General features: G+C 55.8%; 3 protein-coding genes and 1 long non-coding RNA gene across 32 annotated transcripts; 3 read left to right on the forward strand and 1 right to left on the reverse strand.

The window, feature by feature from the left end:
* Positions 1–793: 793 nt before the first annotated feature.
* Positions 794–95,526, forward strand: DNAH17 (dynein axonemal heavy chain 17). Of its 6 annotated transcripts, XM_061389833.1 has the most exons (81): positions 803–928; positions 1,829–2,190; positions 3,971–4,164; positions 4,946–5,138; positions 5,300–5,399; positions 5,654–5,739; positions 5,954–6,079; positions 6,807–6,959; positions 7,061–7,150; positions 8,800–8,967; positions 9,195–9,311; positions 14,043–14,308; positions 14,923–15,118; positions 16,081–16,227; positions 19,504–19,612; positions 19,932–20,035; positions 22,380–22,520; positions 23,915–24,058; positions 26,036–26,218; positions 28,973–29,227; positions 30,449–30,618; positions 31,132–31,354; positions 33,296–33,412; positions 33,520–33,606; positions 34,002–34,154; positions 36,912–37,160; positions 38,885–39,007; positions 39,960–40,307; positions 40,408–40,499; positions 40,906–41,032; positions 41,715–41,867; positions 43,143–43,268; positions 43,445–43,552; positions 44,062–44,193; positions 44,509–44,669; positions 45,306–45,462; positions 46,478–46,582; positions 48,185–48,342; positions 48,981–49,119; positions 49,276–49,503; positions 49,902–50,039; positions 50,887–51,019; positions 52,188–52,315; positions 53,032–53,180; positions 56,742–57,024; positions 57,109–57,282; positions 57,539–57,746; positions 58,167–58,332; positions 59,111–59,213; positions 59,868–60,015; positions 60,387–60,478; positions 61,711–61,872; positions 62,384–62,548; positions 62,661–62,852; positions 65,121–65,387; positions 66,103–66,264; positions 67,963–68,196; positions 69,286–69,450; positions 70,970–71,065; positions 71,203–71,420; positions 74,070–74,277; positions 74,523–74,638; positions 75,430–75,622; positions 75,901–76,136; positions 76,771–76,893; positions 78,409–78,613; positions 79,125–79,289; positions 79,915–80,055; positions 80,285–80,455; positions 80,859–80,981; positions 81,496–81,689; positions 84,393–84,541; positions 85,598–85,725; positions 87,284–87,511; positions 88,167–88,358; positions 91,772–91,951; positions 92,311–92,493; positions 93,090–93,272; positions 93,470–93,613; positions 94,075–94,300; positions 95,077–95,526. In XM_061389833.1, exons 2-81 carry the CDS (start codon positions 1,846–1,848, stop codon positions 95,322–95,324), a joined length of 13,392 nt encoding a protein of 4,463 aa, XP_061245817.1. In that variant the 5' UTR covers positions 803–928; positions 1,829–1,845; the 3' UTR covers positions 95,325–95,526. The 6 variants fall into 6 exon arrangements, with proteins under 6 accessions (XP_061245821.1, XP_061245820.1, XP_061245817.1 ...); XM_061389837.1 differs by lacking the exon at positions 88,167–88,358 and having other exon boundaries at positions 794–928; XM_061389836.1 differs by lacking the exon at positions 76,771–76,893 and having other exon boundaries at positions 799–928.
* PGS1 (phosphatidylglycerophosphate synthase 1) lies at positions 64,243–131,532 on the reverse strand. 23 transcript variants are annotated; one of them, XR_009731157.1, is made up of 11 exons: positions 131,375–131,532; positions 122,370–122,559; positions 119,639–119,716; positions 117,946–118,045; positions 116,945–117,134; positions 116,133–116,311; positions 112,756–113,277; positions 104,280–104,355; positions 99,657–99,785; positions 66,014–66,240; positions 64,243–65,516 (listed from the first exon to the last, which is right to left on the reverse strand). XR_009731157.1 is itself a non-coding variant. In XM_061389848.1 (11 exons), exons 1-9 carry the CDS (start codon positions 131,515–131,517, stop codon positions 99,666–99,668), a joined length of 1,671 nt encoding a protein of 556 aa, XP_061245832.1. In that variant the 5' UTR covers positions 131,518–131,532; the 3' UTR covers positions 95,082–95,169; positions 96,481–96,517; positions 99,657–99,665. The 23 variants fall into 23 exon arrangements, 9 of the variants coding, with proteins under 9 accessions (XP_061245833.1, XP_061245826.1, XP_061245825.1 ...); XR_009731146.1 differs by having other exon boundaries at positions 104,280–104,428; XR_009731145.1 differs by lacking the exons at positions 64,243–65,516; positions 66,014–66,240 and adding exons at positions 94,626–96,517; positions 97,331–99,187 and having other exon boundaries at positions 104,280–104,428.
* Positions 131,533–146,282: 14,750 nt separating this feature from the next.
* Positions 146,283–149,633, forward strand: SOCS3 (suppressor of cytokine signaling 3). Its single transcript, XM_061392674.1, has 2 exons — positions 146,283–146,590; positions 147,169–149,633. The coding sequence occupies exon 2, from the start codon at positions 147,260–147,262 to the stop codon at positions 147,947–147,949; it is 690 nt and encodes a 229-aa protein (XP_061248658.1). The 5' UTR covers positions 146,283–146,590; positions 147,169–147,259; the 3' UTR covers positions 147,950–149,633.
* A 30,806-nt stretch (positions 149,634–180,439) lies between these two features.
* Positions 180,440–189,575, forward strand: LOC133232804 (uncharacterized). Of its 2 annotated transcripts, XR_009731464.1 has the most exons (5): positions 180,440–181,017; positions 181,349–181,446; positions 182,087–182,242; positions 183,108–188,010; positions 188,791–189,575. It is a non-coding gene; the product is annotated as an uncharacterized LOC133232804 (long non-coding RNA). The 2 variants fall into 2 exon arrangements; XR_009731463.1 differs by having other exon boundaries at positions 183,108–189,575.
* Positions 189,576–212,276: the final 22,701 nt, after the last annotated feature.

Genomic DNA, 212,276 nt, shown 5'->3' on the forward strand with positions numbered 1-212,276 from the left:
TCTTGGAGGAGGTGGAAGAAGGCCAGGGTGGCTGGAGCATGAGGGCAATCGTGTCGAGACCGGGAAGTGGTGCAAGCGAGCTGTTGATGGCTTTTAAGCGGGTGTTGGCGTTGACAGTTGTCTTTTGAAAGGTGCTCTGGAGGATGGCTTGCTGGGGACGAGAAGTGGTGTGGAGGAGGAGAGAGGGTGTCCATAGACCAGGGGGTTGGGGAGGGGGTAACAGCAGCTTAGACCAGAGAGCAGTAGCCATGGAGGTAGGTGGGCCGGTCTAGAGATGCCAAGGAGGCAGGGTCGACTGGTGTCGACAGTGGGAACCAGGGCCCTGCTGGTGCCTCAGCTGCTGGCGGGTCAGGAAGGTCTTGCCCCTCTCTGAAAATTTATTCCTAAGTATTTCAATCTTTCTGATGCTATTGTAAATGGGTAATTGTTTCCATTATCAGGTTTCAGTGAGTATGATTCTAGTGTGAGTCAGGATACATGTTATAATGTCTATGTACCTCTAGGAAATGCAAGGTGTATAACAGCCAAGATAATGGGGCGGGAATGAAACAATAAAAATTAAACTAGAAAAGGCAAAAAAAAAAAAGGTAAGACAAATAAGCATTTAATAAGACAATAGATTTAAATCCTGATACATTTGTAATTTCATGAAATGAAAATGAACTAAATGTTCTAGTTCAAAGGCAGTTTGTTCGGTCCTAGAGCCTTTCCCACTGCAGTGGGTGATGGACAGTTTTTCCTTAACCACACCACAGTGGTCACTCAGGTCCTAAGAAAGTTCTAGAATCCCAGTTCCCATGAGACTTGCAGAAGTTCCATGGCAGTTGGCATCCCTCGAGGGACGGGAGCCATTTCCTTTACTGGTCTGGAAAGAGCTGCCAATCGTTTGGCTCTGCTAGCTACCTGAGGAGCCGTTTGCTGTCAGCTGGTGAGTGGGCGAGAATTGTGCTTAGGGGCAAAGCTGAGGGGGCTCAAGAGGACAGAGGTGGAGTCCAGGTGCTGGTGGCCAGTAGCCCCGTTACCCTCCCCACACCCCCACACAACTGGAAGGTGTCCTGTTCCCTGCTCGTGGCCAGTCAGGGTTTGGAGCATCCCTTTAAATTTCACGCTCACAAGGAATGCCTCGTTTGTCTTGGTTCTTTGGGGCTTCAAGGGGGTCCCCCCCTCCCGGCTCTCCAGTTAACCCTGTCCCTATAAGAGAGCTACAGGGGATTCTCCCAGAGGGAATGTGAGCGGCAGTCCACGGGGAAATCCCTTTATGGGCACGTGATGGGGGTTGGGGGGCGGAAGAGATGCTGAAGGGCAGGGCAAACGTTGGGGTACACTGTGGCTGCTGTTAGGATGGGGAGAATATGACCTTCACCCGCTCATCGGGCCGCCCCCTCTGTCTGGCATCTGGGGGGAGTGATGTCCTCGTCCCGGGATCTTGCATCCAGGCCCTCTGTCACTTCATTCCGTGACATTTCCCTTCCCCGCCCCCTCCCCTTCAGACTCTGTTGCGATGAGGCTTGCCTTTTCCCCAGGGCCCATCTCTACCTTTCCCAGCCCGTTAACTTGATGGTCACAGTGAACTCAAGCAGACACACTGCCTGGTGGCCCTGCTCCACGGTGACACCTACAGCCAGGCAGAGGGCGGCTGTCCTGCTAGAGCAGGACACAGGCTCCCGGTACCCCAACCCCACCCTCCAGCTGGAAGCAGCGTCTGCACGACGATCCTTCTTTCTCTCTCGATTGGTCAGAACGGGCATTTCAGATGGTTCCGGTGATGGGTGGGAAGTAAAGATTCCCTAGGAGGTGGCCACTGCCTCAGTGTCTGTTCCCGAAACAGTGTAGGCTGACGTCAAGATGACGATTCCCCCAGACGTCAGATTGGAGTATATGGAGAGTGTCGCTTCCCTCGTCCTGAGGTTCAAGCCGGACAAGTGGAGTAAAATGATGGGGACGGAAGAGAACATGGCTCTGTTCACCGACTTCTTTGAGAAGCCAGATGTTCTGGTTCTGGTGTTGACGCTCAACCCTGCCGGCATGATCATACCCTGCCTGGGCTTCCCGGCCTCCCTCAAGTCCAAAGGGATGTACTTCATCAAGAAGAGACCCGAGAACATCGGCAAGGCCAACTACAAGGAACGTCTGGTCTACGGGGACATGAGCCCCACGCCTGTGGACCAGCTGATCGCCGTTGTGGAGGAGGTAGATGCACCCAGGCCTCGGGGGGGGGGGTCGGGGGAGTGGGGAGGGCTCAGGAGGAACACCGCCTGCTTCCCATACTTTGTGTGAGTGGCCTTGAACCCTGCTAATCAGGGGTGGGTCCACAGATCAACATCCACGTTGCCTACAAGCAGGTCAGGTATTAGAAAGCTCAGGTCCGGCTGCCCTGGCCACCGAGACTGGCCTGCTTTCTAACAAGACCTCCAGGTGATGCTGTGCACACGAAGGCTGAGTGGCCCTGGCCATCACCTGTCTCTCTTGAAATCACTAGACCCTCCATACCGCCCTGGGGACAATCCCTGCCCACAGCCTCAAAAGGTGTGGGCCATTCGAGATGCAGTAGAAGGGTTTCCCAATTCTGAGACTTGGAGCAGAGAAAGGGAAAAGCAAGTGCTGTCTTACACGTCTCCCCACCGTCCTGCCGCCTCGCTGTCGGCCGGCGTGGGAGGTGCAGCCCGCTATGGACCGTCGGGCCAGCCAGAGTTCCAGTGACTTGCTCTCCTAGGCATCGCTCACCTCGTCTGTGAGATGGGGGTAGTGGGCGTCCCCACCCTGTACAAATTCCGGCCACAGGGATAGTTAGTCAGGACTCAGACCGACCTCCCCTCACGTCCACTGAGATGGCTGGCATGGCCCAGAACTGGTCGTTCAGTTGTGTCCGACCCTTTGCGACCCTACAGACTGTAGCCCGCCAGGCCTCTGTCCGTGGGATTTTTCAGGCAAGAATCCTGGAGCGGGTTGCCATTTGTTTCTCTATGGTAACTTCCCGACCCAGGATGAATCCACATCTCCTGTGTCTCCTGCGCTGCAGGCAGATTCTTTACCCACTGAGCCATCAGGGGAGCAACCCCTGACAAAGCACCAGTTTGGAGGCTGCAAGTCCCAGATCGACGTGTGAACAGGGCTGGTTCTGAGTCCTTTCTCCTTGGCTGTGGATGGCCGACTTCACGTGTGTCCTTATGTCTTCTAAGGACAACAGTCTTACTGGGTTAGGGCTCCCCTTAACTACCTCTTGAAAAGTTCTCTCTCCAAATCCAGTCATATCCTGAGGTGCTAGGAGTCACAGCTCCCACATGTGAATCAGGGGGACACAGTTCAGCATATAACAGCACCCCCAGGCAGCAGGGAAGGTCTGCCTTCAGCCAGGAGTGTGTGCTCTTGTGGCAAGCGTGTGGAGAAGGCTTTGCCTCTATAAAGACACAGGTGCAGGGGGACCTGCCTGGTGATCCAGTGGTTAAGAATCTGCTTTGCAATGCAGGGGATTCAGGTCCAATCTGTAGTTGTAGAGCTAAGATCCTACATGCCACAGGGCAACTAAGCCCATGCGTTGCCACATGCCACTGAGACTCAATGCAGCCAAATCAATCAATCAGTATTTTTTTAAAAAACTTGAAAGACACAGGGACTGGGAGACTTCCCCAGTGGCTGAGAATCTGCCTTGTAACCCTGGGGATTTAGGTTTGATTCCTGGTTGGGGAGCTAAGATCTCCCATGCCGCCACAAAGATCCCACATGCAACTGAGACCCCAGGCAGCCAAATCAACCAATCAGTATTTTTTAAAAAAGAACTTGGAAAAAAAAGCCCAAGGTGGGGAGGCTTTCATCACTGGTCTCAGCACCTTGACCAGCCCCACCACCTTCTTCAAAGGGAGAAGGGCTCGGTTCCCCTGGGTCCCGGGTCGCCGAGGACCCCACTCCTCCTGGGTGTCCCCCCACCCAGGTGAGAAGGCTCGAGCAGAGCCACAGAATCCTGTCTTTCCAGGTCCTCTACTCCCTGTTAAACCAAAGTGAAAACATGAGCGGCTGGCCCCGCGTGGTCTCAGAGGACATTATGAAGCAAGTCCACAAGCTGAAGAACGAGATGTTTGTGATGAGCGGCAAGATCAAGGGGAAGACCCTTCTGCCCATCCCGGAGCACCTGGGCAGTCTGGACGGCACGCTGGAGTCCATGGAGAGGTCGGGGCCCGGCTGGGGAGCTGGAGGGAGGGGTGGTCCCTGAACCCCCAGGGCAAGCTCCCCACAAACTGGTCTTGGTGCTAGTGAAGCCCAGGAGGGCAGGACTGTACCTTTAGGTGCTGAGTCTGAGACAGGGCATTGGAGCCCCCCAGACTCCGCTGGGCAATGGCTGGACCCCCGTGCTCCAGCCCCCCTCCATCACACACGTGCACTAGACCCTGCATCACGTGGCATGCCAAGAGCATCACGTCATCTGGGGTCACACAGGAAGGGGGATCCCCAGCTTTAGGGTGTGGGCAGTGAGGGGCATGGAAGGGGTTTGCAGCAGGTGGAGGCTGCACTTCTGAATGGAGGCTGAGGCTGCCCAGAGACCCCCAGAAGCCCGAGGACCCCCAGGTGTCACCTTGCACCTGCCTGAGTGCCCTTTGCAACGGCATGGTGTGCACAGCTCTTGAAGCTGTGGCAGTGCCTGCCTGCTCCCTTACTCCCATCAGAGGGCGAGCACTCCTGCGGGGCTCATCACACAGGCGGGCCCTCTAGGCCCCCAACACTCACGCTGTGGTGACCCGATCAGAACTGCCCAGGAGCCGTGGTGCAATATGGATTTTATTCCAGAGCTGGCTCCCCTCATCCTCTTTCTCGGGGGCACCAGTACCCCGGGCAAGACCCAGTGTTGTCTCAGGCTCTGTCCTGGACGAGGGCCATTGGGGGTGGAGCTGGAAGAAGCCTGCGGGTGTAACTGAGAGCATCCCCCACCCGCCCCCAACCCTTGGCTCTGCAGGATCCCCTCCTCCCTGGACAACTCGCTGCTGCACGCCATTGAGACCATCATCATTGACTGGTCCCACCAGATCCGGGATGTGCTGAGCAAAGACTCGGCCCAGGCCCTGCTGGACGGGCTGCACCCCCTTCCCCGAGTCGAGTTTGAGTTCTGGGACGCCCGGCTGATGAACCTCAAGTACATCCACGAGCAGGTGATGGCTCTTCTGCCCCCGGTGGCCAGGCACCCACAGGAGTCCCAGCCTTCCCGAAGGGACCCGGGTAACCCAGATGGATCCCTCAGCGCCGGCCTGGGGGTCAGGCAGGCTTCATCTGGGGTCTGTTGGAAAAAAAAAAAAATTGATCTCCTTTGCAGCTCAATAGGCCCAAAGTGAATAAAATAGTCGAGATCCTGGAAAAAGCCAAAAGTTGCTACTGGCCAGCCCTGCAAAATGTGTACATGAATGTTACTGAAGGTGAGCGGGTGGCCCTGTGAGAATGTCCCCCCTCCACCAGAGGAAGGCGTCAGCACCTCCTGGGTGGGCCCCTTGCCGACCCTGGGGATGGAACGGGGTCTGCCTCCCCCCATCAGCAGTTCCTTGGAGTCCCGCCTTTTGAGGGAGCAGGTGTCTGTAAACACACTGAGCTGCCCGTCACCATTTCTCGCCATCAGGGATGGGGGCTAGTTTCCACTCCTGTGGGGATGAGCCCCAGTTCTTGTTCCACGCAGGCCTGAAGGAAGCCAACGATATCGTTCTGTACCTGAAGCCCCTGCGTATCCTGCTGGAAGAGATGGAACAGGCCGACTTCACGGTGGTACGTCAGCTAGAGAGGGTCCCTTGGCTGGCTTGGCAGGCTCTGGGCTTGTGTCTTAGGGCAGCAAGGGGCTGCGGGCTTCCTGGCTGTGATCAGGCACAAGTACTGGGTGGGGGAATCTCTTCTTGCCCTTGGAGTTCCCCCCTCCTGGAGCCGTGTGGAGTGGGGAGCTGAGGTGCTGTGACCAAGCGCCCCCCCGCCTGTCTCTCCCCAGCTCCCGACCTTCATCACCAAGGTGCTATACACCATCTGCTTCATCTGGGCCACCTCAGAGCACTACAACACACCCTCCAGGATCATTGTCATCCTGCAGGAGTTCTGCAACCAGCTCATCGACATGGTAGCCCCCAGGCCCCAGTGCCTTCCCTCCCCCACCCCCAGCGTTCCCCTCCCCCATCCCACCCTGCATCCCGGTCCATGTTCAACCAGGCAAAGATGTGGGTGCAAGAATTTTCAGGCTCCCGGCTAAGGCTAGGGCCCCCTGGGTGGCCACCCAGGGTTCTCCCAAGACCTGGGGCAGAGCCAGCCCAACCTGCCTTATGCTGGGAGGGAGGAAGAACGAAAGAGGGGCTGCTCACCGAGTCCCAGCACCCCAAGACTCAGCCGGGGGCTTTGAGGGGTTTATCTGCTCTGACAACACCCATTCCCTTTCCTTCTTCCACTTCACAAGCGCACGTTACGCAGCCTCCAAGGTCTGAGTTGCAGCTTTGGGCCCTGGGCTACCAGAGTGTGTGAGAATCAGGCTCATGGTCCTGTCTCCCGGCCTAGAGGGACGCAGTGGCCCAGGGTTCCGCAGCCAGAGCAGGACTGCATTTCTGGGCCCCTCATCATCTGCCTCCAGAGTCTGGTGGTGCTGTGACCTTGGCCTGGGCCGAGGGGCCCCACAACTGGCCCTGGGTGGGCAGACCGGCTAGGCCACGAGCCTGAGGGACAGCGGGTGTATCAGACGTGGTCTAGTGGCCTGGGGCGGGGCAAGAGGGTCGTTTTAACCAACCGTGCAGCTTTGGACAGCGCACCTGGGTGTCAGCCCTCTGGCTCACCTTGGGAACGTCTTCCCTTCCGCCCAGACGCGGACCTTCCTGAGCCCCGAGGAGGTGCTGAAAGGCCTGCAGGGGGAAACTGAGGAGGTTCTGAGTGGCATCTCTCTGTCCGTGAACGTCCTGAAGGAGCTGTACCGGGCCTACGACTTCTGCTGTGCAAACATGAAGCTTTTCTTCAAGGTACAGCCTGGGTTGCGGACAGCGGATGAGAGGAAATAAGTTGGGGTGATGTGGACCCCATGGGACCCCATGGACCTGCCTTTTCTCTCTCTTTCTCCTAGAAAAACAAGGAGCCGGTGCCTTGGGAATTCCCTTCTTCTCTTGCCTTTTCCAGAATAAATTCCTTCTTCCGCCGTGTCCAGACCATCGAGGTAAAGGTGGAATTTGGCTCCGCTCCCTCTTAGGAGAACTGCGTCTTCTGTCCCTGTCTTCCTTGAACATGGGCTCCCAGGAGGGAAATAAGTCACACCCAAACATCTATGTGACAGCTTCCCCCACCAGGCCCAGAGCTGTTAACCCAGAACAAAGCGGTCCATTTCAGTTGCTTTCCCCTTTTCTCCTGCCTTCTGTCCACAAGCAGGTTAATGACAAGTTCATTGACCTGGGTCAGGAAGCCTGCAGGCCAAGGGAGAGGGTGAGTGGGACTAAGTTAGCACAACTGAGGTTTTCAGAAGGACCTTATCTGGATACATGGAACGACACGGGATACATGGAATGACACAGGACACATAACATGGGACAAATAACACTTTTAAAGAGGTTCAGAACAGTTTGCTCTGGGGAGAAGAGGTGAGAGATGAAGGCATGTGCAGGGCAAGAAGGTTTTCCTTCTTGTTTTGTATTCTGTAGGGGATCTCTTTTTTTAGATCTACTTTGTACACATGTTACACTATTTAAAAAAATAAAGCAGGGTTGAGGGGTGGATCCTAGAACCATTGGGCAATGATTTTTTGAGGGATATTGTCAGCTGGGGCTCTGGGAAGGCCTCTGGTTCCCATCCACATCCTCTGGGAGGCAGAGCAGGAAACCCCTTGAGATGCCATATCTCGGTCACAGAGCGTTTCTTCATGTCCCAAGGCTCCCAGCCCGAGAACTTGAGGGCCCCAGCTGAGTTTCTGGCCAAATAGCTGCTGGTTCCTACATTGTAGATTCTGAATCGGGATGGAGCTTCTGGGAAAAGAGGGGCTGCTGGGAAAAGAGTGGGTGGGGGAAACGGCCCTGCTGTCCACCCCTTGCCCGATGGGCCATGCCAGCTGTGCCACCTGCCTCTGGTGTGAGAGGCCCAGAATGCGGGGCGTGACGCTGTTACTTTCCAGTAGGTTTGCTTGAGTCATATCTCGATACACCTTGGATCTTTGGTGGGAAACGGCACCAGCCTTGTCTCCAGTTTAGGGGAGGGACTGGAGTGCCCTGCGAGCACCGGATCAGGCACATGGGGGCTGCTTGTGGTCCTCAATGAGGCTTTGGGGGTCTCAAAGGGGAAATGAGAGCTACAGACAGAAGCAATAGATAGCTCAATAGGACTGAATGGGGTTAAATGCCAAACCAGCGATCTTGGAAAGGAAGGTACCTTCTGGGCTAAAGGAGCTGGAGAAGGTAAGGAGAGACCCGCGTCTCGGAGGGAACGAGCAGGTGGGATTGACCTGTAAACACCCATCAGGTGCCCAGTACATGAGGCTGTGAGGGACCACCGTCTGCCTTTCTGACCACTTCCTCCCACAGTCCAGGAAGTGGGGCCCCTGTAAAGTGTGATTTTTCTTAGAGACACATGTCACCCAGTGTTGGGCCAGGACAAGATCCTGACCTTCATCTCCTCCTCCTCCTCCTCGATCACAACTGGGAGATGACTCACGGGACTCTCACTTCCGTCTATCTGTGTGCATCCCTGAAATGGCTTTAGAGAACATTAACACTGATAAGCAGAGGGCCCCTCGGGACTGCCCTGTGGCCCGGGGGCTCCTCCCCTCGGGGGTCAGTCAGGAAACTGAATTGATGAGGGTACGGGGGTTTCCTCCACCAGGATCTTTATAAAACAGCCATCGAGTTTCTGAAGCTGGAGAAGATTGAGCTCGGGGGCGTGAGGGGGAACATTCTTGGAAGCCAGGTGGCCCAGATCTACGACGAGGTCTTCGAGCTAGTGAAGGTTTTCGCCGACTGCAAATATGACCCCCTGGACCCTGGAGATTCAGTAAGTCGGGGGGCCTGAGCGGGGTCAATAACAAATGCCCCGAGGGTGGGAAGGCATGTGGAGGGGAGCGTGTGTGTCAGAGAAAAGACAGCATAAGAACTCTGCCCTCATGACAGTGAACTTGCTGAGACGTAACCTGAATCCCGGTGGGTGGGCTTAGAGTGCGCCCACTCCAAGCTTGGCACGCTGGTCAAGGTTCTAAGGTTGGGGATTTAATTTGCTTCCAGAGTTTTGATGACGACTACGCTGATTTTGAGACCAAAATTCAAGATCTGGATAGGAGGCTGGCCACCATCTTCTGCCAAGGGTTTGATGACTGCAATTCTATTGAGTCCAGTGCAAAGGTAGGTGCGGGTGGGGAGTGTGCCCTGACTGAGGATTCGTCACACCAGCTCCGTGATGCTGAGAACGGTTGTTCAGTCGCTCAGTCGTGTCCGATTCTTTGTGACCCCATGGACTGCAGCACTCCTGACCATCACCAACTCCCAGAGCTTACTCAAACTCATGTCCATCGAGTCGGTGATGCCATCCAACCATCTCATCCTCTGTCGTCCCCTTCTTCTCCTGCCTTCAATCTTTCCCAGTGTCAGGCTGTTTTCCAATGAGTCAGTTCTTCGCCTCAGGTGGCCAAAGTATTGGAGTTTCAGCTTCAGCATTAGTCCTTCCAGTGAACGGTTGCAGAATCGATCTAATCATGCAATCTGAAGATTGTAGGTGAAGAGCCAGGCCCAGAAAGGACAGGGGCCTTTCTCAGTGCCTTAGAGAGAGTCAGCAGTTGGCACCTTGAGTAGCTTCTGAGGGGGTCTTACTGCTACATCTCATCTTAAGAGAGGAAAGTGAGCGTGGGGTTATTATACTGAGTCCTGCTCTCCATTTGTCCTTCTTTGATTCTGTTCCCTCATTATTTACATAAGGAGCAGAAGTTAGAGGCAGAGTTGCTCTAAAAATTAAAATGCATCCACATTTTGAGCTGCTGACACACTGACTCTTAACATTTGAGATCCGAGAATACACAGTATTATGCTGCTGCTAAGTCACTTCAGTCGTGTCCGACTCTGTGCGACCCCATAGACAGCAGCCCACCAGGCTCCCCCATTCCTGGGATTCTCCAGGCAAGAACACTGGAGTGGGTTGCCATTTCCTTCTCCAGTGCATGAAAGTGAAAAGTAAAAGTGAAGTCGCTCAGTCATGTCTGACTCTTCGCGACCCCATGGTCTGTAGCCTACCAGGCTCCTCCGTCCATGGGATTTTCCAGGCAAGAGTACTGGTCATTTCTGGGTGGTGGGGTGATGGCTAATATTTTTTCTGTCTTCTGTGTACTTTTCTACCATCTCCAGGTTGTGTGGGTTAGGTGTATAGCACTTTTACAGTTAGAAAAAGGAAATGCTTATGAAAACATTAAAAAAAAAACAGATTGCAGAAAAGTGCTAAAGCCCCTAGAGACCGTCGGTTTGAAAGAGAAACCCAAACGGCCGATACTCACATAGGTTGTTGGTTTGGCCTAGCAAATGATCGGGAAAGTGCAAGTTAAAACCACAAGGTGCCTTTTGTCACTGGTCAAAGTGGCTGGAGCTGCGAGGAGCTGGACACTGGTTCCTCTGCTGGTTGGTGCACCCCCCCCACAGGACCCTTCAGCAGCGGGCATATGGGGGGGCACGTGGAGACGGGCTCCTGGACCTTCCTGGTCCAAGTTCACGAGGCAGCCAGCATTTGGTGCCGACATGCCAGGATGTTCCTTTGCCTTTTGAGTATTTCTAAAGCAAAAACGCTTGAGGATTTGAAGCTCTGCAAGTGTAACGATCAATTAAGTCTTGGATGGAGTTGGTGCTCCAGGCAAAATATCAATGGATGCAAATTAATACAGAGCCTCCATGCTGTTCCCTTCTCTGGACACCCTTCCTCTTGGAGCCGCCTCGGGCACCTCCTCAGAGAGGCCCCCCCACTCACCTCCTCCTCCCAGCGGGAGCTCGCCCCTCGCCGCCATTGCCAACACCCACCTGCTTGGTTTTCCTTCTTCATGCTTGGCTCTCCCTGGCATCTGTCATGTACTGATCTCTTCGTGTCTGTCGTCCTCCCAACTAGAATATAAACTCCCTGAGGGCAGGTGCTTGGTTCAGGTTGACGCAGAACCAAGCCCAGTGCAAAGCCAGGCTTTCCTGGTGGAGGGAACTGGCCCCTGCTGAGGCGGTGGAGCTGTTCCCTGATGACTCCCTGGCAGACCTTGGGCAGGAACCAGAGGCTGTTAGCCCCAGGGCTACCCAAGTGCAAAGGGTCCTGAGTAAGGATGCCAGCCAGTGCTTCCACGTGGAAATGCTGGTCCTCCCCTGTGGCGGGGTCTCCAGAATGAAGACGATGCTGGAGCGGATGGACTGTGGCCCCAGTTAGCCCTTCTTGCCTGTGGTGGGGATGAAACCAGGAGAAGCACGACCCCAGACCTCTCGGAAGCTGGGTACCACCTTGTGCTGCCTTTCGGTGATGGGGAAGGAGGCAGGTTGAGGTGTCCACGCCAAGTTGCCAGAGGCCATAGGTCCCCCCTCGGAGGGGAGGAGCTGGCCAAGGAGGAGCTCTGGGTGGCACATGCGGGACTGAAGTCCACTCCCTGGGTGTTTTCACAGGCACTTCCCCACTCCGCCGTGGCCTAAATCGGCTTCTGTACTCTGCAAGAGAAAGTCCTTTTCAGACACGTGACTTTGTGTTAGATTAGAAAGAAAATAAGTCAGGAAGACTCTCGTAAACTGTTCTGTCTCCATCTGCTCATCTTCCTTCCCATACTGAAGAGCATTTTCTTCCCATTTGACAACCCTCCGCTCTAATTAGGACAGGCCCTTGGGGTGCCCTCCCGCCTGTCCGCTTGACCCCCTGCGTGTTCCCAAGCTGCCGGGATGCTATTTCTCGCTGTCAGTAATTCACACGCAGCTGGGAAGGTTCTAGAGCAATTTTCCACACAACCTCCTCCTGGCAGAGAATGAAGTTAACCTCCTTCCCAGAAGCCAGGGGCCAGAAAACATGTGAGCGTGAAATGAAGGGGAGAGAGAGGAAAAAAGTCAAGAGGGTTGTCAAGCAATAGAATGTGCTTTTCCCAACTGCTCTGTGTCAGTCTTCAGACACGACACTGGTGACCTCATGTGTGGGGAGCCCCTCCCCCCCGGCCACTGCAGGGAGTCGTGGTTAGCAACTTGGGGTCACAGCATCTTCCCGGGAGTCGGTTGCTGCTCTCGTTGACTTTCAGGGACCTAAAAATCTCTCCTGCTTTCTCAGCAGCCACTATTCCACCCTTTGCCCAAAAGGCCACTTATAGACACAGTAGTGGTCTTAGTTTTCATACCGAAAACTAGGGCAAATCTGAGACTTGGGCCCAGGCCTTCAGGGTCCAGGGGCTCAGGCAGGCACGGGGACTTCTCCCCTGGTGACCCCTGGCTGGCTGGGAGCTTCCTGAACATCCGGCACGTGTCACACTGTCCAGCCCACATGGCTACTCTCTGCAGGCTGCAGTAAGGGCCCCTTCCCCAGTGCTCAGGCACAGCCCTGGCCCCTGCTGCCTCCAAGCCTCCCACCACTGCGAGAGGATTTTTTAAGAAACTCGCCTCTATGTCCCAACTTGAGCCACCCTCTGATGCCACCCAAGACCGCAACCAAAACACCCAGATGATCCTCCCTTATTCTCTTCTATGAGCTTTTCGTTTGTTTAGCGAGTGCGAGTGTGTAGCAGTTGCAGACCCTCAGTGCGATGAGTTCGCTTCGTGCAGGGTGCTCAGGCATGGTTACTGCCCTCAGAGCGAGGTGACAACCCCTGCTGGAGTAATCAAGTCGAGGTGCTTGGGCTGATAGGCCATGGGCACCTGAGCTGTCCCAGCTCCTTGAGGACTCTGGAAGCCCATGCTTGAACCTCTGGTGTCACGGCCTGTGAATGTGCCAAGCTTTCCCTGTAATCTCCGCAAAGCCCCAGGGCTGAGCGCTCCCTGGAAGTCAGCACTTCCTGCCCTGGGCACCCGCACAGTATCTGAACCCCATCCCCACTGCCACCTCCACCTGCTCAACCCAGGGCTGAGCATGGGGCCCTTGGTTGGTGGATTGAACTGAGTCCACTAGAGAGGTGTTGAGGTGCAGACCCCTAGGACCTGTGAATTACTGAAAATAGGGTCTCCGCAGATGTAATTGAGATATTCATTGAGGGCCTCCTGCTGGCCTCCTGTGCCTTAATCCAGTGAGCCTGGGGTCTGTGTCAGAAGAGGAGGAGAGCCACAGGGCCAGACATGCACAGGGAAGATGGCTCCATGACAAAGGAGGCAGAGGGTCTACAAGCCGAGGATTGCTGGCCACCCAGGGACTCTCCCCTGGAGCCTTCAGAGGGAGCACAGCTCTGTCCACCTTGATTAAGACTTGTTGCCTCCAGGCTGTGAGAGAATTAAGTCCGCTGTTGAAGCTTCCCAGTTGACAGTGCTCTGCGATGGCAGCCCCGGGATGCTCCTATGGGCTCCTCCCCACACCAGCGTTTGGCGAGTTTAGTGGTTCGGGGACCCCACGTAGTGTAAGGCAAGCCTCCCCCTCACCTCTTTTCCCCCAGAGCACTTTTCAGAGCAAAACAAGCTGCCCGAGTGGTTTCTCTTGCCTGGGTGGGTCCTTGAGGATCAGTGGTCTTCCCAATAATTCTGGTCATGAAGATATTTCTCAATCCCGTTGTAGCGCAAGCCCTGGTTATATAGAGAGCTGCTTTTCTCCCCCAATTTTTTTAAACGGTATTTCCTAACTGTTTAAATCTTCTTTGCCCAAACCCTGATTTCTCCCGGTCCTGAAACAAATCTTTTTCTAGACCTTGAACCTAGTTTGTACTGTTGGTTTATCAGCTGAGTATGTGGGGACCCAGCATACATCAAGATAGAAATCATAGAAGCAGCTGATTAGCCAGTTGCTACACAGAGGAAACTTCCTGGTGTTGAAGGCACATGTCTTCCCACTTCTGAAGGCTGACTGCACAGAGTGTCCAAGCCGTGGGTGATGCCAGGCATGGGGGAGGGGACGGGTCCCCCCAGCAGGGCCCCGCCCCCAGCAAAGGAGGTTCTCTCGTTTCTCTCCAGCTTCTGCACATGTGTGGGGGCCTCTTGGAACGGCCTCTGATTCTCGCTGAGATGGTGCCCAGGTACTCGGTCATGCTGGAGCTGTTTGACACTGAGCTGGACAACACCAAGATCCTGTATGACGCCCAGATCGCAGCCTCAGCAGATGGCAACATCCCCCCGATCCACAAAAACATGCCCCCCGTGGCCGGGCAGCTCAAGTGGAGCCTGGAGCTGCAGGAGAGGCTGGAGGCGCCCATGCGGGACCTCAAGCACATCGACCACCCGTGAGTGATGGCCCTGGGCCGGCAGCGCTCTTCCGTGGCCACGGGGAGTGGGGTCAGGTGCTCTGTCCCCACTCTGAGGCAGGCCCACGCCTCCCATCGCCAAGCCTTTCCTTCCCAGGGCACGGTCCCAGGAGAGACCCCACAGCGCATGCCCCCTACTCTGAGTAGCTGGCCAGAGCAGGGAGTTGGCCACCATCACTCATGTTTGGCAGAGGCCAGAAGGCAGGCAGAGGACCGGGAGAGCTCACAGCAGGACGAGGGAGGCTGTCGGCTGGGGAACAGGAGGAGGGTGTCCTGTGAGTGTGGTTGGAAGGCATATCTGGCTCTCTGGTTAGTCCTAAGTTGGAAGAGAAGAGAGGAATTAGGGAAGCTGGAGGTTATGAATCAAGTCATGGCCATTCGGGGCCAATATTACAAGGGTTAACATGTGACCTTCTGGATTAGATGCTACCTACATAGGGCATCATCCATTTGTACGTTCAGGGTCTCAACCTGGAAGAAACGAGAGAGCTGGCTGGCTGCTGCAACACCCCGGGGTCTGAAAGCCTCGGTTGGGGTGCCAGTGAGGCCCCGTGGGAGACAGTATCTGACCCTCCCCCTAACTCTGATTCCAGGGTTATGTCCAGCGTGGAGGCCAAGCTAGTCTACCAGAAATACGACGAGATGATGGAGCTGCTGAGAAGCTACCGCGAGAGGATCTACCAGCAGTGGGTGTCGGGGGTGGACAAGGACTGCCACTTCAACCTGGGGCAGCCCCTGATCCAGCGGGACCCTGTCACCAACCTCATCCGCGTCAACTTCAGCAAAGCGGTGGGTGCCGTCTGCTTCCTCACGGGGCAAGCTCAGGCGGCTCTGAGGCTCACCCCCTCCTCCCGACAGCACAAATCTGTGGGGTTGACGTTTATGTCACATTTACCCCAAAGCTTTATTATCGAAGTGTTGCTTGAAGTGTGCCTGGGGTATGTTTGAGATATGAGACAATCATAGCATCCTTGAATATAGCTTTAATGAGTGTACTATTTTAAAGCTGGGCCACGTTTCATAGGGTCCCAAGAGGAATCATCAGGTTGAGAATTTAAAAAAAAAAAAAAGGTCTTTGCAGGATTTGAATAAATAAGCCCCCTGGTCAAGCTGGGGATGCTGGAGGGAATCCGCACCATCTGGGGCTAAAATTGGATGGTTAGCCATGTGCTAGGGCAGAAGTGGGAGCAGTCTGGACCTCCACAAGCATGGCCCCACACAAGTGTGTCAGCCTTGCTCGTGAAGTCAGCAGTGATTTCAGCAAGGCAGGGGCCGCACATGTGACTTTCCCTCTGAAACCGTCTCTTCCACTAACATGCATTCTTTCATTCAACAAACATTTACTAAGCACTTACTTTGTGTAAGTGCTGGGGATAAATTAGCGAACCAACAAAGATCTCTGTCCTTCTGAAGCTTGCCTCCTACAGAGCGAGAAGGGCAGGGGTTGAGGGGGCAGGCGGTGGAGGAAGGGCCAGGAGAAGAGCGGATGGAGGAGTAAACTAGCGTAACAGGTCACACATGAGGAGGTGGCGATCGGTACCTCAAAGAAAGGTGGGGGCAGGTGAGGGGGTCATGGACTGAGCTGAGGAAGGCAGCATCCTGATCCTGCCAGCAGAGCCTGTCCCCCAGGTGGGCCTCCCCCTCAGCTCCCCCTGGGGGCTGCAGAAGCCTCCCAGGGACAGACCTGCACGTGTGCTGCCAAGCCCTGTGCCGTGAGACCTGACCGCTTCTGTCCTCTTCACTTGCCTCAGTTGGTGGCAGTGCTGAGAGAGGTCAAGTACCTGAACTTCCAGCACCAGAAGGACATCCCCACGAGCGCCGAGAACCTGTTCTCCCAGTACGAAACCTTCCGGAAGTTCGTGGGCAACTTGGAGCTCATCGTCGGCTGGTACAACGAGGTGAGCTGGTGCCACATTGGGTTTTTGTTCGCCGCATTCTGGGGGGGGGTTTCGTTTAGGACAAAGGTGTACGAGCCCCATGTGGAGTAGAATGGAGTATGTTTCCGTGAAAGTGACTGGAGCCTCCCTCTGGGTGAATCCCTGTCCCTGCCTTTTCCACCTCCTAGAGTCGCCCGCATTCCTGGGCTGGAGGCCACGTCACACCACCCGCGGATCACCACACCTCCACTTCTGTCGTCACACTCCCTTCTCATTTGTTTTTATCGGCTCCGTCTTATAAGGACCTTGCCATCCAGTTGGGCCCACCTGACGTCAAGGTCCTTAACTGAATCACGCTGCAAACCCTCTTGTTTGCCAAAGGCGACGTGACATAGTATCCCAGGTCTTGGGAATTAGGAAGTGGCCACCTTTGGGGGCCATTATTCAGTCTACCATGATGCCTCATCCAAAAGGGGCCAGCGAGTTTCTCTCTCCTTGAACCCTGAAATTTGTTTTTTTTAATATTTATTTACTTCTGGCTGTGCGGGGTCTTTGTTGTTGTACACGCGCCTCCTCTAGCTGTGGTGTTCAGGCTGCTCGTTGCGGTGGCTTCTGTTGCTGCAGAGCATGGGCGCTAGGTCCGTGGGCTTCAGTAGGTGCAGCACATGGGCTCCCCAGTTGCGGCTCACAGGCTCAGTTGCCCCATGGCATGTGGGATCTTCCCTGACCGGGATCAAACCTGTGTCCGCGGCGTTGGCAGGCAGATTCTTAACCACTGGATCAGCCGGGAAGCCCGAACCCTGGGAATTTAGGATTGGGTCCCAGCCTCATTTACCACTGGAGTCTTGGGGCAGCAGAGAAACAAGAGCGAGCAGAAACTCGGGCTGCAGAAGGAAGGGAGCAGATGACCAGAGAGGCCCTGAGAGTGGCCTGTGAACCATGAAATCCCAGGGCCTGCCTTAAGTGCATGTCCTTGAATTAGCTCCCTCCAGAATCAACTTTCTTCAGACTCAAAGAAGGCCATATTCATCCATTCCCTAGAATGCGCCCCCAGCCATGGCATTTAGGAAAAACAGAAGCCTTAGAGATGCAGTCACATGGAAAAATGTTCATGGGTTACTTTCAGTGCAAGAGTCTTTGGGGTTTTTTTTACAATGATGCAATCAGAAACAAACAAAAAAATCCAACAAATATTAATTAGAATAAAACAGAAAACTATCTTCCACTTCTGTATTTCCAAACAAACCCCAACCAAGCACATGCTGGGGAAGCATGTTAGCTTCAGCAGTGAATGACATTGTTCAAATAAAAATGTTAGACAAGAATGGACAAATGTTAGGCAATGTTAGGACCTGGAGCTAAGTGTCTACAATGATCCTTATTATTGATACTGGCTCCCCTCTCTAGTGATGCTCCTGGGGTCCCTTAGATCAGGGGTCCCCAACCTCCAGGATCTAATGCCTGACGATCTGAGGTGGAGTTGATGTAATAATAGTACAAATAAAGCGCACAGTAAATGTGAAGTGCTTGACTCATCCCAAAACCACTTCCTGTATCCCCACCGGTGGACAAATCGTCTTCCACAAAACCAGTCCCTGGTGCTGAAAAGGCTGGGGATAACTGCCTTTAAATGCACTTCTTCTTCTTAACACAGTTTCTGTCGTCGAGAGAGACCCCAGGCACTAATGTCTGAGCTAGGCGAGAGTGGGGAGGGTGGTGGGGAAGCTTTAAAGAATCTGCTGGGGATGGGGTGAGGGGGATGTCTGGGAAAAATGCCCTAAAGGTGTGGATTTATAACATAGCTGTCGAAAAGTACTAAACAGGGCATACTGAGTGCATCCCGTCACTGCGAGCTTTGTTTACTCTGGGCAATCACAAAAGGGTAATAATATTTAGCTCTTGTCTGGGCTATTGGTATAACTGTTTAACATCCAAAGGTTGATAAATGGAATCAAGATTTCACATTGACTCACTTTATAATCCTGTCCGTGCTCTCTTTTACTTCTGTCTGCTGTCCACTGGTAATAGCCATTAAGCTTTATTTCTCTGCCCATACCGTACCTTTTCCAGGGATTAATTGTTTGAAAAGGAGGACATAGGTGGGGAGGGGGCTCCATTTAAAGTACTAAGTATATGTCAAGGGTTATTGTGAAAGGCAAATAGCATCTAACATGCAATTTAACTTCTATGTCATCCCTCACTTTATATAGACCTATCCTTGAGAACCTTACGTGTAAATCAAAATGTTACCAGATAGGACAATGTTCTGAAGCACACAAATGGTGCTTATTATTTAAAAGAATAATTTATATTTAAAAAAACTGTGTACACCCTCCATCTGTTTTTCTATTCTGTGAACTGACGCTTTCAAGCGTTACATGAATTTCTTAGCTCGGGGCAGACCCAGATCGAGCCTGTGTGGACCCTCCCTTGCAGTTCACCCTGATGCTTTAACTAGTGGAACAGCTTCTCCACAGATCCTGGACCTCCTCCGTATAATCACATTTCAAGCTTTAGATCACGGCCCAGGCGATGTTCTGAGAAATGCCCCAGAAACGTCGCACTTCTTATTCTTAACAAGTTTCTGTTGTCGAGAGAGACCCCAGGCATTAATGTCTGAGCTAGGCGAGAGTGGGGAGGGTGGTGGTAAAGCTTTAAAGAATCTGCTGGGGATGGGGTGAGGGGGATGTCTGGGAAAAATGCCCTAAAGGTGTGGATTTATAACATAGCTGTCGAAAAGTACTAAACAGGGCATACTGATTCCTCGGATTTCCTTTTTTATGATTCTAAGCTTCCCCGGTGATTGAGTGGCAGAGAATCCGCCTACAATGCAGGAGACTTGGGTTCTATCCCTGGGTTGGGAAGATCCCCTGGAGGAGGGCATGGCAACCCACTCCAGTATTCTTGCCTGGAGAATCCCATGGACAGAGGAGCGTGGCGGGCTACAGTCCACAGAGTCATAAAGAGTTGGACATGACTGAAGCAACTGAGCACAAGCCAGATTTTTTAAGTTTTGGATTATATACACGTTGTTTTTGCATTAGTGAATTTCCTCCTCTTTCCATCCCATAACATAAGTGATTCAGAGTTAAGCATATACATAAATCCTTGATGATAAAAAAAAATAATTTTAAAAGTTGGAATCTCCTGAACTTTGTGCACATAATTCCCAGTTAAATCACACTAATGGTAGCTGGTTTGGTTGGTATTGAGTAATAAGCACCATTACCAGGAGACAATTTTAAATCTGCATGCATTTGAAACAAATGCCCTGAAACTGTAGCCCTTGTTTTGCAGATAAAGACCACCGTAAAGGACGTAGAATTTCCACTGATAAAGTCAGAATTGGAAGCAATTGATGTCAAATTATTGAATGCTGAGACGACACTGTTCTGGAATGGTGAAGGTGTGAAGGCAATATTTGCTTCCCTTTGAGTTAAACTTGGGTGAGAGGGACGGAGGTGGGGTCCAACCCGTCGGGCATCTGGAGTTCTTGTGGAATCAGTGATCCGCCCACTTGGGGATGGGGAGGTCCTGATTCCAAAGGGACAAACGGTGTGTGTTACCCCTCAGTGCTGCCCTTCTGGAAGTTCTCCACCATTTTCTCTGCTTCAGGCTCCAGAGAGGCAGGGGGACTTGCCCAGAGCTGTGTTACAGTACTGATTGTCAAGTCAGCCTTTGCTAAATCTTTCCTTTTGTAAGATCCCTTCATGCTTCTCTCTCAGGTGTGTTTGAATATATTCAAGAGATGCGAGAAATTCTACACAACTTGCAGAACAGAATACAAAAAGCAAAGCAAAACGTCGAGGGGATTTCCCAGGCCATGAAGGTGAGTAACCCGCAAAGCACAGCGTGTGTGTGCGTGCTAAGTCGCTTCAGCTGTGTCCGACTCTGCGACCCTGTGGACCATAGCCCACCAGGCTCCTCTGTGCGTGGGATTCTCCAGGCAGGAATACTGGAGTGCATGGTTGTGCCCTCCTCCAAAGGATCTTCCCCACCCAGGGGTCAAACCCGAGTCTCACGCCTCCTGCATTGGCAGGCGGGTTCTTTACCACTAGTGCCCCCTGGGAAGACCCAGAGTGGGGCTTAAATAGGGACCTGGGACAGAGTCCTGAGCAAACGGGCCCCTCGGAGATGCTCACGTAAAGTGCCCAGGGCAGCAGGGACCTGCTGGGCGAGGCTCAGGGCCACAGAACGGTGACATCAGGGTGGCTCCAGGGCAGAAAAGCCCCAGGTCGTTCTGCAGAGTTCCATTCCATTTGGTTCTGTTGAGCTCAGTGAACATGGGGGCCGCCCTCTGCCAGGCGGATACCAGGAATGAGGGTGCAGTCAGGGAAGAGGTGCTAAGACTCAGCCCTGCTGGGAATATGTTCATCATTCAATGAAGAGCACCATGGGTCCTTTCTCTCAAGCCCGATCCAGAAAACTGGGGGACAGCCTTCCCTGGCACCCCCTCCCCAACATGGTCTGTCATCAAGGCCCAAATCTGCAGACACCTGCCACGGGCCATCATAATCTGTTCATTAGAAAGCATCTCATCTGTGTTGAGATACCTTTGGCTTATCTTGGTATGAAACTCTTTCCTGCATTATAGTTCACAGTCATTTCATCACCATCCACTTAGATGTAACTCAATAAATTGTAGGCAAAAGCCACTGCCCACCCTACTTTTTTCTGATTCAATTTTCATTTGATCAGACCATTTCCTCAAGTCATTGCCTCAGAAAGGATGTGTTGATGACCTGCTTTCTGAGTCCTTGCTTGTCTTAAGCTCTTTCTTTGGATCTCACCTAGCTTGTCCAAAGAAAGGATTTTTTGATGTGGTTCTTTTCCTTCAGTAGTCTAGAAAGATCTCTATATTCATCTGCTCTGGCCACCATAGCAAAGGACCAGAGACTGGGCAGCTTACACAGCAGAAATGTATTGTCCCACAGTCCTGAAGGTGCGAAGTTCAAGGTCAAGGTGCTAGCAGGTTCGGTTCCTCCTGAGGCCTATCTCCTGGGCATGTAGATGGCTGCTTCTCCCTGTGTCCTCTTCAGTTCAGTTGCTCAGTTGTGTCTGATTCTTTGTAACCCCTCGGACTGCAGCACGCCAGGCTTCCCTGTCCATCACCAACTCCTGGAGCTTGCTCAAACTCATGTCCATTGAGTTGGTTGATGCCATCCAACCATCTCATCCTCTGTCGTCCCCTTCTCCTCCTGCCCTCAATCTTTCCCAGCATCAGGGTCTTTTCCAATGAGTCAGCTCTTTGCATCAGGTGGCCAAAGTATTGCAGCTTCAGCATCAGCCCTTCCAATGAATATTCAGGACTGATTTCCTTGAGGATTGACTGGTTGGTTCTCCTTGCAGTCCAAGGGACTCTCAAGAGTCTTCAACACCACAGTTTCTCTGTGTTCTAATTTCCTCTTATAAGGACACCAGTGGTATTGGATTAAAACCCGTCTTAATGACCTCACCTGAATCACCTGTTTAAAGGCCCTCTCTCAAATGCAGTAACATCCTGAGTGTTAGAGATTAGGACTTCAACATATAAATCTGGCGGGAGACACAGTTCAGGCTGCAGCCACCCCTTCTTGTAGCCACGATGTTGAAAAAACTTGACTGTGGTACGACTTCCCTTTGCTGTCCCTGTTCTCTCTGACCAGAGGCAGATAGTCCTTGGTCGTAATCAGGGCTCAGACACATCACCAGCGTGTGTCCAGACGTGTGTCTCCTTTTGTTAATATTCCCTGGATTCACAAGAAGCTTTCAGTCTGGAAACAGCAGCATTTCCCCAGTCCCCAGGCACTTCCTCCAGTCACTATTCTCTCCCTTGTGTCCCTTTTGTCCTGGACACTGAGCATCTTCACACACGTCTCTGGATCCAGTCACCATGTCCCCTCACCTCCAGCTCCTGTGGTTCCTGATGAGAGGGTCAGATACTGCTTTCCCTAGGCAGGCTCCTTCCAGGCCTGATGGGGCGAAATGCCCAGGGGTCTCTCTGTGGTCCCGCAAGGCCCCTGTTAGTTTTGAGTCACATCATTGAAAACTGTCTAACAGTGCTTGGCGGTCCCTCAGCCTCTGTGAGGCCCACCTCAGGGCGGGGACACTTACTCCTAAAGGTGTATTGGGAAGGAGTGAGACTGGAAGCTTTTTCTCCAGGCGCTTTTCTCCTGCTCATGTTTTCCCTCCAGGACTGGTCAGCCAACCCGATGTTTGAAAGGAAGGACAACAAGAAAGAGGCCCTGTTAGACTTGGATGGGAGGGTGGCCAACCTCAACAAGCGCTACACTGTGGTCAAGGATGCTGGCCTGAAGATCCAGGCCATGGTCGCGGTGAGGAGATGCCTGGGAAGGCCTTAGAGAGTCCACGTGCTTTCAGTAGCCAGGGAGGAAGGAGCAGGGTGGGGAGGGGCTGGAGGTTTCATAAAACGTCGCATGTCTGCAACCTTTAATCCAGGAGTCTGATTTTATAACAGCAGACTCTGCTGATTGCTCACCTGGAAGCCCGATCCTCTGGCCACATGTCTGTCCTCCTCTAAGGATGTCAGAGCCTCCTCCCCCTACATAAATCAGTGTGGACAAATGACATATTTCTACAGGGTCCCTGGGGATAGCTGAATCTGAGACCAGCAGGCCACCTTGAAGGAGGAGGGTCTGCTGAGCTGTTCTTATGGTCAAATCATTGCTCAGAAGGTCCTTACTAAGTGGAGTGACTTGACTAGGCCAAGAAATACTTTGTTTCCAGCTCTTCTTCCTTTGCTCTGGTACCAGAAGGTCCCAGTAAATTAACTTGTTAAACAGCAAAAAGGTTACTTGAAAGAGTTAACTGATTAACCTGTTAACACTCCCAGATGTATTGGAAACAATATGGGAGAGAGAAATCTGGCTCAGGGCCAGGAAGAGGCTTTGTCATCACATAAGTTTGCTCGAGTCCTGGACTCCCATAATAGTCCTGTGAAGCATTGTTTTCTATCTTACACTGAAGCTATTTAAGCCTGTGTCGTGTCTTCCCTATTAGAACGTAACTGCCTGAGGGTACAGGCTGGGTCGTGTTCAACTTCGTGTGTCCTCGTAACACTCAGTGTCTTATAGATTCATCTACCCACCTACCCAACCATTCAACCATCTATCCACCCATATATCATTCAACCATCCATCACTCATTCAACCATCAACCCATCCATTCACCCATCCAACCATTCACCCACTCATCCACCCACCCACCCACTCATCCACCCACCCACCCACTCATCCATCCATCCACCAGCTCCTGCTCTGCTCCAGACACTTGGCTTAGTGCCAGAGGTATAATGGTGTGAAGGACAGTCAATTCCTGTCCTCGTGATGCTTGGCATCAAGGGGAGGTACAGACTAAAGACAATAATTCAGCATTGTCATCTGTGTCATCACAGGCACAAATAATGGGTCACTAGAGGGAACGCAGGTGGGGGGCAGGGCCAGGAGCCAAACCTGAGATGAATGGGGGTGGTGATCAAGGAGGGTCAAGGAGAAGCAGGTCATACCTGGCATGAATGGGAAGGAGCAGCCTAGACAAAGGCACTGACCTAGGAAGAGCCTGGCACATTCAGGAAGCCAAAATCAGACCTCTGGGTGTGGAGCGTGTAAACGAGGACAAGGGTAGTCCAGAAAGTCATTGGATAAATTGACTAAAGAGGAAACAGGTAGACCCAGTGAAACAGCAAGCAGCCATGTGGTTCTGTTTGCAGGAAAATGCAGAACTCTTCAGAGCAGATACGACAAGCCAGTCCTGGAAGGATTACGTCAACTACATTGACAGCATGGTCTTAGATGAATTTGACCAATTCATTCGCAAGTCTCTAAATTACCTGATGGACAACATGGTTGCAGATGTAAGTGACAGGCGTGAGATTTATGTATATGCGTACACATACATATCTATTATAAATATGAGATAAGGTTTACACTGGAATCTATAATCTGTGGTTTCCTGATGAAAGAACAGACTTATTAAAATCTGCCCAGGGTGACAAACTTATCCTGATTTCAAATCTGAAAGTCCTGCACCCCGGGACATCTGGTCACCCTGAATGTGCTACAGCATAAATGGGCTAAGCACACCGCCACAGAGCCGAGCTGACCTGTGTTGCTGTCGGTTGAGGAAAAGCAGGCACCGCTGGCCACTCCTCCTGTAGCCTGGGGGTGGGATGTGCCCTCCTGTTGGCAGTGTCATCCAACCCTCTCCACCCTCTGCCGAATCGAGCAGAAGCTTAAACCAGGTCAGCAGAGTGGGTTTGCTGGTTAATTGCATCCTGGCCTGTTCTCCCTGAGCTGTGCCCTGCCTGTGTCTTTTTCACTACAGGGGCTCCCAAGTGACTTTGGATACTGCCCAGGAGGGCAAGATCAGAGACCAAGCCCACTCAGCTCACTCTCAGGAGAGGGTGGTGGGCACCACAGTGAGACACCCCGACACAGGTGCAGAGGGCAGTTGTCACCAGATTATCAACAGACCCCAGAGTCTGTTGGTGAAAGTAGAAGGCATTACTAGCTGTAGGGCTCACCAAGGGCTTCCCTGGTGACTCAGTGGTAAAGAATCTGTCTGCCAATGCAAGAGATGTGGGTTCAATCCCTGGGTGGAGAAGATCCCTTGGAGAAGGAAATGGCAACCCATTCCAGTATCCTTGCCTGGGAAATCCCATGGACAGAGAGGAGCCTGGAGGGCTACAGTCCATGGGGTCACAAATGAGTCAGACATGACTTAGTGACTAAACAACAAGAAAGACTCAGCAAGCAAGATATAGCAATGCAATATCAGCAACGAAGGTAGCTAATGTGTAGTATTTATCCCTACAAAGAGAGCAGTCATGGTCAAATGGTTGATGAGGCCCTGATAACACACTGTCCTTCCTAAAAAGTCCCAGGGAGACTCTGTATTTGCAAGTGGCCAACCAGTAGGAGTGGCCCCCCCAAGACAGAGTCTCAAGCAAGGTCTGCTCAACTGAGTTCATCACAGCTGACCTCTCCCACTTAGCTCACTCAGACACTAGTGCAGAGTCTCCCCCAGTCATACAGCCAGGGGGCTCTTGAGCTGGCCACCACAGGGCCAGTGTGGACTACGTTTGGAGGAAGGTTAGTGGCCATGGAACAGGTCCCAAGCACCTGTGGGCCTCGGCCTGCACTCTTGAGATTTATTGGTGCATTGGGTGGGCTCCATCCTGTCCTCTGTCACCCAAGACCACACCTAGGATCTGCAACCTCACAAGGAGGACCAGGAACAGACAGGGTTACCGTGTGCCCACTTTGTAAGCAGGACCTCTGTGGAACGTGAGGCTTGTCCTTTCTGGAGCTCAGCAGAGGCCATCCTGCCTGGCTGGGATGCCCCCCGCCCCTGCCCCACACGCTCTGTATGTTAACTATCCATCTAATCCCCACGGTAACCCAAAGAGATGGGGACAACAATTGCCTCTGTTCTATGAAACAAGTCTGCTCATTTTATATATCTGGGGAAACAATATTGAGGTTCTCGCCTGAGACCACACAGCTGGTCAGTAGCAGATATGGGCTTGAACGCAGGTAGTGGGTCTCCTAAGCACTCAGTCGTTGCTGCTCCATCTGGCTTGGACACCCAGCCTGCGTTTGGCCTGGTGGTGCTGCATTGGGCTGCACAGCTGTTGCTCATGGGCCCTTGGTGAGGAGTGTGCTCTCTGTAGCGGTCCCAGCTCATGGGCCCTTGGTGGGGAGTATGCTCTCAGTAGTGGTCCTAGCCAGCAGGAGCCAGCCCTAGACCTTGTTTGGTGCCTGGGTGAACATCAGGCATTGAGAACGGTTAGCCAAGGGCAGGGCCTTGACCCCATAACACCCTGTTTTAGGAGAGCGTCGCGCCGCTGTTCGAGGTCCGCATGGAGCTGGAGGACGATGGGCTGGTCTTCAATCCATCCCTGGAGGTGGGTGGGGACCGAGGCTTCCTGGCGCTGATCGGGAGTCTGGTCACCGACATCTACAATGCAGCCAAGCTCATCCCCAGACTGGCCAAGGGCAGGATGCACTACAAGGTCAGTCTGGACTTGGTTACGGCCCCACCACTTTCCCTGCCACCAACTGCTACCTGGGGTCAGAATCGCCTTACTGATGCGGCAGCGCTTGGTCGTGTGTGTGTGTTTCATGGTGGTGGTCCCGTGTGTGATGAGGAGCCCAGGGGCTTCCGTTCTACCAGGCTCCCCTGCGGGTGGTGGCCCGATTTCTCTCGCCAGAGTGGACCTGTCCTTGGTCGACCTGGTTTTCATTCCCTCAACACCTCCCCACCCACAGCGAGATGCCGAGTGTGCTTTCCTGCCCCACTTCCTGCTGTTTTCCTCCCTCCCGTAATTTACAGTCTGATCCTCTGAGCATGCAGGCTCTTTGACAAATGTGCCTTCCACTGGCTCCCACACCCGTTTGCTCTGAATGCATTAAATACCCACCCACGACCTAAAACACAGATCAGATCCTGGGGATGCAAAGGCGGGGGAAATTCAGCCTCCCTGAAGGGGGAGGTCTGAGAGGGGTGTGCTTGTTGGAGCATGGTTTGTGGGGCAGTTAAGCAAACATTGGAAAAGACCTAAATGGCCATCAAATACAGGAGTCCTTCAGTAGCTTCAGGCCCATCCAGACAAAGGCATCTAAATGAGTCACAAAAGGGAGCCTGGGATGGAAGGAGGCTCGTGGTGTGTTATCAAGTGTTTATCAAGCTGCGGAACTATGTTTAGAATGTGATTTCATTCATTTAAGCAAACAAAGGCCTGTCTTCCTAAGGACACACTCCAAACTGTCAAGAGTGCTCACTTCTGGGAGACAGGATGGGGGCGAGGGAGGCGGGGGGACAGGGCAAGTAAAGGGGGCTTTTTGTTTCATATGCTCTGCCTTGTTTGAACTTCTTGATGACGGGTGTGTATTATTTGTAATAACAAACATTTCCAGCAAGATGCTCTGTGCTGTCAGGGACCAGGTATGTGTAGTGATGTGAGGACAGGAGGAAATACCTGGCCAGGTTAAGGACAGCTCCCCAGAGCAGCTGAGCTGCATTCTGAGTTGAGCAGGACGGGAGGAGATTCCCAGGCAGAGAGAACGATTTGAGGATTCCTGAGCCACACAGAGGTAGTGTTCCAGGCCCAAGTGCCCATGGCGAGCTGCTCTGGAGCTTAGCACAGAGTGAACCACACCCCCAGAGGTCCACTCAGGCACAGACGTGTGGGACCAACACAGGCTGATGAGAGCCGGAGCCTGACATGTGGCTCTAGAATCTGAAGGGCCACACGTTTGGGGCTCCTCCACCCGCCCTGGGGTCCTCGCGTGATGCAGCAGAACAGAGCAAGGCAGAGTAACGATCCCGGTGACCCGGCCACACCCCAGGCTGTGCACACCCTGCCCTGATCTCATTTGCAAGGTTTTAATTTATCGAGGCAACTGAGTGACTACAGAGAGAGGTCAGTGCCACTGATAGAAAACGTAATGTTGCTCACAGCTCCCCAAGAAAGGAGAGGCGCGGTCGGCCGTTCAGGGGCGAAGTAGGGAGCAGCAGGTTTGGTCAGGAGGCAGGAGGAGGGTGGAGGGAAGCCCAGGCCAGAGGCTGGTAGAGCTAGGGAAACTGCTCCAGACAGGCCCCAGGGTCATCTCCGGTTATCTGGTACCTGGCGCTGGGGTAATAGAGTAGGGGAAACACGGGCTTGGGATATGTGGATTGGTTAGATAAAGGAGGTGATTGGGCATTTGTCTGGTTTGCACAAGGCGTGCCCCCATCCCAGCCCTTCGCTCTCTTAGAAGTGGCTGGCCCTGCGGGGGGGCCGTCTCTCCCCAGCCAGCAAGATTTTTTTTTTTTTCTTCTTTTGCACCACATCAGGCAGCTTGTGGGATTTGTAGTTCCCTGACCAGGGATCGAACCCGGGCCTGCAACAGTGAGAGTGCTGAGCCTTTAACCACTGGACGGCCAGGGGATTCCCAGCGAGATTTTTAAGATGCCACAACCTCTTACTGCTGCTGTGGAGTCGTTTCAGTCGTGTCCGAGTCTGTGTGGGCCTGTGGACTGCTGCCTCCCGGGCGCCTCTGTCCATGGGGTTCTCTAGGCAAGAATACTTGTTAAGATATAGAAACCTCAAAAAACATGTTTCATACACACCCTCCACCTTGAGATTTTCCAGTTACGGGAGCCAATCGCTACCGTTTCGCTAAGACCAACTTGGATTGCGTTTTCTGTCTCTCGAAATGCAAAAGGCCTGTCCAGCCAGGGCCTCCCGTGCTCCTGCTGCAGCCGTCCATGTGGTCTCCACTCAGGTCCTCAGATATGTGCCTCCTCTCAGCGCAGGCCCTTTGCTATTTCTCTGGCTCTTCACCTCCCGTCCATCAGCTCCCAGACCGACGATCACTTCTCAGGGGGTGTCCCCCAACCCCCTCCCCGCTACACCTGGATACAAGGATGAGAGTCATGATGACTCAGTTTTTGATTTACTGATAAACTTGTGACCCCATCCCAGGACTGTCCACGTCCCCGTGAGCCCTGTCCACACTCCCAGTGCCCCCTCCCACCGCGTGTACACAGCAGGTGAGTAACTACTAAATGAATGAAGCTATGCGTGAGTCGTCCTGGGGTCTGCCAGGCAAAAAGTCACGTCCGGCGCACCTTCACATGGGAGAACGCCGCCAGTGGGAATGTGTCCCCTCCTCTCATCTCGGGAGGTTAGCGACACTTGAGCCAACACTTGAACCGCTCTCCAGGTCAGGGAGCCCACGGGGCGAAGCCCTCACCTGTCTGTTCCCCTCCTGCCCGCCTGCAGACCGACCTGGAAGACATGACGGACCTCATAGAGATGCGGGAGGAGATTTCCAACCTGGTCATCAGCGCCGTGAAGGAGGCCGAGGAGTACCAGGACTCCCTCGAGCGCTACTCCTATCTGTGGACGGACGACCCGCAGGAGTTCATGAGGAGCTTCCTCACTTACGGGCGCGCCATCAGCCGGGAGGACTTGGACAGCCGACCCGAGGAGACCCTCCCCAAGACGCCGCCCACCCTCGCCCAGTTCCAGCAGCAGGTGTGTGTGGACCTTGCCCACCGGTTTTCTCGCTCCTGGAATCAACCACGCCCTCCCCGCCCCCACTGCTGTGGAGGGGCACCGGGTTTGATTGAAAACTCGGGTGAATGTTTTTTTTAAATGTAGGTTTTATTATTATTCAAGTATGGAGAGACCAACAGACCAGCAGACAGCCACCATGAAAAGAGGGTTTGTGACCCACGGCTCCCAAGAGGAGGGGGCACTCCAGGCCACGGGTGTCGCCAGCAGGGCACCAGTGTCAGGAGACAGAGAATGAGGGGAAAGCGTGACCGAGAACTCGCGCTAGAGTCCTCGTGGGAAGGAGCAAGCAAGGCAGGGCAAGCTGGCTTTGGATGGGCTAGTTTGAATCATTTCAGTGACTCAGGGGTGTATGGGCTGTCTCAGGCTGTCAGGTACCTGGCCCCCTGGGTGATACCTGAGCAGGTGGACAGTGGCCTAAAATGTGAGAGTGGGTGGTAAAAATCGGGGTGAGGACTCTGGTTCATTGTTTGCACATGAAACAACGCTGTCCTGCGGCGGGGGAGGATTGTCTGCTATCTCTAGGAATGAGCCAGCCTGTGAGGAGGGCCGGGCTTGTCCCTCCAGGGTCAGCAAGGCCACCAATGCCAAAGCATCAGGAATGTAGAGCATGATGGGAATTTCCTGGTGGTCCAGCAGTTAGGACTCGACTCTTCCTGGGTTTGCTCCCAGGTCAGGGAACTAAGATCCCTCAAAACTCATGGAGTAGCCAAAATATATATATATATATTAGAACACAAGAAAACATAATAAGTTTACAGACCTTCATGTCTTTTCCTGAAGCTTGGTGAGGGTGGCCTAGCCATAGGGGAGATGCTTGGGGTAGGGGACACAGTCTTTCCCACGACAGGGTGGGGACAGCTGGCTGCCGATCTTGAAAGCCTCTAGGACAGGCAGCAGCACAAAGCTGGTGGAGTTAAGGGTGCCCCGTGGCACCCGGGACCCCTTGCACCCCTCGGAACTTTAGTCACGCCCTCCTTCAGAAGCCCTGCTGGCCTCACCCGGTGATGTCCCTTTCTGACAGCCTGTATCCGCGTTCGGCAATAGTCTTCTGGGCTGCAGGGGCCATCAGCTGGGGCTGGGAGAAGGAAAGGAGCGCACTGCGAGGGCCTCCCCTGCTCCCATGCGCTGTGCTGGCCCCACCACAGCAGCCCAACGGCTGAGCGGGTCCTTGCCTCCCAGATCGACTCCTACGAGAAGCTGTACGAGGAGGTGTCTAAGTGCGACAACACCAAGGTGTTCAACGGCTGGCTGCAGTGTGACTGCCGCCCCTTCAAGCAGGCCCTCCTCAACACCATCAAGCGCTGGAGCCTCATGTTCAAGCGGCACCTGGGCAACCACGTCATCAACAGGTGGGCGCCAGGACCGCTGCCCTGGGCCCACCCCCACCCCCACCAGCCCGACGCTGATCACACCCCGGGGAGCCCTGTGCCAGGGCCTCCAGCCAACCGGGTGTGGAGCTGAAGGTCAGGTTTAGAGACCAGTGGCCCCACAGAGGGTGGGTCCCAGCAGGAAGGTGTCACCTGGCGGGGAGTAGGGGCCCTGGTTCCTCGTTCGTTGCTTCTTTACTGGGCACTTACTATGTCTGACCAACAAGGAATCCTTTAGTTGGGCAGGGAAGCCTGGCATGAAACTCAAGGGTGGTACCTGTGCAGTTACAGGCAGTGGTGGGCTGGGAGTCACCAGGAGCCCCGAGAACATGTAATCCCGCTCTTCCATCCAGGAGGCCCTGCAAAGGCCACCCTGAGATGTGACCCTACCTGGGACTCCCCGACCAGTTGAGCTAGTGAAATATGGGGTGCCAGACAGGGACTTGGCCCTCCCCTGGGGGGGGCGCCCATCACATGCGGCCTCACACCCACCAGCCTCGCGGACCTGGAAGCCTTCATGAAAGTTGCCAGGATGGGCTTAACGAAGCCCGTTAAGGAGGGGGATTATGATGGCCTCGTGGAAGTGATGGGGCATCTAATGAAGGTCAAGGAGAGGCAGACGGCCACGGACAACATGTTTGAGCCTCTGAAGCAGACCATCGAGCTGCTCAAGTCCTACGGGGAGGAGATGCCCGAGGAGACGCACGTGAAGCTGCAGGTAGACGGGACTGGGATGCCCTGTCGGGGGAGCTGGAGCCCTGTGAGGCAGGGCCAGAGGAGGGTGGGCCCTTGTGACCTGGAACTTGTGGGCCAAACCTCCTCTTCTAGACCTGAGATCCCTGGGGAACAGTGGGGTGGGAGGACAAGGCTCTCCAGAGACGAGGGGACAGGGAGATTGCCTCCCAAGTGTGGGAGGGGAATAGTCCCTGCATTTAGTTGGTGTTTCAATGGATTAGAAATGCCTTCATGTCCCACGCCGCCTCCTGAGCCAGTGGGAGCCTGGGTATGAGGGACAGTGGACCGAGAACAGGGTCTGCAGAGACCCTGCTAAGATTAGGGGCCAGCAGCGAGGCTGTGAGAGAGATCAGCTTCCTGGAGGAGAAGGCTCCCAGGCAGCTCCATGCCCGTGGAGCAGAGGGGCCACGGCAGGGGATGCAGGGACTTGAAGAAGCCTGGCACGTTATGGCTGATTTACAGGATGTCAATGTTGGTGCCAATGCATCTGTGTATGCGGCTGGGGTGGGTAGAGGGAGGGAGGGACAGAGGAGATGGGTCCTGCAGGCAGGGTCAAGCCACCCCCTGAGCTTTGTCTCCTCCCAGACCTGGCTGCCTCTACCTGCTCCCTTTCTCTGCCCTGACTCTGTCTGGTCACACAGGCCTGACACCCTGTGCCAGGAGACACGGATGCCAGCCAGTGCCCAAGACCCCCAGCAGAGGGAGCAACAGGGTGGTGTGGGTGGCTGTGGTGACCTCTCGCGCTGCCCAGGCCCTGGTTTAGAGCACGTCACGTTTGGCCCCTTTCCCCCCTGCCCAGGGCTCAGTAAGGACCAGGATTAGAAGTGTGTGTGGCCAGGCCCAGGAGCTCTGGGGCGGTGGACAGGGCAAGTGGGGTGGTAAAAATCCTGATAAATGTTTGAGGCATGCCACCACCAACAAAGACTGTTAGTTAATTGTAGAAGAAAGTAAGACAATACCTATCTGTGGGCAAAGAGATTAGGGGCTGGGATTTTTGTCTTTAAAATATTTTACGGCAAGTACAATATTTGCTCAAGTGTGGAGAACTTGGAAAATACAAAACTTCATCTGATTGCTAAAGTCATTCTTTTATATATATATATATATATATATATTTTTTTTTTTTTTTTAAATTGGAGGCTAATTACTTTACAATATTGTAGTGGTTTTGCCATACACTGACATGAGTCTGCCACGGGTGTACATGTGTTCCCCATCCTGAACCCCTCTCCCACCTCCCTCCCCATAAAGTCATTCTTGAAACGACAAAACTACAGGAAGGGAAGACAGGTTAGTGGCTGCCCAGGCTGGGGATGCAGGGTAGGTGCTGATGGAAAGAGCTGACGCAGGACGGTTCCCTGGCAGTGACGAACAGCGAGGTATGTGGATTGTGGTGGGGGTTATGGGAACCTATACATGAGACAGAAGTGCCTGGGGCTACACCTGCCTGCAACACATGCACTCACACACGCGCATACAACACACTCACAGGTAGACTGAGATTAAAACAGGGTAAAACCCGACAAGTTCCGTCATCTGTTCACAGAAACACCCAGGGTCCGATGCGGGCTTGGCCATCGAGCCTCAGTTGTACAGGATGCCAGCGCTGCAGAAGGCTGCAGGGAGGCACGCAGGACTCTCTGTGCTGTTTTTTTTCAATACTTATTTATTGATTTATTTGCCTGCACTGGGTCTTAGTTGCAGCACACAGTGTCTTTCGTTGCGGCACGTGGGGTCTAGTTCCCTGACCAGGGATCAAACCCCGGCACCCTGCCTTGGGATCGCAGTCTTAGCCACTGGGCCACCAGGGAAGTCCCTCCCTGTGATATTTTTGCAGCTCCCCGTGAGTCCGTAACAATCTCACACTAGAAAAATTTTTAAAAAGAGCAGAAAAGGGAGTGGTCCTTGGCCTTTACCTGCACAGGAACTGCCGGAGCAGTGGACAAACACCAAGAAGCTGGCCCTCCAGGTGAAGCAGAACGTGTCGCCCCTGCAGGCCAACGAGGTCAGCATCCTGAGGCGGAAGTGCCAGCAGTTTGAGGTACGGTGGCCTGGCGTGGCGGGGGGAGGGGGGGGGCAGGCTGCAGCTCCCACCATGGCCGGGCCCTGGGGCGGGGGGCCTGAGCGTCTCACATGGTCCTCCCGCAGCTCAAGCAGCATGAGTTCAGAGAGAGGTTCAGGCAAGAAGCCCCGTTCAGCTTCAGCGACCCCGACCCCTACAAGTCCCTCAGTAAGGTATTTTTGCTCAAGGAGGAGATGGGGTGGTAACTCTGGGGACCCATCTTTTCTCAAACTGTCATTCTCGTGAGCCCAGAAACACGGCCTCGATGGGTCCAGCTTTGGGGCCGAGTGTGTGTGTGTGTGTGTGCGCGCACAGACAGGCAAGCTCAGCCATCCTATGGGCCCTCCCCTCCAGGCCCCATCAAGAGAAGCCAGGGGTGGTTGGGGGGACGGATGGGAAGGCGCTGCTCCCCCAACTAGAAAGTTTGCTGCCTTCCTGTGTGCGTGGGGTCGGAGTACAGTGTGCTGACGGCTCTGAGGGTCACTGGGACATGACGGGGTGGGGGCAGAGGGGGAAGGCTCCACTGAGCACAGGCACCCCACTCACTGGCTTCCTCCTATGCCCGCAGCAACAAAAGAGCATCGCGGCCATGGAGAGCATCATGGAGGCGCTGTGCAAGTCCGGGAGCCTGTTCGAGGTCAGCGTCCCAGACTACAAGCAGCTTAAGGCTTGTCACAAAGAGGTCCGCCTGCTGAAGGAGCTCTGGGACATGATCATCATGGTGAGGGGCCACTCTGGCTTGGGGGGTGGGTGGGGCAGGCAGAAAGAGGGGGAGGTGGGGGAGGGGTCCACGGGCGGCATCCCAGCACCAAGAGGGCACGGCTCCCATTATCCCCCTATGACACCCACCTCTGATGGTTGATGGAGGCAGCCCCTCTTCTTAAACACAAGAGTAGGAAGCCTCACTTTCCACCCCAGGGTCAGGACAGTGTCCACAGCAGGTGGGCACGTGTTAGTTCCCCATGGTCTTGCCTTTTGGCGCCTCTATTTCCAAAGATATTTCAGTTCTTCTCTTTTTTTATTTTTTATTTGATGGCAGTATGTGTGCATGCGTGCAAAGCTGCTTTAGTCGTGTCTCACTCTTTGCAACCCCATGGACTGTAGGCCACCAGGCTCCTCCATCCATGGCATTCTCCAGGCAAAAGTACTGGAGTGGGTTGCCATGCTGTCCTCCAAGGATCTTCCCGACCCAGGGGCTGGACTTGCATCCCCTGCATTGGCAGGCGGGTTCTTCACCACTGTGCCACCGACGAAGCCCTCACTGGAGAATAGCTGGTCAACAGTGCTGTGTCTCAGTGTCCAGCACAGCGATTCAGTTATGCATATACATGTATCTGTTCCTTTTCGAATTCTTTTCCCATTTAGGTTATCACAGAGTATTGAGAGGAGTTCCCTGTGCTATACAGTAGGTCCCTACTGGTTGTCTATCTTTTTTTAAAATAGATAATGCCTTGATTTTAATTTTTTTAATCTCTTGGCTGCACTGTGTGGCATGCAGGATCTTAGTTCCCTGACCAGGGATCGAACCCGTGCCCTCTGCAGTGGAAGCACGGAGTCCCAATCACTGGGCCGCCGGGGAGGTCTCCCTGGTTATCTCTCTTAAATACAGCAGTGTGTGCCTGTCAACCCCAAACTCCCAACGCATCCCTCCCTCCCCACCCACCGTGACCTTAAGTTCCTTCTCTAAGTCTGTGTTAGTTCTTTGTGCTCTTGAATGAACTTCAGAATCTGTCAAATCCTCCTCTCTTCAGATAGAAAACTCTCAGACTACACGTAGACCTGAATCTACCCTGTGAGCTCCTCCGGGGAGGATTCCCCTCCTGGCAGCAGTGTCTGGCGTCCCTGCCCGGGAGCGAGCCCTGTCTTGTCATGTATGTTGTTTAGATTACATCTTAGTAAGATAATGTAAATGTCTGTATCCTGACTGTACTTAATCTATCTCTCATAGAGGGTGGAGTGGGGGGAGAATCTTTGGAGCCACAGGCTCCATCACAACCACCCCCAAAGGGAGAGAATCCATCAAAGCCTCTAGATACTTTTTTTTTTTTTTTGCAATCCACTGAATTCAAGTGTCTTGTGCTCGAGTGACCTGACTGAACAATGCTGCTGCTAAGTCGCTTCTGTCGTGTCTGACTCTGTGCGACCCCACAGATGGCAGCCCACCAGGCTCCTCTGTCCCGGGGATTCTCCAGGCAAGGACTGAACAATAAGTGGAGTCAGCTCAGAAGGCTGCACTGTCCCCTGATAAATATCACTTAGCACAGACCCAAGAACGCAGGTTACTTTTCCCAGGAGATAACGATAAGCATTTCCGGTCAGGGTGTTGCAAGAAAAATTGACAAAAAACGAGCCAGGGTACTTTTACGATAACAGGATACAGAAGCAGCTTAAACTTCAACCAGAAAGGGCCATCGATTTCTGTGGGGATTAATGCTTCAAGTCTCGGGATTTGCAGAGTCCGTCTCTTGTCAGCACCCCAACTGTTGGTCGTTCTCTGTCAAGAACGTCTACCAAGATCAGGCTGGTTTGCCCCAAGCCTCTGTCAGCAACCTCTGGCCCTCTCGAGGACTCCCATGCAACTCCCAAGCCATTCTCAGCCCACCCCCAATTCAAGACTGGAGCTTCTTGGGTTTCCGCCTCCACTCTTGGTAGGGTGGTCCCCCAGTGCCTCCTGTGTCTTGTTTCATCCTGTTATGAGTGGAATTTCCTCTGGTGTATCTTTGTCTGTGTAAGCTACGTTGGGCTTCCCTGGTGGCTCAGTAGTAAAGAATCCGCCTGCCAATGAGGGAGACCTGGGTTCGGTCCCTGGATCAGGAAGATCCCCTGGAGAAGGAAATGGCAACCCACTCCAGGATTCTTGCCTGGGAGACTGCATGGACAGCAGAGCCTGGTGGGCTACAGTCTTTGGGGTTGCAAAGAGTCAGACAAGACTTAGTGATTAAACAACAACAAGTAAGCTAGGTTACTCTGCAGTAACAAACAGCCCTAAAACACAAAATCTTTGTGTAGTTAACCACAGACATGTAGTTTTCGTTCATGTCAAGTCCACACTCCAGTTCCAGGCAAACCTTCAGCTCAGTGCGTGTGTCCACACCCGCCGAGGCAGGTAGAGGGAACTGTGGGCTCAGTGTTGGCAGCTCAGGGCCTCTGCCCCCAAGTGACAGGTGTCATCCTCATTCCATTGGTTGGGGCGACTTTCGTGGCCTCAACAAGACATGGGACAGAACAAGATCCTGGTGAGCAGTGACAAAGCCCATGTTTTGCCAAAATCTCTCTTAACTGCTGACTTCTAAGTTGAATCGGTCATGGTAGAACTGGGGTTCTTTTTGCCCCCCCTGTATCCGGTCTCTTTACCAAGCTCTGTTCTTAGTGCTGGAGACTCCTCATTGGATTGTTCCGTCCGAGAGCAATGCCAGGAAGGTGGTACGGGTGCCTTCCTGAACCCGTAGAGGAGTCAGTGGGCATTTTCCCACCTCAGGTCAACACCAGCATCGACGACTGGAAGACCACCAAGTGGAAGAACATCAACGTGGAGCAGATGGACATAGACTGTAAGAAGTTCGCCAAGGACGTGAGGTCCCTGGACAAGGAGATGAAGAGCTGGGATGCCTTCGTGGGGCTGGACAACACCGTGAAGAACATGATCACGTCCCTGCGTGCCGTGAGCGAGCTGCAGAACCCCGCTATCCGGGACCGCCACTGGCAGCAGCTCATGCAGGCCACCCAGGTACCACACTGACGCAGGGGCGGAGGGCAGCGCTCCTCGGGAACTCGCTGCGGGCGTGGGGGGTTGATGCTGGCAAAGCTGGCTTCACGCGTGCGCACCCCAGACCATCACACAGGGCTCCGGGCTCAGGGTGGCCCCAAGCTGGGTTAGAGGCTCTGCTGTCGCCACCTTGATTTCCTTAATTAATAACTTTTGCACACGGGATCCCATCATTTTCATTTTGTACCAGGCCCTGCAAATTATGCAGCCAGTACTGGTTGTAGCATGAACGGTGAATGTCCACGGGGCTCAGGAAGTTTGGGGTGGAGGAATAGTCCTGGGTCCCCCCATGTACCCCAGGAGCACAGGGTCCTAGCACCGAAATTTTCCCAGGGATGTTCCCAAGTGAGGAGTGGGAGGGGCACTGGCCTTGACACTCACTGAAGGCGAATAGGACCATCCCCACTGTCAGCAAACATTGAACAAAACTCTATGAAACGGCTACTCTGCAGAGGCCCCCCCGTAGATGTCAAGGAAGCAGAGAGGTTGAGGGCATGGGCCCTGCTCTCAGGGCAGTAGCGGAAGAAAGAACACAGGCCATGGTGTTTGGGAGGCCGAGTTGGGTGCTCAGTGGCAGTTCTAGGAGCGCAGAGGAGGTAGCCACCTCCCTGGTTAGGGAAGCATGGGACCAGCATCAGGAGCACGTGGGGTGTGGCCTGGACTTTGGGGAGGGGAGGGGAGAAACAGGTGAGCAGAAGGGATTGTCTCGAGTACTGAGGCCACTGGCCAGCAGGCTCATGTACCCCATCCAGGGCCCGGGAGAGACCCCCGGGCAGTGATCAACAAATAACAGAAACGTCCCAGAAATTGGGCACCACTGAGGACTTGTTGAGACCTGGGCAGGTATTTTCCCAACCGTGATTGAGAAACACTCAATTCCATCAGTTGGTCAAACCAGTTTTTGTGGCAGGCTTGGAATCCAGGCTTGGAAATGTCTATGTGACAGCGAGAAAGATTTGAAGACTGGGTGACACCATGCAAATACCTGCTATTGTTATCAGAGTAACAGTACCTGTAATGCAGCCACACCTGTTACTAATCTGGCAGCTTCCCCAGATGGATCGGGTCCTGCAGCTGCGGTCACAAAGCCCCACATGATGGGGGTCTTGAAACCACAGAAATGTATTCTTTCGTGGCCCTGGAGGCCAGAAACTGGAAGTCAAGGAGTCAGTAGAGCCATGATCCCTCCGACATCTAGGGGAGGACCCTCCCCTGCCTCTCCCAGCTTCCAGTGGTCCCAGGCGGCTCTTGGCTTGCGGCCACGTCTGACGCATCCTTGCCTCCGCGGTCACATGGCCTCCTCTGCATTTCAAACCTCCCTCTCCTCTCTGTGATGAAAACACCTGCCATCAGGTTTAGACTCTGTGCAGTTGACCCGAGATGATTTCATCTCAAGATCCTTAACAGCTGCAAAGACTCTATTTCTGAGTAAAGTCACATTCTGAAGTCCAGATGAACATGAGTTTGCGAGGACACTCTTCAACCCACTACTGGTGGGCTCTGTTGCTACCAGTTTTACAGGGAGGAGAGGCCTGGAGGAGTGTCTGCCCAAGTCACGGAGCTCCCAACACCCGCTTCGTGGCCTGGGTTCCTCCCTCGCCAGCCTCTACGTGAAGGACAAAGGTGTCCCTCAACTGGAGAACATGTGACCGAATGTGAAATGTGCCTATTGTTTTCCTCTGCAGGTGAAATTTGAAATGTCAGATGAGACCACCCTGGCAGATTTACTCCAGCTGAACCTGCACAAATACGAGGATGAGGTCCGAAACATTGTCGACAAGGCCGTGAAGGAGTCTGGGATGGAGAAGGTATCCTTTGTTGAGAGTGAAGTGTATTTTATACGGGACGATGCTGAAACCGACCCCCCAGCCTGATGCCTGTCGAATGTGCTGACGTAGGGTTGACACTAACGCGCCACCAGTTGACGCCTGACTGAACTCTCCTCTCTTTCCATGAAGCACCCTCGTGTGTGGTCTGTCCTGCCTCAGCCTCAGCCTTCTGAGAAGCTGAATGGGGCCGGGGCGGGGTGGGCAGTGGTCAGGAGGGCTGGCCATCAGCTGGTACCTAGGGCCATTCCAGGACACAGGAAAATGCTGGAGGAGTCCTTTGCAGTTCAAACCTCTCTCCTCACCTGTTTTTTGAGTTTGAATGGTCACAGTTGGGCTTGCTTTCTTTTTTTAACAGCTTTATTGAGCTATAAATCACATACCCATTCACCCATTTAAAGTGTGCAGTTCAATGGCTTTTAGCATATTTACAGAAATGTGCAGCCATCACATGTTAGAATTAGTCAATTTTAGGACATTTTCATCTCCTCAAAAAGGGATGAAACCCAGACCCTTTAGCTAGTATCTCCTGTCTTCTCACACCTCCCCCCATCCCAGCTCTAACCTACTGCTTCTATAGGTTCGCCTTTTCTGTGCATTTCATATACATGTAAACATAATAATGTCGGCTTTTGTGTCTGACTTCTTTCACTGAGCATGTTTTTAAGTTTCCTTCGTGTTGTAGCACGTGTCCATACGTCATTCTTTTTTATAGCCAAATATTTCATTACATGAACACTCCACATTTTGTCCACCCATTCACCCACCGAGGGACATTGGGGTTGCTTCCATCTTTTGGCCACTGTGAATAATGTTGGCATGAACATTTTGGCTTTCTGAGAGCAGGGCCTCCTTCCACGTCCCAGGAAACTCTGGGTCCTCGTCAGTGATTCTTGCCAGACTCTCGCTGACCCGGTTCCTGTTCCTCCAAAAGGTGCTGAAAGCCCTGGACAGCACGTGGTCCACCATGGAGTTTGAGCACGAGCCGCACCCACGGACGGGCACCATGATGCTCAAGTCAGACGAGGTGCTGGTGGAGACGCTGGAGGACAACCAGGTGCAGCTTCAGAACCTGATGATGTCCAAGTACCTGTCCCACTTCCTGAAGGAGGTGACCAGCTGGCAGCAGAAGCTGTCCACGGCAGACTCAGTCATCTCCATCTGGTTTGAGGTCCAGAGAACCTGGAGCCACCTGGAGAGCATTTTCATTGGTTCCGAAGATATACGGGCCCAGCTGCCGGAGGATTCCAGGCGCTTTGATGACATCGACATCGAGTTCAAGGTGAGCACAGCTCTCGGGCTCCTGCCTGGGCACTTTTGGAAATGGCTCCCTTGGTGCAAACAGGGCTTGTGGTGCCATGGCGGTCCCTCTCTCCTCCCAGGCCCTGATGGAAGACGCGGTGAAAACACCCAATGTGGTTGAAGCCACCAACAAACCTGGCCTCTATGACAAACTTGAGGACCTGAAGAAGAGGTGGGTCCCATACCTCTCCAGACAAGGGGCTTCACCGTGGCAGAAACCCGAGTCATGCGCCTCCCCCGCTACCCCGCTGGCCAGGCCAGGAAAGCCCCAGGTTGTGGGTTAACACATCCCCTCCCTGGAAGCACCTGCCACTTCCTGCCACCCTAGCTACAGAGCCTGCCTTCGGCCTCAGAGGAAGGCACGATGGCAGAGATTCAACTGTAGCCCCTCCTGCCTGGCGACGTCCACAAGTGTGGGGGCTGGCTGAGAAAGAGCGTGTCCGCTTGGAAGATTTGAATCAAACTGGGGCTGGGAATGGCCTGGGCGTCTCCAGGGTCGTCCGTCCAGTGCGTGGAAGGATGGGCTGGCAGAGACCTTCTGTCGAGCAGGACTCAGCAGCCTCGTTCCCTGCCCCCAGGTTGGCTGTGTGCGAAAAGGCCTTGGCCGAATATTTAGAGACGAAAAGACTGGCTTTCCCCAGGTTCTACTTTGTCTCTTCAGCTGACCTCCTGGACATTCTCTCCAATGGAAATGACCCCGTGGAGGTAGGCGGGTCCCTGATGGTCCGAAGGGGCGCCAGGCCCCATGTCCGGGTGGCCCCAGGATGTTGGAGGAGTGTCTGAGAGGTGGTCCACACCAGAAACTGCCCAGGGGCCGGGCCGTGACAGAAGGACCCGGGACCGCTCTCAGAGCCCGCCCTTCCCGCCCTGAGCGCCATCATTGTGCTCTGGAAAATGGGAGAGATGCCCGTTTCTAAGACACATGCTGCTCATCCTGCCAAACCCCAGACACCGGGAGGAAAAGGTCCCGCGAGGCTCCTCTTCTAAAAGAGAGAAGGTCGAGCATCCGGGCAAAGGGAGGGGACCGTGTTTTATTCTAATCATGGGGTTGCAGATGCACGGTATGGGAGCCCCAGGGCGGCCCACGGTTTAGGTTCTGAGCATCTGACTTAGGGGCATAGGCCCCGTGCCCCCTGGGTCAGAACCTTCTCAGGGAAGAGAAGAAACAGACATTCAGAAGATTCTGCCGAGCAGCGCTTGCTGTTTCCTTTGTTGGTGAAGTGTGTTTAATCAGCATCCCAGAGGCGGGTGGTCGGGGAGGGGGGAGAATAAGTTAAAAAAAAATGATGCTTAAGACCACCCAAGGGAGACCCAGGCCATGGGCATCCACCTGTGAGCCCCTGGGTTGCAAAATCCAACGTCCTCCCCCTCCGACCCTGAAATCCAGGTGAGCCGCCATCTGTCCAAGCTCTTCGACAGCCTGTGTAAACTGAAGTTCCGCCTGGACGCCAGTGGGAAGCCGCTCAAGTTCGGCCTGGGCATGTATAGCAAGGAGGACGAGTATGTGGACTTTGACCAGGAGTGCAACCTCTCGGGGCAGGTGCGAGCCGCCTCGGGACGCGCAGAGCACTGCCCTGGGGATGGTGGTGCCCCGTGACCGGGACCGCATGGCCAGACAGGCTGTCAGCAGCAGCCCGTGGCCAGCCCTCTCTCCTCTTCCCTCAGCCTTGCAGAACAAATGATTAAGGGACGTCTTTATAGGAGTCCCTGCACAGCCTTACCTATGCAGTCTGAGGTGACCCGTGAAAAGAAGGAGAAAGGAGGGAGGGGGAAAGGGAGGGAGAGAACAGATTTATTAATGCCCTTAAATCCTCATCGTTTTATTATTATTAATGCCAAGGGGACCACTTTGGAGGGTGCCTTGCACACCTGCCAAGGTCTCATCCCTGTTCAGCACGATGGGCTTTACAGCTTCCATATTTAGCAGAGGGCTCCTCTTACCCTGGGCAGCCCAGCCCCAGTCCCATCTCCCCAGCCCAGGAGGCTTCTCCCTTCTGCTGACAGCAAGCTTCCTGGCTGCCCTCTCCCCCATCTTTTTGCCCAAGTATTATTCAAGCATCCAAATCAATTCTTACATTTTGCCTAAGCAACATGTAATTTGGAGGTAAATTGGCTTGGGGCATTAAAAATCTCACGCGAGAAAACTCGAGCTCTAACAAGTTGAATTCGGAGTGCCTGGCCGGACAGGGTGACGCAGGATCCATTCATCGGTTTGTTCAGACACTTCCCACACTTAACCACTTACAGACATAACCACTGAACTACAGCCTGCACTGTGCTTCTATCAATAGCTTAAAAGAAAAACCAACCTGATTATCCCATTCAGGTATTTTCCCCCTGGTGGCAGTTAGTTGAAGGTTTGTATTTCAAAATACACGCAAGGCTCATCAGCCAGTTTGTCTGCGTGACAAAGAATGCCCTTGAGGACAAGTGGGGCTCTGCTGGTCAGAATCCGCCTGGGACAGGGGGCAGCAGGGCCCGGGGGACAGATGCCCTGTCCCGGAACATCAGCACTACTTCGTGGGCTCAGACACAGACTGTCTTCTCTAGCTTTTTCTCTCGTTCCCTATCCCTTCTGTGTTTAGACACAGTGATTGCACACGAAAGCCCAATGCAACTAGTTTTGTGGGTACAGCGAGGCTTGCTGAACACATTTTTCCAGCAGGGCATTCTTACCGCTCAGAAAACCTGGGCATTTCTACCCCTGGAATGATGATACGGATGAGGACAAGTGGTAATTGATTTCGTAAACGTCAGAGCAAGTCATCGGATGAGACATGCTCACCCTCTCTGGTCCCCGTGGCTCCGTCCCCAGGTAGAGGTCTGGCTGAACCGGGTGCTGGACAGGATGTGTGCCACGCTCCGCCACGAGATCCCCGAAGCTGTGGTGACCTATGAGGAGAAGCCAAGGGAGCAGTGGATCTTTGACTACCCCGCCCAGGTCCGAGCTGGGTGGACGGGGCAGCTCTGAAATGCGGGGAGGGGTGGATGGAGCTCACCCGTCCTGGGTTAGCCACAGTCTGGTGGCGAAGAGCCACCTTAACTGGTGTGAACTCTTCCGTCGGACAGAAAAAGGTGCTCACGTGGCGGGGTACCGGGGCCCCCCTCTGTTTCCAGATCGCGCTCACGTGCACCCAAATCTGGTGGGCCACCGAGGTGGGCTTGGCGTTTGCCAGGCTGGAGGAAGGCTACGAAAATGCCATCAAAGATTACAACAAGAAGCAGGTGTGTCCCGCCCACCCCGTGTCTGTCCTAAGCACCTTGCTCTGTGAGGTCCTGGCTCGTGCCCCTGCCATTTCTCTGAGTCAAAAGCAGCCAAATATCGGCAACAGCTGTTCTGCCCAGGAGTAACTGCTTCAGAAATACATGACTTTAATTCTCTATTTCGATTTGATTTTTTGACAGATTCTTGGTTAGAAATTTAGAAACCAAAGATAATGTTTAAAATGAAAGATATAACCCTGTCAACAGATTCTTAGCTAACCTAGTGTACACATAATCAGTTCCTAGGCAAAAATACACAACTATCCAAGTGGCTTTAAAATCCTGTTTTCACTTACTGTCTGCCATCTCTCATGACATCAGATCTTCATCGACACCATTTTTAGTGACTTCTTGATATTCCATGGGGGAGGGGCAGTTCCCGAGTGCCCAGGGGGACCCGCCCAGCCCGGAGGCCAACCCTGAGGCCACCCGGGGAGCCGTGTGCGAGGGAGGCATGTTTGCTCCCACAGATCAGCCAGCTCAACGCGCTCATCACCCTGCTCATTGGAAACCTCAATGCAGGGGACAGAATGAAGATCATGACCATCTGTACCATCGATGTCCACGCCCGGGACGTGGTGGCCAAGATGATCACCGCCAAGGCATGGGTGCCAGGAGGGGCCAGGAACCAGGGTGGGGGCCTGGGGCTCAGGACTCCAGCCCACATCCCCCACCCCAGTCACTGCTTCTTCCTCAGCGGGGCAGGGGGACACTTCTCCAGGCAGCGGCTACCCCGTTCTGCACCCCTAATCTCACCCCTGGTGAGCCACTGGACGAGCAGCCCAATCAGAAGTGCCCCTGGTTCAGCAGTGGGGGCGGTGTTAGGCTTGATGGGGGCACCTGGGGAGGGGCGGGGTGCTGGAAGCACCCCGGGGTCAGGGACCTCTTGGAGGCAAGCCAGCCTGCTCCCCCCGCAGGTGGAGAGCTCCCAGGCCTTCACCTGGCAGTCCCAGCTGCGGCACCGCTGGGACGAGGAGAAGAAGCACTGCTTTGCCAACATCTGTGACGCCCAGATCCAGTACTCATATGAGTACCTGGGCAACACCCCGCGGCTGGTCATCACCCCACTCACGGACAGGTGAGGGCCCCGGCCGCCTTCCCGCCTGGCCGCGAACAACGCAGGGGAGGGAATCGCACCCTTTCTCTGGGCTCTTCCCCACGTGTCCTTGCACCGTCAGACCCAAATGTCCCCTGCTGAGGCTGACGGATGCGGGCGTCTGGGCTGGGGGACCTGCGTTCAGGTTCAGTTCTGCTACCTGCCAGGCACCCAGCCTTGGAGCCGAGACCTTATTCCTTCATTCTGACCTTGGCTGTTTGGCCTTAGGGGTGTTGCTTAGCCTTTCTGAGGGCCTGTAAAATGGGGATGATGTTTTATAAATCCTCAGCAGCTTGTCGAGGGTCAAGTGAATCACGTGACACCAAAAAGCACTCAGACCAGATCCTCAGCACCTGTGATGCGGCTGTTCCAGTGGACGGGCAACATAACGTTCCTTCCCGCCCCTGTACCCCTAGTGCCATGGCTGGTTCAGCCCTCACGTAGTGTCTGCTCCAGCGGGATGGCGTTTGCTCCTTGGTGACAACACAAGCCCTCCTTTGCCCCTTTGAGCTCCCTTTGGTGCCACCTTGGGGCTCAGGGGCTGTCACCGACCCACAGTAAAAGAAAGTGGGCAGCCCTGGGGTTGCCACCCACAGGGTGATTGGACGTCCCTTACAGATGCTACATAACCTTGACCCAGTCCCTCCATCTGATCATGGGCGGAGCTCCTGCTGGCCCCGCCGGGACTGGCAAGACCGAGACGACCAAGGACCTGGGCAGAGCCCTGGGCACCATGGTGTACGTCTTCAACTGCTCCGAGCAGATGGACTACAAGGTACCCACCCCACGTCCAGGGGGCCTGGAGTCCCCTCCCCAAGGAGGCCGCAGCCAACACTCCCCAAGTGACCGCTGGACGGGTGGACACTGCTGGCTGGCCTCTTGGGCATGACCAGCGTGTCTGGTGGAGGATCCCAGGGTGGACAAGCTGCTGCTGCTGCTGCTAAGTCGCTTCAGTCATGTCCAACTCTGTGCGACCTCAGAGATGGAACACCCAGCTCCAAACATCCTTCCCTGCTAGGGAGGCAACCCCTCCCAACCTACATCCCAAGCTTGTCCCAGCAACTGGGGGCACCAGAGAGAGTGAGAGCCTCCGAGGGGGCAGGGTGTGGGGGGTGGCCCCTGCGGAGGGGCCAGGTCCCTGCGGTCACCAGAGGCTTTGCGGCACAGCCACAGTTCTTAAAGGGCCCAGGAAAGAAGACCGTGGAGGTCAGGTCAAAGCAGCCTCTGGTGCGAAGGGTTGGGAGCCACTGAGGTCATGAACATGGCCTCCTGGGGCTTCCCCGCCCCATCCCCATGGGATCCCCACAGTCCGGGAGACCCCACCTTGAGGCTGAGGGTGGGGACAGCTGCCCCCTCTGACTGTGAAGGCCACAGCCCACACCAACCTCCTGGGTTTTAGAGAAGTGAAATCTGAAGCTGGATCCTCCTAGAAGGAATCCTGTGTGTAAACACTGAAGAATCACCCCTTTTATCTTTCAAGGGCCTGAGTCCATCTCCTCCACCTTAGAGGGAAGGCCCCTCCTTGTGTGCTAGTGGAAAATGCCAGGGTGAATTTTACACAAACGGCCTTATCTGAGTCCAGGCAAAGCCTTCAGTGCAGGGAGGACCTGGGCTCTTCCTGGCACCCGACCCCATGTTGACTCTTCCAGGGAGGGGACGACCTGCCTCTAGCCTCCCGGGGGCCCCAAAGTTCCCAAGCCTGACCCCCAACCTGGGCAGGAGCTGACAGGGCAAGCGGAGGCCCCTGGCAGGACTCCCCAGTGCTCACTTCTCCCCGCCACCTTTCCTAGTCCTGCGGAAACATCTACAAGGGCCTGGCCCAGACCGGAGCCTGGGGCTGCTTCGACGAGTTTAATCGGATCTCTGTGGAGGTCTTGTCCGTGATTGCTGTACAGGTAGGGCCCCTGTGCGGCCTCTGGGTCACCTTCGGGAACTCGCTGCCTTCCCGCATCGGGGCTTGTCAGCTTCCCGGTATGGTCAGGTCAGCCTGAGTGGGGGTATGGCACAGAGGTGAGCGGGACCCCAGCCCTGTCCTTCGGGGGCCCACAGTCTGGTGGGGCACACAGAAGGGTCAGACACAGCAAACTTGTCACTGAATGCAGATGGGGGGATAGTCAGTTTTGCCTAGGGTCCAGGACAGAGGGCTTCGTTTCACTTCCCAATGGAGCTGGGCATTGAAGTATGCATAGGAGCTTGTCCATTAGACAAGAGTGCTGGGAGAAAGGGAGGAAGTGTGCCCAGGTATTTGGGGAATACCCGTGATGGAGTGCAGGACTGCCTGGTTCTGGGCTCTATTTAAACTCTCCATGCCTCCATTGTCTAATCTGTAGAATGCGTTTGCTGGCAGGATTAGGGGTGAGTGCAGGTAGCTGGCCTCCTCCACTGCTGTTTCCCTCTTGGTGTAGACAAAGAACTATCCCCAAGCCCTGAGACCAGAGGACAGTAAGGCAAAAGGAAGATGGGGCAGTTAGCACCCCCGGACTCTCTGGCAGTGCTGACTGCTGCTTTGGGGACCCCTCAACCCCCGAAGTCAGTGCACAGACCCTGGGAAAATTGTGCAGAGCTCTGTGAACTGAAGTGGAGGAGCAAGAACTGGAATAGAACATCAGGAGACGCTCCACGTGGTGGGGGGGGGGCGCGGGGGGGGTCCCACCTCCAGGCCCCCCCTCCAGGCCCCGCCTCCAGGCCCCGCCCTGTTGGGGTGTGAGCTGCACGCACCGCAGACCAGTCTGGCAGGAAAATCCTGGACTTTGCTTGGGAGCCCCAGACTCGGAGCAGGTCTTAACTGTGGGTACAGGGCGCCCTCCCGTGGGGGCTTGGAGATTTGCAGCTGCTCAGCGGGCACTAAGGGTCAAAGGCAGAGCTAGTAGTCCCAGAATTCAGATTTCACCCAATGCCGAGTATCTGATGTGGGGATGGCTACCAATCAGCCCTCCCACGGGTCACTGCTGGAGCAGGAACAGACTCACAAAATGGCTAGGGGGCGGAACGTCACTCGATAACGAGGATTAGCCTCGACCTGGAGGAACCCCCAGGGCGTCTCGCTGAGTGACCAAAGCCCATCTGAGATTACATACTGTACCATCCTACTTACTAAGGTTCATGAAAGAGAGAATCACAGAAATGGGAGCAGATGACTGATTGCAGGGGGTCAGGGGAGGGTGGGGTGGCAGAGGGGTGGGGGTGGCTGTCAAGGGTGACTCCACCTGAGGTCACGGAAATGTCCGTCATCTCCAGGTCGCTGTCCTGGTGGTGATGCCGCACCGCGGTCACCACTGGGGGGCGCTGGGAGGGACCCATGGGATCCCCTCTTTTTCTTTCTTAACAACTGCACATGAATCTACAATTGTATCAAAGTTTAATTAAAAAAAAAAAAAGATCAGGACAGTCCTCTGCAAATTCACAGCCATTCACACGCTTTAGCACAAACGAAGCTCCATCCAGCCCATCAGAGTTAGCTATTCCCGCATGAACCCATCTATGTACCAACTGTTTAGGTAAAATGTGTCCAGGATGCAATTCGGGCCAAGAAGAAAACGTTTAATTTTCTGGGAGAGATGATAAGCCTCATCCCCACCGTCGGCATCTTCATCACCATGAACCCGGGGTATGCCGGGCGCACGGAGCTGCCAGAGAACTTAAAGGCCTTGTTCAGGTGTGCGGTGGGGGCAAGGCCCAGGAGAGCGGCTGTGGAGGGCTGGGTCAACCCAGAGGGGGCTAGGGGAGGCAGGGATGGGAAACAAGGCCTGGGTGAGAGGGGCTACCTGGCCAGGACCTCTGTAAGGAGCAGACGGTGTCTTCCCACTCTCTGACTCCCAGGGGGTGGAGAGGAAGGTCCCATTTTAGGCATAAGCTGCCCACCGGTCAGGAAGATCCCCTGGAGAAGGAAATGGCAACCCACTCCCATATTTTTGCCCGGGAAATCCTATGGACTTTGGAGCCTGATGGGCTACAGTCGTGGGGTCACAAAGAGTCGGACACGACTGAGAGACTGAGCATGCACACAGCCAATCGGTACAAGGTGGTGGGGGAGGCAGCGCTGAGGTGACTCTCAGAGGATTTGAGTAAAGGGGGGCAGGGCCCGGAGATACCCCTGTGCAGAGCAAGGGGGCAACAGTGAAGACAGGAGGGGAGCCGAGGGTAGGGGAGGGGGTCTGGGAAGCTGCTCTGCACCTAGAGTCTCTGCCAGTAAGGCTGTGGTCCTCCTGGAAGGTGGTGAGCTCATGAGGGGCAGGTGGGGGCAGGCATGGAGGAGGGGGAGAAGCCAAGACAGACCCCCCCCGGACCCCTCAGGCCCTGTGCCATGGTGGTTCCCGACTTTGAACTGATATGCGAGATCATGCTGGTGGCCGAGGGCTTTCTGGAAGCCCGCCTTCTGGCCAGGAAGTTCATCACACTCTACACCTTGTGCAAAGAGCTGCTGTCAAAGCAGGTGTGTGACTGTCTGGGGGCCCACGGAGCCAGGGGCGGGAGGGATGACAAATGCAGCCGGCCTGGGCTGCCTCCCAGACGGCCTGGCGAAGCCCCCCAGCCTCGGTCCTGGCACGTCAGGTGGCACGCTCATGCCCACCCGCCCGCCCACCCGCAGGATCACTATGACTGGGGCCTGCGAGCCATCAAGTCTGTGCTGGTGGTGGCCGGCTCCCTGAAGAGGGGCGACCCCAGCCGGGCAGAGGACCAGGTGCTGATGCGGGCGCTCAGGGACTTCAATATCCCCAAGATCGTCACCGACGACCTGCCCGTGTTCATGGGGCTCATCGGGGACCTCTTCCCCGCCCTGGATGTGCCTCGGAAACGGGACCTGAATTTTGAGAAGGTGGGTATGGCTGGGGTCCCACCAGCGCCTCCTTGCTGCCGAGGACCTCACTTTCCACCATCACTTTCCACCATCTAAGTGGCAGGTACCACATGGGGGTGATGCCCGTGCCTGCCAGCAGGCAATGGCCATGCATGCGTGTCTCCGTCTGCCCTGAGGAATGTCCCGAAGCCACAGGCTGCCTCTCCAGCCCCTTTCTCAATACTGGAGGGTCAGGAGAAGCAGCAGAAGGGGCTTCAGACAAACCTATCCCCCGCATGGGGGTCTTAGTAGCACCCACGGCAGAGCACCTGGACACCCCCATGGGCAGGGCCGCTGTTCCCTTCTGATCTCTTCCCTGGCGGGGGTTTCCCGGTCCTGCCCGGCGGGCCCAGCACCCCGTCCTGCCCACCCCCCAGGTCATCAAGCAGAGCATCGTGGAGCTGCAGCTGCAGGCAGAGGACGGCTTCGTGCTAAAGGTGGTGCAGCTGGAGGAGCTGCTACAGGTCCGGCACTCGGTGTTTGTCATCGGGAACGCGGGCAGCGGCAAGTCCCAGGTAGGCGCCTGCCTGGGACCCGGCCCAGGGCACCCCGGGCCCCCGCAGAGCGTCATGGGCTGGGAAGGGAGCTGTGCCAGGTGACAGGGACAGCCGAGGAGGCCCAGAGTGGCTGGGGACCCTGGTCCCCCCTTGAGACCCTTCTCCCGGGCCTCCTCTCCTTCCGTCCCTTCCCCCTTGATGCTGGTCATCCACCTGCCTGCAGCCAGTCCCCACCCTCCTGCCCCCTGCCATCGCCTGGGGCACAGTGGGAAGCAGAGGGTGGCGGCCAGCATTACCGATACCCATAACATTGGAAAATTCTAAACCAGCCGAGTGCTCAGCTAGACACCCACAGGATGGACAATTATGCTATTATTAAAGATCATCTCCAAAGACTGTGTAACACGAGGGCTGCTCACTTCAAGTTATTTTTAAAAAGCAGAAACTGTATGAGCCAGTTCTCTAAAAAGGAATGTATGTATGTGTGTGTATCTACACGCATATCCACGTGAACCTCCTCAAATGTCCTTAAAAACTCTTCTCTCGGTGGAAGAGTTGCAGGTAATTTTTCCCAGCGAGCACACATAACTTGTATTATCAGGAACAGTGGGAATTTTCCCGGGCTTTGGCACAGCAGCTGTCCGCTGTGCACAGAGGAGCGGTCACAGGGCGCCTGGCGTGGCCCTGGGTATTGTCTGGGGGACGCAAACGCACCTGCGTGTCTCCAGGGCAAAGCAGGCCCAAGGCCGGGCTTCTGCCCGTGGGTCTTCAAAGGCCCTGTGAGCTTGCACGGGGGCCCTGGCGCGGGGTTTGGGCCTGGGGCGCGGCCCCTGAGCCCCGCGTGGGTGGCCCCTCCTTGGTGCAGGTGCTCAGGTCTCTGAACAAGACCTACCAGAACCTGAAGAGGAAGCCGGTGGCCGTGGACCTGGACCCCAAGGCCGTCACCTGTGACGAACTCTTTGGCATCATCAACCCGGCGACCAGGGAGTGGAAAGATGGTAACAGAGCAGGACCCCCGCGGGACCAAGGGGACCAGGGGTCGGAGCCGGCGTCCTAGGCCTGGGTCCGCGGCCCGCCGATTTTGTTGTGGATGCTCAGCCGGGCTCCGTGCAGCGAACCCGTGGCCAGGTCCCCCAGGGAGACCCTCGGCAGGTCCAGCTGGGGCAGGGGCCTGCGCATACACACGGGGCATCCTGATGGCACTCACGGAGAGCAGGGAGATCACAGAGGGCAGCCGGCTCACCCCACCAGGTGGGGGAAGTGGGGAAGCCACGGACACGTGAGCATCAGCACAGCGGCCCCGAGCGGGGCCACCACACTGTGGTCCATGGAGCAGGGAGGGGCCCGGAAACACAGGCCGGAGCCTCGGGGGCTGGGAACGCTGCTTCCCTGGAGGAGGAGGGCCTTGACAAGGTCTGTGCTTTATAAAAAGAACCCGGGACACTGGAGAAAGGACAAATGAGGGGCTGGAGGAGAGAGAGGGGCCCCATGGGGAGGAAGGGGCTCTGGAGCGGATGGAAGGAGGGGTGCCTGCTTCCTGGGGGCTCCCCCACCCTACCTGAGCTTCCATCACCCCCTTCCCGGGCCGGGCTGGGGCTCTGCTCCAGTCTCCCCCCTGCAAGGGTCCTTTGCCCCTCACCCTGCTTTCTCTTCGTGACACTGTATGTGTTTCTGTGTGTGTATCTTGTGTTTCCCCCACCCCCCTCCACTGGAATGCAAGTTCTGTGGGGTGGGCAGGGGACTGTGGCTGTCCCCAAGCCCCCTGTTCTGAGTCTGAGACTTGAGGAGCACTCAGCAAACCTTTACTGACAGAAGGAAGAAAGGTGGGGAGTGAGGAGTGAGGGGGTGGGGTGCTGGTTGGGGTCGTGGCGCTCCACATAGGGCTGTCGAATCTGAGGATGGACCAGACTTGCGGGGGGTGTTGTGGGGCAGGGTCAGGGGTGGAGGCATCAAGGAGGGGGGCCTTGGGGTCAAGAGAAGGGCAGGAAGTGAGCCAGGTCCCCGCCCGTCCGAGCGTCCACTGTCCCTCTGGGGAAGGGCACTGGCCACCTTTGAGAGAGAGGGGGCAGGCTGGGTCTCGGCCCGGGGGGTGCCCGGGGTGCTGTCAGCGCCCCCACGGAGCGAGTGCTGCCCAGAGCCAGGCCTGAGCAGCCCTGCCGCCCGCAGGCCTCTTCTCCACCATCATGCGGGACCTGGCCAACATCACTCACGACGGCCCCAAGTGGATCGTGCTGGATGGAGACATAGACCCCATGTGGATCGAGTCCCTCAACACCGTCATGGACGACAACAAGGTGCGAGGGGCCCGCGACCCCGGAGCCAAGCCCCCAGAACCACAGTGATGAGGGGCAGGGGAGCATGTGGGATTCAACACACGTCTCGCCCGCCTCACTCAGCACACAGGGCCCGCTGTGGATGGGGACTGAGGAGGGGGCCTGTCTGGAGCTCTGCACAAAGTGTGATAGACGGTGAGGGGCTGGGGGAAGCCCCCATCCCGAGGCACACTCCTTGCAGGACGTAGGCCCACTGAGCCCAAGCCAGCTCAGATGCTCTCTGGGGAGCGTGGGTGAAGGGTGCAGGCACGGGGAGCGTTCCTACCTGACCACGTGGTGGGTGGCACCACGTAGGAGGGGAAGCTAATATCTTGGAAGGTGCAGACGACATCAAGAATCTTCTAAAAGCAGCTTAAGAACGTGATTCTCAATCGGGTGGAGGAGGGAACCCCAGTGTTCCCCAGGAAAGGGAGGAGTCCTGGTTTGATGAGGCAAATTTAACCCCAGAGTGAAGTCCTACATGGTCCACGCACGTCTGGGTGCTCTCCATGGCCCTGGGGTGGGAGGGGTGCTGACATCTGGGACGGCAGAGAGATGCTGGGTTAGGGAAGCGGTTGGTGGCTGGCAGGATGCAGAGGGTGTCTCTGGCCTCCCCCTCCTCTGAGATGGGTCCTGTGGCCGCCTCAGGACGAGGGCACTCTTGCAGCTGAAACCCACAGGCCCGCATCCGTCTCCAGGTCCTCACCCTGGCCAGCAATGAGCGGATCCCCCTGAACCGCACCATGCGGCTGGTGTTTGAGATCAGCCACCTGAGGACAGCCACGCCGGCCACCGTCTCCAGAGCCGGCATCCTGTACATCAACCCTGCCGATCTGGGCTGGAACCCGTGAGTTGGGCTTTTGTTCTCCTTCAAACTATGCAGAGAAAAAGGGAAGGGTGGTAGTATTTCAGTGTTGCCTGGGCACGCATTCATCCACTCGCTTATTCATTCATACGGTAAGCGCTGTGTGCCAGGCCCTCCTCGGGCAGCATGGTCACTGTGATGCGAGGATGCAGGAGAGACATGTGAATAAGTGATGACATGCCCAGGGACTGCATCATGCCGGCTGATGAAGCAAATGGAAAGGGAGGGCCTGGGCCTGTCATGGAGACAGGAAGTCTTCCTAGGGGAGCTAGAGTTTGGGCTGACCCCCCGCCCCCCCGCAGAGGAGAAGGAGCTTTCCGAGTGGAAAGAGTTTCAGGTGAGAACCAACATTTAAGGCACATCAGAGCAAGAGTGTGAGGTTCCCAGGGACGGGCAGCAGTCTGGTGTTGGCGGATGGACCGTGAAGCATCAAGATGCCCTTGGCAGGAAGGGACCGGCCCTGGACCAGCCTAGAGGCTGGCACAGGGGCCCTCTCTGATGTGGAGGGAAGAGTTCATGCCAGCAGACGACAGGTGGCCACTGGGGATGGGGAGGAGGGGTGGATGTGAGAAACGTTTGAAATCGTGAGAAAAGGAAGGCTTGGCGTTGAAGTTGGAGGTACATTTTCGCTCTTGGACCCATGGCTAGCCATTTACATGCCAGGACATCCTGCACAGTCTTACGTAGAAACCCCGGTGCAGCGTTCCAGGACTGACAGGCTCGTGAGAAACTCCGTGGCTGCTCTCGTTCAGCCATCCATCCATCCACGCCTTCAACCAGTGCTTCCTGTGTGCCTGCCGCGTGTCTGACCCTAGGCTGCTCTGTGCGGGGGAAACTGGGTCTCCAGTGATAAGACATGTGGGGAGGAAGCGCTTCCAGAAGGAACAGGCGGAAGGTGGCCTCCCGCACACCCAGGGAGGAAGAAGCCTCAGGAGGGGAGGCAGGGTCGACAGGGTCGCGTCCGGAGCATCAAGGAGCCAAGGACAGAAAGTTGCCGCTGGATTTTGGCAGCTGGGAGCTGACCGCTAACTCAGGCAGAACAGATTCCTGGCATGACAGAACCAGAAGCCAGGTGGCAATTCGAGGAGCAGGAACTGGGAGGAAACCCTTGAAAGGAGGGTCTTTCTGGAAATGAGTCTTGAAGCAGCTGGGAAAGATAAGCGCTGCGGAGCAGAGGCGGGAGGGTTTCCAGGTGCAGGCGAGTTAGGGGGAGCCGGGGAGGCGGAGAGTTGGTGCTCTGTGTGCCTCTGTGGTGGGAAGTGAGCCCAGCTCCCCACACAGCAAGGCCGGGGTTGGAGGGGTGCTCAAGCGCCGTGGCCTGGCAGGGGTGGGACTGGAGCTGGCCTGACTCACAGGGCCCCGGGGGCCGCCGAGACCCGGCACCACCGTGCCATCTTCTTCAGCATCACCTGTCCGCCCTCTTTTCTGGCGTCCTGTGGCCGCCATGACCAAGGACCACAAACCAGGCAGCTTCAGACAGTGGAGGGTTATCCTCTTCTGCTTCTGGAGGCCAGAGATCTGAAACCAGGCATTGGGAGGGTTGGTTCCTTCTAGAAGCTCTGGGGGGGACCTCTTCCCCGAGCTTCTAGTGTTGCCGGCAATGCTTGGCTGGTAGATGGAGGTGGCCACTTTCTGAATCTCAGGTGGCCCCCGCCCCGCACACACCTGTGTGTCATCATTTCCCTTCTTATAAGGGCCAGGCAGTGGGTCAGGGCCCACCCTCATCCGTGATGTTTCGACCTCGAGATCCTGACTGATTTCATCCGCAAGCACCCTTTTCCCAAATGAGGCCACATTCGCAGACCGCAGGGGGACATGTCTTCTGAGGGGCCGCCAACTCTTCCCACGTCACATGTCTGGGTCTTTCCAGGGTGGGCAGCAGACAAGGCAAGAGAACTGGAACAAAGTCCGAGCAGGAGCCGCTAAGATGCAGGGGGACAGGAAGAAGCTGACGGGGCCGAGGGGCGCCCAGGGGGACACCCAGCAGGGGCGGGGAGGAAAGAGCCAGAAGACCAGCAGGGGTGGGCAGAGGAGGGGCACTGAGTGGTCTGAAGGAGACGCGCCCTTCGGCCAGGAGTGGTCCTTGGGGCTCCAGAGGAATGACCGGGAGACTCTGAGTGGCTCCTTGGGGACCAAGAGGAAACCTGGGTTTTGCTGGAGAGAACTGGAGAGGCTAAGAGCCAGCTCAGGGCACCCCCAGCCAGCCCCAGAGAAAGAGCAGCGCTCCCGAAGGGGCAGCCATCCCGGACGGGGACGTGAAGCACAGTCCAAGGGTCCCATGGCCTCCGGGGACAGGACAGGTGCCCACAAGGGAGCCTCTTGTCCTCTTGGTGTTATATATCTGAGCTGGCTTTTCAGATCAAAGCCAGCACACACATTTGCATGCACTAAATGTCTCTAACAAGGCAAAATTTAAAATTTGATATATCCGCCTGCAAGATAGAAGCAAATGCGGCAGTCTATGTATAGATTTGCAAATTGGTCTCCGTTCTGAAGACCTAGTGTACCTGGAATTCAGTTCTTAACTGCACGTGTTTGCTTGCCTGTGTCTGCTTGTCAAGCGTTTGAAAATCGTCTCTGTTACCTAGTTAACCCAGGGGCAACAGGGCAGAGGTTTTGAACTCTTGGTTCCCTCATCTGCTGGGGATGTAGTGAGACTCGGAGCTTCCAGAACACGCACTCACTTGCAGAAAGGCGTGTCTGCAGAGGGCAGGCAAGCTGCGTTGGGTAATGTGAGCCTCCTGCTTATGCTCTGGGCATCCTGGAAATGACAGCTCACTGAGCTCATCGGCCAGCACTCTCTACGCTTTTAGCAGGCGCCTATTTAGCATTTACTGTGGACCAGGCCCTGTCCTCTGAGCCTTAAAAATATCAACCCAGGTAGTCCTTCCAAATGGGAGTTATCATCATCACTCTCATTTACGGATGAGAAACCTGAAACCCAGACGTGTTGAGTAACTTACCCGAGGCTACCGCTGGCCACACAAGAGCCCATTCAAGTCGGGCACTCAGACTCTAGAATCCACACCCCTCACTGCTGTGGTGGGCCACCTCTGTGCAACCCACTCCAGGCGACGTGGCTTCCCAGGAACGCCTGTTGTATTGGTTTGGACTCTTCCACTAAATGCATCAACTGGCTCAATTCACCAGGCATGCTTCAGGCATGGCTGGATCCAGGAGTCCAGATAATAACACGATGTATCCCTGCTCCTCTCCTTTTCTTCCCTTCCCACCCCCTCCCTGTCTGTCCCCCAGATGATGTTATGAATCCTTTCCTCCCCTCTCCTCCTATATGCAGCCCTACTGTCCTCAGTATCGGCCACATCTGAGGGTAGGAAGCGTGGCTCCTAGTTGTTCTAGGTGGGCAGCACCCCATAGCTAGAATCCCGGGGAAAGAGCACGCCCTCATCAGATCCTCTGAAGGTCTCGGGACCGGCCCTGTCACCAGGCAGGAGCACCAGTGGAAGCCTTCAGCAAGGGGAGGGTCACCAGAGGGACCCCGCCCGGTGGCCTGGTCCTTCAGCACCTTCCCGCCTTCCCCAGGGTGGTGAGCAGCTGGATCGAGAGGCGCAAGGTGCAGTCAGAGAAGGCCAACCTGATGATACTCTTCGACAAGTACCTGCCCACCTGCCTGGACAAGCTCCGCTTCGGGTTTAAGAAGATCACGCCGGTGCCTGAGATCACCATCATCCAGACGATCCTCTACCTGCTTGAGTGCCTCCTCACCGAGAAGAACGCGCCGCCCGACTCCGCCAAGGAGCTCTACGAGCTCTACTTCGTGTTCGCCTGCTTCTGGGCCTTCGGGGGGGCCATGTTCCAGGACCAGGTGAGCAGCCGGCCGCCCGGGCGCCGTCTCCCGGCATCCCTCCAGGCGGGGCCCTTTCTGAGCCTCATTTTTGTCTCCCAACAGCTTGTAGATTATCGGGTAGAGTTCAGCAGGTGGTGGATCAACGAATTTAAGACGATCAAGTTCCCCTCTCAGGGGACGGTCTTCGACTACTACATAGACCCTGACACCAAGAAGTTCCTGCCGTGGACAGACAAAGTGCCCGCCTTCGAGCTGGACCCCGACATCCCGCTGCAGGTAAACGGCCCAAAACGGCCCAGAACAGTGACGATGGACGACGACTGAGGAGCGGGACTCAGAGTCCCACCCCATGCTTCTCATCGGGACGTCCAGTCGCAGTTTCCATCAGTAGGACCTTTTCCATGAGACTGGGGGATTTAACGCACTGCCCAGGTCTATAGGTTTGTCCGGAGGTGGGACCTGGAGGCCTGGGTCTGTCTGAGGTCACGGCTCCTCCCCCGACATCTTCGCGCCCCCCTCTGCCCCCGACCAGGCCTCACTGGTGCACACCACAGAAACCATCCGCATCCGCTACTTCATGGACCTGCTCATGGAGAAGTCGTGGCCAGTCATGCTGGTGGGGAATGCGGGGACGGGCAAGTCGGTGCTAATGGGGGACAAGCTGGACAGCCTGAGCACAGACGACTACCTGGTGCAGGCCGTGCCCTTCAACTTCTACACGACCTCGGCCATGCTGCAGGGTACGGTCGAGGACGAGCCCAGGTGCTCACCGTCTGGCCTGGTCACACCCGGTCACTCTTGTCTGACGTGCTGCCCCCCGATCCCACCCCGAGTTGCCCCGTCCCTTCTCACCACAGCCCTGGGAGCTCACCAGCTGCCTCTCCACTTCCCACGCTCCCGACCCACTGGTCTCTGTCCCCATAGTGGGGGTACCAGATCCTACAGGGAGCTCACAGCCAGTCTCGAGTGGCCCAAGGTCAATGGGACACAAGTTTCCTGCACCCCTGCCTGGGACCCGTGGTGCCCACCCCTCTCTCCTTCCTTCCCTGGGTGGCTGGAGTCTAACCCGCCTATCCTCGGTGGCCCCCAGGGCTACCCTTTGGGCCACTGCCTCTGGGATCGACCAGGCACTGTCGGGGCTACCCCATTCCCTTCTCTAGGGGTTCTCGAAAAGCCGCTAGAGAAGAAATCAGGGCGGAACTACGGACCGCCAGGCACCAAGAAGCTGATCTACTTCATCGACGACATGAACATGCCCGAGGTGGACAAGTACGGGACAGTGGCCCCCCACACCCTCATCCGACAGCACATGGACCACGGGCACTGGTAGGCGGGCTGAGGGGTCTGCCACGGGTGGGGAGGCAGGGCTGGGACACAGGACCAGGCTGACGGGGCTTCAGGCCCGGGGGGTCCAGGGAGGGGGAGAGGTCAAGGCACAGAGGGGTTAGCCAGCCTCCCTGGAGTCCCAGTTGAGCTGAAACGTACACCCAGGCCTGCACAATGAGCCACCCTGTTGCCTCCCATTTCAAAAATTTTCTCATTCTCTAGAGCATGAAGTCCAGTTGGCCGTTTCACATATAATCGATATTTATTGAGGTTTATGGTGGTTCAAACGGTAAAGTGTCTGCCTACACTGCGGGAGACCCGGGTTCTATCTCTGATTGGGAAGATCTCCTGGAGAAGGAAATGGCAACCCACTCCAGTATTCTCGCCTGGAAAATCCCATGGCCAGAGGAGCCTCTTAGGCTGCAATCCATGGGGTCGCAAAGAGTCGGACACGACTGAGCGACTTCACTTTCACTTTCTTTCATTCATTTATTTAGCTGCAGGGGGCCTTGTTCCCACGTGCGAGATACTTGATCTTTGTTTTGGCACGTAGGATTTTAGTTGCGCTGTGTGGGATCTAGTTCCCTGACCAGGGGTTGAACCTGGGCCCCCTGCCCTGAGGGTGCAGAGTATTAGCCACTGGACCAGCAGGGAAGTCCCAAGGTGGTTTTTTTTTTTTTTTTAAAACCATACGCAAGGCATGACCGGGGTGGGTGGGGTGCCAAGGGTGGCTCCTGGGCGCCAGCAGCAGGGCCTGATGCTGGCCTTCCCCACACAGGTACGATCGACAGAAGCTGACGCTGAAGGACGTCCACAACTGTCAGTACGTGGCGTGCATGAACCCCACGTCCGGGTCCTTCACCATCGACCCCAGACTTCAGGTGGGCAGAAACTGGACTCGTCTTGGTGGGCTGCATGAGTCCGAAGCTCATTTGTCCAGTGAGGACGAGAGCATGGATGTGGGGTGGTAGGGGCGGCAGGCTGGCTTTCCCTGGAGCACGGCCCAGTCTTTTGGATGTCAGCACATTCGTGGGGACGTCGAGAGGCTGCCAGGTTAAGCAAATGAAAATACAGATGCCTGGGCAAATCTGCATTTCAGAAAAACAGCAAATCACGTCCCATACAATGTTTGAGATGTATTTGTACTAAAAAATTTCTGTGTGAAATTTAGACTTAGCAGGATATCCTATACTGCGTCTATAATCGGGGCAGGGCCTCACCCTGAATTACCTTGGACAGACAGAGATCTGACATGTAAACCCAGGCTGCACTGAGACACTCTGTGGCCACTGCCAAGTTGTCCCCGAAGAGCGGGATGTGAATTTGACTGTTTTGAGATGGAATCAGTATCTAAGGGTGGCGGGGGCGGTGAGGGGGGGTCTCACCATACGCAAGGCTTGAGGGAACCTGTCCATTCTGACCATGCCCACAAGACACCAGGAGACAAGGACAGAGTCTGCTCCCCAGGAAGGCGGCCCTGCCCCAAGCTGGTCCCCACGCACGGCCTGACGAGGGTCTCTGGTTGTTCCGGGCAGCGCCACTTCTGCGTGTTTGCGGTGAGCTTCCCGGGCCAGGAAGCCCTCACAAGCATCTACAGCACCATCCTGAGCCAGCACCTGTCCTACCGCTCAGCGCCCTTTGCGGTCCAGAGGATGAGCAGCCACCTGGTGGCCTCCGCCCTGGGTAAGCCGGCCAGCCTCGCCCCCTCTCCTGTCCGTAAGACCCGCTGCGTTATGGGGCTGACGGCAGCTTCATACTCTCCTCTACTAAATATTTTATTTATACTTTCAAATCAATATTTGTTTTCAATGACGCTGTGTTTCAACAGAGGGTATTATGAGATCCAATTGCTCGAGGGGGGAGGTGGAAGATAGGAAATTCTGTATATAGCAATGACTGACACATGAGCAGAGCGGCAAAATCCCTCCCCCTGCAGATTTCTTAAATTGTCACCGTCTCACAGTCCATTTGCTGTAGAAACTATAGCTTAAGCTTTGCACTTCCTGAGGCCATTAAGAGTGCACAAGAATCGATGTGTCTTTTTCCTGGAACAGCCCTGCACCAGAAAGTGACATCAACGTTTCTTCCCACGGCCATTAAGTTTCATTATGTTTTCAACCTCAGGGACCTCTCCAATATTTTCCAGGTACTGCTCTCTCAGCGCTACGTAATGCCACCTTATGGCCAATGCCTAATCCACGGGTGCTCGCCTCCTCTGCCATTCTTGGGAGAGAAAGCAAAGTGCCCTATGGATGGACGAAAGTGATGGAGGCGGATACGATGCGATGATGGTTGTGACAGATGATGATGAGGGTGGTGACCGTGGTGGTGGTGGTAACTATGGTGATGGTGCTGATGGTGACCATGGTGATAGTAATGATGGGGATAATGGTAACTATGGTGATGGGGGCGCTGTTGCTGATGGTGGCCATGCTGATAGTGATAATGGTGGTGATGGTTATGGTGGTGCTGGTGATGAGAGGGGTGCTGATAACGTTGGGAGTCATGGTGATGACGATGAGAGTGGTGGCGACGTGATGGTGGGGGTGGTGACAGTGTGTCTTGATGGTGGTGGTGGTGATGTTTCCTCTTATGGATGGACTGAACTAGCCACTGGGTTTGGCCACTTAGATCCCCATTTCCTCCTCCAAACAACACATAATGCTCAGATATCCCCATTTTTGCAGATGGGGAGTCCAAGGCTCAGGGAGGTTAAGTCACGCCCATCTCCTCCCATCTCAAGTGTCAGCTCAAATGTCGTGCCCCGAGAGGCCCCTCCTCCTCCACACACACCCTGTCCCACCGTCCCTGTGTATGTCACGGCACACATCACAACATGCGATTACCTTGTGATTTGTCTGTCTGGTTCTGTCTCCCCGCTACAAGGGGAGCTCCATGAAGGCAGAGTCTGTCCCGTCATCACTGCACTCCCAGAACCCAGGACAGGGGCTTGGAAAATAAGCACCCATTGAACTTGCCAGGTCACTTGGTTGGCAAAGAGCTGAGCTAGGCCAGGCCAGGCAGGCTGGCTGCAGAGCTTGAGCTTGACGGCCGCCTCGAGGCCTCCCATAGTCGGCTCGCGCCTGAACAGACCCCTTGTCCCTTTCTCCACCATCCACCCCATTAGAGGGGGCAGCCCTTAACCCTGTCTGGTGAAGAGAATCCCCCTCACCATCTCTCAGACCACAGACACTCACTTCAGCCTCCAGGACTTGTGGCCTTGGCAGTCTCTAGTTTCCTGGGCCCGAAGTGGCTACTGTCCCACTCTACCAGATCACTTCCTGGGAAAGCGGCCACTATTCTCGTTTGATCCGTGTGCGGCACTTGGCTTGCCTCTCAACACACCTAAGGATGCTGACCATCCCGCGTCTGGGGCAGGGGCTCCTGTTCTCCACCGCAGAGATCCTGAAATTCCCGCTGGACCTCGTCCGCCTCTGGCTGCACGAGGCCGAACGTGTGTACGGCGACAAGATGGTGGACGAGAAGGACCAGGACACGCTGCGCAGGGTCACCATCGCTTCCACCAAGAAGTTCTTTGATGTGAGTCAGGCCACCAGCACGCCCTGCCAAGCCCAGGAGGGTTCGGAGGGGCAGAGAGAGTAGGGGCCCCTGACAATCCTCGCCTCCTTGCAAGGGCCCTTGGATGGGGATGGAAAGGACCATGCTGGGTCCCACGAGATGGCTCTGCCACATGCGTGTGGCCCAAGCGAGGAGGAGAGGCGCTCTCGGCAGGTCAGAAGGTGAAGACCTCTCCCTCCAGCAGCCGGGCAGAGACAGCTCTGCTCGGGGTAACACACTCCGCTGGTGGGTCTGGGGTTTGCATGGTAGAATCATTTTCCTGGACTGGCAGTTCATTCCCAGTGGGACACAGACCAGGGGCTTTTGCCCAGCAGTTTGCAGGGCCCCTGGCAGCATCAGTGTGGGCCCCAGCAGACGTGACCTGGCCTCCTGAGGCCGTCGGGCAAGATGCCAGGGCTGCTGCTTGGGCTCCGTGGGCCCGTGGTGGCCACCAGAGCAGACTCTCCCCTGCCCCGCCCCCATCGACATCTAGGATCTCGGTGATGAGCTCCTATTTGCCAAACCAAACATCTTCTGCCACTTTGCTCACGGGATCGGAGACCCCAAATACCTGCCGGTGACCGACCTGGCTCCGCTGAACAAGCTCCTGGTGGAAGTCCTAGACAGTTACAACGAGGTCAACGCAGTCATGAACCTGGTGAGCCCAGGGGTTGAGTGGGCAGCGGTGGGGCTGGAGCCGGGGGACGAGCGAGGGAGGCGCGTCCTGCCGGTGAGACACCTGGGGTCTCTCCGCCCCGGCTTCTTTTCAGGTGCTTTTCGAGGACGCGGTGGCCCACATCTGCAGGATCAACCGCATCCTGGAGTCCCCGCGGGGTAACGCCCTGCTGGTGGGGGTGGGCGGCAGCGGCAAGCAGAGCCTCTCCCGCCTGGCCGCGTACATCAGCGCCCTGGACGTGTTCCAGATTACCCTCAAGAAGGGCTACGGGATCCCAGATCTCAAGGTGAGGGCGTCGCCTCTCAATAAGCCGCCCTTGGCAGTGGGAGGAGGGCGGGGGAGGAGGAGTCTGCCCACTCCCTGAAATGGAGCATCTGACACAGAGACTGGGATGGTCACCAGCAGGGTCTTTATCTCAAGACAGCAAAGGCCAGGGCCCACGGCCGTGTGCTGAAGGTAAATGGAAGCGTGGGTTTCCGGTAGATGAGAGCTGGAGTCCCCTCATGTAACAGCGGTGAGGGGTTGGGTTCTCGCCTCTGGTCATCGCAGCCTGCCACCTTGCGTTTCCCGGTTTTCCAGATTCAATCATTCAGAACCGGTACTAACTAGCAGTCTCACCGCCTGCTCGGGGTTCTGAGAGGGCCGCTCTCTGAATTAATTGAATAAACATTAGCTCGAACAGGTCTCCCATCCCCAGGACGTGCCGCCGAGGCTTTTTATTGATTTATTTTTCCGGAAAATTTGCTCTCTCGGGGAACTGTGAGCTAGTCAAACATGATTAGTCTAGAGCTTATCATGGCCGCCGCTCAGATTAGAGCTGAAATTGATTTGACCATGTCCCGTGGTGTCTCTCTCTTTGCTTTGGTGCTTCTGTGGGTCAGGACGAGGCTGGCCCAGGGGACCCGCCCCTCCACTCAAGGCTGCAAGGCAGTCACTGCCCAGGTGGCCTTGGGCGGGGGGATGGTCTGGACCCCCACCAGAGCCTGGCGCCCTGGGACCTCAGCAAGAGGGCAGGGTGGTCTGCGGGCTGGGGCCCCAGGAAGGATAACGGGGATGGTTAGCTGGCTCTCGGCCCTGCTCTCAGGCTGTGCCAGGGACTGCAGCCTCCAGGTGAGCATCCAGCCTGTCAGAGTCCCCAGTGCCTACTCTTTCTATCAAACACTAGCCAGCTCTAATTTTTAAACCCAAGCCTTAAGGACAAGGTCTTTGTAATGTAGGTCCTGCCTCCTGGATTGAATCAGAGTGTGTGGATTCTCAGCTGAGCTGAGCGGGTCCTCACTGACCCCACAAGTGCTCTCAGAGTGGAGAGAATCCTTGCACCTGGAGCCGTGTAGCGGTACTGAGTTTTCTCCACTGATAAAGCTTCTAGTCTGTTAGCTTAATCATATTGCTTTTATCTTCATGATTGCATCATACTCTTTGCCCTCGTGAGGGCTTCGTTCCCGTTACCTCACCCTGAGACCACCCGTGGCTGTTGCTATTTTATTCCCTGGCATGAGCTGCAGCAGCTCTCTGATCCTTGTCATCCCCATTCACTGTTCCTGCACCCCTGACAAGCCAGCTTTGCACTCGTCCCTTGTCATCATTTATTAAGTAGCTTCTGTAGATTCGGAAGTAAGGACAGCTATAAACAGAGCTATAGGACCTTGCATCCTATTAGGGGAAGCAGACTCCTGAATGGTTAGAAGATGGATTATTATTGTTCTGATAGTAGTGTTGCAGTAAGAAGTTAACAAGGTATATGTTGTTAGTATAACAGATACATTCATGATTATATTATAAAGTCACACCAACAGCCATGGGCGCCCCCTGGAAGCCGGAGACTTGGGGGCGAGGGGAAGGGTCAGAATCCAAGCCCGAGGGCCATCATGTGCCTCATGGAAAATCCTGGACATGGTCCCAAGAAAACAAGATACCATCAAGGACATTTGGGCAGAGGAGGGGCAGGATGTGGTGGTGTTCTGGGGCAAAGTGGAAGATGGCTTGAAGACAGCAGAGATTGCTCAGGGGTGATGGTGGGTGGGGGGTGCCGCAGGAGCCCCGGTGACCCACAAAGGCTGGATCCGGGTGGTGCAATGAGAAGGGAGACACAGAGCGAGTCCCTCGTCGTGGCCCAGTGTTCTGCCTGCACTTGTGGCCGTGGGGGCTTAGCCGGGCTCCCTCCCGCTGGGTCAGCTCCCCAGGCCCCCTACACACAGTCCCCAGGCCAGGCAGTAGCACGCTTTTGACTTTTAGGAGCCCTCTTCCTGGGGCCAGAGTAGCGGCCCCCAGAGCTGGGCTGGACCCTCTGAAGAAATGCTTAAAGCTGAGTGAGGGGCCAGCCATGTATCAGCAGCCCAGGGACCCCGGGGATGCTTCCAGTTTGGCGCTGTGGCAAGTGGTGCCTCCACAAGTGGGCCTCCTCCCCTCGGGGCCCTAAGTCTCCATCTACAGACCCTGCCGTTTCTTACGGGGCCGATCAGCAGGTGCCCCCCTGCCCTGGGTGGTGGTGCGAGATGCTTCTGAATGAGCATCTTCTTGGTGAGACCTCTAAGGGTGTCTTCCTCGGGTCCAGCTCGACCTTGGCGCCCAGTACATCAAGTCGGCCGTGAAGAACGTTCCCTCGGTGTTCCTGATGACCGACTCCCAGGTGGCCGAGGAGCAGTTCCTGGTGCTGATCAACGACCTGCTGGCCTCGGGGGAGATCCCGGGGCTGTTCATGGACGACGAGGTGGAGAACATCATCTCCTCCATGCGGCCCCAGGTGAAGTCCCTCGGCCTGACAGATACCCGAGAGGCGTGCTGGAAGTTCTTCATTGACAAAGTGCGCAGGAACCTGAAGGTAGGGGGGCCTGGGGCCTGGAGGGTTTTGGAGGGTCTTCTAGGCTGGGTCTTCACTCAGGGAGGAGTTGGGGGCTGTTCTACCTCGAACAGGAAGTGGAAAACTCTTAGGAGAGTTCCAGTGGGCTGCCTGGTGGAGGTGGGCTGTTAGTAGTGCCCCGTGGCTGAAAAGAAGTGTTTTCTGTATGCACTCCTCTCCCATAGAGCTCGTTAAATAGATTAGTTCACCTTGACCTTCCACATTCCCTCTTGGGGGATGCTGGCTAAGCTACTCGAGTTAGACTGAGTACGTGTTGGGTCCTTCTCTCCCTTCCGGTCTGTGTCCAGTAGGAGAGCTGCCCTCTCCCCTCCCCGCCCCTGGCCAGGTGGCACTGCTCTTCTCATACCTCCCTCCCAGCAAGGACCAGACTTGCTAAAGGGACCTGCGTCCTCGCTGCCCAGCATGGACGCCCACTCTCCACTCCCTCTGGCACCCAGCCATCCTTCCGTCTTTGCGAGGGCCACCTCAGGAGAGCTTGGGCTCCCCTGCACCCCCACATCGTGAAATGGCCACACTTCTCGCCCAGGACGGGGAATGTTCTCCGCACCATCCCCCCTCCCCCGCACTTGGAGACAAACACCACTCACAGAGTTTCCCTTCTAAACGGGATTTCTGCAAAAGCAGCACCGTTTGGCATTGCCGTCCCCCAGCGAGCAACCTCTGTGTCCTCTTCTAGGTGATCCTGTGTTTCTCCCCTGTGGGCTCCATCCTGCGAGTGCGAGCAAGAAAATTCCCCGCTGTGGTCAACTGCACGGCCATCAACTGGTTCCACGAGTGGCCAGAGGACGCCCTGGTGTCCGTCAGCGCGCGCTTCCTTGAGGACACGGAGGGGATTCAGGTGAGTCTCGGGGCACAGAGCTGGGAGGGAGGGGTCCCCGTCATCTACCTCCAGGGACGGGATTAGGGTGAGGCACTCGCCTTGGGCACAAAACTTAACGGGGCACCAAAAACTGCACTAAGATCAGCAATGTTTCAATGCGGTATTTTTAAAAAAATCAATGCTGCGACATTCAAAATATCAAACTTATAAACAAAGGCCATCATTTGTTGATCTTGCGGCCCTGAGTCACTCTGACAGGGGAATGGTCATTTCAACCGGCTGGGGGTCCTGGGCTCCACAGGGCCAGTTCAGGGAGGTGTGATGCCCACGTGAGAACAGATGGAGAAGCTCGGGCTTTGAACACAGTCCCTGGTGGGAGCCTGTTGCCGAGCTCGTGTTTACTCTGATCCATACATAAAGGTGCACACTTTTTCCTCCTGCCTTGGGCCCCAACACGGCTCAGCCCAAGGGGCTCTGCCCAGGGCTGCTCCCTCGCCTGTAACCTGCCTTTTATAGGGCAAGACAAGTACAACGGGGCAACGTAAGTCTTCTTTTACTTTTTACCTTCCATTTATGGTGTCTGTCTTTTATCAAAAGACAGTGCCCACATTCACCATCTGAGTTCATTGCTGGCATAGAAATGGTCATTAAACTCTGACCCAGCTGATGCAAGTAATCGCAAGCCTAGAAAAAATCCCACGTGGTTATTGTGTCTGATTTATTTTGAACACATATTCAGTGGGATAAAATAAGCCTGAAATTAATCTCCTCCCTGGCTTTTAAAGATGGGCAAAGTTCCCTGCTTGCACGGTTAGAGCGTTCAGCTGCGGGATGAGCCATTCCTGGGAATGCAGCTCCGACCACGTGTCCTCCACGCCCCAAGTGAACATAGAGGCGGGGGCCTCCTAGGACCAGGGAATGGCTCCACCACCGGCACCAGTGAGGGCTGCCAAGTAGATGCCAAAGAAACGTGTCTCGGATGAATACCTTCCCAAATCAAGGTGGCGCTAGTGATAAAGAAGGGCTTCCCTGGTAGCTCAGTTAGAAAGGAATCTGCCTACAGTGGAGGAGACCCAGGTTCGATCCCTGAGTCAGGAAGATCCCCTGGAGAAGGAAACGGCAACCCACTCCAGTATTCTTGCCTGGAGAACCCCAGTGGGCAGAGAAGTCTGGCGGGCTGCTGTCCATGGGGTCGCAAAGAGTCAGACACAATTGAAGCGACTTAGCATGTGTGTACAAATGTTGCTCAGACAATTCGTGGGGCAAAGCTCCCAGTGCTTGTCTTCGGGCAGGTTGGGGGGGCCCAGGTGGTAGGGGCTGTGATCCTGACATGGACACAGGACAGAGGAGGCTGGGAAAGGAGTTACTAACCCCCCAGGCCCACAACAGGAAATGCCCAATACATGCTTACAGACATCCTGGTTATTCAAATATGCTGAATATATGAATGTGTGACTCAGAACCGTCATCACCTCGGCTGTGAAAAGGTGCCCTGGTGGTGCCATGTCACCATTGCCCGTGAGAACCCTGCAGGCCTTGTCATCTCGAGCCTCACTGGGCACCTGAGCTGCCAAGACTGAGAGGGGGGTCCCTCTCATCCAGGGTCCTTGGCAAGTAAGGGAATCCACCTGTGGTCCTCTGTGGCCGGCAGCCTCCTCTTCCCCGGGTCGCTTCCACCAGGGCACCGGGGAGTGAATGGGCTGCCTGTCTTTGTAGCCGGAAGTCAAGGCCTCCATCAGCCTCTTCATGTCCTACGTACACACGACCGTCAACGAGATGTCCAAGGTGTACCTGGCCACCGAGAGGCGCTACAACTACACCACGCCCAAAACCTTCCTGGAGCAGATCAAGCTGTACCAGAACCTGCTGGCCAAGAAGAGGATGGAGCTGGTCGCCAAGATCGAGAGGCTGGAGAACGGGCTGATGAAGCTGCAGAGCACGGCCTCTCAGGTAAGAGGAGAATGGGGCCACGGGACGAGCTTCCGGAACCATCCCCCAGACGTGTGACATGTTGGTAAGGGGACCAGGACCCCCGCCTTGGGGAAACTTCCACTTGTAAACTAGAGTGAGGGTGTTGACTGTGACAGCGGGTCCCAGATCCTCTCGGGATGTTGAGGCCAGGTCAGGCGCTTCCTTGGGGAGGGAGGGCCTGAGTCTGGAGGGGTTTGCTCACCCCGTTGGGTGCAGCTCTTGAAGGTGGGTCCATCCTGGGGCGCCGTTCACACTGCCGTGCCCCGATGGAACAGTGTCTGCTGTACTTTCACGCCACGTTAATTTTTAGTCTTCTGCCTGGTTTTGAGTGTCTTCCCTGGTGTAGCCCGGGCTCCCTCTTTACTGCCCACTGTTGGCGTCTCCCCAGGGAGCCTGGTAGACAGCCCCCGAGTCCCTGCCTCCTGGCCAAAGGTGCAGGTGGGGAACAACCCCCGACACAGGCGGAGCTACATGCGTCCGGCCACCCCTTGGGGGTCGAGAGGGGCACATAGTGGTGGGGGATGTCCAAGAAAGCGCTTACAGGAGCTGAGAAGTGGCCTGCCCCCTCCCTGGAGAGGAAAGAAAGAGGAGCCTGGCCCAGCGGGCGTTTCTTTTTCCCCAAATATACCTTCCGGAAGTGGTCCTAGGACAGTGAACGAGCTCAGGAGAGGGCAGTTACAGCACCCAAGGGGCTTCCCCAATGGTAGAAATCACCCAGATGGGGAAGGATGTCTCACCCCATCACTCACCACTTCCCAGTACCCTCTCCACCCAGCCTCTTGGGGCCTCACCCGAGCACCCAAGGCAGCATTTCATCCCCAGCCCCCAGCTCTCACAGCCCCACCCACCAGCCTCCCCACGACTCCTCGGCACCCCGGCCACCTTGACTGCCGCCTCCCCAAGCCTCAGGAATGGGTCTTATACTTGTGATGACCCTGTGTACACAGCTGGTGCTCAATGAATACTTACCTTGGAGAAGCTGAAAAAGCACAGAGAAATGCACCCCAGGGAGCAGAAAGCAACTGGCCGGGACCCCAGCCTACCCATCTGCCTCACCTCCCCCTCCAGGTGGACGATTTAAAAGCCAAGCTGGCGGTTCAGGAGGCAGAGCTCAAGCAGAAAAACGAGAATGCGGACAAGCTGATCCATGTGGTGGGTGTGGAGACTGAGAAAGTCAGCAAGGAGAAAGCCATTGCTGATGAGGAGGAGATCAAGGTGGAGGTCATCAACAAGGTAGGCGGTGGGCAGCTCCACTTGGCCAGGCGCCTTCCCCGAGTGACCAGTATCTCCCTGCGGGCCCTGGCAACCCAGCAGGACTCCTGCAGGGAGGGCACCTCCCCTAAATGCAGGGCCCCTGGCTCAGCAGAGGGCTGCCCTCCCAGGGCCCCGCAGTGGCATCTCCTGAGCTGGTAAGAAATGCAGGTTCCCAGACCCCGGTTCTGCTGAACCGGGTCTGCATCTGAGGGACATGCTCATGTGAGCACATCAAGGCTTGAGAAGATGGCCTCAGAGCCCTGGGCCTCAGACTTCCTACACCAGGAGCCCCCAGAGGTTCCAACACCCCCGACTCTGGTGGGCTCCACACTGAAGGTCCCTGTGGTTGGGCTGATTTCTCATCACCCGTCTGCGTGCCCTTTGCGTCATCAGTCATGCCTCTGCCTGAGGGTCTAAATTAAGAGCCTCAGTAATTGTCTGCTGTCTCTTGAACGGGCCTGAGTCAGCCTCCTCCCACGGCTGACAGGAGTGGGAAGCCTGAATACTTCCCACCAGCGCTGGAACGAGGGAGGGTCCCAGGAGCTCCGCTTGATCCCTCATGGTCAGCTGTATGACCACAGCCCTGTTAGGGTGGCCGGAAATGTGCCTGACATCTCAAAATTAGCAAGTGATACAGCCAATATCCGAGCCAGGGCCCACACCTGCGCCTTGAACCCTGGGACCTGCCTTTTGATACTCACATGCAGCTTAATGTCTGGGCGCCCACCCCTCTCCAACCCCGGATCCCAAAAGGGCCCACCCAGACGTACTCAGGGAGGCTGGGGGCTGCTCCCAGCACCGCCGGCCAAGTCAGTGCCTTCCACGCCCTGTTCCCTGAAGTCGGGCACAGGGTGGGCTTCTCCAGAAGGTTCTTTGCAGAGGGACCTTCTTCCTTCTGTCCACCCTCCCCCGTGTCCAGCACAGCTCCCAGCCCCCATGGCCTTCTTCGTCTTCCTCTGCTGTCACTCAGGTCCTGATTGATTGATAGGAAGCTTCTCCCAATCTCTCTGGTGCCTGGAAGCTCAGAGAGGTTCTTCCCAACCCGAGTGAACGCATGCATGCGTGAATGAATGGATAGATGTGTGAATGCGGGTGTTCTCACTTTAAGAGGAGGATGGCCTGCACCTCTGAAACTGGCCCAATCTGGAGGAATTCCACAATGGCACCAAGAGACGAGGCCTCAAAGCCCTGGGGAGTGGCCTGCACGGGCCCAGGTTTCTCCTCTGGGCCTGGAAGCTGGAGCCAAGAGAAGGCAGTGTTCCCCTTCCTGAATCCCAGGTCAGCTGACGGCCCAGGGCCTTTTGACCTGCGTGTTTTTGGGCAAAGGAGCCAGCAGGCGTTTGGGGGCAGGAAGGTAGACTCCAGACGGTGACCCAGAGAGTGAGAGCAGAGGGGAGTGCCCCTCCTCACCCCTCCTCGCCACCCTTCAGGGTCCCCTTTCACACACACCATCCACATGGACCCCAGCATCCATCTTTCCCATCTGGCTTCCTTCCAGAATGTCACCGAGAAACAAAAGGCCTGTGAAACGGACCTGGCCAAGGCAGAGCCGGCCCTGCTGGCCGCGCAAGAGGCTCTTGACACCCTGAACAAGGTGAGGGCAGGAGGAGGAGGAAGAATCAGGGACCGGGACCCCCAAGCTGAGAGGAGATGCCGTGGGGTCATCGCCAGGACCTCCCGGTCCTGCTCGGGGCTAAATCCCCACTCAGGTCCGTCCACCTGTCTCTGCAGAACAACCTGACGGAGCTGAAATCCTTCGGGTCCCCCCCGGATGCTGTGGTCAACGTCACGGCCGCTGTGATGATTCTGACCGCACCTGGGGGCAAGATCCCCAAGGACAAGAGCTGGAAAGCTGCGAAAATCATGATGGGCAAGGTGGACACCTTCCTGGACTCCTTGAAAAAGTTCGACAAGGAGCACATCCCCGAGGCCTGCCTGAAAGCGTTCAAGTGAGTCGGGGCTCGGCTGCCCGCATGGGGTCCGCCCAGGTCTCATCCTGTCAGGAGCACATCACGTTCAGGCCCTGTGTGGTCGTGAACCTCCTCCCGCCTGTCCCTGGCCCCACACCGCGTGGTCCCAAGGGAAGCCTGTGCTTGCTGAGGGCAGGGCAGTGTCTTGAGCGACAGAGCGAAGGCAGGACCCCAACTTCCTCCTACCTATCCGTGGCCCCACACCGCGTGGTCCCAAGGGAAGCCTGTGCTTGCTGGGGGCAGGGCAGGGTCTTGGGCGGTACAGAGAAGGCGGGACCCCACAGCCAGCAGGCAAGAGTCTGGGTGCATTTACCTGGACCTGGCTGCCAGGGCATCAAGGTGAAACGTGATCCCAAGCCCCGGGGGAGCCTCATCACCCTCTGTCTCCCCAACCTTGGTCGATCTAGCTTCTTAAATGGGGTGAGGGTAGGGTCAGAGGGGTGGTCTACCCACCCCCTGGGTGGTGCTGCGTGCAGGGATCAGCACAGGACCCTGCTTTTGCTCCAGGCACTTTAGAAGTAGCAGTGGGTTTTAGCCTTTTTGTGTCTTGTTCATAATTTGTCCCAGCTGTGCACGCATGTAGTTATTTTTAGTCCCTTATAGTTTCTTTGCATTTGTTGCTCAAGGAGACACTTGTCCAGGTGCAGTCACTGCAGCAAAGGGCCCCAGGTCCTAGTCCGTCTTGAGGTGGGACTTGGAAAGGATATGTAGAGTGGGCGCTTCCACACCTTGCCCCGTAAATCCAGTAACACCAGCATTGGTGAGCACTGCACTTGTGAGCAGGCTTCCCAGGTAGCGCCAGTGGCAAAGAACCCCGCCTGCCAACGCAGGAGCCGTAAAAGACACAGGTTCGCTCCTTGGGTCAGGAAGATCCCGTGGAGGAGGGCACGGCAATCCTCTCCAGTACTCTTGCCTGGAGAATCCCATGGACAGAGGAGCCTGGGGGCGACAGTCCACGGGGTCACAAAGAGTCGGATACAACTGAAGTGACTTAGCACGCACACACTTGTGAGCACTCTGTGCCTAGCCATCCCCCCCAACCCAAGTTCAGGGCCAAGCTGACCTGACCCCAAGCGAGAAAGGGAGGCCTTCCCATGACCCCAGTGAGCCCAGGTGAGACCCCAGCCTCTCGGTTCCATCTGTATCAGAAGAGAGCTGGACGAATGAAAAGCATTTGATGACTAAGGAATAGTGTGAAGTTCAAGAGAAACACTTCCAGACTCGCCTCCAGGAGGTGGTCTGTGTTAACATTTGGCATGTTTCCTTTCAGTCTTTTTTCTAAAGATTTCCCCCTGGTAGTTGAAAGAATACTGTGTATATGCAATTATCTGTTCTGCTTTTTATTTTTTACTTAACATTGCAGGAGAAAAAAATCTTTTCCCTATCTTGTCAAAACACTTGATCTGTTTCTTTTTTTTTTTTTTTTAACCACAGATGAATTGTAATTTACTTAACTATACCTGCACTGTTGAGGGTCTAGGCTGTCTCCGCTTCTGCCATCATAAACAGTGCCATGATAAATGTCTTCTCCTTGTCACCCAGCAAACTTTGCAACTGCCACCTCCCCATGCTGTCTGGAGTGTGCTTAACAGATGCAGACCCACCGCCTAAACAGAGTGTAAAAAATGCCAGATAGAGGACGTGATGGGCTGTGTTCCCCACCTAAACTCAAATCACACTTCAGTTATGATTTTTGAATCATCCATTCAGAATTCCTTCTGCAGACAGCTCAGTCTGTTAACGCTCAATGATGTCACCATTATTTTAAAAACACTAGTTTCTAGAGCTTCTTAGCTGCATCTGCGGGCACTGTTCCTCATCACTTTTGTAAGATAACACCTTAACGTCACCTCTTTGAAGTCTCACCTGTATGTAGAGCCTGAGCCTCACCGGTGATGCTGGAAAACTGGGCACTGGTTCCGACACTTCCTGTGGGCATAAATCTGGGCAAGTTGCCATCCCCCCAACACCAGTTTTCTTGCTGAGGGCCGGAGTGGTTGCAGCATGAAAGCAAGACCAGCTATAGAAGCAGCAGGGAACAGAGAGTTAAGGGGGGGAAGCAGCAGCTTTTCTTCATCTTGAAATCACTACTTCTTTTCCCTTTCATAGGCTTCCCTGATAGCTCAGTTGGTAAAGAATCTGCCTCCAACGCAGGAGACCCTGGTTCAGTTCCTGGATCGGGACGGTCCGCTGCAGAAGGGATAGGCTACCCACTCCAGTATTCTTGGGCTTTCCTTGTGGCTCAGCTGGTGAAGAATCTGCCTGCAGTGCGGGAGACCTGGGTTCAGTCCTTGGCTTGGGACGGGAAAGGCTACCCACTCCAGTATTCTGGCCTGGAGAACTCCATGGACTGTACAGTCCGTGGGGTCGCAAAGAGTCGGACACAACTCGCGACTTTCACTTTCTTCCCTTTCATACCCTTAATTCCACTCCAGAGGCCAGAGTTCTGAGTTTCAGTCTTATCTTCTTCTTTCTGTGATCATGAAGATGCCAGGAGATAGTAAGTTAAACGTTCTGCTCCTCCTACGGCTCGTAATGGGCACTGGAGTCGCAGACAGATGCGGAGCTGCAGGCAGGTGCAGGGTGGCGGGAGCCTGTGTCCCCAGCCTGCTGTCACTCGCTCCCCAGGCCCTACCAAGGCAACCCGACCTTCGACCCCGAGTTCATCCGCTCCAAGTCCGCGGCTGCAGCGGGCCTGTGCTCTTGGTGCATCAACATCGTCCGCTTCTACGAGGTCTACTGCGACGTGGCCCCCAAGAGGCAGGCCCTGGAGGAGGCCAACGCTGAGCTGGCCGAGGCCCAGGAGAAGCTCTCCCGCATCAAGAACAAGATTGCCGTGAGTGCGGCCCGCGGCTGCGGCGGGCCACCACCTCCGCCTGAGAGGGGTTGGCCTGGCCACCCCTGTCAGTTACTGAGCATCTGATGTGGGGCCCGGAACACCCTGGAGGCCGCCTGCCTCGGCCGTGCTTGTGGCCCTCAGGCCCCTCGGGGATCTCAGCCCCTCCCAGGGCTCAGCTGCCTCTACTCCCGGGAGAGCCAGGGGCATCCCGATTTCAGGGCCTTCCCACCTTGTCTTTCCAGGAACTCAACGCCAATCTGAGCAACCTGACGTCGGCATTTGAGAAAGCGACGGCCGAGAAGATCAAGTGCCAGCAGGAGGCTGATGCCACCAATAGGGTGATCTCGCTGGCTAACAGGTACCTCGCCCCCACACCCCATCACAAGACCCATCCTGTCCTCAGACCCACCACCCCCAAAAGGGATGAGCCCACAGAACGGCCTCTTGGGGGATAAGCCCCAGGTGCAGCCCCCACTTTCTGAGCACAGAGAGTCGTGAGGATTAACGCTGGGAGGTCCCAAGGCTGCCTACCTGGCCTCCGGTGGGATGTGGACTCAGCTCTGCTGGGACAGTCAAAGGTGGTCTTTCGGTCACCCGGAAGAAGGGCTGCTCAGGTGATGCCAGAGACACACCTCCATGAGCCTAATCGGGCATCTGTACTTCTGCAAACCTGGCCCTGCTCTCGGACGCTGGGTGTGCTGTTCAGGGTTGGGGACCAGCCCTCGGGCTAGTGGCCTGAGAAGCACGAAGCACAGCCTGGAGTCCCCACCCCACGCGGGGCCAGGTGGCCGCCAATGGACTAGCCGCTGCCCAAAGCATGTGCTCAGCAGTGTCCAGGCAGTGGCCTCGGTGGTCAGGTCACGTGGTCAGATAGCATAGAGTGCATGTGAGGCCAGCACCCTGGGGACAGAAGCTCGGCGTCCCCAACCGCACCCAGAAAACATTAGCTTTGCTTCCCTAAAGCGTTTTCTCCCCCAAACTCCCCACAAAGCACACTCGCTCCTGAACCACTGAGCAAAGGAAGGCTTTGAAGCCACGAGGTCCATGGTACAGATGGAAGCACACCTTTCCCGTCCCTCCAGCCTGCCCTCCCTCCCGCCGGGAGCACGGGCTCCTCTCTCGTCCACTGACCCCCGGCCCCCACCTCAGGCTAGTGGGAGGACTGGCGTCAGAAAACGTCCGCTGGGCCGAGTCGGTGGAGAGCTTCAAAGGCCAGGGCATCACGCTGTGCGGCGACGTCCTGCTGATCTCTGCCTTCGTCTCCTACGTGGGCTACTTCACCAAGAAGTACCGCAACGAGCTGATGGAGAGGTTCTGGATCCCTTACATAAACCATTTAAAGGTAAGAGGTCCCGTGGTGTTCATCAGGACGTCTGGGGAGGTCTGTGGGGGAGGGGAGGGCAGAACCAGCCAGGTCTCACCGTCGCTCCTGCGATGAACAAGGCAGAGGCTGTAGGGTAGCCAGGGTGCAGAGGGTGGCCTGGCGCGGACGATGCTGACATCCTTTCTGGCCAGGTCCCAAGCTGCTGCGAGCGGCTATCTGCCCCTGTGGCCCACGTGTTATTCAGAGAGCCGCTTCCGCCCGAGCAGTGAGTCAGGCCACACCGCCCCCCTCGGCAGGTCCCGATCCCAATCACGAAGGGTCTGGACCCCTTGACCCTGCTGACCGACGACGCAGATGTGGCCACCTGGAACAACCAGGGGCTCCCCAGCGACCGCATGTCCACGGAGAACGCCACCATCCTGTGCAACACGGAGCGCTGGCCCCTCATCGTGGATGCCCAGCTGCAGGGCATCAAGTGGATCAAAAACAAATACGGCAGCGAGCTGAAGGCCATCCGCCTGGGACAGAAGAGGTGCGTGGTCACCGAGGCGGGTGGGGTGGGGGCTCCAGAGGCGGTGCCAGCCTGTTAGCTCAGCCAGAAGTCTGCGAAGCCCACTCAGAGGCTTTCACTTGTTAAATGAATGGACGGGTCTCTGGAAACAAACACTGGCCCACGGGGGCTCGGATTTTCTTAGTTCTTAGACCCCGGGGAATAGCACAGACAGTGAAGAATCGAACTCGCTGCTCCTCTCTCCCCGTTCACTGCCGCTCCTGCAGGGGCAGCGCTGACACCTCAACCCCCACCCGCGGTGGTCCTGCCTGGCCACTGGCTGGCTGGGAGGCTGCGGCCGGTCGTCTTGCCATCTCTTCTCATAGATGGGAAGCAGTGCCCATAACACAGCTGCTGAGAGCCTTCCCAGGGTGCGGGGCAGTGAGAGGAAACACAGATGTGGAACGTTTAGCTCTGCAGCCACAAAGCAGTTCCATGTTCAAACCTCCCCACCTGGGGGTGATTCACACAGAGAGCCCTGTGCTCCCCTCCGGAAGGACCCTCTGGGGAGGAACGAACTATTGGCCCTTCAGTCACCTCTCCTGTCCCTCCTGGGGCACACGATTGCGTGGTCACCGGGCCCCGAGGCCCTCACGACCTGATGCTGTGCCCACAGCTATCTGGACATCATCGAGCAGGCCATCTCAGAAGGGGACACCTTGCTCATTGAGAACATTGGCGAGACCATCGACCCGGTTCTGGACCCCCTGCTGGGCAGGAACACGATCAAAAAGGGAAAGTGAGTGACAGGTCCCCCCACGTGAAGGTCCTCAGCACCGAGGTCTGGCCTCCGGACGGAGAGGAAGGGCAGAGCCTCTGCTTTCCTCGGAGCCGCAGGGGCTTCAGCACAACGCTGACGGGCGTGAGCGGGGAAGCCCCCTGGGAGGGGCCGCCGGGAGAGCAGTGGTAGGTCCACATCCCAGTTAGGGAGGAAGACCTACACCAACACGGCATCAGCGATCGCCTGCAGACGGCCATCCTTCATGGTCATCTTTTCTCCTGTTTTCATGCATTTTGCAAATCTTGAACCAGTATTACTATTTCTTCCTATTTAGCTGAGATTCATATAACGTAAGTTAACCAAAAGTAACCAATCCAGTGGCATTTAGGACATTCACGCCCGGTTTCTCTGAGTATCTTTTCAAGCTGTAGTAAGTATGCATACTTCTTTCTTTTTACAGCTGAATAATATTCCATTCTGTGGATCTGCCACATTCTGTTTATCCATTCATTGGTTGATGCACTGAACTTATGTTACTTTTCTAACATAAAAACGTAAATCAGCTTTAAAAATGTAAATGTCGGAGTCGACCTGAGCCGCCTATAATTGCAGGGCTGTGGGCAGAAGCCCAGAATAGAGATGACAAATGTGGTGATATGCTAGATTCTGAGGAAGGCCTGGCTTGAGTGGTGATACCCAGGGGTGAAATTAGAGGCCCCCCCAAAAGTGAGCTCAGCCAGAAATGGGGTAGCAGAGGGGAGAGCCAGAGAGAAGCAGCCCCCACCAAGGACGAGCCAGCCCACATTCCTGGCTGTTCATCAGATTAGCCCAGGGAGCTCCTGGATGTCCTGGTGTTCTGAATTTGGGGGCCAGTGTGTTTCTGACGTTAATGGCCTTGGGGTGCATCCCAGGCCTGAGTGTTTCCTCAGAGGCTCCCACATGAGTAAGACATGCAGCCAGGGCTGAGTGAACTCTCCTATAAGACCAGAACAGACCAGCCAGAGAAAAAGCAGGTGCTTTCTCTAGAAAGGCCGGTGGCACCCCAAGAAGGAAAGGTCTTCTGTTTTCTTTTTTCCCAAGTTACAGATTATTCATCAGGGTGAGCCCCGACACAATACACCATGATTTTATGTGTTTTTTTATTAAAAATTTTTTCCTTTTGTTATTTTGGCTGCATCGGATCTTAGTTGAGGCTTGAGGGCTTAACTGTCCCTCTGCAGGTGGGATCTTAGTTCCCCAGCCAGGGATCGAGCCCGCATCCCCTGCTTTGGAAGGCAGATTCTTAGCCCCTGGACTACCAGGAAGTCCCAATTTCATGTGCATTAGAGGGAAATGGTTTCCTGGTTAAGTGGGAAATTGTGCAGATGGCTTCTGGAAGACCTTCATTCTAAGCAGCTTTATAGTGAAACATTTCATTTAGAAGTCCAGACTGTCCTCCCGGGCTGGCAGGAGTCCCAAGGGAGTCTGTGCTGCTGTCCCGAGGTCACCCGGGGTTGGGGGGGCCCTCCTAATACCTCCCTCCACGGACCACAGGTACATTAAGATCGGCGACAAGGAGGTGGAGTACCACCCCAACTTCCGTCTGATCTTGCACACCAAGTACTTCAACCCCCACTACAAGCCCGAGATGCAGGCCCAGTGCACCCTGATCAACTTCCTGGTCACCAGGGACGGGCTGGAGGACCAGCTCTTGGCCGCCGTGGTGGCGAAGGAGCGCCCAGACCTGGAGCAGCTAAAGGTGCGATGGGACGGGAGGAGCAGGGCGGGCGGCGGCTCGGACCGAGGGGGCAGGTCTCCAAGACCCACACGTCCGGTGACTCTGAAGGGGCCCCCGCTTGTCACACCGAGTGTGCTTTGTACAACAAAATGAGTCACTCCTCCTCCCCAGCTACCCCCAAACCTGATTCTAAATCAAGTGACAACTTCACTGAGAGAACAGGAGTCCACAGTGGTGCCCCGGACGCCCAAAAGCACTGAACTCCTGCCCCACAAGAATGTCTCTGCTACCAGCCCCAGTGTACCAGTCCCCTCCTGGGCTGTCTGAGCCACACCCGTGGGCTCTCAGGGGTCCCCGGCCCCCACATCTCCCACTGTGGTTCCCACACCCTTGCTGACTGCTCATGACAGGCAGCTGAAGGGGCCTCGGCTAAGCTGTTGAGAGGCTCTGAACCCCCGAGCGCCCCCAAGATGGGGAGGCCAGGCCGTGCCAGCAATTGAGTTCCCTTCCCGGGTCTCTGCCCCTCTCGCAGGCGAATCTCACCAAGTCCCAGAATGAATTTAAGATTGTTCTGAAAGAGCTGGAAGATTCTCTGCTGGCCCGGCTGTCGGCCGCATCGGGGAACTTTCTGGGAGACACTGCCTTAGTGGAGAACCTGGAGACCACCAAACATACGGCCAGTGAGATTGAGGAGAAAGTAAGAAACCGTCTCAGGGACCCACCCCCGCGTACCCCCAGCCATAGCACACAGCGGGCATGGCAGGTGGGCTGACGGTCATTGAGAAGAGAAGTCACAGCCTCACCGGGGCCCCAGGACAGGGTGGGGGGCACGGATGCCCACCAGGCACGTCATCTTCATCTGCTGATGGACATTTAGGTCATTTCCATGTCTTGACTGTTGTGAATAGTGCTGTTATAAACACAGCGGTGCATGCATGTTTTCGAATTATGGTTTGTCTAGTTATATGCCCAGGAGTGGGATTCCTGGATCATATGGTAGTTCTCTTTCAAGTTTTTTGAGGACTCTCCGTACTGTTCTCCATCACGGCTGCACCAACTTACATTTCTACCAACAGTGGGAGCAGCAAAGGTTTCCCTTTGTTCCACACCCTCTCCAGGACTTGTAGGCTAAATTTTTAATGAAGGCCATTCTGTCTGGTGTGAGGTGACACCTCATTGTGGTTTTGATGTGTATTTTTTTCTAACAGTCAGAAACGGTGAGCATATTTCCATGTGCCTCTAGGCGATCTGCCTGTCTTTGGAGAAAGTCTACTTAGGTCTTCCGCCCTAAGTGACTTTGGTTTGTGACTGCTTGTTTCAAGGTGCAAGAGGCAAAAATCACAGAAGTTAAAATCAACGAGGCGAGAGAGAACTACCGGCCGGCCGCAGCGAGGGCATCCCTGCTGTACTTCATCCTGAACGACCTCAACAAGATCAACCCCATCTACCAGTTCTCACTCAAGGTGCGGCTGCCTCCAGGCCCGGGGCTGCGGCCCTCGGGTCCGGGCTGCAGGTGTCCGTGAGGGGCGGGAGTCGGGGCACCAGGTCTGACCAGCACCAGCCCAGGGAGTGAGGGTCCGAGCAGTGCCCCCAGACCCCGAACCCCAACGGAAACCAACCAGAGCCAGCATGGGCGGCGTGGAGCAGGCTCCGGGGCCGTGCCCAAGCCCCTGCCTCCGGTGACACCCCCAGGCCTTCAACGTGGTGTTCGAGAAGGCCATCCTGAAGACCACCCCCGCCGACGAGGTCAAACAGCGCGTGATCAACCTGACGGACGAGATCACCTACTCGGTGTTCATGTACACGGCCCGCGGGCTCTTCGAGCGCGACAAGCTCATCTTCCTCGCACAGGTGGCGTTTCAGGTAACGTCCGGCCTCGGTGCCCTGGGACCTGGACACGAGGAACCCCCAGGGGCGAGGTGGGGGGGTGCAGGGGACACTTCGGGGGTGCTGGAGATGCAGAGCCTCAGGCTCCGACTCAGACCCAGTGGCTCCAAGCCCCCACTTTAACACCATTCCTGGTGACCAATGGGTTTGAGGCACTGCCCTGGGACACCCCTGAGTTCATCCCAGGGAAGGAGCCCTGATGGGAGCCATCGAAGCGGAGGGAAAAACCCAAGCGAACTTTTTGGCCGACCCAATAAAAAACAAACGAGGGGCTGGTCAGTGTTTCCCCTGCAAGTGGGGGGCGTGCACCCCTGTCCGCCCACCCCCCGCCCCCCACACAGCTGCGGCACAACAGCTAAGCCAGCCCCCCACCTCTCAGGTCTTGTCCATGAAGAAGGAGCTGAACCCAGTGGAGCTGGACTTCCTCCTGCGGTTCCCGTTCAAGGCCGGGGTCGTGTCGCCCGTGGACTTCCTGCAGCACCAGGGCTGGGGCGGCATCAAGGTTGGTCTCAGACCCTGAACACCGCGTTCTCTCCCTGCCTCGCTCTCTTTCCTGCCCAGCCCGAGTGTGTTTACTAGGCGCTCGGAGCCGGACGTTTAGGAGAATGGGGAAGGACTGGGGAGTGATGGGCTGCCTGCCAGCTCACGGGGACCCTGCCATCCTACTGGGTCATAGCAGGTCCATCATCACACCCCTGCAGGTGGCAAACTGATCCCCCTACTCACCTCCAGGCAAGTGTGCAAAATGTCAAGGTCTGAGTCAAAACGACCAGAGAAAGGTGGTCCCCTGGGATGAGCAGGCCCCCCACAACATTCCAAAGCCCCCCCATCCAGAAAAGCAGCCGAGAGTCACATCCCTAGATCAGATTCCTCCTCCCTCATCCCAGCGCTTTCTCTGGTTTGCCTCCAGCCCCCAGCAGCTCATCGTTTGATCCGTCAGGCATCTCCCAGAGCCTAGGGGCAGGGTGCCCCCCTGGGACAGACAGGGGAGAGCTGAAAGTGTGGTCTGCCCCCAGGCCCTCTCGGAGATGGATGAGTTCAAGAACCTAGACAACGACATTGAGGGGTCTGCCAAGCGGTGGAAGAAGCTGGTGGAGTCGGAAGCCCCAGAAAAGGAGATCTTCCCCAAGGAGTGGAAGAACAAGACGGCGCTGCAGAAGCTGTGCATGGTGCGCTGCATGCGGCCCGACCGCATGACCTATGCCGTCAAGTGAGCGCCCCGCCCCGGGCCCCTGCCACTCCCACCCCGCCCACCGATCCCCGTTCTGAGCTCTCGGAGCACTGGGGTCTCCAAAGGTGGCCAATGGGACTCCCCGCCTCCCCCGATGCTGGGCGAGGACACCCTGAGCTAAGTGACAGGAAAACAAGACTCCCTGGGTCTGCCGCCAAGATTAAAAAAAAAAGCCTGGGCGCTAATGGCCTGCGCAACCACACGGGGTCCTTGTAGGATGCTGTGGGGAGGGAACTGGCAGAGCCATCAGTATCGGAGGACATGCGTGGCCGCAGTGACTGGACTTCAAGTAAATCTTTTATTTTTACGGCTCATTTGCAAAGGGAACAGTTGTGATTTCGTGAGCAACCTCCCTGGACCTGAACCACCTCCAGGACCGGAAACTTAACCATTGAGTTTCAGCTCCTGGCTCCTTTCACTCCCCAGAGCACAGAAAGACTCCAGGAATAGCAGCCGCTGGAACACACGCACACCAACCCGGGCAGACCACTGTGGTGTCGTGGGGAAAGGAGGAACCAAAGCAGGCCCCGTTCTCTTGGAGAGGCTTCTTGGTTTTCCACTTGTCCCAGTGGCCTGAAAGCCACCAGATTTCCCAAAAGACGCCCACGTCCCTCGTAGAATTCCCCTCTGACAAAGCAAAGGCCTGACTCACACCCACCGGTTGCTCAGGGACCAGTTCGTTTCTGTTTTGCTTTGTTTTCCTGGGACGAAAGAGGAACAGGACCCGGAGGGGTTCTGGGTGCAGGAGGAAGCAGGTAGAGTGAAGCCAGACATCACGTCACAGGGAGAGAGCAGGACCCTCCTGGGCTCAGCGCCAGAGGAAGGATGGACAAAGTCTGAGGAAGACCAAGGGGAAGGGCACTGGCCATCCCTCGGGACGCCGCCCGCCGGGAGAGCTGAGCACGTGTGGGTGTCCAGGCCCACTGCCCCCAGAGCGCTCGTGAGTCACCCAAGTCACACAGGAGAAAGGGCACCGGGACCATGTGGGCGACCATGAACACCAGGCGCTCCCATGTCACGCTCTGTGATGGAGGCGAGGAGAGCAGATTCACCTCCCCAGTGAAACGGGAGCGGAGCTCAACAGCAAGGAGATCCAGGTGCAAGTCCATGGCGAATAATAACACACAATCAGCAAGAGCCCGGGCGCCAGGTGCCGGCCGCCCCAGAGCCTCCCACCAGGTTCACTCGGCCCTCCACCAAGCCCTGGAGCCCAGTGCCTTCCCTCCTCCCGTCCACAGGCCCCAGGAAGGTCACTCGCCCATGACAGACAGGGTGCTGGCATCAGGCCCCCCAAAACACCAGCCGGATCTGTACACCTGGCACCAAGCAGGCCACTGAGGGTGGCTCTGGTACCCACGTGTCCATGACGCAGCGCCAGAGCAGCAGAGCCCAACCGGAACCAGGTGCCTGCTGTTCTGTGTCATCAATTCGTCCGCACAGAGTAACCACATGGCCCGGCCACGTCAGGAGCAGCAGTGAGCTCGTGACATTCCTGCCCCGGGGTGGGACCTGCTACCTCCCAGACGTCCTTCCTGGGCAGGGATCCCCACAGTGACGTTCCAGGTCAATTTCAAAGGCAGGAGCTGAACACGACTGGAGGCCTTAAGCAGGAGCCCCCCCAGCCTGGGGTCAGCACTGAGCAGGAACCCCCCCAGCCTGGGGTTGGCACTGAGCAGGAACACCCCTCTACTGGCCTGGGGTCAACACTGAGCAGGAACCCCGCCCTGGCCTGGGGTCAGCAACGACTCAGGAGTCTGTGCAGAAGCCAGTAAAGGCCAGGCCACAGGGTGGGGGTGGGGGTGGGGTGCAATGAGAGATGTCACTCCTGCGGGAGTAGGAAGGCCCACCTGGTGCCCGCCCGCTAACTCCCTGTTGACTCCGAGGGGTGCGTTGACATGACCAGGCCCACCTGAGGGTCTTCACGATGCTCAGAGCCTCAGGTTGCTGACCCCTTGGGAGTCATCTCTTAAGGAGGCCGCCGTCCTTTCCAAGACCACATTGGACATAAGTTTAGCTCCCGTGGCTCATTCAGACACAGTGAGCTCAGCCACCTGTGGTCAAGAGGGAGGGGCAGAGACCTGAGATGAGATGCCCAGAGTCACCCTAGGAGGGGCCTCAACTGACCCCAGCCTTGTCAGGGTCAACACAGAGCCTGGGGCTTGGAAGAGAGAGGTGCTTATGTGAAGAGAATTTGGGGTTTTTCTGTGACTTTCCTGAAGGTGCATGTTTTATGGTCCTTGGAGCTCGTCGAGGCGGCTCTAATATACATGTCCTTCCTCCTCGGGCCCCTGGGAGATCACCAGGACCCTTAGATGGGTCTGGGTTCTGCTCCTTGTTGCTGCCTTGGTCTGGAGAGCGGACAAGTGTGCCAGAAGCAGGAAGTCTCTAGGGACAGGCCTCTTCCTTGGGAGCAGGTGTGGTCACCTGGACGCCATGGCACCTTGAGTCCCGTCCTGGCTGGCCTTGTACACCTTTGAAAGCGGGGGCAAGAGCCTCTCACCTGTCCATGTGCAGGTGGATGGGAGCCAAGGGCGCCCCAAGCAAACACCACACACGGCCTCCCTGCTTACAGGAGGTGCCAGCAGAAACTGGCTTTCCACCTAGAGACCCTTCTCTGCCTCAGAAAGTCCCCCAGGGAAACAGGCCCTCCCCTTTGGGTCTGACCGAGTGTTGTCCCCTCAGGAACTTTGTGGAGGAGAAGATGGGCAGCAAGTTCGTGGAGGGCCGGAGCGTCGAGTTCTCCAAGTCCTATGAGGAAAGCAGCCCCTCCACCCCCATCTTCTTCATCCTCTCCCCGGGGGTCGACCCCCTGAAGGACGTGGAAGCCCTGGGTAAGTGTGGCCAGCATGAGGCGGCATCACGGGTCCAAAGCATGGAGAGAGACCCCTCTACTCCCAGCAGCAGGGCAAGTGCCTGACACGCAGCAAGGACTGCTGCCGGGGTCCTGTGTGCCGCTGGTGGGACCGCGAGGGGGTGGAAAGATGGCCGGTGGTCCCTCCCTAAGTCACACGCAGAACTGCCGGACGGCCTGGCACGCCCACTCCCAGGGACATTCCCCAACACACACTTCACAGGGACCAGCTCTCACAGCGGCCAGAAGGCAGATCTTCTGGCCTACAGGCCCACCAGCTGATGAATGGCTGATCCTACCGAGGCGAATCCATGAAAGGCTCCGTGGAGAAACGGACAGACAACAGATTTATGCACGTGGGGGAGGGGAGGAGAGGCTGATTTATGCACATGGGGGAGGGGAGGAGAGGCTGAGGTGTATGGACAGAGTGACCTGGAAACTTGCATTACCGTGTGTTAAGTAGCCAACGGGAACTGGCTGTCTGTCTCAGGAAACTCAAACAGGGGCTCTCTATCAACCTAGAGGAGTGGGATGGGAGGGAGCTGGGAGGGGGGTTCAAAAGGCAGGGGATATAGTATACCTATGGCTGGTTCCTGTTGAGGTTTGACAGAAAACAACAAAATTCTGTAAAGCAATTATCCTTCAATAAAAAAATAGCGCTGACCCACCCTTGCAACATGGACAGCAGAGAGAACATTGTGCCAGAGGCAAGTAGCCATGTTCTACGATTCCTTGTCTCTGAAACGACGAATCCATAGAGCCAGAAGGCAGATTAGTGGTCCCCAGACGCTGCGGGGTAGGGGCAGCAGGATGGGTACAGGGTCTCCTTCTCAGACGATGAAAATGTCCTGGAACCAGAGAAACGGTTGCACAACATTGCGAATTATGACATGTCCCTATTAGAGATGGCTTTCAAAGCAGTACACTTTGACCTTTTGTCAAATTTTAAAAGAGGGTATGGAATTCCAAGCTGTGGATCACGGAACCTCTGTTTTTGTCATTCAGCCTTCCCCGTGCTTTTCCTGTTTTTCTTCAGGGAAAAAACTGGGATTTACCATAGACAACGGGAAACTCCATAACGTGTCCCTGGGGCAGGGACAAGAGGTGGTGGCCGAGAATGCCCTGGACGTGGCGGCGGCGAACGGACACTGGGTTATCCTCCAGGTGCGGGGGAGAGGGTGCCCACGCCCCTGTGGGTAGGGGACGCCCGTGCCCCTGGTGGGAGGGCTCCCCAGGGCCTCAGCACCCGAGGGGATTGGCCTGAAGGCCAGAAGGAAGGGATTCGCGTTCACCAGCCTGGCTGGGACTCCTGCAGCCTCTGGAGCAGGGCTCGGGGCAGGAGTCTCCCACACCAAGCACGGCTCCGCCTGGTCAGCAGGTGGCCTGGGGCGTCACCGCTGTCCTGGTGCTGCAAGTGTGGATCCTTCAACAGTGAGAAAGACATCCCCCCTCCTCCCTGTGCTGGCTCGACCGCCCGTCCTTGGCCCTGCAGCCTGTCCAAGTCCCCACCCTGGTCCGCCCCGGGTTTGGCAGACCCCGCAGCAGGGCAGACCTGAGTCCACGGGGCCTGGCCCGGCCCCGTGTGGGGACCCCGGGTTTAAGTCCTTCTCTTAGTTCATTTTCTTTTACAAAAACGATCTCCACTGTAAGTCCAGTTACCATCTGTCAGGAAAGACATTACCTCACCTTCCCCACCATGCCTGTGACTCATCTGTTTTGTAACTGGAAATCTGCGCCTCGTAATCGCCCTTCCATTTCTCTCCTCCCACCACCCCTCTGACAACCACCTGTTTGTTTCATCTATGACTGTTACGTTTGTCCATTTGTTGTTTGGATTCCACACGTAAATGAAATCATATGGTATTTGTCTTTCTCTGTCTGACTTCTTTCACTGAAGCATATTCTCTAGGACTGGCCACGTTGTTGCCGATGGCAAAATTTCGTTCTTTTTTAGGGCTGAGTAATATTCCATTGTGTGTGTGTGTGTGTGTGTGTGTGTGTGTGTGTGTGTTACATATATACACCACATCTTTTTTGATATTATCATGCACTCTGATTTTATATTTTAAATACCATGATACATTATTGCTTGTTACAGTCAAGAGATATTTTTAAATTTACCCACATAGTCACCCCATCCAGTGCTCATCGTTCCTTCGTGTTTTGCTGTGCTTCTGTTCTATCCACTCACCTACTGACGGGCACTTAGGTTCCTTCCACACCTTGGCAGCTGTAGACAATGCAGCTGTGAACACAGCTACGTGTATCTTTTGGAATCGCGTTTTCATTTTCTTGGATAAATGTCCAGAATTGGGGTTGCTGGGTCACAACATAGTTCTATGCTTCATTTTCTGCGAGGAACCTGCAAACTGCTACCCACAGGGGCTGCACCAATTTACAATCCCACCAACAGTGCACGAGGGTAGCCTTTTCTCCAGGTCATTGCTTTCCACCCAAGCCTCTCAGAGGAGGGGCGGGGACCATGTAACCCAGCATCAGGGACCCAGCCCTGATGCTGGGTGGAGGGTGGGAAAGACTCACCGAGGCTGGAGGCCCTGAATTAACTGAGCACCAGCCTCGACTCCGGGGCCTCAGTCACTGGGTGAGATGACCCAGTGTGGCCAGCGCCCCGGGGAAGGGCAGACGGCAGGGTCGGGACCGCTGCGGAGGGGCCTGTCCTGGGGAGGAGCGTGCAGGCACTGAGCCCTGGTCTTGGCCTCAGAATATCCACCTGGTAGCCCGGTGGCTGAGCACCCTGGACAAGAAGCTGGAGAGGCACAGCGCCGGCAGCCACGATGACTACCGCGTGTTCATCAGCGCCGAGCCGGCCCCCAGCCCCGAGAGCCACATCATCCCCCAGGGCATCCTGGAGAACGCCATCAAGATCACCAACGAGCCGCCCACGGGCATGTACGCCAACCTGCACAAGGCCCTGGACCTCTTCACGCAGGTGGGACCCCTCCCCCGGGACCCCTCCTGTGCTTTTCACCCACACTTTTCCCCACTGGGACCCCTCGACAGATGTCTGCCCCTGATCTGGCTTTCTGGCCCCAGGCCTGCCACCCCCACAGAGCACTTGGCCTCCGGGTGGTGCTCGCAGGCCTGAGCCGGGGAGGAGGACACTGCTTAGCTTCCAGAAGCCTCTCTGCTCAGAGCCACCTGCTTAGCAAAGACCAGTTAAAATCTCACCTGCCCAGAGAGAACTAGCATTCAGACTCAGGGCTGAGTCTGCCTTTCCCTAGGGCCACCTGCTTTCAGAAAGGCTTTGCTAAACACCCCCTCCCCCTTCACAGGTTGTTTTTGGAGAGTCTGGGATGTGTAGACGATGAGGAAATGTTAATAATTGCACAGGAATTATATTGGGGAATATTTTATTTGGAAGAAGTATCAGTAATTTGACTTGTATCCTATACTTACGTGATACAGTTGCATTCAAAGCAAAGACAAGCAAGCATTCTCTACCCGACTTTACAGACCAGCGCAGAGCAGTCAGGGGCCTTAGGGCCCACCCCTATCCTCCACCCGTGAAGCAGCCAGCAAGGATGGCCTGGCCCCACCAGGGCGCCCGTGTGGACCCCACCTGACCCGGGTGTGTCCTCCCGCAGGACACGCTGGAGATGTGCACCAAGGAGATCGAGTTCAAGTGCATCCTCTTCGCCCTGTGCTACTTCCATGCCGTGGTGGCCGAGAGGCGCAAGTTCGGGGCCCAGGGCTGGAACCGGTCGTACCCCTTCAACAACGGGGACCTCACCATCTCCATCAACGTGCTCTACAACTACCTGGAAGCCAACCCCAAGGTATGGGCCAATCTGGTGCCCGCCCGCCCGCTCCATTGCTCCGTCTCATGTTTAAGAGACGTTCCCTCGGGTCCAAAAGCCAAAGGAAACCTGACTGCATGAGGCTCCTCGTGACCCCACCCATCCGACAGCATGGTTAGCACCCAGGCCCTGATCGGCCTCTCCAGCAGTCCTTGGCTGTCTGGCAATTTTTATGACTCCATGAGGGTCAGCATCTTTGGGAACCCGCTCATCCTGCACCTGAACAGGGATTCCCCCAGAAAGGCCAGCCTCCTGGGCAGTGTGGTGACCTGGGAAAAGCCGAAGAAGGGCCTCGGGGGCTGCAGGCCTCCCCAGTCAGTGTCTGGAGGCAGAACACAAGATCAGAGGGCAGGCCAAAAAAAAAATCTCTCTGGAGACACAGAGCACTTCCTTTCGTTCTTGTTGAAAACGGAGACAAACGTGTGAGGCGCTATGAAAGCCGCCGTGAGGGCTGCAGAGAGGCAGCTCAGCCAGGAACTCTGGCCGGAGGGCCCCAGCTGGCCTGTCTGTGGCACAGAGCGGGGACTTGCGGGCGTGGGCCTGAGGTGGGGTGAGTCCACACGTGACCAAAGCCAGAGGCGGCCATGGCCTGGGGAACCGAGAGCCGCCTGGCCTCCAGCCTACTGCGCTCCTCTCGGGATCTCCCACGTGGAGTGGGGCCCTGGCACAGGACCTGTCTCTGTGAGCCCCCACCAGGAGGCAGCAGAAGGGGACCCCATAAACCCTGGGCTCCTCCGCACTCCTGCACAGCAGCACCTTCCTACACTGACTGCGGTGGACATTCTGCTGGCCCACAAGGCTCCCAGGGCACCCAGACTGCTGGGCCCAGTGCCTGAAGGCCGAGACACGCGCCCCAAGGATGTCTGAAAGCCTGAGGCTCAGAGCACCCCCTCCAAGCTTTAGGGGCTAAGAGACAAGGGGTGGAGAATACCCCCTGCCCATCGTAAGAAAGCTCAGATGCACTGGGAAGAGGGGAGACCTGGGCCAGCTGTCCTCAGACCCTGGAGGAAGCGGACCTCCCGGGACGGCCGCCACCCAAGCCTGAGACTGGAATGTTTGTTTGCTCAGTTCCTGGCAAAACACCCAACCCCAGACAAAGCAGGAGGGCAGACCGGGTGGAAGCCGGCCCTCCTCGGAGAAGGGGACGGCAATCTCCGTTTGCAGGTGCTGGTGAGGGTGGGGGTCACTTCACCTGTGTCAGGGTCTGAGCTGCACGCCAGCGGCACATCTTACGACACTCGCACAAGTAAACAGACGCAGGAAGACGTGGAGGAAGAATTGCATCATCACAGTAGCTTCGTCAGAGGAGTTCTCTCCGGGAGATTCGAGTGGGAGGAGGAGTGGTGCTGGGAGCTTGTAACGACATTTACGCAGAAGCTTCCCTCGTGACACACAGAACCTAAGAAACCACTTCAGGACGCACACCGTGTGCTCCCATGACCGCCGGCGTGAGGGACGCTCGGCGTCCCGCTCAGCAGCGTGTGCTCAGGCCTGGAACCGGGGCCTGCAAGGCCCAATCGTCCCTCATTCCAGCCCATGGCCCCAGGGAGACAACGTTGAGTAAACACCTGCCATGAGGTCACCCGCCGCCCACAGCCCCTCCGTCCTCCCAACTCTGAGAAAGTCAACCCGGACTCTAGGGACAAGGCCTGGCAACTCATCTCTGAGCAGCGCTCCGGGGACTCCATCCAGTAGGTGGGCACACAGCACCCGCCCCCAGGGGTCAGTCCCACCAACCCCCTACCCGACCCACAGGGAAGGGCCGTCCCGCCAAGAGGCCGTTTGCGGAGACCAGGGAGGCAGAGCATGGGGTGTACCTGACCCCACTTGGCAGAAGAAACAGAAGCTGTCCCCGAAGCAAATACACAGAATGCAGAGAAAGCAGCTCAGCACATACTCAAGATAACCAAGCAGAGAGAAAAAGTGAGAGTCACAGATGACAACGAAGAGGAGATTAGTATTCCAAGTCAAAGTTCATGAGAGCACACCAGACAACTGAAGTCCCAAGACAAGTTCTTGGGACTTCCCTGGCGGTCCAGTGATTGGGACTCCATACTCTCACCCCCGACGGTCTGAGCTTGATTCCTCGTTGGGGAACTAAGATTCCCACATGTTGTGCGACTCGGCCCCCAAAAAAAGTCAACAAGTTCTTATTCAATTAACTTTAACTTGTCTGTTCTTGGCAGCCAGCTGCCATCCAGGCAGGGCACTGCAGGAGCTGCATCAATGCCCACCTTGCCCTTAAGGACTTGCAATCCTCAGAGAAAATAAGTGTGTGCGGTGAGGTCCCAGGCCGGGCGGTACATGTGATGCACAGCATGTCTCAACAGAGAGCCACAATACACTCTGGGTTTCAAAAGCTTGGTGCAAAGCTAACAAAAAAAAGTGAAATACCTCATTCATAATTTTGATGCTGAATGCCTGCCGGAACAATCTTCCCACTTAAATGGCTGCTGGAAAATTGGAAGTCTCGTTCATGGCGTCCCCGTGTGGCTCTCACTGCTGGACAGCGTTCTGCAGGAGGAGCAGCTACGCACTGGGATGAGAAGCAGGGAGGGGACAGGTTCCCAGCAGTCGGGGGTGGGGGAGATCTGCACCCAAGTGGCTTCAGAGGAGTGCAGTCATGGCATGTGGTGGCCAAAGGAGCGGCACCCCAGGCCAAGGGCACAGCGTGGAAGCTGGGGCAGAGCCGAGGGACGCACGGAAAGACCCGGCCACCAGCCGGGGGATGCTTGTGTGTGCTGCCTGGTTTGGTCGGGTTCCCTCAGGGCAGAACCAGGCTTTGGGATCGGGCAGAGGGTACTTGCTGGAGCTGGCTCTGCTACCGGAGCCCGCGTGGGCAAGGCTACTGGAGTATGCTTGGGACCAGGGCCCTGTGGGTGGGGTCAGTGAAAGACCCACTAGACTGTGAAGACAGGAAGAACTGCACTGCATGGCCAAAAAGATCGCCAGTGCCTCAGAGCCAACACTCCGTCCATGGAGAGTTACTGCTCTTGTTGGAGATGGTGGTGAAGGGAAGGGTCACAGGCAGCTCCCCGTTCCAGCCCCACGTGGGGGAATAAAGGGAGCGGGGGACAGGCGGGCTGCGGGGGTGGGGTGGGCCTGCGGGGACTCAGTGCCGGTGCCAGGGGACTCATGTCAAGGGAGAGCGTGGAGGAGGGGTGGGCACAGGGCCAGGGAGACGGGGTGGAGGCTGGAGAGCCCCTCATGGGAAGAGGGTCGAAGAGGGGCTGATCCCATTCAGCTGCTGGCTGGAGTCAGAGGGGAGGCAGGGCCAGCCCTGGGCCTGGTGACCGAGGGTAGCGGGTGACCCTGCAGAGCGGGTGGGGAGGAAGGGGCAAGGGCGACATGAGGGCCTGGCAGGCCCCCTGACGGCAGCTGTCCCCTCGAAGGTGCCCTGGGACGACCTCCGCTACCTCTTCGGGGAGATCATGTACGGCGGCCACATCACGGACGACTGGGACCGCCGGCTCTGCAGGACCTACCTGGCAGAGTACATCCGGGCGGAGATGCTGGAGGGGGAGATCCTGCTGGCCCCGGGCTTTCAGATCCCCCCCAACCTGGACTACAAGGTGAGGAGAGCGCCCTCCAGGGATGGGGTAACACATGAGACACGGGCGCCCTCCGGGAGGCAGAGCAACAGGGGAGTGCTAGCCCGTGGGCTCCCTGGAGAGGGCCTCCGTCATGGACCTTAGCACGGACCCTCCAGGAGGAAGCCAGCGGGCAGGCCACCCAGAAAGAGGGTTTGAGAGGCAGCCTCCACAGAGCAGGAGGGGAAACGCTCTCTCTGCAGTGGGGGGCAGCCCCAACAGGGGGTTGGCCCAGAGGGCAAGGGGTGGACGGAAGGTTCTGGGAAACGAGGCTTCATACGAGGACAGTGCAGGCTCCAGCTCGTGCGGCTCTCCCTGCTCACCTAGCCCCCCTTTTGCAGGGCTACCACGAATACATCGATGAGAACCTGCCCCCCGAGAGCCCCTACCTGTACGGCCTGCACCCCAATGCGGAGATCGGCTTCCTGACGGTCACCTCGGAGAAGCTGTTCCGCACCGTCCTGGAGATGCAGCCCAAGGAGACAGACTCGGGGGCTGGCACTGGGGTCTCCCGCGAGGAGAAGGTGGGTGTCTGACCCCTACCCGGCAGGGAACCTACAAGCTGGCTGCTGCGGCCCCAAACTAAGCACCACTAAGCACCGAGCGCTGAGCTAGAGAGTGCCATCCCCACAGTGCCTCCCTCCCCAGGGCTCTGAACCTCGGCCCAGCCCGGCCCTGCCCCGCCAGCGACTGGAGCGGAGCCTCGGTGCTATGAAGCCCCACGACCTTTTCTCCCATGACTGACCAGAGGTCTACGGGTGGGCAGTGGTATAAGGGCCCACCATGGGGCCACCCCTTGAGAGGGTGTGACCAGCACGTCCCCGCAGACAGCTCCCACCAAGGATAGGGTCACGACCCCACGACCACCGGGTGACCTCATGGGGGAGGGAGGCATCTTCAGGAGGTCTGAAGGCGCCGGGTAGAGCGGCAATGCTCCTGAGGGCACAGCCAGATGGCCCTGACGATGAGCCCGGGGCTGCACCCCCACGGTGCCCTTTTCCTGGCAACTCCGCCTGCCTCGCTCCTGGGCTTGGAGGTGAACTTCGGGGCAGTGTCCTGGCCTGGCACTGGGGCAGGGCTGGGGCCCAGTGACATGAGCCAGCTGGGGACTGGCTTCCAGGTGAAGGCCGTGCTGGACGAGATCCTAGAGAAGATCCCAGAGACGTTCAACATGGCCGAGATCATGGCCAAGGCCGCTGAGAAGACCCCCTACGTGGTGGTCGCCTTCCAGGAATGTGAGAGGATGAACATCCTGACCAATGAAATGCGGCGCTCGCTGAAGGAGCTGAACCTGGGGCTGAAGGTCAGAAGGGGGCGGCAGGACCCGGGGCGGGACCTAGATGCGGGCTGACCACCCTCGGCCATGGGCCAATGAGCCTGAGGCCACTGAGCCGCACCCTCGAGGTCCCTGGGCTGGAGAAGTGGGCACCTCAGGGCCAGTGACGCCTGGGTCTGCATCACTGCTGAGCGCCCCAGCACCCCCGACTGTGCGTCCCCCAGGGAGAACTGACCATCACAACCGACATGGAGGACCTGTCCACAGCCCTGTTCTATGACACCGTGCCCGACTCCTGGGTGGCCCGGGCCTACCCCTCCATGATGGGCCTGGCGGCCTGGTACGCCGACCTGCTGCTCCGCATCAGGGTAAGGACAGCCTCCGGGGAGCCACTGCGCGCTCAGCAAACCCGTCCCCAGGGCCTGAAGAGCAAGGCTGGGGAGCAGGAGTGTGCCGAGGTCCCCGCTGGCCCGGCCTTGCTCAGAGCAGGGCCGAAAGCGCCTGGGCCACACCTCAGGGAGACAGGCCTCAGAGTGCAGGCACTTCCCCTCGAAGGAAGCCCAGGGTGAGCTCGAGGTGTGAGCAGCTGCTGTGGCCAGAGATGCAGAGGCCCTCCCAGCAGGTCCAAGAGGCTCCAGAAACACCCGTTGGGGCAGCCACCTCCTGGGGGGGTACCAGGGATGGGAGCAGCAGCCTTTCAGACTCGAGCCTCTGACACTGAGCGCCCTCCGCCCAGCGAGGGGGAACCCCGGGCAGGCGGCAGGGCCCCGCTGCCCACCGCGGTGTGGGGGCAGGGTGGCTCCAGCTCGGCCCCGCCCTGCCCCTCCAGGAGCTCGAGGCCTGGACCACGGACTTCGCGCTGCCCACCACCGTGTGGCTGGCTGGCTTCTTCAACCCCCAGTCTTTCCTCACGGCCATCATGCAGTCCATGGCCAGGAAGAACGAGTGGCCGCTGGACAAGATGTGTCTGTCCGTGGAGGTGACCAAGAAGAACCGGGAGGACATGACTGCGCCCCCCCGGGAGGGCTCCTACGTCTACGGGCTCTTCATGGAAGGTAGCTGGCGCTGGCGGCACAGGGCCCTGGAGCCTGGTGTGCCTTCTGAGGCCGGAGGGCCAGAAGCCAGCCCCACCCCACACCCAAGGGCATGGCAGCCTGGCCCTCCTCGGAGCCCCGTGAGAGGCCATCACGTGGCCAGGTCCCAGCAGCCGCGGGGGGCTCAAGGCCAGCGCTCACTCAGCCCCCACCCTGTCCTGCACCAAGCGAAGCCGGACAGGACCGCTCTGAGTTGAGTGCCAGCCCCTCCCCCGCGACAGATGTCACCCCTGTAGTGGGGGTGTCAGGCCCCCTCCCCACATCCCCAGAGATAAGCACAGCAGCAGGCGTTCTCCATGTTTATTGTGGAATTACAGGAAATCTCAGCGTCATTAAATAGGGTGAGTAGAAATAAGTCCGGTTCAAGGAGGCAACAGTTCAATGTGCGTCTACACGTTTACTGCGCACGGACAGGACAGACGCCACAGGGGAGGGGAGCGGGGAGCTTTAATCGGTCACTTTTAGCTGGAGTTAGTTTCCTGCCCCTGACAACACCACAAATGTAAACAATGGAGCCCAGGGCTTCAGGGCTGGGCTGGGCTGGGCCGTCCCTCAGATGTTGGCAGCGAGAAGCTCGCAGCCCCACGTGTGGTGATCCCAGTGCCAGTCCAGCCTCGGCACATCGCTGCAGGGGTGGGGGTGTGAGCCAGGCCCCGCCCCTCCCTGCCAGCGAGACAGACGGGAACCAGTCACCTCACCACGGACCACCCTGACCCTCGGGTGTGCCATCCCTGCAGGAGCTCGCTGGGACACCCAGACCGGAGTCATCGCTGAAGCGCGGCTGAAAGAGCTGACGCCAGCCATGCCCGTCATCTTCATCAAGGCCATCCCTGTGGACCGCATGGAGACCAAGAACATCTATGAATGTCCCGTGTACAAAACACGCATCCGTGGTCCCACCTACGTCTGGACCTTTAACCTGAAAACCAAGGAGAAGGCAGCGAAGTGGATCCTAGCGGCCGTGGCGCTGCTCCTCCAGGTCTAGCTGGAGAGAGGCCCACGCTGCCCTGGGCCAGGTCCTGACTGCAACTTCAGATTCACAGCTGGGATCCCAGTCCTGCAACTGTCATTTATTTTCACAGGAACTGATGGTTGCTTTTTGTTCTCCTAAATAATCGAGGCACTTCATAGCACATCTGGACTAATCAGAGGCGGGGTGGATAGGATTAAAACAATGATGCTACTGAGCCAGGCTTGTCTGATTCACTGGAGCTGGCCTTCAGCTCGGCGCCTGGTGGCCACCAAGGGCCTGGCACAGGCCTGGGGGCGAGGCCCCGATTCCCAGCAGCTGGAGGAACAACCCAGGACCCAAACCCCCAAATCCTGACTTCCCACAGGGGCGGCTGGGTTAATCTTCCCCCATCAGTGGCCTGGAGGGTTAGAGCTGGAGGCAGTCCCACCCTTGGGCCTGATGCTACATGTAAACACCCACCACTAAGGGGCCAGGGCGTTCCGTTCCCGTGTAAACAGGAGCTGCCACCTGCATAGGCTCTGTCTCCTAAAGCGTCCTTCCTTCTCTGAAGGAAGGAAACCTCCCTCGGTTATGGTAATGCCTCCTCCCTGCCCCAGAAATCTGAAAAACAAACTGTTTCCAAAGAGGGGCCATTTCCATGCACCTCAAGTACTTCCCTGTCAACTGCCCGCTTTCTGAAATTGCTGGGAACCAGAGGGACCACTATGAACGCGTGTCTGTGCCCTGAGAGGTCACAGTAAACGTGCTCAGTGCTGGGCAGCACCTTCGCTGTCCTTCAGCTCCCGCCTTCTCCCCAGCAGTGCTCACTTGTTGCCACCACAACAGACTTTAAAGCAAAGTGCATAATAGACAAAGAAGGGTGTCACATAATAAAGGGATCAATACGAGAAGATGTAACCATTACAGACGCACCTAAACATATAAAGCAAATGTTAACATGTGCAAAAGGAGAAAGACAGTAACAACAGCAACGGGCTTTAACACCCATTTACAACAATGGACAGAAAAATCAATAAGGAAATAGTTGTCTCAAATGACGCATCAGACCAGTAGGACTTTCTAGATAACTAGCGCACATTCCATCCAAAAACAGAATGTACGTTCTTTCAAGCACACGTGGAATGTTCAGCAGGAGGCATCGCGTGCTAGGAAGGAGACCAGGAAATACCTGGAGACGACGAAAATAAAACGCCACCTTCCAGCATCTGTGGGATGAAGCAAAACCAGTTCTAAGACTTCCAGGAGATCCCAGCAATACAGGCCTACCTCAAGAAATAAGAGAAATTTCACACAGCCTAACCCACCCACCATCTAGGAATCAGAATCAGAAAATGAAGGGCAGACACCAAATCAGCAGAAGAGGGCCGGCTGCTCAGCAGCCAAGAAACCCTGGGGTGAGTGTGTCCTCGGGCACTGCAACCCGGGCTGAGCATGGCAGTGGGCACCAGGAGGGCCAGGGCCCCCAGCCCCCCGTGCTTCTAGCACAGGAGACAAGGTTCAGGAAAGGTGGCCCCCCACGCCCTCCACACACAGCCTGCCCACGAGCTAGCAGGGAAGGGACGAGAGGTGGCCCATCTCATTGCACCCTGAGCTCCAAGGGGCGCAGGTGGCTGCCCTGGTGCCGCTCCTGGAGCTGCCCCGGGAAGGCCCCCATCTGACGGCTGGGGGGCGGTGTCCCTATCGGCAGCCAGAATGACCTCAGCAGGACCGAGAGCAGCAAGGCCCAGACCTGCCTGACTCTGCATGGCCAAGCCGACGCACGTAGTTCAGAAAAGCAGCTGCGCTGCCCTTAAGGCTGCCCCAGGGGACGGGTGCAAACAGAGCGAGAAGCAGACAAGGCAGGCGGCAAGCAGGGCCCGCAAACTCCAGAAACAGACGCCGGGGGGGGGCAGGGGTTGGGGGGCTCACGCGCTGGACCCTCAGTGTTTCCTGGCTTAAAAGCAGAGTAAAGGAGCCTGCCCCCCCCAACCCCACACTCCCCGCGCCAAGAAAACAAGGGCCTTGCTTTCTAAGTTCACCTTGATCCTGAAGTTTTGTAAAAACCTTTTTCCAAGGATTCTCATCCAATCCATGGGTAAAGAAGCAGTCCTCGAAGGCCCACCTCTGGGGCCAATGATCTACAACAATCCTGGGTCTGGTGGGGCTGAGAGGGAGAAGGAAAAGTGTCCCTCAAACCCTCCCTCCCAGGGACCTGGAGGATCCACGCCCCTTCAGCAGCAGGGGTTGTGGCCAGAGTCTGGATGCCGAGCAACCGCCTCTGCTGGCCAGAAGGGGCCACTGTAGCCCGTGGTGTCCAGGCTGGAGGGACAGGAGAGCCACCACTCTGACTGGAGAACACAGGCCTGCCGGTGGCCACCACGCAACTCATGCTAATCCCTGGTGATAACCACAGAATGCGGAGGTTTTCCAATTTTGCCTCCAGAACCTGAAATAAGACAGTCATTCATTCTACATCACACACGGCGAGTCGATGACAAAGTTCTCTCCATGCTGTGAGACGATTCACCCTGGAGCTGCAATCCGGTCTCAGAGATAGAGCCTGGGACGAGCGCTGTGCTGCATCTGAAAGTGCCGTGAGCCCAGCAGCAGTCCCGGGGGAGAAGGGTAGGGGCCCAGGCTGCGGTGAGCCCCAGGGGGAGAAGGGAAGCCCCCTCCCCCAGGACCGTCCTGAAGGCAGGCGGCAGACACAAAGCAAGCAGGCTGCCTACTGCTCAAGCCCGGCTGTGGCGCAGGCTCGCTCTGGGCCCACAGCCCCTGCAGGAACGCAAACGCTGTTTACCGAAAGCCTCCCTCCAAACAGAAACCCAGTGCCCGGCACATTCCTTTGGCTTCCCTCCTCTGATCGTCCACAGGACAACTTAATAACTGGTTTGAAGACAGTGTTAACTGATGTGCTGCTGCCCCTGGGCAGCGTGGCTGCGGCTCCACCCCACTCCCCACCGGAGAACCGGCAGACCTGTCTGGGCCCGGGGGCGGGGCCAGGGCCGCTCCAGGCTCAGATGGGGTGCCCCTAGCCCCGGAGCCCCGACCTCCCAGGACCCACGCGCGAACGTGACCATCGGAGCTGCCAGCCCTCCGCAGGGAGACACGGCAGGTAGGGAATCCCATTTGTCTCCCCCCACCCCCAACTCCCTGCCACCACCCCGCCCCTGCCAGGGGTGAGGGCCAAGCCCTGGGGCCGTGAGGCCTCCTCTCTGGACCTGAAGCACCAGTCCTCTCTTCAAGCACCTGAAGGTGTGCGGAGTGGGCCACACCAGGCTGGGAGGTTTTTGAAATCTGCTCCCGGAGACCCCAGGGGCAGGGGAGGAGTGGCCCCGGGGAGAGAGAAACAGCAGCAGGTAGAAGAGGCAGCTTGGGGGAAAGGAAAGCATCTGCATCTCAGCCTTTAAGCATTTTTTTACTCTCTGAATTTTTGTGTTATCTGAATAAAGTAATAAAATGTTGAGAAAAAAACGAAGTGAGAAAATGCAACCTTTTTAAGTGATGAGGAGAGAACCGTGACCCCAGGACACACACGGGGCCAGCACGGGCCAGGCTCGGCCGCTCAGCCTCCTCAGCCTCCACCCTGTGCTCCCGCCTGCTCGCTCTCCTTCCCCCACAAGCCCCTCTGCCTGGCTGGACCAGCGGAGTCTGCCCCAGAACGTCCCACCCCGAGACTGATCCACCTGGGGCCAGGTCAGGGTCTAAAGAGATCTGAACCCAGAGGGTCACTCAGGAGAGACCCCACCCCTGACGGCAGCCCTGGGGGCCGTCCCACGAGGCTTCCTCTTGTCCCCCCCTGGGACACAGCTGGTGGCCCGGGGCCTCGGGGCTCTCGGCAGGCTCCTGGGTGGGCAGAGCGAGTCCCGCCGCCAGTCACTGAGACCACCACGTGTCTGCAAGCACAACCCAGGAGTGTCGGGGAGACGGGGTCACAGCCTGTCTGAGGCTCCGTCCGTCCTGCACAGCCCAGGCAGCAAGCCCGGGTGCCCCCACCATGAGCGCTGCCCCTCTGCCCCCGCTGCCTTCAGAACCCCGTGCTCCGCGACGGACAGTGGGCACAGAATCTACCCCGGTGTCCGGCAGCCATGAGGCCCTGGCCCCAAGGCCGCCTCCGGCCCCCATGCGAGCACAGACACGTCCCACCACGTGACCCCACCACGGCCCTGGGACCCGACGGAGGGTGAAAGGGCCACCTCATTAGCAGCAGGCTTCCAAGCCTTCGATAACCACCCATGACCCCAGACACACACCCCTGGGCAGGTAACCAAGGATGGACCAGAGAGCCCCCAAGCCCCTGCGAGAGGCCCCGGGACCCCAGCTGGAGAGGACCGCCCGTGGCCCCTAGTGACCCAAGGTCAGTACCTGCTGTCCTCAGAAGAAGTTCTTGATCAGCGGAGTCACCATCTTCACCCACAGCTTCACCTGCCGGCTCGGCTGCTCAAAGGTGGCAGAGGACACCACGCCTGCCCTGCGGTAGAGCTGCTCCTGCTCCTGGGGAAGAGGGACAACCAGGAGTCCCGGGGCGGCTCCAGGACCAGCCACTCGGCCTGCTGGCCCTGGGGCTCCGCGGGGGCCCTGGCGCAGGTCGTCCCTGTGAAACATCCCTGGGGAAAGCTAGTAAGCCGGGTGTCTACAGTTTGAAGACCGAGGTGCGTGGGGAACAGGCAATTTAGAGCTGAAGGAATTCAGCTGGTGGAGGAAATATTTAAAAGCGCACCCTCGATAAATGAGGCAGTGCAATTAAAATAATGAAGGTCCTTTTTTAAACAAGACACAGTTTTTCTTCTCTCAAGCTGGCAGAAAGTGGTAACGTCATCAGCCCTGCTGACGAAGGCCAAGGGAACAGGCATTCCCGGACACGGCTGATGGAAAGGGGGGGGCCAGGTCCCCGTCTGGAGAGCAAGTTGGCAACAGGTTATCGAAAGCCTTGAAAAGCTCCATGTGCAAGAGTTTATCCCAAGAAAATAACTACGCACTAAGATTTCTGTATGCGCACATTTATCACGCCAACATTTATGATGGAGAAAACCTGGAAAGCACCTAAATGTCCAACAACCAACTAATCAAACATAGCAAACGATATGACACACCGGCATTCACCACGAGCTGACCGTGCCCTGGAGAAACACTGACCTGAGGATATGGGAAGGCGCACCACAGACTGAGTGCAAGGCACGGGGTGGGCAGTAACACACACAACACAGTCCTGATTTCTTTAAAAAGAAAAAAGCCAAGTGACACTCTCCGTAAGCCCACAGACCAAGACCGGCTAGGAACGACCGAAACAATTTCAGTGATTATTTCTGGGTGACAAGGTCAGTGTCTTCTAATTTTCCTTCAATTTTAAAGTGAACGAATATTACTTTCATGTTTAAAAACGCTGACATAAGCCTTGTCTTACATGGTGTTCGAGAAGAGGACTGCCCTGGCGGCCCAGCAGCTAAGAGTCCACTTGCCAGTGCAGGGGCCGTGGGTTCGACCCCTGGTCTGGAGGATCCCGTGTGCCGCGGGGCAGTGAGGCCCACGTCCTGGAACCTGTGCCCCGCGACCAGAGAAGCCACGGCAGCAGAGAGCAGCCCCCGCTCTGCACACCGCAGAAAGCCCACACCCAGCACGAAGACCCAGTGCAGCCAACAATGAACGAACGAATAAAAACATCTTTGAGACGAGAAACTGCCTCTCTTTTAAAACACACCCTCGAAGCTTTCCCGAGGCAGAGGCAGCAGTCAGAAGCTGTGACTTCCCTCTCTGAGCCTTGTGTCCCTTCATCTGTGAAACCCTGACTACCCCACGCCCCAGTGAGGCTCCCTCAGCACTGGCTGTGCCAACACTCCAACCATGTTGGCACCAGGAGCCCCAGGGGGGTGCTGCGGTGCCGCCCCCCGACCTGCCGGGGGCCGGACGCTCTCCTCTGGGGGGTGGGAACGGAAGCCGTGTCCCTGGCCAACCCCTGTGACCCAGTGAGGACGGGAGGGGGGGACACAGCGCCCTCAGAACACGACAGACTGTCCGCAGCTCTTCCCGTCAAGGGCTGGGGAAATCTAGTGCCCGACTTCACGTCTTCCTGCACAGCCTGCGTGCTCAATCCCTTGTGCGCTGGGCCAGGGCCGGGGTCCCTGGCGCTTCGAGTCCGAGCCGACTGTGCCGCCCACTGACCGCGGCTGGACGGGCCTGTCGGAGGAGCCGGCCTTGGTCTCCAGGGGCTGCTTTGCGGCGGTCTCCACAGACCCGGCTCCAGCTTTATGTTTTTCCAATGAATATGCAGCCAAGATCTCAATTAAATTACCAGAAACACTTTAAGTTTCCTCACAGCCTCCGCACAGGGAAGGAGAAGGAAGTCAGCTGCTCGGGGTCACAATGCTGTTCAAGGGAGGCTTCCCTAGGTCACCAGTGGGGAACCGTGCTGCCCGAACAAAACCAGGAAGCTTTCAGTTTTTATTGTATGTACTCAGTGAAGGGAAGGACTGTGGATTTGGATAAAAATATCTCCCCACTCCGGTGCCCAGGAACACACGGACAGGGCCCTTCCCTGGGACCCCAGGAGGACTCCAGAGGTGGCTTCTGATGGCAGGGCCCCAGGCAGCGGGGTTTTAGGGACTTTCTGGGCTGTGGGGAGGTTGTGCAGCTGGGCAGTCCCAGGATCGGGCCTCACAGGGGCCTCTCCGGAGGGTGGCTGTTGTCCCGGTATGTAAGTGCATAGGTGGAGTTATCCAGAAATGCCTTTCTGCATGTTAAAGGCATAGAGGTGAGCGAGCACGCCTCTAAAGAATGGAAGGGCTGCAGTGGTGCGGACTGTCACCCTCCCAACAAAAGCCCCTGGGACTCAGGTTTGGGAAGAAAAAGAAAATATCCCAAATATGTCATTTGGGGAAGCAGCTCCTGACCACAAGCGGCCCAACTTTTCTCAAGACTCAGGATGTGGGTTCAGTCCCCCTACTTGGGGAGCGGGGGGAGAGTGGCTAGCACCAGGACTCTGGGCACAGACTTGCTCCCCCCAATCAGCCCCAGGCCCAGAGCCCTGGGGCCAGGCGCACCCTGACCCCTCTATGTCTGGGAAACCCAGCTCTCAGCAGTGAGGCCGAGGTCCAGGAGATGCTGGTGCTCCTCTCACCCCAGCGCCCTGAGGCCGGCCAGCCCCTGCTGGAACCTCGGCGGGCGTTTGCTGGAAGCCTGACCATAGCATCTATGATCTGCTGAGCAGATCAGAGTCTCCCGCTGGCCGCCCAGAGCCCAACCGCCGCCACTTCCCCTCGGCCCCGGTGAGGCCCTTCCTGGCACCAGGGCCCTGCTCAGTCACTGACAAGATTCCCAGATCACAGGAGGCAGATCCCGGGGAACCAGGCAGTTACCATTTCCTCGTCCATCAACAAAGGCTCCAAGGATTTCGCAACAGTAATTCCCAAACACAAGAATAAAGGCTTAACACAGCCCCTGCACTTCTGAGGGCTGGCCTCCGGGGGTGTTATCTACGCTCCCATGACTCAGGAGGAAAGCTGGCACCTCCCCTGGAGAGGCTCTGTCGTAAAGGTCATAAATCCATGAACCCAAGGATCACCCAGGTTTCACGTGCACAGGTGCTGTGCTTGCGTCCCGAGAGTCCACCAGCCGCTGCCGCAGGTGATCCAACACAGAGACGCTCGTAGAAACACAAAGGGGTTCATCTGCACTCATTCTCGGCTTTAAATGGAAAGACCACCATCGCAGGAGAAGGCTGAGACCGCTGCCCCTCTGGGAACCAGAGCTGCGTTCCGGTCCCCGGGAGCCCAGCGCTCTCCCCGTCCACCCTGCAACCAACCGTGGACCCCTAGCAGCCAGCAGCAGGGGCTGGGGATCCCGCGCCCCGTGACTGACTCTCCAGCCCCAGCTTGGGAGAAAGGCCACTCGGGGGAGTCTATTCCCAGGGGAGTGGGAGGTCCTCGCTGGACCACACGACATGCCCGCCAAGCCAGATCAAGCGCATTAAGTTCTCTCCTAGGACCACCCCTCCCCCACCCCCTCGCTCTCAAAAGTGCCTGCCTCCCCCTCTCACAGCTGCAAGGAAAGAAATCCTATTACAAGTGTGACAAAAACAATGCAGGAATTCCAAGACACCTTGGAAACGGGCCTGCCCTGCCCCACCGCCATCCCGACACAGGCAGGTGGCAGGCGGCATACCAGCCTCCATGGGGCCCTGACCACCACCAGCCCCTACAAACACACCACGAGGGGACCCCGCTCCTGGCCAGGCACACCTCTGAGCAGTCCCTCCACCACCTCCTGCAGTCAATCCCAAACCAGATCACTACCCAGTGAAACGATCTGAAGGAAAACAAATAGAATCGAAGTTCTCAACGCAAAAGGATCGTCATGCTGACTGGAGGGCACAGCAGTCTGGGACCAGGACAGTCCGAGCCCTCACCACGGCACAGCTCCAAACAAACCACCTCTGTCTGCACGGCCTCTGAGGTCATTCTAAGGGCTGACTCTTTTTTCCGGCTTCTGTCTCCACTTGCAGAGACTCTGGCTCCCCGGGTGCCCCTTCCGCCTGGGTGGCAACCCCACCTCCTGCCTCTCCCTCCCCAGACTCTGAAGCACCTCTGAGTCTGCTTCAGACCCTCTGGGGAGGGTCGTCATCAGAATGACCCAGGCCGCCCAAAGCTGCTCCCTAACAGACCTGGGCGCGCGTCCTGTGTGACCCTGGCTCCTACCCCAGGAGCTGATCTGCCATCTCAGAAGAGGTTGGGACCAGGGCCGTATTCACATCCCTGTGAGAACAAAGCGTTCTCTGCCCATGTAGGAAAACGCAATGTCCCCGAGATGTTGGGGAGAGCACCTGCCAGGGAAGGGCAGGCCCCAGGTGCAGGCAGAGGGGTGCAGCAGGCCTCCCTCGAGGCCGGCCAGCGGCACACACTAGAGGACCCCGGTTCTTTCCCACCCTCGGGCCCCAGCAGGAGGCAGCCCCCAGGCACCCGACTGCGCCCCCACCGCCCCGCAGCCCCAACCGACCTGGTGAAGCTGCTGCTGCAGGGCCCGGCTCTCCGTGACGATAGCGATCTGGGCCTCCAGGTCCCGGTGAACCGACCTGTACCCAAAATTAGGAGAGCCAATCAACGTGAGACAGGGCAGGCTGCTCCCTGCCAGGTACAGCCAGAGGCCTGCAGGGAGAAGGAAACGTGCAGACAGGAAGTGAGCACGGCCGCCACCACAGCCTCTCCGCGCCGCGCTGACCTGGGGGAAAAGCAGGCCCGCGGAGTCCCGGGAGCAAGGCCGGGGGGTCCCGGGACAAGGGGACGGGCTCCCTTGGAGGACGGACTCCCCCAGGGCCCACTCTCGGCCCCGCCCGCTGACCTGGGGGAGAAGCTGCCCCGCGGGGTCCCGGGAACAAGGCCGCGGGGACGGGCTCCCCGGGGCCAGGTCGGCCCAGCCCAGGCTGCCATGGGAGGCGAAGGCCCAGTAGGGTCTGCAGGGCGCCCAGTGCTCTGGGCCCGCGGGGACAGCGGCCCTCTCCGGTGCACGGCATGGCCCGCAGGGTGAGAAGCGTGCTTCTCTGGTGAGGCCCGTGCTCAGGCTCTGTTCTCACCCCCACCCTACCCCCCGACGCTACTGGACACCCCCGTCACCCCTCCCAGACAGCGCGGGGCCTTTACTGCCCGCTCTCCACGCTGCCTCAGCCACGTCCTGGCCACCGTCCCATCTCCCCGTCCTTCCACAGGCCCAGAGGGCAGGAGGCCCAGCAGAGCTCAGGTCACAGCTGCTGCTCATCGAACAGGCCAGCTGAGCCCTGGGCTGGGGAGCAGCTACCTTTTCACCTGAGCCTGCAGATGGGGTCACACCTGACTGGGTTTAAGAACAGGTCAGCTGGCCAAGTAGCCCAGAGGCACCTGCCCTTCCTCCTAGTCCCCCAGCCCCTGCCAGAGCAGAGGGGATGAGCCCCGCGCACTTCCCCCAGAGGAGCTCCCGGGGGCCCTCAAGTCACAGCTCAGGACGTCTGGGCTCCTCTGGGGTTCAGTCCCAGATGTTGAGGGTAGAGCCTGGGTCTGACTGAGGGGTGAAGGTCCCTGACGAGGGAGCAGCAGTCCACACGCAGGCCGCTAAGGAGGCAGGGGGCACCGCAGGGAGAGACTCGGGGGCGAGCTGTTCCCACGTGCAGGTGAGCTGGCCCCGGGCCCCTCCCTCGCGCCCGATGCCGACTGCGGAGAAGCCCACCAGAGGGCTGCAAGTCCGCCTGCTGGGGGCTCGGGGGCTCCAGGCCAGAAGGGCGACATCCACAGGAGGCCAGTACGGCACAGACTGGAGGCCTGTGCTCAGTCCCAGCCCAGAGAATGCGGTTCCGCCCCCCTTTTTCTCTTTTGCTAAAAAATGAGCCCGTTAACACCAGAGGAAAGCAGAGCGCGTGTGAGCAGCCACAGGGGGACAGCTCCTTCCTCCGCCCCCCCGGGAACACGCCGTCTTCTGATAACACCTCAGCCACAGCTCTGTAATGACAGCCGTGGCTTCTCTCAGAACCCTAAACATCACCTGAGACGGACAACACGCAGATCCCCTGCTCTGCACCCCATTCCATCCCTTCCCCCAGTCCCAGGCCCCATCAGAATTACTTCTGTTCCCCAAACCTAATGTCTCCAGGACACCTGCGGCCCCAGACTCCCGTCCTCCTTCGGGGCACCAGGCCTGCCCTCTAGCTTTTCCTCCACGCTGCACCAACAACGCAGCCGGGAACACCCAGGGGGGCCGCCTGAGTCCTGGGCTCCTGTGCAGGCTGCCCGGTGCAGGGCCGGCCTCCTCATACCCTCCCGCCACCGTGAGTCTCTCCTCTGCCAACAGGACCCTTCCGAAGGGCCCACAGGCACACACGACCACTGTGAGTGAATCAACGTGTGATACACACCAAGCTCCTAAAATAGAAGACCATTTCCTAATTCTCACTCAGAACAAGAGCATTTCCAAGAACATCTTGGGTAAGAGATGACGACGCTCAGCTGCCTGTTCCTGTAATACGCCTGCCACCCCCCAACACACACACACACACACACATGCAGGGGCCACATCAAAGCCACTAGCTTGCCCGCTGGTCTCACTCAACCGATTACACCCCACCCCGCTGGGCCGCTGCATGTGGGCAGGCACACGGCTCACCTGACCGCACGTCCAGACCCCAGGGGTGGGCAGGCCGGCCCCAGCGCCCTGCTCCAGAGGCCCCGTCCTCTGCAGGCAAAGCTCTCCACCTGCCCGAGGCTCAGCCTGAACGCCCCAGCTCTCCTTATGGCTGGAGCGGGGCGGGACAGGTGAGATCTCCACCAGCAGTTACTATTTCCACTATTCTCTTTTTCTCTCATGTTTGGCTGCTCCACACAACTTACGAGACTGTAGTTCCCCAACCAGGGACTGAACTCACGCCACCTGCAGTGGGAGCCAGCGTCTTAACCGCTAGACTGCCAGGGAAGTCCCCGTTCCAACCCTTCTGATGCCAAGATCAGCCCCGTAAAGATGCCGGGTCTGCTGGGTGCTACCTGTCCAGCTGCTTGGAGAGGGGACAGTGAGCCAGGACAGGGAGGCCCCGCCAACATGGGTCATGCAGCAAGGCTGAGGAGGGCTGCTTGCCACCAGGGCCCTGTGCCCTCCGAAGCCCCTGCACCCAGGTCTGCGGGGAAGGTGGGAGGGGCCTGGTCTGGCGTGCGCTCAGCTGTAACATCTGTCTGAGCAGGGACGCCTTCCTCGCACGGCAGTCTACGGGTCGGCCACCAGAGGCGGACGGCCCAACTCGGCATGGCCCACAGCTCGCCCGCAGGACCACTGCTTCTCAACGAGTTTTCATCGTGGACCCCTGAAGGAGCTTTTCAGCCCCGCTTAAGATGCAGATTGTTTTTTCAGCACTCCCCTGGAGAGTCAGTCTCCAGGTGCTGTCCCTCTGGCTGGTCATGCATGACACACCTGTTTCTCATCCTTCCTCTCCCCACTGCCGCCTCTGCCTCCTCCAGGTGAGTGCTTGGATTAGAGACAGCGCACCTTTAACCTACTCAGCGCTCTGGGAAGGCCTTCTATCACCCCACCAGCTTCCCCTGCAGTCTCATCTGCACAATCTTTCTCCATCAAAAAGAAAACAGAGACCATGAGTGGTGAGCCGCCACTTGGTGTGTGGTGACGGAGCGGGGCTGGTGCAGCAGGGCAGTCAGGGGACGCCACCCGGAGCCCCGGCAGCCCAGGACAGGGGCGCCGCTATCAACAAGAGTCCTTCTAGACTGAAGCTCACCAAGTTGGGGGCTCCTAAGCTATGGGTCTGTGCCCTGAGGACAGCTGGGAAATGTGCACGCGGGGAGGAGAAATCGAGAGGCCCTCTTGAGCTCCTGACTGTCTGAAGCTCCGGCCAGACCTGCGCTGCCACTCAGGATGTTGGGGTGAGGACACAGAGGGTGAGCCTGCCAGGCAGGACTCGCTGTCAGGAAACCCAGCGCTCCCAGCCCAGCCATAAACTTGTTATCAAGGCCTCGGTCCTCATCCCAGGGCTGACCTTCGGGCCCAACCCCTCCATCCTTCGTTCCCGGAACCTCCGAACAGGGAGAGATTCTGTGACAGGAATGACGCGGGAGGCGAGAGAGTGCTGGGGAGGGGCAGTGGGGGTTGCTGAAGTTCAGCACCGCCGCCCAGGACAGCAGGTCTCACTGGGGAGGGAGCGTGCCGCGGGTACCAGGTGACGCCGCCAGGCTGACGCCTTCCGCTGCCCCCCAGCCCTGCGCCTACACCTGCTGCCCCCACCCTGGCCGCCGCTTGAAGGAGGGGGACTGCGCGTGCTGGCGGTCCCTTCGCAGGCCCAGCATCCTCCTCCAGGGGAATCCAGGTGGCCCCAGGCTCCCGCAGCCCTTGCTCACCCTGGGCTCCGAGCCCCTTCCCACCTCGGTGCCCAGCCTCCATTCCAACACCCCCGCCGTGGTCTTGGGGCTCCACGTTTCTGCTCCCTCTGCCCAGACCTCTCCTGCCCGGGGTCTCCACTCAGTGTCACCTCCTCAGAAAGGCTCTCCCCAGCCCCCATCTAACAACAGACCCATGTGAGTCTGGAGTCCCCTCCTGCCCTCGTCTTCCTCAGTCCTTCCCGTGATGTGACGCTGAATTTGGATGCTTACTACTTGCTTCCCCATGAACTGGACACCCTCTGAGGACAGAGGCGTCCTGGCGGCTGTGCCCTGAATGCCGCCTGGCACGAGCAGGCCCCGCGTAAACACCTGTGTGAACAAAGTAAGTAGAATGAGAATAATAAGGCCTCTTCCAACAGTTGATTAAGTGTAAAAAGGCAAAAGGCTTTGAGGTTCTAGAGCAGGAGCACACAAACATTTCAGGTTAGAGGCCTTCTTTGAGGAGCTCCCCAGAAAACCCCAAAATCCAGCACCTGCCACCTCTCCCCCCACAATGTTCTGCAGTAAATTTCAGAAGGTTCTCAGATCCTGTAAAAACCAGAGGGGACACAAACGTCACCAAGCTACCCTCAGATGGACGAGCACCACCGGCTCCGAGGCCAGAGCAGCACCGACGTACCCCAGGAGGCCGGAGGCTGGGGCCGGCTTGGTCTCAGGCGAGCGGCACCCCCCGGGCACGCCTGCCACCCGATGTGAGTGCCACCCCACGTGTGCCCGGCACACAGGGCGGAGCTGCCCCATTCTTGCTGCAGGGTCACCCCGGGCGCCGTGCCAAGCGGCCTATCGGGAAGGCAGTAAAAATAGTGACAGTTCTCACAACCATTAACAGGCGCCTCTGTCAGCAGGAGCCAGAAATCTCTCAACCCAGGGGCCCTGCCCCGCCCTCGCCACACACGCTGCTGTTGTTCATACTGCCTCCAGATGAAATCACACCTCGACAGCAGGCAGAGCCCACACCCCCCAGCACGGACGTGGCCCTGGCTCCCAGCACAAAATCCCACAACGGCGCACACAGCACCTCTCAGGCCCTCTCGTCTCCACGGGGCAGAAAGCTAAGGTGTGAGAGCTACGCCTGAGAACACTCTTCACAGTCACTCGGACTCCCCTGAAGTTGCTGCCTCTCCAAGATCTAAAGAGATGATGAGTTCGTTGGCACAAAACAGGCACAGCACTTACAACCGCTAACAGCAACCTCCCTGGTGGTCCGGGACTAAGACTCCGCGCCACCAATGCAGGGGGCCTGGGTTCAATCCCTGATCAGGGAACTAGATCGTGCCTGCCGCAACTAAAGAGCCCACATAAAACACCGAGACCCAGGACAGCCAAATAAACAAACATTTCTAAAAAAAAAGAGCTGCCAGCTGATGGATGCTGAAGGGGGACCTCTACCCTGCCCGTACCCCCAAAACTCCTGGGGCCAAGAAAATGCTAGTGAGACTTCCAGCCTCAGTGTCGCCTTCACTGGCCCCCAGAGAGAGCAGAAACAGAGCTACAGAGGACAAGGACGCCTCCTCCCACCAAGGCGTCCTCCACCCCCACACACAGCGTCGTGGCCACGGCCTCGGGGACCCCAATCCTCCCCCACAGACCACCCGGTCATTTCACAGACCCTCAAGTGCACGCATGTCACGTTCCCTCCTGAGTGAGATCCGAGCCATCGCCCCAGTGGACACGGAAGCAGAACCAGGCCCTCCACTTCTGCCAAAGGTAAATGTGGGCTGAGAACCACGCTTCAGGAGAGACCCCCAGCCTGGGAACCTCCGCACCACACCTTGTTTACCCAGGCTCTCCCTGACATACCAAACAGACGTCCTGTGCAAGACTCCAAATAAAAACTAACCACATAAACCCACAATGCCACAGAGGTCTCTAGCACATGGCTTTAAAAAGTGGAAGGTCCCTCCAGTTCTGTGAAGCAACTCAATTTGTTAAAAGGTGCCATATAGTTAAGCCCGCTAAGAAACCAGCAACCAGCCAGTGCAGCGGCCTCTGCTCAGGCCTCTGGGCAGCACTGCTCCGGCCGGGCGCTCAGCCCTGCCCAACGTTCCCCCAACACTTGTGAGCAGAAAACCCCAAGGAACACACCCTGCCCGTGTGCTCTGCCGCCACCAGGCTGCACTGCTGTCCGTGGGTACCTGCAGACCGGCACGGCCGCTTGCCACAAGAAGGCTGTTTCTCCCCATCTAGCCTGTCCACCTCCAGAGGCCCCGACAGGGCAGGGCTTTCCTTCATCACTAGCAGAGGCTGCCTGCAGGTTCAACAGTCAGGCCCAGAGCCCCGGGCTGCCTGACTCCCAGGGGCGTGCGATGCTGACAGACAACAGCTGGAAGGCAAGGAGCTAGAAGCAGGAACGGGACTTCCCAGCTCCTTCTCTTTACCCAAGGGCTTCTGGGAGCAGGAGAACCCAAGATGAGCCCAGGCCTGTCCCACAGCAGCCTGGGGAAGGGAATCATAGCATCAGCTACTCAGCCCTCAGCAAGGATTTTCTAGGGCCCAAACCCAGACACACCGCTCGCACCCAGCACGGGCCCTGCAGAGGGCAGGCAGCCGCAGCCAGCCCACCACTCCCCAGTCCAAAGCCACACAGCATCTACCCTGCCTGCTCGTTGTCCTAGCTTGCCTTACGGAAATGACCGTCCAAAGATGAGCCAAAAGCGGGGTGGACTTAAGACTCCCGCTACTGACCACAGTGCCTAGGCCGGGAAGGACCTGGTCTCTCCCCGCAGCACTGAGTGACCTGAGCTCGGCTCCTGCCCTGAGGACAAGGTGCCTTCTGCGCAGAGTCCCACGCTGCCTACCCCGGCCACACTCCCTCCCTTCCTCCCCAACCCCCCACAATTGCACACACCCTGGGATTCCTGGCCTTCCCCACAAAGCCAGCTCCCAGATTGCAGGGCCCCACCCGCAGCAGGGCGGGCAGGAGGGAGCGGCAGAAGCAGGCCAGTCCGGGAAAAGGCGAGACACACTGGAAAAGCAGGTTGGGTGTTTCTGTTTCAACGGTAACTCAGAAGTCACCGCATGTTTCTCAGCACAGCTTCACGGAAATAATCCACAGCGCGCTCAGAACTGCCGGGCCAGGCTGCGCTGGGGGCCCCACCGGGACCAGGGACACCCCCACTACCACCCAGCCACAGGGCAGGCGGGCACCAGTGAGCTCAAGGCACTTCCGTGCAGCTCACCAGGCACATGCGCCCCCTCAAGCTCAGAGCTCCTCCCACCCCAGCTCTCTATATCCAGGACCCCACCCCAGGCACTGCTGCTACTCTCAGAAGTAACAGAGCCAATCCCAACATACCTGCCACACCCCCATAGGCCAGCCTGCCTGCTTGGAGACACCTGCTCGTGACACATCCAGGATCGGCCACACGGAACAGCAGCAGAGCGCGCTTCCCCTGGCAGACAATGCCCCCTGCCCATGCAGGCACGTGGGCCTCGCAGGAGGAAGTGGGAACCACCCAACGGACCAGAAGCTCTGAGTGGGAGCAGTGGTTCTCAAGGCATCAGAATCTCCTGGGGGGCTTTTCAAAGTTACCATGTTGGGGTCAACCCGCAGAGGGCTGGACCCAGGAGGCTGGGGGTGGCCTGGGCATCAATGCACCCCCAATGGAAACTAATGGTTTAAGGAAACAAAAGCCCAAGCTGAGGTTCAAAGTGATCTCAAGTCTAAACAACACAGATGAGCGGCCGTGACATACCACCACCCACTCCCATGGTGATCAGCCACCCTGGAAGCCCCCAGGACCAGTGTAGAAGCAAAACAGGTCTCTGAGCCACCAGCGAGAAGTCAGGAAAGCCAGGCGTTTCTTTTAGACGCAGGACTAACCAAGTGGGCTGTGGGTGTCCCCGAGCACAGAAAGGCGCGGTCACACCCAGAGCGGGGTGCACTCACATGGTGCAGCCGCCAGCAGTCCCTCTGCTGAGCGCAGGGCTCTGAGCCCCGTGATTCACAACCCCAATGCCCTGGGGTTGTGTCACATGGGGGCTGCTCCACAGACGCACACAACTGCCCGAGAAGGATCATTACAACGCACAGCTCACACTCCAACCCACCCTGGGGCAGTCCTGCACACGTGAGCAGTGCAAGCAGAGGGCCTCAGTTTCCTCCACTGCAAAAAAAAAAGAGCAAAGGTTTGACTCATAGAGGAAATGACCAGCAACAGTGAGGAAAAGACTGAAAAACGAGGCTGCCTGATGCCCAGTCAGTGACCCCTGGTGAGTCCTCTCTGTCCCCGAGAAGGGGAGGGCCAATGCGGGAGAGCTCGGATGCTCGAGGGAAGCGCGCGTGCCTTGCCCTCTACGTGAGGGGAGGGAGTGTGGGTACGCTTTCTAAAACAGCCACCCCAATGATCTGAGCGTCCTCGTTCTGGGTAGACACAAGGGAGAGATTTTGCAGAGCTGAAACAGACAGACGTGAGGATGACGACGCGCCCGCAGGGCCGTCATGAAGACAGGCGGGGCGGGGCTCTACCAGACGCCCGGCCCCGCGGGCCCCGCGGGCAGGCTGGAGTGTGGGGTGCGCCCCGCCCCCCAGCTGCCCCGCACGGGCCACCTCCAGCCGGCCGGCCGCCGCATACCTTTGGCGTGGAACGTCCAGTCCCTGCGCCAGTATTCCTGCAGCTGCACCCGCTCCTGCTGCCCCAGGCTGCACACCTCACTGTAGAACTGCCGCTCGATGTGCACGTAGGCGGCCGGGATGGCGCCCGCCACCCCCTTGGCCCCGAAGAAGCCGTTCACCTCCGGCGAGGCCAGCAGGATCTGGTACTCGGCCCGCGTGCCCAAGACCAGGTCCATGTAGGCCTGGGTCAGGTTGAAGTAGCCAGTGGTGAGATAGACCTTAGCCCCTCGCTCGGCCTCTGTCAGCAGGGTCTCGGTGACAATCTCATCGATCTGAATCTCAAAGGGCTTCATCTGGATCAGGGGGTAGATCCAGGTGTCGGGGGCCGGCCTCCGGTCTCCAGCAGCTGCGGCGTCCTCCTGGGTCAGGAGGGGGTCGCTGTGGAAGGTCTGGGCGTGCAGCATCTGCTGGCGCGTCCTGGCAGAGTTGATCACGTCCATGACCCTCTTATTGGCTGCCCTGCAATACGCAGCCCGGTCACCTAGAGGGAGACACGGCAGAGGGGATCAGGGGCAGCAAACGGAGGCTCCGGACCCCCACCCAGCACGGTGGGCACGGCGCCAGCACGTGACAGGCGCGAGCAGGCACTGCAGCTCGTCCTTCACCAGTCACACAAGGCACTGCCCACATGAGGCTCCTCCTGGGACAGAAAGGCCCAAGAAAGCGTCCTGCCACAAGAAGCCTGCACGCGGGGGGCCATGGAAAGGCCTTTACAAATGCCACCTAATGGGAGTTCAAAAACAGGCAAGACTAGCTGAGGGTGACGGGAGTCAGGACAGTGGGCACCCTGGGGAGGGGGTCAGGCCTGGCTGGGGGCCCCAGGGGGCTTCTGGGCGCCAACCCACTAGGAACACACACATAAGCTGCACACCCATGTTTGGGGTGCATGGTACATGTCAGAAAGAGCATGTGTCCCACAGAGACACGTGTAAGTATGATCAGACAGCAGGAGAGAGCCAGGCAGGGTCAGAGGCGGACAGACGGGCTCTGGGTCTTGTTTGCACACGGCCACTAGAGACGAGCGGCTGCACAGACACAATGAAAGGAAAAGAAGCGAGTCTCAATGCTATCTCTAGATGATAAGAGAGTTAACGAGCTAAGCATCCAACTCAAGAAGTCATGGAGGAAAAAACAACAGGAAAAGACAAAAATACAGTACAAGGAAGGAAATTATAAAAGCAGAAATTAACAGAATGAAAACAACAACATAAGACATAAAAGTACGGAACTTCAACACTCAAAAGTTAATTCTCTCAAGAGACACAAAGGCAAGCCTTGGGCAGGGCTGATCAAGAACAGCAGCGCGGTGGGCAGCGCGGCCACGCAGGTAACCGCTCACGAGCTCCGAGCTGGGGACAGGCCCACAGGCCCACGCGCCATCAGGCCTGGGTGGCCGCATGGAGAAGGAAAGCTCCCTGCGGGGATACCCCCTTACTGATGGCGGCCAGCACGAGGGCCATTCACTCTCGCATCGTAGCGGGTTGGGGTTGGGGGGGGCTCTCAGGCTGCCCTGGTCCCCAGCAAGGCTTTGCCCAGCCCCCTACGCCCCTCGAGCGTGCTCTCACTCTTCTCTGAACGGGGGCCCTTTTCTCTGCCTATGCGTGCCAGGCCTGTTAAGTTAGAACAGGGGTCAGCCAACATTTCCTGTACAGGCCAGACAGTGAATCTGTTAGGCTTTATGAGCCAAAGGGTAAAACTGAAGACAACATGTAGGTACTCGTATGGTCAGAGAGAAAACAGACTTCCATAAATTTTTACTGGTGAAATTTAAAACATAATACTAACTATTATACTACTCTACATGGGCTTCCCAGGTGGCTCTGTAGTAAAGAACCTGCCTACCAATGCAGGAGACACAAGAGAAGTGGGTTCGATCTCAATCGGGAAAATCCCCTGGAGTAGGAAATGTCAAACTGCTCCAGTATTCTTGCCTGGAGAATTCCACGGACAGAGGAGCCTGGCGGGCTACAGTCCATGGGGTCGCAAAGAGTCGGACACGACTGCGCATGCACATAAACACACGCGCACTACTTTAAAACACTGACATACACACACACCTCTAACACACTGCCATCCCCTCTCAGGGGCTTCCTCTCTAGCTCTTCCCCTCACAAGGGCTGGGTTTAACCCATTCCCCACGCTGCTGACAGGGCTGCAAATTCAGCAGCAGACCTCCTTAAAGGCCACCAGGAAGCCACAGCCACAGGAATTGCAAGAATGCAAATACCCCGGGAACACCAGCCACCAGGGTTTGCCTGTTTCCAGCGAGCAGAGCCGAGGGCTCTCCCATTTCACGTTCCAGGCAGGAGGCCGCAGACCTCACTGGAGCCGAGAGCCACAGAGCTTCTGAGCTCTGGAGTTGGGAGCAGTGGCCCTGAGGGGGTGGCCATTTAGCAGGCTGCTTCCTGTAAGTGCAGGGCAGGTTCCTGGCTCATCCCATGGGTACCCAGACCCAATGCCCACAGTCCCACCTTCTCTGGCGACTCCCTCACCCGCAGAGCATGACGGATGGCCAGTGAGTCACATCATCTGTCTGGCTCCAAAGACAGAAGCAAAACAAAGCTCTGCCACCCAAGTCTCCTAAACCCGTGGCAAGGCCACCAGAAGCGTGCCCTCCTCACCCCCGGCCCGGGAGGCTGCAGAGCCCCGGCCCTACCTTTGCAAGGATGCAGCATCCCCTCTACAGGCCCTCCTTGCCCTCACCGCCCCCAGCTGGGAGGCTGCAAGCCCGGGCCCTACCTTTATAAGGATGAACCATCCCCTCTAGAGGGCGCCCTCACCGCCCCGGCTGGGAGGCTGCAGGGCCAGGCCCTACCTTTGTAAGGACGCACCGTCCCCTCTAGAGGGCGCCCTCCTCGCCCTCACCACCTCCTTGCCCTCATCGCCCCCAGCTGGGAGGCTGCAGAGCCCGGCCCTACCTTGTAAGGACACACCGCCCCCTCTAGAGGGCGCCCTCCTCGCCCTCACCGCCCCAGCTGGGAGGCTGCAGGGCCTGCCCTACCTTTGTAAGGACGCACCGTCCCCTCTAGAGGGCGCCCTCCTCGCCCTCACCACCTCCTTGCCCTCATCGCCCCCAACTGGGAGGCTGCAGAGCCCGGCCCTACCTTGTAAGGACGCACCGTCCCCTCTAGAGGGCGCCCTCACCGCCCCACCTGGGAGGCTGCAGGGCCTGCCCTACCTTTGCAAGGATGCACCATCCCCTCTACAGGCCCTCCTTGCGCTCACCGCCCCCAGCTGGGAGGCTGCAGGGCCTGCCCTACCTTTGTAAGGACGCACCGTCCCCTCTAGAGGGCGCCCTCCTCGCCCCGGCTGGGAGGCTGCAGGGCCCGGCCCTACCTTTGTAAGGGTGCACCATCCCCTCGACCATCTGCACAGTGTCGTCCCCCTGCAGCTGCAGGGACACGTCCCCTACTGCGTCCACCAGCTCCGTGAAGAAGTCGGCGATCTCGGGACAGTCCTGCAAGAACACGTAGCGGTCCTGCCGGTTGGTGAAGTAGGAGTCACTCAGGTTTGCACTACAAGGAGGAAAGCGGCAGGTGAGGACTCAGGCGAGAGGGCGTGACAGCAGGTCCTGGGGAGCCCGTCTCAGGGTCAGTGGCAGGAGCAGGGGAGTGACCAACCCAGATCAGGATACAGCAGCAGCCAATCAACAAACAGCTAGTGAGCCCGGCCCCCTCACGAGAGGCGGGCCAGAGTGATACGGAGGAGACACCGCGGAGTGACTGCAAGCCCTGCCCATCACTGAACTGACCATCAAGAGGAGACATGGACGTTTACAGAGCCAAGGACCACTCAAGGCTCATCTCCAGGGTTCCCCAAAGGGCATGGCTTCCCACCCGGCCCTGCCCAAGTTACTCATCCACTGGGGTTTCTCCTGTTATCAACACAGAGTGCGGGAAAGACCTTGTCCGGTGACAGTGAGCACCAGGTGAGACGGCACGCGAAGGGCTCGCACAGAACGAGCACACAGTGAGGCCTCAGGGAGCCACGGCCAGTGTGCAGCTGCGCTTCGTGGCTTCCATGGCAGTCAGGGCCCCAGGAAGACGCCAAGAGCTAGGCAAGCAGACTGAACACGCGCTGGCAGGGCCTCGGGGGATGGACTCTCCCCTGCGCTCCGCTGGCTCCCGCCTGGGGGAGGAAGCCCTCACCCGCTGAGGATGACGTTGTTGTCGAAGAGGTACACCTTGATGTGCTGCAGGCCAATGGTCTCGTTGAAGCGCTCGGGGATGAGGAGCCGCAGGAGCCCGCGGAGGTTGGGCGTGTGGAACAGCGAGACGCGGACCTGTTCCGGAAACCTCTGCAGGAGCGGGAGCAGCATGGTGCGCGAGTTCTTCCTTCCTGAAGACGTGGGTGAGCAGGAGAGAAGAGACGGGAGAGTTGCGCCAGGAGAAACACGCAGCCTGCAGGGCAGGACTGCCCCCCGAGGGCCCGAGGGCAGGCCGCCAGGCGTGGGCCATTTCCAGCCAGAGGGGCCCCAGGACAGCTTCCACCTGGACACCCACAACCTCCCGGGGCAGGACCGAGCGGTCTGGGTAGCAGACATCTGCTCTTCCAGCCACCCAGCACCTGTCCACCCACCCCCAACTCTCACACTCTGCTCGGGGCGAAGATGGCTCTGTCCACCCTGGCCTCACCCCAGCCGTAAAGGGGAGGCACCCAGGCCAGACCGGGCCAGTCAGCAGGCTCGGAAGCCCCAACAGAGCCCGAGGCAGGCAATGCAGGAGCCTCGGTCCGACCCGGAGGGAAGCAGGTGCTCTTCCGATGGACAAGACGCGGACCCGGGGGCTGCCAGAGGGCGCCCAGAGGAGCCAGGGAGGTGAAGCCAGCCCAAGGTCCAAGCCCCAAATCAAGGCCCACGCAAACCAGGTCAGATGCGTGGGAGTCAAAACAAATCTCTTTTCATGTATTTTTTTAAAATAAAAGTGTCCATATTTCTCAGGGGGAAAAACATTCCCTTTTTCTCAAAGTCATTTTCACTTAGACTTCAGGTCACTAAGCCACAAAAGGAATCCTGACAGGCCGTCCTGGCCCGTCCTAGACTGACTTCAAATAACCTTGCTCCTGGCTGAGCCTGGAGTGAAGCTTCACTCCTAAAACAGAGGCTCTGGACAAGGAAGAACCTGGGGGCCAGGGAGCGCATCAGACCTACCTCTCGAGCCCCTCGTGAAGTCCAAGAGGATGGACACCCTGAGGCCGGAAGGAAACTTCGCCTGGAGTGATTTTTCTAGAGTGCTTTCTAGGCAATCCACCTGCCAAGAAAAGAGCCGCAAGAACAGAAGAGAGAGCTGAAAAAACGGGTACGTGTTAAAGAAATGAACCAACCTGTCAGCTAACGCCCCCACAGTCCTCTGCAAACACTCATGCACACACCTGCACACACACTCATGCACACACCATCCACACTTGCCCAGAAGCCAATGCTGTGAAACCTCTTCCCAAGGCCGCCGCCCTGGGCACAGTTAATTGGAAGACACGGTGTCTACAGCCCGGGCCAGGCAAGAAGAGGGCTCTGCGGGTCAGGGGCACGGTGCCCAAGGGTGTGGATGTCACTGCTCTTGAGAACACCTGCTAAGACACGAGCTCCCACACACGTTGCAACAGGTGATCCTCACAGGCACACAACAAACAGCGCCCCACACGTGGAGAACACTCAGTAAATATTTGCTGAACGAACGAATCCAAGACACAACCTGCCCACTGGCCACTCTCCATGGGCTGGACGTGGCATTCTTCTCCCGGGAGGACAAACAGGCTTCTCAAGCTGGCAGCTGACAGTACGTCCTGAAAGCGGGGCGGCCCCTTCCTCAGACAGGAGGGAGGGGATGGGGCTCTCCTGCCCCCGACCCTTCCCTTCGCCCTGTAACCACAACCCCGTCCTAGGGGTTTCTGAACAAGGACAAACCAAGAAACAACACTTGCTATGGGCAAGGGGCCCATCTTCTCCCTCAGAGTCGAAACCACCTGAGAACTCAGACAACACAATGACCTCGTTCACACTCACTCTGGCTCATCCTGCAGGAACACCCCTAGCCCTGCACGACAGGTGACGTGTGCCCCTTCCCAACCCTGCCTGTCTCACTGGAGGGGACAAGCGAGGCACGACAGCAAGTCTAGGCAGGGACCCGGCACCCACCGCCAACCCTGGACGAAAGCAGCGGCGAGCCCGACCTGCATGCTGGCTCCTCTGTCTAACACAGGCTCAGAAAGCCTCTCTGTGAAGGACCAGAGAGTAAATATTTGGAGCTTTGCAGGCCAGATGGTCTCTGTCACAGTTACTCAGTTCTGCCACCACAGCAAGAACCCAGCCACAGACAAAACAAGAACGAGAGTGGCGATGGAGAGCGGTCCGCGTGCGAGCGCGGTCGCGTCTGGCTCTGTGGGTGAGAGTGGCTAGGCTCCAATAAAGCTTTATGTATGGACACAGAAATTTGAATTTCACGTGCTTTTATGCGGCACAATTACTACTCCTCTTTTGACTTTTTGCCCTACACTGAAAATGTGAAAACCAGCTTTAGCCCACAGGCCACAAACAGGTGGTGGCCAGATCTGGCCTGCGGGTCGCAGTTCCCAGAGCCCCGGCCTGGCAGAGCGACAGCCTGGGGCCCCCGTACAGGCCGAGGAGGACACGGGCCAGTGAGGCCAGAAGGCCCAGGATCACATCTCCCGACAACCCCAGCATCTGGGGCCACAAGAAAAATAGCTGGCCTGCAACGCTATTTTTGCAGGCCAAAAATAGCCAAAATGAGGCCAAGGAGGGTGGCTCTACCCCAACTCCACGGTGCCACATGGCCTGAGGTTTCAGGGTGACCCACTGCTGCCTCTAGGACTCCCCCAAACCTTACCAGTTCCTGTTCCAGAGGACCTATCCCCAGGTAGAGGGATGCCATCACGACCCGCCTCTTGGCTACTTTTATCTGCCCCTGAAGAGAAGAAACAATTCAAAATTCAGTCATTTGTTATGATTTTTTAAAAAGAAACATTTACTTTTATTTATTTGGCTGTGCCAGATCTCCAGCAGTGGCATGTGGGATCTTTTAACTGTTCCATGCAGGATCTAGGTCCCTGACCAGGGATCGAACCTGGGCCCCCTACATAGGTGTGCAGAGGTCTCAGGACCACCAGGGAAGTCCCTCACAGTCATCGTTTTCATATTCACTAAGGTATAGTCCTTTGATGCTGGAAAGAAAGAACACTCCAAACTGAACCACCCTGTATCTTCACCAATTAATATTTAAAGCAAGACCCAAATGTGTGTGGTAATCTCACAAATAAGGACCCACAACTCTAATTTAAAGAGCGCAGCCTGATAGTAAAGCATGAGCTACAAGATGTAAAGATAGACGTAAAGACAGTAAAGCCACGCTGCAGGACGCAGCGCAGCCTCGAGGAGGAGGGAGGCCCGTGCACACGGCCTGAGGGAAGGTCCACAGCGCACCGCAGAGGCAGAAGCGCATGGCTGAGCAGAGCACACAGCGGCTGCCTGTCAGCGCCCCACGCACACTATACGTGTGTGTGCGTCCCAGAGGCAGAGGAGGGAGTACAGGTGCAAACCTGCACTACACCCCCATCTGCACTAAGGTTTTATAGTGAGCACGTAACACTTCTGAAATGCAGACAGACAGGTAGCTAGCTAGACACACCAACAGAACACTCAACATCCAAAGACGACGCCTCAGTTCAAACAGTTCAAACATCCTCTCCTGAGACCCGTTCCAGCCGCAGGAGGACACCAGACCCCTCTCAGGAGCTGAGCGGCCAGGCCCTAGAGGAGGTCAAAGGCAGGAAGAAGGGCAAGCTGGCGAGGGCACCCGGAGAGGCAGGACGCACACTCCAGCTTGCTTTGCCACGTGGCCCCCACGGCCTGCATGTCAACAGAGGAAGAGGGGTGTCTCGACGAGATAATACACCGGCACAACACCAGGAAAGGCTTATATGCGAGGAACAAAGAACTTCCTATGTTTGCTGGTTCCTTCATTTTGTTATTTACTAGATGGCTGCTTGTGGGGAAAGTGAGTATGAAAACAGGCAAGAGGAGAACAAGTAAGGAGAAAGGTGATTTAGTTCGGGCGGCAAACGACAACAGACAACGCGACCGTCTGCTGTGACGCTGGGCCCTGCGGCACAAGCTCGGCCGAGACGAAGGCCTGGGCCCAGGCAGGCGCCACGCTGCGCTCTCCGGGAACACGGGCCACTCTGTCCCAGGAAGAAACACAACTGCTCCGCATGCAATGGGCCAGGGAACCTGCCACGACTCAGTGCAGGAGGCAGGAAATGGTGGCCTCGGCTTCCTCCCGGCCTGAGCCCTCCGGCCTGGCCGGGACTCAGCAGCCCCATTCACCCTGGGCAGATGAGGGCATGGCCCGTCTCCAGGCCAGGAGACCCCCACGGACAGCCTGTTGTTTCCCAGGAGTTGACTGGGACACCAAGACCAGCCTCCTTTGAAAAATCTGTTTCTTCAAGCCAAGCAGAGGACCAAGTAGGAGCAGAGAGTGAACAGTTTCAGCATCAGTTCTACACAAACAAGGACACACGGGAGAGTCGAGCAGAGCAAAGGGGCGGGGGAGTGTGTGCGCACGCACACACTCCATAATGGAATAAACTGGCAGGAAATTGAGATCTACAAAACAACAGGGCACAGGAGAAAAAAATATGCAAGCATTCAAATGAGCTGGTTTGCTGTGCAGAAAAAGGAAAGTCTACCTGTATGTCTTGTTATCTCCCAGCACTCCTCCTGACCGCACCATACCTTAACTCTAACATCATCGTCAATACACTCAGAATCCACGTGAATAAAAGTTAATGAGCGCTGAATTACTTCATTCCAATTAGCAGCTTAACCACAAACAACTAGACATGACATGAACGCCTATGTAATGTACGAAAACCTGAAGCTCCTAAATGCAAAGATTAGCATATCTACCAGGAGATGAAAGGTACAAACTTTAGGTAGAATCACCAGAACCCTGAGACCTAAAACCAGATGCTCAGACTTCTCAGTTCTCTGTAAACGCTCTCCGCTGAACGAGAGAGCCACTGCCTACGTGTCAAATCCCACCCCGCAGGTCATGTGGGTCTCCATCTCTTGTCCACCATTGGAGCGACTGGGTTCTGGAGACGCTGCCACGGACCCCTAGGGGGTCTACCCTGCCCTGACCAGAATGACGCTCGTTCCCCACACCCCTGCGCTGACGCGCAGCACAGACAGCCTCGGCAGGAATGTGCCCGTGTGGCCCCCAAGCTCTCACTAACCTCCCAGCTAACCTCCCAGCTAGCCTCTGTTGCCAACACGGAACAGAGGGAATCAACCTGTCCACGAGAACCAACACTTGGGACCCGACCCTCACGGGGCCCCCACGCTCTGAGCTGTTCCACCTGAGACCTCCGCCATGTAGGGAGCCTCTGGTTATGGCGTGGCTCAGCCAGGTGTGAGCCTGACTCCTGACAGGCAGAGCTGAGCAGCCATCGAAAGCTTCTATGAAGGGTGTTTCGGCTCAGGGCTCACCCAACCTTACGCCCCCCCTCACCGAACCTCTAACCCCACACTTGAACCTCTATCCCTTAAACACGACTTACCTTCATGAGCTCAAAAAACTCTGCTGGGGAAGAAAGCACCCTGACATGAGAGCTGGAGACGCCAAACTCTGGAACCAGGTTTCTGATCCACTGGAAGCGATGCACGCCCTCCGCACACAGGCAGCACGGAGGCGAGGTGACCACAGGGACCGCAGGGGACAGGAGAGGGGCCAACAGCAGCCACGGTGACCTGGGGAGAGACACACAGTCCGTCACACACCTCAAAGACTTCCTCACAAGTCTCTCTCAGCTCCTGCGGGCAAATAAGGAAAAAAAAAAATTTTTTCTTTTTGAGAACTTCAGATCTTCTAGACCATTTTAAGCGAGCTCTAGTCAAACCCTGCAAGAGTTTTTCTTCAGCCCCTATGAGTCAAGCAACTTAAGAAGTGCCAAAGCCTACAGATAAACCCCAAACTTTACGCTGATTGCAAACAAAAATTTAGAGCAGCCACAAGTAAACGCAGAAGGCCATCACCTGGTTTAATACTCCCAACAAACTCACCTGCAGAAAGCTGCCACAGGCCACCCAGAGCAAGGGCAGGTCTGGTCTCAATCTGATGTCTACAACCCAGACCCCTCGTTCTCTGATGAGATAAACAGCCTTTTATTCAGGGAAGGAACCAGAAAAAAAAAATTAAGTTTTCTCTAATACTCAGCTTCCCAGGTGGCACTAGTGGTAAAGAACGTGCCTGCCAATGCAGGGAACGTTGAAGAGACATGGGTTTGATCCCTGGGTCAGAAAGATCCCCTGGAGAAGGAACTGGCAACCCATTCCAGTATTCTTGCCTGGGAAATCCCTTGGACAGAGGAGCATGGTGGGCTACAGTCCATGGGGTCACAAAGAGTCAGACACGACTGAAGCGACTGAGCACAGCACACACAGAAAGAAAAGCTGGAAGAGGCTGGGGGAGTGACCGTCTCGTGAGGGGCCGGTGGTGACAACAACTGCCCTTCCACCACTGGACCCAGCCTCCCGGGGGTCACACCCATCTCTGGCGGGCTCCACGCCACTGAGGCCAAGCCCGCAGTGAAGGGCCCCTGTCCGCAGAGCCTCATCCCTGTCTGGCTTCCAGCAAAGAGCAGCAGGAAAATACTCTTCAGCCTGTGACCTTCACCACGGCCTCACGAGAGACTCCAGGGAGAGGACGCTGAACACCCTGTGGCCTGCAGGGCCCAGATTCCAGGAAGATGATTTCACTCACTGTCTCCTGATAAAACACTGAATCTTCCCAGGGTTTGTGAATGTCCCTCCACACACACGCCAGATGGCCGGCAGCTGGGCTTCCCAGAAAGCCCACCGGGCTGTCACGGTGACTCACTGCCAAGAAAACTTTAGTCAACGGGTGGAAGGCACGGGCTCTGGACCCTGGGAAGCCAGGGTTCACCACCGGCCTCCGAGCAGAGGTCCCTTCCCACTGCCTCTGAGGAGGTGGGACCACACTCCCAGGCATCGCTTGCTACACTTCTCCTCCAGCTTCCCTGTAAAGAGCAGCAAATGAAAGCCCTAGATGTGCAAACGCAGGGCTGCAGCCTCGATTTCCCAAAGCGGAGGCTGTCCTGCTGCTGCGCTCCAGGCCCCCTTCCAGAGCGGGGAGGGAGAGCCCTCAGTCCAGCGGAAAACCACGAGAACGGGAACATGCTCGACACTCAACGTGAAGCCCCAGAGGGGGTCTGAAGAGTCTAACGTGCGCGAAGTGGCTTCAGTCGTGTCCGCCTCTTTGAGACCCTCCGGACTGCAGCCCACCAGGCTCCTCTGTCCCTGGGATTCTCCAGCCAAGGATACTGGAGTGGGTTGCCATGGCTTCTTCCAGGGGATCTTCCCCACCCAAGGATCAAACCCACATCTCTTATGTCTCCTGCATTGGCAGGTGAGTTCTTTACCACTAGCACCACCTGGGAAGCCCCAGAAGTCTAATACTCAGGAATTAAATAGTCTGCTTGAGGTGGAAAACCCCTCAGTACCATTAGATCAACTCATCTCCCAGCCTCAGAGCACTTATATCACTCAGACCAGATAAAACAGATCCAGGGCGATACCTGTGCCCCAGGCCATGCAATCAGTCCCCCACGCTCTTCAGATGAGCCAACACACAGCGCCACTCCCAAAAAGCAAGATGAGGAAACACCTCTTTGCCACAGAGCAACCCAGGAGAAGGCAAGTGCCAACTTGGGCCTTAGTCCAAGTGGTCACGTGAGCACTGATGTTGTTCGGGGGAGGCACGGCCAGCCCAGGGCCTGCCGCCCACAAACCTGGTGGCCTCAGCAGCTTACACACCTGAAATCATCTAAGAACACAAAGGAAACCGCTAAGACTGATTCAGGAAAAGTCAAAATACACAAACAGCGCATGTGCTTCAAGTGATCACAGGGGAGCTGCCGATGCCTGAGCTGCTGGGGAAGCCTCACAACAACCCTCCCTCGAAAGGGGCTTTGATCGCCTGGTGGGATTCAGACAGGAAGTGCAGCGGGGGGCGGGGGGTTCCCAAGCCAGGACAGGTGTGTGCGAGGGAAAGAGGCAGGACTGCCAAAACCCACAGGCGCCAGAAAAACCCAGGAGGGGCTCAACAGGCAGTCCAGAGAAGACAGACGGTGAGCGCAGGGAGTTGAGGCCCTGCCACCCGCAAGAGGGGCTCTGCAGACCAGCCTGCCGGGGGCCACCACGGGCAGGTCTCGGGCCCGCTGGGCCGCTCTCCCGGGCAGCTCCCACGGGGCCAGGTTCCAAGCTCTGCTGAGGGCTTTTTCACCCTGTTTCCTGTTTAACCTGTGTACTGACAGGTTTATTTTTGTTAGAGAGGAGAAGGAACTGAAAGCCAATTATGTTTCAGGGACTAATTGGTGGTGGAGACCCAACCCTTGAGAGGCAGCTTTACATTCCAAAGAGGAAGGTGCTTGGAAAAGGAGCACAGAGTTTAATAAAGGCCCCACAAGGTCAGCACAGGCAGGGGGAGCCACACCCAGGCCCCAGACCCTCAAAATCTAACTGCCGCCCTGCCACGGCAGAAGCAGCCAGCCCTCGGGGCGGGGACTGCGCAGGGGCCCACGCTCTCCAATCATCTCAGCCAGATCCCCCGGGGGTGAGTTCTCGCTTTCCACAAGGGACTCCTGGGAATTTTCTCAGAAAAGGTCTCCCCCCGTGCCAGCCACAGCCCCTGCTGCACGCTAATCCCAGCCTCCAGGGGCCCCCACCACCTGTACAAGCAATTCCCCCCACCCCAGGCAGCTGTCTCAGGTCAAAACCCTAATCCCCACGAGACAAGAGGAGGCAGGGAGCTGTGGTTACTCTACAAAGAAAGCAGAGCTGTCACACTAACCATTTAGAGAACTAGACCTTCACACACACAATTTCCACACCGAGCCCTGAGCTCCCCTGAATCATCTCTTTCTAGATACCATCGAGCTCCCATTTCCAGTTACAGGGAGGAGGAAGTGGCAGGGGCTGGGGGTGCCAGATAAGGCTGTGCCTCCCTCTCCTGCCCTGACTCCGAGTTGCAGGGGGGTTTAGAGGACAGGGCTCGGGCCAGAGCAAGGGCGCACCCTGGAACTCAAACTCAGGCAAGCTTAACAGCTTCGCTACAGCCCTCAGCTACAAACAATGCAAAACAATCCTCAGCTCACAATTCTGAAGGTGAGATGGGAGAGCAACCTCTCCACAGGGCGGTTCCAGCCAAAACCCACAGGACACCTGGCTCAGGGAGACGGTCAGCCTTGTGACGGAGGACTTCCTGTGGAACCTGCAGACTAATTCCCTGAGCTGGGGAGTGCTCTGGGGCTAAGCTGAGGACCCCTGACCTGGAGCCACTCCCTCCACCCGGAGAGGGGCCTGGGGTAGGAGGATGCGGGGGCGACTAGGCAGGCACATAAGTATGAAGCGGGGCAGCGGGGAAGAGAGGGAGGCTTCTTCCCAGCCTCTCCAAGAGGAATCCACACCTGACCCGCCGTGATGCTCTTGTCCGCGGACGGGCCTGCCATTAGAGCAAGGAGGGCAGAACCCTGCCTGGCTGTCCTAGACAGGACGGTGCACCACGCTGATTCATGAGAGGTACCGGACGGCAGCAGGACGGACGGCAGCAGGATTGGGGCTCAGAGGAGCCAGCAGAACCGAGAGAGAGGGGGCAGAAGAGCGGTTGAGACGCCATCAACACCCCTTTGTGCAAAGGAAGCCTGGAGAAACGGGAGAAGGCATTTCTCCTTTGTGTGGGAGGACCGGAGTTTTCCATTCCACCAAACATTCTGAAACTGCACGCGCTCCGGGGGGAGAGCTCACACGTACTGCCTCCCCCCTTGACCAGGACGCAAGGCAGTGCGCCTGGAGGTCTGACCAAGCCCTCACACGTCCTCACAGGGACCTCGGAGGGGCCAAGGAAAGCTGACGCACGAGAATCCCGCCTGGGTCTGCACCTCACCTCCATCAGGGCACCCGCAGAGGACACTGGGGCTCCCTGGGGGCCGCAGCGGTGCCACCCACTACCTGTGGACATGAGGAAGCAGGCCAGCCTCCTAGGGGCTCTGCAAAACAAGGGCTGTGGGGCTCTGAAGAAAAAAGGGGGGTACCGGAGAACTGTCTCCTACACCAACCACAAACCCACCATGGACAGCAGAGGGGCTCTGTCCCCTGTAGCAGGCAAGGGCACCTAAGTGTCCCGCACTCAGGGTCGGGGTCTGAATGTCCACAAACTCTCCGGGAACCGTACGATAAGATTCGTGGTACACATGCTGTGGCTTGGGTCCCACCCAAATCGGTACAAAACGACAAGAAAAAGAAAGAAGCTTTTAAAAGAAACAGAACTCTGGAATGCCATTATTTTCAGAAACTGCTTTTTAAGAAACCCCCACCCCACCCCCGTCACACACACTTAAACGTAAAGAGGTGAAGTGATGAGAAAAGAGCAACAGTCATAACACTTCCTGAGAAAGGCTCGAGAAACTACACGAGAAACTACACCAAGGGACCAGACTTCCTGCAGCCCTGGCAGCAGGCGGCCCTTCCTGACTAACGCAAGCCCTAACCCCACACAAGGGAAATGAGTGTGAATTCCCGTAGGTCACTTCAGAAGCCCAACGGCCGCTGCACTCCTCCAAGAAGTCCGGCAACGGGCCGGGGCTGCCAGCGTGAGGTTACACGCGGCCCCGGTGACCCTATTCTTGGCTTTCCAGAAGAAAAGTCGATTACATCGAGGGGCCACAGACCTAGTGCAGACTTCTGACCCTGACGCTCCTTGGGAGCCATGGGCTCCCGGCAGGCTCTGCCGAGAACCACTCACACGTGCTACTAATCCACACAGCTTCAACCAGCCTGACTTCCCTCAATCGGCTTGACTTCCCGGCAGCTTTGAAAACAACTCGTTTACATTACTCAGATCACTTGTTTACCACGGGATTATCTATCAGAATGCTTCAATCCCGGGCTCGTTTCTATCCATCCACAAGTACACAGCTGGCTGACCAGCCTAATTCATCACCAGCAGCAAGGTGATCAGAAGGTACTCTGGTTAATAGGATCTTAATAAAGCTACCATTTAAAGGTTAGTCAGCTGCAAATCTTAATTTAGTTCTCTACAAGATCTAATTTGAATTATTTGGGGAAATCATGCTTTGATTCTAAATGTCCTCCCTCCCCCCACCCATTCTACTTCTATAATAACCAAGAGATGGCTCTACTGAACTCTAATGAGTAAGGGGGAACTGGGAAAATTCAGAGAAAAAGTAATTTCTGGAAATCTGGTGGTCCCTCAGAGTGGAAACCACTAAGAAGTTGAACAAGAGTAGGTTGAGCTGGCATTACAAGGTAAAAAAAAAAAAAAAAAATCAATAAAAAGAACAGTTTGCTGGTGACACTGCCCTCTGACAACTCAGCAAAGTCAGGACACCCCACCCCCACAACACCTCCACCCCCCACATACATGCACGCGTACACACACCTAGAATAAACAGACCTTGGGTTTCAAAAATAAAGACTTTTCTACATATAGCTCAAACTGAAAATAGCTTTTAAAAAAGAAAAAGGAGACCACAGAGAAAATATCTCCTTGTATGGCAGGCAAGCTCGCTTAGGAGCTAAGGCCCTCCTAACACAGCTCCGGCTAGGTCTCATCTGCTCCAAATAACAAGCCGGTTCTGACTAGTCCGAGGACGCCAAGAAACTTCCCCAAGTTTGTCTCCCTCTCCGGGGCAACCAACCTGCCAGTCACCTGAACAGGGAGTGCCTCCACTTGGACCCACCTGGATGCTAACTGACTGCCCTGACCTCACCTTATCATCACCCCCTGACCCGGCCCTCTTTCCCACTCCCTGTCTCGGTGAAGCGTGCCACCGTCCCTGTGGTTGCCCCAGTCAGAAACATGAGCTGCCTCCTCAGCAACCCCCCCACGGCTGACTCCAATCCAACCCCCTCACCTCTTCCCGAAAGCAAGCCCCACCCCCTTGGGCCGAGACCAGTTAGCCAGAGAAACTGCACGGGGTCTCTCAGAGCGAGCATCCCCAGGGCTCGGCCCAGCTCCCCTCTCTCCCTCCCGTCCCTCTTCCGTACCCAGCTGGCTCCTGGCAACAGCCTGAGGACCTGTGGGACCTCAGAGCTGCCGTCCACTGCTGTCCCCACCTGCCTATGAGAACATCACTCACTATTCTCCGGTGAACACCAGCTCCCACTTCCCCACTTGGCCCCCTTCCACACGCCTCGAAGACACAGCTCCAAGACCAGCACCACCCGGAAGCCTCCGTGACTTCCAGCTGTGCTTCGGTGCTGCCATGACCCTTCCTACCTTACTTTACTATCACTACTGTCTGTTTATGGGTCTGAGCACCTTGAAGGTGGCGCTCTGTATTTCTGTTTCCTTGGAACCTAACACAGGCACAGCAGTGCTCTATACATGCAGGCTGAATAAGTGAGTGAATCCAGCTGTCCATGATGAGTCAGATGCCTGCTCAAGAGAAAAACAACAGTATTTCCCGATCACTAATTAGAAGTAGTTTTAAGTAGAGTTCTCTGTCACTACGGCTGTCTCTTTAACTAAAAGGAAACAACTGCAGTAAAGAACTGTTCCCTCTCACCACTCCCCTTTCTAGCCACAAGGAATCACCAGGCACTCCAACAGTTGAGTCAGACTGGCAAGCTAAAATCTAAAATAATGTTAAGTTCATGACTACACAGAATTATTATCAATGAATCAATGATCAGAGTTACAAGAAAGCACATCATTCGGGGAATGAGGAATTGGGAGGTGCAACTGAACAATGGAGAAGAAACGAAAGTCAGCAGCCACTAGAGGTGAGTGGCCATAGAGACATGAGTAATGCCAAACACCCAAGCCACAGAGAGCAGAAAAAAATCTGCAAACTGAGTAAGACAAAGAAAGGGTCAGAAATCCACAGTACTGTAGTAGTATCGCTCAAAGTGTGTATCCCCCACCCTAGCACAGGTATCATAAGACCAAAATTTCGGGCAATTGTGTTTCTGTGATTTAACTGGGTTCCTGGTTTAACTGCCGACCCACGGAAACAAGTCTCTCAACTTAATCAATAAGAAATATGGAGCCACAACACTGGCAGCCACTGAAGCTATTTACAAAAGACCTTAAAAAGTCAATTTAGACCATCGCCACTGCCACACTAACCCCTTCCCCCCACCCCACCCCCACACACAACCACTCAAGAGAAATGTCTATCTTAGAAGAATTTGTGGCTATTGCCCCAACATCTTTTAGTAATCAATTCCAATGTTAAACAATGATTAATCATGAAGTGTTTTCTTGTACAGTTTAAATATATACAAGGGAAATGACAAAATGGCCTAAACATCTCATCCTTCAGAGCCTTTTTTCAAACTTTAAACCAAATTTCTTAGTGGGTTGAGGTCAGGACATAGAAGTCATTTGACTTGACTATCCACTGGCGTGAACAGGTCTTTGTTAAGTACCAATTACAGAAAAGGGAGGCCACCTCTTCTATACACCACTCCCATTAGGTTCACTGATGTAAAATTTAAAGCTGTTCAGATCGGTAAGCTTCCAGGAGTTTCAACCTGTGCTGATTCTATCACAAAAACTTCCTCTAAATCAAACTTTTAACTTTTTGCTGAAAATCTTCCAACGTCACCCAATATGAAGCAAGCTCCTTTCCATACCTAGAATCAGCACTGGACTGGACCACAGATCTACCAAATGCCAGAAGGTCAAATTTCACCCAAGTAGCAGATAAAAATCTAAGATAGGTGCAACCTCTAGGAAAGGATGCAGTTCTACGTTTGTTTGTTTGTTTTCTTAAAAAATAAGTGTAAAGCTCGAGTCTCTTTAACAAAAAAAACTGTGCACAGATTCTTTTTTTTTTTTTTTTTAATATTAGCAACAGCAGCAGGCCTCTTAGGTCAACATGTTCTTGGTAAATGTTTACTTTTAAAAATCACTGCCTGGGAGAATTGCTTCAAAGCCTCCTTCACCACTTTCATAAGTCACTTCAGTACTTTTCCAGAACACAGGCCCTTTGCAAAGTGTAAAAAGGGTTTCGAGTGGTTCCTCTTCCCTTGCCGGAGTGTTCCTGACTCAGGATTGCTTCACAGCCCTCTGGCAGGATGTGAGAAACGCTGCATGCACAGAATCCCAGCAGGGCTGATTCACTCTCGCCAAGTCACCCCCGCAGCTAGGATTATTTAAGGAAAAGACCCCTCCGGACTCAAGCAGTGTCTCTCGCGGACACTCTCCAACACTCACACCCTGGGGCCCAAAGAAAAGCACGAACCCAGCACCCCACCCCAAACCACCCCCCGCCAAGAGTGCACACACAGGAGCCTCTTCGCTCCAGCGTACGCAGACCGGGGTCGGGCTCGCCCATCGCAGCTCCGGGCAGGCCCAGCCGATCTCGCTCGCGGGGCCCCCGTTCCCCCGGAAGGCTGGCGGCAAAGTGGGGCCGGGCGGGCCCGCGCGGGGGACACGGAGGTCTCGCCGCCACGCCAGGGGGCTTGGGGTCCGGGTCGGGGGGGAGCGGGCGCGCCTGCAGCCCCGCAGCCCTCTCACCTCCTGCGCCGGCGGTCCGGGTTCCTGCCGAGGCGGTCGGACAGGCGCCCCAGGAGCGCAGCCAGCCCGGGGCGGCCAGGCAGAAGGCCCAGCAGCCGCCTCCAGAACACCGGCCCAGCCGCCGCAGCCGCCGCCGCCGCCATGGAGACTCGCCGCTTCCGCTTCCGGCGCGCGAGAACTTTATTGACAACCGCGCGCCCGGACAGCGGCCGCGCGCGCGAGCCCGGAGCGCCGGCGGGCCCGCCCCTCGGCTTCGGTTTCCTGCCAGGTGGGCACAGGTGTGCTCCGAGCTGGAGCCAGGCCGTGGGAGAGCAGAGGGCGGGCCTCAGCATCCGCTGACTCGGCCTCGATACCGGACAGGGGGTGGAGAGTAGTGGGGGGACATCACCTGTCCAGGTCCCGTGACCGAGTTCAGGCTGGACTTGAGAGGCCGAGCCCCGCCTCCAAGTATTGGGTAAGATGTCCAGAAGGGGGTGACCCGTTGACTTACCCCAGCACACTGAGAACGGAAAAATCCCCACCAGACCCAGGCAGGACGATGTTTCACCTGGTCAGCTCCAGGCCTGCAGCTCGAGGACACAGAGCGGCTCACCCAGTCTAGGTGCAGGAACGACACCTCTATGAGCCCAAATGCATACACACGTCATAACCTCCCTCTGGAAACTACGGCCCCATGGCCAAAGAAGCTGAAGGAGCTCATCCCTATAGCCAAGAACACTTCTCATCAGTCATTTCAGTCACAGTCGTGTCCGACTCTTTGCCACCCCATGGACTGCAGCACGCCAGTTCTCCCTATCCATCACCAACTCCCGGAGTTTACTCAAATGCATGTCCGTCCAGTTGGTGATGCCATCCAACCATCTCATCCTCTGTCGTCCCCTTCTCCTCCCACCTTCAATCTTTCCCAGCATCAGGGTCTTTTCAAGTGAGTCAGCTCTTCACATCAGGTGGCCAAAGTATTGGAGTTTCAGCTTCAGCATCAGTCCTTCCAATGAACACCCAGGACTGATCTCCTTTAGAATGGACTGGTTTGATCTCCTTGCAGTCCAAGGGACTCTTGAGAGTCTTCTCCAACACCACAGTTCAAAAGCATCAATTCTTCGGCGCTCAGCTTTCTTTATAGTCCATATATGACTACTGGGAAAACATAGCCTTGACTAGATGGACCTTTGTTGGCAAAGTAATGTCTCTGCTTTTTAATATGCTGTCTAGGTTGGTCATAATTTTTCTTCCAAGGAACAAGCATCTTTTAATCTCATGACTGCAGTCACCATTGCAGTGATTTTGGAGCCCCCAAAATAAAGTCTGCCACTGTTTCCACTGTTTCCCCATCTATTTGCCATGAAGTGATGCCATGATCTTAGTTTTCTGAATGTTGAGTTTTAAGACAACTTTTTCACTCTCTTCTTTCACTTTCATAAAGAGGCTCTTTAGTTCCTCTTCACTTTCTGCCATAAGGGTGGTGTCATCTGCATATCTGAGGTTATTGATATTTCTTCCGGCAATCCTGATTCCAGCTTGTGCTTCTTCCAGCCCAGCGTTTCTCATGATGTACTCTGCATAGAAGTTAAATAAGCAGGGTGACAATATACAGCCTTGACGTACTCCTTTTCCTATTTGGAACCAGTCTGTTGTTCCATGTCCAGTTCTAACTGTTGCTTCCTGACCTGCATACAAATTTGTCAAGAGGCAGATCAGGTGGTCTGCTATTCCCATCTCTTGAAGAATTTTCCACAGTTTATTGTGATCCACACAGTCAAAGGCTTTGGCATAGTCAATAAGCAGAAATAGATGTTTTTCTGGAACTCTCTTGCTTTTTCCATGATCCAGCAGACGTTGGCAATTTGATCTCTGGTTGCTCTGCCTTTTCTAAAACCAGCTTGAACATCAGGAAGTTCACGGTTCACATATTGCTGAAGCCTGGCTTGGAGAATTTTGAGCATTACTTTACTAGCGTGTGAGATGAGTGCAATTGTGCGGTAGTTTGAGCATTCTTTGGCATTGCCTTTCTTTGGGATTGGAATGAAAATGTTCCTTTAGTATCTCTAATTTTCTTGAAGAGATCTCTAGTCTTTCAGATTCTATTGTTTTCCTCTATTTCTTTGCACTGATCACTGAGGAAGGCTTTCTTATCTCTCCTTGCTATTCTTTGGAACTCTGAATTCAGATGGGTATAGCTTTCCTTTTCTCCTTTGCTGATTTTAAGATGATAATGGGTGGGACTTCCTGGGTGTCACAATGGATAGAAATCCACCTGCCAATATAGGGGACATGAGTTCAATCCCTGGTACGGGAAAATTACACATGCCACAGCAGCTTCTAAGCCCAATGGCTGCAACAAGTGCAGCCCAACCACCTGGAGCCTGTGCTCCACAAGGAGAAGGCCGCTGCACTGAGAAGCTCAGGCACTGCAAGGAAGACATCCACCCCCTCCCCCAGCAACAACTAGAGAAAGCCCACGCAAAGCAAGAAGACCCAGCGTGGCCAAAATAAATAAATACATTTTAAAGAAAAGTTAAACGATAACTTCATCTATAACAAGTGTTTCCTTGGCAGAACCCACATAGGCTGGGAACTGGAAACTGGAAAAGCTGTTGGAGATGATGATATCCTCTTTATTCCAGGGGAGGTGTTGTGTGGTTAAAAGAATATAGACACAAAATGGATACAAAAGAATATGGATACAAAATATTCTGAATTCTGCTTTCATCAAATTATCCTGAAGAAATAAATTACACATTCTCTACAAAAACGTTCATCTCAACTTTATTTATATCAAAAGTGTGAAAGTGTTCAACAGTGGGGAAGTTAGTTAAATAATGGTACATCATCATGTTGGAAGACCATGCATTCATTCTAAAAGTATGTTCTAGAAGAACAGTTAAAAGAAGTCCCCTGGCAGTCCAGTGGTTAGGACTCCATGCTTTCACTGCTGTGGCTCTGGGGTTCAATCCCTGGTTGGGAATTAAGATTCAAGCCAGTTCCCCATGCCATTCAGTGCAGCAACAGCAAAAAGAAGAATGATTAATGAAATTAAGTGTAAAATCCAAATTTCAAAGAGTAGTATGGAGCGTATGCCATTCTGTTAAAAATTGGGAAAAGAGTGTGTGTACAAACAGACTGAAAGTAAATTACACCAAAATGTTAACATTGGTTATTTGGTGCTATTTAAGGTTTTCCAGATTGTTTACAATCAATGAGTATTTCAGATTTTCATTTTTTCCCTTAAGTTTCAGATAGCTTTACAAATACAGGGTGGAATTTGATTCAGCTCTTCCAAGTTAGAAGTGGTGAATCATCAAATTGCCTAATTTCCAGGAACTCGAATGAAACTATCCTTTGCTTGGTTCCACTTTTGCTCAGTGCCTCGCACAGAGTAGTTGCAGTCAAGTTGCCAAATGGCCACACCATGATGCAGGGCAATGAGTACCACGCAGACCACAGGAGCATCCTGACCATCGGGAGAAGAGCTGGCAGTTTCTTTTGACATGTGATTCTTCACTGAGTGAGGTATTAAGTGATAAACAACAGGAGTACCTCCCCACTGTGAACTTCTGATCTAAAGTAAGCTATAGAAGCACACAGAGATATCCACAGTATGGTCAGTTAAACTAAGGAGTATTTACATTAAGCATAAACAGCAAGCAATGACCTCAGTCCTTTCTGAAGCCACACACGGAGAGCCTCTGGCCTTCGTGGCTACTTTGAAACAGAGCTACAACCAGAATGAGGCAACTACGATTTTGCCCTCCAACATGCACATTGAGAGGTTGCAAAAATTTTAGGTAATGGTTTTAAGGGATTGAGCAATTTTTTACATGGTTACATTTTTCCATGGTGACAGGACAAACACTGCTTCCTCCAAGAGGTCTCGTCTGGTCTTGTTAGGGAGGATGAATAGAGGAGATAAGTCATGCTCAGCTAATACAGGTGCCCAAGTCTGCCTGGTAGTGCCCCAAGCTACTTGGAGGACAAGCAGTCTGGGCAGACACAAGGGCAGCTGCAAGTCACACCTTGATGACCTCGGGCAAGAAAGCATCTGTCCTCTGAAAACCCCCAGGTGTCTCGGAAGCCCATATGCTGAGTCTCCCTCCCTGACCTCCTGTGCTCACCCACTGCCTTCTGGTTAGTCTGCTCGCTGCTTCCCAAACAGGAGGTGCCAGGGCAAGAAAGACAGGGTTGATGGACTGATGACCGAGATCGTGTCTTCCCAAACGGAAAAGGAAATCCATTCATGAAAAGGAGAGTTGACGTCAAGGAGTGGTGGGCTGCCGCCCCTGATAGCGGGGCTGCTCTTGCAGGCAGGAAACACCAGGAAATCCTGAGCCAAGGACCCGTGCCTCACTGTCTGTGATTCACTCCCTGAGCCGAAAATCATGCCAGTGCAAGAGGAAGGCCCCTCCCTCTTGGTGGTGAGGGGCCAACTTGCTTGGTGAGTGAGGGTCTCTCCCAAACACAGGGCTACTGCAAACTCAAGAGCCAGCCCAGCTGGCCGGCCAGCCCATCAGTGATGAGAAACGCTCCTAGGTTAGTTTGACATGGGGTCTGATTGCCTGTTTCTGAGGAGCACACTCAAGTTTTGTGCAGCGTTGGTGCAAGGATGGCATGAAACCCTGGGACCACTGCCTCCATTCCTCCACCCGGGGACTGCCCGGCCTCACCAGCCTGGCCTTTTTACAACACTTCAAACTCCCCAGCACATGTTGCTGCCTTAGGATCTGTCCTCCACCTCCCACCCCAGAGCTTGTCCAAAGGTCACTTCCCTTAGAAGTAAGTGCCCGGCCCCCCCCCCGACCCTATAACAGGACTTTTTTTTTTCTTTCTATTAAGAACTGTGATCTAATCCTATTTATTGGTGGATTGCTGTGTCTTTTGTCTCCCTGCCCCCCTTAAAGCCCGGCACTGAGCACCCAGAACAGGACCTAGCACAGGAAGCGGCTCGTTCACTCATACTTGACAAACGCACCGAGGGTAGGAGCTGTGAGCCCTGGAGCCTCCGCAGCAGGAGGAAATGGGGGCGACCGCAGCTTGGCCCCCAGGGATTTTACTGACCTGCTGCCACAGATCACTTTGCAAACCTGGCACCTCAGAGACCCCCCGAGGTCTCCCTTCCAGCCACCAGCCCTTCTCTTGCCTTCATTTTCCCTGGGGTGTGCTCTCCCCACTGAGCTGTTACTCTGATCTTTCCCAGACCCTGATACTCTAATTTTTTAAAATTATTATTTATTTTTGGCTGTGCTGGGTCTTCATTGCTGTGCATGGACTTGACTTGCGGTACACGGGCTTCTCTTTGCAGTGGCTTCTCGTTGCAGAGCACAGGCTCTAGAGCGTGCGGGCTTCGGTAGTCGTGGCTTGGGGAGCCCTTGATACTCTTCCTCCCCAAAGTTAAGACCTGACCCCCGTCCTCCCTGGCATGAGACAGGCTTCTGTCCCCCCAGAGCAGGAGTTGCCAAATGTTTTCTTAAAAGGCTTAATGGTAAATACTGAAGGCCAGATGATTTCAGTGGCATCTACTCAAGTCTGGTGCAAAAGCCACAAGCAAAACAAACCAATGAGGTTGTATTTTCAATAAAACTTTATTTACAAAAGCATACTGCCAGCTCTGCACCATAGTATCCCAATGTCTGCTTCAGAAAACAGCTTTTCCCTGTATTGTAGCCATGGACCTGGCAGAGGCTCCACAGGGCCTCTAGGGCCCTAAGAGAAGAGGTCTTCTGGCACCTAGGGTCTGAGTCGGTTGGAATTGCGGGTGGTGAGGGACAAATTGTCCAAGCCACTGAGTTCAAACCATCAACCTTGCTGACAGGGGTGGGGATGTGGTCAAGATTCTTGCATCTATCATTTAAACTTTTCAGTGTCGAAGATCTTGTCATCTGCAAAACAAAACACCTATTGCTCAATGGCTCTCTCTCACCACAAAGAGGGCTAGGATAATCTGGCATTTCATCAACAAGAAGCCAGAACCCAAATTTCTGGAAATGCCTCCTGGGCAAAGCATGCCGGTTTGTTTCTCTGTCCCGGTGAGAGATAAATGCAGCTCTCAGCTTCAGGGGAATCTCAGCCTTTTGTGGTGTGGCAGGCAGCCAGCGCCACCCCAACCAGGAGCTGGAGGCCTCCTCGTGATCCAGCAGCCCAGCCCGTGGGGAAACACAGTGGCCGGTGGCCAGTTACGTCCCAGGGAATCCCAGGATCCCCGGGCCCCACTTGGGTGGTGGAGGTGAGCTGCTGGGGGGCTCCCTGGAGGAACCCCACCTTCCCTGATTCTCCCTGCTCAGTCCGCATGGTACAAGAGGCTAGGTGAGCTCCAGGGCTGGCAGCAGAGTCTCCAGCAGGACAAGTCTTCTTGTTGAGATGAGACGAAGTCAGACCAGGCTCCAGCAGGTGAGAGATGAGGCTTCAGACGCCCAGGCCCAGGCTTGATTTATATTCAGTCTCCTGGAATTTAGGAAAGACGCTCAAAGGAAATCCCCCGAAGTCAATCGCCCTTCTCGCCCCTTAGCCTAGAGAGGTGGGAGGACACAGGCCAGGTGGACGTGCCACCTCCGTGCCTGTAGCTCTTGGCAGGGAGAGGAGTGTGGGGAGGGCAGTCACCCTGGGAGGTGAGCTATGCAGAGCTGGAGAGCTCTGGTCCCAACTAGAGGGTCCACCTAGACCTGCCAGATCGGTCCAAAGAAAACCCTCAAGTCAAACGCAAATGTGAAATTTCCAGATTTTTAAATGTTGTCTCTGGCTCAGATGGTAAAGAATCTGCCTGTGACACGGGACAGCCAGATTTGATCCCTGCATAGGGAAGATCCCCTGGAGGAGAAAATGGCAACCCACTCCAGTATTCTTGCCTGGAGAATCCCATGGACAGAGGAGCCTGGCAGGCTACAGTCCATGCAGTCACAAAGAGTCAAACATGACTGAGCGACTAACATTTTCCCTTTCAAAAGTTTTAAATTCTGAGCTACATTCAGTGTGTAACTCATCACTTTGCATGCATCTTTGGAAATATATAAAACGCCCCAGTTACGCAGGAGGAAGGGTAATTGTAGCAGGCCACAGCAGTTCATCTGTATGTTGCAGATGTTGGACTGCGGCTGTGCAAACAGCCGTGCTGCCTGTTCATGAAACATCTTTGAGGTTTACAAAGTTCCAGAAGTCAGAGGATGCGCCTGATTCTTCTCCCGTAGAATGGAGTAGAATAGACCATCTTCTCTGCTTGGAGGTGTCTCAGGTTGAGCTCAGAAGCTGAGCTAAGACTTCTGTCCCTGGTGGGCAGTGGGGAGAGTGTGAAGGGAGACAGAAGTGGACAGTGGGAAGATGCTCAGTGGCAGAGCCTGGGCGCCCTGGAGCTGGTGGTGTGTCTGTCCCAAAGCTCCGCTGCTCCTAGCACCTGCGAGCTGGGAGACATGGGGAGGAGACCTCTCCAGACCTCAGCTTCCCATCTGCACGTGCCCCTTCCTCAGGGATTCCCCCCAGTTGTCCCCCTCACCCACAGACTGGGGGTCCCCATAGTATGCTCACATAGCCCCCAAGACTTCGCCGAGTACTTAACACAGTTGCAATTAATTAATCATGACATCGATTGTAGGAGAACCTTTTTCTTCTGGAAAGAATCTAAGCTCCTTGAGGGCCCAGACTGATAAATTCCAGGCTCCCAGACCAATCTCCAATACATAGTAGGTACTCAAAAATGCGTAGTAGGTACTCTTAAAGAAATGCATGAGGCCTTCCCTGGTGGCTCAGTGGTAAAGAATCTGCTTGCCAGTGCAGGAGACACAGGTTCCATCCCTGATCTGGGAAGATCCCACATGCCGCAGAGCAACTAAGCCCCATGCACCACAATGACTGAGTCTGTGCTCTGGAGCCTGGGAGTCGCATGCTGAAGCTACTGAAGCCCCAGCGCCCTAGAGCCCATGCTTCGCAGTAAGAGAAGCCACTGCAATGAGAAGCCCGAGTACTGCAACTAGACAGCTCACGCAGCAACAAAGAACCCGGCACAGCCAAAAATAAATAAAATTATTTTTTAAAATAATTTTAAAAAAGAAGATGAATGAATGAGGGACTTCTCTGGGAGTCTAGTGGTTAAGTCCCCTTGCTTCCAGTGCAGGGGGGTTTGGGTTCTATCCTAACTAAGATCCCACATGCCGCGTGGTCTGGTCCCTCCCCCGAAAAAGAAAAGAAATGAATGAATGGTTTTGTAAAACAAGTCTTGCAAGAGCAAGAAGTGGTTCTAGATAGGTCCAATTACCCCAGAAATCTGAACTGCCATCAGCAATTTTGTTTACAATTATAGGGGTCTTATGAAATCTTCATGGGCTCGGGTGTAGACACTCGGAATTCCACTCAGGTGAGTGCAGCAGGGGCGAGGGGAGAGCTGGAAAGGAAGGTCATGGGAGAGCCAGCCCCCAGGGTCACCCCTTGGAATCTCACCCCTGGAGATTCCCACCTCCCAGTCCTTCTGAGCCACTTCTCTGCCCTCCTGGCTGGTTTCAGCCGGAGAGAGGGTACATCACATCCCTTTGAACTTGCCCCGGAATCAGTGCATGCCAATGTGTGATTCACATTGGAGCTGGGGACCTTCCTAGGTGGAAGTCACCACCTGGATGGGAGACTCGGGAAGTTTTCCTGGCGACCCCGTCCCTGCAGGGAGCCTGAGCTCAGACCCACCCCGGGGAGGTCAGTTCAGATGCTGTGAGCATCTGACCCAGGGGCCCGGGTCAGCTCAGGAGCTCCCCTACTGCCTTGCTCTGGCAGCCAGCCCATCTGGGTATCGTGGGGCAAGCCAGCCCACGGCGTCCACCAGGTCCCCACCCATCCCGGCTCTCCAAGGGCTTCTGGGGCCCAGGAGCCTGCCTTGTCCTCACCCCCCTGCTGGCTCTCCCTCCAGGGGCACTGCCACTTCAGCTCCAGGCACCAGGCCAGGCCTCATTTGCATTACAGCCCAGATGGTTCACCACAGCCTCGCTTCCCAGAACTGCCCGCTGCTCTGGTGTCTGTTCCCGAGCACAGGAAAGGGCACGGGCCGCAGACACAGCGGCCGCTTCAGAGCGAACAGAGCCTCTTACCATCCTAACCCAGGACACAGCAGGGCTGGTTTGGTTTAGGGTCAGGGGCGATAGCTGGCTGGAAGCCAAGTCCCCTCCTCCTCTACCTCCAACTCTGAACTTGGAACAGATGGTGATTCCAACTGGAGCCGTGGAAGAAACCCCTCTCCCCTCCCAGATGCCCCCCACCCACCCCTGTACTCTCCAGGCTCCCCCTCCAGAGTCTGGGCGGAGGACTGGGCCACCCCCCCAACACCCCCACCCCCGCCCCCCGCCCAGGGCAGGGGGTCTGAGCTCAGGCCCAGCCCAAGTGCCAGAGGGAGAAGGAATCTCAGCAGGCAGGGTGGGTAAGTGGGTGGGTAGGTGGGTGAAGTGTTTTCTTTCCCCTCCCTCGGCACTTTTTCTGGGAAATGCCAGAGGCCAGCTGGGCCTGGAATGTCAGGCTTGAAAGAACTCCTCCACTGTTCATAGACATCTGAGCCACAAACCTTTTCATTAGCTCTCGGGCCCCTCCCAGCAGAAACAAAGGCCTGCAAACTGGAATGGCGATTCCGGCTGCAGACCATTGTCCAGGCCTCCCCAGCCTGTCCCTTGGCATTGTCTGAAGCCGGAAAGAGAGAGAGGTCGGGGTCAACCTGCTACACAACCCTTGGACCTTTCCAACTGCACGGGAAAGGTCATCTCTGCCATCACCCTGGGCACCAGCAAGGCTGGCTCCACCATCAGCCCTGGTGGGCAGGGGCTTCAGCTAAGAGGGGCTAAGATGCCCAAGGAAGCCCAGCCCTGGGAGAGCCTCACTGAGGCAGTGAGGGGCAGGGCTTCCAAGAGATCAGGTGAGACACCCCACCCCCAAACACACACACACACACACACACACACACACACACACACGCATTTTCTCCAAACTGTCCAAGAGAAAGGGGAGCAGGAAGGGAGAGGCTTCATTGCCTCCTGCATATCTGCAGTAACCATCAGCCCAAGACTAGAAGCTCCAAAGGGAAGGAACCAGAGTCTTTTCCTCACCATTCTGCTGGGCTCCTCTGTCCATGGGATTCTCCAGGCAAGAATACTGGAGTGATTGCCATTTCCTTCCCCAGGGGATCTGCCAGACCCAGGGATCCAATCTGGTTCTGCTACATTGCAGGCAGATTTTTTTTTTTTTAACCATCTGAGCCACCAGGGAAGCCCCCATTGTGTCCCCAGACCTCGCCAACTGTCACACAAGAGAAGCACAATCAACACGCATAAGTCAAATCAGGCCACTGGACAGTTGAACCCAGGGTGCTCCTGGTGCTGTGGAAAGCCCACCAGTCTTGAGACAGAGGGAGGCCTTGGGCTTGGCATTGAGCAATTCTGTGGTCTGAGGCCAGTCTCCTAACCCATCCGGCTGCAAAGCCACCAGGCAGAACAATGGCAAAGTGGGTGCCGGCCCCCAGGCTGGCCTCCGGAGCACACGGAGACCATGTGCGCAAGTGTGGGACCTTGTGTTCACCAAGGCGGCCAGAGCTTCCTTCGACCCCCCGACGGGCGCCAGCATTCCGATCTAGGAGGCTTGGGCAAGAGCTCATTGTCTGTCACACACCATGAGTAAGTGAAGCCCCATGGGCAGCTGAAACCGCTGTGTACTTCCCCTCCATCACAAATGAATCTCTTTATTATCTTTATGACCAAGCACCTTTGCCTGGAAATGGGATTCTGACTTCATAAGAAATGCTGCAAAGGGAGAGATTCTGAAAAGGCAGGAGGCTCCTAAATTCCTTAGCCAGGAAAACGGCAGGGAGGGACAGAGCGGCGAGACTTGGACAACGTTTCTCTCCCCTGGAGTCCCCAGCAGACAGGGAAATTGCCTTAGGTCTGCCCTGCTCTGGGCATCTCTCTTGCCTGGAAGAAGGTCCCTGGGAATGTGCCCAGTATCCGACTGGTGTCTCCTCCTTGACATTTCCAGCAAAGTTAGAGTCTTCACTCCCTTTTTCTTATGATTAGCAGACCTAACAGTCTTCACCAGCCACACAGGGGCTTCTATACCCTTCTTCCCGTCTAAACAGCCACTCCATAGCCCTTCAGGAAAAAAACAAAAGATACTCTAGAAGAAAGCAGTTGGTGGTATCTAAAAATGATGGAAAATAAAAGACAACACAATCCCTTATTTAAAGATCCACTGAGCACTTTCTATGGATCAGTTGGCTAGGTTTAAAAAGAAAAAAAAAAAAAATCAACGACAGTTCCTTTCCTCTAGGTTATCAGTGGAGAAGGAGAGCATGTTGGTCAGCATAGAAGGAGCTACCCTGAAAGTTTAGACTGAGTCTCTGCCAAACCTTAAAGGAAAAGTAGAAATCAGCCAAGATGTAGAAGGTAGTCCCACCCAGAGGGAAGCAAACATGCAAAGACCCAGGCCTGGAGAATGTTTCGGACACCGCCTAGAGCTCCAGGTAGCTGGGGCGTGAAGTGTCAGTGGGGCAGAGGTAGCTGATGAAGATGACGTGGGGGCGGAGAGCCTAGACATACACTCACTGGGAGGTGTTTGCACGATCCCAAAGGCAACGGGAGAGCTTCCCAGGTAGTGAAAAAACCTGCCTGCCAACACAGGAGACGTAAGAGATGCTGGTTCGATCCCTGGGTCGGGAAGATCCCCTGGAGAAGGAAATGGCCTTAGGTCTGCCCTGCTCCAGTATTCTTGCCTGGAGAATCCCTTGGACAGAGGAGCCTGGCGGGCTGCACAGTCCAGGGGGTTGCAAAGAGTCGGATATGACTGAAGCATCTTAGCATGCACAGAAAGGCAACAGGAAGCCCCTGGAGATACTAGAAAGCCAAAGGGAAAGTGGGTGACTGGCTGAACTGTTTGAAGACAAACAGCTTTTTGGAATGTATCATATAGGAGATACATAGCTCTCCAAAACATCAAGCCATGTATAGCCGCATCCTTCCCCTAGTAGCCCAAGGTGCAGCAGCTCAGCCTTCCCCTCCTCCCTCTCCTCAAAGACTCCTCAATGCTTTCCAAATAATTACAGCTGACATTTGTCGAGCATTCACTACGTGCAAGGCACTATTCTAGCAGGTTGCATGCACTGCCTCAGTCCTCACAATCACGCAATGAAGTAGGTACTATTTTCAGCCTATTTTACAAATAAGGAAACAGAGGCACAGCTGGGGAAGTCAGTGGCTCAAAGTCATACAGCTACTGGGTGGTGGAGCCAGAACAGCAGTTCAGTTTCCTGAGTCAGCACTCAGGGAGCCCTGCCCCCTCGAGCAGGATACATGGTGGCCCTGCCCCGGCTCTGTTCTTTCCATCATCCCTGTACTCTTGGACCCACTCTGTGCCCCCCCCCTGCCCCCGCCAGTCATATACCCTTTGCCACTGGCCCTCGGCAGGCCCCAGGCTCACTGGGGTACCACGCTGTTGACATTAGGACTTACCTGTTGCAGAGCTTTGTGTCTCTCTAAGCAGACTGGGAATCCCAAGCTCAGGGGCTGTTTATTCCTGCTTGTCTCTCCCATCCCCACTTCTAATCCCCTCTCCCCCCAAGAATGAATTATCAGAGTCTCATAGGATTGATTGTAATGACAACCACTCCTTTCATATGACACCCATCACGTGGGGGTCCCATGTCCCCTCACCTCATCCGCACCCCTGCAGGATTCACCCAGCATGACCGTGTTCCCAGCACTTTGCCCGGTGCCTGGCAAAAGCAGGCACTCAGTGAGGGTTTGTGGAATGAATGAATGAACCTGACTTGTGTCAGAGCCTTATAATTTACAAAGCACTCTCTCCTCCATTAACTCAAGGGCTATTCCTTGTGAGCCTTCCCTGTCCTCCACGGGGCTCAGCACAGAAGTGGATAGTCATGGTACAGCCTCCTAATCAATGGATGAGAAAAAGAATGAATGCCTGAGTCTACAGAGAAGGAGAATCCATTTCATTAGCCTGCAAATCTGGAGGGCAAAGACCAGGTCTTCTTCGTCATTATATTTCAATGCCCAGTACAATGTCTGGTACACAGAGTCCAATATTTGTGAAATGTGTTGAATAAATCAATTCCCCCCTCTGCAGAAGTAACAAGAAGACTTCCTCCTAATGACTCCTCTCCTAGAATCCGAAGGGAGAGTTGGACTGAATTACTTCCATTTCTAGCACATTTTGATATGCAGAATCTTTTCTTATCTTTTTAATCTCAGATCTCTGATGGGAAAAGATTATTATTCCTGCTTTACAGATGGCAAAGCCAATTTCCAGAGAGGCTGGGTGTCCTGCCCACAACTCATTTACTCCTCTGACATCTGTGGGGAGAGAGGTGAAAGCACAGAGGAGACAGTGGCAAATCGAAGGCACGGAGAGGTGCCTATCAGCTCCCAGAGACACCGAGGAGCCAGGTCTCCGGTGTTTTCTCTCCCCCTTCCTTTCCTTATCTTCAGAGGCTGGGAGTCCGGAAAGAGGGCAGGGTCAAAACTGTCAGCCCCTGCGTTCTGAGAGATGACAATCTAAGCGCCTCCTAAGCTGGTTCTCAGGTGTCCCCAGCACCCCACTGCCTGTTTGGGGTGCAGAAAACTTTCATCCTTCATAAAGCTGGCCCTGGTTAACCCAAACCACCCACATCCACGCCAAGAACAAATCCGTTGTTCACCTCAAGGGCCTCCTCTTCTCAACCCCGGGGGGAGATCGGACCCCCACACTGGCGGGGCAGGGGGGCGGGGGGTGGAGATTCTAGGCGGTAGGCCTGGGGTATCTGAAAGTGGGCTGAACTGGAAACTGCTTTCCGTAAATTCTCCTCTGCTGGATTTTTTTATTCCCAGGTCTAATTCCAGACTGCGATGTGAGTTCTCCCTGGGTCCCCCGCCCCCGACAAGTTCCCCTGGCCCCAGCTCTTGAGCCAGCACCCCCACCGCCCCTGCGTTTCGCGTTTCAGGGCTTGTGGGGTGCAGCACAGAACTCCACTCCATCTCGCAGACCCCAGGGCGCCCTCTAGCGGACGCGGGGCGCGGGGTGGGGCCATCGCTCGCCCTCGGGCCCGTCCCGCTGCTTAAGGGCACCTGGCAGGTTTGGAGACTCAGAAGGGCCACAGCGATTGTTGCTTGCGTTTGTGTCTTTGGAGCGGTGGGAGGCGGCACCCATGTTGACAGAGGACCTAGCAGGGGGCCGATGGACTGAAACCGGACAGCTGCCACGCAGGCGGCGTTCCTTCCACGCTTAGGACTCCCGGCTTCATCTCTGGGACAGGCCCACGGGTGACGCTCGCGCTTTCTTCCGCCCCCAGGCTTCCAGGTCCGGTCCTAGTTTCGAGGCCCGGCTTTGGGAGTGGGGGTGGGGTGTCCCCAGTTCCCCAGAGGCGGGCACGGGCCTCCTGGGGCCGCGATCGGAACCCCGGGCGGGCGCGGGTGGGGGCGAGGTAGGTGGGTGGGTGGGTTGCGTGGGGTCTCCCCGCGAGGTCCGAGAAAAGGGAAGAGGGGGAAGCCAGGAGCCTCTCCCGCTCGGCCTCCTGGAACTGCCCGGGCTCCGGGAGCAGCGCCCCCGCCTCTGCCAGAAACTGGCCTTCTTAGAAGGGAGGGGGAAAGTGTGAATGAGAAGTTGGGGGCGGAGCGCGCGCGGGGGAGGGGCCGCTGCCAGGAACGCGCCGCCGGGGCTGGCGCCGCGCCCGCCGGGCCGCCCGGGCCGCCTCGCATCGCGCTTTGTCTCTGCGCGCGTCTCTGCGGGTCCCCGGCCCCGCTCGCGGCCCGCCCTCGGCCGCCCGCGGCCCCTCCCTCCGCTCGGCGCGCAGCCTTTCATTGCTGCGAGTAGTGACTAAACATTACAAGAAGGCCGGCCGAGCAGTTCCAGGAATCGGGGGGGCGGGGCGCTGGGGCCGTGTATATACCCGCGAGCGCGGCCTCCGCGGCGGCTCCGACTCACACTCCCCGCGCCGCCGCCGTCGCCGCCGCCACTCCGGCCCCGCACGCAGCCCGCCCGGCCCAGCTCCGGTCGCGGCCCCTCGCCTCGCGCCCCCTCACCCCCCACCGCCCGGCCGGCCCGGCGGCGCGCAGGGGGCAGGGCGGGCGCCCCGGCGAAGCCCGAGGGACGCGCGCGCGAGGCCCCTTTGTGGACTTCGCGGCTGCCAACATCTGGGCGCAGCGCGGGCCACCCACCGCTGGCCGCCGTGCCTTGGGGACCGTAGGAGGCGCAGCCCCGAAGCCAAAGACTTCGGTTTGGGACCAGGTAGGAAGGAGGGGCGCGGCGTGGAGCGGGGGGGTTGGAGGGTTCGCTAGTCCTGGGAGCTTTTCCCGGTTTCCCCTCCCCTTCCCGGGTCATTCCCGGCAGGGAGGGGACGAGATAGGGGGCAGAGCAGATGGAAGCCGGAGATCCCAGGTTCCCGGAATACCCAGGCTGGGGCCCTTCGGCTTCTCGGGTCCCCTCCCTACCCGCCCCCAACCCCCCACCCCATGCCTCGAATTTCTTTCTCCGTCCCTGCCCCCCCGGGGCCACCGGACTGAGCGGCGCCCAGAGCGTCCCGGGGGCCCTTCTCCCACTCCCCACCCCGGCCACGCTCCTGGAGACCCAACTTCCGCGCCCGAGTTTCCCACTCGGCACCTTACCAGTGCGCGCTGGGGAAAGGGCTGCCTGGAGGCGGGGGCTGGGCGGGCTCCGTGGGGCGTCTGGGTCGGAACGGGGGCCCAGGTGAGCGCCTCCGGGGCAGCTGGTGTCCCGGCCGCTCGGCAGAGGCAGGGGAGCCGGGGCGGGTCGGGCGCGCTGGAGGGTTCCGGGCACTCACGCGGCGCGCGCCTTCTTCCCCGCAGCCCCCCGGGATGCGGTAGCGGCCGCTGTGCGGAGGCCGCCGAACAGCTGCAGCCGCCGCCGCCGCGCAGATCCACGCTGGCTCCGTGCGCCATGGTCACCCACAGCAAGTTTCCCGCCGCCGGGATGAGCCGCCCCCTGGACACCAGCCTGCGCCTCAAGACCTTCAGCTCCAAGAGCGAGTACCAGCTGGTGGTGAACGCAGTGCGCAAGCTGCAGGAGAGCGGCTTTTACTGGAGCACCGTGACGGGCGGCGAAGCGAACTTGCTGCTGAGCGCCGAGCCCGCGGGCACCTTCCTCATCCGCGACAGCTCGGACCAGCGCCACTTTTTCACCCTCAGCGTCAAGACCCAGTCGGGGACCAAGAACCTGCGCATCCAGTGCGAGGGGGGCAGCTTCTCTCTCCAGAGCGACCCCCGGAGCACGCAGCCCGTGCCCCGCTTCGACTGCGTGCTCAAGCTGGTGCATCACTACATGCCCGCCGCCGGCGCCCCCTCGTTCTCCCAGCCCCCCGCTGAACCCTCCTCCTCGCCCTCCTCGGAGGTGCCCGAGCAGCCACCGGCCCAGCCGCTCTCCGGGAACCCCCCCAGGAGAGCCTATTACATCTACTCGGGGGGCGAGAAGATCCCTCTGGTGTTGAGCCGGCCCCTCTCCTCCAACGTGGCCACTCTCCAACATCTCTGTCGGAAGACCGTCAACGGCCACCTGGACTCCTACGAGAAAGTCACCCAGCTGCCTGGGCCCATTCGGGAGTTCCTGGACCAGTACGATGCCCCGCTTTAGGGAGCAAAGGGGGCAGGAGTAGGGCGAGGGGGCCCGGGTCCCCTCTCCTCCGTGGCACATGGCACAAGCACAAGAATCCAGCCGCGCGAGTCCTGCAGCTCCCGGGTGAGCCAGGGCGCGGGGAGCCCCCTCCCGCCGGTCCTCCCCCCGCAGAACAGGGCCGGCGGCACCTGGAATGTGTTTGAGGGGAGACGGAGAGCCACCGGAGCGCACCTCCCCGACTCCAGCGTCTCCGGAGGAGCCAGCTGGCCCAGGGGGACCACAGCTAGGACCGCAGTGGATGCTCTGTCCGCTCCCGCCTCCTCCACCCCGCTGCGCTTCCAAACGGGGGACACCGCGGGGCGTGTTGAACTGTGAGAACTGCCGGGAATCTTTGAACTTTCCAACGGAACTTGTTTGTTCTTTGATTTGGTTTAAAACAGAGCTTTAAACCTCAGCGGGTTGAGAGCCTGGAAAAGGGTGGAGGGGAGAGAGAGAGAGAGAGAGGGTGCCTCCGGGGCCCAGGGCTGCAGGCTGGCCAAGAAAACGGTCACTCCCACTGCTCGGCTCAGGTCAGGAGGGGCGGCTGCCTGCTCCACCTCTGGCTCTGGGGAGAAGGGTGACCTGAAGGGGACCTTTCTGTTCCCCCTCTTCCTGCCCCTCAGATGGCCACCAGAAACACAGGTCCTAGAGTCCGTCTAGTGCCCAGGAGCCCAGGGCCCTTCTCCCGTTTTAAGGGGGGAGTGGCATTGGGGGCGCGGAATGGATGGGCTGGTCAGTAGTTCTGAGCCCACCCCTGCTCTACCTTTCAGCACCTGGGGAGGGGGGGTGGGGCTGGAGGAGATGAGCCACCTTTGACCCCAGACAGAGACGATAGGGCATTCTACTTTGTGCCTCCTGACTAGATCTGGCTAGGAGATTTGCCTTAAATGCTCCCTGTCCCATGGATAGGGACTGGCACACAAGAAGCCACACACTCAGCCAACCCCAGCAGAGGCCGAAGGATTCTCAGAGGGGCGCCCAGCGGCCACTCACCATTTGGTGGTGGAGGTCGGAGATGGATTGGTGGGGAGGGGGCAGAGATCCACCTGCTTTCCAGCTGAGCCCAGGAAGAATGCCAGCCAGCCCAGTGGATACTGGCCACCAGTGGGACCTGGGCTCTGGTCCGAGGCAGAGCCACTGGGTCCTCCAGCCCCCAGCCCCTGCACAGACAGCCCTCCCTCCTCACTTTGGGGGACTGGCACTGGCAGGAAGTCATCAAGAAGCTCTGCCACCCAGCTGCTCCCGCTCTGCAATAGCACTGATCAGTGAAAACTCAGAGGAATGTAGCAGCGATGGAATTACCTGGAACTGTTCTTTTTTTGGGGAAAACCAAACACACACAAGTTTTCTGTGTCAGGTATTGGGCTGGATGGGTCAGCTGTGTGTTGGGGTGGTTTTTTTTTTTTCCTTGTTATTTTGTTTGGATTTTGTTTTTGTTTTTTAATAATGTTTACAATCTGCCTCAATCACTCTGTCTTTTATAAAGATTCCACCTCCAGTCCTCTCCCCTCCCCCTACCCAGGCCTTCAAGGCTGATAGGAGATGCTTGAAGAACTCAACAAAAATAACAATCCAAATCAAACTTTGCACATATTTATATTTATATTCAAAAAAGAAACATTTCAGTAATTTATAATAAAGAGCACTATTTTTTAATGAAAAACCTGACTGGAGCCTTTCTCCCACCCCCCACCGCCCCTCTGGACTTGCTTTCTCTTTCACCCACACCCACACGCTACATCAGAGGGTGGCGGCCCTACCCCCTCACTGCCCTGGTGCTTCTCGTGATGGAATCAAACTCAGGCTTCACGTCACTGACAACCGAAGGCAGCCACCTAGACTGTACCCGGGAGGGGTAATTCCTGCTAGTCTGATTCAGATCTGACCAGAATATGCAAAGCAAGTTCGAAGGAAGCGCTTCAAAGGGCTTGCAAGGAGTATAAACGGAGCTGTGGTCAAAGCTTTTAGAGGCTCCAAGCTATTAGAGGCACTGGGCTCCTTGGCAGAGAGGTGTTACGAGAAAGCCCAGACTATGGGGTCCTGGCAGTGACCCGTGACCTCAGCCAGGTCCCCAGGAGCTGGGGGGAGGGGCGGTCCCGATGCAAACCCTGCACACAGTGGGGCCCTCCCATGGGTAGGAACCCCAGCCTGACCAGTGGATGGGGCCACCCGCCTCCCAATAAGAGCAGCCATCTATTCACCTGTTTTCAGCCACTCCCACCCCTGGGGCACTCAGACACCACCTGGGTTCACCTTCCTTGCCACCCCCACCAGGCAGGTGTTACTACCCCACATTCGCAGACCCAACTGCGTGTTTCCTGGGAGCGGGGACTTGGACTGGTCGCTTCTGATGCCTAGAACTGGTGCTCAGTAAATATTTGTTGGCTGAGCCTGGGGGCAGCCTCTTAGGCTCATGGAGGTTAAGCAACCTGCCCAAGGACACACCACTTGGGAATGTGGGAAAGACACAGGTTAGGAACCCAGGAGGCTTTGATTTTCCCAAAGCGCATGAATGCTCTGCCTCCCTAAGTAAGCATGAAGTCTATGCCCAGGGTTGCCCCTAGGTGGGTCCCCCCTGCAAAGCCAAGAGTTTGGTAACCTCCTCCCCAACATGCATACTCAGCACTAGGGTTCTGCGAAAACACAAACTAAAAATGCCTGTTCTGAGACACTTCCCTTCCACGCTTCTTCCTCCCCCAAGCCCCCAAACCTAACAGATGGAGAGATGAGTGTTCCCCCAACAAGTCAGGGGCCCATTCCCTCATCTGCCTCGGTGCCTAAACAAATGCCAAAGCCCTCTTCCTGGCCCCCGATAAGCTGCTCCAGGAATCAGTGTCCAAAAGGCAACTGAGAGTAAATAAACAAAATCGTTTTTCTTTCCCATTTCCTGGACTTTTGGGGGAAAATAACCTAAAGTGACAAAGGGCCAGACCAGGCGTGAGATCACTGAGTGGACAGAGCACGTAGGGACCACGCCAGACAGACTACCACCTCTAGAACTGGGAATGCAGACCCAGGCAAGGTCACCTTCCCAGAGCTCCAGGTCAGGTGAGGGGACCCAGTGGGGCTTGGCTCCCCAGTGCCTCCCAGGAGGAGGAGAGCTTGGGAAGCTTCTGGCAGGCTCTTCCCCACCCCAAGGCCTGCCAGTCTGCCACCATGTGCTGGCACGACTGCCTCTGTGGAACCTTGGAACCCAGAATGTATCAAACCCCCATCCCCATCCTCCACCCAGAAGGCAGCTGTACAGCCAGAGTGTCCAGTATTCACAGGGCACTAAAGGGGCTTCCCTGTGGCTCAGACGGTAAAGAATCTGCCTGCAACGCTGGAGACGAGGGTTCGATCCCCAGGTCAGGAAGATCCCCTGGAGAAGGGAATGGCTACCCATTCCAATATTCTTGCCTGGAGAATTCCACAGACAGAGGAGCCTGGTGGGCTACAGTCCATGGGCTCTCAAAGAGCCAGCCACGACTGAGCAACTCACTCCACTCAAAGGGCCTGGTAGGGAAGTGGTTCTCTCATCCCTTGGAGGTTGAACTCAGAAGACACCTGACTCCTTTCCCTCGCTGCCCACCCCACCCTTCCTCCCATAGGTCTCTCCATTTAAAGACCACAGACTGGACCACTCTTCTAATTTGACAGACAAGTCAAACAGAGTCCCGAAGAAGGAAAGCAACTTACTGGAGTTCACACAGCAAGCTAGCTATTGGCAATACCAGGACAAGAAACTCCCAGCTAGCTCTGCTCACCAGCGCTTTTCTCTGTTTTTCCCTCCTCACCCCAACCCCTGTTGCAGAAATCTGTACTTCTAAATCCTTTCAGAGGCAGGCATCCCTCCTCCAAAGAACTTCGTGGCGGGGACCCTCTGTCCTGGCCGCCTGCGGAGGGGTATGCCTGCTCCCAAGATTTGCTAAGAAGAGTCCCATAGGGAAGGGGAACAATTCTCAGCGGCTTGAGCAGGTTAAGCAGGTTAACGCCTCAAGAGGTTAAGCTTAGCTGGGGGTACTTGGCCAAAACAAAGGCTGGAGATGCTCTTCCGCAGGCCCTGAGTCCAATCACCCTGCTTCAGGCGCTGTAGGAATTCACCCCGAGAGGCCCTTATCCACTCTCCGTTGGTGCTGTTTTGGTGCAGTCCACCCGATGAGTTAAGAGCCGGGAACGGGAACTCTAATGCCTGCTCTAGAGGAGGGAATGAAGGAGGCCAAAGACCGGGGAGCTGGAGACGGGAAATACGCGGCCACGTGTGTCCTAGTCTAAGGAACGAGTAAGGATGTTCGAGACGGGGTACGCCGCGGTACCAGGCAGAGGGAGAGCGAGAGAGACAGAGCGGGGCAGAGTCAGACAGCCACAGAGGGAGTCGAAGCAGAGACAGAAGTCTGCGGGGAGGGGAACCACTTGCACAGGGGCTGACCGGCAAGACCGAGACCGAGGTGGAATGAGCCCGGTCCCGGGCGCACCTTCCTGCGCGGCATCCCGCCCCCTCCCATGCCGGCGGCCGCCGGGCGGGCGGGCAGGCAGGCGAGCGCGTCGCTCTGGAGGATGGCCTCTGCCAGGAAGAATCACTTCCCGGACACTGCAGGAGCCCTGACGGAGCTATGCGAAGAATGTCCGCGCGGAGCCGGGCGGGTGGCACCTCCCGGGCCCACGCCTCCGCCACTGCCGCCGCCGCCGCCGCCCTGAGGAGCGTGCGCGCAGGCAGACCACGCCCCGCCACGCCCCCCGCCACGCCCCCCGCCGCCGGCGGAGCGGTCACCATAGCAACGGAATTGCAGGCGCAGAGTGCTGTTTATTCTCAAACGAGTGCCAGGAAATTCGGCCGGGAGGCTGCCAGGCGCACCTCCCTGGGGTGGGGGGTCGGGAGAGGGAGAGAAGGATGGACCGGCGAGCCCGGGGCTCCTGGGGGGAGGGAGGGAGAGAAAGAGGGAGGGAGTCCTTCGTCACTGGGGGGGGGGGGGTGTCACTGACCCCTCCCAGAGGAGGCTGCTCAGGACGCTGTGAGTGGATCAAGTTTTCCCAGGGGAGCCGAGATTCCCCCTCCAGGCCGGCAACGCCTCCACCTCCCCAAAACAGGCTCACAGCCCCTGCCTGTCAGTCACTCACTCACTCATTCATTCATTCACTCAGCAAGTACCTATTAGCACATCCTGTGAGTTAATAGGATTGAGCGTGAACAACACAAAGCCCAGCTCCTGCTCTCCAGAGATTTCGTGGGAGTGACAGACACCAGTTAAAATGTAAATAAAATGAATAGACTGCTATCTGCGCCCCAAGACTCATCTTTAAGCCTCATTTCCAGTACCTCAGACATCCACAATCCTGTCTATCCTTGAGCACGGTGACCAGCTTGTCCTGGGTTAGTAGCCCTGAGTGTCCAGGACATTTGATCACCCTTCCCTCGGGTCACACAATCATGTCAGTCATGGAGAAACTGAGGCTTGGATTACAAGGACAGTTCTTTCAGGGTGGTGGGGATCATTAGAGTTGGAGGTCCTACCTGAGAATCCAGGGCTCTTTTGCCTCAACCCTTTTCACCACCCAGGCCTGCCCCCCTTCCTAAGGCTCAAAAAGCCAAAGAACCACCTGCAGACTTCCCCCAGGGAGTGGATGAAATTGCTGATTCCCGGACTCCAAGCCCAGCTTTTCTGAATCAGAAGCTCCAAGGAGAGTCAGCAAGCTCAATACTCAACATCACCTCAGGTGACTCTGAGACCACTTGCTGCCTTCGGGGAAGACAAGCCTCGGTCCTCCTCATTTCCTGGGACAGGGGATTTCCTCCTGGAACCTTGACTAAGCCGGAGCTGGGAAATCAGCAGGGAGGGGAGGCCCAGGTTCACCACCCGCTTGTGAGGAGGCAAGTGCCGACAAGTGCAGCCTCTGCTGGGCTCCAGCCCCTGGGCCTCAGGCCGAGGATGGTGGCGGGTCGGGGGGGAGGAGCACGGTGCGCCTTCTCCCCAGTGCTGAGCCCTCCCAGCTGTGCTGTGCTGGGAACAGGCCAGACATTTGTGAAACCCTGGGTTAGCCTGACCCACTGTCATGAGGGCTGCCTGTGGAAGCTGGCGCGGGGAGGGGGGTGGGGGGCTGTTCCCAGAAGTGGGGAGAACTCTGGACTTCCCACTCCTGAGTGCTCCGGATTGCAGCACAGCCTTAAGCAACAGCGGTGGCCTGGAAGGCTGCGTTGCAGAGAGAACAGGGCCCCCAGCTCTCATCTGAAGAGAAGCCAGGACTCTTGAGTGCTAAAACTGCATGCCTTCCTCATTAATAACATCACAGCTGCTGTTCGTAGTAATAATCAGGCCCAGCCTTAGAGAAAGGTGGAAAACCTAGCCTTCAAAGAAGAAACACACAGAAGGCGAGTTCGGTATTTACATTACACAAGAAAATGTGTTTCCTCTCTTTCACCTCCCCTCCCCCAAGTCTTAAATCTTTCCATACAGAAAGCACTATGTGGTGTCCATAATGTACAGGATGATGAAGGTTATAGACAAGAAACATAAAATCCATGAGGACCGGTCCTCCAGGAGGCCTGTGTGTGCACAACCACAGGGGGTGCTGTTCAGGATATGATCTTTGTAGGTGGGGTCCCATGGCATTGTACAATGGGGACTGTAGTGGTTATGAGCTTTAGGGTATATTAGTACCTGATGCTGGGACCAATGCTGGAGAGACCACTACCAACAGGGAGCATTCAGACTTCAAGAAGCATACATATAGTCTGAAAGGGGAACCAGACGTCAAAACCAAGAAGTATCCTAAAAAGGAATAGGTATAAAAATGAAATGGTGTACAGGGTGCAGCTGAGAGCCTCCGGGAGGAAATGACCCACAGTGCTTCCCAGAAGAAATGACTCCGGTGGTGATGAGAAGGAGCAGGTGTTCTCTCAGCAGGCGTGGGACAGCCTGGCATCCTAGTGATCAAAACAGGGAAATGGCCAAAAAAGGGAAAGGAAGACTTTGGGGAACTTCAAGAAGTTTGGTGTGTCCCCATCAGGCACATCCAGGCCAGGCTCATCTTCTAGAAACGCTGCTTTCGTCATCACATGACACACACAGTCCTTCCCCATAGGATGCACACTGCTTCCCGGGGTGCTTTCCTCTAAGCCGGTTCCAGTATAGTCACTCTCTCATTCTAGAGGAAAACTCGTTGTTTTCAATTCCCCCACCCAGGGAGACTTAACTGCCTCCCATCAAGGTGGTCTCCTCACCTGCCCACCATAGGCTTCCCACCTGTGAGCTTGGTTCAAACGGGGGTCATCCCACCAGCCCAGACAGCCCTTCCCCCTCCTCGAATTCTGCCTCTCTTTCGTGGCTGCCAGTTTCTTCCAAATTGGACCATGAACTCTTTGAAGGAAGAACTCACTCATTCATTCCTTCAGCAATAATTTATTGATTGCCTACTCTGTACCAGGAACTGGATCTTCACAAAATCTAATAAGAGGGGGTCACGGTGCCTAGTGGAAGCCCACCAAATGCTTGACCCCAAATGCTTGACTGTACAAAAGAAGAAACTTCTTTACACAAAGGGGTTTCTGGAGTTGTTAAAATATTTCCATCATTTACAACTTTTATTTTGGGAAGCAAAGAGGCATGTTTTATTTTGAATACGTTGCATTTTGTTTCTTTCAAGACATCTTAATATGTTATCTTACTCCTACCTGAGGCAGCCCAGATGAAATATATTGCATTTTCCGGATAAGCAAACTAAGGTGTCAGGGGATTTAGGCTTGCCTCAAGTCACACAGGGGCTTCCCAGGTGGCTCAGTGGTAAAGAACCTGCCTGCCAATGCAGGAGACATAAGAAACCCAGGTTCGATTCCTGGGTCGGGAAGATCCCCTCAAAGAGGGCATGGCAACGCACTCCAATATTCTTGCCTAGAGAATCCTGTGGACAGAGGAGCCTGGTGTGCTGCAGTCCATCAGGTCACTAAGAGTCGGACACTAAAACGACTTAACACGAACACACAAGTCATACAGATGATCAATGGAAGGAGCAGACTTGTTATTTAGTTGCACTGAGTCTTCTGGTGGCTCACGGACTGTGTTGCCCCACAGCATGTGGGATCTTAGTTCTCTGACCAGGGATGGAAGTGGTGTCCCCCGCATTCCAAGATGGATTCTTAACCACCGGACCACCAGGGAAGAAGTCCCAGGAGCAGACTGACCACCTGCCCTTTCCACCATTACCCGTATGTGCATGTGAGAGCCCCCCCAACCAGGATCTCCACTTAGCAGCTACTGTGAAGGCTCCCCAGGGGACCCAAATGGCTTCTGGATCCACACCTGGCCTCTCATCAGAGACTAGTCAGCCCTGGAGGGCAGTCCTGCGGCTACCATTCCATCCACTGAGGCCTTAGGATCTTCCCATCTCCCAATGGCTGGGAGCCTCATATATTCAGGGCTGGTAATCCCAATGGGCGTAGAATTGCCAAGGAAACACTACTGAGACCTCTGGCCAACCCAATGTGCTGAGGTTTGTGTGAAGCCTCAGAGAACCTCAGTATCGCTCTAAACTATTCCTCTGGAACCCAGAGAAGGGATGAGATGACCTCTATACCTCTTTCTGTTATAGAAGTCTATGAAGAGGAGGCTGGAGGGAAAGGAGCCAGTTTGGGAGGGAGACAGGCTGGCTGGCTTTGGAGCCTGGTCCTCTGGCCACTCACTGCTCTTTTCACTGTCCCTTGGCACCTGGTGAAAGTAGGCAAGGGGCTCTGGAGGGAAGGCCATGCAGAAGCCATTCAGAGACCAACCCGCATTGCCTGATGAGAGGGTGGGGACAGCCCGTGGCTGTGGAATCTGTCCTCCACACTGGGGCTTCCCCACTGGACTTCTCAGACCATCACTCCAGGGGTTGCCTGGGAACTCCAGCAAGGACCCTGACCAGGCTCTGGCCAAAGCCCTGGAGTGGAGGGGAGGAGCCCAGGAGAACAGCCCAGCCCTCCCGCAGGCATCCTGCCAGGCCTCTCCAGCCTTAGAGGAGCTGCGAAGGTCAGCCAAGGGGCCCTGCTGCAACAAGAGACCTTGTACCCACACCAGGATAAGGACTGAGCTGGTCCGTCCTGAGTGGGGGAAGGGAGGGGCCTCAACCACAGCAGAAGATACAAGACCCTGGTACCATCAGGCTGGACTCCGTCATTGGTATGAGAGACATCTGGAGAGGAAGAATCTATAAGGGCCAGATTCCCAGTAGAGGCTGCAGGCCCCTGAGAGAAAGATGGAGCAATGGCCAGAGGTGCCTGGAGGACTTGCTGCACGTGCCCGGGGTAGACACGTTGCCTCGCGCACAAGCTGCTCTGCCCGTTCTGAGCTCTGTCTGTAAACTCGACACCCAGTACCATTCCTCCACTGTGCACTGTACATGAGCTTTCCACGGGATGATGCATGATGGTGAATCACCCCAGTCTAGCTTCCCACCATGAGCAACACAGCAAATCCGGAGATGACTGACCAGGATCCAGCGGCAAGATGATGGCAGGGGTCTGATCTTTTCTCGGGGAAGAGAAAGGGGGCCTGAACAAGGATCACAGGTTTTCTAGGCCTCAGAGGCACGATTTAAGCAAATGAGTCAGCCTGCTCAGGGTTCCGCTCCCTGGTCTCAGGGGCCCTCCTTGCAGGTTTCCGGAGGGTTCAGTGGGAAACAGACAAGGACTGCAGGAGAATGCTGTCGACTGTGGTTCTCCACCTGGCCTGTGGAGTAAGAATAAAGATGGGTTCACCAACCCATAGCTGTCTTCTTGGCCCCGTCTCTGCAGGGAAAGAGCCCACCCCCGTGTGTTTTATAGATCTCACATACTTTCAAGGCCTGCTTCTGATGCGCCAAGCACTCTTCTAAGCCTGTGATAGGTAAGAACACATTTAATTCTCCAGCAACGCCCTGAGTTAGGTACTATTACTGTCCCCATATTTATAGTGGAGGGAACTACAGGACAAAGATGTAATGTGACATGCCTAAGGTCACACAGCTACCCAGGAGCAGAGCTGGATTCAAACCCAAGCATTTGGGCTGCACATCCCTGCCCATGGCCAGTGTCTGCCAGCCTCACTGAGGCTTGCACACGGGCACAGGAGCCCTGGACTGGCAGAGAGGAGGGCGCCGGCTGTAGGGCAGGAAAGTCAGGTGGGTACATGTCTCAGATCACTGCTTCCTGGCAAATGACCTGGAGCGGGTACCTCCAGGTCATGTGGGTAGCTCCATGACCTAGTAATGGTCTTGCCTTGGTTCTTTTTTAAAATTATTTATCTATTTATGGCTGTGCTGGGTCTTCATAGCTGTGTGAGCTTCTCTGTGGTTGTGTTGCTGCAGGGGCTGCTCTCCAGTTGCAGTGCATAGACTTCTTATTGCGGCAGCTTCTCCTGTCGCACAGCATGGGCTCCAGGGTGCTCAGGGCACACGGGCTCAGCTGCTGCGGCTCCCGGGCTCTAGGGCACATGCTCAATAGTTGTGGCTCAGGGGCTTAGCTGCTCCAGGGCGTGTGGGGTCATCCCGGATCAGGGAAGCCAACCTGTATCTCCGGCATTGATGTGTGCTCAGTCCCTCAGTCGTGTCTAAATCTTTGTGACCCCATGGACTGTAGCCTTCCAGCCTCCTCTGTCCATGGGGATTTTCCAGGCAAGCATACTGGAGTGGGTGCCATTTCCTGCATTGGTAGGCAGATTCTTTACCACTGAGCCACCAGAGAAGCCCTTGCCTTGGTTCTTAATCTATACATGGGCGTCTCAACAAAACCTGATTCATGGGTTGTCGTGAGGTGGAGACAAGATCATGCCACAGGGTTAGTACTATTAGCAAAGGTTCCCTGGGACCAGCAAGATTCAAAATGACCTCCCACAGTCACCCCCATCAAACTCCCCACCCTCTTGCTATGAGAACAGTGGAGACCGACAAGCCTTGGCCGAAGTTTCCTGTCCGGGTGGGAGGAGGGTGCTTAGGAAGCGTTCCTTCCTGTCTCCTCCTTGGTCTCTTCCAAGCTTTTGCTTTCCGTGCCTGGTGGATTTCCTTCTTGTTTTCCACAACTGCCCTCAGTCTGACATTTGGTGCTCATACGAGTTTCCTGGGGCTGCTGTACCAAAGGTCCACAAACTAGGGGGTTTAAAACAACAGAAACGGATTTTCTCAGTCTTGGAGGACAGAAGTCCCAAATCAAGACGTCAGCAGGGGGCTTCCCTGGTGCTCCAGTGGTTAAGAATCCGTCTTGCAATGCAGGGGTCACCAGTTTGCTCCTGGTCCAGGAAGATCCCATGTGCCACCGAGTAACAAAGTAACAAACCCTGTGCACCAAAACTACTGAGCCTGCGCTCACTCTTGAGCCTCCAGCCCAATTACTGAAGCCCCTGGCCTCTGCTCCACGAGAGAAGGCACTGCAAGGAGAAGCCCGCACACTGCAACTAGAGTGTAGCCCCTGCTCAGCAAGGAAGACCCAGCACAGCCAAAAATAAATGAATAAATATTAAAAAAAAAAAATAGATGTCAGCAGGGCCGTGTGCCCTCTTAAGTCTCTAGGGGAGGATCCTCTCCCCAGCGCTTGGTGATCACCAGCAAGCCTCAGCATTCTCCGGCTTGTAGACGTATCACTCCAGTTTCCGCCTGTCTTCAAATGGCCATCTTCCAGGCACATCTCCCTCTCCTTGTGTCCAGTCATTGGATTAGAGCCCAAACAAATCCAGGATGACCTCATCTTAACTAAAGACATCTGCAAAGACCCTCTTTCCAAACAAGGTCACATGCAAGACTCTAGATGGACACGAATTTGGAGGATTCTGTTCAACCCGGTACTGCTGACTGGTCCTGCAAGATCTAAAACTAAGAACATTTTATTTTTTTCTTTCCTTGCCTCTTCCAGGAAGAGAGCCTGACCAATGTGTCCTTCTTTGCTCTTGGGAGGAGGAACAAGAGGAAGGCCCTTTTATGTTCCATCCAAGACACCTTGAACAAAGAACAGGCTGAAAAGATGCCCGGGGATGTACCCAGCAGATGGCCTGGCCAAGGGCAGGGCTGAGAGGCAGTCTGCACGGCCAAGGGCAGTCCTCTTGGGGAGGAGGGAGATGCGTCTGTAGCCTGCTTGGCATGGCCTGGTCCTCCTCAGACATTGCCTCATTTAGCTGCAGGGATATTTCCTACATTTCTCTGGTGAAGGGCTTCAGTATTAGCAACCTCAAATGACCCTACACACAAGAAAGAGCATCCTCTAGAAAGCTTATTCTGAGCTTCCAGGGGCAAGAGACAGAAGGAAGGTGAAGCCTCAGAGCTGGGCGTAGGAGATCTGGCCAGTGCCACACCGTTCCTTGGCAATGTCACCTAGGGAAAAGTCCAGGGGATGCCCAACGGCGAGCTCTTTGCAAAGCCCTGGGTATCTGATGGTGAAGTGGCGCAGGTGCACAGCAGCCTCCATCCCTCAGCTGTGCCTGCTGGATCAGACAACCAGGTTAGAGAGACAGCCAGGGACATGAAGTTAAGGGACTTTCATCTGCACCTTTCTCACTGCAGCATTATCATCATCAGAGAGGAGGCCTGAAGAAGAAAGCTCCAGGTGGTCTGTTACAGCTGAAGGGGAAGTTCTCAGGTCCTGCCCTCACCCAGGGCCTTGCAGCCCCTTCCCTCTGCCTCCTCAGTCCCTCGCCTACAATTGGAGACTCTGGACAAACCTCTGGTCCTGAGAGGCTTTCTGGGGCCCCCAGGCCTGATAATCTAGAGCCTGGGAAAGGAGAAAGGGAGGAGGCCAAGAAGGCATGGGCTTCAGCGCTTACCTGAACCACAGGAAGGGGACGCCTACCCCAGCATACCCGCAGGTGCTCTTCCGGGGACAGGAAGTCAGCTGAGTACTGAGCAAACAGCACGCTGGGGGAGGGGCTCAGGCACCTGGGCGGTCAGCTGCCCCCCTCCCCCACTATCCTTCTGCTTTTCTGGGCCACACTGGTTCCCACACTCAGGAGGCCAGACGAGTGGGGATTAGGAGCCTGGGTTGTCTCCCCAGTTCAGTTTGCCTCCTCAAAGTTAGGAGACCAGGGTAGGTCTCTGAGTCTGCTCCCTACCTGTTACAACGGTAACAGGTAATAATACATCTCCGCTTCCCAGCGTTGTTGTCATAGACCAGTGAGTGAACATAGTGAGCCCCAGGTCCACACTGGCTGCTCTGCTGCCCCTGGGAAGGGGCTGAGCCCAGACAGACTATTTCTTGCAAATAATCTGGCATACCTGCTTAAGGGAGAAATGGCGCCCTCCTGGCAGACCTACCTGGCCTGCTAACACTCCCTGGGAAAGCAGTAATTCCTGTCTCCACTTCTCACACTGCGTGAGCCCTCACCCCACCAGGGCCCCTCTCTGGCTGGCCTGCCCAACCACAGGACAATCAGGCTTTTAGCCAGGCAGTTACAGTAAGCCAGGCCCGCCCTTCCTTACATGGGGTACCACGGCTCTCAGGTCCTGGGGCCTTGGTTGTTTTCCCAGAGAGGAGTCAAATGGGGGATCACCAGCCCCTTCCCAACCTGGTACCCTGGGCTGGCTCCTAACCCCACCCCCAGGACATGCTGGTGTTCCCAGCGATTTCTAGGGGCCGCTCAGTCCTGGCAACCATCCGGTCCAAGCTGCAAAGGGCAGCTGAAGCAGCAACTAACGTTTCAGAAGGAGCGACTGACTCACTTCAGCCAGGCTGGGCCCCCTGTTAATATTCTTGGACCGCAGCCTGGGATTCCTGCAGGTTCCGACAGCAAGTTAAGCCATCCTCTTGGAGGAGGCGGCTTCCAAGGTAACCCTGAGAGGAGAGGGGGAGAGGAGAGCCCTGGCAAGGGTGTTGATTCACCCAAGAAGCTCCAGGCCTGGGGGACAGGATAGCCCCCGGCCTGATTAAGCAAGGAAGGGGGAGGAGGAGGGAAACAGGACCCTATCTACAGAGCACAGGACACGTTACATAATTATTCTATTTTAATCACAGCCACCCTGTAGGGTAGATATGACTAATCGCTGGTTAATAGATGAGGAAACTGAGGCTGGGAGAGGTTGAGGAGGCTAGCAGGTGGGTGGAGGGTGGTGAGGGGAGAAGGCTGCACGGGCAAAAAGTGAGGTCAGCCCCCTTTTAAACAGCTCAGCCTGAGGGTCCAAGGAAGGTAACTAACAGCCGGGAGCCTGTGCTGCCCCGCCCCCCATCCAGGCGCACCTCTCGGTGGGCAGGGCGGGCACAGAGCCTCCCTAGGACCCCCTGGTCTGGGACTGCATCTGACCGGGACCCCGCCGGAGCAGGGCGTGGGCTCGGATGGCGGTGGCCCTGGAGGTGGGTCCCTGCCACCCCTCCCCCAGTCGGCGGGATCTCTCGACTCCTCTGTCCCGGCGTGGGGCCGGGCGCCAGGACTCGGACCCGTACCGCTGTCAGGGGATGCTTTGATCCCGATCCCAGCCACCTCGTGCGTGCCCCTGGCAACTGCGCCTCTGCCGGCTGCGTTTAAAGGGGAAGTGTACCGACACAGACACACACCCGCCCAATCTCGCCGCCAGCTGCGGATTCATCAGCCCTTCCATCAGCGCGGCCGGCCCCCGACCGGCTTCCTCGCGGGCTGAGGTCAGCGCCCCGCCCCGCCGCCCCACACCTGGCCTCGCGCCCGGGATCCCTGCCCCAGGTCCCCAGTCCCTGCCGCGCTCCCGGGTCCCAGCTCCCAGGCGCGGGGCGGCCCCTCGCGCCCGCCGCCCGCGGACCTCCCGGCTGAGCCCTATTTCGGGCGCTGGCGCCGCTGGCCCGGGCAGCCCTGCCCGGAAGGCAGGCTATTCTGGGCCGGGCGGCCAGAGCAGCTGCTGCCCCAGGGCTTCCCGGCAGGGTGCGCGCCTGGGACAGAGGGCACGCTGGGGCAGGGCTCCCCTCCTCCCCCCACCGCCCCACCTTCCTCCCAGTCCACGCCCAGCTCCCCTCCCTTTTTTTGCCATACCTATGTCCTTCCCTCGGCCGGGAACATTCTCTGGTGCCTGATCGCTGACAGTGTCCAGAACCTGTGGCCACGATGCTCCTGCCTCCGGTGCCCAGCACGCAGGTGCAAGCGCCTGAGCCTCTCGGTCCTCTGCTCCCATCTCTCCATCTGGGGTGGTCTTCCTAGCGCCCTGTGCTCCTCTGGGGACAGCTACTCTCCCCACGTGTCCCATTTACCTAGCCTTCCCGACCCTACCCATGCGTCTATGTGGTTCAACACTGAATCCCCAGTGTCCAGCACAGGATAAGGTTTAGAGAGATTCAGTGGCTTGCTTCCGTGGCGAGGTCAGCGCCCTAGCCCAGCTGACCCGCAGAACATCCCCTGACCCGTAGCTGTGGGTCCCAGGTGCCCCACCTTTAGCCCCAGGCTCTTTCCCTGGCAGTTTACACCCCTCGCTTCTTTTTTTATTTGGCTGTGCCAGGTCTTAGTTTCAGCATTGGAGATCTTTAGTTGCCACATATGGGATCTTACTTCCCTGACAGGGGATCAAACCTGGCCCCCTGTATTGGGATTGGGAGTATGGAGTCTTAGCCACTGGACCACTAGGGAAGTCCCTCAGCTTCTTTTCTTTTTCTTTCAAATTATCCCACTAGTTCAGTTCAGTTGCTCAGTCGTGTCCGACTCTGCGATCCCATGGACTGTAGCACTCCAGGCCTCCCTGTCCATCGCCAACTCCCAGAGTTTACTCAAACTCATGTCCATTGAGTCGGTGATGCCATCCAACCACCGTCCTCTGTTGTTCCCTTCTCCTCCTGCCTTCAATCTTTCCCAGCATCAGGCTCTTTTCCAATGAGTCAGTTCTTCTCATCAGGTGGCCAAAGTATTGGAGTTTCAGCTTCAGCATCAGTCCTTCCAAAGAATATTCAGGACTGGTTTCCTTTAGGATGGACTGGTTGGATCTCCTTGCAGTCCAAGGGACTCTCAGGAGTCTTCTCCAACACCACAGTTCAAAAGCATCAATTCTTCAGTGTTCAGCTTTCTTCATAGTCCAACTCTCACATCCATACATGACCACTGGAAAAACCATAGCCTTGACTAGATGGACCTTTGTTGGAATCACACTAGTACTTGTGAATAAAACATATGTACCAAATGTATACTTAAACTCAGTTAAAATAAATTGAAATCAGTGATATGTGATTAAAAAATAAAACTTAGTGAGTAAACCACATGTATCTGATGTATTCTGGAGGAGGAAATGACAGCCCATTCCAGTATTCTTGCCTGGAGAATCCCATGGACAGAGGAACCAGGCGGGCTACAGTCCATGCGGTCGCAAAGAATTGGACACGACTGAGTGACAGAGCATGCACCTGATGTATACTTAAACTTGGTTAAAATGAACAACCGGTTATATATGAACAAAAAAATAAAATTTAGTGAGTAAATTACACATACCTGATGCATAAACTCGGTTAAAATAAACTAAAAAATCAATTATATGTGAATTAAAAGGAAAATTTATCCCTATGGCCAACTCATCTCGCCTCACTCCCCAGAAAGAGAAATACGATCTACAGTCTACTGCCGATGCTTTATGGTGTCGTATAGATTTGTTTACACCTTGAGTTGGTCAGGGTTAACACCGCAGGATATGGTAAAAGGTCAGGCAAAAAGCCACCAGACCTGCGATGGAAATCAGGTGAGAGAGAGAGGAAAGTGTGGTTCAAATCTGGGCCCAGGAAATGTTAGGAAACCACTTTCTCCCCAGGGCCCTTTCCTTCCATCTTGCAGGGCAAGCTGGCACAGGTGAGGGGAAACCCAGTGAGGGCACCCTGGCTCATGAATAAGTAACAGCCACCCAAGGCTTTGACTCACTTGTCAACAGATGGTTGACTTCCTGACAGAGAGGCTAGTGTCCTCACGCTCACGTGTGTAAGTGAACCAACCGGTAATCAACTGACGATTCATTAATTACAAGTGGAAGTTACTGGGACTCCAGAACTCAGGCAAAACTTCCCCAGCAAAGGCTACACTTTCCAGAGGTGCGTCTGTGTCAGAGGCCAGAGGTGCAGCTGGATACATCAAAGTGGGGCCCTAGTTTCCTGAAAGAACAGCCTCTTGGGGGCTTACTGTAGGGGCGGGCGGTGGCCTCAGGACCAGAATGTATGGGAACTTGGCTGGCGTGTGAGGTCAGGTACCGGCCCCGCCAGCCACTCACTGCCAATGAGGGTGGTGACACCCTGCAGAGGGCTCTGGGTTCCCCACCTGACACATGGCAGGGTTTCGGGGCAGGGGGAGAGGAAGAGGGAGGGCACTCCTTTCCCCACCTTTAGGCACCCCCACTGGGTGCCCCAAATCTATTCCTCAATTCTGGGGCCCAAAAAAGGCTTGCAAGTCTAGTTTCTTTTCAGGAAGAAAGTCTTGGGTAACGGGAAAAGTCACAGGTCCTGTTTTTGAGAGGGAAGGGGGGCCGCAGAGGGTTGGGGGGGGAAGGACTGGGAAGTCTCAGGTTCTCACTTCTGCTTTGCGGGTTATGGGCGCTGAGCTGCGCACAGCCCTCTCCTCCCAGAACTTCCTCCGAAGAGCCCGCTGGCCATTTGCATATATCTGGTTGAAATTCCCGATCAGAGCGTCACCCTCTCCTCCCCTCCGCCCCCAGAGGGTAGCTGGAACTTCACTGGGGAACCAAAGAGTGGGGACAAGTGGCCGTGGGACTGCGCTGAGGGCCCCAAAGCTTCCCCCGCTGATTCACCCTTATTCAGTAGATGGGCCATTTTCCCTAGAATGTTGCAACAGGGGTATTAGGGTTTTTCCAGAACTTTCCACCCTCGATGACCCAACTCTGAACCCTTCAAGTGGAACTCAAGATGACTCCCACTGGCAAGGGCTGGGCACTTGCCCCCTGACCTTGGTGTCCCCTCCATTTCAACGCTTTCTCACGGGGCAGAGCTCAGTCCCCTGAGAACAGGCTCATTGTATATCCAGCTGTGCACAAAGCAGGCTCTTGGCCTGTATTTTGCTTCCTTAATACATATTTCTTTAATGGATGGGATGACTGGAAATTGCTTCCCCCTGATGAAGAAACAGGAAGACATCACCACTTCAGAATTCTTTAAAAAAAAAGACTCTATCCCAGTTGTACCTGCTTCCTCTCTGTGCTTCTTCAATTTAGGTTGTAAGCCCTCCGATTCCAAACCTAAGTTCTTAGTCATCAGAGGCAAAGCTCTTTGGGGGCGAGGCCAAGTCTCATCTTCATCCGTCTTGTCTCTCCCCACTCCCTGGTTCAGAGTCACAGAGTCGATGCCCAGTAGATTTTGTTCAATTGTGCTGCTTTTTCTTAGTCATTGTTTAGAAAATCAACCCCTTACAGAGCCAGGAATAGCATCAATAGTTAATCTTGGCACTTCTCTGGTGGTCCAGTGGTTAAGAATCCACCTTTCAATGCAGAGGACACCGGTTCAATCCCTGGTCTGGGAAGATCCCACATGCTGTGGAGCAACAGAGTTCACAGGGCAGAACTGCTGGAGCCTGCGTGCCCAGAGCCCGTGCTCAGCAACAAGAGAAGCCACCACAGTGAGAAGCCTGCGTGCCACAATTAGAGAGTAGCACCCACTGAGTGAGTAGCACTCAAGGACTGAGTAGCTGCGACTAGAGAAAGCCCACGCAAAGCAGCAAAGACCCAGCAGAGCCACAAATAAAACTTTTTTAAAATAGTTAATCCTTGGCTGAGCTGACGGATCACAGTGGCGGTGGGAATGATGCTGGTCTTTATCCCGGGGAAGAGCCTGATGTGTTTGAGTTCCAGGATAGGAATTTCATTGTGGGGTCTCTTTAGGGTGATTTCCTATGAGTTAATGATAGCTAAGGAAAGAGACACTGGGGATTGTCAGATGGGTTCTCTACACTTTAGGGGATGTTTTTCCAAAAACTTCAGGGAAACTCTGGCCCAAAAAAGTTATAGGTCTAGGAGTGAAAATGGGTCAAGGAAAACAATGAACTAGGAAAAAAAAAATCCACAGATCAGACAATCTAATCACAAAAGAGCTCTATGTAAAACAGTGTTGGTGGGTGGGACTACTAAATAAAGCACTTCTAGTAAATTCCCTGGCTGTCCAGTGGTTAGGACTTGTTGCTTTCACTTCTGGGGCCTGGGGTTCTATCCCTGGTCCCCTGGTTGGGGGATTAGCCACGTGGTGCAGTCAAAAAAAAAAAAAAGCACTTCTAGGAAGCTGAGGTCATATGTCAAAAAGATGAGAGAAGAGGGAGGGAAGAAGACAGAAGGGAGAGAAGAACCTTAGGGGAAAGGCTGAATTGTGTCAAATGAAGGAAGAAGAGAGAGAAGCCGCCTTGACTGAGCACCTACCTCCGATCCCAAAGCCTGTCCATCTCACCCAAGCCCTGAAGAGCAGTGCCTTCTGCACCTTTCTTACTCAGGGCAGGCACACCCTCCCCCATTCCCCAGATGGCCTCCCAAGGCCATTCAGACCTGCTCTAAGTTTACCTGCTCCTCCATCAGATTTAAAAGAAAGGAAGGCAGAGTGAGGCTAAGAGGGAACTGCAGTCCCAGATAGGAAAGGAGACCCTGAGAGTGGGCAGGGAGTTTCTGAATCAACTGGTGTCAGCCCAGGGCAAGGCCACTGTCTGGGGCCGGGGGAGGTGGGGGAGCTCGCACCCCTGGCTGGGCAGCAATGCACTTTCTGTCACCCCTGAGCTCCAGAGGGAGACCGGAAGATGGGCAAACCATGCCCCGCTGGAGCAGAAACCAGACTTGGGGAACTGGAAACCAGCGGGTATGATGTTAATCACCAGCAAAACTCTGGAATGAATCATTAAATAGATTCATTTATTCATGCCCTTAGTCAACAAATATTTACGGAGTGTCTCTAAGTATAAGCTACAGTATTAGGCGTTCAATTGGAGTGGACTAAAGGATTTGGCGGCTACAAGCAGGGAGATGATATTTATAACCATTATAATGGAAACAGATTCACATGAGGACAAATAAACAGTATGGGGATTCAAAGAGTACTTTAAAAAGGCAGAATATAAGATCTAAACTTGGGACTTCCCTGGTGGTCCAGTGGCTAAGACTGAGCTCCCAGTGCAAGGGGCCGGAGTTCCATCCCCGGTTGGGGAACTAGATCCCACATGTCACAACTAAAGAATTGAAGATCCTGCATGCTGCAACCCAGACCAGGCACAGCCACATAAAAAAAAAAAAAAAAAAAGATCTGAACTTGTTTCAGGGAAGGAACCAGACACATAGTTAATAGGTCTATGTAGCAATGTGTATAAAGGCAAACAACCAGACCCTAATAATGTAGAATCTGTTGAATACGTGTCCTTAGAGAATAGAATAGAAAGTCACTTAGTCCTGTCTGACTCTTTGTGACCCCATGGTCTATACAGTCCATGGAATTCTCCAGGCCAGAATACTGCAGTGGGTAGCCTTACCCTTCTCCGGGGGATCTTCCCAACCCAGGGACTGAACCCAGGTCTCTCCCATTGCAGGTGGATTCTTTACCAGCTGAGCCACAAGGGAAGGCCAAGAATACTGGAGTGGGTAGCCTATCCCTTCTCCAGTGGATCTTCCCAACCCAGGAATTGAACCGGGATCTCCTGCATTGCAGGCACATTCTTTACCAAGTGAGCTGTCAGCCAATCAAGACAGTTCATAATGGAATACTATCTAGCCAATCAAAACAGTTTATAATGGAATACTATATAGCCAATCAAAACGGTTTAGCTGTATACTTATTCATATGTGAAGATATTCACAAAATATTAGTAATTTAAAGAAGCAGATAATAAAAGAGCATTTAGGCATGATGGAATTTTATGAATTTTTGACATATGTATTTTTAGACGTTTTTAGAAACTTGTAGAAATATATACCAAAATGTTTGAAGGGCTTATCTTGGCCTAGGGGGATTTAGAATGTTTTACAATTCTTGTCTTCTATCTGTATTTTGGAATCTCAATACAATGAGTATTGACTATCCTTTTTTCAAGGATAAAAAAATGTTAAACCTAACTGTTAACAACTCAGGCCAAGTAAGTCCTCATTTCTTTGACAAGATTGTCAGATCATAGAAATACTACGGATAGGGAATTCCCTGTTCCCTGGAAGTTCAGTGGTTAGACTCCCCACTTCCATTGCAGGGGGCACAGGTTCTATCCCTGGTCGGGGAAATAAGATCCTGCAAGCCATGCAGCGTGGCCAGGAGAAAGAAAAAAAAAAAAGTTGCTATAGATATAGAATAGCTTGATTCCATGAGAACATCTGGTGGCACAGTGGCACACGCCTGCCAGGGTAGCGTACATGGGTTCAATCCCTGGCCCGAGAAGATTCTACATGCCGCAGAGCAACTAAGCCTGCGTGCCACAACTACTCCGAGCTCTAGAGCCTGCGAGCCGCAACTAGTGAAGTCCAAGAGCCTAGAGCCTGTGCTCCACGGTAAGAAGCCACCATGATGAGAAGCCGGCATACCGCAGTGAAGAGTAACCCCTGCTCATCATAACTAGAGAAAGCCCATACAAAGCAACGAATGTCCAGCGCAGCCAAAAAATAATTAATTTAATTAAATTTTAAAAAGGAAAAAGTAGGCCTGAAAATAGCATGGTTAGGTTGTAGCAGGTAGAAACAGTTACTAAAAACAAAACAGGAAGTATAGGACTTCCCTGTTGGTCTAGTGGTTCAAACTCTGTGCTTTCACAGAGGGAGTGTGAATTTGATCCCTGGTCAGTGAAGTTCCACATGCTGCAGGGAGACACGGCTAAAAAGGAAAAAAAAAAGCAATTGCATGGGACTTACCTGACGGTCTGGTGGTTAAGACTCCTTGTTCCCAATGCAGGGGACATAGGTTTGATCCCTGGTTAGGGAACTGAGATCCTGCATGCTGCTCAGCTAAAAACAAACAAACCAAACAAAAAACAAAACCAAAAAAAGCAATCCATTAGTAAACAATGCCCATCTGAAGGTAAGTCTTTACAGATGTGCCACAAATCTCTGGCCTTCTTGTTGAACATTTTCATCCGTGACTGGAATGAAGACCATGAAGGGAAATGACCAGATTTTTAAATAAAACAAAATTCAGGGGGATAATCCCATTCACCTGGGTTCAGACATGATGACAGGCCAGAACAACAAGATGAAAGAGACAGATGAAGTCGAAAAGGACTGAATAAATAGTCCTGAATCAGATGCTCCAGGGGCCCTAGAACTGAGAGGCCTGGGTTGGGGGGAGAGGAAAACTCAATCTGTGAGGGGGAGGACGATGAGCTTCACCAGCTAGTTGATGATCCTGGGGAGATGGCTTCCCCCAGATAAGAGGACACGGGAAGTTTCCAGGAGGCTGATTTCAACACAGTACAAAGAAAGAGGAAACAGTGCTCCTCTGAGTGCCAGGTACTCAGAGCACCATTTCCTCCAGCAGTCCCAAGAGCTCATCCCATAATCCCCAAAGGAACCGGGGGACTGTGGGGAGCGGCGATGGGGCAGGACAGGACGGCTCCAGCAGAGGCTGGCTCACCCCCAGAAGGCTGGACCAGCTCCTTTTCCAACTGGCTGGGAGCACTTCCCAGGGGTCTCCCTTAGGTTTGCACCAAAGAAGTGGGAAGTGACCTCACAAAGCCAAGCCAGGGCCCTTGAGTAGGGGTGTCCCTGGGGAAGCCAACGCTGGCCACCTGGCCATTGGAGGATGACAAGTCTGCTGACAATGCAGAGAAGGAGGCGGAGCAAGGGAAGGAGAGAAAACAGAAGGGGAAAAAAGGAAGAAAACCCAACAAATGAAGAAACAGCAAAACAAACAAAAAATAGGGGAAAGAAAAAAAGGGAAGGCAGGAAAGAAGCAGCAGAGTGGGAAATCAAAAGGCAGAAAGAGGACGGACTTCCCTCGTGGTCCAGTGGCTAAGACTTCATACTCTCAATGCGGGGGGCCCGGGTTCAATCCCGACTGGATCCCACTCGCCTCAACTAAGAGTTCATATGCCGCAACTAAAGATCCTTTGTGTTGCAACAAAGATCCCGTGCAGCCACATAATTTTGTGTGTGTTTTTTTTTAAATAAAAGAGAGAGAGAGAGGAACAAAGGGAAACACACAGGAGAGGGACCCTCAGGAACAGATAAGGAAGCTGCAGAGAAATCAGCCTGGAGATGGGCACCAGCAACAGGCAGCCTGGCATCTCTCATCCACCGAGGAGGTGAGAGGAACAGGTGTGGGGTGGGGGTGGGGGTGGGTTTGAGACGGTGGACTGGCACGGGGCCAGAGTCACCCTCTATCAGACACTCGCCCGCCTGAAGCCGTGCCCGAGCACCCATGTGTCAGGGTGTGCAGCGTGCAAGGAGGTTTCAGAAAATGGCCCTCCTCCAGGCCATGCCTCCTGATTCATCTTGCAGCTGGTAGACAAGTGTGGACACATGAAAGACCACCAACAGTCAAGGAGAATGCACAGCTCATCTCAAGGAGTGATAAAGACACAGTGGACACTAGAGTCAGGAAGACCCCAGTTCAGATCCAGACTTGGTGCTGTGTGGCCTCCGGCAGCTCCTTAACATCTCTGAGCCTCGGTTTTCCTCTGTGTTATGAAGATACACGAGACAGTGGATGTGCAAGTGCTGGGTCACTTTCACCCCCATAAATGTGATCACACCTTAACTGAAGTGAGTAATCACAGCCCTAAGTGAGAAGAAAAGCTGGAGAGGTCAGGGCGTCTCCAAGGGAAGACACAGCCTGGGCCCTGAAGCAATCTTCCTTCACTAACTATTTTGGTTTTGAACCCACCAATCAGAGAGTAGACGGGCTCCCAGCACAGATCTTGGAGGCAAGTGGAAAATGCCAGGGGGCTTGAGCCTTTCCAGGCTGGAAGGGCTGGGCCCTAGGGACCTAGACAGCCGAGTGTCTGCATGACTCCTGCTAACAAGGCCCCTGGCCCAGGGACCTGGTTCTGGGCAACCTGTAAGGTCAGACACTTGGACAGCAGCCGCCGGCTTTGCAGACAGTGGGGAGTCCATAAGGAGTGTCCCACAGGCTCACAGATGGCCACACAATACCACAGCTGCGGGCAGAGCTCACAGAGGGCTCATTTGGCCAGTCCTCGGAGGATCCGGCCGGGGGAGCGCTCCAGGTCCAGCCTGCAGAGCAGCACTCCCTGGGCGCATCACCATTGGGTGCAGACCCCCCCTCATTGGGGGCCGTCCCTTTCCTGGAGCCTCAGCTGCTATCCCAGCCTCCAGGAGGGACGGGGCAGAGCCACCCGTGAGTCACTGTGCCCACTTCCTGCCACATGGAAGCCGTGGCTGAGTCACCGGCCCCCCAAAGGGAAAGACTGGCCACAAGGCCGGAAAGCTGGAGCCCGATGGTGGCAGGAGTGTGTGTGGGGTGCTGGCACTGCTAAGCAGTGCTGCCCTGTCCCACGGCCGAGGTGCCTCCGGCCCAGCCTGGGGTCCTCCAGGCAGGACCAACCTGCCGCCAGCAGGATGGGCTATTTCTCCCCTCTCCCCCAAACCCCGACAGTAACAGTTGTAAAATGCCCTTCAAAACAAAACAGAAAACCCGAACTTTTTATTTTGAAATAACTCAGGCTTACAGAAAAGTTTCAAAAATACGACAAAAAACTCCTGTATACCTTTCAGCCAAATGCCCCAAACGTTTACATTATTATGCCACATTTGTGTTATCATGTTCTTTCTCCTTCTCGCCTCATGTCCCCCATCAGCTATGTGAGAGTAAGTTGCAAACATGATGCCTGTTTCCCCTGAAATACTTGGGCGGCTTGCGTTGCCCTAAAAAGAACGGTGCCTCACCACAAGGTATGCAGAACTTCCCTGCCCCGGGGACCAAACCCATGCCCCCTGCATTGGCAGTGTGGAGTCTTAACCACCAGACCATCAGGGGAGTCCAAGAAGGGCATGTCTTACAGAGGCAACATCAACGTCAGGAAAGGGACTTCACATCGGATGCTTTTTATGCACCTTCTCAGATGCTTCTGGCCTGTAGTGCCAGCCATGGGGGTGGGGTGGGGTCCCCACCTAACCGCACCTGGCCCGGGCCTAGCACCCCAAGCTCTTCCCTCTCGCCCCACCTGGAGGGCCGAAAAACCGCTAGGCATCCGTGATGTCTGGGACATCAGTTCGCTGGAGGGTGAATCTGAATATCAGTTCTCCCTTCTTCCTGGCATCTGTGCTTTAGCTCATTCTTTTCAGTCTCTTGAAAGACATCCCAGGCAACAGCGGTCAGTCACATTACATTCTCAGGGGCAGGCTGTCACACGGGGCCCACACCTAAAACAAAGCCCCATGTTTGGGGTTTAGCGCTCTGAGTCCCCTTGAAATTCTTCATAATGTTACCTTTCAATCTGTGTTTTCTATGTGAAGCCTAATGGGACGATGGAGCTTGCACTGGGGGCTGGATCCTCAGCTCCAATGGGGTCCTGCCTCCCAACTTCCAAGGACAGGTTCTTGGTCGCGGCTCTCCTACCCCGAGCCAGCGACCCCTGCCGCCACCACCCCAGCCCTGATGCTCCCACCATGCTCTTGCTTCTGCTCACACTGCACCCAAATCCCTAAGTATCCAGTCTCCCAGGCACAGGCCACCATGGGAGAGAGGAGCACAGCCTCCTGTCTTCCTGATAATCACAGCAGAAATGTCCTCTTCATTTCTGCAGCCACTCCCCAAACTAAGCCCCCAGCACTTTGTCAGCATCCCCTCCAGCAGGTACTGTTCTGCTATCCGTTTTACAGATGAGACAACAGAGTCTCAGAAAGGTTTACTCGCCCGAGGTCCACCAGCCATGAATGGAGCTGGATTCAAACCCAGCTCTTCCTGCTCCGAAGCCCGAGCTGTCACTCAGCCATTGCTTTGGTTGTTTATGAGGTCTCTGCTCTGATCAACTAAAAGCAGTGTGTTTGTGTGTGTGTGTGTGCTCAGTCATGTCTGACTCTTCGCAACCCTATGGACTGTAGCCTGCCAGGCTCCTCTGTCCATGGAATTTTCCAGGCAAGAATACTAGAATGGGTTGCCATTCCCTTCTCCAGGGATCTTCCTGACCCAGGGGTTGAACCCGTGTCTCTTGTGCCTCCTGCACTGGCAGGAGGATTCTTTACCACTGCACCATCTGGGAAGAAGCAGTGTAATTGATCTCATTCTGTGGACCACCTAAGAAAAAGCTCAGGACCTGGAGCTGGGAGTGAGGTTGGTGAGCCCCGTGGGAGTGACGCTGGCGCTTTAGGCCACCTCAGGCTCTCCGAGGTGGCTGAGCTGGGGCTGAGTCTGGGCCAGGCCTGTGTCCTTGCCTGCAGCCCAGTTCGCATTTCCACCAGCTGGGGAAAGCGGGTCTGAGTCATCGGAGTCCCTGTGCCTGACTCCTCGCCCATACAGCTTGCATTCTGGCCCCTGGATCTCAGCACAACCCCATTAACTTCTTCGCTCTCCCCACCTTCTTCCCTGAAAGAAATGAAAATCTCAAGCTGGGGAGGAGGTCGCTGGATCCAAGCTCTTTAGTCTGCAAAAGAAGGACCTGGGTTTTCAGACAGAGGTCCTGATGGACTGAAAGAAGCCTGGGCTTGCACCATGGGTAGAATTCCATCCCTGTGCCAATCAGCCTCTCAACATTCTCCTGGCTGGGGCTGATGATAGTAGTAACTTCCAGGAAGAATCCCCGGGACCATGAAATACAAGGGCCTTCTGGAGAGAGCTCGAGGGACTGCACCTGACACTTGGTGATGTGGTCACCCCTGGATATGTTGAGGAGAATGTTGAGAGGCTGATTGGCACAGGGATGGAATTCTACCCATGGTGCAAGCCCAGGCTTCTTTCAGTCCATCAGGACCTCTGTCTGAAACCCAGGTCCTTCTTTTGCAGACTAAAGAGCTTGGATCCAGCGACCTCCTCCGCAGCTTGAGATTTTCATTTCTTTCAGGGAAGAACTGTTAGCTTCCCCACTTTACAGAGGAGGAAACAGAGGCTCAGAGAGGTTAAGTAACCTGTCTAAGGCAGCCCAGTTAGCAAAGCAGAGCCAAGGTCTACCAGACAACTGTGCAGAGCAGCCACCCTTCCCATCAGACACTGGCCGCAGAGGAGCAGCAGGCACTGGCCACCCGCCTAGGGCTCCTAGAGTCCACGGCTACAGCCATCCCACACCGGCCAGCCCCGGAGGAGCAAGGAAACCGACCCCCTCCAGATAAACAAAGCACTTCCTCCCCAAAGCCCAGGCCCAGGAGAAGGAGGAGGTGCCCCGAACAACTGTTTATAGAGACAGATGTTTGGGACGGAAAAAGAGAGACAGCCCTCCTCCATCCCCATGGAGACAGAGGAAGTTTGCAACTTGGGCAGAGGCAACTGGAATTGAAAAAGGAGAAGGGGAGAGAAGGGAGGGAACCAGATCTGACCCGCTGGAAACAGTCTGACATTTTCAGATGCTGGTGCCTAACAAAGAGGTGTTGCTGTGGCAACCAGGCCTGCAGGCTCTGGGCTGCCAATCTTGGCTGGACCCGGGGCCAGAGCCAGGAGATAAATCAGCACACGTGGGATAAATACCTCTGAAGAGCAAATAAATAAGCACATACTCACCTAGGGGCCTCTGAGCCCCAGGACCTCCTGGGACCACGGCAAAGTGGGGAGGTTGCTCACGGCCCCTCTCCTTCTCTCTCCTTACTTCCCCTCTGCTTTCATCCTTCTTTATTTCCTTCCATTTCCCCCTCTCTCTTCCACTCTATCCCTACCTCCTTCCCTCTCTCTTCCCCCACCTCCTTGCTTTGTTTCTCCATAAGTGTTCAACCTTTGCTCCTGCTCTGGCCTAGGAACCTCATCCCCATCTTCCTGGTGGCAGCTGGCAGATGACCCTCAGCTCGGATGATAGCAGAGGGATGTTTTGCAGTAGAGTGAGGCCCCCAGGGTGGGTGGTGGGCAGCACAGCCATGTTTTTTCTCTGGGCATTTCAGGCTGTAGTTATGGGGAAGAAGAAGGGGAGAGCTGGAAGAGAGCTTTGGGCCTCCTTCTTCTAAGGAATCTAGCTCCTCGGAGTTCCTCTGCCCAGCTTCCCAGCCCCTCCATCTGCACTTACTTCCCCTCCCCAGCAGAGCCATCCATCTCCCTGGGGTTGGCATTGCTTCCTCAAGCCTCTGGATGAAAACCCACGAGGTCTGATGGTGACATTGTCATCTCACTAACCCCCAGAGCCGTGATGTGCACTGTGGGACACACACGGTGGCTACCCACAGTCTGACCTGTCCTGAGACCCTGCTGCCTCGCCGCACCCGTCACCAGAATCCCAGCCTTCTCCTCCTCCAGCCCCGCTGGAGGAACCCATCTCTCTCCTCCTTGTCTCTCTCCAGGGGAGGCGGGGGTCGGGGAACTTCCGATGAACTCTGGCTGAGGTGATGGGAATCCCTGAAGCCAGGATGTTCTGTGGGAAAGAGCTAGAAGGGCGAGCTGAGCGGCAGTGGTCCTGGGGTCAGGGCCTGCAAGTCCAGAGGAGGGGCCCGTACCTTCCTGCCTCCAACCTCACAAACCTCCCGAGACTCCCATGATGGGAAGGGAGGCCACAGCTGGACCACATGTTTATCCAGCCTGGCCCGCCCAGGAGCGCGCCCCAATTCCCAGGCTGATGACGGGACTGGGAAGGTGTCAGGGTAATTGTCCTCCTCTGACATATGGGGAGGCTAACACTTGGCAAGAAGGATTGGAATGAGGGCTAAATAAAGGCCGTGGCCAGTAGGGACGTGTCCACAGCTGGGGGGCAGGGAGGACAGCTGTTACAGGCTGTGTTCTTGGGGGTTCAGACGGGAGGCTGAGGAGGGGCGACAGGGGACTGTGGAATGAGGGATCCATCTCCCTGGGTCTATCCCTGAGAAGGAAGCCCAGAATTGAGTCACAGGAATGCTACCATAAGGGCAGGGGCTGATGGGAACCTCCATCACTGCCAAGCAAGCTTGATACCAAGGATGAAAGGCAGCCTGGGCTTCCCAGCTGACGCCTGGAGCAACCAGGCCACACCTTCTAGAGGCCAAGCTTCAGGACAGAGGCCCAGGGCCAGGTCAGTGCTGCCCAGCCACCCAGGAAGCAGCGTGTGGGCTCAGTTCCTCCTCCTGTCCCAGCTCGCTGGGTGACCCCGGGCAGGTTACTTAACCTCTCTGGGCTTCGGTTGCCTTGTCTATAAAATGAAGATAATAGCTATGCTTCGCTCACATGTTGTGAAGATCAAAAGAGACAATGTGGGGACTTCCCTGCTAGTCCAGTGGCTAAGATTCAGCGGTCCCAGTGCAGGGGGCCTGGGCTCAACTCCTGGTCGGGGAACTAGATCCCTCATGCCGCAACCAAGACTGAGGCAGCCAAATAAATAAGTTTTGTTTTTTTTTTAAAGAGAGAGACATCACCTAAAACTACCACAACATTGTCAACAGGCTATACCCCAACACAAAATAAAAAGTTAAAAGTTTGGGGAAGAAAAAAAGAGAGAGAGGAAAGACAATGCGTAGGAAGCACACTTGTCAAACACTTACTGAGCACCTAACGTGTGCCAGCTCTGGTGCTGGGCTATAAGGAAAGAAGCAGGGCAGGGCATTGTGGGTATGTCCCACAGGCTGGTCCCCCTGGTCAGGGAAGGGATGTCGGCTGTGGCCCAAGAGGGGGGCACAGCCAAGAACAGGGACAGCAAACCATAGCCCACGGGCCAAATTCAACCTGCCGCCTGTTTTGGTTCAGCCCACAAACAAATGGTTTCTACATTTTTAAACCGTCAAAAAAACAAACCAAAAGAATATTATTTCAGAACATGTGAAAAGTATATGAAATTCAGATTTCAATGTCCATCAACAAAGTTTTATTAGAACACAGCCACAGGCATTGGTTTGTTAAATCTCTACGGCTGCTTTCAGGTTACAGGAGCAGAGAATCAAATAGGGACCCCTGGCCTTTTTCAGAAAAAAGTTTGCTGACCCCTGACCTCAAGAAAACATGTTCGCAGGCCAGGGGGTGAGAGAGAGTAAAACCTTCTGGACCCTGGGAGAAGCCCACTGCGGATGGGGTGGAGCTTGGTGAGGCTGCAGGTTGGCAGCGGTCGGAGGAGGAGAGAGGCTGCAGAGAGGAACTGCCCACTGCATCCCAACAAAGCTCGTCGGTGCCCACCCAGGAGAGGACAAGAGCTGAGGGCGGCTGGACGCCACCCTGCACAAGCCTGCTGGGGAGGGGGAGGAGAGGAAGGAGGAGGGACAGAGTTCCCTATTCCTACTACTAGGAAGCAAGGAGCTGGCCGTGCGAGGGCTTGGAAATCAGAACTCCCTCCTCCCTTCTGTGGAGCTTGACTATGCCTTCCTCTCCCAGGAAGCCAAGACTGGGGCTTGGGGCTCAGGGAGAGGGCGATAGGGAGGGTACTGGAAGCTGCTGTCCTGATTCCAGGGGGCCCCAGTGAGGCCCAGGGGGCTGTGCCCTCCACCTCTCTGCACTCCTGCTCAGTCACAGAGCAGAGAGAGGACCGTCCCGGGGGCCTGGGGTGGGCCCACATCAGGCTGGGGGTGCCGAGGCCACATGACCTTCAAATGCAGGCAGGAGGGAATCAATGTTCAAGGCGCCCCCCAGGAAGCTGGGACCATGGGGGACTCTCAGGGGACCCTGGGCATCTATGGAGCACACCATCTAGCCGGGGGGAGATGGTGCCCTCTCCTATCCCAACGTGACTGGGTGGGCTGCAAGACTGGGCTTGGGTGGGAAATGTGGTACAAGCCCATAAGCCTGGGGGGCGGCGGGCATGTCTCCTTTGCGTGCCAGTGGGAGGGCGGGGGCCAGCCCTTCACTGGAGTATGCAGGCGAGATGGAGTCCAGGGCTCTCTCCTCACCACACCTGCCTGTGGCCTGTTAGCCGCTCAGTCGTGTCCGACTCTTTGCGACCCCATGGACTGTAGCCCGCCAGGCTCCTCTGTCCGTGGGATCTTCCAGGCAGAATACTGACGTGGGTTGTGATTTCCCTCTCCTCCCTCACCCCACACAGACCTGCAAACAAGCTTCTTCAAGAAGCTGCCTTTGTGCATTTGTCTCCGAGTTCCCCCCCCAGAGGCGGGGCCCCTGGGCAGCTGCCTAAGGACGAGCCCCTCCAGAAGCACCCCTGGGAGTATTTGGGACCAGTTCGAGTGATTCTAGAAACCCCTGATCCTCAGTCATTTCTGGATTCCCCAAAGTCAGGGGCAGTCTCAGAGGCAGGGGTGGAGATGAGAGAAAGAAGTGCAGTGAGGAGGGGTCTCCACCCTCACCCTCTGGGCCCTTTAATGTCGCTGTTTGTGCTGGGCGTCCCCATTCCGGAGGACAGACATGGAAGGCACCCGCTGGGCTGGCCCAGGTAGGAGGTGGTGGAAAGTCAGGTACAGGCTGCAGGCGAGGGGGCTGGGCGGGGGTGAGTCGTGGGAGATGCAGGTCCATTCCTGCGACAGGGCTGCAGGAGAACCCATTCCTCCAGTTGGACCAGGGGAGAGCCGGCTGGAGGCGGGGATTCCTGCTGCCTCCCGGCCTGACTTCAGAGGCTCCCGCTCCTCCAGCTTTGGCACAACTCCAAGAAGTGGGAGCCTGCGACCTCAGCCCTCCTAGCTCCTCCACACCCCCCTGCCCTGCCCCCTGGGCTGCAGCCACCCCCTCCACCCTAGGATCCGAGAGGCCTCCATCCCCAGGGCGGTGGCTCCAGCCCTCTCCCCTGGGCCCACACCCAGTGGGTTCCATCAAGCAGGGGAGCCCCACCTCCTGCCATTCTTGGCCGGGGAACCAGGAACCCTCAAGCCCCTGGATGTTGCCTCACTCTTCACAGCATCTCCCAGCCAAGGTCCCCACCCATGGCCTTTCCCACTGTTCCCTCCCTCTCTCTGAACTTCCTAGAGCCCCTCCCCTGCCTGCCTGCAAGTCACCTGACTGGGCTGCTGGATTCCTCACCCAATTCTTTGGGCTCTGGAAATGCCTGCCCCCGCCAGAGACTGAGAGTCACTTGACAGCTCTAGAGTCATCCGAGCACTCCTAGCCCCCATCCAGTCCCAGCCACACACTCCAAGAACACACCCACACCCACACAGGTGCACACACATTGTGTACCTAATGCACACATGTGTGCACAGGAATGCACACGTGCCCACCTGTGCACATGCAATGCACAGCCACGAGGACAACAGGCACGCATATATGCTGCACACTTTCATGTATATGCCTGCACATGCACACACGTGCACACACGTAGTCTTGCACCATCCTGTTGGTCTCACCCATGCTCCTTCCTCCCAGGCTCCTGCAGTGCTCCTTGCATGTCGGATCCCCTCCAGGGGCCTGCACTTGTGACTTGGGGTCAACATTTGCCCCCCCAAGGCTCCTCCCAGAGTGCACCTGCCTCGCCCCTCAGGACAGTCACATTCTCCTGCTCCCAGGAACTGGCGTCTTAGGCTACAATTCATTTTTTTTTACAGCTGAGATTGGAAAAAAAAAAATCTATCTGCTGTCACTGTTCAATATTGGTGAATGATTGTGGGGAGGGAGAAATCCCTGCCCACAAGGCTCAGTTTCATTGGGAAAGGGACTTTCCTTGGAAGGAACCAAGGCGTCTTGTATCAGATTTGGGAAGGGAGACTGAATAGCTCTTTACTGTAATTTGAACAACTAAATTATTCATAGCATAGAGAGCGGCAGACAGAGACTGGATGGTGACCAGAGAGCCAGGAGACCCCAGCCCAGCCCGATGACCCGGGCCTGGGGCTGCCTCTCTGCTCCTGAGGGGCTAGTTAGTTAGAGGGGTCTGGGAAGACTTGGCCCCAAGGGTCCCGCACAGATTCCGTCTGGGAGGGAGGAGACTGAACTAAAGGGCCCTGGCCATGTGGGGAGCCACAGACCCCCTAGCCCTTCAGGGGCTTGTCTTAATGGAGGGAGCTCACCTGCTCCGGCCAGACGGACCCCAGGCCACAGGAGGTTGGCACTGTCCTGAGAGGCCTGCAGCCTGGAACCTTCCCTGCTTTCCCCAGGGGCTGAGGTTGGGGGTGGGGGCCTGCCAGAGTCCTGCCCAGAGCTGAGGCCTGGCCTCCTCCTCCCATAGGAGCCTGAGGATGGGGAGACACGGAACAGGTGGCCGTCAGCCCCTCCCTCAGATTCTAAACACAGCCCAGCTTCCCATCACCCCTGACGTGGGCAGCACCTGGAGGGACAGTGGGTAAGGACTGCTTCCCCTGGCTCTTCTGCCGACTTGGTCGTCCCTCCCCAGGCACTCCCTCGGCCCTCGGCCCTGGGCTCTGATGTCCCTGGGCCCTAATTGGGAGGGAGGCAGGGACAGAGAGCTCAGAATCAAGTCCTCAGGCAATCTGCTGGGGGCCCAGCTCTGGGTGTCCCAGCGGAGGGAGTGAAGGGAGGTGCCGGGGGAGGTGGAAGGATGGGGAGACTGGGAACATCCTCGAAGTTCTTCTAGCAGGAGTCTCCCTTCCCCACAAAGCTCAGGGACCGGGGAGGCTTTCTCTTTCTCGGCTTGTCTTCCCTCCCGCCCGCAGCACCCGGACTGGCAGGTGAGCCGTACATACGTACATACGGATGGAACGAATTGACGATGCAAACCCCGGGCCCGGGAAGGAGGGCCGGCGCTCAATGAGTGAGTGCGCATGCGTGAGGCCACAGCCTCGGCGGAGAGAGGCCGGGCAGTGGAGCAGGAGAGGAGAGTTGGGGGAGGAAAGTAAGGGGAAAGGAGAAAGACAAAGGGGAGCCTCGTAGGGGCAGAGAACGTGGGGAGGTGAAAGTCAGTGTCCCCAGAGCGGGCTCAGGGCGGGGCCGGAGGGGGTCAGGGGGAAGAGGGCCAGCCTTTTGGAAAGTGGAACCCTGGGGCCAGCACGTGCTGACTCACCCGCCTGCCTTCAATTTTCCCTGTTTCCTGGGGATTCTCATTTTATTTTCGGGAAAGCTGCCTGCTCCGTGACTAATTTGTTCTTAAACAAACCAAACCCAGGCGGTGGGGAGGTTGGGAGGGGCCTGAGTCACTCTCCGCCCAAGGGGACCACACCTCAGCTCTGGGCCTGGCTGCACCCCGCCACCCCAGCTCCTGGGGGCCCCTCAGGCCTGGCCTGAAGGTGACTCTGATGCTCCCCAATGGGGACACCCTGGGCTCCCAGGGATCCCAGGCTGCTGAATGAGCACCCTGATAGTCCATTGCCCAGAACAGTGCTGGGCACAGAGCCGAGACTCTGTGTTTGTTGACTGACTAACTGACTCTGATCCCTCCCTCTTCTCTTTCATAGACTCCTCCTTGAACTCTTCCTCTCCCTTGAAGCCCCTCAGTTTGGTGACACAGATTTTACTGTAATTAATAATAATGTCACCTTTCACCGTGAAAGTGAAAGTTGTGTCCGACTCTTTGGGACTCTACACAGTCCACGGAATTCTCCATAACTGGAGTGAGTAGCCGTTCCCTTCTCCAGGGGATCTTTCCAACCCAGGAATCGAACCCAGGTCTCCCGCTTTGCAGGCGGATTCTTTACCATCTGAGCCACCAGGGAAGCCCACCCTTCACCATACCCTAAGTTAAAAGTGTTAGTCGCTCAGTTATGTCCGACTCTTTTTGACCCCATGGGCTGTAGCCTGCCAAGCTCTTCTGTCTATGGAATTCTCCAGGCAAGAATACTGGAGTGGGTAGACATTCCCTTCTCCAGGAGATCATCTCAATCCAGGGATCTAACCCAGGTCTCCAGCATTGCAGGCAGATTCTTTACCATCTGAGCCACCAGGAAGCTAGACACACAATAAATTCATTCTGTCTGGATCTATATGACCTGCCTGGTCCCTTGGGAAGTGTTTCTAATTGCTGTACCATTCAGGGTGGCTCAGGGATACCCATGGCCTTTCTTGGTGGCTAAGACTGCAAAGAATCTGCCTGTAATGCAGGAGACTAGGGTTTGATCCCTGGGTCAGGAAGATCTCCTGGAGAAGGGAATGGTTACCCAATCACAGCAGAGCCAAATCAGGGGGCAGCCTGCACCCAGGTATTCTGCTAGGCAGCGGGAGATACTGTTCCCTCAAGTTTACAGAAGAGGACCCTGCGGCTCAGAGAGGCCAGAGGTCACTGAGCCAGAAAGCAGCAGATATGAATTTGAACCCAGACTTCAGGGCACCCCCAGTATACTAGCATGCCATTTGCTACCCTCTGCTGAAGTGGGATCCAGGGCCCCCAAAGACAGCTCACCCTTGGACCTGGAGGGGCAAGATGATACGGATCCCAGTGGGAAGATAAGGGTGACATCGGGGTGTTCTCTCCAACTTCAGGTCCAGCCCGGAGGCAGCCACTGAACTTAGGTCTCTGAAGCGGGGGTGGATGCAAGACAAGCCACTGACATATGGAAAGAAACAAAACCTTTCTATTTCTACTCTTTATCTCATCCTTTGAAAATTGCAACCTTTGTGGGTACATAATGTATAAACCTAGCAATACGATGCCTATGGTTTACAAGTAAATCAATCTACAAACTCTGGAACATTTCCTGGAGAAGAAACAGCCTGCCATCCCAGTGGTCTGCACCCAGGGACTCCCCCTTAGTAGGTGCCCAATAAATACTCTGTGCTTGAAAGGGTGCCCAGGGGTTCTGGTTGGAAAGCAGCTGGGAGGGGGGGCTCTCTTCCTGCAGGGAAGACGCACCCCAAGCCCTCCAGGGGCCCAGGCTGACCAGCAACCTCGGGGGGCGTGACGGCGGCCGGCCCCGCCCCCTCCCGGCGCGGCACCACCTCCCTCGGGGTGGCCGGGAGGTTACCGGGAAGGGAGGCGGGCTCGCAGCTCAGCTGCTGACATCTCGCCCCACGGCTTCCCCGGCGGGTCCCCGCCCGCGGCAGCGCGCCAGCTCCCTCCCGCCTCCCACCCGCCCCGCGGCGCGCCGGATCCCCCGAGGCCGACCAGCGCCCAGGGCGGCCCTGCGGGGGCGGCTGCCCGCGGGCGCCGCGGTGCCCAGCCCGGCCCTCGGGCGAGGCGGCCCGGGGCTGCAGCCACCGAGCGGCTCCTCGCCCGGGAGCACGTTTCCAGGAAGCGCTCGAGGAGCCGGCCCGAGTTCCCGACAGCCGGCCGGGCGCGGGCGCGCAGAGAGGCTGAGTCTACACCAGCGATCAATGCACGCCCGCCTCTAATCCCCTAGAGGCCGAGGCCGCCCTCGTCGTGCGAGTGCCCTGGCTCGTTTCGGGGGTGGTTGCCTTACTCCTTCCTGGTGGGCACGTCGCTTCGCCTCCTGGCCTGTGTGTAAAACCAGAGGGCCGGTCAGCCCCACCCCAGAGCCCGCCCTGTGAGCACCAGCGGTGCAGGGACCCAGGACCCTGAATATGGACCCCTCAGAAATCACTGCTTTTACTGCTACACAGCGGATCCTAGTGGAGGCCTTACGGGCCAGGCCCACTGACCTGCAGTTGAACCAGCCAGCTCTTCCCCCTTAACTAGAACTATTCTTAACAAGAACTACCTCCTCCTGGCTTTTTTTTTTTTAAGGGGTTCCAGGGACGGGGGAGCCTGGTGGGCTGCCGTCTATGGGGTCGCACAGAGTCGGACACGACTGAAGCGACTTAGCAGCAGCAGCAGCAGCAGCAGCAGTGATCAGCAAATATTCCCTTGGAAAAAACTCCTAAAAGAAGGCAAGCAGGGTCTTGCTCTAGTCAAGGAGTGGGGGGCCTCGGATTTGTCTTCCTAGTGTGGAGGATAGCTGTTTAGTGTGGGGCTGAAGCCTGGGGCTGCCTCGCCCGCCCTGGGGGTGCAGGGAGAGGTGGCCTGGGTGCCCTTGGATGAGCTCAGGGAAGTGCCTGAGAGGGGCTTCAGCTCAGCTTACCGGGTCTCCCCCGCCTTGATTTGGGAGGCTGGTGAGGAGAGAGAGGGAAGGAGGGAGAGGAGAAGGATGGGGTGGAAGACCTTTGGGGAGGTACAGGCATGGCCCCCACCCTGGTGGGGAGGTCTGACAGGGGGACAGAGGGAGGGGGCCTGCAGGGCCTTTCCCCTCCCTGGGCCTGACTTTGGGACCTAAAGCATGAAGGGGGCAGGCTCCTGCTCTTACTAGACCACCTGTGTGAGCCCCTGGTTTCCACTGCTTTCCCAGAAGACGAAAAGGGGGTTTCTAATGGGGCCAGGTAGCGCGGTCAGAGTAGGAACTCTAAGGCTGTTCAGCCCTGCACAGGGTTCCCTGCCTTCCCCCTCCCCCCTCCCCTGCCCAGGTCACTGGCTCTCTGCTCACCTGGATGGGGAAAGAGGTTTAGATCTGGGAGGAAATTTGGATCTGAGCCCCCACCCCCAGACACCACCAGGTTCAAAGTCCTACTTCACAGGGATGGCAGTGTGGAGGGGAGACCCCAGGGAGGTTTGGGGGTGGGGTTGGGATGAAACAGTAAGAAGTGCTGCTGTGGACTTGGAATTCACCTCCGGGTGTCTGGAAATGGCAGACTGAGAACCCGAGTCCCTTGATTTTAGTTGCAGGCAGAGTTCCTTTGAAGGGGACCCAGGTCTCAGGCCAGGCATGTGTGTGGGCTTTTCAAGGTACTGTCCTGCTCCAAGGTCCAAGCAGGGTTACCATCCTGCCCTAAGCCTTTGTGTCTTCTTCATCCTGCCCGGACTGCATCCACTCATGCATTCATTCAGATTCACTCATGCATTCACGCATTCATTCATGCATCTCTTCATTCTCCCATCCATTCATGCATTCATTTAGTCTCTCATCCCACCTTTGATGAGCACCCCTGGTGGGTCAGACACATCTGAGTCTGAAGATGTGAAGATGGAAGGGGGGGCTCCCCTTGCAAGCCTGGGCAGCCATGAGCACAGGGGAGTAGCCCTGAAGCTCAGCTTTGGCACCAAAAATAAATTCCTTTAATGGAAATTTGTATTACTGTAGATTCACAGGCAGTTGTAAGAAATACCAGAAAGGTCTCTCTGCTCAGTTCCCCCAGTGGTGTCACTTTTCAAAGCTACTTGCAATAGCATACCCAGCACAATGGCTTCATGCAGTCTGTCTACTTTATTCTGATTTCCCCAGATTTATTTGCATTCATTTGGGTGTAGGTCTGGTTGAGATAATCCTATCATCTGTGTCTGTCGCTAGTTGAGATGCTGACAAAAGTCACCAATGCAAGGACCCCATGCATGACTCTGTATAATCACACCCACCTCACCCCAGCATCCTCTGGCACCCTGGCCAGATGTGAAATTTGAGCAGCAAGTAGGAGGCAGTTATTCTCACCCTCCCCTCCCCTAGCACTTGCCGGCTGTTTGGTGCCTTGACCTCCCCTCAAGGGCATCTGTCATCCCAGGCTTGGCCAGAACCTGGTAGGCAGTGTCTGTGGGAGGAGGAGGCCTTACACAAATCAACTATCTGGAAGACAGGCCATCCACTGCCTTTGTCTGCCCAGCACCCCTTCCCCTTCTTCCCGTAACAGACCTCCAATATGCGCTCCTCCACCATTCTTGGTCTTTGTGGCTCATTGATGGGGCTGACCTCCCCTACCCCCTATAGGGGAGCATGACCCAGGATGGTGCCATCAGAACATGCCCACATGTGCTGGTCCCAGCTTGGGGACAAGACCCAAGCAGCTCTGTGGCTAGACAGCCTGGTCTTTGCCCAGGTCTGCTGCAGCCATTTTTAGCCACCTCTAGGGAGAGCCTGCCTGGCTCTCTGGTGGCTGAAATCAGCAGAACTGAGAGAGGGAGAGAGACAGGGTCTAGGTGACACCAGTGGGAATCTGAATTCAGTGCTTGAGTCCAGTGGTGCCTGAAGCCCAGCTCTCATCCTGTGCGTTTTTGTCAAGTGAGCCAGTAACATAACCCCTTTCTGACTGCTTAAGCCAGTGCAAGTTGACTTCGCACAGTCCCATTAGGCATTAGTTAAATGACCTTGGGCATTTTGCATATATTCTGAGCCTCAGAAGATAGTCAAGGACAATAATACCTGCTCATATGGTTGTTGTGATATTTATATAAGACAATGACTTCAGTTACCTAAGTAGGCACATAGTAAGCTCAGTTGTTAGACTTGAGTTATTATTCTATAGGAGTTGGGTCAGAGCTGCTTTAATCAAAAGGCTACATATGATACAAATGAACTGTACTATCTTACCAGGGAGCAAAGCCTCATTATTGAGGAACCAGCCTTAGCTGGACTGAGATCAGAACCGCAGTGTCAGGAGGCAGAGACCGTCTCCCTCTCTGGAGCCAGCAAGACTCTGGCGTGAGAAAACCCACCATAGCGTCTGTGGACAAACCCTAAGGCGACCCCAGAGCATCGCACTTGTGTATAATCTCCTCTTTGTGAGCATGAGCAGAACCGTGGACTAGCTTCCCACCCAGAGAATATGGCAAAGCGGATGGGCTCTCACCCCCACGATTACTGTATGTTATGGGCTCTCATCCCCACGATTACTGTATGTTATGTAAGACACCATCTCACAGCTCGGAGTGAGCACCACAGTCCCTCTTCCCATGAGCTTCTTCGTGGGGTAGTTTGAGCATCCTCATGGAATGGTGACTGGCTTCCCCAATAGCAAGTGAGCCAAAAGACGGTGATGGAAGAGGCAACACTTGAGGACCCTGCGCTGGAAATTACACCCTGCTACTTTGTTGTATTCTGTTGGAAACAGAGTCGGTGTGGGAGGGGCTGCTGAGGGTGTGAATACCATGAGCCTGGATCCCTGGGGCCATCTTGGAGACAGGCCACCAGATGAGGGATTTAGCTGTGGGAACAGGGGCTGGTGGGAGCTTGGAGAGGGCTAGGGAAGTAAGCCTGGGGCACTTGAGAAGCTAGAACATACCCTGAGGCCCTAAAGTGGGACACCAGGGGATAAGCTGGGTGAAGGGAATCACAGCTCCCAGTCCTGCTTCTTCAGGCAGGGATGTGGACCCCTCTCCCGGGAAACTGGAGCCCTGTAGAAAGAGCAAGGGGAGGGGCACCCCATCTAGGCCACCTCTTTGCTACGTGGTCCTGGGTGGTAACTCTTTGCTCTGAGCTTTTGTCTCACCGCTCTCCATATAGATCCACTTATCTGCCCCCTCCCTCAACATGGAGATGAGGGAACTGGGGATGGGGAGGTGGGTGGGGTAACATCTACTGTTTGGCCCTCTACAGCCTTCTCCCATTTATACCCTGAAAGACTCTCAGGCTGGGTGTCCTCCAACCACAGGATCCAGAGGAGGAAACCGAGGCTCAGAGGTCCCGAGGTGAGTAGGGTGGAGACTGGGGAAGAAGACTCCTGCAGCCAGGGCCCCCCTCCCTGGGCCAAGCGGGGGGCCAGGGAAGGAAATGTTCTGGGGCGGAGGCTGGGAAGAGGGTTGGAAGTCCTGTGAGACCCAGGTTCTGATGCCGCAGGCCTCTGGCTGCCAGCCTTCCCCCCATTGATCCGGGGAGTTCAGGCTCACATCTCTGGCTGCACAGGCTTCCTGGAGCCATGCTGCTGTCTCCTTTGGGGCTGGCCCAACCTGGCTGCCGCAGGGAGGCCACCGTTGGAAGGAGGAGGGTGGTAGGCACCCCTAGAGCCAGCTGGATATTCAGATCTCCTCTGCCCACTAGAAGGCCCTGGACTCAAGGCCCTGGAAAAGGTCTGCTGACTTCAAGGAGGGGGTCCAGCAGGAGTGCTGAGGCCAGATTTGCACAGAGAGGAGAAGCCTGTGGACCTGAAGTCCCAGATGGAAGAACAGGATACTCTCCCAGTCACATAGGTCAGGTAGAATCCCCAGGAGAGAATTCCTGAAGGCTGGCTGAGAGGAATGATACAGGAGGGGGCGCAGAAGTGAGGACAAGCTGGGAAATCCCCCTACAGGGCCTGGGAGGTTGCTCCTGCCATGTCCTCTGGGCTCAGTGCCCAGGCTGAGTCCCTTCTGCACGGAGCCCTACCAGGTGCCACCAGAGCATCTTCACCACGGTCCCGTGGGTGGGCTTATTCCCACTCCCCATGGACCAGCATTGAGAGGTGGAGTCGCCCACTTCCCCACTCCCCGCAGAGTTGCAGATCCAGAATCTAACATGAAGGCTGACCTCTGGGAGGACCGTGCTTACTGCTTCCCGTGTACGACTTCATCAAACATGAGAACCAGGAAACTGGGAGATGGCGAAGGACAGGGAGCCTGGTGTGCTGCAGTTCATGGGGTTGCAAAGAGTCAGACACAACTTAGCCACTGAACAACAACAACAACAACAGATCCCATGTCATAGACGAAAGGTCCAGAGGCGTCCAGTCATGTGCCCAGGTCCCACCGCACCTTGGTGCCAGGATCAACAACCAGACATCTCAGCCAAAAGGTGGGAGCAACCCAAGTGACCGTAGATGGTTGAATGGATAAACAAAACATGATCTATCCATACAAGAGACTCTTAATCCAGGGGAGACTCTTAAAGAGGAAGGAAGTTCTGACACGCATGACGATAAGGCTAACCTTGAAGACATTATGATCAGTCACAAAAGGACACAAGCCAGTCACAAAAGGACAAATATTGCAGGATTGCACTTCATAGAGGGTATTCAGAATAGTCAAATCCACGGGGACAGAAAGGAGCGTGGAGGTTGCCAGGACAGAAAGGGCTGGTGGGGAGGGAGAATGCGCAGTTAGTGTGGGTGGGGGGAGTTCCAGCGGGGCGTGTTGAAGGGTTCTGGAGATGAATGGGGGTGCGGGTTGCCCAACGACATGAATGATGCCACTGTACACGTAAAAACGGTTAAAAGGAAAATTTTATGTTCTGTACATTTTACCACAATAAAAAAAATATTAAATAAAACCCAAAAAACCCAGGCAGTGACCTCGGCATCCAAGGTGCAACCACCAGACTGCACAAAACCGGCGGTGGGGTCCAAACCTTTGCTTCTCCCCATCCTCACATCCCAGGGCAGGAGGTGGGTAGGGGGACAAGGTTGCCAACAAACTGGAACACAGGATCCCAGAAGCCAGGAGCCCTGAAGACGTTCTGGAACAAGCCTCAAGGGCAGCGGCTCCTCGGGCCGATTGGATAGCGCACTGGGCAGTCAGGCCCAAACCGTCCCTCCCCTCCACGGATGCAGATCCAGAATCTAACGTGAAGGCTGACCTCTGGGGAGACCCCGCACATTGAGCCCCTCAGATCACCCCGACAGAGAAGACGGGGCATGCCCATGCCCTTCACACTCACCTACACACCCTGGGATACCTCAGGCAGACACAGACCTGCGATCCCTGGTTTCAAGGCAGTGCGCGCACACAGGTGCCCTCCCCCAGGTCCCTGGAGCTTCCAGAACTGCACAACAGAAAGGGGGTCCATCCCCCTCAACTCCCCTCCCATCCCCCTTGCCCACCTCAACCACTGCCCCAAATAAGAGCTCAAGTGACCCCACACACAGGCGCCATGGCACCAGGCTCTAGGCAGGCCAGGGCCAAGACCTATACAGAGACTGCCTGGAAATAGGAGGGCAAAGAATGCAGTGGGCAGCTTGGCAGAGAGACAGACAAAGCTGCCGGGCTTCCAGGAACATGCTGGCCCTGCCCTGACCTCGCCCACCGGCCCAGGGACTCAGCCAATGGATGCTCGGTCCTGGGCTCCAGCCCCCCGGCCGCGCCCAGCCCAGCACAGCTGCTCCAGGCCCTCCTGGTCACCACCCCCTGCCCCCCAGTGACAACAGGACGGGAACTGGATCCCTGTCCTTTCAGGGTTCCAGCCGTGCCGGGAAGGGGGTATCTTTAGCTTCCCTTCCTGGAAGCCCACTGGCTCCCGTCCCACCGTGGCCGGCCTCAGAGTCCAGGCCACCTCCCCCTCTAGCACCAATTCTCTAGAAGAGGAGCGGCCACCCCAGAAAGCTCTGCTGGGCTGGCTTGTCCCCCATTTGCCCCAGGACCCCATACCCAGCCTGACCCCTGTCCACGCCAGCCCTTCTCAAGCCCCAGCTTGAAGCTGCTCATTCAGGGGAAGTGACTTAAACATGCCCTGCCCCCGGTCTAATGCGAGGACCTTAAACAGCATCCAGGTGAGAGGAGAAGAGAGCAGCCTGGGGTCACTACAAACCAGGGCTGGACAAGGCCCCGGACCGTTCCCAGCAACAGCAGTGCGTTTTCCTGGCAGTACGGTCTGAATCACGACCTGAAAGATGTATCCATGAAGTGACCTGTGCACCTCCTGGTGTGGGGCAGGGCGAAGTCGGGCGCGGCTTCGGGGAAAGTGGGAGTCCAGACAACAAAGGATAGGGAGGGGCACATTCTCAAGGGCCATGGGGCTGCAGGGGGCAGCCAGAGGAGAAAGGCTGGAGTCTCCAGAGGGGAGAAACAGCACCCACCTGTGGAGCTTCTCGCAGGAAGAGGGCTGGGCAGACAGGTGATAAGGAGCTGAGTCAGCCACCGGGCGGAGAGGACTGGCCGGATCTCAAGCTACAGGGTGGCCCTGGGGCCTTGAAACTGGCTGAGGGTGCAGTGAGCCCCTGGTCCAGGAATGAAACTGGGCAGGTCAGGCCTGGCCTCACTTCCCAGCCCCGAGAAGTCACTCCACCTTGGATTCCTGGATTGTTCAACCAAGACCACGGTCCACTCTCTTGCGCTGGGACTGGGGTGGAGGGAATATTGAGAAAGTCATTCTGTCTGTGCCCCCTCCCAGGGGCTTGTAGTGCGTGGGGGAAGGGAAGGCACAGGGGGCAGGTAAGAAGAGAAACAGCGAGCACCCGGTTAGCTGCAATGTGGGAGGGAGCAAGCAATATCAGAAAAAAGAAGTAAGTAAAATGCCTCCGAAGGCGAGCAAGTTTGCAGCTGGCTGCGGAAAAGCTCAGGAAGCCTTCAGGGAGGAGGGGGCACGAGAAAGGAGACCTGACAGGGTGAACGCAGAGTGATGGATGGCAGACAGGGTCACAGGGTCAGGGGGCACAGTGCATGAACAGCATTAAGGGATGCAAGGTGTGCAACGCTCATGCCTGTGATTTCAGCCACCAGTAACAAAAGAGAGACTTGAGTCATAAAGACCATCACTGGGTTTTTGTTTCTTTAAAATTATTTTTATTTTATACAATTTTAAAGGTTACACTACATTTACAGGTATTACAAAACATTGGCTATATTCCCTTTGTGTATAATACATTCTTGTAGCCTCTCTTACAATAACCATTGTTTATATAACAAAAAAGTCCAGAGGTTATGGGTTCCAGAGCTGGTTAACAACTCAAAGATATTGGCAAGGGCTAAGTTCCTTCTGTCCTTCCATGCCACCAGTTTAAAGCGACCAATCGTCCTGTTGCCCAAGACTTTCCTAGTTTTAGTGCTGAAAGTCTTGCATCCTGAGAATGCAAATCCAGACTCTCAGTTACTCTGGTATTGAAGATGTTGCTCCTCATGGGCACAATATAGTTGCCACAGCACCAAGCATCACACCCTCATGAAATGACAGTGTACTGAGCAAGAAGAAATGGGGTGCAAGCAAAACATATTCTCCTTGAACTTCTCAGAATCCTACAGAGACACTCCCCTTACATTTCATTGGCAGGCCCGAGTGTCATGGTCACCCTGGACTGATCACTGGTATGACTGGCTAAGCCCATCACTGTTCATCTCTGGGGCCAGGACTCTATTAATGAGGAGAAAGGTGGTCTGGCTGCTTGGTGGCACCCAATATCGTAAGGCCAGGATGGACAAGCCGCAGTGGGGGACTCAGCCTGCTTCGAGTCCCAGCTTTGCCCTGTCATGGCAGGTCACCTGTGCTTGGCGAGTTTCACACTCCTCACCTGAGACTGGGGGAAACTAAGAGTCGTGTCCTTGCAGTCTCGGGAAGAAATGAAAACATGAAGAAGAGTACTGAGCGCAGTGTCTGGCAAACAGGAAACAGGATAGAGCTGGTGTCCGTGTAGACTAGCCACGCTCACCATTTTCAGTTCAGTTCCCCAGACGGCAGATGCTGCGCGGCACAGACCCCCTGCTCTGGGGCCTCAGTTTCCCCAACAGAGGAGAGTGTGCTGGATGGTGGGGGAGGGAGGGTCTTCAAGGGGAGCCTCGAATCTGCTCCACTGAATCTGGTTCTTTCTGCACAACTCTTTTCTTTTATGTAGGATTATTTCTTGGAGGTGTTTTCCCAGAAGTGCAAATACTGACTCCAAGAGAATGGACTTTGAAATGATGCTTTATTTTAAATTATGTATGTAATAGATCATCCTTGTAGAAAGTCAGAAAATACAGAGAAGCAGAAAAACAAATATTAAAAACTTCCTGGTTGACTTTCTGTTTTTGGAAAAAAGTAAATCATTTAGAAACGCAGGCCTATTTGGGGAAAGAAACGACTTGTACCTCACCCCAGTCCTGATGGAGGCCTCCAACCTGGCTAACCAGGGAGCCAGGGAGTCACCTTCTCGGGCTGGAGGAGAGAAGTTAGAGTGCTGTGGCCACAGTGGACTCAAGAAAGTGGCCAGAGAAGGGGAGGGAGCAGGGTGTGAGAGACACGGGCTGGGCCCCTACCCCCTGGGCAAAGCAGGGGCGAGGGAAGGCTCAGGGTTTCACTGGGGCTGAGAAAGCACGTCCCGTGCTTACAGAGGGACTGGATGGTGGAGCAGAGCCATAGGGGTCTGGAAAAGCAGGATGATAGCAGAAGAAATGGAGTGTTTTGAGGGACTGTCCTGGTGGCCCAGTGGTTAAGGTGACGTCCACTGCAAAGGGCATGGGTTCTATCCCTGGTGGAGGAAGATCCTGTACACCGCACTAAATAAATAAAATGGTTAGTTAAAAAAAAAAGATGGAGGTGGGGAGACAACACTGAGGCTGGAGCCCAGGGAGGGAGGGGAGAGAAGAGGCCAAATCCCACAGGGCCAGGGGAGCCCTGGGAAGGAGCTTGGGTTGTCTCCCGTGGGTAACCTGTTGACTCTGAAGCCAAATAACAGAATAACCAAGTGCACGATCAGATCTGTGTTTTAGGAAGACCTCCCTTCCTGTCCTCGGGAGCAAACCCCAAGGGGACTGAGGAAGGAGGACCTGTGGGGGACCATGCTGGTTCTGCCACCGAGAGGCAGAGGGACCAGGACCAGGGTGCGTGAGGAGGGGCTGACCTCTGGGTCCACCCAGAAGGCAGAGCTGGAGTCACTGCCGGGACGGAACATGGGATGCAAGAGGAAGATGGGGATGGGGTGGGGGTGTCAAGGACAAAGGCACTGTCGGGGACCTAATAACTGACACCATGGAGTTGCCTGGAAGACAGTGGGAGGGGGCGAGAAGGGGAGTGTGGTTAGAACAGTGGTACCCAGCTTTCTCTGAAGGGCAGCCCTCTAACCCTCTTTGTAGAAACTTCATAGAAATTCTGGGATTGTTATCGTCTCTCGCTCAGCGAGTGTGTGTCCATCTGGAATGAACCCAGAAGAGGAGGTAGGGGTCCAGGCTCAGGCCTGAGCACGTCCCCAGCTCCTCTCTTGCAAGCACCTGAGGTAAACCTGGCTGGGCTTTCTGTATGCCCCTTCCTGAGCAGTTCCCTTGCCAGCTCACTCCCTGTGACTATTTCACCCCAGCAGGGACCTTCTCTGTCTCCTCACACCTCCCTACCCTCTTCATTCACAAATGAACCTAAAACTGAATCTATCCCTGTGGCCAGCCAGCCTCCAGCCAGGCCACCTTGCGCCATGAGCGGGACGCTCCCCAGCGCAGGTCCTCTCTCAGGCCCGGATGTCCCTTCTCCCTTCTCATGGTCACCTCCCCAGTAGTCTTCCTGCTATCTCTCCCACAACCCTTCACTGCCACCCACCTCCAGACCAGACACGCTGGGCCACCTCCTGTCTTTTAATCCCTCTTGTACCCTTCACTGCTCCTTCCTGTGTCTGCACTCCGATCCCTACGCACCGCCTCAAGCCCAGCAACGAAATATCCCGAAATCAGCATCTGTGTTCCCCCCACCCCCAGCATCTCTTTGGTCCACTCAGGCTGGCTCGTGTCCTCACTGCACTTGTCAAGGTGGCCAAAGAGCCACCCCTTCATCCCATCCTGGTCTGCACCAGCATTTGACTCCGCTGGTCCCGCCCTCCCCTCAGACCCACACCCGCTCCCAGGGCTTTTCCCTTCCACATCAAGCAATTCTCTGTGACCTCAGCTGGCTGTCCTACAATTTAACTCAATTCTGATACTGTCTGCCTGGAGATCTCACAGGTTAAGGGCTCAGTCCTATGAGACTGTCCCCCAGTTCAGATACCAATCATAAGCAGTAGGTCCCCTGGGGTCACCCACAACTTCTGTTTCCATGACCTCCTCCCCCTTGGATTCAGTTATTCATCAGAACAGCTAACAGAAGTCAGGGAAACACTGACATTTACCAGTTTATTATACAGCGGATGGATGGATGTGCTAGTTGCTCAGTTGTGTCTGACTTTTGCGACCCCATGGACTGCAGCCCACCAGACTCCTCAGTCCGTGGGATTCTCCAGGCAAGAATACTGGAGTGGGTTGCCATTTCCTTATCCAATGCATGAAAGTGAAAAGTGAAAGTGAAGTTACTCAGTCATGTCCGACTCTTCACGACCCCATGGACTGCAGCCCACCAGACTCCTCTGTCCATGGGATTCTCCAGGCAAGAATACTGGAGTGGGTTGCCATTTCCTTCTCCAGTGGATCTTCCCAACCCAGGGATCGAACCCAGGTCTCCCGCATGGCAGGCAGATTCTTTGCCATCTGAGCTGCCAGGGAAGAAAAGGACATGAAAGGACACAGATGGACAGCAAACGGAGAGACACACACGGCGTGCGGTCTGGGAGGGTCGCCAGGACAGGAGCTTCCATCACCCCTGGGGTGGTCACGGCCTAGAAACTCTCCAGACCCTGCACTTCGGGGATTCTTCTGGAGGCTCCCTCACGCAGCCATGACGGGTCATTAACTCCATTCCCAGCCCCTCTTCCCTTCCCGGAGGGTGGAGGATGGGCCACACATTCCTGGTTCCCAGCGGCTGGTCTTTCTGGTGACCGGTCCCCAGACAGAGTCGCCTGGGTGACTATCGCCCAGGAAATTCCAAAGGCTTTAGGAGCTCTGCGTCAGGAACCGGGGTCAAAGACCAAATATTAGAACAAAAGATAATCTGAGTGCTCTTATCACTTAGGAAATTACAAGGGTTTTAGGCACTCTGTGCCAAGAACTGGGGTTAAAGACCACCACATATGATAACACATAATATATAGTACTACTAATAAATACATATATATATATTTCTATTACTTTACACCATTCACCCTTCACCATTTCTTTTTTTTCCCTTTTTTATGGCTGCACCTTGTTGCTTGTGGCAGCTTAGTTCCCTGACCAGGGATTGAACCTGGGCCCTTGGTGGTAAAAGGGCCAAGTCCTAACCACTGGACAGCCAGGGCATTCCCATCCCCACCCCCCCATTTCAAACACCGTTAAAGTGAAGACAGACACAGAGAGCAGCATTCTGTTATAAACGGTACAAAGTACAACGCATGGGAGGCACCCCCACTCCAGTGCTCCCCGGGGTTTCCCACGAACTCAGCCCAGGGCCAGCATCACCATCCAGGCAGCTGACCCCTAAGATTGTGTGTTTGGGCATTGGCATGGCAACCCAGCCAGTACCCATGACTGGCCTGATTTCTGGGATATTCTCCCCATTTAAGGAGTGAGGTCCCGTCCTGTGGTCACACGCAGGGGACGTCAGCCAGGGCCCAGGCTGATGGCCGAGATTGGCACACACTTGGTCACTTGGTGCCGATGTGTCCCCGGAACCCAGCAGGACGGGGTCCAGTGTCCACCGTTCCCACGTTCCCAGCCGTGCCTCGTCCATGAACAGCCATGGCTCCAGGTTCCCCCCCAGCCCCAGGGGAGTCCTGTTTGTAGTTAACACTCCGTCTGCCTCCTGGACCAATGATGGTCCCTCAGTGACCGCTTGAAGGCCTCCATCCCTTGGAGCACCCAGGAACCTCTCATGCGCTCTGAAACACATCACTACCTGTGTCCGTCTCACCCCTATAAGGTTGCCCTGAGGTCCAGGTTAGGATCAATAGGACAAGCCTGTGTGGACTTAAAGGCCCTGTGGCAGAGGGACTCTGGAGAGATGTGGCCTGAAGCAAGAGCTTCCAGCGTGCGCTTCCAGACAGAGACAGCAGAGAATTCTTGGTGCGGGTTGGGGCATGTTGGGACTTGGTGCACATTGAGTTGGGAAATAACTGACCCAAGACCAGGGGTAGAAAGGTCAGAAAAGCAAAATGGCAGATCTGGGGTCAATATTAGTACTCTCTTGAGTCAGAATGTTCCAGAAATCAAGAGGGCTGCCTCCCCCAGCAACAGGCTCCCCGTGGACGGACACTCAAGGAGAGACTGGCTCCTCCTGGGAATACGGAGCCTGCTAGGATGCTTTGGACTGCAGGGACATGAAAAACCAAGTCCTCCTAGCTTAAACCTCGAGGGGCAGTGATCCACAGTCCTGGGAAGCCTCCTCCACCAGAGGGGCGGCCCTGAGAGGTGCCCGCTTGCTGGGAACCCACTCCATCCTGCCAGGCTCTCCTGTGTGACGGAAAGAGAACTTTAAGCTGCTCCCAGGGCTTGTGCTGCTAGGTCCAAACCCAACAGAAAAGGAATCTAGTGCCAGCCAAAGAAAAAGTCCAGAATTTACATCTCCTGGGGCCCGTCTGGCCAGAGTTGGGATCTCTGTCATGAATTACTGTGGCCAAGGGGCTGAGGCATTAGTGAACCAATCAAGGCTCACCCCCAGGGGTGGAGCTGGGTCCACGGGGAAGTGGATAGTGGGGAGGAAAGCAAGAAATGTCCACTGTAGGAGGGGGCTGGGGGCCACATTCTAGGCGTACAAGCACCAGAGCACACCTGTAGCAGCACTCTGTGTCCATAGGCTAAGTCGCTTCAGTCGTGTCTGACTCTCTGTGACGCTATGGACTGGAGCCTGCCAGGCTCCTCTGTCCATGGGAATCTCCAGGCAAGAACACTGGAGTGGGCTGCCACGCCCTCCGCCAGGGCGCCTTCCCGACGGGGACTGAGCCTGCATCTCACCTCCTGCGTTGGCAGGTGGGTTCTTTACCACTATTGCCACCTGTGTCCGTATAACAGAGGTTTAATGAATGGTTGTTGAATGAATAAATGAAAGAAAGGAAGGACAGAGGGAGCAAGGAAGCAAAGAAGCGGGGGCAAGAGAGGGAAGAAAGGGCAGAGCCCAGGGTATGTGGCTGACGCAGCTGGATTAAGAGGAGAGAGTCCCTGGGACTTCCTGGTGGTCCAGTGGCTAAGACTCTGTGCTCCCAAGGCAGGGGGCCCAGGTTCCATCCCTCATCAGGGAGCGAGACCCCGTGTGCCGCAACTAAGAGTTCAAATGCCGCAATGAAAGGATTCTGCATAGCATCACTAAAGACCTGACAGCCAAATACATAAATATTAAAAAAAAGAATTAGTGGGGGTTCCCAGTGGCAAGGAGAGAGTTCCTCCTAAGCAGCAGCTGAAGTCTGCTCTTCCCTGAGGGGAAGCCAAGCCAAAGGCGGAGAATGAAGCAGGAAGGTGGCAGCCGTGGAAGGCAACTGCTCAGACCACCGAGCTGTGGTGCAGGGCCCAGGCGGAGTGGGCAGAAGCGACCTGCAGATGAGGTGCGCTGACCGGGGCTGCTCTCGGGAGAGCCGTGGCCCGACATTCCTCTGACTTCCTTCCTGGCAAACTTGGCAGACGGGAGGTGGACTCTTGAATCAGAGAGGGGTGGGGCAGGTGTGAGAGACACCCCGCCAGGCTGCTGTGTGGGGAGACCAGGTGGGGGATGGGCTCTATTCCCTCTTAGCCTGTGACCTCAGCGACCCCCGCCCGGACCCCCATCCCTCCGGGCAGGCCTGTAACAGGCGAGGACCCATGGCACCTGAGGAGGCCTCGGGGACCCCGGGTGGACCTCAGAGAGCCTCCCGCTCCGGCCGCTCTCCTGGCCAGGACACGGCCTGTTCCCAGAACACCGCCTGCCCCAGAGGCCATTCACCCTGGGCGGTCAGGCTCAAGGGCAGGGGCCCAGCCCAGGAGCCAGGGGTGAGGACTGAAAGGTGCCAGCTGGAAGGCCCCGCGTGCCCACTAGGGCTGCCGGAGGGGGACGCCAAGGGTGCTCAGGGACACGGGCCTGCAGGTGAGTGAACTGACTGAGGGGAGCCGGACGCCAAATGGGGAGCACTCAGGCGGTGGCACTGCACGCTGGCCTCGGGGGTACCCCCAGGGTGAACTAGGCGGGTCTGGGAGGACGGAGATCCCTGCTAACGACTTAGGGTGGACGAGTGTGAGCTCAGAAATGGCACCGCTGTGACTGGGGGACCCAGAGGTCTTCCACTTCCAGCTCTGGTTTGGGGGAGCAACTGGCCGGACGCCGAGCCACGTGTGCGCCTGAGAAAGGAGGCAGGGAGCCCCGAAGCCTGGCGAGGACCCGCTCCCCTGTGCTATTCTGTGCGTCCTTTTCTCACAAAGGTGGCTCCTTGCCTGCTGAACTTGATGACACAGGGACAGAGACAGGAGAGCTGGCCTGCTGCCACATGTGCAGGGCCCTGGGGTCAGAGAGTATTGAGGATTTCAGGAGGGTGACAGCAAAGCATTAAGCCTGGCACAGGGTCCTTCTGGGCACAGCCAGAGGGAACAAGAGGAGAAAAGTCCATGGTGGGGGAGCAAGGACAAGACAGCAGGCAACTCAGGGGCACACGTGATACAGAGCAAAGCCCTGAGGCCACACGCCAAGGGGCCTAAGGAGCCCTGGAGTCTGCCTCTCTGCACATCCTGTGTCTCAGTTCAGCCTCTGAATCACGCCCCTCCCACACCAGAGAGCTATCATGAGTCCCATCTCTCCGAGGGCAAGCCAGGCTTGGAGGTGCAGAGACTTGCGGAAGGGGCTAAGAGCTGTCTTGGGCCTGTATTCCCCTCCCCAGAGCTGTGGGGTCCAAGCCCTGACTCCCGCGCTCTAGATTCAAACATCAGCTCTGGCCTTTCCATAGCTCTTATGGCAAGTTACTCGGGCTCTCTGGGCCTCAGTTTCTTCATCTGAAAAACGGATCTTATATGAGTAACTCCTACTCTCCACAGGGTGATTTCTCATAATACACAGAATGCTTAGCACAGCACAGGCAGATTCGTTGCCATCTGAGCCACCAGGGAAGCTTTATTATACAGTAAAGGACATGAGAGGACACAGATGGACAGCAACGGAGAGACACACACAGGGTGAGGTCAGGGAGGGTCGTGAGCACTGTCAACCTTGGGGTGGTCATAACCTAGACGCTCTCCAGACCCTGCACTTTGGGGATTTTTCTGGAGGCTCCCTCACGCAGCCATGATGGGTCATTAACTCCATTCCCAGCCCCTCTTCCCTTCCCGGGGGATGGAAAAGGGCATGGGCATGCAAAAGGCCCCTGTATGTGTCCTCCATTCGACCCATTGTGGTTCTTATCTGCTGAACTTCCTGCCCGGGTGCTGGCTCCCACCACACCCCCTAGCTTCTAAGTAGGTCCCGCTGCCATCCAGTAAACGGATCTCCACCTGCAGGAAGCCAGGCCACTGCCCACCACCCAGGTAGGACACACACACACACACACACTTTCTCCTGTGCCGGGCAGTTGCACCCCGTGGCTTTGGAGGAGCCGAAGCTGGGCCGTGAAGGTCTCCCTCTAGTGGCCCCAGAAACAACAGCTGCTCGCTTGTGCCTGAGCCGAACCCTCAGCAGAGGCAGCAGGAACCGGGTTTGACCCTGTCGCTGCAGCGGGAGGGACCCCAGCTCCCTCCCAGTGCCCACTCCAGTCTGGCCGGATGCCTGCCTTCTGTGCGTTTATTCATCTGCATGGCGGGAACCTACACTTTCCAGCAGCAGCCCAAGCCCAGGCTCAAATCTCAGAGTTGAAGGACAAGCCTGGAGTCCCAGGCTGGGTGGGAAGATGGGAGGTTGTGGGGGGAGGAGAGGGTAAAACAGGCTGCTAGCAGATACAGAGGGCCACCCCAGGATCACGCCAGATCTGGAGCATCAGAGGGAGGAGCATGGTGGTGGGGTGGGGGGCAACGGTGTCCCACAGCCCAACAGGAGAGAAGAAAGGAGGGAAAAGCCGGCATCCCCTGGAGGCCAGAAACAGGAATGTTGGGAACTCTCTGCAGCTGGGCTTTGCTGGAATGGAAAGGAGGCTGGGGGCGCAGGGGAGGAAGAGATCGGCTGGGAGGAGCAGAGCTGCTGCCACACCGAGTGGGCACAACATGGACAAGTGAATGAAAGCGAGTGACCGGTGGGCTTTGCCATCCTTGTATCACACGAGTGCCTGCACCCTTCCTGACAACAGATTCCAAGGCACCTTCTCCCAACCTGCTGACTCAGACTCAGCGGGAAAGAAGGCCATGTGATAACCAGCAGACCAGGGAACTCAGAGATCAAGTCTGGAAGTCATCTGGTTCCCCGAGGCACCGTTGAACTGCCTGGGCAGGCCCTAGGCCTGAGATGCTGAGGCCTCCAGGTTCCAGGGCAGAAGGTACAGCGGCACTGTGGGGACTCAGGAGGGAGCTAATCCAGGCTCTGGTGACCTCAGCCGCTCCCACGTTCTCTGGGCCTCTGGTCCCGCTCTGGAGAGGAGGCACTCTGTCTCCGGTCTGCTCCAAAGCTGCTGCTGGACACAGACTGGGGCCCAGGCCGGGGACCTGCAGCTCCTGCCTTCAGCACGTAGCAGTCACTTGTCCAGACAGCCCTCTTTGCCTCTCTGAGACTTGGCTTCTGCACAGCCACATGGGACCATAAAAGCCTACAGGCTCTTGTGAGCATTTTTTCCCCTCTTCTTTTAAGAAAACTGTGGTAAAATACACATCCCATAAAAGTTGCCATTTGAACCATATTTAAGTGTCTTAATTCAGTAGCATTACATGCCCTCACACTGTTGTGCAAACATCACCACGATTAATTTCCATAACTTTTGCAACTTCCCAAACGAAATCTCTATCCCCATTTAACACTAACTCTCCACTGCCCCCCTCTCTCAGCCCCGGTCCCCCCACCAGTCTACTTTCTGTCTCTGTGAATGTGACTGTTCTAGATGCCTCATAGCTCTTGTCCTTTTGTAAGAGGCAGATTTCACCGGGTACAATGCCCTTAAGGTTCATCCATGTTGCAGCCCGTGTCAGAATTTCTATCCTTTTCAAGGCCAAATAGCATCCCACTGTATGGATGGACCACGTGGTCCTCCAGGGTCATCTCTTATTTGATCCCATCCATAGGGCTGGTGCTTCTCAATGTTTCCATCTTACATCCCGGCTGGCAATAATAATAATGATGATGATGGGACTCCCCTGATGGTCCAGTGGCTAAGATTCTGAGCTCCCAATGCACAGGGACCAGGTTCAATCCCTGGTCAGGGAACTACATCCTTCATGCTGCAACCTGCTCTCCAGGTGGCCTAGGAAATAGTTGCTTCATCCCTTTGAAGTCCCCTGGGGAACCCTAACTGCTAGGCTGGGTCCTGACCCTGCCAGTCCCATCAGGGGAGACACAGAGAGACCACTTCTTCTGAGAAACAGATCCCGTGTGCTGCAACTAAGACCAAACACAGCCAAATAAATAAATACATAATTTTTTAAATGATGATGATGATATTTCTTGAGTTGACGCCTCAAAATATGTCTACCCAGAAGCTGTGAAAGTGACCTTATTTGGACAAAGGGTCTTTGAGGATGCAATTAAGTTAAGGATCTTGAATGAGGTCATCTGGATTAGGGCGCACCCTACATCCAGTGACACGTTCCCTGAGAGAGGGATGGGGTGGCGGAGCAGGACATTGAGCTCACCTCCTCTCACGAGTACACCCAAATCACAGCTGCTGAACCACTCTTGAGAAAAAAGACTGTAACCTACCAAAAAAGATATTCTACATCCAAAGACATAAAGAAGAAAGCACAATGACAAGTATCCTTAAAAGAGACAAAAAAGAAGAGACTTCTCAGGTGGTCCAGTGGCTGCGACTCTGTGCTCCCAATGCAGGGGGCCCAGATTCGATCCCTAGTCAAGGAACTAAGATCCTGCATGCCAAGAACATAGGGGGAAAAAAATAAAAAAGAAGGAGAAACCATAATGAAACTCACAATCCTTCTAAGAGACAGAAGAGGAGACAGAAGACGCAGAGGCAGAGAGACCTGAGACCGCAGAAGGGGCACAGAAGAGGGACGTGGCCACAAGCTAAGCAACCCCTGTGACACCAGAGGCTGGGAGAGATGAGGCAGGATGCTCACCTGGAGCCTTCGAAGGGAGCACAACCCTGCTGACACCTTGATTTCGGACTTCTGGCCTCCACAACCATGGAGAATCAATTTCCACTGATAAAAGCTGCGCAATTTGCGGTAGTTCGTTCCGACAGCCCCAGAAAACCAATACAGGGATTGTCCAGAGACAGCCCATCGCATGCCCTCAAGACCAACCTTTCTATTTAATAACCCAGTGTTTTTGTTCCCATTTCACAGGCCATTGAGGCTCTGAAATGTTAAGTAACTTGCTCTCCAGGCGGCCTGGGAAGAAGTTACTTCATCCCTTTGAAGCCATCCTGGGAACGACTGGGAACATCCTAACTATTAGGCCCAGTCCTGACCCTGCCAGTCCCATCAAGGGAGACACAGAGAGACCACTTCTTCCGAGAAGGATGTCTTATGTGTTTTACAAGCATTCTGTTATTATGTTTACGGCCAGCTTTGGGGACATAAAATTGCAGCTGTATTGTGGGGACTAAATTTTATTTCCAGGGCTTTAAAACACAAACAATAACCTCATTAGTAGCTGAATATTGTCATAATTCTGAAGAATATAAATATTACTGCAATAATAACTGTAAAATACCAAGAACCCATTGCATCAAACTTTGTGGGGGGAATAAATGTTACTTCTGGGCCCCCAAACATGAACAAATAATTCCACTCTGGCTGCAAAGGAGCCTCATACCGGAGAGTATAAAATGTGCTGGGTAGGTAACTATAAAGCACCAACACCAAGGGAATATTTCAAAACTGCAGTGGTGCAACTGGGAATCCATTTTATGCCTCTGACACACATATAACAAATGATTCCCTTTGTAGTTAAATTTTCAATCATCCTGCTGACAAGAATTTTTTACTGCTGCCATTGTGAAGCTATAAAAGGCAAAAAGCAAAAGTCATTTCAGCTCCGGGAAAGGGAGAATGATAAAAATGCAGCTTCCCTGCAAGAAATCTATGGGGTGGATGGGATTAGGGTTGCAAGATAAAAGACAAGATGCTCAGGGGTTTCCCTGGTGGCCCAGTGGTTAGGAATCCTTCTGCCAACGCAGGGGACACCAGTTCGATTCCTGGTCCGGGAACTAAGATCCCACAAGCTGTGAGGTGACTAAGCCTGTACACCACAACTCCTGAAGCCTGTGTGCTCCAGAGCCCATGCTCTGCAACAAGAGAAGCCACTGCATCGAGAGAAACTAGAGAAACTAGTTGCAACTAGAAAACGCCTGCGCATTTCAGGTGAATAATGAATAACTATTAGCATAAGTATATTCCACACATCGCATACACTTATCCTAGCTGTTTATCTGAAATTCACATTTAACTACACACTCGGTCTCTTGGCTTATTTTACTAAATTTGACAACTTTTGGTGAGACCAAAGAACAAGGATGAATCTCTACCCCCGACAAGTGAATTCTTTTTTAAAAATTATTTTACTTATTTATTTTGGCTGCACTAGCTCTTCATTGCAGCACACGGGTTTCTCTAATTTCAGCACGTGGGATCTTAGTTCCCCAACCAGGGATCAAACCCCAGCCATTTCTACATTGGGAGTGCAGAGTCTATTATATACTGGACCACCAGGGAAGTCCTCATAAGTAAATTCTTAATGTGAATAAATGCTGTGATGCCAGGAAACGCTCACAGGAGCAGGTGTTCGAAGGTGGCCAAGCAGGTGTTCTTGGTCTCAGTGGGTTTAACCATGTCCCCAAGCTTTGAGGGAGGAGGAGCCAGGGGCGCTCAGGGGGCATCGACATCGTTTAGGTACAAAGGTAAATGGTCAAGAGAAGGTTGGATGGCATCACCGACTCAGTGGACATGAGCAGACTCCAGGAGATGGTGAAGGACAGGGAAGCCTGGTGTGCTGCAGTCCACTGGGTCGCAAAGAGTCGGACGCGACTGAGCGACTGAACAAAGAAGAGGAGAGGTGTGACCTTGATCAGGATTTAGAGACAGATTTCATGCAGGCTTCCCAACTCTGATGGGGAGCGGGGGTGTGCTGACTGCTGTTCCACAAGAGGGGAACGTAAGGACCGCAGCTCAGTCTCACAGGGGACCTCTCCCCTCAACTCCGGGGTGAGACTTCGCACTGAATGCTGCAGAGCCTGGTAACTTGGGAGGTTGTACCCTCAGTCCTGAGACGCTTTGCAACTAGACTTCGGAGCCACTTGAGAAAACCAGCCGCAGGCTTTTCGAAGCGGGGGCTGCTTTGGGGTCAAAAGTTGCATGATCCAGTGTTGATTAGTCACTCATTTGCCAAGCCCAGTAGCAAGTGGTTTTTGGTTGCTGCAAAAAAATCCACTTTCAGAGGCGGCCAGCTTTTCCCCTTTCAACAGGTGGAAGTTAGGAGAGGTGAACCCCAGGGACCCCAGAAAAGGCTCCCCAACAAGGGGGCTCTAGGGACAAGCTCCCGGGCCACTCTTCCCTGTGAGGGCCTGACTTGGGGTTCTGCTTAGTTTGGCTGTGGTGTGTCCAGCAGTGTGTGGATGTCAGCACGGAAGGAAAGACGCTGTCTGCAGAGCTCAGTGAAGATGCCCTCCCTCCCCCGGGACCTCCCATGTCCCCACTTTCCACTTCAGGTTGCATCCACAGGCTCGTGTGCTTCTATGGCATCCATGTCACTGGACACACAGGTCTCTGTTTCTGCTTTGGGGTTTTGTTTAATGTAAATAACGTGGAAATGTAATATACCCCAAATGCACCCAGAAGCCAACTGCTTCTCAGCACCTCCACTGGCACCCTTGCATACCACTGCATCTCTTCCTAGGTGACCACCGTCTCTATTCAATGGCCCCCCGACCCCCATCAGGACCTCCCTGTGGCCCCCAGGTGACCTACAAGGCCAACTCCCACCCCGTCGCTTCCCACCTTCCTGCTGGGTCCTCAGGTGTCCTGCAGTTCTGGGAACACACGCCCAGCACATCCTCCAGGGCCATTGCTCCCCAGGGCCCTTGCTCCAGCTGCCCCCCAGGTTTCCTACGTGGCTCAGCCCTCTCTGCCTCAAGGCCTGGCTCAATCACTGGGCCAGGTGCCGTTCCAGACGACCCTGGAACTTTATAACCCTGCCCCAACCCCCTTCCTCGTCCATTTAATCTGCTCTCCTTTTCCCTTCAAACACACTGGAATCCTTACTTCCTGGTGGCACAGTGGGTAAGAATCCACCTGCCAATGGCTTAAATCCCTGGCCCGGGAAGATTCCACATGCTGTGGAGCAACTGAGCCCGTGTGCCACAACTTCTGAGCCCACTCTCTAGAGCCCACGAGCCGCAGCCACTGAAGCCTGTGTGCCTAGAGCCTGTGCTGCACAGTAAGAGAAGCCACCACGCTGCAACTAGAGTAGGTCCCCACACACACACCCCGCCTTTCTGCAGCTAGAGAAAGCCCACATGCAGCAACAAAGGCTCAGTGCAACCAGCCAAAACAAAACAAAAAATCCTTTGAAAGCTGCCACCACACTTCCCCTCCGGCCTGGAAGCCCCTGCATCTCTGCTGCCACTGCTGCTGGTGACAACAACCCACAGCTGAAGGTGGGGTGGGGGTGGGGGGTGCTCCGTGTGCTTTGCATAAACACTACCCTGGTGGGAGTTTAAAGTCTGGAGCAGTCAGAAGAAGGGCCCTTTCTTCATCCCAGCAGGGGTGGCAGTGGGTGGGAGGGGGCTGTGGCCAAGGTGAGTGTCCTCAGGGCAGCCTGCTCCCTGGGGCTGGGAAAGGCTTGCAACGCCAGCCTGAGGACAGAGGGCCACTGCAGGGCCCTGGAGAAGGGGGAGAGCACAGACCCCCACACTGGGCCTGGGAAGGTGGGCCAGAGGAGATTGGCCCCTGAAGCACAGAGGACAAATGCCCTCCCTGGGAGGGGGGGGTCCTAGGGGACCGACTCCACCCCAGAGCTGGCCCGTCTCCCAGAGGCCAGGTCACAGGGTGAACTGAAGCTTCAGGCCAGGGAGGGTGGGGATGGAGGCTTTGTCCCCAGATGCGGGGGCCTTCCTTCCTCTTTCTGGAAAAGGAGGGGCTGCCCTGCAGGCCCTGGGAACCTTCCCAGAAGTCTCCCCCGAGACCACTCCCTGCACCTGAGTGGCTGGCTGCAGGAGGGTGGAGTGGTCAGGGGCAAGCAGCACCCACCTCTTAGGGTGAGCCCCAGATCCCAGGGAGTGGGACGGGGAGGGCGTCAGCTCAGAGGGCAGCACTGCAACCTCGGCCGTGTCCCCTCTGCCGTGTCCCCACAGGGTGGAGGTCACAGGGATCTCCTGTGAAAATCCCAGATCGCCTGTCTGGGAAACACTCTCTCCCCCTTTTATGCCCAACAGACCCTTGGAAGGAGACCTCCCAAGGGGCACCTCCCACTCAAGGAACACCGGTCCCCCCACCCCCAGGGCAGGTGAGGAGCAGATTCATGGAGCTGAGCCCGGGCTGCTGGGCCACGTGGGGCAGTGGGGCTAGTAGGTACTGAGTTCAGGCCTGGCCGGGAAGGCATCTGGGCGGGTGGCGAGGTTGGGAAAGGAGGTCACGGGGCCACTCCTCAGCAGGCTGCACCCACCCAGGCAGCATCCTCCACTGGCCCCTGCTTTTCTCCCCAGTTGTCATGAGAATAGTCTTGCTATACCTGTCTAGGCATCACCTTAAAAGCAGGAGTAGCCTGGGACTCAACCACAAGAGGAGGGGGAGGACTGGGAGGAGGAGCAGATGGGAGACAGGGGAGGGGAGGGGGTGGCCCCAGGCGGGCAGAAGCTGGCACCCCACCCCATGTTCTGTTTTTACCGGAATCAAGGAGGGCCCCTGGGGTCTCAGCAGAGCTGCCTGCCGGTAAGTCCCTTCCCCAGAGGCCCCTCCAGCCCTCCCACAGGCCCAGCTGTGCCCGCCGCCCCAGCCTGGTGGGCCCCAGCCGCCGCCCCTCTCCTGGCTCCTCTGCAGGTGGTCTCCTGAGGCCCTGAGGCCCAGGGTGGGCATCCAAGCCAGCTGGCTCTGCCCACTCCTTTTACCACCACCTTGGTTTCCAGGAAGCCAGACACTGATGCCCAGGCTTACGGGACACATGGCAAGCAGTAAAGACCCCAGCTGAAGCCTGGGTGGGGCTGGGGGCACTGAACAGGTGGGACCCCAGGGCCCTGCCTGGCCTGCCTCCTGCAGAGCCCCCAGAAGGCAGGCTCTCTTCCCCATCACTTCGGCCCACCAGACCCACACAGCAAGCCCATTCCACAAGGAGTTCAAGAGCATGCTAAGGCTCTGCGGGCCAGGCCAAGGAGCCAGGTGTTAACTGCAATCAAGCAATTCATCTGAACACAGGCAGCTTACTGGTGAGCAGGGGATGGGCAGCTTCCTTCTCAATCCCCCTTCCTGGAAGGAAGGAAGCCCATATTTTTAGATGCCACAGCAGCTTTTCAAAAGGGCACTGAGCTCCTCTTCTCCAGATGTTCTCACCCTCCAAATGCCTCATCCTGGGAGAGTAGCAAGGAGTCTCAGCGCCCTCTCTCTTTCCAGTCTCTCCTGCACCCTGGTGCTGTCCAGGTCTTGGGATCTCCCCGACCCCAATACCAGTTCTCCAAGTCTGAGCCAAGGGAACAGGCAGGCCTCCCCTGGCAGTGACCTGGCAATGCCTACCCTACCCTGAGGAGCCCAAGGTCACGGCTCAGGTGTAGGCTTGCCTTTGAACCCCAGCTCTGTGCCTCTGGGAAAGTCACCTGTCCACCCTAGCCTCACCCCTACAATAAGCAGCCCCCACCTCACTGGGCTGTTGGGATCTTGAATTGGGACAGTGCTTGGGAGTGAAGAGTCTGGCTTGCAGCACATGTTAGCTAGAACAACAGGACACTTGCTGCTGAACCCACCCAAACTAGTCCCAGTTACAAGAAATAGAAACCCATCTCAAAAGAGAGCTGAAGTCAAAAGGAGATAGAAACACAAATCAAAACCACAATGAGGGGACTTCCCCGGTGGTTCAGTGGCTAAGACTCTGTGTTCCCAATGCAAGGGGGCCCGGGTTCGATTCCTGGTCAGGGAACTAGATCCCAGATGTCTTCGCATGCCTCAACTAAAGATCTTGCAAGCTGCAATAAAGACTGAAGATCCCACATGCTGCAACTAAGACCCGGCACAGCCAAATAAATAAATATTAAAGGAAAACAAAACTATAAGACACTACTTCATACCCTTTAAGATGGCAATGATGAAGAAAGGAGGAAGGAAAGGAGGGAGAAGGGAAGGGAGGGAAGGAGAGAGGAAGAAAGAAGGAAAGAAAGGAAAAAACAGAGAATAACATGTGTTGGTGAGGATATGGAGAGACTGGAGCCTTGTGCTTTGCAAACAGGAATGTGAAATGGAGCCGGCACTCTGGAGGACAGCATGGCAGCTCCTCAAAGCGTGAAACGACGCAGCAACTCCACTTCTGGGTATACACTCCAAAGAACTGAAAGCAGAGTCTCAAGCAGATACTTGTACGCTCAGGTTCATAGCAGTATTATTCAAAACAGTCAAAAGGTAGAAGCAACCCAAATGGCCATCAGTGGCTAAATGAATAAACAAACGTGGTCTGCGCATGCAACGCAATAGTAGTTGGCCTTAGAAAAAAGAAGTTCTGACACACACTACAATAGGGGCGGGCCTCGAAAACATGATGCTGTGCAAAATAAGACAGTCACAGAAGGACAAATATTGTGTAATTTCTCCCAGATAAGGTACCTAGAATAGTCAGATTTATAGAGACAGAAACATAATGGTGCTTGCCAGGGGCCGGGGGAGGGGAGAATGGAGGGTTGGTGTCTCATGGGGACAGAGTTTCAGTTTAGGATGACGAAAATGTTCTGGAGGTGGATGCTGGTGATGACCGCATAGCAGTGGGAATGGGAATATATCTAATGCCACTAAGCTGCACACTTAAAAATGGTTAAAATGGTAAATTTCATGTTATGTGTATTTTAACTTCAATTTTTAAAAAGCTTTAAGAATACCTTACCAAGAAAAAAAAAGGCAGATCAGGGAAAATGTAGGAAGATATTAACAGTTATGGAATCTGGGTGATGTTCCAAAGAGATTCACTATGCCCCTCTGCCTACTTCTGCTTTCTGATTTTTAAAAAACTATTCTCATAATAAAACTAAAGCTAAAAAAGAGGGGATTGGGTTATCAACCCTGCCGCTTCACTCCCTTCTGCAGTTATGCCTCTGTATCCTTGGCATTGGGCACCACCCCCCCACACCCCCTCCCCCTGCCCTGTCTCAGTCTATACAAAGTTCCATAGTCTCAGGGCTTATAAACAACAGAAATGTCTCAGATTTGAAGGTTGAAAATCCAAAATCAAGGGGCCAACACGGTCAGGCTCTGGTGAGAACCCTCTTCCTGCTTCCCTGCGGGCACCTTCTCACTGTGCTCACATGGGGAAAGGGGTAGGGGAGCTCTGGGGGGCTCTTTTATAAAAACACTAATCTCATTCATGAGGCTGGAGCCCTCATCACCTACCAAAGGCCCTACCTCCTAACACCATCATCTTTGAGGGTCAGGATTTCAACATCTGAATTTTCAGGGGACACAAGCCTTCAGATAGAAGCGCCATATGACTTGCTTTGATCAATGGGATGGCAGTGATATGCAGCGAGCAGAAACTTGAAATGCCTCACACAACAAACCTGCTCTCCTGCCTGCTGACACAGACCAGGAAAGAACACACCTCGGGTCGCCTGCTGGTCCAAGGAGGACAAGAAACACGCAGAACAAACCTGGACCCAACCCACAACACGGAGGCAAGCCCAGTCTGGATCTGCTGAATCCCAGCAGGCCTACTCACATAACAGCAGAAAACCAGTGCCTCCTGGAACGCCGCGAGACTGTGGGGCTGTTTGTTAGGGGCCTAATTATGGCAGTAGCTGACTGATACAGGGAGTTTCTCAGGAAACAAGGGAAGTCACTAGTCCGAACTGCATCTGACGGAGACTTGCTCCCTGGTTAAGACAGCACGGAACGGCCTGCATAGGACAGAACTACTGGACCCTCACTGCATGCCGTCTGACCCAACCACAGGCCCTGGGAAGGCTGTGTGGACACCAAGCAGCCCAAAGCGCAGATGTCTACCACCAGCAGGACTGAGGGGAGGGACTGGAGGAGGCTTGGGCTCTCAGCTTGGCCCCTGCCCCTGCCTGGGATGCAGACATCATCACTCAGGGCTCCTCCTCCCCTCCTGAGCCCTGAGCACCAGCCTCCCCGGATTCAGCCACCTCAAGGGAGACCTACTTCTCTTCCTCAGTTCAGCATGCTGGCCAAGTGCTCCCAACAGTGGGACATGCCCTGCCCCTAGTCCTTGGGGACAGGGAGGTCCCTACTTGCCTCTTGGAAGATACCCGAAGCAGAGCTGGGGCTGAGGGGCAGAACCTGGCAGCAAGGGGCAGGCAGGTGGGGGAGCTCGCAGTCTGCAGGCAGGTGGAGGAGCTCACAGTCTGCACCCCTCTGGGGCAAAAGGCAAAGGCTGAGCCCTGGTGGTGCCCAGGGAACCCCGAGTACAAATGCCACGTCAAGCTGTGGGTCGGTGGCAGGCACCGCGGCCGAGCCTTCCCTTTATCATCTGCAGCAAAGCATTTACAGTCAATAAACGGGCTAATTAATTCTCTTCAAAGACCTCTCAATTATTCATCCTGGGCTACAGAGAGAACAATTAGAGCCCACTGACGGCTCTGAAAGTGGAAGCAGGCTGGGCCGCAGAGCTGAGCCCCCTGGGTCCGCACAGTCTCAGGGGACCCCAGGGGCCCCTGATAGAGACAAAGCAGGCTTTATCGCTGGCACCCCTCCCCCAACCCCCCACCTCCGTAGGATGGAATATCTCTTCTTCCTCAAATTGCAAGCAGCCTAGATCATTCCCCTCACTTCTCAGGGAAGAAAGCCAAGACCCCAAGCGGTCAGTGACTTCTTTTGTCCAATAGCCCACCAGAGCGGACCTATGGACACAGAGCCAGGCTGACGGGCGTGTGGCCTCCCTTGAGGGACTGCTGGGTGCGGGCAGTGGGGCTGCTGGACGTGAGCTGAGCCCTCTCTGCCTCCAGAAAGAGGTTTGCGCTGGAGGAGGGGGACAGGAGGGAGAGGGGAGAGCTGATCCGTCAGCAACTGCAGGCCAGGCTGGGGAGTCCTGCTACCCCACCGACAGCGGAAGGCACCCTGGGGCGGCTGGCCAGAGCCCAGCGGGGACACTCGGCTTCCACTGGGAGCAGTCCTGGTACCCCAGCAAGAATTCTCCAGAGCCGGTGACAGTGGGGCGCTAGCTTCCTTTCTCTCCTCTAACTTCCTGGAGTCCCATCCTGGGGCCGCGAGGGAAACAGCAGCTG

This window comes from Bos javanicus, chromosome 19, assembly GCF_032452875.1.
Source record: "Bos javanicus breed banteng chromosome 19, ARS-OSU_banteng_1.0, whole genome shotgun sequence".
In the NCBI taxonomy this organism is placed as follows: Eukaryota; Metazoa; Chordata; class Mammalia; order Artiodactyla; family Bovidae; genus Bos; species Bos javanicus.

Bases quoted from the DNA above. Each gene is read 5' to 3' on its own strand.
- SOCS3 (XM_061392674.1), top strand. From the start codon at position 147,260: ATGGTCACCCACAGCAAGTTTCCCGCCGCCGGGATGAGCCGCCCCCTG.
- PGS1 (XM_061389849.1), bottom strand. From the start codon at position 131,517: ATGGCGGCGGCGGCGGCTGCGGCGGCTGGGCCGGTGTTCTGGAGGCGG. The intron at 119,717-122,369 runs GTAAGTCGTGTT...TCTTCTCTTCAG, and splicing joins AGTTTTTTGAGCTCATGAAG to GGGCAGATAAAAGTAGCCAA. The intron at 104,429-112,755 runs GTATGCGGCGGC...TTCTCCCTGCAG, and splicing joins CTGGACGTTCCACGCCAAAG to GCCTCTGGCTGTACCTGGCA.
- DNAH17 (XM_061389833.1), top strand. From the start codon at position 1,846: ATGACGATTCCCCCAGACGTCAGATTGGAGTATATGGAGAGTGTCGCT. The intron at 50,040-50,886 runs GTAGGCGCCTGC...TCCTTGGTGCAG, and splicing joins CGGGCAGCGGCAAGTCCCAG to GTGCTCAGGTCTCTGAACAA. The intron at 74,278-74,522 runs GTGAGTGCGGCC...TTGTCTTTCCAG, and splicing joins GCATCAAGAACAAGATTGCC to GAACTCAACGCCAATCTGAG.